Raw genomic sequence first — 288,358 nt, forward strand, 5'->3', positions numbered from 1 at the left:
TAAGCGAGGCATATTCCTTTCCCAACAAAAATATATCCTAGATTTATTATCAGAAGTTGGATTACTGGATTATAAGCCTGCAGATACACCAATAATCCAAAATCACAAGCTTGGAGAATACCCAGACCAAGTGCCAACCAACAAAGCAAGGTACCAAAGATTGGTTGGGAAACTTATTTATCTCTCCCATACACGGCCTGACATCGCCTATGCAATGAGTGTAGTAAGCCAATTCATGCATTGTCCAAGTGAAGATCATATGAATGCGATGATTCGGAGTCTCCGATACCTAAAGTCCTCCCTTGTAAAAGGACTTATGTTCTCAAGAAACAATCACTTAAGGGTTGAAGGTTACACAGATGCTGACTGGGCAAGGGAATATTTCAAATAGAAAATCCACGTCAGGTTATTTCACGTTTGTTGGAGGGAACCTGATTACATGGAGAAGTATGAAGCAAAATGTGGTAGCATTATCAAGTGCCAAAGCCGAGTTTCATGGGATGGCTAAGGGTTTGTGTGAGCTTCTCTGGCTTCAAAGACTATTAACCGAAATTGGCTTTGCCCTAAGCTGCGAGATGGACTTATTCTGTGATAACAAGGCTGCTATTGACATTTCGCATAATCCAGTCCAACATGATCAGACCAAACATGTGGAAGTAGATTGACACTTCGTCAAACAAAATCTTGAGGCCAAGACAATTGAATTTTCGTTGGTTAAGTCCGAAGACCAGTTGGCAGATATACTTACAAAAGTTGTATGTAGCAAGATCTTCTACAACTCACTTGGCAAGTTGGGCATTAGAGATCTATATGCACTAACTTGAGGGGGAGTGTTGGCATGAGTTGTCCTCCGAGAGATTATAGGTGGGAGTTTTTGGATACAAATCCCTCAATTATAGGGTCGTGATTTATGTATAGCCAAATATAGATGAGTTTCTCTGTTAAATACCTATTCATCCTTGTAAAGAATGTAATTTTTGTATATACGAGATTTTCATACCTTCTGTCAGATTAGTGTGGCCCAAGTGGGAGGATGTAAGATTTCTATTAGGTGGGACCACATGTGATCAATGGTTTAGATATTTGACCCTTGAATATTTAGATTGAGTATGCCAATGGACCTCATTACAGTTGTGATCAATTCATACATAATAGGGTGATGTGCTTGGATTGTATTATGTATCCACAATACTTTAGTTGGACATGGACTCTATCTAGAGTGTAAACTCATGAGGGAATAGTGGTTATAATGGGTTGAACTACTCCAGGGCCCTCTTCTATAAATATATCTAGATACCTAAACCCACTCGAGCGAAAATTCAACTTCCATTGGAAAGGTTTTAAGAAAGGGTGTGAAGTGTAGATGGCCATGTACAGAAAGCTAATTAAGTTTGTAGATTCATCAATCCACATCTAAATAATCTGATGCCTTACAGGTACACATTTAAGATTTGATTATTCAGTTTATGATCTCCATAATTGTTACATAGATAATCCATTATTCCTCATTTAATCTTACATGGTTACCATTAAAGTTTTACTTAGAACTTCCAAACACATTTGTCTAGCCATGAGTGCTTTGATAAGCTTATACGGATAGAATATTTTATTGTATTAACTAACGTTTTTCAAACACTATTTGAGGGCATGTTTGGATTGACTTTCCCACAGTAAAGAAAAGTGGAATGGTAATTATTAAATATTACACGTGTTAGAATATATTGAGCAAAAATAAGAAATTGGGGTCCTCTTTTTACTAATTTGTCCTGCCAGCATAAACCAAGACAAGGAGACGAATCCCAGCTCAATCTTGTAGAATACGTTTTAACTTGGTGAGGTCGTCCATCATACGGGATGTTGAGTGTTGTCCATCAGGTGGTCCCACATTTGATATGGATCATCAGCTTGCATGCTTTGATACAGTTCGATGTTGCAAATATCCAACACTCTTATACCATAGTCCAACCATAAAAAAAATCCATGCACTCTTATGCCATAGATAGTCTTGTTTTATTCAAATCGGTTCCTCGTCTAACTATTTACAAAAATCAACCAACCCATACAATGTTTTATCATGGTACAAGGCAATCCAAACACGCACTGAATGAACATATATGGCTCTTGCATGCATTAGGCATATTGATACATGTGAATATGTAACACCATTTAGGTTAATACTAGCATGTGTGATGTTGAGGGTCAAATATTGCATATTAGACCCCAGTTATGGCTTGGATATACGAACATGATACCATTTAATGGCCCACTTTAATCATGTTTGTGATGCAGAGTGTATTTACGAGTGTGGACTGAAAAGGGAGCTTAAAGCATGGATTTAATGCTCTGATGACACTAAAGGCAAGGGATGGACTCCAAGAGACTAAGATCGACGAAATTACACGCCAGGGATCCACGAAAATCGAGAAACTGAAGCTCAAGCGACCTGAAAGTCAGCCAGAATGCAAGATCACGGGGTTTCCATCATCTGTTCGGCTCAAAACTTCATACATGGCTCGAGGACCAAAAACTAACCGTACACGTAAAATTTTAGCCATTGGATCCTCATGGAAGTGGCGAAACTGATAGATCATTCCATAAAACCCTGATTTGGGGCCCACCCGCTGTCCAGATACTCTTCAACTTCGATCCCCACGGTTCAAATGAAATGGGGAACAAGATAAATGCTGTGGATTTCTCATAGGCATCGAGACAAGACCCAGATACATGGTGCATGTGCATAGCACACATGCACTGGACGTGCACCGGTCGGGCAGCCCGGTCAAAACCAGGCTGACCCGACCCTTCTCCTGCATCAAGACAGCGGACGGACGCCGTCTGTCCGTTCTTTGCTAGTGGGCCCTATCCATCGCATATTTCGAAAATCAGAGCCGTCCATATGCTCCGCAGAGTGGTCAAAACCGTCGCCTAGCTGTCCTTTTAGTCCCATGCACGCAAACACACGCAAATTGCATGAAAACGCAGGAATGGACGGTGGGAGCAAAGATCGCATGGGCCACACTGAATCCAACATGAAGCCAGCCAATTCTTAGTGGTTTTTCGACGTGGATCGAATGGTCAGAGTGGATTCTATACTTGGCATCATGTTGAGGGTCAAATATTGCATATCAGACCCAGTTGTTACCTGGATTTACAAACATAGTATTGTTTAAAGACCTGATTTAATCATGTTTATGATGCAGTGTGTATTCACGAGATTGGACTGGAAAAGGGTACTAAAAGCATGGATTTAACGGTCTGAAGTCACCAAGGAAAGCGACGGACCCTAGGAGACCAAGATCGACAGATTTGCACGCCAGGGACCCAAGGAAATCGAGGAATTGCAGCTCAAGTGGCCTGAAAAGTGTTCAGAATGCAAGATCATAGGGTTCCCACCATCCGATCAGTTCGAAACTCCATACGTGGCCTGAGCACCATAAATGAACCGTACACATAAAATTTCATCCATTGGATCGCTGTGGAATTGGCCCAACGGACAGATCAGCCCATAAACCATTGATTTTGGGGCCCGCACGATATCAGGATATGCCTCAATTTTGGTATCAGCAGTTTAAATGAGATGATAAAGGGGAAGGATGGATTGGATTTTGGATAACCATCATTGAGGGGCCACACGAGTGCCGCACGAGCACTGCAGTAAGTGTACTTGCAGTGCACTGCACCGGAGCAAAATTTCAAAAAAACACGCGCCCGTCAGCTTCCTTTCCAGAGACGGAAGCTCTGTTGCCTTCGCGCACGAACCGTCCGCTGCTTCATTAGCAGCCCACTTTCATCATCCAGACGAGTGATCCAATCCATCCATCATGCAGAGGATATCGGAAAAATCAAAACCACGTTGACCGTGGGCAGCCATACATACGTGCGTGTCTGCTACAGGGGTCATAAGGAGATTGTTTTAAAACGTTCAAAGCAGGTGCAACTGATTTAATTCCGTGGGCCGCATCAACAGACAACCAAAACCGTCCATCTCCAATCGGAATTCCGAGGCGAATCCAACTGACGGAGTGGATTTCCTCTCCAGCATCGTTCATGGCCTCCACCAACATCCCAGCGCAGGAACCGCGCAAGCCCTGTTGCGCGCAGCCGGGACTTCCGGGCCGTTCCCTGATCAAGATGGTGATCGGATCAGCAATCCAAACCGTTCAGTCTCATCAACAGGGAGCCTTGACCACCACCCAAAAGTCCGATTCTGATTTTAGACGATCAGTCGTCCAAAATCTCAAGCCAAACGCGGGTTAATCGCGGGTCCTCCGCCTGTTGCTGCGGAAGTTTATTTTATTCCGACTCAAACACGATCTCTTGGGCGGAAGACTTCCACCTAAAGTGGGGAAATTGGGCTCGGACGAGTTCTATAAAGGGAAGGAAGAAAAACGGGAAGGAGGAGGTTTTTTGGTAGTGTGCAGCCGAGAACCAGGGAGCAGGGAACGTGAAGGTGCTGGGCTCGGTTTTGGGCGTTCAAGGAAGAGAAACGGAGAGCAGCAGGTTTTTTTTCTGCTGGACATAGATTGCTGCTGCACGTGGGAAAGCAAAGGCCGTGGTCTTTTTAGGAAGAGGGCTGAGCGGGGAGAGAGAGAGAGAAAGAGGAACGGAGTTGAGCTGGGGAGATTGAAGCTATTAAACGTGGAGGCAGAGGTTTCTTTGTCTTCTTGTTTTTTTTTTCTTCTTATTCATATTTTAATTTATTTATTTTTCCAGCCCATCCATGTCAGGCTGAACCTCTTAGCTAGGGCTAAGAGGTGAAGCTTGTAGCCTGATGGGAGAGATGTTGCTTGTGCCTTTTGATTAGATTGAAGAGATTTTTGATTTAATTTTATGGGAATATTTTTAGTTTTTAATGGCATGTTGTGACTGAAATTACAATGGGCTTGCAATGGCTTTGAGTATTCCTCTTCTCTTATTTTGATTATAATGTCAGGAAGCCCTGATGTTCGCCATCGTCTCCGGGGCATGGTAGGATGACAGTACCCTTCCTGATCCTCATACATTGTTGGTTGGTTGGTAATTAGTTTAATCCTATTGTTTGCTTTGTCTCTTGGGCATGGTTAGATGATGGAATCCATTCTAATTCATATACCTTTCATCTCTTGAAAACCAGATCAAATAAGTTCAGTTTGAATTCCATAATCATTGATGCAGGCATAAGATCTCCCTGATCTCTACAAGTGGATCCTCTGAATCCCTAGTTTCCTTCCTCTGAATTCCTTAAAGTTTTAGATAACTATTCCACAATTATTCCTCAAATTCTCTTTGGTTTAAATCACATCTTAGTCTAGTTCTAGTTCTACTTGGTTTCAGATAACGTACAGGTATCAGTCCGTGTGGATTCGACCTCGGTCTTACCGAGTTTATTACTACATCACAACCCTGCACTTGGGGTGTGAACACATCAAGAGATGGTCCGCCGACCATCACAGCGCTAAAATGTGCAGGCTCTGTTTCGCAACAGAGCCTGCGGTGGATTGTTGTGGGCCACCCTTTGAAGTGATCGGTCCGATCTGGACCGTCCAGTGGACTCCAAAAGGCCCTGTAACCATCACCTAGGTGGAGAAATTTCACAATACAGTTTGAGATAAGTTTGGATTGTTTAAACATCGGATGAACGACGGCGAGATAGATCAGACGGGCCGCACCAAGAGACAGCCAAAACCATCCACTTCCAGTTGTTTTTTCGACATGCATTCAATAGACGGAGTGGATTTATCAAAGTAAAAGCGATGTGGGCCCCACCATCCGAACAACGCAGGTACGTTACGCATTCTGTTTACGCAGTCCGGAGAAATTCAAAAATTTCGGACAGCTGTGGCCCATCATCCTTGATCAGATGAACGATCTGAACCATTCATGTGGAGCCCACGCTAGCCGAGACCCCAGCCATGAGGAAATTTCGAAGCCAAGCCTGTACAGCCATCCCGAAAATAATCAAACGCAAGGTGTTTTGGAGCTTCTAAACTGCGTAAAACAGAAGCCTTCGGCACCGACTCCAGCAGCGGGAGGATTGTGCCTAAATACTTCTATAAAGGAGGAGGTTTGGACGATAGAAAGGGGGGAGACGTGGAGCTTGGCTTGGCTGGAACAGGGTGCTGGAACGAGAGAGAGAGAGAGAGAGAGAGAGAGAGAGAGAGAGAGAGAGAGAGAGAGAAAGACAATAAGTGTTTTCTTCTTTTCTTTTCTTTTTCGTTTTCTTTTTCTTTTTATTTGCTTTGGGTTCAGGCCATTCATGTGTGGCTAAACCTCTTAGCTAGGGCTAAGAGGTGAAGCTCGTAGCGTGATGGGAGTACTCCTATGGTTTTGATTCATATTGAACTGCTTTTGATGCTAGTTGATTTCAGGGAATGCTTTCAGTTTTTAAGGGTTTGTTGTGACTGAAATTACAATAGATCTACAATGGCTTTTGAGTATTTTCTTTTCCTTATTTTGATTATGGCATCAGGAAGCCCTGTTGTTCGCCATCGTCTCCTGGGCATGGTTGGATGGCAGTACCCTCCCTAACCTTCATAATCATCTGATTGGTTGGTAATTAGTTTAATTCTGTTGTTTGCCTTGTCTCCTGGGCATGGTTTGGTGATGGAATCCATTCTAATTCATATACTTTTCATCTCGTAAAAACTAAATCAAATAAGTTCAGTTTAATTTTCGTGATTCTTGATATAGGCATAAGATCTCCCTGATCTCTACAAGTGGATCCTCTGAATCCCTAGTTTTCTTCCTTTGAATTCCTTAAGTTATTAGATAATTACTCCACAATTACTCCTTAAATTCTATTTGGTTTAGATCACATCTTAGTCTAATTCTAGTTCTACTTGGTTTCAGATAACGTACAGGTATCAGTCCCTTGGGATTCGACCTCGGTCTTACCGAGTTTATTACTACATCACAACCCTATACTTGGGGAGTGAACAAGTTTTTGGCACCGTTGCCGGGGACTGACAGTTGCGATTTTCTGAAATTAATTAGGTTTAGAATTAATTTAAGAATAGAATTTGACTAACTTTAGTTGTAGACTTTTATTTGATTTCTAGAACTAACTTGTTTTCCTGTTTTGTAGGATCCTGACATAAGTTTCTAAATTGGTAATTCCTTCCTAATCTCTCTACTTTTTCTACTTTTTAGAATTAGGGTTTAAATTTTGAAAATTTTTAATTGTAGTAATTTTCTATTTTTAGGAAGTAGTTTATTTTTAGAAACTTCCCTCTTTATTTTTAAAAACTAGGTTAGTTATTTCACTTTTTAGAAAAAAAATTTAATTTTAGAAACTAATTCATCTTTCTTCTATTTTAGAAACTTTCTAATTTTAACTCTTTTAGAATCTAACTTTGTTTCCTAATTTACTTTTAGAAATTTTCTACTTGTGAAATTTCTGTTTAGAAACTAACTTTCCTATTGTGTAGGCCTTTAAGATAGAAATTTCTAATTCGGTAAGTTCTTTCTCTCTACTTTCTATTTTTCATATCTCTTTTTAATTTACTTTCTAGTTTAGGACTTTCTTCCTTTTTAAGGATTTTCTAATTCTAGACATTCTCTTTAGAACTGACTTGTTTGTTTTCTTTTGCAGGTCCTTAACTTAGGGGCTTCAATTTGGTAATTTCTTTTCAACTCTCTCTCTCTCCTTCTTTCTAGATTTTCTTTTCCTTTCTTGGAATTAGGCTTCAAATTTGATTAAGGGCTGCGAGTGTTTCATGCCCAAGTGGGCCCGTGACAACACTCGACGTCTCTTGACTGAAGGAGGATTGGTTGAGGGGTTGACTATCCATCGCAGGACTAGACACCACTCGAAATCCCCTGAGTTAATTGAAGTTATGGCTGAAGACCAACCTCCTCTACTTCCACCCAGGGTGGAGGATACCCAAGATGAGAATGAGGTGCATCAGGCACCCCCGCCTCGTACTTTATGAGATTATCTACAACCGATGGGAGTGAGTACGTCCTCACGCATGATTTTTCCTGAAAACACAAGACAAATGGACATCAAACCAGGAGTCATCCAACTCCTTTCCAAATTCCATAGACTTGAATAAGAAAGTCCATATTTACATTTGAAAGAGTTCGATGAGATTATAGCTACATTATGTTTTCCTAATGTATCTGAGGATACAATTAGGCTGAAACTCTTTCCTTTTTCCTTAAAAGAGAAAGCTAAGACGTGGTTACATTCACTACGTCCTAGATTCATTGGCACATGGAACGACATGCAGAGGGAATTCATAAAAAAATTCTTCCCACATCATAAAACGATTACCTTCAGAAAAGCAATCATGAACTTTGCCCAAAAGGAAGATGAAACATTCTTCCAATGTTGGGAAAGGTTCAAAGATTTGGTCAGTTCATGCCCACAACACGGATTTGAAACGTGGCGCATTACAAATTTTTTCTATGATGGACTGACATCTTCCATGCGCCAAATGGTCGAGACAATGTGTAATGGAGAGTTCATTAATAAAGATGTTGACGAGGTATGGGATTACCTCGATAGTCTTGCTGAAAAAACACAATCATGGGACTATTACCCAAAGTCGAACACCACGTCTAGGCTGACTCAATTAAAGGAGAAAGGTGGATTATATCTCTTGAAAGAAGAGGATGATCTCAAGTGTAAAGTGACTACGCTCATAAGGAAAGTTGAGGCCATGGAAGGAAAGAAGGATAAGGTTAATGAAATTGTTTGCGGCATCTGTGATTACAACATTCATACAATAAAAAATTGTCCTACAATACTCGCCTTTTGAGGAGTGTTGAATGAACAAGCCAAGGCCGTAAACAACTATCAAGGACCTTTTACTGGACCTAACTCCAATACGTACAATCCTGGTTGGAAAAATCATCCAAACTTTAGTTGGAGGAATGGACAAATGGCTACTCCTCAAGGTTTCTTCAATCAAAATCCAAATCAAGTGAAACCTCAAGAGGAACCGGTTCAAAATTCCATACAAGAGCTGGCTCAGGCAATGCGGGGAATTACAGATTTTATGCAAAAGATAGATTCTCGTATGACGGTTATAGAAAAGGGGATGCTTCCTGCACAACCTCTCCCCAATCCTAAACCGCAGTACGAGATTAATGATCCCAGCTCTTCAAATCAGATGGGGCATGCTAAATCCATCACCACTCTTAGGAGTGGGAAGATCATTGATAAAACCCTTCCGGTTAGGCCCGAAAAGCCTCAAGAACCAAAAGAGGACAACAATGATAGACCTAGTGATGCCCCACAAAAATTAGAACCGAAAATTCTAGAAAGTCAGTTGCTCCATTTCCCCAACGGTTGGTCGCACCAAAACCTCTCTCTAACTCTCAGGATATCCTAGAGGTGTTGAAACAAGTGAAAGTCAACATTCCTCTACTTGATGTCGTGAAACAGATACCTTCATATGCCAAATTCCTGAAAGACTTATGCACGACCAAACGACGGCAGAGTATTCAAAAGAAGATCTTCTTGACCGAGAAAGTGAGTGCCATCCTAAAGCAAGATGTGCCATAGAAATTCAAGGATCCCAGTAGCCTAACCATATCATGTGTAATCGGGGACCATCGAATTGATCATGCACTTCTTGACTTAGGAGCGAGCATCAATCTGATTCCCTACGCGGTATACAAATAGTTAGGTTTGGGTGAATTAAAACCCAACCTAACCACACTACAACTTGCTGATCGCTCTGTTCGTGTACTAAGAGGGATAATTGAGGATGTGTTAGTCCAGGTCGATAGATTTTACTACCCTGTAGATTTTATCATCCTGGACACCGAACCCATCAATAACATAAGCACTCAGATCCCCGTCATTCTTGGCCGCCCATTCCTTGCCACTTCAAATGCAATTATCAATTGCAGGAATGGTATCATGACTATGTCTTTTGGGAATATGATATTGGAGTCAAACATCTTTTTCAATAACGGCAGAAACTTAGAGGAGGATGACGATTTTCACGACATTAACATGATTGACTTTTTAGTGGAAGATACGACACCTCTAACCTTATCCTCTAACTCTCTAGAGACATGCTTGGCCCACTCCCATGATTTTGATGATGACATGACTAGGAAGACGTGTGCCTTGCTTGATACTGCACCGATACTTGAAATTAACTGGTGGAGGCCACAATTTGAAGAATTGCCACGAACCGATGTAATGCCTCTACCATCTAAACTCAAGCCGCCGAAGCTTGACCTAAAACCTTTGCCCTCTGATTTGAAATATGCCTATTTAGGTCAAGATGAGACATACCCGGTGGTGATCTCTGCCCACCTGGAGAAAGAACAGGAGAGTATGCTCATATCTACTCTCATTGAGCATAAAGGAGCCCTGGGATGGACAATAGCGGACCTCAAGGGAATCGATCCCTTGATTTGTACTCACCGCATATATCTTGAGGATAATGCAAAAATCGCTCGGCAACCAAAACGTAGACTAAATCTAAACATGAAGGAAGTGGTTAAGGCCGAGGTTCTTAAACTATTGGATGTGGGTATCATATACCCTATATCTGATAGTCAATGGGTGAGTCCAACTCAAGTGGTCCCTAAGAAGTCCGGGATTACCATCGTAGCTAATGCTAATAATGAACTCGTGCCAACTAGAGTCACTACTAGTTGGAGAATGTGCACTGACTAAAGAAAGTTGAATACCGTCACGAGGAAAGACCACTTTCCTTTACCATTCATTGATCAAATCCTGGAAAGGTTAGCTGGTCATTCTTATTACAACCAGATAGAGATAGCCCCTGAAGACCAGGAAAAGACCACATTTACATGTCCCTATGGCACCTTTGCCTACGGAAGGATGCCATTCGGACTATGTAATGCCCCTGTCACCTTTCAGCGATGTATGCTTAGTATCTTTTCTGATATGGTGGGGCAATATCTAGAGGTCTTCATGAACGATTTCTCTGTTTACGGTCCATCTTTCAGCAAGTGCTTGGAAAGTCTTAAATGTGTGCTGAAAAGATGTGAAGAAAAGAACTTGGTGCTTAATTGGGAGAAGTGTCATTTCATGGTTTAGAAGGGAATTGTCTTAGGGCATATCATCTCGTCCAAGGGAATCAAGGTAGATAAGGCAAAAATCGATCTTATCTCTAACTTACCTCCACCTAAGAACATTAGAGACGTGCGATCCTTCTTAGGACATGTAGGATTTTACAGGCGTTTCATAAATGACTTTAGTCTCCTCTCTCGTCCTTTATGTAATCTTTTGCAAAAGGATGCACCATACGAGTGGACTGAGCAATGCCAGGAAGCTTTCACCAAACTTAAGGGCATGTTAACTACTGCACCCATCATGCAGCCACTCGATTGGAGCCTTCCTTTTGAGCTTATGTGCGACGCTTCTGATTATGCTCTTGGGACGGTTCTAGGCCAGAGAAAAGATAAGAGGCCCTACATCATTCATTATGCAAGTAGAACTTTAAATTCTGCCCAAGTGAACTACTCGACTACGAAAAAGGAACTCCTAGCCGTAGTGTTCGCTTTGGATAAATTTAGGTCCTACTTAATCGGATCTAAAATCATTATCTACACAGATCATACGGCACTTAAGTATCTTCTTTCTAAGAATGATTCTAAGCCCCACCTAATACGATGGATCCTTCTACTCCAAGAATTTGATTTGGAAATTAAAGATAAAAAGGGAGTAGAGAACGTAATGGCCGATCATCTATCTCGCCTTAATAACTCTGATTCCCTCGAGACGACCCATATCAACGACATGTTCCCTGATGAAAAACTGTTCAGAGTCTCCCATTCACCTTGGTTCGCTGATATTGCTAATTATCTTGCTACAGAGAAGAACCTTGCGGCATGACTGAATAGCTTTTTCCCTGCTTTCATAGGACTAGGGTAGTTTGCTTTATGTTATTCTAGGATCGTTGGCTTTATACTGTTAGGTTAGTTTACTTTCTAAGTTGTTTTTGGATGGTTACTTTCGTTAGTTTCACTCTTGTGCTGACCCGCTCTCACGCTGATAGCTCTTTGGAATGGTCATTCAATCATCTCGTCAAGTAATATCTTTCCATCACTCCTCTTATATTTTCGTTGTCCCATGTGCATTGCATGCTTATTTCTTTTATATTGAGGACAATGTAGATTTTAAGTTGGGGGTGGGAGATTAGGTTTCCTAATCAGCGTTTTCTTGGTCTTGAGCAAAAATTGTAAAAAAATTTGATTTTTTTTTTTTGGACTTTCTTGTGAATTCGAAGGAATTTTGATGGCCATCTAGGGCACTTGGAATTTCAAGATACGTGATGTTGGTAGTTTAAGATGCTTGGAGTCAGTATCTGTTGGATTTCATAGTTAAGTTTGAATTATTAATCCAGAATTAGAAGTTGTAAACATTAATTGAGTTATGATCTTACTGGTCACATCTCGCTTACACATTAAGGTTTCATTTGATATTGAAGGATTAATTTGGTGAACACTAAGCTTGAAAGGAACCAACCTGAGAAATTGAATGGATTGGGCGAATGGTCTACACCATAGGTTTGCTCCCTATAGGTGTAGATTTAATTCCCTATGAATGATATGTGAAAAAATTTGGGTGTACTGTCTTCATCATAGGTTTGCTCCCAAAAGGTGAAGATTTGATTCCCCTTCTTGGCATTACTTTTAATGGAAAAATTAAAAATTAAAAGAATAAAAAGATAATGTGTAAGGCAAGTTTGAGTTATCGTGAATTCTCTTATTGGTTACCAATGATATCCTTAAATAGAGAGGTGAATCTTAATGTTGACAAGTCAAGATTAGACCATACATCCATGGAATTTAATGTTTAGAATTGTTCTAATTGATAGACTAATATTTTGAACTTAATTATAAAGTTGCCGTGAGTCTGATATCAAGAGAAAGTAATGCCAACATTCATGATTTTTTTCTTAAAATTCTAGTATTTGATGTGTTATTCAAAAATCACTCGAGTGCATATAAATTGTCCTGTAATTCTCAACTTATTTTTCGCATACTTTGCTTGGGACTAGCAAAATACTGGTTGGGAGTTGTGTTGAGGGTCAAATATTGCATATTAGACTCCAGTTATTGCTTGGATTTACAAACATGATACCATTTAATGGCCTGCTTTAATCATGTTTGTGATGCAGAGTGTATTTACAAGTGTGGACTGAAAAGGGAGCTTAAAGTATGGATTTAATGCTCTGATGACACTAAAGGCAACGGACGGACTCCAGAGGACTAAGATCGACGAAATTACACGCCAGGGATCCGCAAAAATCGAGAAACTGAAGCTCAAGCGACCTGAAAGTCAGCCAGAATGCAAGATCACGGGGTTTCCATCATCTGTTCGGCTCAAAACTTCATACATGGCTCGAGGACCAAAAACTAACCGTACACGTAAAATTTTAGCCATTGGATCCTCATGGAAGTGGCGAAACTGATAGATCATTCCATAAAACCCTGATTTAGGGCCCACCCGCTGTCCAGATACTCTTCAACTTCGATCCCCACGGTTCAAATGAAATGGGGAACAAGATAGATGCTGTGGATTTCTCATAGGCACGAGATAAGACCCAGATACATGGTGCATGTGCATAGCACACATGCACTGGACGTGCACCGGTCGGGCAGCTCGGTCAAAACCAGGCTGACCCGACCCTTCTCCTGCATCAAGACAGCAGACGGACGCCGTCTGTCCGTTCTTTGCTAGTGGGTCCCATCCATCGCATATTTCGAAAATCAGAGCCATCCATATGCTCCGCAGAGTGGTCAAAACCGTCGCCTAGCTTTCCTTTTAGTCCCATGCACGCAAACACACGCAGATTGCATGAAAACGCAGGAATGGATGGTGGGAGCAAAGATCGCATGGGCCACACTAAATCCAACATGAAGCCAGCCAATTCTTAGTGGTTTTTCGACGTGGATCGAATGGTTGGAGTGGATTCTACACCTGGCATCAAGAGATGGTCCGCCGACCATCACAGCGCTAAAATGCGCAGGCTCTGTTTCGCAACAGAGCCTGCGGTGGATTGTTGTGGGCCACCCTCTGAAGTGATCGGTCCGATCTGGACTGTCCAGTGGACTCCAAAAGGCCCTGTAACCATCACCTAGGTGGAGAAATTTCACAATACAGTTTGAGATAAGTTTGGATTGTTTAAACATCGGACGAACGGCAGCGAGATAGATCAGACGGGCCGCACCAAGAGACAGCCAAAACCATCCACTTCCAGTTGTTTTTTCGACATGCATTCAATAGACGAAGTGGATTTATCAAAGTAAAAGCGATGTGGGCCCCACCATCCGAACAACACAGGTATGTTACACATTCTGTTTACGCAGTCCGGAGAAATCCGAAAATTCTGGACAGCTGTGGCCCATCATCCTTGATCGGATGAACGATCTGAACCATTCATGTGGAGCCCACGCTAACCGAGACCCCAGCCATGAGGAAATTTTGAAGCCAAGCCTATACAGCCATCCCGAAAATAATCAAACGCAAGGTGTTTTGGAGCTTCTAAACTGCGTAAAACAGAAGCCTTCGGCACCGACTCCAACAGCGGGAGGATTGCGCCTAAATACTTCTATAAAGGAGGAGGTTTGGACGATAGAAAGGGGGGAGACGTGGAGCTTGGCTTGGCTGGAACAGGGTGCTGGAACGAGAGAGAGAGAGAGAAAGACTAAGTGTTTTCTTCTTTTCTTTTCTTTTTCGTTTTCTTTTTCTTTTTATTTGCTTTGGGTTCAGGCCATTCATGTGTGGCTAAACCTCTTAGCTAGGGCTAAGAGGTGAAGCTTGTAGCGTGATGGGAATACTCCTATGGTTTTGATTCATATTGAACTGCTTTTGATGCTAGTTGATTTCAGGGAATGCTTTCAGTTTTTAAGGGTTTGTTGTGACTGAAATTACAATAGATCTGCAATGGCTTTGAGTATTTCTTTTTCCTTATTTTGATTATGGCGTCAGGAAGCCCTGTTGCTCGCCATCGTCTCCTGGGCATGGTTGGATGGCAGTACCCTCCCTAACCTTCATAATCATCTGATTGGTTGGTAATTAGTTTAATTATGTTATTTACCTTGTCTGCTAAGCATGGTTTGGTGATGGAATCCATTCTAATTCATATACTTTCATCTCGTAAAAACTATATCAAATAAGTTCAGTTTAATTTCCATGATTCTTGATGCAGGCATAAGATCTCCCTGATCTCTACAAGTGGATCCTCTGAATCCCTAGTTTCCTTCCTTTGAATTCCTTAAGTTATTAAATAATAACTCCACAATTACTCCTTAAATTCTATTTGGTTTAGATCACACCTTGGTCTAGTTCTAGTTCTACTTGGTTTCAGATAACGTACAGGTATCAGTCCCTTAGGATTCGACCTCGGTCTTATCGAGTTTATTACTACATCACAACCCTATACTCGGAGAGTGAACATGTGACATGTGGGTAGGGCTATAAATGGTCGGGTTTGGGGTGGGTTTTGGCAAAACTAGATCTGTCCATTTACTAAATGGGTCGAGTATAGATAGGTTTGGGTCGGGTCTGAGTCAATCCCATCAGACCCATTTATAAATGGTTTCGGGTTTGGTAAAAGGATATCCACTCAAACCCATTTTAAATGGATTGGGTCTAACAGGTTTGGTTAAGGGATATCCAAAACCTGAGTTAATGTCCATTGTTTCCTCTCGCATGGCCCACTTGAGTTTTTGATCTGCCTCATTTTCTATCTTATGTCCTAAACTGTGATGGCAAAATGGATGGATTGGGCAAATTTCTCAAAAACATCATGATGGGCCCCACTTAACATCCTAACTCAGGAACTTCCTGCAAAAGCCTTTCATATGCAATCTGCGTAAATCCTAATTCACTAATTCCACAATCTTGGACACATCAATTCGGATTCCATGGTGCCCCGTATTATAAGCTAGGATGGATTTCTCATTTTCCCACATTACTTGTCAAGGTATGCAAGCATTTTTACCGGGTTTAAAACTGGGTCTGGATGGGACCCTCTTAATATAGACCAGACCCTCCCATTTACTAAATGGATTCAAGTTGGGTCGGGCCTAATATAAAGGAAACGAGATCCAAGCCCGTTTAGTAAATGGGTCTGTTTTTTAAACAAGCCTTGTACCATTTAACAAACGAGTTGGGTTTGGATTGGGTCTAGATGGGTTGGGTCTGTGTACCCCATCAAGTATGTTGACCCATTTACAGCCCTACACATGGGTCAATTGACTATATATAGCAGAACATTCATATGAAAGGCTAATGTGACACCCGTGCTATGCAAAATATAGCTGCTATTCTATTTATTGTATGAAAAATGAGCTAGAACAGATTTTATCCTAAAATTATTTTTGTCCAAAGTAATGTTTATTTGTAAAGGATGGCTCTTGACAAACCACGAATATGTGCTGATGACCGTACAAGTTCGTTTGAACGGGACCCTTTCAGTAACAAACTGCCCATTACACGTCACCTTAGTAATGAAATCCATCCTAATAAAATCCACGTTTTCTTTTGCTGGTGAGTGAAACACATAGCTGAAATAATAATTTTCCTGGTTTCTAAAGAAAATATCATGCAACAAATAATCAAAAGAATCATTGTTGGAATCCATATTTTTCCATCTGCTGTGAATTCTACTGTAGTTTTTCATATATCCATGTGTGGTTATCCATCAAAACAAGTAGGCCACATCTTAGAAAAGGAATTTTGTGAAGGAGGGATTTCGAGAATGCCATTTCCAGTCCCACATGTTCAAGCGCCACAAACAAACGCCCCCAGATGTGCCAATGACGTGGACAACTGTTAGATCCAGATCGTTCATCATCCTCTCCACTTTGTGTATGTGTCTTATGTTGAAAAACAGACCAGCTCATACCATGTGATGGCCCACCTGATAAATTGGTTGGCTGGATTTTTTATGATGTGAATGGTCACTGCAGCTATTAAGATAATTAACGGTTCAGATCTCATACACACATTCCATGTAGGCACTCATTTAAGCAATTTGCCTTCTCGCTTCACATAGGGGCTTGAAATCAGCAATCCCCTTCACTAAAACCACTCTATTCCTTTAATGGCCCACCTATGTTGCATTATTGTAGTAAAACCACTTTATTGCTTTCATGGAGTAAAACCACTTTATTGCTTTTATGGCCCAGCTATGTTGAATTATTGAACATAAAGCAATGACAATGAGAACGACGTTACTGACTAAAGTGCCATTGGAATCCTCATTAAAATGAGAAGAAATAGTGTAGCCATACAAGTGCAATGGGCATTCTTATTTGTAAGAGCTTTGCTAAGTGCAAGTCAGGTGGGCCATAGTTCCAAGATCCAATCCATCCATCAGAAATGATCCAATATGTTGATCCACTGGTCAGGTGAGCCACAGTTTACGAAGGCCGGACCAACCTGATGGGTGGATTGGATCTCACACGTATGTGACATGTTGGCACATATAGCAAGCTTGTCCCACCGTGAAAATGGGACTACGCGTGCATCTGACTACACACCTGTACTGCGAGTATATAACCAAATGGCATGACCCCGGTTGCCTACTCACACTGTTGGTAGCTAGTAGCTACTAGACGGTGATCTGGCCCCTACCATAATGCGTGTATTTTATTCGGGCCATCCATCCATTTTTATAACTCATTTTAGAGTATAAGACCAAAAATAGGCAAATCTAAATCTCATGTGGACTACAGTACAAGGAAAGAACTGCGATTGAACGCCCACTTTTTGAGGAATACAAAAGTTTTGGATGAAGCTGATATTTATCTTTTCCCTACCGTGGGCCCCAGATAACTGTTTTCTAGTGATGTGGTCCCCTTAGATTTGGCTCTGCCTCATTTTTTGGCTCATGGATGGACAAACCACTCGGCTAGCGGTTAATAACTAATGATTGGTACTATGTGGAATCCACCATGATGTATGTGTTTCATCGATGCCATCTATCCATTCTTCCATATCGTTTTATGGCATGAATCCAAAAATGAGGTTGATCCAAATATCAAGTGGATGGCACAATATTGATTGAACACCCACCATTAAAAACTTCTTGAAGCTACAAAGGTTTTGGATCAAGCTGTTATCTTTATTTCCCGTTATGATCTAATCAACAGGTTAGATGACAAATAACCATTACAGTGAGCCATAAGAGGTTTTTAATAGTGGACATTCAATCATTATTGTTTTCCCATGGTGTGGTCCACCTGAGATTTAGATATACCTCATTTTTTGGATCAAGTCTTTCAAAATGGATGGATGGCATGGATAAAACACATACGTCATGGTGGGCTCCACATAGCACCGAGCACTAGCTACCTGGCTGGTGGCAGCGTCACTAGCCAAACCGTGTTTCATGCATGGACTGGGGGTGGTGGTGGGGCCCAAAGAGCACTGTCCAGAAGCCACCTCGCTACTGGCAATATCAGTATGCAGCTCGCATCCCAAACGGCACAAATCCATAAAAACGCCTCCCTAAAGGTTCACGCTGATCCATTTATCATGTGTGTCACAACTCACAACTAAATGTTGATATCGTCCATTTCTCATCATTTCCTAACCCTTCAATTTTTTGGCATGTGATTATGGCCCACATATTATTGGGCACACAAAGAAAGACCACCTTATTTATTTATTTATTTTCTTAGCTTGTTAGTACACCCACTCTCAGATCACACTTCACTGTTAGCCACCCCCTCTAGGGATTTGATACCAAGACCTCAGTGTTGAAATCTACCACTCAATCTACCACTTGATCTATGGACCTGGGTGTGAGGGAAAAAACAGAAGAAGAAGAAGACCACCTTATGAATAGCCTGGATCTAACAAATGGTTACCGAATCACCCGAGCAACAACAGTGTCTTCGTCCATACCATAAAGCATTAGTTCGCATTGCTACACAATCTTTCAATCAATCAAGACCTTCCATCTAGTGGGACCCATTGTGGATGACAATTTAAATTCAATTACGAAGAAAGAGGATGATCCTAGCCATCTAAACAATGGCCATTTAGTAACGGTGGTGGAAAAAAGAAAATAATTAATGGTCAACATCAAATGATGGAAAGTATAGATAAGTGATGTTTTTGGATTTTTGGATAAGTTAACGAAGCCCCACTATTTTGACAGCTCATATTGATGAATACTCTGCCACTGCCACCTGCAAAGTAGAGAGATAGATCTATCATGTTCTGCTACTTACCATCTCCACCCTATCATTTACTACGCAAATAATGAGATTGGCTGTCCATTATCTTTTAGATTTATTAAGGTGATAGTTAGAATTTTGGACACAAGTAATATTTTATAATTACAAGTCATTTGTGATCAGCCTATTTTTGTATAAATGATCTAAACTGTCGATGTTAAGGGCTAAAGATTAGAAAATTAGAATTGTCATATTAGTGAGATATTTGCATAGTAGTTCATAAAATCCGAGCCGGACATAATGTAGAGTCTAGATCAGGTGATTGGATTGTCCAAGTGCCCCAATGCAACTAGGAGCACTATAGTTATAATGCTCTAAGCTGGTACACAACAGGATAGCTTGGAACAGTTTCCAAACTTAATAGACGGTTAAGATCGATGACTAGATTGTCACCGTGAAAGGATACAACTAGGAGCACTATAACTTTTAGTGCTCTAAGAACACTCAAGCATATCTCTACAAATAATTGAATAATTATACATAGAGAAGGTCTCAAGTCCAACAAATTGCCTGAAAATTACAGTCCACCAGCTTCTCAATTTTCATGTCCGCACCACATCCAACCATGTGCTAAAATCAGTCAATCTATTGGCCCATTTAATAAGTGGATGGGGCTGATTTTTGCACAAGATGTTCATTACAGTAGGGCCAGACCTATTAGAAGTGTTGGATGTCTGGACACAATATAATAGGTTGGAAGTTATTCCTTAAGTGGACCGTAAATTTTGATCCAACGGTTGGACTAGAGACCGGGGTGCAGGCAGAGGTAATACTCACAACCAACCTAGCCTAATTATTACATCGGAATCAAACTAACATCTAAGCCTGCATCCACTCCCATTTCAAATCATTATTTTTGGTAAGTTTTGTAATCCCTTCTTTCTATTTAGATTACCAATTCTCTCATTTTCTTTACTCATTCTTAAAGATTGGAGAGTCGGATGTATAACGTGTGTCACTAAGCTACTAATTTATTATACATGTGGCTTGCTGATGATATTCCAAAGCAATTAAATTATCAATTGAATTACTAAAATTACTTCATAAAATGGTATGATCAGTTCAAAAATTAACCATGTATATCAACGGTTAAAAATTATTGGTTAGTTGCTCATTTGTGATCCTATGCTTCTGGCCCATCCGAAGTTTGAAATTTCATCATTTTTGGCCAAAGTATATATTTCAATAGGCTTATTACAATTATTATGTGAAACATCACATATGTACACTAATTAATGATATTTAAGTTGGTTTAATAATTAAATTTAAACTCTTTAAATATACTACATAATTTGGGTGCATAGCTATTTTTAGGTTATAGGGAATTTTGAATTTAGAGTGCCAAAGAAGAATTTTGAATTTAAGGTATTTCCAATCCTAGGATTTTCCAAATCCATGGTGCCAAGGGATGCTCATGTCATGAGGGGTCCAATTTTTGTACAGAATTCCGGTTGTAGGAGAGTGATACATATCTAGGAAGTACATCATCACCCTCGTCATCATCTATTGCAATTAATTGGCATCCGCGTATTATATACATATATAAATAGGTTAAAGTAGATTTCAGTTTATCTATTAATACGAGGAATTATACAATACTCAGGCAGCCTATGACACTCAATACACATGCACTCGGAAATTATACATATGGCATGCATTAACTCAATTCAAACCAACTAAATCGTGGAACCAACTGTGGCTTAGTCCCAGTTCTTAGTTAAACAATCCTAACCTCTGATTCATGGACACTTGTTTGTTGAAATAAGACATTTAAATATTTTTCAGTATTAACTATCCATTGAAAGTTAACCAACTGGATGGTCCAATAAAATCAAATAAGGGTATTTTTTGTTTATGATATGTCTAAGTTAGGCAACATCATAAGTCAAAAACTCGAAAACCCAACTCAATGTCTATCCAGGTTGGGTCAACTCAAAGACTCGACAGGACCGAGTCTTCCATTGACATGACTTGATATTTTATTAATTAAATTTTTATTATTTAATGCATTTAAAAATAGTTGGAAATGGATAAAATAATAAAAATACCTAAGTAGCAAGTGCACATTGCAGAGCAGTAGTAGAGGATTGTTTGAAAACTCAAAAACTCGACTCGACTCCACTCGATAGCTAGTCAGGTCGTGTTGACTCAGAGACTGGATTCAACTCGAAATTTAATAATTAACCCAGGAATTTAACTACATTAATAATAAATACTTAAAACAATGTGATATAAATATATGCAACTTAAGAGCATAGAAGCAGTCCTTGGTCAAGTGACTCAGCCCAATTTCTGATCGAGTCAAGTTGATTCAGCTTAGTTATGAGTCGTCACCAATTTTTAAAACTATGCGGCAGATCGTTATAACTTTTAAAACCTGATTACTTCTAAGAATCATGTGTAATAAATAGAAAGAAGACAATGGAGAAAAACTCAAATCAACAATCATATAAGAACATAAGATATACATGGTTCATCATCTGGGATACATTCAAGAGTAATCTGCCAAAGAAATAATCTACTATGGCACTAGGCTCGAAATCTAGCCGAGTCAAGTTGACTCTGTGGACCCACGTTTTTGAACCATGAGCAACATGATACATGGAATGGATGCACAACCTCACAACCATCAGCTAAGGACCAAGTTTCACCATACATGATGAAATGCTGCACCACATCAGACTAATTAATAAGGAAATATCATGATATATGGTTCAACCAAACGCACCCTAAAACAAAAATACAAGAAGATTAAGTTCAGACCGATGTGGGAAGAGAGAGAATATTGAGATTTGTTTACTATCCTCCTCCCCTGCATCCATAAGTGGCCTTGCAGCCTCTATTAATGTAAGGTTGTCCTGCTTGAGGATTACCACCTGCACCGTATCCGTTCGGATTCAAAGCACCATAACTGATGGAATTTGTTTGTTGGAGGAATCTCCTACTAATCTCAGACTCCATCAGAAACTCCTCTTCATTTAAGCATCCACCAATGGATCCATTGCACTCACACCTTCCTCTCCACATGAGAAACCCAAACAGGATTCCAAGGACTCCAACATAAAAACAAACACCTCTGCTCATCTCTCTCTCTCTCTCTCTCTCTCAAATGATCAACAAAGTTCTTATAGTAGCTATACTAGCTTTATTCCAAAAAAAAAAAACGACCCTTCCCATAGAAACGTTTCTAAGTTAAGCTTATACTACAAATCGATGTGTGGGGGATACCTTAGATGTTTTAATGAAATCCAATCAGTCCATCATTTTTGTACCCTATTATTTCCGTGCGACCAAAAAATCAGGTTGATCTAAGACTCAGGTCCGCCACACCACTGGGAAATGTTGGGATGGGCATGCTCACCATTAAATGCCGTCTTGATTGTATGTGGGGTCCAATGTGTTTTTTTTATTCCATCTATTCCATTCATAAGATGCATACGACTAAGGAATGGGCACACAAAAAAAATCAGTTCATTCCAAAAACTTAGGTGGGCCATGAAACATGATTTTATTGATTTTATGCACGATTTTACATGGTGTGTCCTACCTTTGTATTGGATCGATCTGAGTTTTGTGAAACCAGAAGAATATGAGGGATTTCACATGATGGACGGATTAGATTTTTGCTTTTAAAACACGACGGTGGGGCCCGAAAGATAATTTCTACTTCTGTATATACATTAGTAGAAACGTTTGTATCGGGTCTGAGTTACTTCATTAGCTGGAGGGCACTTCGAAAGTGCACTCATCTCACACGTAGAAAAGAGGAGCACTCGTGTGAGATCAGAGCCACTCATCAGGCTATCAAAGCAATGTAGATGACATGCGTAAGAGAATGGGCCTATATGATAATTGGGTGGGTCCGTTTGTACAAAATAAATGAACAGTTTAGGTAAATTAACACTGGTTCAAATTCTCTATCCGTGTGGCTAATCTGATAACCATATCTGCTTGATTTTAGATGGATGAAATTTAGACGGTCGGAATCACCTGAAGAGCAAGTTCGATCTTTAAGAGTCCACGTGTCAGTCAAGCAAGGGCAATTAGTATTTCTCGCGAGGGACACTCGAGCTATGAAGAGGGATGACTTCTTGGGTCACCTTCAGGTGTGCCCCACTTGACGTTCTAATAAGTGGAAACGGATTGGCTACTCCCCCTGACACCAGCCAATGGCCGATGGTCGGTGCTCCGTGGGCCCCACCATGATGTATGTGTTTCATCCATGCCGTTCATCTATTTAAACAGATCATTTTACTGTATGAGAAAAAAAAATGAATTATTTCACAATCTTAAGTGGACCACATTACAGGAAACAGTGTTGAATGAGCGTCGACCATTAAAATACATTTTGGGACCATAAAAGTTTGGAATCAAGCGGATTTTTGTTTTTTCCCTTCATCTGGGGCTGTATGACCTAATCAACCTATTGGATGTCAAATAAAAAGTACAGTGAGCCTTAGGAGGATTTTAATGATGGATGTCCATTTCTTATTGTTTTCATGTGGTGTGGTGTACCTGAGATTTATATAGCTCTCATTTTTGGGATCAAGCCATAAAATATCTGTAAAAATGGATAAACGGAAAGGATGAAACACATACATCATGGTGGGGCCCACAGAGCACCGATCACCACCCACGGGGCTGATGTCAGGGGGAGTAGCCAGTCCGTTCTCGTAATAAATGAAGTGAAAGGTACCCACCACCAAACACACTGAACTCTTTTTAGTCGTTTTGCAAACATGGATCGCCCCGTAGGCTCACATGCATAGGTGCTCAGATGATCGCAACTGTCCAAGTTTTGGTTGATGTCGTAAAAGTGATACTATAATAAAATTACTTTGATTAGATTATTCTGACCGTAGATATTTGTGGGCAAACGTAGACCATTGAAAGTAAACTTTTTAACGGGTCAAATTTAAATTAATAAATCAATGATCAGGATCATTTTTAGAGTGGTAATTGGGTCGTTCGCCATATTAAAAAGCATATGCAGGATGGACGCTTCCGATTATTCAACGATCATTGACTGTGGGCCCGACACATCCTGGTGAACCTGAATCGCGAGACACGCAAAACGATCCAATGCTCTTTCATGCCGGTCATGTGAGGGGTTTTTCACAAACGTCCAAAATGCCAACCTGTATTGGCGGGCAGATATTCCTTTGGTACATCTTCTCTCTCTGTTTGGTCGTGCGTGGCCCATGCAACAGTTGTATGGGCTGAATTTGCGGACCATACGGCCACATTTCAACCAAGATCAAACGAAACCTGATCATTCTCATGCAATATCAGGATATTATGAAGAAATGTATAGGCTACTTGGGCCATTTGGCACTGTGTGCAAGATCGAGCGTCATCTTATTGACACTCGGTTTGTTTTGGTCACGTGTGATATGTGCTGTTTTGGCCACGTGTGATATGTGCCGATATGTGCCGATGTTTTAGAATCGATAGTATACTTACTTTCAAACTAAACAACTTGACCCCAATCATTAAGATAGACGAATATGATTGTAATTCGATTTGACCGAGTCCTAAGAAGATTTAAGGTACGCAGATAGGTAGATTGTGATTATATATGACAGAGTTATTAGAAGATCAGTTGCTCATTCAGCCACTTATAAGATAGTTATAACATAATCAGGTGATTATCAGAGGGTGAAGTTCTTTCTCTGAGTTGCACATTGCCTTCCATACAAAAAGACTTTTATAAATGAAAACCGTCAAACATGAATGAAATACTTAGGGTCAATTACAAGGAGCAATTACAAGAATATTTATCCGAAAGATGAATTGATTGTATTGACATTGGGAATAGTCCCATGTAAAAGCATATACTTAGATTACAACTATGGATTACTGGTAATGGATTACGACTAAAGATTACCGCAACTGGATTATTGCTACTCCTATGATAGAGATAAGCTATGATAAGGAATGATAATTTAATTAGTTTGATTGGTTTAATATGAGACGGCTTGCTTTATTGAATCTCTTATTATTTATAATCCTCTTTCGTGGCTATCTCTCTAGCGTTTCTTTCTTTAATTAATGGTTATGGCAGCTGATTCGCTGCCATGTTGGTCTTCCATATCCTTCATTCTTTTCTTGATACGTGTCCTTTTAACTATTCTTTTCACTTGACCACTTTTCACATCTTGACTTTTTAGTTGTGCCTTGTCATCAGATGACGCATATCATCATATTAACGCCAGTTGCAATTCTGTGAAAAACATTTTAAATATCTTTAAAGATCTTTCATACACTATAATTTCCCGTGCAATGACAAGTGTCTTTCTTTAATTGGCTATCTCAGGAATAGTCAGAATAGGCAAAAATGTAAAAGCGATGGTGGCTCTTTATTCAATATAATAAATGCAATCGGTCGTCTTTCCACATTTCAGCTCCCCATTGCTTCTGCTTGACAGAGACAAAAACTGAAAGTGGTTTTGTTCCTTTTCTACCGCCATCATTGTGACACGTGGCACATAATTGTGTCGTACGATGAGTCATAATTATCCTCTCATTAATACGCACATCCCTGATCGATATATATGTAAATTTGAATTATTTTTTAACCTTTTTATGACTCTTGCTTTTCACGCTTCTCCTTTCTCTTTTGAAATTTTTGTAATCTGCCATGGCCACTTCTTCTTTTACTTTGACTTATTATCAAGAAGATTTCATGAGAGAATTAGACATTTTTTTTTTCTTTCTGACTTAGTGATCAATGAAATCATTTTAACATTCTTGTTGAACCAAACAAATCATTCCTTACGCTCGACTCATTTTTCCATCATGAAATCATTGCTAAAAAGATCCAATCCATAAACTTGTTCTTTCCTATCTGTCTTGGGGAAAAGTTTTTTATTTTTTTTCAGTCTGATTCCCTGCTGGATCCTGCTAATGCTTTCAAGACCCCAAGATCTTGTCCGGAACCCATGAAAGGATGGTCAGAATGGTTGGACCATGTGGTGATACATGGTAGTAGGTTAGAATCTACGAATGTATCAGTCTATCTTCGTACGAGTATATAACAATATTCTCTTTTTGCTGCAATTTCTGCCTTCTTAAGTCGATTGACTAACACTTTCTATTTTGGATCCGATCCCATGAGCCCAACAATCATGGAATTTGCACTTTTGCCCATCTCCTTCCTTTTGGACATACAGTCTATCCCAACTTTGCCTAAGAAGAGGAGCACTATTTCGTCCTTCTAGACAAGAACGGGCGAGCTTATTCTACCTTCATATCCACTCAGCGCAAATCTCATGACATTGTTGATGACCAGGAGCATACAACATTCCTATTGATGTGGATTTGCCATTACTTGCTCTATGTAATTGTTGTCGAGAAAACCAAAGAATATGTTCATCTAGCCGAGGCGCTAGTTAGAGGACAACAGTTAACTCTTACTCCATTCATGCTCATCCACTTGTATTGCAACATGTTCGACAACCACCAAAGATTTTTACCATAGTGAAGGACCTCTCTAGCTTCTCAAGATGTGATTGTATGAATACTTTAGCTCTACTCTTATAAATCCTATTCCCCCTCCAAATTCTTTTACTTCCTTCGGCCACTGGAACATCTTTTACCCTAGTGTTTATGTTGGAGGGCGAATTTCCTAGGGGATGGGAGATTGAGTCTCTTTTCCACTAGTTGCCTCATTCGAGGGCTTTCATTTATGGGTAAGAGGGTGTTATATTTGACCAGAGTCACAACTAACCAATTATTACGATCCTACAATCGGTTAGACACTATAGAAATGCTTAGGATTGAGAATCCGAAGATCTTTAACCATAAGATGACTTGTGAGTTTATGTTTAAGAGATTTCGAGCAAGAGACCACGGTTACAAAGAGGGAAGGTGTTAAGCACTGAAATGGCCTAGCTATATGTCCTAGAAGAGGGGGGGGGGGGTTGAATAGGACTATGCCAAATAAAAACTTTAACAGCGGAATATAAATAAAGGAATGATAGCACTTTAAACAAATCACAATATGGAAATGTAAAGTAAACTCAAATAAAGAAATTGATACCAATGTTGTTCTAAGGACAACCTTGCACCATAAAAACCAAGGGTTTATGGCAGGACAACCTTATTAGAACAAATTGAATATTAAAAACTCAAACTAAAAGGATATAGCAAGAAATAAATTTTAAACTATTACAACATTCCCACAATGCTTGAAATGTAAATATTACAACATTCACATCCACACATACATCCCACAAATCTGAATGATAAAAGATATAGAAATTAAATGAACATTCAAACCACAAGACACAAAGAATTATAGTGGTTCACCTGTGTGTACACCAACTGTTCAACAACAGCCACACAGCTACTCCACTCCTAATATCCTCACACAGGGGATATCAGCGTTCACTATCAAAATAGGTTTCACAGGTTCACCTAAAACCTTCACAATTGTGTCTTTTTAACTTGGGCTTACACAATCCAAAAACCTACTTTCTGAGTTTTCTGACTCTCATCAGATAACCAACACAATGAGATTTTTCTGGTGAATCTCAAAAGAAAATAAAAAAGAATAGAAGATTTACACAAATGTAAAATACCTAAATTTCTCCTTCTGCAGCAACCCGATAGAACCAATCGGAGTAGAAGTTCGAATATAGAAGTTCAGTGTTCAATACTCACTTTAAAATGGTTCTAGGTTCTAATTAATTTTAAATTAAACCAAATTGGGCATAGCTCTATTTGATTTTGATTCCAAGAAGACGGAATGTAACAATTCCTCTTTTCAAATAAGATTGGAATATAAGAACAAAATCAAATAAGAAAAGCTAACAAAAGAGAATATTAAATATGCACAATGTAGCTTAAAATGAACACAAACCTATCTCAGAGTGAAGCCTTGAATTTTCTTGAATTGAATTGTCAATATCTGAAATTCATGTTCAATTTATAGATGCAAAAATCTCGTCTACGACTGGTCTTGGGAACCTTTCGACTGGTCGTAAAACCAACGACATTTTCAATTTTTGAGCACAATCTTAAAAAACCGTTTTATGACTAGTCTTAGGATTTCTATGACTGGTCTTAGACCACTTACGACTGGTCTTAGACCACCTACGACCGGTCGTATCTGACCCAGGATTGGTCGTAGGAAACCAGGATTGGTTACTGTAGTTCGAGTCGTAGATCTAGGATTTGTCGAAGGACGAGTCGTGACCATTCCTATGACTGGTCGAACAGTATCTAGGACTGGTCGTAGAATAACCAAAAAATTTTAAAAAAATTGCAACAACTTAGGACTGGTCGTGAAATTTCTTGGACTGGTCGAACCAGTGCTAGGACTAGTCGAACAAGGTCGAGGACTAGTCTTAGAACAGACCAAATTCATATAAAAAGATTCAGTTTAAATTATGTATACAAAATGACCTACCCTAAGGTCAATCTAAGGTCATTCATACCTGGGACATGAAGTATGAACATTGAAACTTTATTCTTTCAGATGAAGGTTGACCTTTAAACCTTATGAAGCTTGAGATCCCTACTTGATGTAGCTTGATCTTGAGATCTTCTACAACTTGAAATTAAACTTTATCTTGAGTTGCACTTGAGTCTTGAAATGCACTTGAGTCTTGAACAAATACTCTTCTTATTGATGTAGCTCTGAACATTGATGCTTATAGAAGAGGACAAAATATATGACCTTCCATATCTTGAAGTTGATTACCATACTTGACTTGAAGCATTGTGATGTCGTGTCTTGAATATATATATATATATATATATATATATATATATATATATCAACATACAAACACAAGACATAGATAGAAGTTTTGGCACAGCAAAATTTGACAACCAAAGGAGCATGAGACCATAGCACTTACAGTCTCCCCCTTTATCAAATTTGTGACAAAAAACACTCCAATAATCTAATAAAATAAGAGAAGCACAACATGCATAATAATGAATCATGCACCAGTTAAATAAGAGAACCAGTTACAGCCTGGTTAATGAATCATGCACCAGTTGCCATAAACTTGCACACAACATTCATCTATACTTACTCCCCTTGAGTAGTTACACACATAGATATCAAGAAAAATATAATGCTACTCATATTTATATCACTTTCAGATCCATAAGTAATCAAATCAAAACTTCTCCCCCTATTTATATCACTTCCATATCCATAAGTAATCATACCAAAAGCTTTCAAAAGCCTTCTCTCCCCTTTTTGTCACAAAATGACAAAGGAAGAACAAATGGACAAGAATAATAATCAGGAGAGTAAAGTAGGCAAGATATGAAATAAAGTGCACATACCATAAATCATAAACCAGTCAAATCTAAAGACAAGTAAAATCAGTCTTACAAACTGAGAGAGAGCAAAATAGTATTAAAGTTATTACAGATCAACAGATAGAAACTTTTAGTCAGATCCTGAAGGAGTAGGAATAGATGGATCAATTTTGTGTAAACCCTTAGTAACGCGCCGCATATACTTGCGCATATAAGCAAACTGAGATGCTTGCGTTACATGTATTTCAACCACCTATTCCTCAAGAGAACGCAACCTTGAGCTCTCATCAAAGCCAGAAGGCTGATAGTCCGGATCATTTCCAGAGTCTAATTCGATTTCATCAAAAACATCATCCATATTAACATCGCGAGGAGGAAGATTACCAGCTTCTTCTTCATTCCTTGCTTCAGCACCACCACCACCAACATCCACTTGGCCAGGAGCCAATCTCAATTTCATCTTGTTAATATTTGAATTGTTAAAAATAAGATGATGGATAGGGGCCTCTCCAACAAGCATAGCCACAAGCATGTGAGTGGCTAAAATAGTCATAAGATAAGCAAAAGAAATATCACTATGACCTGGATGGAGACGAAACTGAATGATGGAATGACAAATTAAAAAAGATAGACAGATGTTAACACCAGTGATGATAGAATGCAAAACACGAACTATAAAAGCAGTTAGTTCGATTTTGTTACTAGAACGTGGATACAGATTTGAAATAAAGATTTTGTAAAGAACCCTGTATCTAGGTAACAAATACTTTGAAGGGAGCGCATTCCCTTTATGAGTCCATTACACTTCCATATTACACAAATCTCTAGTGAGCGTATGCTTTTCTGATTCTGAGAGTTTTTCAGCTAAAGTATGAATGAGAATACCCTCATCATTAACAAGTATTTCCATGAGGTCAGCAATCAGATGACGATCAACATCAAATGGACCTTCTCTAGTATCAATTTTAAATGTTAAATTCTCACTTGAAAAATCAGAAATGCATGCAAATATGGATTGAGTAATAGATTGGTATGCGAGCCCACCCCAATGTAAGATGTTATCCCAACCTACAGATTGGAGTAGAGGCAGGATACCAAAATGAGCAATATGGTTAAGATCAACTGGACGTTCAACGATGACATTGTGCATACACAAATCCCGCACAGATGAAGAATCATCTTCGGGTGATCGAAGATGGTGCCGAGTGATAGGAGTTGATCTAGAGGATGATGGACCACGGGAAGTTTTCTTTTTCCCTCTAACATCCATTTGCAATACAAGATTCAAGGAAACAAATAGATTCAAAAGATTTGAAGTGGGGTTTTGATAGATCAGATTTTACAATAGAAAACTCTAAACTTGTAATGAAAAATCAAATAGATTACTCCAAGAATGAAAATGAAGTACTATTAACAAGAATCTACAAGAACAATGCAAAAGAACTACTAACCTTGAAGAACAATGAAGGTGGGTTCGACTGGTCGGGCGTCGGCTCATTGTAGAGTGAAGTGGAAATGAAGAAGATGAAAATTTTCTCCAATTTTAAAAGCACCACTGAGTTCCATAACGGGTCGTGGATGTTCTCGACCAATTGTACCAAGATCGGTCATGTACATACATAATTGGTCGTATATCGACTGAAAAATACAATTTTCATAAAAATTTAAAATTTAAACCATTAAATTATCAAATATAAATATACTATGATACAAGTATGCAAGAATATTCAATTTAAATTGTACATACCTCAAATTTCAATTTACTAAACCTGTTTTTGTCGAACGGTTTAGTGAAGATGTCAACAAGTTGAGTCTCGGTCGGAATGTATTATAAGGATATTAATTTTTCTTCCACTAATTCACAAATGTAATGATACCTAATATCAATGTACTTGGTACGTGAATGCTGGATTGAATTTTTAGAAATATTTATAGCACTGGAATTATCACAATATAAGACCATAAAATCTTGTGCTATTCTGTAATCGTTTAGCATACATTTCATCTAAACAAGCTGAGTACATGCATTTCCAGCTGCAATGTATTCAGCCTCAGCAGTTGAGAGCGATAGGGAACTTTGTTTCTTCCTAAACCAAGAAACTAAACAATTTCCAATATAAAAACAACCACCACTGGTTGATTTCCTATCATCGATATTCCCAGCCCAATCAGCGTCAGTGTACCTAGCCAACTGAACTCTAGTATCATATGGACACTAAAGATCCAAATTTACAGAACTTACGACATATCGAATAATCAGCTTAACCGCAGTTAGATGTGACTCTTTAGGGTTAGACTGATATCTAGCGCAAATACCAACACTTAAAGCAATGTCAGGTTTACTAGTAGTTAAATAAAGTAAACTACCAATCATACTTCTATACAATTTAGGATCCACATCTTTACCTGTAGAGTCCTTTGAGAGTCTTAGAGTTGTACTCATAGGAGTATGAAAATTCTTACCATTCTCAAATCCAAACTTTTTAATCAAGTTCAAGGCTACTTGGTTTGAGAAACAAAAATACCATCAGGTTGTTGTTTTACTTGCAACCCTAGGAAATAATTTAATTCCCCAACCATGCTCATTTCGAACTTAAATTTCATTAAATCTACAAACTCAATAGTCATGTTAGTACATGTTGATCCATAAATAATATCATCAACATAAATCTGAACCATTAAAATATCATCGTTATGTTTCTTAACAAAGAGCGTCTTATCGACACTACCCATTTGAAAATTATGACTTAGTAAAAACTTAGTCAATTTTTCGTACCATGTCCTAGGAGCTTGTTTTAGACCATATAGAGCTTTTTTAAGACGGTATACATGATCAGTATACTTAGGGTCTTCAAACCCTGTAAGTTGTTCAATATATACTTCTTCATGTAAATCACTATTCAAAAAGGCACTCTTTACATCCATTTAATAAATTTTAAACGTTCTAAAGCATGCAATGGATATAAAAAGTCTGATTGATTCAAGGCGAGCAACTGGGGCAAAAGTTTCATCGTAATCAATCCCTTCTATTTAAGTGTACCCTTGTACAACTAGTCTTGCCTTGTTTCGAATAATATTACCAAGTTCATCAGACTTATTTTTAAAAATCTACTTTGTTCCAATAATATGTTTATCTATAGGTCTAGGAACAAGGTACCAGACATTATTTTGAACAAACTGATTGAGAGCTACTATCCAGTTTTCGTCAGAAAGAGCTTCTTTTACGTTTACTGGTTTAATCTGGGAAGTAAAACACACGTAGTTACATATGTTTGCTAATTGTCTACGAGTGCGCACACCAGTGAGAGGGTTTCCAAGAATTTGAGTGGTTGAATGATCTTTGACATTCCTTAATTCAGAATTATTTTGACTTGATGAAGTATCTGGTTTGTCAATCAAAAGAACTTCATCATTATCTGAACTAGGGGCAGGTGTATTTAAGTGATCATCAATGACCACATTAATGGACTCTTGAATCACACCAGTCCCGTTGTTCCGAACACGATATGCATGACTGTTTAAAGAATATCCTAAAAAGATCACATTATCACTTTTTGTGTCAAACTTTCCCAGATTTTCTCGGCCACGCAAAATATAACAGTTGTTGTCAAAAACTCGAAAGTATTTGACAGTAGGCTTCTTATCAAACCAAAGTTCATAAGCAATTTTATTATTAGATTTACATGTATAAACTTGGTTAATAATATAGCACGCAGTATTTATGGCTTCAGCCCAAAGATTTCTAGGGAGTTTCATACTATTCAACATTACATTTTCCATTTCTTGAAGCACTCTATTTTTCCTCTTCACAATTCCATTTTGTTGTGGTGTTTTGGGCGCAGAGAATTCATGCGATATTCCCTGATCGCTACAGACTTTCTGAAAGCTGCTATTCTCAAACTCAGATCCATGATCACTACGGATCTTACAAACTTAAGAACTTTTTTCAGTTTGGATCCGTTTGAGAATCCTTTTTACGTCATCAAGGTTTTCTGATTTATCCCTTAAAAAGGCTATCCAAGTAAATCTGGTAAAATCATCCACGATTACCATTATGTATTTTTTGTCACCTCGACTCTCTATCCTGGTAAGTCCTATAAGGTCCATATGGAGAAGCTCGAGTGGTCTTGATGTGGTATTGGAGTTCACCTTTTTGTGAGAGCTCTTAGTTTGCTTGCCATACTGACATTCACCACATATTTTGTCTACTTTTTGTAATTTAGGTAGACCTCTTATTAGTTCTCTCTTGCTCAATCTGTATAAATTACGGTAGTGTACATGTCTAAGGCGTTTATGCCATAATCTGTTTCATCAGTATGGACAATGTAGCATGATTGATTAGATGAGCTATAATCGCTTACAATATAGTAGTTTTCAGAAGTCCTGCGACCAGTTAATATTACAGAACCTTTTTTGTTTAAAATTTCACAACCTTGATTAGAAAAGTTCACGCTGTGATTCTTATCGTATATTTGAGATATGCTTAACAGGTTGTGTTTTAACCCCTCAACATATAAAACATTCTTAAATAAGGGAAGGTTATAGTGTTGAACCGTACCTTGGCCAATAATCTTATAGTTACTACCATCACCAAATGTGACTGACCCATCAGTCATATCTTTAAGGTCAGTGAATAAAGCTTTGTCGCCTGTCATATGCCTGGAGCACCCACTATCTAGGTACCACTTTGAATGGCTTGTTGCTTTGAATGCAGTGTGGGCAACCAAGTAAGTAACCTTAGGAACCCATTTCATAACTGTTTTGGGTTTAGGGGTATAGTTGGTCTTTTTCTGTCTGTTGTTGTAAGAATGCCCTATTAAGTTAGATTTTAAGAGCTCCTTAAGCAAATCAACTATTTTTTTAGCTAAAGGGTTTTGGTTTTGAGTTTTATAGTTGATATAGTTACTTTTAGGTTTTTGAAAAGTTTTAGCCTTTTTAGAAAAACTTTGATAAGTACTTTTTCCTTTTGAGTTAGAGGTTTCTCCTCTTATAAACTTAGGAGGGGTATTCTTCTATTTAGAAGGTATATTCTTATCATAGCCCAACCCGGATCTGTGGCCACATTTTCTAAATTCTGATAAAAGTTTTTCAAACTTTGGATCTCCTTGGGTATACCTCCATGTATCCTTTAAACTCAAAAGTAAAGAGTTTTCAAGCTTAAGTTTATCATTTTCAGATTTAAGTTTTTCAATCAGGGAGGTTTTGAATTCTAAATCACATTTAGTCTTTTCAAAACAATCTGAAATATAGGATTTTTCTAAAACAAGTTAATCAAAATTTTCTTTGAGTTTTAAAAACTTTTCTTTTTGAAGTTTCAGTTTTATGGCAATTTTACAACTTTCCTTGTATAGGGCATTGTAAGCATCTTGCAGTTCTTCTTCATTTTCATGATCACTATTCAGATTTTCTTCACTAGTTGAGTCATCATGATCTAAAAAGGTGAACTTGGCTAGAGTCATAAGGGCTTTAACTTCATTGCTTGACTCAGATTTAGAATCTTCTGATTCAGAAGAGGCTTTAGTGCCAGAAGATTCATCCCAAGTAGCCAACATTCCTTTCTTTTTAGATTTGTCCTTTTTAGGACATTTGTTTGCTAAATGCCCATATTCTTGGCAGTTGTAAAATTGACTATCTTTCAAAGAATTCCAAGTTTTAGATTTAGGTTTAGATCTTTTCTTATCATTTGATTTTTGAAAATCAACCCTCTTCTTACTTTTGAAAATCTTATAAAACTTTTTCGCTAAAAGAGCCATATCGTCTTCAGAATTTTCTAAATCAGAGTTTTCTTAAGAAATATATTTAGAATATTTAAGAGCGATAGATTTACCTCTAGGAGCTTTAAAATTTAACTCATAGGTTTGTAAAGAACCAACTAGTTCTTCTACCCTCATATTGTCCGTATCACGAAGTTCCTGGATCGCGATTACCTTAGAGTTGAACCGTTTAGGAAGTAAGCGTAGTATCCTTGCATACACTTTACTTTCTGGGATTTTATCACTAAGACCCCACATAGAGTTTACAGTGTCATTCAATCTTGTATAAAAGTCCATAAACATTTCATTTTCATCCATATGAATTTCCTCAAATTTGGTTGTGAGGAGTTGGACTTTAGATTTCTTGACAATTAATGTACCCTCATGTGTCATTTCTAAAATATCCCAAGCTTGCTTTGCAGTATCACAGGATATAATTCTTTTGAACACATTTGGTGATAGTACGCAAGTGATTATATTTAGTGCTTTTGCATTGGCACTACTCTCATTTTTTTGAAGAGTGGTCCACGAGAAATACGGTGTTACTCTCATCGATTTTGAACCATCGATGCCAATCACTTCAGTGGTAGGTGGGATCCATTCATATACTGTGGCTTGCCACACACTCTCATCCATTGATTTGAGAAAAATCCTCATCCTGACTTTCCAATAAGCATAGTTGGAGCCATCAAATGGTGGAGGCTTAGTGACTGAAAGGCTATCAAAATTTGACATCTTATATATAGCTTAGATCGTTAGCTTAGGAAATAAATCCAAGAATAAAGAATGGATCGTTAGCTCAAAACGAGCTATTAAGCTCTGATACCACTTGAAATGGCCTAGCTATATGTCTTTAGGTGGGGGTGAATAGGACTATGCCAAATAAAAATTTTAACAGCGGAATATAAATAAAGGAATGATAGCACTTTAAACAAATCACAATATGGAAATGTAAAACAAACTCAAATAAAGAGATTGATACCAATGTTGTTTTAAGGATAACGTTGCACCATAAAAACCAAGGGTTTATGGCAAGACAACCTTACTAGAACAAATTGAATATCAAAAACTCAAACTGAAAGGAAATAAAGGAAATAGCAAGAAATAAATTCTAAACTATTACAACATTTCCACAATGCTTGAAATGTAAATATTACAACATTCACATCCACACATACATCCCACAAATCTGAATGATAAAAGATATATAAATTCAATGAACATTCAAACCACAAGACACAAAGAATTATAGTGGTTCGCCTGTGTGTACACCAACTATTCAACAACAGCCACACAGCTACTCCACTCCTAATATCCTCACACAGGAGATATCAGCGTTCACTATTAAAATAGGTTTCACAGGTTCACCTAAAACTTTCACAATTGTATCTTTTTAACTTGGGCTTACACAATCCAAAAATCCACTTTCTGAGTTTTCTGGTTCTCCTCAGATAGCCAACACAATGAGATTTTTTTGGCGAATCTCAAAAGAAAACTAAAAAGAATAGAAAATTTACACAAATGTAAAATACCTGGATTTCTCCTTCTGTAGCAGCCCGATAGAACTAATCGGAGTAGAAGTTCAAATATAGAAGTTCAATGTCCAATACTCACTTTAAAATGGTTCTAAGTTCTAATTGATTTTAAATTAAACCAAATTGGGCGTAACTCTATATGATTTTGATTCCAAGAAGATGAAATACAACAATTCCTCTTTTCAAATAAGATTGGAATATAGGAACCAAATCAAATAAAAAAAGCTAACAAAAGAGAATATTAAATATGCACAATGTAGCTTAAAATGAACACAAACTTATCTCAGAGTGGAGCCTTGAATTTTCTTGAATTGAGTTGTCAATCTCTGAAATTTGTGTTCAATTTATAGATGCAAAAATCTCATCTACAACTGGTTTTGGGAACCCTTCGACTGGTCGTAGAACCAACAGCATTTTGAATTTTTGAGCGCGATCTTAAAAAACCATTCTATGACTAGTCTTAGGATTTCTACAACTGGTCTTAGACCACCTACAACTGGTCGTATCTGACCCATGACTGGTCGTAAGAAACCAGGATTGGTTACTGTAGTTCGAGTCATAGATCTAGGACTGGTCGAAGGACGAGGTGTGACCATTCCTACGACTAGTCAAATAGTCTCCAGGACTGGTTGTAGAATAACCAAAAAAGTTTTAAAATTTGCAACAACGTAGAACTGGTCGTGGAATTTCTTAGACTGGTCGTGGAATCAATGTTAGGACTAGTCAAACAAGGTTCAGGACTAGTCTTAGAACAGACCAAATTCATATAAAAAGATTCAGTTTGAATTATGTATACAAAATGACCTACCCTAAGGTTAATCTAAGGTCATTCATACCTGGGACATGAAGTATGAACATTGAAACTTCATTCTTTCAGATGAAGGTTGACCTTTGAACCTTATGAAGCTTGAGATCTCTACTTGATGTAGCTTGATCTTGAGATCTTCTACAGCTTGAAATTAAACTTCATCTTGAGTTGTACTTGAGTCTTGAACAAACACTCTTCTTATCGATGTAGCTCTGAACATTGATGCTTACAGAAGAGGACAAAATACATGACCTTGCATTTCTTGAAGTCGATCGCCATACTTGACTTGAAGCATTGTGATGTCGTGTCTTGAACATACACACACACACATATCAACATACAAACATAAGACATAGATAGAGGTTTTGGCACAACAAAATTTGACAACAAAAGGAGCATGAGACGATAGCACTTACAGGCACCCACTCTGCCCGTATAGGTGTATGGTCTTTAGTTTAGAAGATCTGACTAATTTTTAAGGGGTGGGATTAGTTCTCGTGTGTAAAAGATGTAATGCTATGTAATTGCACTGATGATTGATCGATTCGAATTTCTGATGCACAAGATCCAATTATATTGGCAAGCCATAGAGCATACATTCGAAACGATCGAGCGTAGGTGCAAAGTAGGACGTATGGGATGCTTGATGCTGTATTGGAGCTTATGATAAAAATGACAGCCAACTGACTAAGGTTTCTGGTGGACCTACTCCGATTATATCGGCAAGCCTTAAAGCATATGCCCACCAATCAGATGCGAGAAAACGATGGAATGCAGTGTAATGCTGATATATATGAGGAGCAAGGGGTTGAGAATGAAGTTTGCATGATACAAATGCTCTAGTTTGATGAAACTGATTAAAGCTTGAATGGTAGGATGAACAATAGTGTTGCAAGGCTAGATCGAGTGGCTCATATTTGAACTTAGGTGGCTCATGAACCTTAGAGTCTGGTTAGGCTAGGATAAGCTAGGGCTGTACTCTCTCTCTCTCTCTCTCTCACTCTTACTCTCCTTAGTGGTGAAATGGATCAGGATCTACTGGATGTAATGGGGACTCCCTCTGAACTCATGATGCTTGAAATTAGAAGGGAAGGGGGCTATTTATAGCCTCTAAGCCGATTTTTCTGGTAATTGCTAGTAATCTTAGGGGCAAAAGGTGGTTGAAGGGCTATGATTGGAGATTACCATATGACACCATCTAATGGGTTGGATGAGGTGGTAAAAGTGTAATTTTGGATAAGGAGATGGGCATCAGAGTAAATACAATTTAACCGCACACTTAGGGTCTGAAAAAGGGTAATTCCACATGCTTGAGGGATGTCACCCCAAAGAGGGGGAGTGCCACGTGGCCAGTGGGAAGCTAGTTGCCGGCGGTCCCCACTTAGACTCCCTACTTTGCTAGGCAACCTCCTCCAAGTGTGTGGAAGCTCTGCTGTGAAGGTTGCTACTTTGAGGTTTTTCATATTTCTCCAATTGGGCTTTATTTTGGGCTTTGATTTGGGCTTTGTTTTAGGCTTAACTATGTAAGTTGACTGGGTTATTGGATTAGGTAGGCTGACCGAGTGAGTTAACTCAGTGAGTTGACTAGGTGAGTTAACTCATCGAGCTGACTCAAGTTTCTAGAGTTTTTAACTTCCTAAGATTTTAGGTTTAGGCAGACTAGGTTGAATGGGAAGATTGGGTTGAGTTTAGGGTTTAGGATTATGGTTCTTAGGATTTAGGCTTCTATATTAGGATTTAGGATTGGGGTTTGGTTGACCATCCATCAATTCAAACCCAATCAGCTTATCAGCCTGGGGTGGGGTGTTTACACCTAGAACCATCCATTCTTTCACAAATTAGATGAAATTCTTCATCACCATTAATATCGATAAACCTAATAATTCTTTCTGCCTATTTCACAATAAAGAGTTTGGTCTAGCTTGGTTCATCGAAGAGTTTGAAACAACCAATGTGGAGATGCCTAGGCTTCGAGATAAGGCCAGGGAGAGCTATCTCCTCTGTAAAGATCTCCCTTACGGTGGCACTATGGAAACTAGTATCAATGCTAAGGTAGGGGTCGAGCAATACTACCCCAATCTCCTGGCTTGCCAATTCGGTCTCGCTCAATCCCTTCCCCACCCATTCACTCATAGGACTGGAAATCAACTTCCCTATGACTGTATGCTTGCAGATTCGGTTGGGAATTTCCAAACACTAACAATTTTGATATAATATGCACAGCTTTCTAACCTCTTATTTTTCTGCACTTTTTTGTGAATGGTGGGCAAATTATTATAATCGAGTAGTTACTGAATCCACTAAGCTTATCATTGCCCGTCTCTTTCCTTTTGTGCTAAAGATAGAGAAACATGTGGCCAAGAGGAGAAAGATGGTGATTAAAGGAAATAAAAAAGCAATAGTGTTAAAACTGGCCTTGTCCCCAAGTCAGAGAAAGGCACTGTCACAAAGAACAACATCGGTTAGTTTGATCATCCCCCTCTAACAACAACAAAGGTGGTTAATCTAACTCCTCCCCAACCAAAACACCAAAAGGTTACGATCGTAGGTTTGATCAAAACAAATTTACCAATTCAACCGATCTAGACACCCACAACTTTACTCGTACTTACGAAGATTTTTGACCTTGGACCTCTTTTAGGTCTCTCCCTAGACCTCATATTCCTTCAATTGTTCAAGCCACATCAATAAATCCTTCATCAACAACTAACAGAAGTAGTCGAGCTGTAACACAACTTCAGGTATCGCTTTTGTAGCTGAGATTGTTTCTACCTTTAAAACATATTTCAAAACAAAGTATTAGTAAGGACTCACCCTTAGATTATGCTTGGAAAATAAAAGAAGCTCAGAAAAAATATGAGGAAGCCCATTTCAATCGAGCTTTTAAAAAATGGAAGAAATATATGGAAAGGTTGAACCATCCCGATCTTCCTCTCGATCGCTAACTCAAACCTTATCAACCCAATACACTACCTTTTCCTACTTCTAGTCGGCCTCTGATGATACCTATCAGTGATCCTTCTAAAATTCAACCAATGATTGACTAATATTGTGCCATTACTATTTATTTTGATTTAGGTTAATGTTTTCCCTTTTCTCTTTCTTTTTTGTTTTCTTTCTACTTTCTTTACCCTTTCTAATGTTTCCTCAACCATATATGCAGTGTAAGAGAATTGTCGACCCCTGAGAAACAGGTAGTCCTTACAGTAGTAGCCCCACAATCTCAACCAATGTTGCCAGCCATTATTGCTATTGCACCAAACAAAACTGGAACTCCCATGATGGAACTTCATGAGACTGATTCTGAAGTGACAGTAAGCAATATCCCTTAGCCTGGTGATCAAGCTCATGAAGACACAGAAGTCATTCAATCAATAGACCATGAGGCTTTCTCGGCCACTATCAATCAGGATGATGACTAACCCCTCATGGTGATGTTACAAAGTTCTCGTAGAGCCTTATCTTCCCACTTTACACTAACGTTGGCCAACCAACCTACACATCATTGGAAGCAACCGGGTAGTCGGTTCTGAGCACAACTAACAAGCATCAGGTACTAGTCTTAGATGAAGAAGAACCATCTTGGTTGTTTACAACTTCTTCTTGCCGAATAACAACTACTGAGGCTCTTGTGAATGTTGACATTATAGCTCCCATGCCTCTACTAGCCAACATGTTAATAACACCTCCTTCATCACCCGAGGAAACACTTCTGGTTGAAGAAGTACTCTCCTCCCTTAGTTAAGTGCTTAACAATGATATCATAGTGGCCGAGTCTCCAGCACCTTCTTCCGAACTTCAACAACTCTAAGATGAGCTACGAACTCTTATACGCTCAGGGGCAACTGAAATCATCTCTATCGGGGTTGTTCGAGAGACTTTCACTCATATACTACTATCAAGTGTTTTCTTGCTCAGATGAAGCTCTCTCAACCAAGATGCATATGCTTCATGAGTTCCTAAACTTAGTGCATGAGTATCAGGATATCAACATCACGATCGACAAGATTCAGGCCGATCACTCGATCGAGCCCTTAAATTAAATGAAGTTACTGTTACTGGAGAAAAACTCTCTACTACCTATGTTTATCTAAAGGAATTAGACATGAAAATGACCAATCTTACTACTCAAATCACAGTGTTGGAGGAAATATTAGGGATATTGAAAAATCATCATGAAGAATTGGTAAGGAATAAGAGACAATAAAATAAAATAAAATCAAAAACCAAATTCAGCAACTTGGTCACCTTCATCTGAGATAACACTTCAGTTGTCGGTTAGGCTAGGCGTATAGCCTCGAAAACTCGAATAGCTCTCAACTGACAAGAAGACAGGCAGTCCAAGATATAAGAGAAAATGGTTGTTTTTTCCTCTTTTAATTTTCAATCTTAAATCGGCATGTATTACTATCTTGATTAATGAAACTAGCAAAAGTGCCACTTTTGCTTTTTTATATCTTAACTACTAAGTATTTTTCTTCTTGTGAGCTAAAAGTAATAACTGCCCTAATAACATGGCATAGAAATGAGGATTCATAAGTCATTTCCTTTGCTGAAATAAATGCTAATATGGTTCCTCATCCTAACTCCTTGGAGGTCGATATGACATTTTGGATGCTATTACTGTACATTATGAGGCATTAAATTCAGGCATGATCCATGTCCTAGGATAGTTATATAAACACCACTTGGATTTTTTATTTTCCTCACAGATCCAGATTCTCAGCCTCCAACTTTCCATACTTATGCAAGTCCTTAACAACCATATCTTCTGCTGGAATCCTTTCTCCTCTCACTCAGGCTCAAAGTTTCCTAAAGGAAATTTTTACTAATGATCTTAAGTCCTTTGCGCATTCCAACATCTCGTATGATATTTACCCATTCGTCCATGACCTCAAGGTGGTTGCCAACACTGATGAGACTCTAAAAGATCTTTTACGGGTTCTAACAAGACTTCAAAGTCTTGGGACCTCCTTCATAGTCGAATTCGACATTCAAAAATTCACTACTCTAGCATAGGAGAAGGCCACCGTCTATAGAGAGGCTTTCAGTCTCTCTGATGTCTACGACATTGCTTGAAACTGACCCAGAGGCAAGAGGACGATGTGATTAAGGATAGCACCCTTAAGGAGTTCAAAGAACTGAAACTAACATATGCTAGAACTCATATTCGGTCGGGCCCCCCTTCATTTTTTCCTTATATTATTTTTTATGTAATCGTCCATAGACCCTTCTATCTTCCCCTTTTCCATATAAATAATAGAAGTTCTTTCACAGTCTTTATCCTAATCGTATTTAATCTTCGGTTTATTGTTAACAGTAGGGATTTTATTAGTATTGTTATTTCTTAGTTGACCGAATCTTGCACTACTTCCCATGTAGAATGATAAAAACTTTTTAACTTCTCATTAATTAGAGTTTTGACAACTTTTCCTTCTTTGGTACAAAGTATGTACGATCCTCTTCAGAGAACCTACACCATAGTGAATGGTGCCTCCCAAGTGGGTGACCATTTTTTACCTAAGGCATTCTCTTTTGTCCCTAAAGGTAAACAACTTTCCAGAATTTATCTCATTCTTTGAAAGATTTGCCTTTTACTCTTTTGTTACAGGCTGAGGTGACTTTAGCCTTATTAGCCATTATGGAATCCAGAGCCCTTAATCGTTTCTCATATAATCCTTCCAGATTGACCAGCATAACTTCTGTAAATTTGGCCGTTGTCAAGCCAGTTTGGCATATAACATTTAAGGATGGCATAATAACCTTTAAAGGTAATACTGCATTATGTCCATAAATGCGTGCAAATGGACTCATTCCAGTACTAGTCTGAGGTAAATTCCTGTAAGTCCAAAGAGCTTTGGATAGTTTGGTATGCCATTCTCGAGGATTGTTGTCAATCATCTTCCTTAAGTTATTCCTGATTACTTTGTTATTAGCCTCGACCTGGCTGTTAGCCTACGTGTAGTATAGTGTTGAATGCGATAACTTTCTTTTGTACTGCTCGACCATTACTTTTACCTCATTGGACGAAAATGCCACATCTTGGTCTAAAGTAATTGATTCAGGAATACCAAATTAGTGGATGATATATATCTCGATGAACTCAATTATTTCATCGTGGACAACTCCCTTCATGGGCAATGTCTCTATCCACTTAGTGAAATAATCAGTGGCGACGAAGATGAAACTATCCATTTTATAAAGTTGGATATATTTGATGTATTAAATAAATGACCCATCCTTGAAAAGGCCAAGGTTTGACAATAGGATGCAATTTGGTCGTGGGTATATGTTGTAATGGGCAATTGTAAATGTACCAAACGTTCCACACTTGTTTGTCAATCATGTGACTAGTTGTGTCTTGTAGTCGGATGAGTTCTTGGCAAATGAAGACTGGCGATGCAACTGGATCAGAAGTATCGAAGCTATATTGAAGACAAATGACTGCTTCTATGATCTTAACCTTATAAATAGATGATCCCAACTCAAATAGGAAAACCTACTTAGGTCATCTATTCAAAGCTAATTCCAAGATTATAGTTTTTATCTTTTAGTCTTGGCTTTATCAAGTCCCAAGTTGGTGAATGATTTATTGGACAAAATAGAAAAATTTGTCCACTGTCGGTAGGACGAAGGTGCCACCGAATAGCACCTTCGATACCACCGAAGATACCTTTGGTATTACCGAAGGGGCTCAAAATAGTCCAGCAAGCTTACAACGTTAATTCGGTGTCACTGACTAGATATTTCAGTGACACTAACTGCCACAGACAAACAAAGTTCGGTGCCACCGAAAGGGACTGTTTTTAGTCAGCAACTTAGGGAATTAAAAAATATTTCGGTACCACTAAAGCAAGTTCGGTGATACCGAAGTTGGCTTCGGTAGCACCGTAAACTAGCCATTTTCTATCCGTTGGAACTTTGTATTTATAAAAGTAGCTTGAAGAAACTTGCAAAATTAGTGGAGATAGGCACTATAAAGTTTCTAATGTATCCCAAGCTTATCTTTTCCATTTTAGAGTATATCCATATGAGTTTGATGTTCTCTTCATTGTGATCTTTCACTCCTATGAGCATTCAAAGCTCTTATTAATGAAGAACATGAACTCGTGCCCTCTCTAGAGTATAAAAGTCAAACCAATAGGAAAACCCTTTGTCTTTTGATACTCTAGAGCATCCATAAGTTGAATCCCTTAGAAAATCCACTTATTATCCTAGATAAGATATTCAACCAACTCTTTTTACCTTGATCACCTTTATAGGTACATTTTATCTAAGGTTCTTAATCGTGAAGCCAAAATAAATAGGTAAATCTAAGATACGCGATCAGGGGAGTATCGGGAAGCTGATTTAAGCATGAGAGTACGAAGATCAAGCATCTTAAGATAAGCTACAAAAGAGAACTTTATCCGACAAGTAAGTATTATAATTAAGAGTTCAAAGTTTAGTCTCTTTCCTCATGTAGGATTGAGGCTAAGAGTTTGCTATCAACAAACTCGTTTAGATTTCTTGTGTGGGACCATGGCCAGTGGGCTTAAACGTAAGTGCCTTGTGTGGGACTTTGGCCAGTGGGCCTAAATGTAGGTGTTTTGTAAGGGACCTTGGCCGGTGGACCTAAACATAGGTGCTTTGTGTGGAACCTTGGCCGGTGGGCCTAAATGTGAGTTCTTAGTGTAGGACCTTTGCTCTTGCGGAGAGCATAAATTGGTGTCCTTAGTGTAGGACTGTAAAGGTTATTGGTGAACCTATTTAAAACCATTAATAGTGAAATCCGGTGCACTCTGGGATTGAGTGTGGATGTTGGGAGTGGAGTAGGCATGTAGCCGAACTAGTATAAGTGCTTGCATTTGGAATTGTCATTTGCGCATCTATTTAATCATGCTTATATATACTTGAACATTTTAACTTCTCATACATAATTGAATGAATGCTATAAATTGATAGGAAACACATTCCACACACAAGCTCACAATACTAGACTAGTTTTTATATTCTGCATATCTTTAATAGCCTGTGTGATTGAAACCTCTAACTGGCTTGGAAGCCGTTAGAGTTATATTTCCTTACTTTAAATCGAATGATTATTTAAGTTAGGCAATCATGACTTTAAATAGGTAAAAATAATTGATAAAGTCCTATTCACCCCTCTCTAGGACCTTAACTCAGATTCTTTCTTCAGTATCAGTAGTATAAACTGCAATTTCAATTGGTATCAGAGAGAGGTTCCTCTGAAAAAGGTTTAACAACCTTGCGGAAGATCTTGACTGAAGAAAGCATTATGGACAAAGGAGAGGGACCATCCGTCTCATGACTACCCATCTTTAATGGTACAAACTAAGCATATTGGAAGGCCATAATGCTATTTTTTCTCTGGGCCGTGGATGATGATGTGTGGCAGATTGTTGAAAATAGATAAAGTGCACGTACAAAACAAATTGTTCTTGAGGATGGTACAACAATTACCAAACAAAAACTAAAGGCCAAATGGACCCCGTATGACAAAGAGATGAGTATGTGTGAAGTCAAAGCCATGAATGCAATCTGCTACGGAGTTTCACAAGAAGTATTTCATTAAATAAGTATGTGTGCAAACTCTAAGGCAGCATGGGAGCTATTGGAAACTACCCATGAAGGAACCAATACGGTAAAAATGTCAAGGCTTCAACTCCTTACATCTCAATTTGAACAAATAATGATGGAAGAAGATGATACGTTCATGGAGTTTTTCTCAAAACTAAATGGTATATGCAGGACTTGGGAGAGAATCCCGGTACCCAAAATATGTAGAAAAATTCTAAGATCCCTACCGAAATGTTTTAACTCCAAGGTCACTACAATAGAAGAGTGTAGGAATATAGAAGAAATGAAAGTAGAAGAATTGGTAGGTTCCCTGCAAACCTTTGAATTACATTTCAAACCTTCTACAAAAAAAAAAAATGCACTCAAAATTGCCAAAGACATGAACATAATAGAGGAAGATGAAAATGAAGATGAAGATGTTGATAAGGAGGTAGCTCTGTTGGCTCAACGGTTCAAAAAATTCTTCAACAAGAACCATGGGAGACCATACAATAATAAAGGAGTTCAACTGGACCATAAACGCCAAATAGGTAAAACCTTTAGGAAGTCCAAAGAACTACAATGCTATAATTGTCAAAAGCATAGACATATATCCATTGAGTGTCCATCCAAGAAATCAAAAGAAATAGTTATGGCAGCAGCATGGGATGACTCAGATGTATCTAATTCTGAAAACAGTGAATCCAAAAGTGAAGATTACCAAAAGTCACTAAAAATACTTATGGCATCTACAACTACAGTCATTCCTAACATAAAGAAGAAAATAGAAGAAAAACATTTAAATATGAAGGATGAGAGCTGAATGCGCAATCTATTAGCTCACATCACATCATCCCCTCAAGAATATTGAAAAGCGACCCCAGTGGTCCACGTGAACTAAATTGTATATCTGAGGATCAGCCCCCTATATAAGCATTAGAGTCTAACCAAAGGATTGAGCCTTATGTCTGGTCTAATTGTTAAATTTGAGGATTCTGTGCCTCTAAACATTTTGGGTGATTTCATGCTAATCTTATCATGAACACAATGTCTATATTAGAAAAATCTATTATAGCAATTTCTGAGTTCCAGGGATATTTCAGTACCACCGAACCTACCTTCGGCACTACCGAAATCGAGCCGCGTCAGGTTACTTAAATCCCTCACTACCCATTCATGTTTAGATTGTCACTTTTCTTATTTCTTCCAAAGTTCGATTGAAGGGTTGTACAACAAAAAATCAGTAAAAATTAAGGTATTTCCCAATGCTTTCTCTATACATCTCAAAAATAGGATCAACTATCTTAGGTTTGTCTTCTCTTGATAGGTCTTTGTCATTCTACTTCATTCCTCCAAATGGAGTCATCACCGTCTAGAGAAAACAGATCCAAGAGGAAGCATGACAGTGAGATTCAACCAGAACTAGGCAAAAACTCTGCGTTCCGAAGCGTGGACAATCTTTTAACCAATCATCTAGACCTTCGTCTTCTTCAAACCCTGATTCTACCAGTCCCATTGTAGCTAGAGTTTTGAAGAGAAGGATTGTATATGAAAGAAAAGTAAATGTGAAATGTCTTGAAAATTTTAAAGTTTAGGAAATTCTTTCACAACAAAGATGGCTGCAAGTTCTGTCATTTGGAGGGCCAGTAAACGAAATCTTAATTCGATCATTCTTGTCTTATTACACTCTATCTAAGGGTTTCGAAGTTGACTGCAATTGTCGTATAGTCAAAATCACCCCATATCGCATTTCAACCCTTATAGGAATACCATTGAGCTCTAAACAACCCATTGAACCAAAAAGAGCTGTTTGGACAAAATTTTTGTACAATGGGAAGAATGTCCCTTGGCATCACGAGAACGCACTGTGGGTCACAAATATGTTAAATGATTATCGTATACTTCATTTGATTTGCATTTCCAACATCTATCCTAGATACAGAAATCATATTGAGCTTACACCGTTCATGGTGGAAACCCTATATCATATCAGTAAAGGGGAGCCATTGTGTCTACCTACCTTGATATACAATAAAATATTTTCAAGTTTTGAGTCTAACTTCACAGCAATACCTTTCGATCATTTGCTGTGTAAGCTGCCCATCAATGTGGATTCAAGGTCCCTGAAGGAGAATCCATATTAGCCCTAGAAATCAATGAGAATAGTATCAAGAAAATGAATCTCTTCTGTGAATGAAACTGATGTTCCAATATCGGCAGAAGAAGAGCTTCCGGGGAAGGAAGATTAAATGGTTAAAGAAGGCCTAAATACCCATTCACTAACCTCAGGTCCTACAATTTCTACTCCTTAAAAGAATGCTCTCATGCAACTTTTAGAGGATCAATCAAAACTTGGTGAGATGATGAAGTCAATGGAAGAAAAGCTCTACTCACTCCAACAGTCAATGAAATAGATTGCGGCACATCTGTCATGCCCTGAAGAAGATACTGATAGATCTTCTTAGATTAATTGTGTATCAAGATTATTTTTGTTGTGTGTATCTTTTTATTTTACAACTGGAAACTTATTTTGGTATATTGATGCATTTGCATCAATTATTCATAATTGATTTTCAAAGGAAATTAAAAATCTCTAGCCCTTTGTTTTATTGATTCATAGTTGGCACTTTATTTTGAAGGTAAGATCATCTAAAGTTGCATATGCATAACTAAATTCTTACTGAAATATTTCATCTGCTCTTCTTGGTATACTAAAAAAATATGATACTTCATATGCATACTGTTAAGATTTGTTAACCATTCCATTAATATTTCCAATATATGATTACAACACAACAATGGTTAAAGAAAAAGGCAAGGTTCCTGCAAAAGGAGAACACTCCAATAGATCAACTAACATTTGTCACTCTCCTTATTTCAACCCTACTCAAATGGCTATGTCAAACAAATCAATCTTTGACAGATTGATTAGATCCCTACTCATCGAACCATATGGGATTGATCTCTGCTTAAGATCAATTGGGTAGGACAACCTACTGTACTTTGGAGGAGAGGTTCAGTATGACCTCATTCATCAATTCCTAAATTCTTGTCATCACACTCATGCTGATTCTCCATCCATCATCATCAACTTCATGAACCAAATCAAGGAGGTCACTCCTTTGGTGTTGAGTCAACTATTGCACCTTAGAGTTACACAAACTCCCTCAACTTATCATTCTCTTAATCATCTCGGAGTTTAGGGTGAAATAACTTGAGTACTGTGTAATGGTGCCACAATCCCCCGGAACAAAAGAAACTTCCTCTCATCATTGCATTTGGACTCAACCACCAAAGTATTACATAACATTTTGAGTACAAATGCATACCCATGTGAAGTCTCTGGAGATATGATCTCTCCATTTGTTCTAAATATCCTGTATGACATCTTTCAGGGGATTGAAATATGCCTACTAACCCTTATCTTGAAATAATTGATCCCAATTATTAAGGGTGTTCATTGTACTAGCCTTCCCTTTCCAAATGCTATATGCAAACTCTCAAAATTCCTTGGTCTGCCATCTACGCACGATACGATATATATCCTACCATATGTTTTACAAAGAAAACTCTAATTCAACTAAATGTGTTTGCAACTACATTTGAGGAGAATCAGGAATGTAGGAGCGGTGAAGAAGCTCAAGACACTCCCATGGCTGGGCTGGGACTTTTGTCGTACCCTAGTGCCTGCACCAAGTCCATTATCAGTCAGCACTGGGCGTCTTCTTTCCCAAAACGATCCAACTCATTAACTTCTTGAAGTACAGTCAAATATAGAAGCTCGCCTCCGGCAGTGTGAAAATTGACTCTCCGGAATTGAATTGCGTCTTAACGCTCTTCAACTTACTGGGGAGTACATCACTGAACTACTTCTGATTCTTCATTTTTATATCCCTCCGTATGAGGGTGGATCGTCATATGATCTTTACTGTATTATTGCTAAATCATAGTACATTTCTTTTTTGGATATTTATGCCCTTAAGGGAATTGTTAGTTTTTTGCATGACAGTTTATTCTACCCAATCTTGGGGTAGTAATTTTGATGAGTTTATGATATTATCTTTTCTGCTCATGTTAGATACTCTCTTTATGCCTATATTTTCTATCTAACATATGATTTTGACTACTTATGATGATATATTTTCTTGTTTGAATGATGATCTTAAAGCTTAAATCATTATATGATCTACCATTTTTACCATTTGGATTATTATCTTTATGTTATTGGTTTATTGCTTGGTAAATCCTTTGCCAATAACTGACAAAAAGGGGGAGAAGAAACCTGCCCACCAAAACAATGTTCGTTTTTGTAGAAATTATTTTTTCCCTTGTAACAGGTTATTCTTGGTAGATACTAAGGGGGAGCAGACTAGTGACGCAACTGGATCAGAAGCATCGAAGCTATATTGAAGACAAAGGACTGCTTCTAAGATCTTAACGTTGCAAATAAATGATCCCAACCCAAATAGAAAAATCTACTTAGGTCATCTATTCAAAGTCAATTCCAAGTTTATAGTTTTTATCTTTTACTCTTTGCTTTAACAAGTCTTAAGTTGGTAAATGATTTATTGGACAAAACAGGAAAATCTATCTATTGTCGGTAGGACGAAGGTGCCATCGAATAGCACATTCGGTACTATCGAAGATACTTTCGGTGTTACCGAAGGGGCTCAAAACACTCCAGCAAGCTTACAATGTTAATTCAGTGTCACCGACTGGATATTTCGGTGACACCGACTACCACAGACGAATAAAGTTTGGTGCCACCGAAAGGGACTGTTTTCAGTCAACAACTTGGAAAATTAATTCGGTACTACCAAAAGATATTTCGGTATCACTGAAGCAAGTTCGGTGATACCAAAGTTGGCTTCGATAGCACCATAAACTAGCTATTTTCTATCTGTTGGAACTTTTTATCTATAAAAGCAGCTTGAAGAAACTAACAAAATTAGTGGAGATACACACCATAAAGTCTCTAGTGTATCCCAAGCTTATCCTAGCCATTTTAGAGTTTATCCATATGAGTTTTATGTTCTCTTCATTGTGATCTTTCACTCCTATGAGCATTCAAAGCTTTTATTCGCGAAGAACATGAACTCATGCCTTCTCTAGAGTATAAAAGCCAAACCAATTGGAAAACCCTTTATCTTTTGATACTCTAGAGCTCCCCAAGTTGAATCTTTCAGGAAATCCACTCATGATCCTAGATAAGAGATTTAACCAACTCCCATTACCTTGATCACCTTTATAGGTACATCTTATCTAAGGTTCGTGATTGTGAAGCCAAACCAAATAGGTAAATCCAAGCTATACAATTAGGGGAGCATCGGGAAGCTAATTTAAGCATGAGAGCATGAAGATCAAGCATCCTAAGATGAGCTACAAAAGAAAACTCTATCTGACAAGTAAGTGTCATAATTAAGAGTTCAAAGTTTAGTCTATTTCCTCATGTAGGATTGAGGCTAAGAGTTTGCTATCAACAAACTCGGTTAGGTTCCTTATGTGGGACCTTGGCCGGTGGGCCTAAACGTAGGTGCCTTATATGGGATCTTGGCCGATGAGCCTAAACGTAGGTACCTTGTGTGGGACCTTTGTTGGTGGATCTAAACGGTAGGTGCTAAGTGTGGGACCTTGGCCGGTGGGCCTAAACGTGGGTTCTTAGTACAGGACATTTGCTCTCGCAGAGTGCATAAATTGGTGTCCTTAATGTATGACTGTAAAGGTTATTGGTGAACCTATTTAAAACCATTAATAGTGAAATCCGATGTACTCTGGGATTGAGTGTGGATGTAAGGAGTGGGGTAAGCACGTAGCCGAACCACTATAAATGCTTGTGTTTGGAATTGTCATTTGTGCATTTGTTTAATTATGCTTATATATACTTGAACGTTTTAACTTCTCATATATGATTGAATGAATGATATGAATTGATAGGAAGCACATTCTACACATAAGCTCACAACACTAAGCTAGTTGTTATATTCTGCATATCTTTAATAGCCTGTGTGATTGGAACCTCTAACTAGCTTGGAAGCCGTTAGAGTTATATTGCCTTACTTGTTTTAAATTGAATGATTATTTAAGTTAGGCAATCTGGACTTTAAATAAGCAAAAATAATTGATAAAGTCCTATTCACCCCCCTCTGGGACCTTAACTCAGATTCTTTCTTCAATATCAGTGGTATAAACCACAATTTTAGCAATGACTTTGATATGCTTCACATCCCTTATCATATTAGATACAGTCAGTTATCATCTTCAACCAAAAATATCAATAACACTGAAGTGTAAACCTTATCTTTCTTCTAACTTGGTGCTCTTCACATATTCCTTCATGTATTTCACCCATAGCCAACATGGCCTCTTTTTTTACCTAAGCATCTTAATAGCACACCATCGGCCACTCTTTGGTATAGTTTATCTTTGATCATAAGATAAATTGTGGTCGTTCTTCTAATATGCTGACTGGTTTTGGCCGGAGGACACTGAAGATAGTCCATGATTTGAATCCTCTAATCATCTTCGTCCATCTTGACTTGACAAATTTTCAGATTTGATTTCCTTTTAAAGACCTAAGTTAAAGACCTTCTTTGCATAACAACTATTCTTGTGTTGGTCCCTTGGGCAATTTAGAGTTTAGCTGCCAGTTATACCATTTTGTTGGCATCAATGTTATTTTTTCGAGTCCCATGCCTTAGTTTGACCTCATTGAAATTGTCTATCAATTGTATTGCCAAAGCCTAATATGATAGTAATGAAGTACTAGTGCATTTGAATAAACTCGATACTTGATTTATCACTAATTGCAAATTACCCATTACTGATATATTTCTGGCACCCAATTCGATTAATATTTTCAAACCAATTATTCAAGCTTCATATTCGACTTGGTTATTAGTGCATTCAAACGCTAATTGGAATATAAATTCTTGCTTCTTACTATCTGGAGCAATCAGGATAATTCCTACACATGAGGATTTTTCAGTCCTTAGAACTGTCAAATATCAATCTATAGTGAAATAGATGTACCATATATAGGTCCAATAATTTCAGAGGAAGTTGAATTTTACATGTCAAATGGATAGTCTGTAAGACCCATGTCCTAGTCCGTACTGTTCCGTTGACTTCCGCAGTCCTTCCGGTCAAATTCTGGCAACCTTCGCACCATATCCGACGTTTGCGCGCGATCCTAAGCCAGGTCCCGCACACCGACGTCGGCTTGATCCGAAACCTATATCTTGGCGACCGCATCGTTGCCACGGTTCTAACGCCACGACTCGCGCACCGAACCGATACCCAGGTTAGAAGATGTCGATCTGCGTTTATTCCGAAGAAACGTCGCGCGTTGCGAATCTCGAGGGAATCACTACGATATGTCTCATTAATCAATGTCAAGTGCAAGCCTTACCTTAAGTACAACAACCCATTCCCTCCTTTTCCAAAAGTCCACTCTCTTTCCACCTCACCACTCCTCTTTTTCCAAACTTCAACCACAACCATACCACTTTTACAAATTTTCAACCCAACCCATCACCCATCCATATCATCTCTCTCTCTCTCTCTTCTCTCTCTCTCTCTCATTTCTCAAATCTCCTAAGCAACTCAAGCCTCACACGTCCAACCCCTCTCTCCCAAACCACAAGTGTGGTCCACCTTCCATCTACACCCTCTCATCTCTCATCCACACCATCAATCTCCCATCAACCTCCATCAAAAGGCAACTAGGGAGCATTGGAGTCTAAGGGACCAAGAAGAAGGAAGATAAGGTGGGTGATTTACTGTTACTTTCAATTTTAGGGCCTACTTGTTGGTGGGACCCATTTGGATGTATGTGATTTAATCAAGAGGGGCCCATAGTGGCGGGGTCCCTTTATCTCACCGTATATCTCTCTCTTTATCTCTCTCTCTCTTTCTTTGTGATGGTGTGGATCCCACCAATATGTGTTATATCTACCCGTCCATCTACATCAAACAGTGTGGCCCACCCTATTGCAGGTCATGATTCACACCATCCACTGTTTGGATGGGCCCAATACATCCTTCCTTCTATATGTTATATTTTATATAATATATTATGTATTATATATATATATAATATAAGATATATATTATATGTATATATGTATATATGTTGGTGGGCCACATCCACGTGGGACCCACCACAATGATGTGTTTATGGAAGTCGTCCAGCGTCCCTGGACGCTGGACGTTGGTAAACAGTGAAGTGTTAACTGACATGGGAGTGTACTACCAAGCTAGCCAAAGAGAAGGGAGAGGTGGGCCACTCATGCAGGCCCCACCTTGATGTTTTTAGGCAATCCAAGCCGACCATCCTATTTCCCAGATCGTTTTAGGCGTTGAGCAGAGAAATGATCTCAATCCGAATTTACGGTGGGCCATAGCATAGCAAACAAGTTTCCTACCATTGAAATATACTCTGATGTTGTTGTACATCACAAAACCATTCAATATTGGTCTCGATAGGTTTGTATCGAGCCACAGGGACCACTGGTTGGTGTGGATCTTGCTGAAGTGGGCCCCGCTTGGGAAAAACCGCAGAAAAACAACATTTTCAAAAAAAAAAAAAAACAAACAAAGCAACAGCAGCAACTGCTGCCACTGACAGAAGGCGCAGGCAGCACCTACGGTGGCTGCCTGACGGACGGACCGAGCAGGGCCCTCACGGCCCAGCCGTGGGCCCCACCTTGATGCATTTCGGCCATCAAAATCGTGCATTTGATGGGTCCCCCCGGACCATATGACCACCCCAAATATCAACTGTATACGGAACTCCGGTGGGCCACACCGTTTAAAATCATGTGAAGACATGCTTAAACATATAAAATTAGTTGGTGGGGCCTACCTAAAATTTGGATGCAGTTGAAACTTGGTCTGAACGATCTACCAAGTGGGACACGCATAATGGACGAGCTGGATCTGTGGACCACATCACGGTGGGCCCCAGATTCGGGTGGCCTCATCAACAGTTTGAATGGTAAATAAACATTACCGTGGGCCCTGGTCCACGTGACTCCCACGTGACCTCATCAACAGGTTGGGTGGAAACTAAACATCACGGTGGGCCCCTCTCTGACCGCGTGGCCCTATGAACCGGCTGGTGCAAATAAACATTCCAGTGGGCCCCCTGGTCCACGTGACCCTATCAACAGGTTGTATGGAAAATAAACATTACAGTGGGCTCAAGTTGAGTGGGAAATAAACATTTCAATGGGCCTAGGTTGGGCCCCAGGTCTGAGTGACCTTGTTAATGGGATGGATGGAAAATAAACATTATGATAGGCCCACTTGGGACCCACTTAAGTATGTATTGTAATCCACACCCTCCATTAGGGTGGGCCTCACCATGATGCATATGTTTCATCCAAACCGTTCAATCATTTGGAAAATATTTTTATGCCATGTGATAAGGCCCATCTTGGTATGTTTGTGGGCCATCCATTGAGGCCCACCTTGATACTTACAAGGCCCACCTTGATTTGTATAAGGCCCATATTATGAGGCCCATTGTGATATATGCAAGGCCCATGTGACTAGGCCCATGTTGATGCATTTGTGGCCCGTCATTGAGGCCCACCTTGATATATGTATACGAGACCTATGCATGAGGCCCATACCATGATTTATGTGTTGACCCTTATAGCGGCAGTGCCTTGGGAGCAATGATGGTTTGATGTTCACATTGTAAGGTTAATGTTGGTTAAATGTCCACATTACGACTCTCCCTAAGGCCCATTAATGGGCCCATATCTGTAGTATATAGGCCGTCTAGGCCCATCTTCATGTTGATCAGAGCCCATCACCACATAACATGAATAACATAGATCCATGATTCATGATCATACGCATCATATGTATGCCTGATATGAGAAGTGATTGATCATAGCATATGCCTTCGGGCAGATCGTTATGGGCTCCCTGATAGGCAGAGTCACCCCACATGAGCGCTCGGTATGCGCAGGATTATTGCATGTTTGGTAGGATGATTCATGCACTTGCATTTGTGTGATCATGATTATTATATACCCTAGCAACATCAGGGTCATAGCCTCTACAGACACATCATGGGTGGCTGGGTTGGATACCGAAAATGTTTGGTTCTAGCATACGGGTGCCATAGATGTCCCTGGGTGAAAATCCCTAAACCCGATGGTACCAGAGGATAACTCTAATATCAAGACTGAGTGGATATATGAGTGCACGAGGGCCGAATACCAGGAGGTCGCATCTCCCACTGTGTCATGGTCAGTTGGAAAGGGGTGTGGCCTTACTCGCCCGAGGGTAGGGGCAATATTAGGCTGAGTTTGACCAGCTCGTGAATAGGTCCGCTATCAACGTGCCGGATAGGTATTGGTAGACTATTGGCCAGGTGGATAGTGAGGTTTCTTACGCTCATTTGGACTGTGCGGCTTGGAGAGCGGCAGTGCCTCTTGGAGTGTACTAAACCCCGGTAATGATCCAGAATGAGAACTGTACTGATATATGATGAGGATTGGTATGCTTGAGTTGCATCTCACATCGCATGGCCGTATTATGGCAGATGACATTCATATTTTACACCGCATGGCCTTGGTATGGCTGATTGTGTAAGCCCCGTATCGTAGACTTTACCATTCCGTAGGCTTCCGGGATCTTTCCAGTTGAATCTTGGCAACCTTCGACTTTTATCCGATGTTTGCGCACGATCCTAAGCCGAATCCTGTCAATCCGAGTTGGCTCAACCCGAGACTTGTACCCTAGCAACCGCGCCGTCGCCGCGGTTCCGATGCCGCGTCTCGCGCGCCGAGGCGATACCCAGCCAAGATATGTGGGCCCGCATTCAGTTCGAGAAAAACTCCGCACGTTGCAAATCCTGAGAAAAGTCCCATCAATCACATCAAATGTCACATCAATACATCAATCAAAGTCAAGTACAAACAACCCATACCTTAGCTTACCTTTCTCTTACACAAAGACCATAAAGTCAACAACTACCTTACCTCTCATGTCACTCCATCTCTCTCTCCCATCATTTGTCTCTCTTTCATTCTCTCTCTCATTTTTTTATTCCAAGCAACTAACGTCCAAGCCTCCATATGAGAAGCCATGTGTGGCCCACCTTCCTACTTTCCATCTCCACCATCCAAAGTCCATCTCAACCGTCCGAATCGTTTCCTTGGAGCTTTAGATCGTGTTGGCGGATGAAGTCTAAGAAGATCTTGAGGTGGGTGCTTTTATTTATTGATCTTATGATTTGAGGGCCCACATTTGTGGGACCCATCTTGATGTATGTATTATATAGGGAGGGCCCATAGTGGCGTGGTCCCTCCCCTCCTCACCGCTTCTCTCTCTCTCTCTCATGATGTGTGGCCCACCATGATTTTTTTCGTGTTATCCCATTTGTGGGACCCACCTCGCTAACGTCCAGGGCAGCGGCCCACTGTGATGATTTGATCCAAGCCGCCCGTTTAACAGGCCACACCATGTAGCAGCAGCTGCTGTTGGGAGTCAGCAAGCCCTGTGGGTCTTCATGAGGTATGCGTTATATCCATGCCATCTCCCATTCACAGCTCGTGGGGCCCACCCCACACGTGTGGTGCATGTGGAGTGGGACCCACCATGATGGATGCACCTTGTATTTGGACCGTCCATACAGTGGACAGCCAGCAGCTAAGCTGCCCATGACGTCTGCAAGTCCTATGGGTCCCTTTGACATATGTTATATCCCACTATCCATCCAACATGCAGTCCACCCCACACGTGTGGGTAAGACTCACCTGACATATGTGGTAATCCACACCATCCACCGTGAAATATGTGTTTCACTCATGTCGTCCATTTGCTTTGCCATGGGGTTGGGGCCCACCTTGCCGTATGAGTTCTATATCCACCGTCCATCCGGACGGGTGCTAGTGAGGCCCTACCATGATATATGTGTTTACCTGTACCGTCCGTCCAGCAATAGTATAGCTGCTGGACTGACGCCAATAGGTTCTATGGGTCCCACCTTGGCTGCAGGGATTTGATCCACACCGTCCGTCCATTTGGACGAGGCCCCACATGATACCTGTGTTTTATCAACACCGTCCATTTTGGCGGAGCAGATGTGGTGGGGCCCACCTTGATATATATACACATATTGTATCCAGGCCGTCTGTCAACAACAGTCCAGGCCTGGACGTTTAAACAACAATATTATAAATAATATAATGGCCTCACGTGGGACCAACCTTTATGTATGAGGGATTGGTTGGTGTGTACCCTACAGCGTCCTGAGGACTGGACTGTGTTGTACGTGGGGCCCTCCATGATGTGTATGTGCCATCTGGACGGTGCTGTGCAAGCCCTTCTATGATGTATGTGTGTGCACCGTCCATCGGGACGGTGGATGTGGGCGCTGATCACGAGGTATGTGCTGTCTCTACATCGTCCACCCTCAGCCGTCCACATGTGGGACGTGTGGACCTCAGGCCTGATGCAAGTGTTTTATTAATGCCATCCATCTGTACTTCATATATGGGCCATCCATCTAGGTGGCCAGTGGCAATAACTGCCGCAAAATGTCAGCAAGCTCCGTGGGTCTGATCACATCCCAGCCATTCATCTATGGACCCCACTCAACTGATTAGCTGCTGTTGTACGTCAGCAAGGTCTGTGGAGCCCACGTGATGTATGTGTTTCATCCTATGCCTTCCGTCCTGATTAGTGGGACCCACACATGATATATGTATCTTATCCATGCTGATGGATGGTGCTGATTTACATAGGCAATATTTGGATAGTGACGTGGGCTCCACCGTGATGTATGTTGTATATGTTGTACCCATGCTACCCCCGGCGAGGCCCACCTGTTGTGTAAGCGCAGGGCTCACTTGCTTGTCGTGCAGGGCCCACCTACTCGGTGGCCTAATGGGATGTTACGGGGCTTGATATGTGGCCCACTTGATGTGTATCAGGCCCATGAGATGCGGCCCATTGCGATGTGTATGGTGATGTATTCGAGGCCCAGATACGTGGCCATTTGATACATATGAGACCCACGTGTAGGGCCCACATGTTATGTTTTTGAGGCCCATGATCAGGGCCCACCTATTGTGTATGAGACCCATGATATTGTATATTAGGCCCTTGTGTGAGGCCATGGGCCCACCATACATTTGGCTCTAAGTGGGCCACTCCTTGGGAGCAATGTTGGTTAAATGGCCACATTGTTGGGCAATGATGGTTTAATGTCCACGTTGTCATGACCGAATGCCAATTCCGATCAATGTGACCGATTTACCGATTCTAATTATCGATCGATTTCGATTATCGTCCGATTCTGATTATCGATCGATCCGATTATCGTGACCGATTTGCCGATTCTGATTATTGATCGATCCAATTGTCATGACCGATTTGCTGATTCTGCTTATCGATCGATCCAATTATCGTGACCGATTTGCCAATTCTGATTATCGATCGATCCGATTGTCATGGCCGATTTGCTGATTCTGCTTATCGATCGATCCCGATTGTCGTGACCGATTTGCCGATTCTGATTATCAATCGATCCGATTATAGTGACCGATTTGCCAATTCTGATTATTGATCGATCCGATTGTCATGACCGATTTGCCGATTCTGCTTATCGATCGATCCCGATTGTCGTGACCGATTTGTCGATTTTGATTATCGATTGATCCGATGATCATGACCGATTTGCCGATTCTGATTATTGATCGATCCGATTGTCATGACCGATTTGCTGATTCTGCTTATCGATCGATTCCGATTGTCGTGATCGCTTTGCCGATTTTGATTATCGATCGATCCCGATTATCGTGACCGATTTGCCGATTCTGATTATTGATCGATCCGATTGTCATGACCAATTTACTGATTCTACTTAGCGATCGATCCCGATTGTCGTGACCGATTTGTCGATTTTGATTATCGATCGATCCCGATTATCATGACCGATTTGCCGATTCTGATTATTGATCGATCCGATTGTCATGACCGATTTGCTGATTCTGCTTATTGATCGATCCCGATTGTCGTGACCGATTTGTCGATTTTGATTATCGATCGATCCGATTTGCCGATTCTGATTATTGATCGATCTGATTGTCATGACTGATTTGCTGATTCTGCTTATCGATCGATCCCGATTGTCTTGACTGATTTACTGATTCTGATTATCGATCAATCCCGATTATCGTGGCCGATCTTACCGATTCTGATTATCGATCGATTTCGATTGTCGTGACTGATTGTCGATTGATATGACCGATTTGCCGATTCTGACTATCGATCGACCCCGATTGTTTTGACCAATTGCCGATTGACATGACCGATTTGTCGATTCCGATTATTGATCGATTTCGATTTGTCGAGGCCAATTGTATAGGCCGATTCTGATTGTCGAGGCCGAGTATCGAGGCCGGTTCCGAGTGTCGAACCTGATTGTTAAGGCCGATTTCGATTGCCAAGGCCTATTATTGATGCCTACATGATGCATATGCGACCCGTAGTTGAGGCCCATTGTAATGTATTTGAGGGTCATGGGCAAGGCCCATTGTGATGTATTCGTGGCATATGGGCAAGGCCCATTGTAATGTAATCAAGTTCCGTGGGCGTGGCCCATTGTGATGCATTCGAGGCCCTTGTATGGAGCTCGACGTGATGTATGTGAGGCCCATGAGCAGGGCCCGCCTGTTGTGTATATGTGTCCCTTGAGTAAGGCCCACTGTGTTGTATATCGAGCCTTTGTGTGAGACCATGGACTCATTATATGTTTGACTCTATGTGGGTCATTCCTTGGGGGCAATGTTGGTTAAATGTCCACATTATCGAGGTCGATTGTCGATGCTGGTTGTGGATACCAGTTATGAGTATGTGATAGCATAGCATCATGATACATGCCCATACGCATCATCTGCATGTTTGTTATGAGAGGTGGTTGATCATTGCATATGTCATTGAGCATGTTGTTATGAGACTCCCTGATAGGTGGAGGTTATCTCACATGAGCACGCGGTATGTGCAGGACTGATGCATGACTGGAATGTATGACTCATGCATCTCGCATTATGATTACTGTATGCCTAAGCGACATCAGGGCCATAGCCTCCACAGGCATATCGTGGATGACCAAATAGGACACCGGAAATGTTTAGTTCTAGCATACGGGCGCCATAGATATCCCTGGTTGAAAATCCTTAAACCTCCGTGGCCAAGAGACGCCCCAACGTAAAGACCGAGTGAATACATGAGCGCCCGAGTGCCGAATACCAGGAGGCCGCGTCTCCCACTGTGTCGTGGTCGGTTGGGAGGGGGTGTGGCCTTACTCGCCCGAGGGTAGGGGGCAATACTAGGCTGAGTTTGACCAGCTCATGAATGGATCCGCTATCGACGTGCCGGATAGGTATTGGCAGACTATTGGCAAGGCAGATAGTGAGGTTTCTTATGCTCACTTGGACTGTGCGGCTGGGAGAGCGGCAGTGCCATTTGGAGTGTACTAAACCCCAGTGATGATCCTAGAGATGAACTGTACTGATATGTGGATTTAGTGAGTAGGAGTTGCATACTCATTCATCCATTCATTCATTCACTATCCACTCGGGTTGGTGGTGCACAACTATTTGTTACGTGTGCTTTCGCAATGGCCAGGATTTCGGTTGGGGCGCGCGACTAACCTGAGATCAGGAGTTTACCACATTGAGTCTGACTATCCAAATTAGGTATGGGACTAGTTTGGATAGGAGTCCATTGTGATAGACCCCCATAGCCTGCGATACTACGTACTACTATCCCGACTTCACACTCCAGCATGATCATTTCATTCGCACTGCACGTGCATTACATCTGCGGCATATGGTATGACTGACGCTGTTTATTTTATTTATCAGGAATGTTTATTGCATTGCATCCTTTGCATATGATATTTGGCTCTCTATGACTCTTCATTTGCATAACTAATTTGTATTGCGTATTTTAATATTGTGGGATTTATGACTTTGTCAGTATTTCTGCTTACCCTGATAATTCATGATCTTGTTCGTATATCTTTTTATTCTGATATTGTACGATTTATGGATCATAGTATTTTCGGTATTGTATGATGATGGCATTGTATTGAATACTTAGCACATACCTTGTGCACACACTTACACCACTCTCTAAGCTTTCTATAAGCTTATGCACGATAGATGCATACAGGTGATGTTAGGTTACAGCAATGTTGAGCTTGGAGCGTGCGGCGATCGTCTGGAGCTTGGTTTTTATTTATGTATTTCCTTATAGCATTGTACTCAACTGATTATATTAGTGGATATGTGATGATGATGTTACCTTTGTGAGTTGGATAATCTTGTGGTTATGCTTATTGCGAGTTAAACAAAAAAAAATTCCTCCTTGTAGGATTCCAGGATTGGAATCTGGCGTATGGACGCTAGGAGCCAAGAATGGGGTACTACGGCGGCTGTCGGCACCAGATTCGGCGATCAGGATTCCTGTGAATCCGATTTCCGGGTTTGGGGCGTGATACATTAATTGCACAAATGCGACATATGATCAGTTAACGATGTTGCTTTTAGCCGTACTACCATTCTCATAGCCGCTTAAGAGGGAATCTTAGATCCTTTGCTGGGCTGTTGCACCTCAAAATGATCATTAAAAGGCTCAAGGTTAACTTTCGTCGTGGTTGAACTAAGGTCTAAGATCAACTTTTTATCGCGGTCGAACCAACTTTTGAGGATTGATTGTGGCCATGTCAATATCCATGTTGAGTGGAAATGGATCAATGTCAATTTGTATTGCTTCTTTTTTCCTTCTCAAGGAATTTCAATAATCCCCAATTAATTTTGTCTTGGGTAAAGTTTTTAAAAATGACACATTTGTTAATGGAATGGAAACGAGTTACATGTCATTTGCAATACTCAGTCTTTTTTAACTCTTTGAGTGTAGGTATTTTATAGTTGATAGAATTTTTAATAAATTTCTCGGTGAACATTATATCCTTTGAGTTTTTTGTGTGGCTAGCGTAATTGTTTTTACTTTAACCAATGCTAAACAAACTAATGGCTGCTTGGACACTATTTTGACTGTTTCCACCTCATAGTTAGGATCATGGTAGTATGTTTCAGCTGACAAGTTCTTTTACCTTGTTCCCTCTTGAAGAAGAGCTTCATATCAAGATACTTTTCTAGTTAAATCATATAGATCTATAAACTCTGTTCCGATGAACCTTTTACAGAGTTTGTATTTCAAATCGTCTTGAGTGAGCTATACAAATTCAGCTCAGTTGTGACAACTTTACATCTGCTTTTCACTCTTTTAAACCGAGCAATATTATTTTTACATTAATTCATCTGTCAACTACTGGAAATATGTAAGATTGGCAATAGAAATTTCCCCATTCTTATTAAAGAATTGGGCATCAAATTTTTTTTCCCATTTCTTGGTACCGTTTAGATGGAGTTTAGCGAAAGATTAGAGTACCAATTAAAAGCCATTGTTGTCAAAGAATGGCCAAACAATTACAATTTGTAATAATCATCACTGGCTAGTTATCCACACTGCATGGTAAATCGACCTATGTGCTCTATGGTCGATGAACAGTGTCACCTATGAATAGTGTAAAATCAATTTGATAATTTTTTGGTAATGTATATTGCCGATTGATCCATTCAAGATAAGATTTGTGATAGACAATAGTAATAGTTAGGTCGAGAACATAACTTGCCACTTCTTGGACCAATTGCAAAACTTGGTTGCCGTACAAATGCTGATGTTCGATCATCGGAGATGGCTAAGGACCTATTGGGTGTTGTTTCCTATTGTGAGGTACATGACTAGGAAATGGTTGCCCCCCAGGTATTATTTGATTCCTAGCCTCATGAATGAAATTCTCATTCTCCCATTCAAGTTGTTTGAACTCAACAGGTGGATGAACATTCCGCACTTCGTGTACTAGAGCAGGATGTGTATTTCATTGTAAAAGAGGTACTAGCACCAAATTTTCGACAGAATTAGTCTCAATAGTTTGCTGAGGCATGACATGTGTTCTTTTATCAAAAATAGCTATCATCCCATTCAAACTCTCGGTCTGACTAACCATCCATCTATTGAAATTTTCAGCATGGATTTGTGAGTGCTCGGCCTGCTCATGACTGCTTTGCAATATGCTAAATCTTCATTTGCATATCACGTAGCCCAACCGACATTATCTCAAGAGGATCAGTCTGAGATGAAGATGCCTTATATTGATTTGGAGGATTGGGCACTAGGTTTGGTTGTGGATTTAACATCTCAGGTACTGGCTGCACCTGAATTTCCTCCTATGGTGCAGGAGGTTCATTAGTCATGGAAACAATACGAGTATTTCTTTGGCTTATATTTAACTATTGCATCAGTATGTTTATCAAAAATTCGAGGTCCAATTGAGTGTGCCAAAAATTGTTCACACTCGGTTTGTTTTGGTTACATGTCGTGTGTGCAGGCATGCCAAAACCGATTATATGGATCGATTCAAACTGAACAACTTGACCCCAGGCGCTAAGATAGGCAGATATGTCAAGTGGGATCATATATGACCAGGATATGAGAATATCGGTCGCCTATTCAACCACTTGCAAGATAGTTATAAGATAATTAGACGAATATCGGAGTGTAGGGTTCTTCCTCTGAAGATGGGTTGCACTTGCCTTCCGCACGAAATAACTTTTATAAGTGGAAACCATCAAATAAAAAAGAAATACTTACAGTCGGTCGGTCATAAGGAGCAACTACAAGATGCCTTTTTGAAAGACAAATTGATTGTATTTATACCGGAAATAGCCCAATATAAAAGCATAAACTTGGATACTCGTATGATAAAGCTAAATTATTATAGGAAAAATTAATTTAATTAGTTTGATTGATTTAGTGTGAGATGACGTGCTTGTTTGAATCCATTACTATTTATAAACCAATATGATAGTTATCTCTGATGTATTTTATTTTTTACTTAACAATTATAATAGCTGATTTGCTGCACGTCGGTCTTTTAAATCCTTTCCTCTTTGACCCACGTCCCTTTAACTGATCTTTTTGATTTACTGCTTTTTGCTTAGCCATGTCCTGTCACGAGACGACGTGTATCATCGGATCAATGCCCGTTGTAATTACGACGCACAAATAGCTTCAAGTATTTGAAAAAAACTTTTGCACACTGTATTTGACACATGTAGCTTCTAATTGACTATCTCTGAACTGTCACAAATAGGGTAAAACACCCGGATGAATAGCGTAGATGTCGCATGCACGGGAGAGTGGTCCTGGATGAGGCCTACGGTAACAGTTATTGTTTCAGGCTGAGAGTCTACGGTTCAAGACCAATTTGATAAAGTCTAGTTTTAAGTTCGGGGCCATTCATTAAGTGGGCCCCAATAACGTTGCTGAAAATCAGACCCTTACTGATGGACAGCATGGATGTCACCTGCACGTGAAGAGTGGCATAGATAGAGCCTAAGATATGGGAAACGGATTGGCTACCCCTCTGTGGGCCCACCATGATTTATATGTTGCATTCATGTTGTCCATCTGTTTTTACATATCATTCTACCGTATGAAAGAAAAAATGAGGTATATCTCAATCTTAAGTGGACCGCATTATATGAAACAGTGTTGAATGAACGTTGACCATTAAAAATGTTTTGGGGGCCATAAAAGTTTTGGATCAAGCTGATATTTATTTTTTCCCTTCATCTAGGTCGTTATGACCTAATCAATAGATTGGATGTCAAATAAATAGTACAGTGGGTCTTAGGAGGATTTTAATGGTGGATATCCAATCATTATTGTTTTCCTGTGGTGTGGTCCACCTAAAATTTATATCCTTTATATCCCTCTCAGTTTTTGTATCAATCCCTAAAATGATCTCTAAATATGGATGAACGAAATGGACGAAACACATACATCATACTGGGGGCCCACGTAGCACTGACCACCAGCCATGGGGCTGATGTCAGGGGGAGTAGCCAATCCGTCTCCCTATGATACCGGTTCCTGTAACAGGTTACGTACGCGGATTGCCTGCGGCACCCTGTCGCAGGAAGTTCCTGCGGTCAGAAGCTATGTGGGGCCTACCCTGATGTTTGTGAGAAATCCATCCCGTCCATCTTTTTTTCCCAGATCATGTTAGGACATGGGCCTGATCAACAGGTAACCTTTGCCTGAGATAAGTCAGAAGTCTACTGCCCAAGAGCAAGTTGACATGATCTAGTTGTAAGATTGGGGCCATTCATCACCTGGGCCCCAGTTATATATGTTCCCCGTCCTGAAAATCAAACCCCTCTTGGTGGACGGCCCGGATGGATACACACGTGGAGAGTGGCCCTGGATGGGACCTATGGTAATAGTTATTGTTCCTGAGCGGATTAGGTGCGGCCGGGCCTCACCCAAGACGGCGAGGCCCTTACCATGTGGCCCAACTTGATGCTTGTATTCTGTATCCACGCCGCCCATCCATTTTTCCAGATCATTTTAGAGCATTATTCCCAAAAAGAAGAAGATCTAATTATCAAGTGGCCAAACCATAGGAAACACTGATGATTGACCATTAATGGGCCACAAAAGTTTTCAATCAAGCTAATATTCGTTTTTGCCCCTTCATCTAGGTTTATGTGACCTTATCAACAGGTTGGATGGAAAATAAACATTACAGGAAACATTATGATGGTTAGTAGGAAGTTTTTAATGGTGGGGCATTCAATCACACCACTGTTTTTTATAGCATGGTCCACTTGAAGCTTGGATCTTTATCATTTTGAAGCTTGGATCTTTATCATTTTGAAGCTTGGATCTTTATCATTTTTGGGCTCATACCCTAAAATGATATAAAAAATAAAAAATAAAAAATGGATAGCATAGATATAGAATAAATACATTAAGGTAGGCCCCAAAGTAAGGGCCGCACTTACTCCGGTCCCTATTGTTACAGGAAATGATGACCTAGACAAGTCACGGGTCTACTGTTCAAGGAGCAGGTTGGTAAGGTGTAGTTGTCCACCACTACAATAATCCACGTGTCATGAAATTTCAACGAGGACAACAACAACAAAAATTTTAAATAATAAAATAAAATAAGACGGAAAGAAAAACCATTTTTATTTCATGCACTAACGGCCGTCGACATCCTAGGTCGAATCTCATTATCTTATTACTTCATTGCATCAGACCTTATAGTTTGGTGAAGGGATTAACCGTACCGACATTTCACTGACCCATATCAGTAAATGTGCACGTTGATCCGAGCCGTTCATTACAACTGTCCCATCTTAGATAAGTCAATATCCAAAACCCAATTTCATAACCATGCAAAAAGTAGCCAACAGTGTCCATCGAGTAATATTCATAGTCCAGTTAGTAGTAATGCGGGCTGTTTCCATCCGATCAATCCATGTTTTGGGAGGCGGCCATTCTAATGAGCTGGCCTGGTACGCATGTAGGCAAGGCTTTAACACAGGTGAAACTTTACAAACCTCTTAAACTACTGTTTTACTTTAAACACTGTATTTGATAGCCATCAATTCAATGGTTCGGATTGCTTGGTCGGTGTAATTTTATAAATAAGCTCCATCCGTAGTGTCCCCACAATTTGGACGGTTTGGATTGTGGTATATGAGTGCCGCACAAGAGGGTAAGTGAAAATCGTGGTGAACTATGGTTGGAGTCTTAGGTGGGACATGGTGTTCTTGGCTCCTTTGTAAAACAGACATTGAGATAGCGGGGCCCTAGAATGGCTGGACCTGACCTGAAACTCAACGTGAAAACTCTAATGTTTCGCTGGCAGTCCTAAATCCAACAAAGAAAGGACAAAGATTGGATGGATTGGATCACCCACCCAGAGATTTTTGGAGCATTATCGATGCAGAAAGCAGCGCATTAAATCAACGGTCCGCATCAGGCAACCATGGACCCCCTAATACAAACTGAACAGATCAACATGCTTGCAGACTGGTTGCTTCTCTTGTATCCTAATAAGGTAAAAATGTGCTTCAAAAATGTTGATTCCTTTGGATATTTTTCTCCCACTGCGAGCATTGGAAGTGAACGGACGGTCGGATTCAGTCACGGACATACAACTATCACACGTTCAGAAAGCAATGGACCACGTCCGTCCATGAAATCCAACTCCGTAGTATACTGACATGGCAAGGAATTGCCAAAGCTCATATGCATAACCAACTTAAAATACTTCCCCAACAATACAAGTTGAAATCGTTGCCGAATTCGCATGATTCGCTAAACATTCAAAATAACTGATACATAGAATTCAAAATCCCGATAAACGCAAATTACATTCCTCAGGAGGGAGAACCGTCATCCGAGCGACCGACCCTATTTTTGAAGGATCCAAGTATCATAATGCATAGCCACTTATCTTTCATTTCTGGCTTCTTCTTCTTTTGTTTTTTTTTGTTATATTACAACAGGCTTGGTTTGGGGCTGCAACTGGATGCACTGTTGAATTGTGTTGAAGTAACAATAATTAGTTGAAATTCATTAGAGAGGGAATGACCAGATACTAATTTTGAGGAGATGGCACTGAAATTGCAATTACTTGGATCCTACTAGAAAGAAACGTAATTGAATTTTGGAGCAGAATCGCTCAATACAATTTGGTCATTTCTACTTTCTGTCCAAACAATTACTGGCTACTGCAGTCCGCGTCGCCTAACACTTCTAATTTCCGAGTTTTTGCTGTGTTGCACACAACACAACACTTATCAAAATCAGAACAGACGAATCGTCCCAACAACGTGATCAAAAGGTGCCACATGCTGGATACTCAAGAGAGGTGTCCAAACATGTTCTCCACAAATCTTTCCTTTCTTCTTTCTCGATTTATTTTTCTTATTTATTATTTTATTTTGTGAGGCAGATAATCTCTCATATCCAGCACAAACTTGCCTCCATTCTCTTCTTCTTTTGTCAAAAACCTCTCACACTCTGCATTTTAGTTCATAACAAAATGCATAAGCTTTGTTCTTTTTGCGTTTTGTCCTTTTGTTAAGGTTCTCTAATAGTTTAAGAGAGACTTTATGATGGGGACATCACGCGCACGCACGCCGCCCTCTACGCACGTTCGGAAGGAGAGGGAGGGCCCCACCGTCGATCTGGCTCGATGACGATGTTCAGATAGGGCCTCCTATTTAGAAGATGGAGTTTTAGTTCATTAGAGTGGGCCCGGTAATCAAGCAAAGCCCATCATGGGATCTCATGATCAGGTCCCACTAGTCGGATTGATTTCATATTTTAGGTTTTGCTTATTGTTATTATTCAGAATATCATGAACGTTTTAAATTTCTTTATTTGGTTTTTATTTTAGTTTACTTCATCGCCAAATAATAAGTTGCGCACATGGCGTGAGTTTAGGGGTATAGGGTTTTCCCTATAAATAGGCATCCCTTGTAGTTCTTTTTATTAATTGAAGTAAAATAAAAATTCCTGCGTGGTTTTTCTGCTTTCTAAGTTTCTGAGTTGTGCAAAAAATTAAAGTGGGTGCAAAGCCCTCCCTTTTCGAAGAGCTGAGATTAAAGTGGGTGCGAAGCCCTCCCTTTTCGAAGGGTTAACTACCGTGGTGCGAAGCCACATTTATCTCAATCCGCCCCTCCATCTTATTTCATCCATCCTTCGATCATCTTCGCCTCAAATCCACTTGTTTTGCAGTCATTTTTTTCTATAGTCAGTTTCCAGAATCTGGCCCTACAGGGGGGCTGAAACTTCGACAGAGCACCGTGCATAAACCGTGCATCAGATCGAGTTGAAATTTGGAGGTTTTGGAGTCCATTCCTGGTCGACTAGGGCCAAAGTGGCCTTTTTTTTAATAGTGGGCCCCACACATGTGCGGTCGGGATCACACGCACATGCGTCTGGGCTATTACTGTTGTCCACATGTGTGATACTTCTCTGGTTCATCTTTCTCTATTCTCTTTTACTCCTCTTTCACCCCAAGTCTCTAAACCTAACATTAAATTACTCCAATCCCTAAGTTTATGCCCTTTCTTCAACCTTAGTATTTCCCGAATTGAAATCTGTGAACCCCTTGGATTGAGGAATTATTTCTGTGCATATGTGGATGAATTTACCCTCCTTTGATTATTGTTTGGTTTATAATTCTGATTGATCCAGCCTTAGTATGTGTAGGCCTGGATCCGCATAAGATTCCCCTTGATTGAGTGTTTGAACTTTTGTCTGGGATGTGAAATTTTGTGTAATTGTTTTTGAACTAGTGCGATCTAACGCCTGAAAGTCTTGCACATTATGCTTGAAATTCATATCCTGCATCAAATTTGGTATAAAGAGCTTAAGGTTCTTATAGGGAAATACATTACATGTTCAAGATTAGTTTGTTTAAGTCCTTCATGCATCCAATTTCATCACATATAGCTGTTTAGAAGCCCATAGTCCCTGATATTAGTCGCTAAAATTTTTGTTAGCAATTCACATTGCTGTAACTTTCTGTTATTCCTGTATTTCGTCAACTATGATGCTAGATTTCAGTAATACTGCGTAGTTTCCCTTATATAGAGTCTCATAGCATCATTTTGTCCTATCTAGTTGCGTATAGTCGTCATAGAAAGTCCTTAGGTGGAGTTAGCAAGTGTATGCCCACATGTACAAGTCATGGTTTTGGTTTGCACCCTACTCTAAACGTGGAGCAACTGCTAGAGTCACTAAACAAACTATCCCAGCTGATCGAGTCTATGGGTAGGCGCTTGGAACAACATATAGACCAATGCTTTAATCAATTTGATGTGCACATTATCTAACTAAAGGCCTCCACCGGGACAAACCCCCCATTAGGGTAGATGTTCAATTTCAGGCAAGTGGCCAGGAGGATAGACCAATGAATGGAGTTGGCCAAGGAAGTAGTTATGGGCGTTCACCCATGCACCCACCCCATGAGGGACATTAAGACCATTATTTTGAGGGGCACAACATGTACGGCCTTGTGGTTAGAGAAAGTGCACTAGAGACTAGTGTAAAGTTACCCACTGAGGTCATTCCTGTAGTGGATGAGTTTTGTGATGTCTGTCCTAATGATCTACTAAATGAGTCTCCCCCTAGGAGGGATATAAACCACATCAGAACATGGGACATCGTAATACCTACAGCCGAGTTTGCGTTTAATAGTTCTGTCGATAGGTCCACAGGTCTAAGTCCTTATGAAGTCCTCACTGGTTATAAACTTGAGAAACCTATTGATATCGTCCTTATGTCACTGTCCCATAAGCTGTTAGAGCTTGCAGAGTCTTTTGTGCATCACATTCATTCATGGCATCAAGAAATCAGACAGAAGATCACTACTAGTAATGAACATTACAAATTTTCTGCAAATCAGTATGAATGTTTCAAAAAATTCAATATTAGGGACTTTATGATGGTCCACATCAGGCCTGAGTGGTATCTTCTGGAGGCCATTCGTAACTTACACGCGCGTAGCGCTAGACCCTTCAAAATTATAAAACGAAACGGTCCTAATGCGTATGAGGTAGATCTTCCACCTTTCATGAGAATTAGTTTCGCATTCAATGTGAAGGATCTAATTACTTTTTAGGGGACCACTGATACTTTGTCCGGCCATTCGTCTACCCATCCCGATTCCTCAGATTTATTCCTTGATCCGTGACCCCCTCTCGACTCATCTTCCCAGCCTATACCTCCCATACCTACCCTTCCCAACCCATTTTCCCATCCTCTACCCACACCTACCCGTCCCGAATCCTTTTTCCAGCCTCTACCTCTGATACCTACTCTTCTGAATCTTTCTTCTCAGCCTTTACCTCCCATACCTACCCTTCCCGACCCTTTTTTTCAGCCTCTACATCCTATACGTACCCATCCCGACCCCTTTTCCCAGCATCAACATCCTATACTTACTCTTCCTGATCTTTCTTCTTATCCTCTACCTCCCATACCTAACCTTCACACACTCAGATAGAAAATAGAGGATATTCTGGATTATCAGATAGTTTCAACGTCGGACAGCAGGTTTCAGAAGTACTTGGTTAAACGGAAGTCACGCCCAGCTTTAAACAGTACGTAACTCACTAAGGAGGAGCTTTAGAGACTTATTCCTGACATCCTGGAGTGGTTCAGGAGTTTTATTTCGCCAGTGGCGAAATCTTCGCAGCCGGGGAGAATTGATGGGGACATCACGTGCACACGCGCACGCACGCCGCCCCCTACGCATGTACATAAAGAGAGGGAGAGCCCCACCGTCGATCTGGCTTAATGACGACATCCAGGGAAGGTCTCCTAATTAGAAGATGGAGTTTTGGTTCATTAAAGTGGGCCCAATAATCAAGTAAAGCCCATCATAGGATCTTATGATCGGGGCCCACTTGTCGGATTGATTTTATATTTTAGGTTTTGCTTATTGTTATTATTTAGAATATCATGAATGCTTTAGATTTCTTTTTTTGGTCACACTCGGTTTGTTTTGGTCACATGTGGTGTGTGCGGGCATGCCAAAACCAATTATATGGCTCGATTCAAACTGAACAACTTGACCCGAGGCACTAAGATAGGCAGATATGTCAAGTGGGATCATATATGACCAGGATATGAGATTATCGATCGCCTATTCAACCACTTGCAAGATAGTTATAAGATAATTAGATGATTATCGAAGGGTAGGGTTCTTCCTCTGAAGATGGGTTGCACTTGCCTTCCATACGAAATAACTTTTATAAGTGGAAACCGTCAAACAAAAAGAAAATACTTACAGTCGGTTATAAGGAGCAACTGCAAGATGCCTTTTTGAAAGACGAATTGATTGTATTAATACCGGAAATAGCCCAATATAAAAGCATAAACTTGGATACTCGTATGATAAAGCTAAATTATTATAGGGAAAAATAATTTAATTAGTTTGATTGATTTAGTGTGAGATGACATACTTGTTTGAATCCATTACTATTTATAAACCAATATGATAGTTATCTCAATGTATTTTATTTTTTAATTAACAATTATAATAGCTGATTTGCTGCACGTTGGTCTTTTAAATCCTTTCCTCTTTGATACACATCCCTTTAACTGATCTTTTTGATTTACTGCTTTTTGCTTAGCCATGTCCTATCACGAGACGACGTGTATCATCGGATCAATGCCCGTTGTATTTACGACGCACAAATAGCTTCAAGTATTTGAAAAAAACTTTTGCACACTGTATTTGACACATGTAGTTTCTAATTGACTATCTCTGAACTGTCAGAAATAGGGTAAAACACCCGGATGAATAGCGTAGATGTCGCATGCACGGGAGAGTGGTCCTGGATGGGGCTTACGGTAACAGTTATTGTTTCAGGCTGATAGTTTACGGTTCAAGACCAATTTGATAAAGTCTAGTTTTAAGATCGGGGCCATTCATTTAGTGGGCCCCAATAACGTTGCTAAAAATCAGACCCTTCCTCATGGACCGCATGGATGTCACCTGCACGTGAAGAGTGGCATAGATAGAGCCTAAGATATGGGAAATGGATTGGCCACTCCCTCTGTGGGCCCACCATGATTTATATGTTGCATTCATGTTGCCATCTATTTTTATAGATCATTCTAAGATATGAAAGAAAAAATGAGGTATATCTCAATCTTAAGTGGACCGCATTATATGAAACAATGTTGAATGAACGTTGACCATTAAAAACATTTTGGGGGCCATAAAAGTTTTGGATCAAGCTGATAATTAGTTTTTCCCTTCATCTGGGTCTTTATGACCTAATCAATAGATTGGATGTCAAATAAATAGTACAGTGGGCCTTAGGAGGATTTTAATGGTGGATATCCAATCATTATTGTTTTCCTGTGGTGTGGTCCACCTAAAATTTATATCATTTATATCCCTCTCAGTTTTTGTATCAATCCCTAAAATGATATGTAAAAATGGATGAAACACATACATCATGCCAGGCCCACATAGCACCGCCTGTGGCTGGTGGGAGTAGCCAATCCGTCTCCCTATGATATCGGTTCCTGTCACAGGTTACGTACGCGGATTGCCTGCGACACCCTGTGGCAGGAAGTCCCTGCAGTCAGCAGCTATGTGGGGCCCACCGTGATGTTTGTGAGAAATCCATCCTGTCCATCTTTTTTTTTTCAGATCATGTTAGGACATGGGCCTGATCAACAGGTAACCTTTGACTGAGATAAGTCAGAAGTCTACTATTCAAGAGTAAGTTGACATGATCTAGTTGTAAGATCGGGGCCATTCATCACCTGGGCCCTAGTTATATATGTTTCCCATCCCGAAAATCAAACCCCTCTTGGTGGATGGCCCGGATGGGTACACACGTGGAGAGTGGCCCTGGATGGGACCTATGGTAACAGTTACTGTTACTGAGCGGATTACGTGCGGCGGGCCTCACCCAAGACGGAACGACCCTTACCATGTGGCCCAACTTGATGCATGTATTATGTATCCATGCCACCCATCCATTTTTCCAGATCATTTTAGAGCATTATTCCAAAAAAGAAGATCTAACTATCAAGTGGCCCATATCATAGGAAACACTGGTGATTGACCATTAATGGGCCACAAAAGTTTTTGATCAAGCTAATATTTGTTTTTTTCCCAGCATCTAGGTTTATGTGACCTTATCAACAGGTTGGATGGAAAATAAACATTACAGGAAACATTATGATGGTTCGTAGGAAGTTTTTAATGGTGGGGCATTCAATCACACCATTGTTTTTTATAGTATGGTCCACCTGAAGCTTGGATCTTTCTTATTTTTGGGCTCATACCCTAAAATGATATAAAAAATAAAAAATAAAAAGTGAATGGCATAGATATAGAATAAATACATTAAGGTAGGCTCCACAATAAGGGCCGCACTTACTCCGGTCCCTATTGTTACAGGAAATGATGACCTAGACAAGTCACGGGTCTACTGTTCAAGGAGCAGGTTGGTAAGGTGTAGTTGTCCACCACTACAATAATCCATGTGTTTTGAAATTTCAACTACGACGACAACAAAAAAAAATTATAAATAATAAAATAAAATAAGATGGAAAGAAAAAGCCATTTTTATTTCATGCATTAACGTCCGTCTACATTCTAGGTCGAATCTCATTATCTCATTACTTCATTGCATCAGACCTTATAGTTTGGTGAAGGGATCAACCGTACGGACATTTCACTGACCCATATCAGTAAATGTGCTCGTTGATCCGAGCCGTTCATTACAACTGTTCCCTCTTAGATAAACCAATATCCAAAACCCAATATCATAACCATGCAAAAATTAGCCAACAGTGTCCATCGAGTAATATTCATAGTCCAATTAGTAGTAATGTGGGCTGTTTCCATCCGATCAATCCATGTTTTGGGAGGTGGCCATTCTAATGAGCTGGCCTGGTACGCCTGCAGGCAAAGCTTTAACACAGGTGAAACTTTACAAACCTCTTAAACTACTGTTTTACTTTAAACACTGTATTTGATAGCCATCAATTCAATGGTTCGGATTGCTTGGTCGGTGTAATTTTATAAATAAGCTCCATCCGTAGTGTCCCCACAATTTGGACGGTTTGGATTGTGGTATATGAGTGCCGCGCAAGAGGGTAAGTGAAAATGGTGGTGAACTATTGTTGGAGTCTTAGGTGGGATACGGTGTTCTTGGCCCCTTTGTAAAACGGACATTGAGATAGCGGGGCCCTAGAATGGCTGGACCAGACCTGAAACTCAACGTGAAAACTCTAATGTTTCGCTGGCAGTCCTAAATCCAACAAAGAAAGGACGAAGATTGGATGGATTGGATCACCCACCCAGAGATTTTTGGAGCATGATCGATGCAGATTAAATCAACGGTCTGCATCAGGCAACCATGGGACTCCCTCATACAAACTGAACAGATCAACATGCTTGCAGACTGGTTGCTTCTCTTGTATACTAATAAGGTAAAAATGTGCTTCAAAAATGTTGATTCCTTTGGATATTTTTCTCCCACTGCGAGCATTGGAAACGAACGGACGGTCGGATTCAGTCACGGACATACAAAGTCCAGGAAGCAATGGACCACGTCCGTCCATGAAATCCAACTTCGTAGTATACTGATATGGCAAGGAATTGCCAAAGCTCATATGCATAACCAACTTAAAATACTTCCCCAACAATACAAGTTGAAATCGTTGCCAAATTCGCATGATTCGCTAAACATTCAAAATAACTGATACATAGAATTCAAAATCCGGATAAACGTAAATTACATTCCTCAGGAGGGAGAACCGTCATCCGAGCGACCGACCCTATTTTTGAAGGATCCAAGTATCATAATGCATAGCCGCTTATCTTTCATTTCTGGCTTCTGTTTTTTTTTTTTTTTTTTTGGTTATATTACAACAGGCTTGGTTTGGGGCGGCAACTGGATGCACTGTTGAATTGTGTTGAAGTAACAATAACTAGTTGAAATTCATTAGAGAGGGAATGACCAGATACTAATTTTGAGGAGATGGCACTGAAATTGCAATTACTTGGATCCTACTAGAAAGAAACGTAATTGAATTTTGGAGCAGAATCGCTCAATACAATTTGGTCATATCTACTTTCTGTTCAAATAATTATTGGCTACTGCAGTCCGCGTCGCGGGACACTTCTACTTTCCAGGTTTTTGGTTTGTTGCGCACAACACAACACTTATCAAAATCAGAACAGACGAAACGTCCCAACAACGTGATCAAAAAGTGCCACATGCTGGATACTCAAGAGAGGTGTCTAAACATGTTCTCCACAAATCTTTCCTTTCTTCTTTCTCGATTTATTTTTCTTATTTATTATTTTATTTTGTGAGGCAGATAATCTCTCATATCCAGCACAAACTTGCCTCCATTCTCTTCTTCTTTTGTCAAAAACCTCTCACACTCTGCATTTTAGTTCATAACAAAATGCATAAGCTTTGTTCTTTTTGCGTTTTGTCCTTTTGTTAAGGTTCTCTAATAGTTTAAGAGAGACTTTATGATGGGGACATCACGCGCACATGCGTACGCACGTTGCCCTCTACGCACGTACGGAAGGAGAGGGAGGGCCCCACTGTCGATCTGGCTCGATGACGATGTTTAGATAAGGTCTCCTATTTAGAAGACGGAGTTTTAGTTCATTAGAGTGGGCCCGGTAATCAAGTAAAGCCCATCATGAGATCTCATGATCGGGTCTCACTAGTCGGATTGATTTCATATTTTAGGTTTTTTTTATTGTTATTATTCAGAATATTATGAACGTTTTAGATTTCTTTATTTGGTTTTTATTTTAGTTTACTTCATCGCCAAATAATAGGTTGCGCACATTGCGCGAGTTTAGGGGTATAAGGTTTTCCCTATAAATAGGCATCCCTTGTAGTTCTTTTTATTAATTGAAGTAAAACAAAAATTCCTGCGTGGTTTTTCTGCTTTCTAAGTTTCTGAGTTGTGCAAAAAATTAAAGTGGGTGCAAAGCCCTCCCTTTTCGAAGAGCTGAGATTAAAGTGGGTGCGAAGCCCTCCCTTTTCGAAGGGTTAACTACCGTGGTGCGAAGCCACGTTTATCCCAATCCGCCCCTCCATCTTATTTCATCCATCCTTCGATCATCTTCGCCTCAAATCCACTTGTTTTGCAGTCATTTTTTTTCTATAGTCAGTTTCCAGAATCTGGCCCTACAAGGGGGCTGAAACTTCGACGGAGCACCGTCCATAAACCATGCATCAGATCGAGTTGAAATTTGGAGGTTTTGGAGTCCATTCTTGGTCGACTAGGGCCAAAGTGGCCTTTTTCTGAATAGTGGGCCCCACACACGTGCGTCCGGGATCACACGCACATGCGTCTGGGCTATTACTATTGTCCACATGTGTGATACTTCTCTGGTTCGTCTCTCTCTATTCTCTTTTACTCCTCTTTCACCCCAAACCCCTAAACCTAACATTAAATTACTTCAATCCCTAAGTTTATGCCATTTCTTCAACCTTAGTGTTTCCCGAATTGAAATCTGTGAACCCCTTGGATTGAGAAATTATTTCTATGCATATGTGGATGAATTTACCCTCCTTTGATTATTATTTGGTCTATAATTTTGATTGATCCGGCCCTAGTATGTGTAGGCCTGGATCCGCATAAGATTCCCTTTGATTGAGTGTTTGAACTTTTGTGTGGGATCTGAAATTTTGTGTAATTGTTTTTGAACTAGTGCGATCTAACGCCTGAAAATCTTGCACATTATGCTTGAAATTCATATCCTGCATCAAATTTGGTATAAGAGCTTAAGGTTCTTATAGGGAAATACATTATATGTTCAAGATTAGTTTGTTTAAGTTCTTCATGCATCCAGTTTCATCACATATAGCTGTTTAGAAGCCCGTAGTCCCTGATATTAGTCGCTGAAATTTTTGTTAGCAATTCACATTGCTGTAACTTTCTGTTATTCCCGTATTTCACCAACTATGATGCTGGATTTTAGTAACACTGCGTAGTTTCCCTTATATAGAGTCTCATAACATCATTTAGTCATATCTAGTTGCGTATAGTCGTCATAGAAAGTCCTTAGGTGGAGTTAGCAAGTGTACACATATATGTACGAGTCATGGTTTTGGTTTGTACCCTACTCTAAATGTGGAGCAGCTGCTAGAGTCATTAAACAAACTATCCCAGCAGATCGAGTCTATGAGTAGGCGCTTGGAACAACATATAGACCAATGCTTTAATCAATTTGATGTGCAAATTATCTAACTAAAGGCCTCCACCGGGACAAACCCCCCATTAGGGTAGATGTTCAATCTTAGGCAAGTGGCCAGGAGGATAGACCAATGAATGGAGTTGGCCAAGGAAGTAGTTATGGGCGTTCACTCGTGCACCCACCCCATGAGGGACATCAAGACCATTATTTTGTGGGGTACAACATGTACGGCCTTGTGGTTAGAGAGAGTGCACTAGAGACTAGTGTAAAGTTACTTACTGAGGTCATTCCTGTAGTGGATAAGTTTTGTGATATCTATCCTGATGATCTACCAGATGAGTCTCCCCCTACGAGAGATATAGACCACACTAGAACATGGGACACCGTAATACCTACAACCGAGTTTGCGTTTAATAGTTCTGTCGATAGGTCCACAGGTCTAAGTCCTTATGAAGTCCTCACTGGTTATAAACCTGAGAAACCTATTGATATCATCCCTATGTCACTGTCCCATAGGCTGTTAGAGCCTGCAAAGTCTTTTGCGCATCACATTCATTCATGACATCAAGAAATCAGACAAAAGATCACTACTAGTAATGAACATTATAAATTTTCTGCAAATCAGCATGAATGTTTCAAAAAATTCAATATTAGGGACTTTATGATGGTCCGCGTCAGGCCCGAGTGGTATCTTCTGGAGGTCATTCGTAAGTTATACGCGCGTAGCGCTAGACCCTTCAAAATTATAAAACGAAACGGTCTCAATGCGTATGGGGTAGATCTTCCACCTTCCATGGGAATTAGTTTCGCATTCAATGTGAAGGATCTAATTACTTTTTAGGGGACCATTGATACTTTGTCTGACCATTCGTCCACCCATCTTGATTCTTCAGATTTATTCCTTGATCCATGGCCCCTCTCGACCCATCTTCCCAGCCTATACCTCCCATACCTACCCTTCCCAACCCATTTTTCCATCCTCTACCCACACCTACCCGTCCCGAACCCTTTTTCCAGCCTCTACCTCTGATACCTACTCTTCTTAATCTTTCTTCTCAGTTTCTACCTCCCATACATATCCTTACGGATCATTTTTTTCAGCCTCTACATCCTATACCTACTCATCCCGACCCCTTTTCCCAGCATCAACATCCCATACTTACTCTTCCTAATCTTTCTTCTTAGCCTCTGCCTCCCATACCTAACTTTCACACACTCAAATAGAAAATAGAGGATATCCTGGATTATCAGATAGTTTCAACGTCGGACAGAAGGTTTCAAAAGTACCTTACGGAAGTCACGCCCAGCTTTAGACAGTACGTGACTCATTAAGGAGGAGCTTTAGAGACTTAATCTTGACATCCTGGAGTGGTTCATGAGTTTTATTTCGCCAGTGGCGAAATCTTCACAGCCGGGGAGAATTGATGGGGACATCACGTGCACACGCGCACGCACGCCGCCCCCTACGCATGTACATAAAGAGAGGGAGAATCCCACCGTCGATCTGGCTCGATGACGACATCTAGGGAGGGTCTCCTAGTTAGAAGATGGAGTTTTGGTTCATTAAAGTGGGCCCAATAATCAAGTAAAGCCCATCATAGGATCTCATGATCAGGGCCCACTTGTCAGATTGATTTCATATTTTAGGTTTTGCTTATTGTTATTATTTAGAACATCATGAACGCTTTAGATTTCTTTTTTTGGTCACACTCGGTTTATTTTGGTCACATGTGGTGTATGCGGGCATGCCAAAATCAATTATATGGCTCGATTCAAACTGAACAACTTGACCCCAGGTGCTAAGATAGGCAGATATGTCAAGTGGGATCATATATGACCAGGATATGAGATTATCGATCGCCTATTCAACCACTTGCAAGATAATTATAAGATAATTAGATGATTATCGAAGGGTAGGGTTCTTCCTCTGAAGATGGGTTGCACCAGATAGTTATAAGATAATTAGACGAATATCGGAGGGTAGAGTTCTTCCTCTGAAGATGGGTTACACTTGCCTTCCATACGAAATAACTTTTATAAGTGGAAACCGTCAAACAAAAAGAAAATACTTACAGTCGGTTATAAGGAGCAACTGCAAGATGCCTTTTTGAGAGATGAATTGATTGTATTAATACCGGAAATAGCCCAATATAAAAGTGTAAACTTGGATACTCGTATGATAAAGCTAAATTATTATAGGGAAAAATAATTTAATTAGTTTAATTGATTTGCTGTGGGATGACATGCTTCTTTGAATTCATTACTATTTATAAACCAATATGATCGTTATCTCTAATGTATTTTATTTTTTAATTAACAAGTATAATAGCTGATTTGCTGCATGTTGGTCTTTTAAATCTTTTCCTCTTTGACACACGTCCCTTTAACTAATCTTTTCGATTTACTGCTTTTTGCTTAGCCATGTCCTGTCATGAGATGACGTGTATCATTGGATCAATGCCCGTTGTAATTACGACGCATAAATAGCTTTAAGTTAAAAAAAAAAAAAAAAAAAAAAATCTCTTGCGCACTGTATTTTCCATACAATTACACATGTTTCTATTTGGCTCTCTCTGGACTGTCAGAAGTAGGGTAAAACACGTGGATGAATAGCGTGGATGTCGCATGCATAGGAGAGTCGTCCTGGATGGGACCTACGGTAACAGTTATTGTTTCAGGCTGAGAGTCTACGGTTCAATAGCAATTTGATAATGTCTAGTTTTAAGATCGGGGCCATTCATTAAGTGGGCCCCAATAACGTTGCTGAAAATCAGACCCTTCCTGATGGACAGCCTGGTTGTCACCTGCACGTGAAGAGTGGCATAGATAGAGCCTATGATATGGAAACCGATTGGCTACTCCCCCTGCCACCAGCCATTGGCTGATGGTCAGTGCTCTGTGGGCCCCACCATGATTTATATATTGCATTCATGCTGTCCATCTATATTTATAGATCATTTTATGGTATGAAAGAAAAAAATGATGTATATCTCAATCTCAAGTGGACCACATTATATGAAACAGTGTTGAATGAATGTTGACCATTAAAAACGTTTTGGGAGCCATAAAAGTTTTGGATCAAGCTGATATTTATTTTTAAGTGTTGAATGAATGTTGACCATTAAAAACGTTTTGGGAGCCATAAAAGTTTTGGATCAAGCTGATATTTATTTTTTCCTTTCATCTGGGTCTTTAGGACCGAATCAACAGATTGGATGTCAAATAAATAGTACAGTGGGCCTTAGGAGGATTTTAATGGTGGATATCCAATCATTATTGTTTTCCTGTGGTGTGGTCCACCTAAAATTTATATCCCTATCAGTTTCTGTATCAATCCCTAAAATGATCTTTAAAAATGGATGAACGGAGTGGATGAAATACATACATCATGTGGGGGCCCACGTAGCACCGACTACCAGCCAGGGGGCTGATGTCAGGGGCAGTGGCCAATCCGTCTCCCCGTGATGTCGGTTCCTGTCACAGGTTACGTACCTGCGACACCCTGTCGCAGGAAGTTCCTGCTGTCAGAAGCTATGTGGGGCCCACCGTGATGTTTTTGAGAAATCCATCCCGTCCATCTTTTTTATCTAGATCATGTTAGGACATGGGCTTGATCAACAGGTAACCTTTGACTGAGATAAGTCAGAAGTCTACTGTTCAAGAGCAAGTTGACATGATCTAGTTGTAAGATCGGGGCCATTCATCACCTGGGCCCCAGTTATATATGTTCCCTGTCCCGAAAATCAGACCCCTCTTGGTGGACGGCCCGGATGGATACACACGTGGAGGGTGACCCTGGATGGGACCTATTGTAACAGTTACTGTTACTGAGCGGATTAGGTGCGGCCGGGCCTCACCCAAGACGGTGAGGCCCTTACCATGTGGCCCAACTTGATGCATGTATTCTGTATCCACTCCGCCCATCCATTTTTTCAGATCATTTTAGAGCATTATTCCAAAAAAGAAGAAGATCTAATTATCAAGTGGCCATACCATAGGAAACACTGGTGATTGACCATTAATGGGCCACAAAAGTTTTCGATCAAGCTAATATTTGTTTTTTTTCCCTTCATCTAGGTTTATGTGACCTTATCAACAGGTTGGATGGAAAATAAACATTACAGGAAACATTATGATGGTTCGTAGGAAGTTTTTAATGGTGGGGCATTCAATCACACCACTGTTTTTTATAGTATGGTCCACTTGAAGCTTCGATCTTTATCATTTTGAAGCTTGGATCTTTATCATTTTGAAGCTTGGTTCTTTATTATTTTTGGGCTCATACCCTAAAATGATATAAAAAATAAAAAATAAAAAATGAATGGCATAGATATAGAATAAATACATTAAGTTAGGCCCCAGAGTAAGGGCCGCACTTACTCCGGTCCCTATTGTTACAGGAAATGATGACTTAGACAAGTCACGGGTCTACTGTTCAAGGAGTAGGTTGGTAAGGTGTAGTTGTCCACCACTACAATAATCCATGTGTCACGAAATTTCAACGACGACAACAACAACAACAAAAATTTTAAATAATAAAATAAAATAAGATGGAAAGAAAAAACCATTTTTATTTCATGTACTAACGTCCGTCGACATCCTAAGTCGAATCTCATTACTTCATTGCATCAGACCTTATATTTTGGTGAAGGGATTAACCGTACCAACATTTCACTGACCCATATCAGTAAATGTGCTCGTTGATCCGAGCCGTTCATTACAACTGTTCCCTCTTAGATAAACCAATATCCAAAACCCAATATCATAACCATGCAAAAAGTAGCCAACAGTGTCCATCGAGTAATATTCATCGTCCAACTAGTAGTAATGTGGGCTGTTTCCATCCGATCAATCCATGTTTTGGGAGGTGGCCATTCTAATGAGCTGGCCTGGTATGCCTGCAGGCAAGGCTTTAACACAGGTGAAACTTTACAAACCTCTTAAACCACTGTTTTACTTTAAACACTGAATTTGATAGCCATCAATTCAATGGTTCGGATTGCTTGGTCGGTGTAATTTTATAAATAAGCTCCATCCGTAGTGTCCCCACAATTTGGACGGTCTGGATTGTGGTACATGAGTGCCGCACAAAAGGGTAAGTGAAAATGGTGGTGAACTATGGTTGGAGTCTTAGGTGGGATATGGTGTTCTTGGCTCCTTCGTAAAAAAGACATTGAGATAGCGGGGCCCTAAAATGGCTGGACCTGACCTGAAACTCAACGTGAAAACTCTAATGTTTCGCTGGCAGTCCTAAATCCAACTAAAGAAAGGACGAAGATTGGATGGATTGGATCACCCACCCAGAGATTTTTGGAGCATTATCGATGCAGAAAGCAGCGCATTAAATCAACGGTCCGCATCAGGCAACCATGGACCCCCTAATACAAACTGAACAGATCAACATGCTTGCAGACTGGTTGCTTCTCTTGTATCCTAATAAGGTAAAAATGTGCTCCAAAAATGTTGATTCCTTTGGATATTTTTCTCCCACTGCGAGCATTGGAAGCGAACGGGAGGTCGGATTCAGTCACCGACATACAACTATCACACGTCCGGAAAGCAATGGACCACGTCTGTCCATGAAATCCAACTTCTTAGTATACTGATATGGCAAGGAATTGCCAAAGCTCATATGCATAACCAACTTAAAATACTTCCCCAACAATACAAGTTGAAATCGTTGCCGAATTCGCATGATTCGCTATACATTCAAAATAACCGATACATAGAATTCAAAATCCGGATAAACGTAAATTACATTCCTCAGGAGGGAGAACCGTCATCCGAGCGACCGACTCTGTTTTTGAAGGATCCAAGTATCATAATGCATAGCCGCTTATCTTTAATTTCTGAGTTTTTTTTTTTTTTTTTTTTTGTATGTATATTACAACAGGCTTGGTTTGGGGCGGCAACTGGATGCACTGTTGAATTGTGTTGAAGTAACAATAATTAGTTGAAATTCAATAGAGACAAAATGACCAGATACTGATTTTGGCGAGATGGCACTGAAATTGCAATTACTTGGAACCTACTAAAAAGAAATGTAATTGAATTTTGTAGCAGAATCGCTCAATACAATTTGGTCATTTCTACCTTCCGTCAAATAATTACTGGCTACTGCAGTCCGCGTCGCGGGACACTTCTACTTTCCGGGTTTTTGCTGTGTTGCGCACAACACAACACTTGTCAAAATCAAAACAGACGAAACGTCCCAACAACGTGATCAAAAAGTGCCACATGCTGGATACTCAAGAGAGGTGTCCAAACATGTTCTCCACAAATCTTTCCTTTCTTCTTTCTCGATTTATTTTTATTATTTATTATTTTATTTTGTGAGGCAGATAATCTCTCATATCTAGTCCTAACTTTCCTTCATTCTCTTCTTCTTTTGTCAAAGACCTCTCACACTCTGCATTTTAGTTCATAACAAAATGCACAAGCTTTGTTCTTTTTGCCTTTTGTCCTTTTGTTAAGGTTCTCTAATAGTTCAAGAGAGACACTTTAGGGCGTGTTTGGATTGTCAGGACCTAATGTACTGCGTTATTTTATTATTAATAAATACAATATACGCCGTTTGAATTGGATTTGAAATCCGCGTCTGTACGTGGCACGCGAATACAACGCTGAACCAGAACTGCATGGACACGCGGTTCGGACGTACATTACGAAGACATCGGGCAGTGCAGTGAAGTCATTTCACTGCACCACCTCTTTCACCAGAAGGCTGCGTGCTTCGCTAGTCCATCTCCTCTTCCTGTGCCCTCGTTCTTCTTCTCCGTCGTTTTCAAACCTCTTGCAAGAGGAATGAATGGGTTTATGGCGACATCTTAGACATAGACGCAGTTGTTTGCTTCGTCTTCTTCGCCTACGTTGAAGATGAGATGTCCTCTTCTTAGGGCTATCATTCCATAAACATGATTTTTCTTACGCCCAAAATATCTTACCCTAAGGGCAGAAGTGAAAGAAGGTATGTGTTTCTCTTCCCACTATACAATCTAGGACAATAGCTGATCATTGTTATAAAAGGACCATATCCATCCTTTCATTCATGGATACCGTTTCTCTCCGTGTACCCTCTTTTACAGGAGGAGATGAGTACTTTCGTATACACCTCTCTCCTTTACCCTACACAGAGGGTCTATCTGGCGAAACTTTTCAATCCGATTTTTTGCCATGTCTGGATTTGCATGAGGTAAAATCGTATCTGAACTGAATCCTGTTAATGGATTCACCTCATGACATGTGGGACATAACCAATGCATGTCATACACTGTTAGAATATTTATGATATCCATCTGCCGATGCTTACTCTTTTTCAAGTTTCTCCCTATATCAGATGCTTCCCTCGCCCATTTCCTTCCACCCAAAAACCACTGTTCTGTTGTCTTTTTCAAGGGTTTGTTTCTCACAATGCTGCGTTGACTGTATAAGGTAATACTCCAACCTCAATATATTATAATGTCTTAATACAGCATCCGAGTAAATGCAAGTCGAAACCTGCTGTTTCTAGATATTGTTGTCTATAATGCTATGAATATTCATCGCATATGATACATCTGTCCGAAAGACTACAAGATCAAATTTCTAGTGTTTTGTAAGCAATTTTTTTAATTTTGGAAAGAATATCGTTTCCATTCTACTTTCAAATTTCATGTTGAAATCAGATTATTTTACAGAATTTTCTGACCATTGATGAAGAAACCACTATTTGCATACGTGCAAATCGTCATACTAATCAGTTCATTAACAACGAACAGAGGTGCGTATCTATACTCTGTCTAATCATGCCTAAATTCAATACATGTGTATGAGACCAACATCTATTTCCTGATATATGTAATTTCCTGTTGGGCGACTGTTAAAATTTCCCTAATCAATGACTCATTTTTTTCCATTGTATCATGTGATATTGCAAAGACTGCTTGCATTTTTTAATCCCCATATTTACATATATCTCATATGTGCCTTTCCTGTTAAGAAATCGTATGTTGTGTTCCTTTTTTTCTTTTTTTAGTACACTTGTATTCATCGCTGTACATTTACTTAAGTTATGTCGTATGCATTAATAATTACAAAATAACTGAGAAGAATAACAGGCGAAGCCCCCATTTGACAAAATGGTGTCTCATATTGGGGAAAACAGCAGAGATCAGTCTTCATGTAGTGAATGGAATGAAAATGAAATAATTACTGCATTAACCGTGATCGCAGCATCTACGTGTGTCATGGGAGCTGTTGAATAGTATCGGCGATATTGTATGAAGGCATCGCCTAAAGGTGGTGATATTGAGAGAAATAGATTCATAAATGGAATCATTAAAAAGAGTGTTATTGACTGTTTAGCACAGTTAAGAATGAGTCAGGATAAGTTCTTCGAATTATGCTCTCTACTAAGAGATCGAAATTTACTTTCAAATTCAAGGATGTGCAGTTTGGAGGAACAAGTGGTATTATTCCTGCATACAATAGGCCACAATGTAAGAAACCGGGTCATTGGTCGCCGCTTTTCCAAGTCTGGTGAGACCGTTAGTCGTCATTTCCGAAGAGTTCTTGATGTTGTGATTGAACTTTATCTTGAATATGTGAAGTTTCCAGATTTACATACACCGAAAGAGATATCTGATAATCATATGTGGTCATCATATTTTCAGGTAAAATAATCAGTGATTTACATATTTGAATGAAATTAATTATATGCTAATTTGTAAATAACAACCTAAAAGTCATAACAACGTTTTTGTAGGATTGTATTGGGGCACTCGATGAGACTCATATACCTGCACATTTGCCTAAGGAAGCAAGTGCCACATTTCGAAATCGGAAAGGTTATCTGTCTCAGAATATAATGTCAGCTTGTACTTTTACTATGAAATTTGTATACGTGCTTGCAGGTTGGGATGGTTCGGCATCTGATGCTCGTGTTTTGTACGATGTGTTAACTCATCAACCAGATTGTTTCCTTGTACCTCATGGTAACTAAACACTAATGTGATTTTGTAACAAAAAAATAGTAGAACGTCAAATGTATAGATTTGTAATACCCATACGTTGGTTTATGTAGGGAAGTACTATGTCGTTGATGCGAGTTATGCGCATTCCCCTGGATTTATAGCACCTTATCAAGGTGTCAGATATCATTTAAATGAGTTTCGTACTAGACGAAAGCCTGCAAATAAGAAAGAACTATTCAATTATTGTCATTACAACTACAAAATGTCATTGAATGTTGTTTTGGATTCTTGAAACGCCATTTCCCTATACTCCGTGTAGTACTACAGTTCAATTTTAAAACTTAAGTAAAGATTGTTATAGCATGTTGTGTAATACACAACTTCATCCGTGTATGTGGTAAAGACGGATTTACAGAAATAGTTGAGGATATTACAGACAGTACTGATGAAATATTACCATCTCCTGTAGACGTAAGTACGACCAAAGAAGATTGTGTTTTATCTCGTGTGGCAAATAAAGCAAGAGAAGAGTGAACGAAAAAAAGGGATGACATCGCAGATAGGATGTGGGATGACAGTCTGCCTCGGACCCGACAGCATCATTGACTACGCCTTGCTTCTGTTTATGTATTATGCTGTTTGTGTAACAGCAAATTGTTTTATTTTAAAAATTTGTGTTTACTTGGTGGGATTTTGAACTGGATTTTTTTTGGATCTGATAGTTACTTGATCATGCATGGATATTTTCCATGACACTAAATTTAATATTGATTGCATGCCGGGTTAACAGTAGCTGTCCTATTATATTTCAAGATGCCTTAATCTTTATTTTATGTGGTTTCGTTTAAATTGTAATTAAGTTATTATTTTAACTATTTCTATTCCCATTAAATGTTACTAATGCGTAGGTAATATGAATTTCTTAAGAAGTATATACAAGAGAAAAAAGTGTTTGATTGAAACGGGTTCCCCGGGACGTGAGACATGCTCCCCAAAAAAAAAAACACAGCATCACCAAGTAAGCTTATTGGTAGCCCTAGTAGGAAAAATCTGACAAGTGGCAACAAAAGCAAACGTTCAGTTGGTAGAAAAACTGGGCGGATTCAATGGACAGACCATATGAAGAATGCATTAGTTGATGCACTAGAAGAACAAGTAAACCTCGGGAGGAAAAGTAATATGAGATTCAAACCAAAGGCTTATAAGGCTACCATAACAAAAATTTCTGATAGATGTGGTATTGATCTTGAGAACAAACATATTTCTAATCGATTGCGAACGTTAAAAAGATTCTTTTGGGCCGTGCAAGACATGCTAAATGCCTCCGGATTTGGATAGGACAGTGAAAACAAAATAGTGATGACGACAGACGAAGTCTGGGATGGGTACATAGTTGTAAGTAAATTTTCAAAAATTATTTGTTATTTTCTTTATTTAGTTTTATTCGTTACAATGGGTTTGTAACAATGTAATTCAAATTTTTGTAGTCTCACCCATTCGCCGAAAGGGTGCATGGCAAACATATTGACAGATACAACGATCTGTCATTCTACCGCAACCCGCTTGTCCCGTCCAAAAAGGGACAAACTGAGTGATGTAATCGGGGACCGAATGGGTGAGGTGGCTGATGCCGTGAAGTCCCTCATTATTACAATGTCCCATGGCAAGAAAATGACCCGAGTCCAAAAAATCCTAAGCATACTTGAAGAGGTAGAGGGACTCAACCCTGAGGATCAACTACGTGTTGAACGGATGATGCAGGGGAACCTTGTCAGTGCCGGATTTTTCATGAAGATGTGCCACGAGAGGTGTAAGGAGTGGGTGCAAAAACTCCTTGAATGCAGTGGTTCATTTTAAAAAAAACTTTCCTTTTGATACTTTGGTTATGGGTTCTTGATGAAACTGTTTTTTTGTTTTTTTGTTTTTTTTGTTTTTTTTTTAAACTTTTCTTTCTTAAATTTCCTGTATAAATGTTATGGTTGGATGGGTTTGGATGCTATAGGATTTAGTCTTGCTTGCGTTGTGCTTCTGACAGTTAATTTTGAATTTTGATAGTGTTGATGGTCAGACCATCCCTACTTCTGCCGTATTGAATAACAATGCAATACAGCTCTATACACGAATCCAAATAGACCCTTACGTACACCCACTGTCAGTTCACACTTCACGGTTGGCTACCCCCACTAAGGGAATCGACGCCAAGACCGCAGTGTTAATAGTTTAAGAGAGACTGCTGTTCATTCAAACTATTATTTCTTGAGAGGATTATGTATGAAAAATGAAAATTGATGTTTTTTAATCAACATTTTTTATTTTATTTTTTAAAGTTCAGCTTACTTGTAATTGATCTTATTGGAACTGTGAATATTCTTTTCTAATTTCCTTTCTTTAATGCTTTCGTCATATATATATATATATATATATATATATATATATATATATATATTTTTTATTTTTTCATTTTTTTAATCTATTCGATTAAATGTTGTAGTCGTGAATGGAAGTGTCTCACTCGACTTCTAGAGTTTGCTGTGCCTGACAGTTTAGGAAACTTTGACGCTTCACACTTGTGCCACATGTCAGGGTCATTGGCCATAGTTAAATTTAAGTAGCGCTCCCAGTGTATATATATATATATATATATGTGTGTGTGTGTGTGTGTGTATTCATGTGAATTCGTACGTGTAAAGAAGCAACCGAAACAACATATAACCTGAATTGGATGTTCATCACTAAATTAAACTAAAATAAAATATATTTTTTTTGAAAGGTAACATTACCAGGGATTGAACCCTGGATCACACAAACACACTACACAGACTCTACCAGCTCATCTAACAAGCGGGAGACAAATAATTAAAGAATACGTAGACAACAAATACACAAATAGCCTACATGTAGGTGCGGCTACAACCGCAAAATAGTCCGTAGGGTATCACACAGGTTCTGAATTGTCTGCTGCTCCTGTGCTGCTTGCAGCTCTTGGAGTGGCATCTCCTCATAGCACCTGCAACAAATGAAACATGAAAGGAATCACAAATGCATTGATGATGATATATTCAGGAAAAGGCAACCCATAGTTTGAAAATTCGACTCAACTCGATGCCAGCCAGGTCAGGCAGACTCGAAGACTCAGTTGAGTCTTTACTTGACTTGATATCTAACTAATTGTTTTAATGATTTTTATTAAAAAAAATGATGTCCTCTATAAGATAAAATATAAACAGCTTGAAGAAATGACAAATAGGCAGCATTGGCATACTGGCATGCTGGATAGAGACGTCAGCTGTTCTTAGAGAGGGTCCCCGGTTAAAACTCTCCCTCTTACTTTTTATAAAGTCACTCTTGGTTTGAGTCGTGGTGAGTTGATCGAGTCATCGAGCTGACTCAACAAGTCACACCATGTCGAGACTGAGTCACTCTCAAAATCGAGTTTCATGAGGACTTGGCTCAAATTCTCATTGACGCCCAGAGTTTTAAAACTATGGTGTGAACATGTTCATTCTTCAAGAACTTTTGAAGGTGATGCAAGATAAGCTCTCCACCTGCTCCAAATGGTTAGAAGTTAGAACCCATCATAGTGACAACTCATTCTAAGCAATGTCTTGGCATGGGAATTTCTTGGGAGATTTTCAGATTTTGACGTTTTTCTCACGATAACATCAACAAAAACTCTCTGAAAATAAAATATTTAAAATTATTTATTATAAATTAATGAATGGCCTTGAAATTTTAAAATTGGCATAATGATGATTTGATTTAAGCTTTTAGATATTTATCCAGTAATATATCACGATGATTTCACAATAAAATCACGAGAAGTTAAAAGCAACCAAGATTTTGAAAATCTCATGATATTATCATGGTAATATTGTTAATAAATTTGCTGCAAAAATGTCACGATTTATGATATCTCGGCAATATTCGTCACACTGGGACCCATGCCATGTGACCAGAGCATGCATACAGATACTCCACTCCAAGGACAGAGGGATGTCACTTATTTTGAAGGGTCTAGGTCTCTGAGGCTTCCAATTCTGTCCATGCGAGGGACATGGTTTGGTTATTGAGACTATTGGTATGATGAGCTTGACAACATGTGGGGGATGCCCTTAAAAGTCCTTCAGATTTGAAGATCCCAATACATTGACCTTTGGCCTTTTTAGAGCAGAATGTGGAGCTTAGCTGCTTTTCTTCTTAACGTCTGTTTCTATGGCCACTCTCATCAAAGGATAGGATGTTTCAATCTGGGAGAGTTTTGGAGCATCAAGTATCAACCTTCCATGTGGGGCTCATCATATCAACACTAGTGACTTGAACATGAGTACCAGATCTACAGGCAGGACTCTTCAATCCCTCTTTAGGAAACATGCTGGTCAGAAGATAAGCCTAGAATGAGCTTTATCAACAGCCCTTTCATTTGTTCGCAAGCTAATTATTAGGTTTTTGTGGATACATATGGATTCTAACTTGCACATGATAGACATGGATGTAAGACATGAAGTGAACAGAAAATTTCATACGTTTTATGATAAGCTAAAGCCTGAGCCAGATTCAATAGCGTCGAACTGGTAGTCAGCCTCTGATATACACTGGGGGGAAGGGGCATCTGCAGCAAATCATGCGGAAAAGAAGATTCAAGAAATTAAAACCCACGGCATGGCTATGAGATAAACAGATTTAAGGTGGCTGAAGAACCTCGTTTTGTCCCCTTCGGCCTTTTTTAGCCTGCCCGTCACCGCTGAAAAGCTCCTGAACCGCTTCAAGGGCAACAGTGCCACTGTTATTTGGCTCTCTACCTCCAAGTATATTGTCCGACACCAAAGCCAGAGGAGATATGTCTGTAGCTTTCAAGAATGGTATCGGTACCGTATTTCCTGCTGCATAAATGGACCACAGCTACAATGGCAACAGAATAATTCATAAGCCTTTAAATCATGCATGCCGCATCTTCTCTTGAATATTGAGCTTGCGACACTAGGGCTGTCAATGACTACCCAGATCCGCGTGTACCCAATGCACCCGACCTGATTTTAACAGGTCTGGGTCCAATTATTTGGACCCTGTCAAATCATTGAGTTGGGTTCAGATCTCAGCTTTTGGGACCTGGTTAAACTCGGGTCCAGTCAGGTTTGGGTCAGTCTAGTTAGTTTTAATGGAGTTGTATATATATATATATATATATATATATATATATATATATAGTTTATTCTAGGAATGGAATAAGGTATCCCGGCAAGTAAGTGAACCCGTTTACACACCACACATGTGTCAAAGTGGTACATGCGTGTGTGATCTAAAGCCATCCAATTGAGCGGGCCCATGTAAATTTTCATATTTGAGTCAAACCAACTATAAACCTAGATCAAAAGACCCAATTGGTATCTGATGGGTACCCAAACCCGATCTGAACCAGGTTCCTTTGCTCATTCTTTATATTTTCAATGCTCTGTTTTATCTTAGTTTTATCTTTAGAACATTTTTATAGTGAACTCAACTGACAATAAGGTTAAAAAGAACGCACTGGTTCTTTCACCCAGTCCAATTGATCAGTATGAGCCCTTCACAGAATAGATAGTTAAGGCGAACTTGACAAAAAATCTCTCACTTTTGAAAACAAACAGACAGCTTTAAACCATCCAAGGCTTTTCCCTGGTTTCCTCTCCAAGCCAATCAATCGATTACTCTAGGTCTTCAAGAACGAGACCTGGACCCAACAAGACCTGGACCCAGTTAGCCTGGCACAGGTACTATAGGACCTGACCTGTTGACAGCCATAGCTAAGGCTGTTTAAGAGATTAGGGTCTTTGATACTACCCTTTTTTTTTTTGATACTACCCTCACCACCTGCTTGTGCGAGATCCAGATTGTTCTTCATGTGGACCTTTTGCAAATAAACATGTGAGCCCCAAGACAACACATGGGAAGAGAAATTGCAACCCTCGGTTCATGTCCTCCAACATGAATCCATTGTGAGCAGAAAATCAGGCTGATCTGATCATAAATTGGGTCATCCACATTATTAGGTGTGGCCCAAGGTCATTGTTGATCTGCTTAAGAGATTAGGTTCTCTGATACTACACTCACCACCTGCTTATGTGAGATCCAGGTTGTTCTTCCAGTGGCCCTTATGCAAATAGACAACACATGGGAGGAGAAATTGCAACCCTTGGTTCATGTCATGGCCCAACGTGAATGTATTGTGAGCAGAAAATCAGGCTGATCTGATCCACGTTATTAGACATGGACTGAGGTCATTGCTTCACCATCATTTTCTTGTAAATATGTGACCCACCTGGGAGGACTGGTCTGGTTCCAAGACCAAGGCCCATATTTTTAACAGCCAGGATCTTGCATATATATGCAATGTGGCACGTGGTGTGAGAATAGGATTCAAAATCTTACCCTAGCAAAATTCTTTCAAAATTTCATTTTCTTTTCCATAGGATAACTGTCATTTTTATTTTTTTTTGAAAGATAAATATACTAGTCATTTCTGGGAGAGTTGGGTGTTATTTGATTTCAAACTCAGCATCACTTGGGAGTTCTTTTGACAGAAAATGGCTTAAATGGGAATATAAACCACCTTATCTTGCAGTGCAAAGGCATTCCGACTACTGGTTGCACTCTTCAAAGTGCTGCTTCGACCCTGTAACTGCGAAAGGCTGTCCATCTTCAGATTCTGTGCAGGAGATTGATGTGCAGAAGGCAATGTCCCTTGAATGCCTTGTGCATTTGGATTCAGTTCTGCATCTGGGAAACTGTTGTGAATGTTACTAGTCATTTGTTCCATTCTGACATAATTGAAGTGCATTGTAGAAATTAAATAGATCAACACTTTCAAAAAACAAAAAGGTAGATGCATGAGTACCATATTTGTGTGTGAGTTCAGGGAAAATTTTCTATGAGAACACTTTCACAGAAATTACAGTGAAATCATTTCTGGGCCCCACCATGACATGTTCATGAATCCACTCTGAACATCAGATGTGTTGCCCTTCATTTGGTATACGCCTAAAAATCACAGCGGTCTGTGACTCAAAAGGGCCACACAACATGGAAACAGATGAGTAGTGACATCCACCCTTGATTCTATGGAGGGTCCACTGGGTTTTGTATATGCCATCCAACCCATTCATTTGAAGCATTTGCCCTAGATGAAGGGATCCTATGCCCATCAGGCCATTTCGACACTCCAGTGGGTCCCATTGGGGATAAATGGTGGGCATTCCTCGCAAATTGTTTCCTACCATGTGGCTCACCATACTTTTGGATTGATTTTTGGGCCCTGGGCAAAGCAAGCCAGGTGCATATGATGGACTGATTGGAAGTCATCAACACATCACAGTGGGCCCCACAACATTTTTACTGTAATTTTGGTAAAAATGTTACCACGGAATCATATAGATATAATTGTACACAAACAAGCACATACACACACATACATATATATCAATGTCATCTATGCCTGAAGGTGGTGTTCGAAAAGGTTAAAGAGGCTAAGTTGCAAGTTTCAATGGTAGGGCACAGAAGAGGAGAACAAATTCCACCTATTGTCTTGGGAGGAGGGGTGCAAATGTTATGATAGGGGAGGTGCAGGTATAAAAGGTTTATGGTGAATTAACCTGGCTCTCTTGGGGAAGTGGTAGTGGAGGTTTGGGACAGAGGGTGTGCTATGGAGGGAATCTATTGCTAGTAATTCGGCTGTAACGAGGGAGGATAGTGCAGTAAGGACTCATCCATGTACAAAGCTTCGACGATGTAGAAGGGGGTCACAGCTGTGAAGGCAAAGTTCCTTAAGCGGATTGGCTTGTCACTTGGGAATGGGGAAGAAATCCAGTTTTGGAAGAATGTTTGGATTGGCGATGCCCTCTTGCAAGATTTGTTCTGATGATTGCCTGTTTGTCTACGATCCGCAATATTCCGGTTGCACATTGCTATTCTTATTGCGCAAAGTCTGTTGTGTGGTCCCTCTCATGCTGTAGATCTCTTAGCGATGAATAAGTGGACGAGTTTGTGTTGCTACTAGGTCGCATTCATCTGTGCCACCAGGTTAGTGAGGATCTGGATAAGATGATCTAGTGGATGGACAAATTTGAATGCTCTTCCATATGTTCTTTTTATGAAATGCAAGAGCAAAGTAGGGAAGGGGGCATTGTGCAAACACAGTGTTTGTGGTCATATGGAGCTCCCTCAAAGATTGCAGCTTTCGGTTGGCTTGTCGGAAGGGATAGGGTTCTGACCTTGGATAATGTTAAAAGAATGATGAATAACTATCTTATGTGTATGGCAAATGTCGAAACGATCAACCAACTCTTCATTCATTGTCTGTTTGCACATCAAGTGTGGTTTGGTTTCCTTAGGAGCTTCCACATTTCATGGACTATGCCAAGTTTTGTTGGAGGCCTTCTTATGGCTTGGCATGGTGTGGGTCTTCAGAAGCAGTATAGGGCCCCGTGGATGCAAAGTGTGCTGGCTGTCCTTTGGGCTTTTATGAGAATAAAGGAATCAAGATGCTTTTGTAATGTTAGCAATAGTGTTGAGAGGGTTTCGAGGAGGGCGATGGGTTTTTGGTTGTGGAATGGGCTGAGAGTAATTTTCCTTTTTAGTTTGCAGTTTTACTCCATCTTAGTGTTCTTTTTAATAAAATAATTTTATTTTATTTTTTTTTCAAAAAGATGATAATTTCATTAAAAGGCCGCAGCCAAAATGTACAAAAGAATAGAATGAACAAAAGAAAACAACACTGCTACCAACCCGACGAGAATTGGAACAAACTATCTGACCTCGACATCCATTCTATAACAAAAGTTTTAGCCCTCCTAAAAACATATTTCGCTTTCCCCTTCTTGTCTTGAAACATCGACCATTCCATTCTAGCCATAATGCCCATAACCCTACTAAACAACTTAGCATCCATATCCTTTTCTCTGATTTTCCTAAACCACCTTCTTGCCATTATAGAAGAAAGTTATCTATTGAGCCCAAGAGCGCACCCAAAGAACCCCGAAAAGTTGGAAAAAAAAGATCCCACACACCCCTTGAGAAAGGACAATGAAGGAACATGTGATTCACTAATTCCGCATTCTGGAAACAGAGAAGGCATACATTTCGAAGAACCATATTCCTCGTGCAGAGATTCTCGATAGTTAGCAGTTTGTTCCTCCCAACAAGCCAATTGAAAGCCGCCACCTTCAACGGAGCACCATATTGCCATACATATGTCATCAAATATATCTCTTCATTTTCCCCATCTTCGCTTAGGATTCGATACAATGATTTAATTGAAAATTTTCCCGATTTATTTTTTAACCATCGTAATGAATTCGTACTTGAAGTGACCGGGGAGACCTTTTCCAACACTTGAAGAAGCCTTGTAAATTCATGAAATTCTTCTTCATCGAGGTTCCTTCTGCACGGGGGAGCCCAAATTACTTCATTGCCCCTCCATGAGAAGCAACTACTAATCTTTATGTTTGCTTCCGTTGCTAACCCTGCTATCCTTCGAAAGCTAGTGCTCAAATTACTGTTCCTTATCCACCTATCCTCCCAAAAATGAATATTTTTTCGCTCCCCAACTCGAATCCTATCCCTTCCCAAATCCTTTGTTTTAAGGATGCCACCGACTTCCATATAAATAAGAAGCTTGATACAAAGAAGAAGATTTGGTCCACCACCCATTATCATCTATCCCATATTTCCTTCCTATAGTCACCCTCCATCTAGCTCCCCCGTTTACCCCAAACCTCCACACCCATTTCCCTAGCAACGCTAAGTTCATCTCCTCTAACTTTTTCAAATCCGCTCCTCCTTGGTCTGGATGGTATACACAACTCTTCTAACTTCATAAGATGAAACTTGTGTTTCTCTTCTAAACCTTTCCACAAAAAAATAAATAAATAAATAAATAAATAAATAAAATCCTTCTTTCGCTTTTCCAAAACATTTAATACCGACTCTGGGCACTTGAATAAGGACAAAAAATAAACTGGAAGATTCAACACTAACGCTTGAATGAAAATCATTCTCCCACCCATAGATAGATATCTCGATTTCCACTTGGACATCCTCCTTTCACATCGCTCAATGACTGTGTCCCACATGTTTTTCCGTTTTACCAATGCAAAGCAGAAGCCCTAAGTGGTTGGAAAGGACCCCTCCCTACAACCAATGGTGGACGTAAAATGTTGAATTTCTTCTTTAGAGAGACTAAGGGCCTATTTGTTAACTCTGAAAAATATTACTTAATGAAGAATTGAGAAAATGATTCGTATTAGGTGTTGTTTGTTAACGCTGAATTCAGAAAGCGCTACAGGATTTTTCATTGAATTTTTTCAGCGACAGGGGTCTGACTTAATGGTGAATATGAAATGCGCTCCATGAATTCTTGTATATTAAAAAAAAAATTACTTCCAAAATTACCCATCCTCAAGTTACTAAGGAGATTTTTTCTCTTCTGAATAGTTTGCGGACTTTCCCACTAGGTTAGTGTGCTGGAATGTAAGGTGGGGTCCACTGTGATGTTTAAGAGAAATCCAACCCATCCATCCATTTTTCGAGCTTATTTTAGGACATGTGACCAAAAATGAAGAGGATCCAAAACTCAAGTGGGCCATACGAGATGAAACAGTGGGAAAGGAATGCCTCCCGTTGAAACCTTCTTATGCTCCACCTTGATGTTTATACGCCATCCAAACCGTTTATAAGGTCATTTTTACTGAGATGAAGTGAAAACACCAAAAACATAGACAGATACAAAACTTTTGTGGCCATATAAATATTTCAATGGTGGTCCCTAATTCCCCACAGTTTCCTCTCGTGTGGCCCACTCGAGTTTTGGATCCACCTTATTTTTGGTCACATATCCTAAAATGAGCTTGAAAAATGAATGGACCGGTTGGATTTCTCATAAATATCGTAGTGGGCCCACCCAGAATCCTTGCGTAAAAACTTGATTTGAAAGGCTTTTGCATGAAATATGCATCCATGCATATTGCCCACTGACGCTGCCAATGGTGAGGCGGGATTCGGCAATGCTTTTTGTGCCCCACCATAATGTGTTTTATCTGCACCATTCATCTATTTTTTTCTGATCATTTTAATGTATTGGCTTTAAAATGAGATAGATCCAAATCTAATGTGGACCACACCACAAGAAAACAATGGTGATTGAATGCACACCATTAAAAACTTCCTAGGCCCACTGTAATGTTTATTTACCATCTAACTTATTGTTTAGGTCACACAAACATGGATGAAGGGAAAACACAAATATTAGGTTCATCTAGAATTGATTTTGTCCCCACAAAGCTTTTAATAGTGGGCATTCAATCTCCACTATTTCCTATGGTCCAGTCCATATGAAATTGGGATCTTCCTCATTTTGTAGATCATTCCTTAAAATGATCTGAAAAAATGGATGGACGACATGGATAAAATAAAACATGTACATTATGATGGGCCACATAACACTGTTTAATAGCCACCTCAATGTGGCAACGTCAGTAAACAATTCCCCATCTAGATACACTACATTGCTAGGGCGAGATTTCCCACGAAAGCCTTTTTTAGAAGTTCCTACGCTGGAAACGTAGGTGGGGCCCACCTTGATTTTTGTGAGAAATCCACCCCGCCCATCCGTTTTGTGAGTTTATTTTAGGACATGGGACTGAAAGTGAGCTAGATCCAATACTCAAGTGGGCCGAAAACGTGAGGATTGAACATCCACATTTGAAATATTCGTGGGGCCACAGAAGTTTTGAATCATGGTAATATTTGTGTTATGATTCATCCCAGTAGGGATGACGTTATGAATGGTATGGATGGCATTTAAACATCACTGTCAACCCCATAAAGGTTTCAACTGTAGGAATTTCCCTACCCACCTTTTCCTTTAGTGCGGTCCACTTGAGTCTTGGATCTTGCTCACTTTTGGTCTCAGGTCCTAACATGATCTCACAAAACCAATTGACAGGGTAGATTTTTCACAAACATCACATCGGCCCCACCTATGTTTCCAGTGTAGGAACTTCTTGCAAAATGTATTATTTGCTATGTTAAAATTTACCAAGTAGATGATTGTCACTTCATCATTTGATCAAAATGTTCAAGAAATCAGAACACACCGACATCTTCAGCAAATATTTAAGGTAAAACTCCATATAAAAAAATACAAATATATTTACTTCTAATTGAAGCATTATACTCAATGGTTACTGTTGATGTTGTCTTCTGGTCGTCCTAGCTACACCTTCGAAGTCCTACACCAATGAAACACCAACGGAGACCCTGGCGAAGACAGGGGACCCTCTGATGCCAAAGTCAAATAGGGAATCTGGGTCTATGTGTGTTAGAGTTTTTTTGTGTGTACCTTTCTCTGTAGACTAGACCTCTATTTATAGCCATGGGATGCCCTCCTTGGATGGAAAGCTCTCCTGCTTGGCAAGTAGCTATCTTCCGAGATCCCCGGCAGAGATCTTAGAATAACCTTAGCGATAAGATCAACTGGTCGGAACTTGGGGAGGTTGCACTAGATGGTCGAGGTCAACCAGATGATGCCGACCTTGAGGTTGAAGGTCCGAGGCCATCCTGAATTGGATGTCGGGTCACAATTAAGGTCGACCTCGATGCGTATTGACCAATGTAGTAGTTCCTTAGTTGGTAAGAGCTCGTTAGGAGCTTGGATTTCTTCAACGATAAATGGAGTGTCAGGTCGTTCACAGGGCTTGGGTCTGGCTGTCAGAGCTGGATTGTCCCTCTAGGGACGCTGTAGTTTCTCTCACATAGATCATACTCAGTCAGTCCCTTTTTATCCATAACAGTTAACATTTACCTTTAATGTTTAGGGTGTTGTTGGTGCGTTAGATGGAACCCTCATTCCTGCATGTATCCTGGCAGATAAACAAATACCTTAAAAAGGAAGAGGAAGGGGTGAATGTGCTCAGAACGTTATGGCCATCTGTGACTTTAATATAATTTTTACATATGTCATAGCTGGATGGGAAGGAGTGGCACATGATTCAAGGGTTCTTATAAATGTTGTGTTTAATCCAACCAAAAAATTTCCATTGCTCCCTCTTGGTAATATTTAATATGTTTTTTCATATAACTTAGTAAAATTATAACTTGAAAATTTGCTAAAAATGTCATTTGTTTTTATGTAGATAAATATTATATGGTTGATGTTGCTTACACTCACACAAAAGGATTTATGGCACCATACCATAATGTTCGGTATTGGTTGGGTGACTTTAGTAGTGGTGAGTGGCCTACTAGTAAAGAGGAGGATCTTCATCATATGCATGCGAAGTTACGGAATGTAATCGAAAGGGCTTTTGGCGTGTTGAAGATGCATTTTGCAATTTTGAAGCGGATGGCACCATATTCCTTTCCGATGCAAAGAGACATGGTTATTGCATGCATGACATTACACAACTACATTAGAAAAGAATCCATCTCCGATCCACTCTTCCAACAATACAATGATGAAAATGTTCTTTTACAGATGAATATCGAATCAAAGAATGATATGCCTGAAGTGGAAGGAATATTTAGAGACTTTGAACAAACTATTATGTCCAATATGAGAGAAGAAATTGCCACCATACTTATGCAAATCAATGATTTTTTATCTTTTTTTTTTTTTTTAATAATGATATTTTAATTTTCTATTAAGCACTTTAGTTTATTTGAATTAAATAGAATGATTTTAATTTTATTTAATAAAAAATAATTTCTTCATAGTGTAAAACATTTCCAAACAGGAGATATGGCAAATGTGTCAAATTAACAGATTTCAGACATTTCAAACGTTTGTTAACAAATAGGTTGTTTAAAATTAAGTACTTAATCTTCAGACTTCAGCAATAGTTACCAAACAAGTTTTTTGACTTTAGATTCAGACTTCATATTCGGATTTTAGATTCAGGCTTTAGACTTCAGATTTAACAAACGGGGCCTAACTCCAAGAATCTCACTTTTGCTAATGTTCACCTTCAAACTGGAGACTGCCTTGAAGCTAACAATGATCAATCAAAGATTTTGCACATTGAACATGTCCGCGTTATAGAACAAAAGCATATCATCCGCATATTGAAGATGCGAAATCTAAAAAATTGATCTGTCCACCCCGAATCTTTCCACCCATCCTATCTCATTTTTTTCTCTATCATTTTGCAAAGAGCCTCCATCACCATTATAAACAAATGAGTAGATAACATATCATCTTAGCGCAACCCTCTAGAAGTTGAGAATTATCCATTCGGCAAGCCATTAACCAGAATCGAGAATTTAGCTGACCTACACACGCTTGGATCCAGCCTCGCCATTCGACTCTCACGTCCCAACCTCCGGAGCATGTAATCAAGAAAAAACCCAATCCACGTGATCATATGCCTTTTCGATATCAAGTTTGCAAACTACACCTTGATCCCCTCTTCTCTTACAAGAGTTAATATATTTATTAGCTAGTAAGGACCCGTCAACAATTTGTATACCATTCACAAAAGGCCCTTGAGAAGCCGAAATTATATCCTCCAACACCTTCCGAAATCTAGAAGCCAAAACGTTCACCAATATCTTATATGGGCCTCCTAACATGCTAATAGGAGGAAAGTCTTTTAGGCTTTTAGCTCCTTTTTAGGAATCAAAACTATGAACGTGGCCCCTAATTCCGTCGATATGAACCCTTCCTGAAAAAATTCATTCATGAACCGAAGTACATCTCCCCTCACCATCTCCCAAAATTTCTACAAGAACGCTAATGGAAAACCATCTGGACCTAGAACTTTATGACCACCCAGCTTTGCCACTGCTTTCTTGACTTCTTCCTCTAAGAAAGGTTGCTCCAAAGAATCCGCCGCTTCAACTGGAATATTGTCAAAATGTAAGTTGTCAAGAGGAGGACGATGCCAAAGTATGTTTGGATAAAAGATTTTTGTAAAACTCCACTATAGCACCACTGATTTTAGCCTTCCCCCTAGCCTTACAGATATTGTTTGTGCATACTCTAGCACTAGCAAATAACATGAAAGAACTTAGTGTTTTTGTCTCCTTTTAGCCACAATGCCCTCGATCTTTGTCTCCATTTAATCTCTTCCTCCCGTAATCTAGCATTATATTTCGCGCAATAGACCTCCCGCCATGCTCTCCCCTCCTCCGACAATTGCCTTGCCTTTTCTTTAGTATCCAGCCTCCACATTTCCTAAAGAAGTATGGACATTTCCTCCTCCCAACCTTGCAAAGCCTCTTTCTTTCCACTCATATATCTTCTTCTTCAGCAATTTAAGTTTTTGAATAATCGAGAAGCCCGTACCCCCATAAATTGAAAAAGATGTCCACCACTCCACTACCTTATCTGCAAACCCTTCTACCTCTAACCAAGCTAGATCAATTCTGAAAGGACGCGAACCCCAATTCTCCTCCTTTACCTCAAGCAATATCGAGCAGTGATCGGAAAAGGGTGTAGGCACACTGCTTTGATGAATAATTGGAAACTTCTCCACCCATTCCTTGATATAAGGAATCTGTCTAACCAGGACTTGGTCAGCTCGGCTCGCCCATTCGACCATGTAAATTTGACACCTCCCATCAGAAGGTCCACTACCTCATTTTTTAAGATCCAATCAGAAAAGTTTCTCATACTTGTGGACGTTTGCCCCCCATTGGGCTTCTTGTGAATGAACCTGACCTCAGTGAAGTTCCCTCCCAAACACCAAAGTAAGCCCCATCCTTTTTCGACACTTATACAGCTCATTACATAATTCACCAAGTAATTTTGGTTTACACAGCCCATATACTGTTGTAAATATCTATGGAAATCCCGATGCGATATCTTTCAACACAACTAACACCGAATAGTCACCTAACCAATTGTCCTCTTTATTCCACACCGTTGAGTTACAAATCACCAAAGTACCTCCCGCCAAACTTGTCGCAACCACAACTACCCAATCCTTTTGCTTTCCCCAGCATACCAAATTTATCAACTCCTGGTATATATCTTTCATCTTAGTTTCCCAAAATGTTGCCAGTTGGATTTTGAATCTCTTATAAATCTTTAATTTGGCTCCGCTTTTGTGTGGAACCCATGCCCCTGACATTCCATGTCATTATCTTCATATAAAACTATCTGAACTCAGTTTACGCCTACCCATCATGTTCTCTATTTCAGCTCCATTTAGATTATTATCATCTGAACATATCATATTCCTCAGACTGAACAGGACCTACTTAGGAATTAACTGCCTCCCCATTTCCTCCAAAAATTCAAAATAAGCCATATAATCCTCGAGCCTGTCCCCAAATCTTACCCCCATTAATCGAGCCACCTCCATTGTTACCATGTTAATTCTTTTCATACCTTGCACCATAGAAACCCTTTTATTCTGCAATTGAGTTATCTTTGGAATTACAGGGGGGCTTGCCTGAAACACCAGCCTATTTCCCGTTGTAACTGCATTTTTAGATTGTTGATTGATCGCCAAAGGTGGCATTAAGGTTAGGACTCCGAAAATCTTCTGCCTGTGATAGCACCACCACACCAGTTCATTGGTTAATCCCTCGTAACTCATCCATTGGGATCCGTACTTGATTTGGCCCCTAGTCTTCATATCTAACTATTCGACGACGAAGAGGAGAAAACTCAAGACTTGCTTCTTTAGCCTCAAAGACCTCATCTGCAAACTCTATGACTGCTTCTTTATCTGCCGTAGAAATCATTTGTCGATTAACTGCAAGTGGAACCACTACCTGAGCTACTAACAATTCAGATACCTCTCTCCCCAGGGCTTCATTTCTTGTGCCAAGGGTTTGTGGCGAGGCATTTGATGATTTTGATTTTGCCCTGCTATGTTTGATAGCTTGAGGGATTTGATCTTGCATCTCAAAAGACTGCTTCGATCCTTGTGTAGAAGCCTCCTGTGGCAAAGATTGGCTAATCATCTCATCCGTAGCCAAGATATACAACTGTTGTTGTCGAACCGCAATCTCTTCTAGGTCTTCACACCATGGTGTGCTGTAAAGGCCGTTACGCGTTACGGGATCGTAATGGCCGTAACAACCATTATGGAAAAAAAGACCCATAATTGTCGTTAACGGCACGTTACGTCCCCTATAAAGGCCATAACAGCCCCGTAATGGTCTATTACGGGGCAGATACAAGTTTTTTCATACTTTTTAATCAACATTACAGGACAGATACATGTTTTTCGAGGTTTTTTTCAAAAAAATAAAAAACCGCAACGGCTGTTACATGGCCATAGCAGCCGTTATGCCCGTATCATAAAGGTAACGTGGTGGCCGTTACGACCACCATTACCGTTACGGAACACCTTGCTTCACACCAGGACTCACCACTCTCTTCTTCCTAAGGAACCAACTGAGAAAATTCAGAGTCCTCTCAGCAAACTGCTTTGATGCCAAGCGAAATCAGCATGTTTCCTGCCTCAACTGTTCTTCCTCCACAAACCCCTTCTACGAGAATGTCAAAATGGGAATGATTATCAAGATTTTGTTGCGGAAAGAGCTCACGTGTTGCCTAATAAGATATTAGGGGCACATGCGACAAAGAGAGGTATAGTCTCACATGAGATCTCTTTCGCATGTGCCAGCGAGTGTGCGACCTGATTTCTCTTACGCCCTCTACTTGTGCCGCATTTAATGATCTTAGATTTTTCTCAAGATGCGTTGACTCTAGATCGACTCCCGTTCCCTCCTTCCTTGCTATTTCATTTAATCCTATTGACAACGCCGATGACTTTTACTGCAACCCACCAGATGTCGTGCCCTCCATCAATCTTGCTGATGAGTTTTTCTTGTGGCCAATGGAATTTAGACACGGCCTTTCATGACCGTCCAATAGTCTGGCAGAGCATTCTGTTCATGCATCTTCACCGTGTTTCCTTTTCGCCGCCATTGACGATCTCTCTTCCTTCTTCCGTGTCGTTTGCTTCTTGCTCCAGCAGCTCCTCTACCACTTTCACTTTGAAAACTACAGCCCCAACTTTAATCTTGATTGTTTCTGGTATTGGATTAATCTTTTGTATCTTGATCCTAATTCTCACAAACCGCAACTCCTCACTGTCTTATATTCTTGGGTCGATTTCTACTGCAACACCCACACATGCTCCTAGCTCTCGAAAGATTTCAGAAGCCCAAAATTCCATTGGGATATTCCACAATTGGAACCGTTTCTCTTCCCACCCTAGTAGGATGGACCATTCCTCCCGACGTTGGATGTTGACGATGATACCTTTTCCATGCACTGGATTGACTGCAAGAACGGATTCGATGAGCTCACTACTTGTGAGAGAAAGCAGGAGCAAACTTCCCATGAATCTTTTTAAAACTATATCTTCTTCCATTCCAATGCAGTGTGTTGCAAGCCATTCCATAATGTCTTCATCTAAAGTACCTGAACAAGTTGCAGCAACTAAACTATATTTAAATGATTTTAGGGACTCCGCCAGAAGCTTTTCGTGGATATGAACTTCCGGCCCCTCTTCCGAGTGCACTCTCCATACCTATTTTTCTTCCCCTGATTTTTGAGACTCCTCTACATCTGACTTAAGCTTTAACTCATGTTTTGACGAATTCTCCACCACTTCTTTGTAAGATTTTCCTCCGCCTTTAGCCATATGCAGCTTATCCGACTCTTGAGATATAAAGGAAACTCCCTTTTGATTGTCTTCCTTCCTTCCTGAAGCCTTCATCTTCTTAGTTATCATATGCTTTTCTCCTTCTGTGTTTTTTAACTTTAGCCCATATCTTGCTTTCTGGAATCGCAATTTAATCCCTCCAAACCTTTCTCCATTCAACATTTGCACTTCCTTCTCTAACTCCTCTTTCGGCAACATTCAAACAAAGGCAAATCCGCATGGAGAGGCTGAATACCTATCTCGTGGTATTACTACCTCCATGACTATACCTGCTTGCCCAAAAACCCTCTCGAAGTTTACCGGCATCCATCCTTCTGGGAAATTGTCCACAAATAGCGTTAGATATCCTGATAGCTTTCGCTTGTCCGATCCGCCAAATCCCTGTTTTCCAGCCCTCCTATATGACTCCGAGCGCAGAGATGTTGTTTGCTTCCCAAAGCCTTCCTGTCGAGATTGAGAGGCTCTTCTCGACAGGTCGCCACCATTATCGTTATTATCTCCGCTACACTCATCCTGTTTCTCACACCACTTTCCTACCATGGTTTATTAGTCTCAAGGCTTTCACCCGGGACTCCTTGATAAAATCATTGTTACCTTTCATTAAAAAAGGAAAAAAAAAAAAAAAACATAGCCGTCAAAAATTATAGTTTCAAAAATAGTGACCAGGAGAAATTTCAGTGACTCCAAAGTAATAATAAATATGAATGTGACTCTAGAAAGCAGGAGTGAGAGTGAATTCCAAAGAAGTTGCTAGAGTGGCACCTTGAACAGAAGGTTCTGGCAGCTAAGATTAAGATACCTCGTCGATGTTATTGTCTTGAAGGATTGGACAGACTGGAATTTTAGCAATCTGGTAATAGAAAGATTTGGGAGCTATGCAACACAACGGAAGGAATTGAAGTAAATTCCCTGCTGCTATGTAGTTGGTAACAATTGGACTTGTTTTTGCTGGAATCCAAGCGGTACTGTTATACCCATTATATCATAAAATCTGATAAACTTGTACAATTCACCGACATCATTGTATTGAAACATATTTGTTGCATGGTCTCGATTAAACTTTTCGCATAACTAGTGATCATTTTTAAAGTAGGAATTTCCGGGATAACAGTCCCAAATTGACCCACATATTCTGGATCAACATATGTATTAGAGAATGAGGTCCTTCAATGCTTGTGCTCAGCCAAAGGTGACTACTGTAGAGAAAGTTTGACTTTGGTTTGGCCATGAAATTGATGGATATCAAGTCTACGAACGTCCTAATCAGTAAGGAAAAAATATGTAAGTGCAATATCGAAGTTATCTACCACAAAGGATGGTTCAAAACAAGAACCCATATTTCAATACAACAATTGCAGAAGTAATAAAGATCCTATGCAACAACTAACGTTCAATGTTGTGCCAAATGGAAAATTGTGGAATTTGTGGCCAACAAGGTGAGATTAGCATTTTGGCCGATGCAGAATATGGGACCTGCATTAAGTGTGGTTCAATTTCCTGCTTTCTCCATCATCATTACGCACAGCAACAACCTGCATATCTCACTGGCATGTTGGCATTTTTGGATTATGTTGACTTTGGGAAAAAGGAACTTCCAGAAGCACTTGGATACTTGATCAACAGATTCCCATGTATCGAGGCAAGACATGACGCTAGTTCCTTGAAACACCCCACCGTTCATATTTAGATGAGAGGAAAAAAAAAAAAAAACGAGTATCAAAATCCCAAGGTACATGTGGGGAATATAAGCTTATGCATGTCTGTTGAAACATGTGAGGGAGCGTATCAGATAAAAACATGTGAGGGCACGTATCAGACAAAACATGTGAGGGCACGTATTCTCGAAGGACTTGGTAGATGAAAAAACATGTGAGGGCACGTATCAGATAAAACATCTTACTGAATTATAAGCTTTTAAAGTACGTTATCTTGGATATAGGTGCCTAAATGTACTGGCAGTAAGTATTGAGCAATAAACCTGACAGTAGCTGCTTTGTCTCCTGGGGCACCAGAATTTTCGACATCCATATCTGCGGGCAGGATCTGTTTTGCATCAGAAGCTGATTCTTCAATGGTTGCCTTGTTTGTCTCAACTTCTGCATGAACTATAACAGTCCCAAAGTCGCCTGTATGTAGTAGATTGTGTATCTCAGAAAGATTGCTCCAACTAGTTATTAGAATCTTATGTTTTCTACATTAGTAGGGAAAAAAAAAAAAAAGCAAGTCACAGTCACATATTGTTTGGCCTGGCTCACACAAATTGGACATGTGGCATGATAGTCCATGTCTGGGTCATAAATTGAGTGGTCTCACCATGGATGAAGCAGATGGAGCAGCAATGGATGATACAACCCATCCAATTGTTAGACCCTCTTGCATTAAATACTTCCCACTGACTACCTCTTAACATGGAATTATAGGTGATCAACCAGACAGTTGAATCTTGAGATTGTCCAATCAGTGAGATTCTTCCTACCGTGGCTGCTGCTGGTGCAAGGTGGGACACCAATATGATGAACAGTTCAGTTAATGGACTGTTGTGCTGCCCAGTGTTCGAAATATCGGTATTGCATTATGTATCGTATCCTTGGTATAGAGATACGTATCAGTTATCGCATGGGATATATCGTTTGTATCGGGTAATTTATCGCACTTTTTACGAAACATGGGCAAACATTGGGAAAATGATTGAAATTTTCAATGGAACTTTATGGATTGTTATAAAAGACCTTAACACACTTTTAAATCATAACATCTCAAAAAAGCACTCGTAATAGGTTTCATTTGTATAGGGTCCTTAGTTATGCATTGCCTGACCGAACTAATGCAACTATATTCAAATTGAATGCACAACATTTAGAGTGTATGTGATGATTATTTCATCAAACACTTCTAAATACTTCGAAATTAGACTCAATTGACAGCTGGTTGAAGGGAAATTTCGAAAAAAAAAATATTTTAATATATATATATATATATTTAATTAAAAATGATTTTTATTTTTCAAAAATTGACAAGGACTAAACAAATCAGTAGATCAGCCCTCATACATGCTTGATTTCATGTTTGGAGTGCAACATTGCAAGCAATTTGGGAGAAATTGGGGAAATTTTGAATTTTCCCCAAATCGGACCACCAACACTGACATTTCGAAATTAGAGTGTATGTAATGATCATTTCATCAAATACTCCTAAATACTTCAAAACCAATCTTAATTGACAGCTGGTTGAAGGAAAATTTTGAAAAAAAAAAAAAAAAAAAACATGGAGAACATTTAAGAACCAATGGATATCGAAATCAAAACTCTAATTCCATGATTTTTCAAGCCAAACATGAAGGGGATTGGATATTGAAAATGCTCATCAGATCGAACATGTGGGATACAAGATATGACGTGGGATATATCGGCTAATATCGTCGATATTTAAAACGATGGAGCCGCCTACCCAGTTTGATAGCAGTACTCTCAATTTAGGTTCCCTCTCTGTGTGTGTGTGTGTGTGTGTGTCTATATATATATATATATATATATATATATATATATATGAAACAAATCTCGCAAACACAAACAGATTTTCCCCAACACATATATTGTGATACCACTGAATTAGATTACCATATAAGGATCATGGCAACATGAATGGTATATCTGGTCAGCAAGAATATGCAACAAGCCTGTGCATGTCTGTTGTAAAGATAGAATGAGAGGATGTTGAAGATTCTGTTTCTAAAGTTATAGCCTTGTATGTAAAATGTACAATCAAGAAGCTAAGATTGAACAGCGAAAACATAAGAAAATAGAATTTGAGATATCCTCAAAGCTCAGATTGAGCACTATCTGACAAGAAAAATTAATAATCTGACATAGAAACTATATCAGAGTATGTGTGGAAAAATAAAGCAGTTTGAGAAGGATAAAATCAAGAATAGGGTAATTCAAAGTAGCCTTAGAGTAGCCCCAATCAGTGTTCGAAATATCGGTATCGCACAATATATCGCACCCTTGGGATACAGATACGTATCGGTTATCGCACGGGATATATCGTTTGTATCGTGTAATTTATCGCACTTTTCGGGAAACATAGGGAACATTGGGAATATGTTTGAATTTTTCAATGAAACTTCAGGGATTATTAAAAATGACCTTAATACACACTTTTAAATCATAAAATCTCAAAAAAAAAAGTACACATAATAGGTTTCCTTTGTATAGGTTCCTAAGTTATGTGCTGTCTGATTGAACTAAAACAACTATATTCAAATATGTTGCATAACATTTATAAATGCATCAAGACATGTATATCCACACCGTCCATCTGTTTTGACATCTTAATTTACGGCACCATACCAAAAATGAAGCATATCCAAGACAACATTCTTACCAAAGAATGGTCTAAGATACAACATTGAATACATGGTCAAAACACATACACACACGCGTGCGCGCGCGCGCACACACACACACAAAAAGAAGAAGAAGAAGAAGAAGAAGAAGATAGATTCTTGGATATCTCATTTTTTTTCCCTTAAATTTCTAATATTTTTCCATTTTTTTTTTCTTTAAAAGAAAACCTTACCGATATGGCCCCAATACCGATATGTGATACCATATCATATCTTTTTTTGTCGGGCCAATACACCCGCTGATACCGACATTCAGAACCATGAAACAGACTTAACAATGATACTATGCCAATCCTAGGGTTGAGGATTCTATATTCTTCTCTACTAGTAGAATTGTTGTTTAGAAAGAGAACTACTACTTTCATCTTCTATTCGCTCATCCAAAGTCAAATCATGGCGACTTTCAAGTAACACACCTACTGCTATGTGCTAACAGAATGTAACACTGATATAAAATGCTGATGAAAATAGTCCACCTACCTTCTCCAGACAACTCTATAGCGTTATGTTTTCCTGAACAGCTATTTACATGGAGTTCATTTGGAGATTTGTGAGATGGGATTTCTCGAGGTCTTGAAGGAACAGTCTCTCCATAATCTTCGTTCATACTTGGACCCTTAACTTCCTCCAGCTGTGCTATAAAGAAATGGAACAAGGAAAAAAAAAAAAAAAAAACACATGAAGAAATGGAATATAAAATAAAAAAGAAATCAATGGGCACATATAATATCAAGAAGAACAATGAACGCTTCAGTCATACACCATCTGAAAGAGTGCTCTCTGGAACATGATTATGTGCTTGAGCAGCCATTGTAGCTCTTATCTGCCTTGCTTTTTCAATCTTTGGCAATATTGATGAAGCTCCCCATTTGCATTTTTCAATGAACTTGTGCTGCAATTCAAATTCAATACACAACTTTACATAGAATGGGGAACATATGAATTAATGAGAGGTTTCTCAAAAATTTTAAACACTTAATGTACCATATGATAAAGCCCCTATGGGAAGCGTGAGCAAGCTTCATTACATTAGTAACACAGCTAAGGGAACTTGGCAGATCTGATCATTGCCAAAATCTTTTGATTACCGGATGATACAGCATAACACATGGGATAAGTTCAGTGCCACAATGAAGATGATGTGGCTGAAAAATTAGGAAATTCAACTCAGCATGATCTTTTTCTTCTTCTTTTATTTTCCATGTTGGAGTTCAAGTTCAGTTGGGACATGTATTCTATTTTACTTTATTTTACTTTAGATGTTAAATAGAGGGTTTTCAGGGAATAGGCAACTGAATGGTAGCTTAGGATATTCTATTTTCCTAATTAAACTAAAAGGATTATAATCATCATATCAATTGTTTAGATGGGGAGGCAGACAACTGATTTTATTTCAGTAGTCTTTTGCATGATTTTCTGCATAACCATGTAGCTCAAACACTGAACAGCAGATTTTGCTCCAATCTTCCTTTGTTGTTTGTGGTTTGCTGCACTCACATCTTACGTACCGCGATTTCTTGGAAGAATTTCTCTTTATTTGCATCAGTGATCCACTGCCTATTCTGCTCCTCTTTCTTGCCTGAATTCAAGACTGGCTAATTTGGACATCATTTTTGGGGGAGCTGCCACAATTGGTCGGTTTCTTCTCAACAACCTTCAACATTTTTAAGACAGCCAACACTTCATAGTGCAAACAAGAAGTTCAGGGCCAAGGCCTCAATATGAGAGGAACAAGTATCCAAAGTGGGCCCAAACAGTGTGGGGGAAGGAGCCCAACAGTCACTCTGACAGCAGCTTAACCTCAACATTTTATATCTGAAGAAAGGGAGAGTTTATGCGGAAGGCTTGGGGGGTGAAAAAGGATTCAAAGCAGCATGACATTAACCAAAATCTTTCATGTGTGACAATTGTTTGAAGGCTTTTAAGCCTCTTATTGTTCCACAGGATAGCTCCCTCATCAGCATGACATTAATTAAAATTTCTTAAGCCTCGTACTACGAGTTTTACTGTAAAAGTATGCCAGCTTTCAGATAGTTCAACAGATAACTCTATCCACAATTAACCTAACATCTGACATGCAAGCTATAAACTGGATAATACATAAAAGGTGAATTAAATGTATGAATGCCTGTGAATGAATTTAATAGTAAAAAAATATGTTAAAATTATACTTCTTCAACTTTATATTTGGCATTAGATGACAATTTTCCAGTCCATGAAAATCTCTCCTTTGACACTCCCATGTGAATGTATCCCCATTTTAAGATGTACCATCATCATCTAAGCCATATACCAACTAATTGAGGTCACCTACATGAATCCCATTCCGCAACTCCACTCTATCAAGGGCCATAACTTCCATTAGATGAGGTCAACAAGTCTTTTGTTGCTACCTCCACTCAAATCCTTTTGGGCCTTTACCCCTTGCCCTTTTAGAGCCTTCAACTTGCACCAACTCACTCTTAACTGATGCGTTCTTGGTCTCCGTTGCACATGACCAAACCATCTAAGTCTACTTTCCCTCATCTTATTACCAATTGGTGCTACTCCCAAGTTCCCTCAAATCTTCCTCGTCTTGCCACTCATCCATCGCAACAATCACATTTCAACCACACTCACCCTATGAATACACTGTTCCTTGGCTACCTAACATTATGTCCCATAAAACATGGCTGGTCCTATAACTATCTAATGCAGGGGCATTTTCACACCGAGCTTGAGTGGGATGGCTTGTGGGATGTGGGGGCACACTCGGGGTGGGTGGCCCGCAAAACCCATGTAATTTGGGAACCGTGAGGAAATTGGATGCTCCTAGTGCAGGTCCATATAAAATTTTGACAGGAGTGGGCTCTAATGCGTATGTGGTGGATCTTCCATTTGACATGGGCATTAGTGCAACATTCAATATGGAGGACCTTGTGGATTATGACAGACCCACACATCTATCTTCTAGCCCTCCTGCAAACTTTTCTCCTATCCCAGATGATAGTGTCCCTGACCCCGTCCCCAGCCCATGGCCTTTACCAGACTTTACTTCCCACCCATTGCCTTCTCTTCCTTCACTACCTGGTTGGAAAGAAGAGATCGGAGATGTTCTAGACCACCAAGCGGTCTCTACCCACCATGGAGGATATCAGAAATACCTTGTGAAGTGGAAGAACAGGTTGGAATCAGACAACACTTGGATTACAAAGGTAGAGTTCCAGGGCATTGATCTCGACCTCTTCGAACATTATCACAGCTTTATTTCACCAATGGCGAATTCTTCTCAGCCGGGGAGAATTGGTGGGGACATCAGAGGACCTACTCGAGTGTACCAGAGATGAAGACGACCACCCCCATTAGCACAACTTTCTTTGTGGATGGGAGACGAGTTCCAAATGGAGCCCGCCGGGCCATTTTGAAGACCACACATGCATTAGACGTGCATTAGGAAGACCCCACTTTAGGATGATGCATGTAGGTTGTTTAGGAGACCATTTTAGTCATGATTTTAATTTCGTGTCAATCCAACCGTTGGATCTTGTTGATTAGGTCATCAGGCCACCAGATCTTCTAGATCTGGACCCCTTAGACTATGATCATACTTTCTTTATGTTTTTTGTTATTTTTATGATTTATTTGATGGTTGAGATTGATGATAAATATTTTGCTTATTTTGGATGATGGGCCATTTCACTTTAGTGATTGGCATAGTTATAATTATTCTGAATTTTCAATTATAAAAGCAATGAGGGTGGAGGTCCAACCCTAGTGGTGTTATTGAGAAAGAAAAAAGAGAGAAACTCTCTTATGTAAAGGAATTTTCCTCCTTGCATTTTACGGTTTGTGAGAAACCCTCCCTTCCAATTGAATTGTGGAAGGGTAGCTTGTTTGGTGGTGGATTCCCCAAGGTACATCATTCCTCTTTCTCTTCTTCAAAAGGTATTCTTCTTTTTCTTCTTTTGTCTTCATCTTTCCTCTTCCATTACAACCTTTTAAACCCATTAACCCCACTTAATCCTCCCTCTCTTTTTTCTCCTTTACCTAGACACGTGTGGGCCCTCGTTTGGGGTTTTCCCTCTTTTGATTTTTCCTCCAAACTCCCTTATTCCTAGATCTTTTGAATCCCTAAAAAACCCCATTCTTAAATCTCTACCTATGAATACAAAACCCTAATGAAAATCTAAAATTTTGTGAAACTTTCCCCAAACCAGAATTTTGCTTGCATCTTTGTCTATCCACGTGTTTGTTGCACTACCCACGCTAGATTGGAAGTCCCTACTTCTAAGTGGGCCACTCTTAAATTATTTTATATTTTCGTGCACCGCATATGTGATAACCCAGGATATTCGTGTCATAAATCTGAATTTCCGAAACTATTATGTGGACATGCTTGATTTTACATGTTGATTTCTGGAATTAATGTGTAATTGATCTCTCATTTTGTATTCTAGGATAGTTTCCATCATCCTACATCAAATTTGGTATCAGAGCGGGAGGTCTCATGTTCGAGACTCTTCACTAGGGGTGATTAATGCAGGGGCATTTTCACACCGGGCTCGAGTGTGGTGGCTCTAGGATGCAAGGGCACACTCGGGGTGGGCGGCCCACAGAACCCGTGTGATTTGGGGCTCGTGTGAGGCGGGTGGCTCGTGTGAGGCAGAACCGATGGATTTGGGGCCCACGAGAAAGGTTTGGCCGAGGACCTAACCCATGGATGTGGGGCCTCAGCTATGAGATAAGGGATCAATTCGCCATGCTCTATCAATTCGAGCTTTTAAAGCAAGTGGTTAATTGTCCTGCATCACTATCACATACAATTTTTCCTTCAGTTTGAGTAGTACACATCATTATCATAATCATCATCATCTAAGCCTTATCCCAATTAATTGGGGTCGGCTACATAAATCTTGTTCTTCTATTTGACTCTATCAAGAGCCATACCTTCAATTAGACCATAAGTCATCAAGTCTTTTCTTACTACCTCCATCCACGTCCTTTTGGGCCTTCCCCTTGCCCTTTTAGAGCCTTCAACTTGTGCCAACTTACTCCTCTAACCAGAAGAGTTCTTGGTACTAAAGTAATAAATTGTGTCGAAGCCAACCCATCTATTCCATTTGAGATTGAGATCATGCTTCATGAGTGAAATGCACATAAGATTTCTACACATACCTTCAGCATCTCAACAGCAGTAGGACGTAAACGTGGCTCTTTAGTAAGGCACTTTGCAATAAAATCATGGAATACAAGGGACCTGAACAAAAAAACAGCTGAAACAAAATTAGTAGCATACACTAAACAGTAATAGTACTGAACATAAACAATAGAAAAAAATATGGAATTGCGTGCGTTTGATGCAAAAGATCAGTAATTAAAAAAGAAAAAAGAATGCAATACACAAATTGTGAAAGCAAGATTGCAAGAGCAGCAACTTTGAAAATAATGATGCAGAACTACTATACATGTAATTGATCTATAAATTGACACTAAATCGAATAAAACAATCTTATTAATGAGAAAAACAGGACAATTTATCGACATATGTACAAAATTAGTCTAATCACATATATGCTCCAGCATTACTTAATCCATTAAGAAGACCTAAATCTCAAATGGGCCACACGGTGGTAATTAAATTACTACTGTTGAAAAATTCTTAGGGACCACAGAAGTTTTAGATCAAGATCATATTTTTTTTTTCACTTCATCCAGGTGTATATGACCATATCAAGGGGTTCGATGTAAAATAAACGTCACAGTGGGCCCTAGGAAGGTTTCAACGGTGGGTGTCCTTAGCACCGTTGCTTCCTATGGTGTAGTCCATTTGAGCCTTTGATATGCTTTATTTTTGGTCCAGTATTCTAGAATGATATGAAAAGATGGATGGACGGTGTGGATAAGATTCATACATCACGGTGGTCCCTCAATGGCCCTTGGATCCTCCGCCTGTCCCAACCTCCGAACAGGCGGGGTAGTACCTAATCCGTGCCCATCCGCTACACTCCAAAAGAAGCGGATTGCGTAGTGAGAAAACTCTGTGAGGTCCACCTTGATTTATGTATCTGATCCGCTCCTTCCATCAATTTTACTAGATAATTTTAGGGCCTGACCCTAAAAATGAAACATATAGAATGTTCAAATGGACCACACCGCAGGAAACAATTGAATTGAACGTCCACCGTTGAAAACTTCTTGGGGGCCACAGAAGTTTTGGATCAAGCTTATATTTATATTTTCCCCTCATCCATGTCTGTATGATCTTATGAACAGGTTGGATGACATATAAACATCACTGTGGGGCCCAGAAAGGTTTCAACGGTTGAAATCATTAACCCCACCGTTTCCTATGGTATGATCCACTTGATCTTTGGATATGCTTCAATTTTGGTCTCAATCGCTCAAATTAGATGGAAAAACAGATGGATGGCGTAGATAGACCACATACATTCAAGGTGGGCCCAACTAAGTTTAGTTAGTACGATAAGAGCGTACTGAGTAACTCGGTGCGAAATCCGATTTCCCACAAAAACCCAAGAAAAGGCCAGTGTGAGAGGGATTCTCGCTCGAGGGAAAAAATAAAAAAATTAACCCTTCTATTGAAACAGAAAGAGGGAGACAGTGAGATAAGAGGGGTTTTGTGGGAGATTTCAAATCCCTAAATCATTCCCAAATCGAGAGTAAATCTCAATCAAATCTCTGATTTTTTTCCGAAATTGCGACAGAGCTTTCAATTGAAACCGAAGAGGGAGATGGTGAGATTTTTCTTACCTTCGGCGTACGCATACCGGCTTTGTCGATCGAGAAGTTCCTGTTCCGACTTCCGATTAACCAGGTACGAAAATCACTCTCAATTTTTTTCCCCCAATTTTTACGTATTCACGCAATTTCAACCCCAATATTCCAATTTTTCTTCTGATTTTTATCTATTTATCCGAGAAAAGAGGTAGTTAGCTACAGTTTTCTCGTGATAGGCTGTGGTTGGTGGCTACAGTCGATATTCCGATAATATCACCCGTATTTCGATAATATCTCCCGATATTTCATCAATAATCCTGAAAGAAATGAAATATTCCAATAATATTGCCCGTATAAAAAAAAATCGCCGATAATTCGCCGACAACTGGCAGAGAAAAAAAAAGAGGAGTTTTCGGTATCACAACGTTGGCAACACCGATATTATCGTCGATATTATTGACTTTTCACCGATAACTTAAACACCATGTACAATATATAATAAGTAATCTCTCTCTCTCTCTCTCTCTCTCTCTCTCTCTCTCTCACACACACACACACACACACACACACACACACACACACTAGAAAACTTCGATTTTGAAAGTTGATTAGAGTTTTTTCTCTCCTCCATCCAATAGATACAATCTTAAAGCCAGAGAAGCCTCTGACGCCACCAAATCTCGTCGAAAACCAGCCCATAACCTTCGAAACTTGTCAGAAACACCTCCTGACCCTAATTCTGGTGCCAAAACTAAACAAGAAGCATCCTAGAACCACCAGATCTTGCCGGAAACCAGCCCATAGCCGCCAGCATGGCAGAAACACCTCCAGACCTTGATTCAGGCACTGGAACTTCACTAGAAACAGTCCAACATTGCCAGAAATCATTGGAATCCTTTTCCCCTTCATCAGATCTAGTCCTATGCCATTGGGTTTTCTGGTCAGGGCTCTTTCTAGGACCAGATTCAAGTCCAGGGGCCTCTATTGGTGCTGAAAGTGCCCTATGGACCACATATCAGGGTTCGATAAGCACGAACCACCTTCACTTCTAGATCACCCATTGCTTCCATGCTTGTCAAGCAAGGCTCTTTTCACACATCGAATTTGCTCTTAGGACCTTCGTTAGACACTGAGAGGCTACATCGAACTAGTGTTATCCCTCTTCTTTTTCTTTTTCTTTTTCTTTTTTTTTTTTTGCTTTTGTTAAATGGGATAGAAAAACAAACCCAGATTCCATCTAAACACATGAATAGCCCTAGTCTTACAATAACTACAATAAAAATAGTTGAAATAAATTATTTGGAGTGGTCCCAAGCAATCTAAATGTATAATAGAGCATGGAAAAGACTGGGAATACATTACATGAACCAAGAAACAGCGCAATGATGACGATCCCACTTATGATGAATGCGAAAGTGAAAACTGGCTTATGTTGTCCTAGGTACTGAATTCAACGAAGCCCAATATTAGTTTTGGTCTTTATCGCTTGAAAACTATAAAGGATGTATCGGATAAAGTGGTCAAAATGCACTTTGACTAGGAAGACTTGGTCCACCCTTATCAACTCCACCCAAAGATTAACAATCTCAAACAGGATGATGAAACTATGGAGCAGCATTTTGCTAACTTGAACAAAAAATGGGAGGAATTGGATAATTGTCAAACAACTATACTAGAATTAGAAGATCTAAAAGCCATATACAACAACTCAAAATCTTTAAATTTCATGTTGGTCTTCGTTTAGACTATGAACCTCAATTAATATAGATTTTTGGGAGAGAATCTCTTTTTACCCTTGAATCTGTATATAACCAGTGTTCGAAATATCGGTATCTCGTTACGTATCGTACCCTTGGGATACGGATATGTATCGGTTATCGCATGAGATGTATCGGTTGTATCGCGTAATGTATCGCTATTGTTAGAAACATGGGGAAACGTTGGAAATTGGTTGATTTTTTCAATGAAATTTCAGTGATTGTTAAAAAAGACATCAATACACACTTACAAATCAAAACATTACAAAAAACAAGTGCACATAATAGGTTTTCTTTGTATGGGGTCCTAATCTATGCGTTGTCTAACTGATCTGATGCGAGTATATTCAGTGTCTATTCATATAATTTATAAATGTAAGAAGACGTGCAAATGCAAGCAATACATTCAAAAGCAAAAGAAGAATCACTAGATTAGTTTACATGTTTGATTTTGATTTTTTTCCAATTTTCCACAACTCGGTCCTTCTCCTCGAAATCTCGAAATCAAAGCTCCCAATCCATGATTTTTCTTGTTAATCATGGATTTGTAACAATTTGACACCGATTTAACATGATTTACAAAAAGAAAAAAAAAATGCTCACTGGATCGAACATGTGGGATGTATCCCACTACATGTGCATTTCGTATCGTAAAGGTGAGATACAAGATATATCATGGGATATATCGGCCAATATCGTCGATATTTAAAACACTGTATATAACTACATACGAACATAGGCTAGATAACAGAATGGCCATGCAATCCTTCTAAAATGCCCAACCTTCTCTATAGAGTCCAAAGGTTTCAAGGGGCAAGGAACTAGACAGAAATATGGACAAAGATAAGCTTAAATGTAAGCACTCTGGAAAAAGACATCCAAAGAAATATTGTTGGGTTCTTCATCCTCATCTTCAGTCAAAGGATGTCAAAATGAAGTCTTCTACTAATTTGAGCACAACTTAAGAAACATTTGTTCATAGTGACCAAGACCTAAGTAGCAAAACCATCAGTGAGTTACAACAAGTGGCAACTCTCTAAGCCTCCATCTCTATCGCTAACTAGAGAGGGCAGTCAAGTACCTCTACAACTACAAACCACATCTCTCAGACATCCTAGATCAATGATTCAGGGGATGATATAACGGGTATGACCGATGGATACACTTCCTCCCATCTCCAGTAGTATTGGATTGGTTGATGATTCCCTTTCTAAAGCTCTATGAAAGGAAACTTTCCGTCATTCTGATTCCCTTTTTGTCTCTTTTGTAGTCCATGTTTCCTTGTTTCCATCTAATCTTCTTTTCCTTAGCTTTCCTAACCAAACAACTAAATTGTTGTGTCACTTTTTTATTTGTCCCATTGTGTTATTCAAGATTAGAAAAAATAAAAATAAAAATAAAATTGGTGGTGGTTTTGAAGATTGGGAGCTTTACCTTCTCAACCGTAAACAATTTGGTTGTGCTCATGTTTCAGCTTCCACCATTGAGAATAATGATTAGGTGACCCTCTCGCACACTTGTATAGGTCATTTATCTTTGCAATCATTATATCTTCTTCTTCTTTCTGGAAAGTTCAATTAAAGTGATACCTTACAATGTGAAACTTGTCCGTTATCCAAGCATTGTCGAATTACTTTTTTCCTTGAGTAATGCAAAGACATTGCATCCATTTCAACTTATCCATTCAAGGGTATGAGGACATGCTCCACTAGTCTTTGTATTTTGTTTCACATATTTCCTATCATTTATTGATGGTTTCTCATTATATACATGAATTTATCTCCTAAAGAGTCATGGCGAAGTCCCATTGATTATAAAAAAAAGTTTCATCAAATGGTTTTAACCCAATATAACACGAAAATTAAAACATTTCGATCTGACAATGCCCAAGAATATTAACACCATGATTTACAGAAATATCTTATAGACCATTGTATAGAATTTCAATCCTTGTGCCCTTATATACCACAACAAAGCAAAGTGGTTGAACATAAAAATTGGCACTTACTAGAGGTCATCCGATCATTACTGATAGGCATGTCAATACCAAAAGCATTAAGATGAAGTCATTCTTCTTGCAACATATATAATCAATCGAACTCTAACCAGTGTCCTTAAAGATAACTTCCCATTACAAGTCATATAACTTCATGCATCTCTATTTATCCTGCCACAAAAGAGTGTTTGCATCCTCCTGCTATGTCCACATTCTTGGACCATCTTGTACCAAGATAAGACCACAATCAATAAAATGTGTACTCTTATGGTCCTCAAACTCTTAGAACGGATACAAATGTCTTTGTCCTATAAATCGAAAAAGAGAAGTTCTAAGAATGTTACATTCCTTGAAAATGTACCTTATTTCAATTCATGATATAGCACATAACGTTCATGCACCTCTTTCATTTCCCGTAGACAAGTCTCACATTAACGAAGTACCAAGTTCTACTCCAACCAACGAACTCAAGTCTACTCACGAAAGAAGAAAAATCCAACTCTTCCTGAGCACCACCACTCTTCAAATTTGGAACTAGAATGCATGGATTTGTCAATTGCCCTTTGCAAAGGAACTCGATCTTGTACGCACCATCCCATTGGTAATTGTCTCATACCAATATCTTTCTCCTACTTATTAGTTTTACCCTTCATCTATACCATCTATCTCTATACCTACTAAGATTGTAGATTCCCTAAGTAACCCTAAATGGAAAGAAACCATGGTAGAAGAGATGTTTGCCCTTGAAAAACATAATACTCAGGAATTAGTCACTCTTCCACTAGGCAAACATATCATTGGGTGCAAACGGGTGTTTACCATCGAATACAAGGGTAATAAATTGCTAGACAGATACCAAACACGGTTAGTTACCAAAGTATGGAGAAGATTACGATGAAATTTTTGCTCCAATAGAAAAATTAAGCTTTGTTCACATCCTATTGTCTATCACTGTGAATCATAATTGACCCATGCATTAGTTGGATATCAAAAACACATTTCTACATAGTGATCTTCATGAAGAAATATATAGCACTTCTCCCAATTTCTGGCCTAAGAGGGAAACTGGCAAAGTCTGACATCTTCAGAAAGCATTGTACGGCCTCAAATTGTCACCTAAGGCCTGGTTTGAAAAGCTAGGCAATACAATTTCCAAAATTGGATTTAAAAGGAGTACCTTTGATCATTCTCTGTTTGTAAAACAGATGGATAGCAATATGACAATTCTTATCGTATATGTTGATGATATTATTCTAACTCGCATATGTTGAGATGGACATGTCAAGAAATTCTTGACCCTGTCATTCAAAATGAAGGAATTAGGGCTGCTAAAGTACGCACTTTGAGTTGAAGTTGCACACTCAGAATGTGGAATCTTCTTATCCAAACGCAAGTATGTGGCTATGTGCTAGAGCTTCTTTTCGAGGCTGGTTTACTTGGTGCTCGTCCTGTTGGCATACCCATTGAAGTAAATCACAAGTTGCACGAGAGACAATCATACGAAATTAATATACCCATTGAAGTAAACCATAAGTTACACGAGAGATAGTAAGACGAAATTAGTAATTCGGGCATGTATCATTGACCCACTATTCACCTAATTTATCCCAACTTTACTTGTCCAAACATCTCTTATGCTATTGGAATTGTAAACCAGTTTATGCAACGACATTGTCATCATCATCTTAAAGTAGTCTATCAGATCCTTCGTTACTTAAAAAGTTGCACTTGGCCGTGGTCATCTCTACTCAAATCATAACCATTTAAATATCAAGGAATTTTGCGATGTTGACTGGGCTATCTCCTCCTCTAATCGACAATCTATTATAAGGTATTGCACATTTGTAGGAGGAAATCTAGTTACTTGGAAAAATAAGAAGCAATCCATTGTCGTTCGCTCCTCAACCAAAGCTGAATGTCGTGCAATGACTCATGCAGCTTGTGAATGACTATGGTGAAAGCCATCCTCTAGGATATGGGATTCATGACATCATCCCAATTCCACTACAACGCGATAATCAAACAACCATTCATATTGCATCCAATCAGTCTTCCATGAATGCACAAAGCACGTTGAAGCCAACCTGCACTTCATTCAAAAAAAATTAGCCGCCAAGCTCTTACATACACCCTTTGTTCAATTCAAAAGATCATTTAGCAGATGCCTTCACCAAAGCCACACTAACAGTGCACCTCGAGACCATCAGTATCAAGCTCGGCATGAATGATATACATGCACCAACTTGAGGGGGAGTATTAGTGTGCAAATATTCTTGTGCACCTGCGTTGTACACTGATTCTTGTGCACCCGTGATGTACATTGATTCTCATGCACCTGTGGTGTGCCATATATAAGTAGGCTTAGATTTCCTAACTGCACTTATCTCCCTATCTCTTTTAGTCTCCCACTGTGATTAGTCTTCTCCTCGCAAAGCTTCTCTTCTATAAATAAAGGACTATGGAGAGGGAGGATGTGCAAACCACCCACCCCTCTCTCTCTCTCTCTCTCTCTCTCTCTCTCTCTCTCTCTCTCTGGGTTATCAAATACAAAGTTACCTAAAATATGAAACCCCCTATGTTTTCCAATTCCGGATTGAGCATCCAGATTAGAGGTCGTTTGTAATCCAAATCAGCAAGAGAAGCAAATAATGTTCCTGTGTTGACTAATTTCAACGGTCCATACAGTAAGTCCACATTTTTTCTACCTAGTGGCTCTTTAAAAATTACAGTTATAACTAAAAGGGAAGACCTAATATTGATCATCTGAGAGTGATTGACGGAGTAGATGGGGCCTATTTGGGTTCTCCAAGTCCTACACATCTTCCATGCTTAGTCATAATATAACACTAAGCATGCAAGGTCTATAACAATAACATTCATCATTTCATATATAAATTGCACTCATAGATAAAACTATATTGCATAGACAGTACGTGTATTGGAGTGACACACAAGATCCTACCCCTAGAGTACCACCTATTGGAGGAAGTAGCACACCAAGTACCCGTTGACTCATGATCTAGGTAAGCTCGGTATGATAATAAGTCGATAAAGTGTATATTTCTTGGATAGTCCAGTAACCAGTGTGGGTATAAATGTTGTGATCCTGCTACTGTTAAAAGAGTCAAATGTTTCTGAGAATGTGATTTTCTTTGAATAGTTCCATTTTTTCTGATAAGGGAAAGAATAGTCAACCCTTGTCACTTCGTTGTATCTACTGTTTGCCATCTGCTCGGTATGAAAGATCACACCCAAACCATTTAGGAGAATAATACGAGCAAGCTTACAAGGAGCTAATCACTCATAAATGAAACAGAAGCAGCTTTTGTCAGTGTCTCTAGACTCATCAGACCAAGCACCTTTACCAAATTCAGGGAATGAAGATATCGTCTTCTCATTCTTCAGCTTCTCAATTAGATCTTCCAATTACTATCAGAAAGGCTACTCTTTCTCAATTCTTATACTCAGTACTCACCAATTAATGATTGTCTCATATCAGAGCTTATGTCCTTTGCATCTCTTTTTTTCAGTTCTTGATTCTACTCACATTCTTTTAAATCTTGGGGAAGTGGTGTCTTTACCTGAGGTGGAGAAGACTCATGGTTGAGGAAATGACAACCCTGGAAAATAGCAACACGTGGGAAATTGTACAGCTTGAAGAGGAGAGAGCGATAAGCTCTAATCAAGTCTAGACTTTTTTATTATACAGCAAATGGGGTGATTGATAGATATGACGCATGTTAACTCGTAGGCTTACCCAATCCCATGATATTGATTATCTAGAGACATTTGCACCTATGGCTAAGATGATATCCATTAGGATGATTCTCTACATGGTATCTAATAAATCATGAGCCTTTCACCAATTTAATGTTTATCAGATGAAGATAAGCTCCTTTCCAAGAACCGTGGCAGGTTCACATAAGCCATCTTAAGGAGGATGAAATCAAACATAAAGAAAGACCATGGACGAATTGGCAAAAGAAGGAAACAGAAATACAAAAGAAGAAAAAAGAAAAAAGAAAAAAAGGATAGGGTTTGTAATATGGCAGTCCAATTCTATAAAGAATTATTGAATGACGAAGGTTGGGAAAGGCCAGTGTTAGATAATCTTCAATTTAAAAGTTTTTCAAGGGTGAAAGTAGATTCACTCTTCTTCTTCTTCTTTTCTTCTAAAGATGAGGTCAACAAAGTTGTGGATTCCTGAGGAGGGATAAAGCCACTGGGGGGTGGATGGTTGTTAGCATTTTTTCAAATCTTTTAGGCAAGTGTCAAAGGGGATGTGATGAGTATCATGGAGTGTCATAGTAGGGGGAGGTTGTCCAAGGAATTGGGGGCTTCCTTCATTGCTTTAATTCTTAAAGTTACGGGAGCAGAAAATTTAAAATACTACAGACCCCCATAAGTCTAATTGGGAGCATTTATAAAATCCTCGCAAAGGTGTTATCTACTAGATTTAGAGTCATGCTAGCGGGTGTAATTTCCAAGTTCCAGGGTGCTTATGTGGAGGGGCATCAAATCCTTGACAGTGCTCTAATAGCTCATAAGTGTTTCGATTCTAGACATAAGGAGGGGTTGAGAGTAGTCTGTAACTAGATATTGAGAACGATTATGATGTAACACCCCGAACATTTCAATACCATTGAAAGTTCTCGAGTGTTACCATGAAGTTAACTTAATATGTACATGTGTACGATACCAATCTAGCTATCCTAACCTTATATCTAATCTCCAACGTGAATCAGACCGTTGGGAATAATCTCCATCCATATCTTAAGTCATCAAATCCATCATTTATCAAGCCATGCACCCAATTTTGAAATCCACTACATAACGAGATAATCCAACCATCTGATTATGGAAACAACCGTTAGATTTCAACTAGGATCGATTAAGAACCCTTATAAACCATGAAGGTCAGACCCGAAGTTGACATGACCGTTAATTTTAAGACAAGATCATCCATCATGTGATTTGACATAGGTACCTTCCCTTGAAGGAATCGGCGAATAACTCCCTATCCGTAATAATCTAGATGTAAGTCCATTTGTAAGAATTGTTTAGAAAGGCGCATACAACCACATAGAAGTGTTAGATTTCACAAAACTCTTATATCAACAAAAATTACGAAAATGGCATTAACCTGGGCCTCAAATTCTAGATCACAAGGTTCTCACGATCCGTTTGATGAGAAACCTTACACCATTCCAATATATCATAAATTAACTGTACATGCAAAATTTCAACCCTTGGATCGGCAAGATCAATGGTTAAAATGAATATTCACCGGAGGGTGGCCCACTTGAGCTTTAGATCTGCTTGATCTCTGACTAGGGGCCCCATTTGGACCCTAATATGGGCTAACAAAATGAATGGACGGAGTAGATTTCTCAAAAACGCCATTGTGGACCCCACATTAACCCCGAGTGTGCACAGCGCACGTGCACCAGCGATGCACTAAACAGGAAGTCGGGAAATCTCCAAAATAACCCGAGAATCTCCCACGTTTTGGAAATTTAAACGGACAGCGTCCGTTTAAGGGACTAGTGGCCCACTTCCATGATCATCCAAGATGATCAGTACCGTTCATCACGACCAGGGGGCAAATCCGACCAAACCCTGGTCCCTTCCACCCCAACTCAATAACGAAACCAAACACGATCCTCATCCGAGATTCCCGTGAGCCCTGTTTTCGCGGGTTTCGCAATTTGAACGGATACCGTCCGTTGATGATCATTGTGACCCTCCATCATGATTATGATGGAAGATCTGAGCCGTCCATTGGGTCCGAGAGATGGATTCGTCCAAAACCTTGGTCCTTTCGCAACCCATGCAATCAGATGGACGTCCGTTGCAAAGTCTACACAAAAGCACCGAGAAGGAGATACTGTTCTAGTCTTTCCACATAGGAAATCCACACCAAACATCTTGGCCCTGATCTAGGCCGTCTAAGAGAAGGAGAAGGGGATTTCAAATCTCCCCACGTCGGCAACGGAAGGATGAAAGAGGTGCGTGAAGACCGACGCCTTCGGATCTCTACACAGATAACTGCGTTAGGCTTCTCTATAGGGCCACTTCCTGATCGGCCTAGCAATCAAAGGTTCGAACGCAAGCCTCCATCTGTGGGCACATCCAAGGACAACGCAATGCCATCCAGATCTGACTTGATATGCGAAAGAAGAGAAGGTAATCCGAAAGGAAAAAAAAAAAAAAAAGACCGCTAGAACAGCGATTGCACTGTTTCGCAAAAATAGAGACTACGTCCGTTTTCTTTGCTACGAAAACATGATTGCGTAAAAAGTTTCGCAGAAGAGTCTGGAGACTCTTCCACCTATAAAACAATCCGTCCGATGATGGGAGGAGGCGCCACAACAAGAAAAGAAAGAGAAAGAAAAGAATAGAATAGAAAAGAGAGGAAGAGAAACGTAAGAGAGAGAGAGAGAGAGAGAGAGAGAGAGAGAGAGAACTCCAGCCAACCAGCAGCAGCAAGGAGACATCTCAGCAAAAGAGAGAGAGAAGGAGAAAGAAAGAAAGAAAGAAGAAGCACCGTTCCGTCGAGTTTCGTCGGACGCCAGCCGCAATTCAGGTCAGGCCGAACTCGTCAATAGGTGAAAAGCTTTCCTCCTCTTTTCCCTAGATAACTCTCCTTCAAACTTCTTTTACTTGTAGTAGTGGAGAACTCCACCATGGTAGGACCAAGTTGACGTGGTGGAAGAACATCCGAGTCCCAAATAACTTGGGTTATGCAAAGTTAAATTCTAAACTCATTTCGTCGAATTCAAAACAGGTGAATCAATATTCTAAAAGTTGCCCGAACGTTAAACCTTAAAAGAACATCCAAGCGACCAAGGTGAGGGTTTTATCCTTTAAGATTTCATTAATTTAAGTTGGTATGATTTAATTGTCTTTTTTTTTTTTTTTTACATGTTTTTATATTACTATGATTCTCTCCCTGCAATCGTATAATTTTACCACCATCAATTGTCGATCCTTTAGAAATTACGATATGACCCTAATTATACGTGATCTTTATGAATTTACGTGAGGGTTTTTCCTTTAAGCTTACCTTGAGTTAATATGAATTTTCTTACATTTTATTTGTTCTCATGATTTTCTCTCTGCAATCGTTTAATTTACTGTCAACCATTATTTACCCTCTGAAATTATGATATGGCGTTAATTACAAGTGATCTTTATGAATTTATGTGGGGCGATGGATACAAGCCTTGCCCTTGCCTTTACCAATTTTGTTGAGTTAGCCCTTGCTACTCATCTCTTTGTTGAGTTGGCCTTTGCCACTCTTCTCTTTATTGAGTTGGTCATTACCACTCTCCTCTTTATTGAGTTGGCCATTGCCACTCTCACTTTGTTGAGTTAGCCATTGCTACTCTCCTCTTTGTTGAGTTGGCAATTGCCACTCTCCTCTTGTTGAGTTAGTCATCGTTACTCTCCTCTTTGTATTATTAGCCTTGTACTATCTATCTTTAAGGCTTGGGCATGTGTCTTGGAATTTCAAAACTCCCATGATTTAGTTTATATTCTCTATCAATTCAAGTGATGTGTTAAATGTATCACAACTAGTAATTCAAATATTTATCGTGGACGTAATGCGTTACGGGTAGTGGCCCTCTTGGTTAGCACGTAATTTTGTGGGTTGGTTGACGTGGTGCACAATCGATGTAAGTAAATCGCCATACGTGTTACATCACTTCTCGAGATTGGATGTCGCAAATAGTCGCTCCATGAACACATCGTGTTACATAAATCCCTCAATTGCGTTGTTGTGTCGCCTTAAGATGTTCGCATAAATCCACATTAACGTCGGACACGCCGGTGAATATCCATAGTTATGGGATGCGGGTCGAGTCGGGTTTTCTATGAATTATATTCCACATTATGATGATTACTATGTATGATGAGCCGCGACACACTTTGCTAAGCATGCATCTCATGTAGGTTGTTTGCGCATGCTGATACCCCTTGTAGTAGTGGAGTACAAGCGTATCAGAACCCCTTACATTGCTTTTATGAATCTCTTGAATTATTGTTAATCTTAAAGGATAACCATCACTATGAGTAGGGCGTTGACCCACTCCAATCGTACAGATGATGCAGGTGATGTACATATTGAAGACCTAGAGGACCATCTCCCTATGGAAGACTATACTGAAAGAATACGAAGATAGTTTTATGATTTAGTTTTATACTTCCGCTACAAACTTGATAAATGTAATAAGCTTCCATTGAGAAGGCATTTGATTATTTACTGAATTCTGTTACTCTGATGAAGTAATCAACACAGTCGATTTTATTCTCGTGAATGTTACCTTCATGAGTGTATCTGGATGTGATCTAAATGAAAAAAATAAAAAATAAAATAAGGTGCGATTTTTAAAGTATCCAATTCATACATTATTAACACCCGGTTTTCTTGGGCACGAGTATAAACTCTGGCCGTGAAATTTCGGGATGTTACATATGATCATGGGGATTGGGCCTTCTTGTATCATATGCTCGGGAACATCGGATGTGGGATGACGTGGAGAGCTTGGGTAAAGGAATGCATCAGTTTTGCTAGATTCTTGGTGTTGGTTAATGGATCGCCCAAAGTTTTTTTCCAAAGATTGAGAGGAATTCGGCAAGGGGACTCACTTTATCCTCTCCCGTTTGTGGTGATAGCTGAAGCATTAGGTAAAATGCTTAAACATAGTCAAGAGGTGAGTCTCTTATGAGGTTTTTATGGGTTGAGCCCCCCAGTTTCTTATCTTCAATTCATTGAAGATACTCTCGTGTTCTGCGATGTAGATGAGGTCAAAGTGGAAAATCTAAGAATGATTATTTAATGTTTTGAAGTTGTTTCTGAATTGAAGGTCAACATCAATAAAAGTGTGATGTTGAGTGTTCGTATGCCGACAAAGGTCTTAATGGGGTTCGCTAAAGTGTTTAGCTATGAAGAGGAATCATTTCCTTCGTTTTATCTTGGCTTGCCACTTTGCATAGAGAAGCTAGCAAAACATTTGTGGGACGTGGTAGTGGAAAGGATTGAAAGGAAACTTGGGTGGTGGAAATGCCAATACTTTTCCCTTGAGGGTCGGATAACTCTCATCAAGGCAACGTTGTCAAATATGCCTATCGATTTTATGTCAATGTTTTTGTGCCCAAAGTCAGTTCTAGAGAGGCTGGATAGGCTTAAACATGATTTTTTTTTTTTTTTTTTTTTGACAGGGTTAAGAAGGAACATCTAAGTTCCATTTATTGAGTTGGGGAGAACTATCTAGGCCTAATAATGGAGGAGCAAGAATTAGGAATTTGGAGATGATGAATAAGGCATTGTTGGGGAAATGGTTGTGGAGATTTGGGATAGAGGAACGTGCATTTTGGAGGGATACAAATGCTAGCAAATACAAATGCGGTGGGGGAGGGCGGGCGGTGCATTAAGGACTCATCTGCATACAAATCCCCAATGATTTGAAAAGGGACTAATTTAGTAAAGTCAAATTTTGGTGAAGGGGTTGGTTTTGCTCTTGGGGATGGGTAGAGGATTCTATTTAGGGAGGATGTGTGAATTGAGGATGTGGCGCTGCAAGCTTTGTTCCCAAAATTTGCTCGCTTGACCTTGAACAATATTGCGGTAGCACAATGTTTTTCAACGTGTGGTAATTCTGGAGTGAGGTCCCCCTCCTTGTTGTTGGTACCTTGCAAGCAACGAGGTGGACAAGTTGACCGCACTTTTAAACCATTCATTTGTGTTTCTATAAGGTGGTGTTAAGGAATGGATGATTTGGTGAAAAGGGAGATCAAGAAGCTTCTCAGTCAAGTCCCTTTACAATATTCTACACAAGTTAGATTTGGATGAAGCTTTTTCAGATACTAGGTATGTATGGTTTTTTTGTGCTCCTTTGAAGATTGCAACTTTTGATTGGCTAGTTGGAAGGGAAAGGGAATTGACTGCGGATAATCTCCAAAAAAGGGGGATGGTCATACCTAATGTTTGCTTATTATGTGTTGCAAACTTTGAATCAGTTAACCATCTATTCATCCATTGCCCGTTTGCCTCCAAGATATGGAATAGCTTCTTATTTAAGTTTAAGGTCTCTCGGGTCATGCTGTACTCAGCAAGTAAATTTCTTCTGGTTTGGCACGATGTGAAGCTTGGAAAGGAGGTGAAGATTTTGGTGGCATTTGTGTTTATTGGTGGGCCTTTGGAAAATCTGGGAAGAAATTAATGGAAGATGCTTCCCTAATGTTAAACACAATTCTAGGTGGGTGGTTGCAAGGGTAATCGGTTTTGTTGTCGAATGGGGCTTGGTAATTTGTGGGGAGTGTTGTTTGGAACTCGTTTTATGTGTTTGTGTAATTTGTGGGGAGTGTTTTTTGTGTTTTGATCTCTCTTTATACTTTTGGCGCTTTCTTTGCACTTTCCTAATAAAGTTGTTACCTTTCAAAAAATAAAAATACAATGTGTTTCTGCCTGGTGATCTGGAAAAAGTTTAGTTTGCATATCTTTTCCTCCAGATTTTTGTTGTTAGGGGAAGGGAAGTGTTGGTAGTGAGACGAATGTTTCCCATCAAAGATTTGGGTGAACTAAATATTTCAAGAGTATTGAAGTGGCAAGGTCAAAAAGAGGGATCTATATGTCTCAGAGCAAATATACCTTTGACTTGTTACGAAGGACTAGTTTCTTAGTTGATAAACTGGTTCATTCACCAATGGAATTTATTTATTTTTTTGAATGATGAGAATTCACCAATGGAAGTTAATCATGAGTTAACTTCAAACGAGTGAGATCATGTCCAGGATGTGGTTGCTTATCAAACACTGATTGGTAAGCTAGTTTACCTGACAATTATCTATCCTAATATATCTTATGCTGTGGAGGTTTTTCATGGGATTCTCGAGTTTATGAATGATTTCATGCCTCCCATATGGAAGTTTACCGTTCTTTGATTTTAATTTTTAAAAGCTTCTTATGGATCATGCTATTTTGCATGCTTCTCATGGCTATCTTTCCAATTTCACATTCTGTGATGATGATTGGGCTGCTTTAGTTAATGAATGGAAATCAAGATTCAGTTATTTCACCTTTTGTTGGCCATAACTTGGTTGCTGGGATAAGAAACAATATGTTATAAGCAAATTGATTGCTGCGGAAAAATATCATGCTATGGCGCATGCTTATTTGGCTTCAGTCATAGACAACAAAGCTTGGTTTCGGTTCTTCTTTCCCCATGACTTTTGTTAGTGATAATCAAGCTGCTATCCACATTGCTTCTAATATAGTAGTTCTTGAAAAAACTAAGCACGTTGAAGTCATTGCCTTTTTGTACAGGAGAAATTCATCAGTAATCAAAATTGCACAAGTCAAGTTCGACAATCAAGTTGCAAATATTTTCTCCTTTCTTTTCATTTCTTTTCTTTCTTTCTTTCTTATTTATTTATTTTGTTCAATTAAGTTGCTGATTTGTTTGCTGAAGCTCTTTACAGGTTTTGGCTCCTTTGGTTATTGGACAAGCCGGCAAGTTGTGATGTCTGTGCACCAGCTTGAGGGAGAGTATTAGAGCAGTTGTTTGTGTGTCTGTGCATGTGTATATAGTTTGACTATACATGTGTGTATGGTGGTGTTTTAGTTGATTGCTGGTGCTTAACAACATTTCTGTCCTTTTACTTGTTTCTGTTGGTGAAGTTGTGACCCTAGTCACCCTTCTCAGCTCTTTTCCCTCTCACACATTTTTCCTAATTCTATCCTCTATTTTTTTTTTTTCCATTCTCATTCATTTCTTCACCATCATATTTACTTCCATTGGAATCAGTAAATAGATAAATGTGTTTGATAATAAACATGCAATCAACCTTCCTCAGAAAGCACATATATGAAAACAGGCAAGAATTCAGGATATCAAAAATGCATGTTATATATATTTGATGTCTTGAAATACAAGGGACAGACAAACCATTTTTCCTTATCCTCAAGCATTGGAGCAGGCTCAATGGATATCATGAATAGTACCTATCAACAAATAGGCATACATCAGCCTACCACTACCACATGCCAACCACAGCATAAAATGAAGTAGATGATTCATGAGAAAGAGTAAACCAAAAAAAAAAAAAAAAAAGGTAGAAAACAAATGGTATGGTTATCCCCTACAACATGATTGGATTTCTGGTACACCAAGTATGTCATTAAGTGATTAAGTGTCAGTACCAGGTCAAGTTTACCAATTCACATAGTATGACTCCTAAACTATTTAATGAAGTGTGTATTCCATATCAAAAATACCCAGATGAATGTGAAGTATTAAAATATTGTTCACCAACATCAAAAGCAATACAATGTTTTGCATGTGTGAGGAGGTAATGTGCTGTGTGTTTCCTAGACAGCATAAAGAGCTACATAAGCTAATGAAAAGTCTTTCCCAATCAAGGTCAGTCCCAATAATGGAACATTAGAAACTATGTTACTCAGGTATAAGTGTTGGATTCAGGTCAGGTACCAGTCTACCTGTCGGCAGATGTTGATCACCAAACCTCAAGGGCACACAAATTAATTATGCGAATATAAAAATAATATTAAAAAAATCACGAAAAAAAATTAATTAATAATCGACTCTCGAATGCAGATAGTAACCTCTTCATACTACTGTTTTTCCATAGAATATTGTCTTGTTTTTCTCAAGCCCATGTTCCACAAAACAGCCTAAATGGAAGGTTCCGATAAACTTCCCTTAATGAGCACAACATCAACTCCACCACCTCTAGGATAACCCAATCAATGCACCCCATATAACCCAGGTGGAAAGGCACATTATGAAAGATGGTTAACCATCATTTCCACTTTTAAACACACTGAGCATCCGAAGTCCTTTGACTGAAATGAGGATGTTGAGATGGATGAGTGGTAAGATGAGGAAGGATAGAATTAGAAATGGGGGAACTGAGGAGCAGCAACAATAGTTAACAAGATGATGGAAAGTACTCAAAGCAGACTTTGATGGTTTTGTCATGCACAACGGAGACCAAGAGCACGAGTTGAAGCCTCTAAAAGAGCAAGAGGAAGACCCAAAAGGATATGGGTGAAGGTAGTAAGAAAATACTTGATGACCTATGGTCTAACTAAAGTTCTGGCCCTTGATAGAGTGGAATGGCGGAAAAGGATTCAAGTAGCCGACCCCTTACGATAAGGCTTAGATGATGACAATGATGAGTTGTGTGAATCTTGTCAAAGATCACCACACATCAGAAAGCGTTAACTTGGGGTGGGAAAATAGTATTCCAAACCCTTAATTATGGAGAAGCATCCCAGCCTCTTCTCCTAAAAGATTTCATATATAGGTCTGACAGAAACAGGTGTGCGAGTGTTTGAAACAAAAAATCTTTTGATCCATCCCATTGGAGGGAAAGTATCCTGCATCATAGAAGAGAGATGTGAAGTCAATTTTCTTAAGGCCAGCTAAAGTTGGTGTTTACACCCAGTAGATCATGGCCGAATCAAAGAATCCAAAAGACGCCATGTGTTAGCCATCCCACACATGGTGTAGATGAACTTCCAAGGGAGGTGTTAGAGACGGATACATGTAGGAGCATTAAATGCTAGAGTTTTGTCAAAAGCAACTCTCTCCAAAACAAGAAATTCCCTCTGCAAGCATTAAATGCTAGAGTTCTGTCAAAAGCAACTCTCTATAAAGTAAGAATCCCATCAAAGCAAGTCTCCAGCAAAAGACTCTGCAAGCATTAAATGTTAAGAGTCCCCATAAAGCAACTCTCGTTGTTCCCCAGCAAAGCTTTTTATGCAAGAGTTTAAGCATGTCAAAACTCTAGCAAGGCTTCCAATGCGCACTGCGAGACTGGAATGACAAGAGGTGTATGCAATCTCTTCTACACGTGGCCATACGCAATAGGCTATGCTTATGTGGAGAATAAAGGAGATTTACATAGCCAACTATTCAAATCTCTCATGTTGTTGAATCATACGTAAAGCCACTGCCTCCCAGAAGCCTATAAGAGAAGCATACGAACAAGAGCTCTGGGACGCACCAACACAATCAAACCCAATTGTATGCTGCCTCATCTATCTATCCACCATGGACACTTATCTCTTTATTTTATTTTAGTTTAGCCCCCCATCGTTGCTCAAAGCATGGCGCCCTAGTTTTTAATTCTTAGTTTATCTCTCCACCCACCATCCATAGCATCTCGTAGGATCGCAGGGAAGATCGCTCAGTCTCGAAAAGAAGGCTATGGGGCTTTCCTGCTATGTGCTAGGTGATTCCCCCGATCATCTCGCCACAAAGTTTGGTCCACACCAGGCGACGAATAGATGAATCACAACCATCTTGCCACGTGCTTGGTTCCCACTAAGTCCATGAACAAACTGCCACCCCACCGGCCGTTTCGCCACAAAGCCTGATTTTCAACTGAGCGACGAACTGATTGTTGAAGATCCACCCTCCATCAGCCTTCTCACCACGAAGCCCAGTTTTTTATCGAGCAACAAATAGATGACCATCCCACATGTCAAGACCATCCTGCTACAAAGCTCAGCCCACGCTGGGCAATGAACGGATCATCATCCCTCAAGCCAATCATGGGTGTCAATATTATAAAATTTATTAATGAAATACTTTCGACTTTTATCCTCTTTCTCTATTATTCAACTGTTGAACTACAATTGCAATCACATGAATATTAAAGTCATTTCAACCGAAAGGCAAGAAAAAGAATATATTTGAAGGACGAACCCTTCCCTTCGCAAATCACTTGATCACACTACGACCGGTGGCTGGATAGACAGTCGATCTTCACAGATCCAGTCTTAATCAGTCTATCTCAGTGCCTGGGGCCACAATGAGTTCAGTTTAAATCGAGCCACATCCAACTCTGGCACAACCAACACACGCACGACCAAATTTGAGCCAAACTGTTGGCAGCTCAAGTAGAAATTTGGGCCATTAAAATGGGGTTTTTATCTTTCCAAAGAATCATTATTCAGGTAGGTGCCTATCGAAGGTGACTCTAGGAATGCCATCTCAAGGACATCTAGGGATATAAAGCACAAACTCATTATACTGATGCATGTGAATTCTTATCCCATCATCACACAAGCATCAAAATTTCACAACAGTACCATGATACACATCATGAGGCTTCTTGCAAGTACTTAAGGTCTCCAAAGAGGCATTTCTAAGGTACATGGATAATTTTCTAGCGAATACATTCATGAAGTGCTTTATAACACCATTTTGCTACTATTTTAATCAATCGTTCCACCATTAACAACAAGAAAATACTAAATTTTTTGAAAATGATGTTCCAATACAATCATAAAATTTTGAAACAAATAGAATCCCTCTTTACATAGATACCCATTGAAGTAGAAGTGGAGTTTAAGGATAAGTATGAAGAAGAATGCAGATTATGCAAGCTAGATAAGATTTTAGGGATTTATTTTTTCCCATAATGAAGGTATGTTGACAATTTTCAAATTTCTTTTTTGTAGCTCCATAAGCATATAGGAAGTGTTTATCAGTCCAATCCTAAGAAGAAAATTATAGTATGCTGGAATTAAGACAATAAACAACCATAGAAAAGATGGCATGTAGCCATTCATGAAAAAGAAAACAGAGCATGTAGTTAAAACGTAAAAAAAAAATTGAGTGGATGTGTATCTGGGACATAAGCAATAAATCAAATTGCTTCTGAGGTAAGGAAAAAAAAAGCAGTAGTAAAATACTTAATTAAGAAGCAAGTCCAAGAGCATGTACTAACTCTCATTGGATGCACAGTGGATCTTGGTGGGAGTACCTGCAATCGATAAAAGCAAGAAAAGCATAAGAAATAAAGAATTACTGCTTTTAATCTTAATGAAGAGTCACTACTGATCATGGGAATCAAGTGCATACAAAGGAATGAAAAGAAAACAGAGGCAAGTGCACTTTACAGGGACTAAAGACTCACACATGCCAATGTGGAACATGTGCACCAGATCCAAGCCATTCATCAGCAGGGCCACACCATGTATATGCATTGACCAAGAGATTACACTAGCCATGCATCAGGTGAGTAAAATGTGTACGTTGAATATAGAGTGCAAGTAGTTCTTTCATAATCTTCCATTTTTTAGTACTTCCTTGGCTTATCTGATGGACGAGCCTAATTTCGAGAGCAGTGTGACTACATGGCTGATGAGTGCTTGGATCCCATACAAGCGTGCCATGTTGGCAACTGTGTGCTGTGAGTCCCTCAGAAAGTGCACTTTCTGGAGTCCACTTAGCCAGGCTCATATAAATTATCAGTGGATTTTTTTTTAGCCAGAGCTCGAAGGATGGTAACATTGTGAATGTGGAAAAAAGAATATGCATATCATCATCATAGCCTTGTCCCAGCTATTTGGAGTCAGCTTCTCACGATTGCTTGCAGAAATTCAACGACCGGCTGCCAACCTGACATCAACCATCCTCCTTTACCCAGGATGGGGATAAGCTAGCACATAGCTATAAGGCAGAGTTGACAAGACAAGACGCTCTAGATGACTTTAGAAATTTGCGAACTAACCAAAAAAATTCAATAGATGAAACTGTTCCAATGACATTCCTTTTAATTCATGGATTTAGCATAAATTGAGGGGATTGTAGTTCAAATTTCCTTTAGTTTGAAACCATTAAAATATATTCCATGGGATAAAAAGGTCCTAAAGTGGGAGTGGAAAGTAAAGTCTGCAGACAAATAAAGAATGATGCGGCAACAATTGTGCTTTTTAACCATGGAGTACCGGTTGTTTGCATGATAACAATGCTACTGAACAACAAGCCTTGCAGTAACATTGTCATTTAGCCGCCATTATTCAGGGCTAAATATTTCAATTTTCCTAAATCCTAAATTTGTTAATGTTCTTACTACTATGGTTGGGCATTAGGAGTGTAATTATGTATTGGGAGATCCTCTTGCCCTACTGAAATTTCCCCTATTTTGTAACAATTTCAGTAATCCATCAAACAAAAATATAAGGATGATAATGTTGGTGGTCGTCTTGTGGTGACTATCACATCGCCATTATTCCGGGCTAAACATTTTCCTTAATGCAAATTATGCTAACATTGTTACTATAACCCTTGCTAAGGAATGAATTAGGCCACTACAATTATGTATTGAGGATTCTGTTCTCCTGGTATCATTTCCCTTTTCAGTAAACTCAGTTATTCATCAAAAGGAAACAATGATAACAATGTTACAAGTCAAATCTTGTGGTGACTTTGTCATGTAGCCATTATTCAAGTCCCAACATTTCATTTGTCTCATCCCATATCCTGATAACATTGTTTCTATTACCATTCCAAGGAGAGCATTAGGCGACTGAAATTATGCATAGAGGATCCTATCCCACTAGTGCAATCTCCCTTCTTTTGTAATAATTTCAGTTATATATATCAAGAAAGGAAACAATGCTACTGGGAAAGGAATATCCAAATATGGATATAAACACCTAAAACTACTCTAAAGGGAACAGTCAACTGTTTTGTATATTGGAGTAAGAAAACATACCTCTGCCATTTCAATTGCTGACACACCAAGGGCCCATACGTCTACCTGGAAAATTTACAATATTTTACAGAAGCTAATGTCATATGCTAGTTATGATAATAAGAATTACACTAGCAAATGTGATTCCCAACATAAAGCATAAACATAAAAAAGTAACTTTCCATCATATCAAGTGCAAGGACTAAAGCACTCAAAAAACAACTACCTACTCTAGGGCCAACTAACGAAACTGTACCTTTCCATCATATCGACTTTCTTGAATAACTTCCGGAGCCATCCAATGTGGAGTGCCAATAAACTGAAAAGACGAACAAGAAATTCCTATTAGCCATTACAAGGAAATGGAAATGTTGAACAAGAGATCAAAGCTAATCTAGAAACTAAATAGCCCAGAATTTGTAAAACATAAAACATGAGTAGAAAAATAAATATTCTTTTCCTAGAATAGGCGTGATGCAATCATGGCACATCCCACACGTGCACACTCCACGCATATGCAGAGGAAAAGGACCAATTCCCTTTTTTAACTTGTTTCTAATTTCCTTTCTTTCATATTTCTATGTTAGGAAAAATGTCTCTATGCTATGAAATAAGTATTATTAGATTTTTCATGTTTAAGGGTTTTCTTATTTTAGAGATCCTAGCTAGAAAGGAATTCTATCGTTAGATTCCTTAGATTACGCTAGAGATTTTCTGAAGGAGGACACCTTGTAAACACTCATCAGAAATAAGGCATAAACTCTATGGAGTAAGACGCGGTTGAATGATATTTTCTTGAGCAAGTTCTCTTGTTTCTCTCTCGGGTGAGGATGATCTCTAGTATAAAACTAGAGGGACCAAAGCATTAAAAAACGGTTACATTACGAGCGTAACGGCCGTTACGTAACGGTAACGGCACAAGCGTTATGCGTTATGGAGTAAAAACGGGCCATGCTGAAAACGGGACTCATAACAGCCATTAGGGTGTAACTGTAAAAAAACGGCACTCTTTTTTTTTTTTTTCTAAGGGGACAACATTTGTCAATTTTTTCCACTTCTCTCTGATTTTCTTTGTTCTTAAGTTGATTCTATATTGATTTTGGGTCCTTCCACCATACTTTTGAAGATTAAAACTTCAAACCAAATATGTTTCGTCGAATCAAAGATCGAGTGAGCGGTGGGCGATTTTGGGGATTTTCGAAATAGAGGTTAGTATATGTTTGTTCTTCTGATTTCTTGCTAAAATTGATGAAAACAAGTGATGAAACACCTAATCGACATGGTGTTGCTGAAAGTTATGTATTTTTCATTTATTTTTATTTTTATTTTTGGTATTTTTCACCATTTATTGGTGAATTATGAAAAATATGAAGGAAAAAAAAAAAAGAAATTTTTTTTTTTTTTTTTTTTTTTGCTGATTTGAAAGGGTTATGGTTAGAAATGCATGGAATGTTAGAATGCAATAATAGATCTGATGTTTCTATGCTTTTCTAAATTTATTTATTTATTTATTTATTTTTGTATTTTCGCACATTTATTGGTGATTTATGAAAATGAGAAAAAATTGGTTTGTTTTTTTTGTTGATTTTAAAGGGTTAAGGTTAGGAATGCGTGGAATGTTAGAATGCAATAATAGATATGATATTTGTAAGCTATTTCTATATATATATATTTGCACATTTATTGGTGATTTATGAAATATGCGAAAAAACTGATTTTAAAGGGTTAACGTTAGGAATGCATGGAATGTTGGAATGCAATGATAGATATGATGTTTGTAAGCTTTTTTCAAATTTTTTTTTTTTTTTTGTATTTTCGCACATTTATTGGTGATTTATTAAAAATGCGAAAAAAATTAGAAAAATTAGTTTGTTTTTGGCTGATTTTAAATGTTTAAGGTTAGGAATGCAGGGAATGTTAGAATGCAATAATACATATGATGTTTGTATGCTTTTCTAAAAATTTTTTTGTATTTTCACACATTTATTGGTGATTTATGAAAAATGCAAAAAAAATAAAAATAAAAATGGTTTTTTTTTTTTTTTTTTGTTGATGTTAAAGGATTAAGGTTAGGAATGCGTGGAATGTTGATGTTTGTAAGCTTTTTTCTATCTATCTATCTATATATATATATATATATACACACACACACATATATATATTGTATTTTTTGCATTTTTTTTTTTTGCTGATTTTAAAGGGTTAACATTATGAATGCATGGAATGTTGGAATCCAATAATAGATATGATGTTTGTAAGCTTTTTTCAATGTTTTTTTTTTTTTTTTTGTAGCACATTTATTGGCGATTTATGAAAAATGTGAAAAAAAAATAGAAAAAATTGTTTTTTTTTCCTGATTTTAAATGGTTAAGGAGGTTAGGAATGCATGGAATGTTAGAATGCAATAATAGATCTGATGTTGATAAGCTGTTTGCATTTTTATTTTTTTTTTTGTATTTTCGCACATTTATCGGTGATTTATGAAAAATGCAAAACAATTAGAAAAAATGGTTTTTTTTTTTTTTTTTTGGCTGATTTTAAAGGGTTATGGTTAGAAATGCATGGAATATTAGATCTGATGTTTCTATGCTTTTTGCATATATTTTTTTTTTTGTATTTTCGTACCATTTGTTGGTGATTTATGAAAAATACAAACTTTTTTTTTTTAATGGGTTTTAGTTAGAATTGCATGGAAAAGTAGAAATTTAGAAGGCAATATTAGATTTGAATATTAGATTTTAATGATGTTTGATTTTAAAGGGTTATGGTTAGAAATGCATGGAATATTAGATCTGATGTTTCTATGCTTTTTGCATTTTATTTTATTTTTTTTGTATTTTCGTACCATCTGTTGGTGATTTATGAAAAAAAAAAAAAAGAAAAAAAAAAGAAAAAAGTTATTCTTTTTTTCTTTTGAATGGGTTTTAGTTAGAATTGCATGGAAAAGTAGAAATTTAGAAGGCAATATTAGATTTTGAATATTAGATTTTAATGATGTTTGTAACTTTGTATGCTTCTTTCAAGTCTTGTAATTTTTAATTTTTAATTTTTTAGAAGATGGCAAGAGGGGCTAGTGATGCAGGACAATTAGCCACTTGCTCTAAAAGCTCAGACTGTTAGAGCATGGCGAATCAATTCCTTTGTCTCATAGCCTAGGCCCCACATCACACAGGTTAGGACCTTAGCCGAACCCCCCTCGTGGGCCCAAAATCACATAGGTACCGCCTCACACAGGCCACCCACCCCGAGTGTGCCCCTGCATCCCACAGGCCACCCCACTCAAGCCCGGTGTGAAAATGCCCCTGCATTAGCTAGCCAACGTAAAAGTGATGATATTGGATGACGGCATTGTGAGAGAGTAGGTGGGTTAGGCACGCCATGAAGTGCAACTACGTGGCCTGTGGTCGAGTAATAATTGGAGGAATAACACGAGTGAAGCAACATTTAGCACATGGACAAGTCATGGGGTTCCTTAGCATACCAAAAGAAATAATGTTATTGATGTAGCATAATTTACAAGTGAAATAGAAAACAAGTGCGCGGTCTAGGAGAAAAGACAGGATGCTCTTGATGCGGCCCAACAAGAGGTGTTCGGACCTGTACTTGACTACATGGGTGATGATCCAGATGATATTGTTCAATCTGATGATGATTTTGATCGGGAGGTCACATTAGCAAGGAGGGAGAGTATACACTCCATTCGTGAAGATGAGCAGCATCATATGTTTGGTGGTAAGGGTAGGGAGTGGGAGTGGGAGTGGGAGTGGGATGGGTGGTGGAAGTGGAGGTATGTTTAACGGTTTATGGTGAGCCTTTAGCTGAAAGGAATTACGACATGTTTCTGTGGAAGATGTGGATAATGTTGTAGAGCCTAGGAGGCCGTCATGTGATCCAATTCTCTTTAGGAGGGAAACCACAATACAGGAAAAAATCAACAAATGTGGACAAGAACTACAATTGAGAAGCTTGGGAGGGCAGCGGCCAAGCTATTTATGCATGGCAACATAGCTCCAAATGTTGCCTACTCGCCATACTGGCAAGTGGTGATTGATGTAGTAGCTGAGGCAAGCGAAGGAGTGAAGGCTCCCGCAACTCGTGAAATTAGGGAGAAGTGGACGAATGCAGAATATGAAGATGTGAAAGCATATGTCAACACCTTTAGAGCCATATGGCAGACAAGAGGATGCACTATTATGTGCGATGGTTGGACTGGCTCAACAATACGTAGCATGGTCAATTTCATGGTATATTGTCATTTGGGTACAATATTCCATAAATCGATTGATGCATGGGTTGAAATCAAGGATGCAAATTATATATTCAGCCTTATGGATAAGATGGGGGATGAGATTGAAGAGGCAAATGCAATGCAAATTGTGACCGACAATGAAGCAACATATAGACCAGTGGGAAGCAAGTTGATGATGAAGAGATCAAAATTGTTTTGGTCATCATGTGTCGCGCACTGCATTGACCTCATATTAGAAGATATTGGAAAGTAGGGGAATGTTTGAAAGGGGAAAGGAAGTAACAACATTCATATAATACAAACACAAACAACTCGTTGCCATAATGAGGAAGTACACAAGGGGGAGAGAGCTTCTTAGGCCTGCGCCAACAAGACTTGCAACAAACTTTATAGCCCTTTAAAGTTTATATGAGCATTGAGGAGAGTTGTCTGAGATGTTTGCTTATGAGATTGGCTAAATACAAAATACAGGAAGAAGACATCCGAGATGTTGCAATTATCTTTTGGTAATTGTTATTTGTCGAAATGCCAAGATTATCTTTACTCATATCTAAGTCCGCTATTTTTATGGTCACTACTCTGATTTATTTTGCATATGGGATGAATGTTAATTTGACCAAGTACACAGGTAGGAGATTTCCCCATGTGCGGCATTCCTAGGCGACACTCAAGTTGGCGCAGTTAGGGCATCGTTCTCAAGCGGCAAAACATGAGCATTGTCAGTGTCGATGCCAATGCACTCGACCGGTTTAGTGTTAACCCTCAAGACTCGGGATCAGAGCTTTTGAACTCGGGTGCCAAGTTTTGGGGCGTTACATGATCTCTATAGATGAAGAGACATAGAAGGGAGAGGAAGCTGAGGTTGCCAGAATTTTCATCAGGAAGAAAAGGGTTGAGGCTGCTCCCACCGCCATTAAGATTGCGACGGGAAATGATGTCCTAGTGTTGAGGGTGGAAAGGGAGGAAGGGAGGAATCATATATCAAGTTGGGGCGAGATTTGGGATAGCAGGGAGAGGTTGGCTACATCGGGAAGCCGCAAGAGACGAAGATCATGAGGACCACCATTTTCTTGCTCCAGCAAACCATTGGGTGAAGAGCAAATGATGTGCCCCCATCCCATTGGCAAAGCGCTGGTAGGTGAAGTATTGGCGAATGAAGGAGCGCCATTTAATGCAAAATGCTCCGCAGGAATTGCTCTCAACGTTAACGTGACACCAAGCCTCCAGGTATATGGTTTGGAGACCGAACCTATCCCCGATTGTAGTTGTGTGGTGACGCTTGGCAGTTCTGAGATAGGTTCGAGCATGGTTCGAACCACATGTCAGGGAGAGGAGTAAGCTGTTGCTTCGGCCCCACAGGAAGACATGTTGCAGCCTTCTTTCATGGAGATCTTGACACGTGGCTTATCACACATGCAAATCTCAAAAGCTTTCATCTTATCTCCACCACGTGCAGATAGCTCGGCTCTGCAAGCTCGTGTCTTTAGTTGTGGGGTGGGATGGTTCGCCCCTTAAAGCTCAAGCAATTGAACAGCCCTTTCGATTTCAGTTAACAGAGTTTCAAAACACTCCAGCAAAGCAAGCTCCGCTCGATCTCTCATAATTCCAACGCTTCCACCCTACAAAACTTGGCGCTGGGATCAGCGTCAAGCAACTCGGTTTTAGAAAAAATAGACAAAATCGCATCAGAGCAATGTCAGAGCAAAGATGATCAGAGCAATGGTCCTCCAGACAGATGAGCAGATGCTAATGCAGCTGAAGACATGGAGGAGTCGGAGGTGAAAGATTTGTTGGATGAGGCAGTTATCATCACACCACTTCGCCATCCAATGTCAATGATGTCTTGGAGACCGAAGATCGCATGCAACTAACAGTGATCGACAACAATTGTCGACACATTCCAAATGAAAATTCCATCATGGAAGAACAATTTCAATGGTCCAAGGATGTTCTCGATAGGGTTGGGGGCATGGTAGGTATGTCCTTTGGGGCTTGCAATGAGTATGTTCTCGATTTTCACTAGTCTGTCAGAAATAAAGCAATTGAAAGACAGCAAGAGCTACAGATTTTGAAGGGCAAAAGGTCTCCTAAAGGCTTTAGGGAGCTCCTCAGCCTCGAATGTTCCATCAATTACGAGTCGGCAAGCAGACCAGGCTCGAGTCTAATGCACTTATTTAGAAACAAGATGGAGTTCCACCACCCTAATCAAAATTAGATACCACATGGAATCAAATAACAGAAGGGACCACCACCCCAATCAGAAATCAAGTCAGTCTCATGCAGTCATGCCTTAATCAGAAACTAAGTACCAAATGAACTCACACCCTAGTCACGAGTCAAAGGAGCTAGTGCATTACCAGATACTATAAGAGATCCTCCCCTAAACAAATATCATATGGATCCAATGATCCAATTGCACACACAGGTAGGAGGAAGTTGTTTCAAGTTGAAAGCTCTAAAAGGGCAAGAGGAAGGCCCGCAAGTGGTTGGAAGTAGTAAGAAAAGATTTAATGACCTGTGGTTTAACTGAGGGATTGATCCACGATAGAACGGAATGACTGAATACGGTTCATATAGCCGACCCCAATTAATTAGGATATGGCTCAAATGACAACAATGACGATAACAAGGCTAGAACTGTAGTCTTTTTTCCCCCTTTTCACCCTTCAAGAAAAAACTATATTGTTTTTAAACCAACAACCAACCAAAACAATGCAACTCCAAAATAAGGACTGCATGCAAATTAGAGAGTGCTAAACATTGAAAGCAAAGTGCAAAGTACGAAGTCCCAAACACTGAATCCATATTGCAAAGTGCTAGATTGCAAAGGCAGAGTGTGGAGAACTAAATACCGCATGCATAGTACAAAGGAAAACCAGAGGTAGAACACTAAAGAAACAAATGCAGATGTAGAACATTAGGTGCAGGACACTTGGCACCAAATGCAATTCAAATCTAAAGGCACCCTCCCCTTTTAGAAACTTTTGAGGAAAAAAGGTATTATTACATAAGGAGAAAAAAGGAATGAAAGAAAATGAAGGTACAGGAAAAAGCCGAGATCTTGAAGTCGTTAACGTTTAAACTTGTAAGCTCTCATACATGTAAACCAAGAGAAAGAAGAGCAGTATAGCTCTGTCAATGCTAAACATTGAAAGCATAGTGCAAAGTACGAAGTCCTAAACACTGAATCCATATTGCAAAGTGCTAGATTGTGAAGGCAGAGTGTGGAGAACTAAATACCGCATGCATAGTACAAAGGAAAACCAGAGGTAGAACACTAAAGAAACAAATGCAGATGTAGAACATTAGGTGCAGGACACTTGGCACCAAATGCAATTCAAATCTAAAGGCACCCTCCCCTTTTAGAAACTTTTGAGGAAAAAAGGTATTATTACATAAGGAGAAAAAAGGAATGAAAGAAAATGAAGGTACAGGAAAAAGCAGAGATCTTGAAGTCGTTAACGTTTAAACTTGTAAGCTCTCATACATGTAAACTAAGAAAAAGAAGAGCAGTATAGCTCTGTCAAAAAAAAAAAAAAATTCCAAGAGCTGTGTATTCCTATCAGAACAAGCATGCAAATAAAAATAACCAAAACACAGCAACACTGAAAACGGGCCACCTACCTAATCGAACCAAACACTAACCACTTTCATCAACCTATCATCAACCGAACTAAGAGGAATCACTTCCCTAAACCAAACATCCTACTATAACAGGACTAAGAGGATGCCCACCAAAGGGATTGAGGGTGAAACTCTAGATCGTGAGTGGCACGTTAGGTAGAAGATGTCTAATACTATGATAAAAAAAAACACAGAATATAATGGTTTGTGCGGGACTTGTATGAGATATCTAATTCAGGTCTTTGTTTTCTTTCCCAACAATCATTGATAAGTTTACCATTTACTAGGACAAGGGATGGGTGCTTCCTGTCCAAAAACTTACTTTACCATTCAACTATAGTTGTACAAAGCATGAAGCAAAGTGTCAATAGATTCACGAATGGAGAGGGGAACCGTTTGTTTCAAAATGTTAGCAATTATAAACAGCTAGGAAGCAGAGGGAGAATGCATCGAAAGTGCTATTGGTAGCAGGAGTGACACCTGGTTAGAAGTTAGGAATAAAAGTATACTAAAGTATCATCCCATAAAATAAGTAGAAGACTTTTCGAACTAGATGAAAAGTTGATATTGAAAATGCCAATAAAATATTTGGTTCGAGAACTACAATATCAATCAAATTTTCTTGTTACATCAACAAATAAATACCGTTAACAAAATCAAAAGATGCCAAGAAAATATATATCAATGATTTTTACTCTAAGCTCCTCAAGAAGTTAAAAGCTATCCTAAACTTCCTACTCAAACTAAAACAAAAGCCCCTCTCTTGTTGAAAGTGATAATTACCCTAAGCTCCCTGCAGCTTGTTTTGGTGTTTTACATTCCAAAAACCCCCCTCTCCCTCTAATTACCTCCCTCTTCAAACACAACCAATCTCTCTAGAGATGAACACAGAAGGTTGTGGTTGTTTTCTTTTCAAATGACTTCTATATGTTTTTAGCAGTTAGCCAGTTACAAAAAGATAATTTTTTTTTCCCAATGTTTTTAGAACTGAGCTTGTTCATTAAACCCTTACTGTGAATTTTGCATAAATCCAACCTAGTTTTTTTTTTTTCCCTAAAATGTGGAAGTTTTAGGATTGAAACTAAATAAACTCAAAGTGGGGATTTTTTTTATTACTCAATTGCTTTCTTAGCTTAAGAGAGGGAGCACTTTCATCTCCTCAACTTCTCTTCATCAATTGTGAAAATTGCACCTTTGGATGTTCCTACCCACAATTTGTGGCTTGTGCGATGGTTATACCAAAAGAGATCTTTTCCCTTTTTTATCATCCACTTGTTGGCTCCTTTTGGATGGTTAGGATCCTTTTGGGGAGATAGTATGGCGCTCATTCAGGTAAAGGTGAGTTGCATCAGATGAACAATCATGATCATCAAATCACTGTGTCATGCAATGGTGATGAAGGATGGATCACAATTCTAGGTTGTAGTAATGAGACAAATTTCTTTTCTCTTTGCCTTTCTCAAGGGAGAGGACAATGGGAAATTTAGAAAAATGAAATGTTTAATGATGGACAGTAGGGTTATAAATGGGCCAGGCTGGGACCAGGCAAAATCAAAATTTTGAATAGGCCCGGCCAAGCAATTCAAAATCCGAGTTGAAGCCAACCCCAGGCCCAGTAATGAGGACATCACTTCACGTACACCTTTGCATACGTATCAGAGGAGGAGGGGGGCCGCACCGATTTCCCTATGGCTAGGCGAGTACCCGTGACCGTGTTAAAGACCCCATGTGCATGTATGAGCATCTGAAAGACCCCACAGTAGGAAGATGCACATTGGTTACTTTATGGAGTGATCAAGATCGTTGGATTGGAGGAATGTGACGATCGGGTCGTGGGATCGCATGGATCATACGATCGGGCCATTGATTGTAGATCATCCACATTAGTTTTTTAGATTTATCATCTTTTAGGATTTAGTTTTGATTATTTTATGTTTGGACACCTTTATGTAGGGCCATTTTTATTAAAATTCATAAGGCAATGTGTTATTTGTAATTTTGAAACTTCTAGGAACTATAAAAGAAGTTGGGGTCGTGAGTGACCCTCCCCATTGGATTTTTGTGAAAATAAAATAAAAAAAGCTTTGCTCATTTTCTTCCTCTCCTTCCATCTTCATGAGATTTGAAGATACTTCCATGTGATTTGTAACGGATATTGGTGTGAGGCTAATCTTCATCAACGAAGGCGCGAGGTCTCCATCTATCCCCACATTATCATCGTCATCATCCCTTCATTCTCCATCAAGGTATTTTCTTCAAAGTTCTTCGATTCTCTCATCACAAATCTTCACCATCTTCTAAACCTAACTTTCCCTTACCGATCAACAATCCAAACCCTAAAGGGCTTAAACCCATCCAACCTAGCCACACGTGTGACCATAAGACCACATGTGTGAATCCCTCGGGTTGGCTGTACGGCCACACCTTGTCCCTTTTGGTTTCCTATCACCCTTGAAGCAAAACCCTCTTCTTCCTTTCCCTAAACCCTAACCTAAATCTAGAAATCCACAACTTTCCTATTTTCCCAAACTACCAAACCCTAACCCTCTCATTCTTCAATTCACCCAAAATCCTTACACCCCTTCTACCCAAAACCCTAATTCCATCTCCTAACATCTAAACTCTTTAACCAATTCATCATATTTGATCCCATAAACCCTATATCCTAGATTTTCCCAATCTCCCTAACCCTAATTTTACCCTAGGTAGTATTAGGTCTTTTACTTTGAAATAGGCTTTACCCTATGCTAATTAGATGTCCCTAAATCTATTAGATCCTAGTTTCCTTTATTTAAAGATCTTGCATGACGATGTTTGGTAACCTAGGCTAGGATTATGCGTGATATTCTTATGGTTTTCTTGGTATCAGTGATGATAATGGCAAGTTTTATGTATTTTGGTTAATTCCTTTAATTTTCCTACTTGATCTCACAAAATATTTGGTTCATGCATTGGTCCTACATCACCCAGCCTGTTGACAGCCCCAATGGCCAGGGAAGTAGCGGTCTGAAATAGGGAATTCTAATTTTGATAATGGGTTGGTAGGGAGGTCTGGGTAGTTATGGTATTTAATAGTGTATAAATATATATATATATATATATATATATATATAAAACCACTCCAAGGATCCACAATCATTTTTTTGGTTCTCAAATTGCATCCCTTGTTGAAAAGCATGTAGAGAAATATGCTGAAATGCACAGAACTTCCCATAACAGTTGGAGTCTATTCTTCAAAAGTAAGAAGGTAAATAAATGATGACCGTTATGTAAGTTACCTTGGCTAAATAGTTTGAAAAAGGTGTTTCACTTTCAATACTTTCAAAAAGGTATTATTACATGGCTCCACCATTACTTTCTAGAATGTGGAACAGAATTTTCAAACAGTGGGGAAACCAATGAACACGTCATATTGATTTTTGCACACACTAATATCCATTATCCACAGATAAAATTTAACTGCATTAATAGCAAAGGAAACCTACTGTGTTGCGCTTTGACATTGTCCTAGTAAGCTGGGCAGCAACACCAAAATCACCTGTGAAAATTATTGTGGCAATAAAACCATATTTCATGTGTCAGTAAATTATTTCACTTATACACAATTACAGATGTTTTTTTTTTTTTTTTTGGAAAGAGAATAATAGACATAATATAGCATCAACAATGTTAAAACCAAAAAGGGTTACATGAAATTTTGCTTCTTTCAGAATATGGTACAATAACATAATACAGATAAGCAGATCCATGCCATGTTATCAGCTGTGCTTAGTCATAATCAAAAGTCTAAAAGATACATTACTCTCTTTACCATTAGTAGGATGATTTACCTTATACATTCTTGGCTTATCACCGTAAGTAATGTAATACTGTAATTTGGAATGAATAAATAACAAGCTACCCAATGGGATTTGTATGATTTGAATCCCCATTTTCTTGTTTTCCTCTCTTACATAGCATTCGATGTCAGTATCGCTGCAAGTTTTGTTGGCCGGGGATACATAAACAATATTGATATCGCCAACAAAAAGAAATGCGTGGAAACATTGGGCAAATATGGGAAAATGGTGGAATTTTTCAGTGAAACTTCAGGAGATGCTAAAATACACATATTTGCATATTTGGTAATCAAAAATTACAAAAGAATGCAAACATAATAAGTTACCATTTAATGGGGGCCCAAAAATATGTGCTATTGTAAAAAATCAGTCCAACCATCCCACCAATCCCATCTATCCATCTAACTATCCATCCAAGCATCCAACCTTCCATCCAAACATCCATCGATATTTCAGAATATTGACAACACATGATATTTTACCAAGAAATTGTCAACAACTAAAAAGGAAACAAAAGACTGTGATCTAGATATCGCCCATGTTGAGATAACGACAGTATTGCGATATTATCGATATTATAGTCGACAATTTGAACACTACATACAACCATTAGCCCATGAAAAAATATTCAAAAGGAAATTTTTTTTAATAAACAGATTTTTTGTGATATCATACATTGGCAATACAAGCGACACTTGGAATTTTTACAGTCGAAAATATTGGCAATATCCATACATTGGCGATACTTAGATACATCACCAATACCAGGAATTTCTGATATTACTAATGTTATCAGTATCACTACTACTGTTATCAGTATCTTCGAGCTGGAGATACATATAATATCCGGGATATTTCAATAATCAGGGATGCTCCAAATAATGCTCTCACATGACATCTTAGCATTAAAGCAACAAAGCCCAAGATCTAGTTTTCCAAGGATTCTCCTAAGGATGGGAGATCACAAGTAAAATATCATGGAAGCTTCAATAAAAGGCGATCTATAGTGGCATGTAGTCTTATGTATGGACCACAAAGTTGTATATTTGGTGGCAACAGTTGCATGGCCTACATTTACAATTCTGGCCAAACCATAAACTAAGTCTACATGTATCGAGATTAGTGGTTTATTTTGACAATTTTTTTTAACATAAGTTTCATCCTTTATTTTCAGGATATTCAATGAGCTCTATTTCTATTCCGGTGAACTATGTGTACAAGAATTTCCAGACCTAAGATCGATAGGTTCAATCATATCCAATTCTCTATTCTTGGGTTTCTTGGTCGGTTGGACCATTTTTCTCACGTACACAGAGAATTAATATGATCCACAGCCCCTTTCGTTGGTAATACCAATTTTCTCATAATCACTTTACTCAAGTTTACATGGAAGATTTGCAGTTGGACCACCAAATGATGTTGTAATGGCAACTTAAATAAATAATAAGCAAAGTATGCAAAAATTGTCACGTAACAGCCATTAATAAATAGTTACATAATGAAAACGGCATGATAACAGCCATTAATAAATAGTTACATAACGAAAACGGCATGATCGTTATGCAATATGGGTTCAAGGTTTAGGGTTTAGGGTTTGTAATAAATAGTTACGTAACGAAAACAGCATGATCGTTATGCAATATGGGTTCATAAAGGTCTGTGCTAAGAATTTTGGACTGTAACAGTCCCAAAACGGTCCATTATGGCGTCGCGTAAATATAAGTCCCCTTTTGAGGGTTGCTTTTCTTTTTTTCCCCCATTTCTCCTCCATTTTTGACATGTTTACTTCTTGGGACTCTTTTTAACCCATTTTCAACTAGATTTGTATAATCTTTGAATATTAAGACACAATATTTAAGACATTTTCAAAGAATCAAAGATCCAAGGCCAAATTTGGGGAAAATAAATATATATATACGAAAAAATTATTTTTTCCTTGCTACAAACTTTTTTTTTTTTTTTAAAGGTGATGATTTTATTAATAATGGTTGAACCAAAAGAATAACAATTAGACCGAGAATGAGGAAAAGAAGAACCGCCACCAACTATTTTTTATGTTAAATCCCATCCCATAACATGAGATTTAGCCCTATTAAAAATCACCGCAGCCCTCCCACTAATGTTGCTATAACAATGATTGTTTCTCTCCCCTAAAATGAACCAAATTCCAGCCAACAACAGAAGCCTCCAAATCTCCCAACCTTTCCCACTCCACCCCATGCCAAACTAGAAACAAATTCCCATTTGAGCCCAGCATCACCCAAAACACACCAAATAAGTCAAATAAGCTTTCCCACTTTCTTTGGCAAATGAGAAATGGATGAAGAGATGATCAAGCGACTCCTCCATCTTTTCTTTTTCTTTTTAAACATTACGAAACTTCATTAAAAAGGTGAAAACTGACTCCTCATTCTTGAAACAAATCACACAAACATTCAGAGACACCATCATCCTCTTTCGAAGGTAATCAATGGTGAGCACCTTGTTCCAACCCACAAGCCAAGTGACAGCAACAACCTTGGGAGGAGCCCATTAATGTCACATGTGAGCGGTGAACCGCTCCTTCCCTTCAGAGGAAGGATCAACAATTAACCTATATATAGAGCTAGTCGAAAATCGACCAACTTCTCTTTCACCCACTCCATCGCATCCTTTCTTCTGTCAAAGGAAAGACTCTGTGCAGCTGCTCTAAAAGCCTCACAAACTCTTCTGACTCATAGCCTGACAGGCTCCTACCATAAGGAGCCCAAATCACCTCCCTACCTAACAGGTAGAAGCACCACGCAACCAGAATATCCACCTCCACGGCTACTCTAGCTTATCTTGGAAATTCTTCTCTCAATGCTTTTTTGCCCAACCAAACATCTTCCCAAAACCGTATATTCTTACCATCTCCCAAGGAAAACCCACCCCCTCCGAAAACTTTAATCTCAGATTGACTAGAGTTTTTGCGCAAGAGTTTTTGTCTCAAGCTTTCCGGGTCCAAATAACTTCATTCTTCCACATATAAATCTTGCCTTTAAGAAGTCTTGAAGTTTTTGAAATAGCAAGACATCCACAAACCCTTCCACCTCAAAGGAAGACCACCACTCCTTTACCCACTTCAGGAATCCCTAAATCTCAAGCCAAGAGAGGTCGAACCTAAATGGTCGCAGAGCCCAACCTCTCTAATCCACCTCCAGAGCAACCGAGCAATGATCGAAGGTCGGTCTAGGAAGACCCCTTCGATGCACTAGTAGAAACTTCTCTGCCCAATCCATGGAAAATTAAAAACCATTCCAAATTTGACTTCATTACTCTTGCTTGCCCATTAGACCAAGTGTATCTCACCTTCGACCATTTCGTTTCTAAGGATCTAATTTGAGAATTCTTTCAAGCTTCTAATGATACAGCAACAGCTAGACTTCTCAGAGGTGACTCCTCATCACTATCCCCAGAGGTGACCCCCAACATTCTCCCACATTCCCCAAGGCCATCTTCACCCATTTCATATCTTCACTCATTTCATACCCTGAGCCACAGAAACGTGCCACTCATTCCCCCCTTCAAGACAATAAGCATTGCAGCTAATTGACCTTACAACCATTCGAGTCTCCTCACCAAGCTCCACTGCCGCTTATAGCGAGGGTCACCTCCAAGGTCTCTAGAAGCCCTTCACCGATCAATTGCCCTTCGAAAGGAGACAGATCCATCACAACTGACTTTGAAATCCAGTATCGACCTTGCTGGCAATTGCTCCTTCCTACCAACTTTATAAACCACCAAGGCCTTAGCAACTGGCTCTAGTAGGCCCCTCGAATTGAGTCTCAACCCCTCCCTAGAAGATTCGGATATGCGAAGAAGAAAAACAGGTAGCAGAATCACACTCCAGAGTAGGCATTTGCGACTCCACTGGCCCACAAGCTCTCCCATCTACAACGAGAGCCTCCCCATAGTTGGAGGAGTCTTCCAATGCAAGGAGTCAAAAAACTCCAGCCACAGGTATCACCTTGTAAGTTGTTGCACACACAAACCGCAAAGGAAAACAACTCTACACGTGAAGCCTCCACCACACAGGTGAATGTGGATTCGGAATCACCTGTCGAATCATGAGTGGGACCCCCAGCTGCTTCACAGACCCTCCCCACCAGCTCATGTGTCAGTCACCTCGAGACAATCGTCATTGCCATGCAAACATCCTCCACCACATGCAACCAGCGTAGAGTCGCCGCCACCTACCCCCTACAACAGCAATGGGCGCGCACCCCCCACCCCAAAAAAAAAAAAAAAATCTCGTGCTCCCACAACCCCTCCTCTTCATCTAGTGTTCTGCAAGAGCACCGATCTTGAGCTTCATCTTCCTTCAAAGTTGTTATCGGCGAATGCTCGTGGCCTACATGCAATGCATGGCACCCCAACCTATGTTATTTGACCTCCAAGTCGATCCTTGGTTTCATAACCACTCAAATCGACAGCTAATCATTCTTGACACAAATGGAGATTTTCTCTGGTAGCGACTCGAGCTTTTTCTTCCTGAAGTAGATTCTAGTGAATCAAAGCATCTTGCATCCTTCCATCCTCAAATCGATCGTACTACTTGACCAAAACTCAAGTTCACCACCATGAAAAAATCCATGATCCAAAACTCCCACGAGAGCTCCCATATCTAATACCATGATTCTTCCCATCCGAAGTCCGACAATTCCTCCCACCTGTAAATCTCCCAAACTATGTTATCCTTGAACAGATTGCAAGCAAAAATGTTGTCAATGTTCACCTAAGGGGAAAGAGACATCCAAATGGAAGAGTGCTCAAGTGCCTAATGACTCGTCTTCTTCATCCACGCTGTAGTTCTACGACAACCAATTTCCCACTTCCTCATCTGAAGCTCCTGGTCTGACGAATGCCACCAAACACCATTAAATGGATCTCCATGCCTAGTCGAGCACCGTCAAGTTGATGCTCACCTCTAGACTTCCAGCCACGACACTTCTCTACACCCATCTATCCAACAGGGGAGAGGAGATGTCGCCATTCTCCTTGACATTAATGGCCACATCTTCGCTACTCGAGCATCCAACCAGTGTGTCATGGAACGATTTACACCACCCCCCCCCCCCCCCTTTCCTTTCGCTTATGCCCCTTCATGGTAGGTGAATCTTCCCCTCCTTTTTCTAGATTTTCTTTCTTCTCTTCCCCTCCTTTTTCCTTCCTAGTCCCCTTCTACTAGTTCATCTAGTTTACTACCTCTAGCTGTATTTCACTTGATTTACCTTAAGTTTTCTTCCCCTAAATCGAGCTCCATTCATGACTTTAATTGCTCCCTTCATATCTATTCCCACCCCACCCCCCGAAAACCTCAAATCACTGCCAATACCCAAATACTAGGAATGATAACCTCTTTCACTTCCCTAAACTTCCCAAAACCCATCTAAAATGCAGTTCAGACCATTCCTCTCAAAAATTAATAACAAACATTGACAGTAGCTCCTACAGTCCTTGGTTTCTATGCCCATGGATTGCTCAACCTTTGACTTCCCATTACAACCTGTTGAGATCCATTCACCGTCCCCCAACTCATCAATTCCTTTAGCTTCCACAGATTGCCCAACATCGTTGTCGTTCTCTCCTGCACTGAGGGTTCCCATTTCATGCTTAGTTTCCATCACTTTCCCTTTTCCTCCAACATTGACCAACTCCTTACCATTATTGTAATGAAAGAGAAAAAGGAGCGGAAATTCCTCTAATACAGTCATTCCTTGTTTGCAAAGGGCTACATTATCACACCAACCAATACCATAAAATCAAGAATTATATTACCAAATCGACAAAATCTTTGCTAGATTTGTGTACAAAAATATATGGCATAAAAGCTTCGACTAAAGTTAACTCTGCTCTATTAGGGAAGTGGCTAAGGCGCCTTGGTACCGAGGCAGGAAACTGGTGGAGGGAAATCATAATTGAAAAATATGGGCTAGAGGGAGGGTGGCTCACCACGCCCTCCTCCAACTATCGTGCCTCCTCGCTTCGGAAAGTTATCTCCAAGCTTAAGAACCTCTTCCCAGAAGGTGTCTCTATTAGTCTTGGAGATGGTACGAGGATAAGGTTCTGGCTTGAGCAATGGATTTTAGACAGACCCCTCTTCTTTATTTCTGAGGTTAGCCAGAATCTCCCCCAATCCCTCTATCTTTGTTTCTGATTGTTATTCTCTCGTTGGCTTAGGGGCATGGTGCCCTCCTTGTAGAAGAGACCTCAGGGAGGAACAATTTGAGGATTTTCTAGAGGTTCTTCAGCTTCTCCATGGCATCCAACCTTCCTTCGGCAATTTCTCTATTAAATTGTTCTTCAACACCATTAGAGGATCTTCTTCCATTCAAAGTTTTGAATTCCCTTCCTTCATTTGGTCATACAAAGTTCCCCTGGAGATTTTTGCCTTTCTCTAGCTTCTTGCAAGAGGAAGGGTTTTAACAGTGGACAAACTTCAACGTCAAGGCCTTGTTCTCCCTAACATATGCCTTTTGTGTCTGGGCAATGCGGAGTCCATCCCTCATCTTTTCCTTCATTGTCCTTATGCTACTAGAGTTTGGTCAGCTGTCTTCAACATATTTCAAATCCCTTAGGTTATGCCTGGTTCAATTCTTTTTGAAATGTTCGCTTAGAACAGATTGGCCCTTAAAAAAGACCAAAAAACGGTGTGGAAGTTCGCAGTCGTGGCTACCTTTTGGGCTATTTGGAAAGAAAGGAATAATCGTTGCTTTCAAGATATTGCACCCTCCTCTTCTTCGATTAAGAATCAGATAATCTGGGACCTCAAGGATTGGTTGTTTAGTCTAAATCTCTTAGACAGAACAGTCATCACCTACATTCTGGATTAGAACTGTTTTGCTTCTAATTTCTGGTCTTCATGTTGGTCTTCAAGTTTTAAAGTAATTTTTCTAGGTTTTTCTTCTTTTTTCTTGTTTTGTTTTGTTTTGGAGTTTTCTGGCGCTTTTGCCTTTTTAATATATTTCTTTGTATTCTTCAAAAAAAAAAAATTTGTTTGTATAATTTTCAATTTTTTTCTACTTTTACTACTTTAAAAATAATTTCTAGCAATTTTCAAAGAAATTTACTTTTTGTAAAATATTTGGAGGGTAGATATTTAAATACATGTGGAGTTTCAATCTAGACATGCACGCACTAAATCAATTTTTTTTCATCTCTTTCTTTTTTTTTCTCTTTGTATTTTTTGTAATCTCGGGCCATTTTTATGATGAATAATGATAGATCAAATTTCATAAGGGTAATAAAAACTTCGGCCCATTTTGGGGGCATTCAAGTGGTCCAAAATCAGCCCGATAGTAATTTTGATTTTTTCCTCAAAATTCTCGAGGAAAATGGTATCAAATCAAGGTATTCAGTAACAATAATGATAATGGTTGATTTGATTAACCATGTACCGAATCTTTCAAAAAAAAAAAATTTGATTAACCATGTAACTTTTATAATACAAGCCACAACTGTCATTACACACCCGGAACAGCCATTACGGCCTCGTAACAATAATATATATATATATATATATATATATAAAAGGAAAAAAAGATAAAAAGATATTGGAATTTTAAAAAATAAAAATAAAAAATGAAAGGATCTGAAATACATATTCCTTTCTTAGTTTTAAACTTGTATTTGATGGTGTGATGGGCCATTCTTTGGCAAGAATGATATCTTTGGTTGCCTGATACTAATAACCTGAGACTGACTTTAAAACAGTAAACTCCCATATTTAAGCTTCCAAGCATCTAATATCAATATATAATAAAGACTATAAGTCTATGTATGATTAATGATTAGTTGATGACACAATTATAGGTGGTGGATTAGGGCCCATTTATATAAGTACAACAAAACAAATACGGAAATTGAAGGATCTAGTATCTCCTAATATGGTCCACTCTCCTTTAGTTCATCGAATCCCAAATAATTTTGTATTTTGATCCTTCATCTAGTTTAAACTTAGTTTTCAAACTTCATGATTGACATAAATAAAAAAGTGGGAAAAGAGTGAAAATTTGAAAATAAAAATTTTCAAAATGGGCCCTTTATGGTCGTATCCGTCTGTAACATCATATCTTCCCTGTAACAATGCCGATACAGCCCATTTCTTCATAACAGACTAATTCACCCCCATATCGCATAATAGGGTGACCTTTTCCTTTACGTAACAGCCCCTATGGTCGTAATGTAACCATTTTTTAATATCATGTATCAAATGGTTGGAGATATGCATTAGCAAGATGAGTTCCACAAATTGCAGGAATTTTAGGTTGTTTTGGAAGCATTCGAGTGGTCCCAAATATGTCCAAGACATTATTCATCCAAATTTTAATTTTAATTTTTTTCTCAAATTTCTCAAGGGAAATAGTGCCAAATAGTTAGGGACATGCATTAGTAAGATAAACCTATGAATTGCAAGAATTTCAGCCCGTTTTGGGGATATTCGAGTGGCCCTAAATTGGCCTAAAACTATTCATCCCAATTTAATTTTTAATTTTTTCCTCGAATTTCTTGAGGGAAATGATGTCAAATGGTTAAGGATATGCATTAGTGAGATGTGGGCAGTAATGTTTTTCTATTTATCTTTGTCATTTGACATCACTCTATTACTTATGAGTTCACTTCATAGTTCATGCATTAACATTTTATGGACTTATATAGGCATATTATGGTTGCTTGCGGTAAAATAGTGATATAAATATCAATATAATTGTTTCATCATTAGATTCATACTCATATAATCTTATTTATATTGAATCACGTATATTAGATATTTAGAAAATTAAATATAGGAGTTTTGAAGTCAATTTAAGCCTCTCAAATTAATAATATTGTCAAGTAGCCTGAGATAATATCCTTACCAAAGAATGTGCCATTAAACCATCATAAACATGTTTAAAACCATAAAAGAACGCATATTTGGATTCCTCCCTTTTCTTTTCTTTTCATTTTTTTCTTTTTTTTTTTCTTTTTTTTCTTTTTTTTTTAAAAAAAATTTCTAATATTTTTTCACATTTCTTTCTTCAAAGAAAAAAAAAAAGAGGACATTTGCGAGGGTTGTAACGATTGTTACAGCCTATAACGTAACATTTCAATGGCTGATCATTACGCTGGCCGTTACCATTACTGAATAATTCGTAAATATGGCAAGATACACTCGCAACTTTTGTTAGCAAAAGGCCCATTTACATCCATGCATTGGTCAATGCCAGTGTTTTAAATAGTGAATAGCATGTAGTGTAGAGTTCACGCCTCTGAAGCATGAGACATAAGCTGCATAGCATGTAGTACTTCTAGATTTTTCATCAAGGTTGCGCATGGTTGCACCAATTTCATGATATTCACCAAATTAGACTGATTAATAATGAAATTTAACAAAAAATCATGATATTTAGTGCAACCAAACACAACCTATATAATAGGAAAGGGTAATCGTACAAAGTAAAGAAAGAACGACAAAGAGGGTCCGTAACGGAACATAACAGCCATTACATAATGGTAACGGCCATAACCGTTACACGTTATTGGGCCAAAACGGCCATAACAGAAAAATTGCCCACAACAACCCCATAATGGTCCCGTTTACGGCCCATAACAGCCTCGAAACAGGTTTTTCCAAAAATAAAAAATAAAAGAAGGTCGTAACGGCCCGTCTCGTAACTGTTGGAGTAAACCAACTCCTTATCACACCACAACGATGTAAACCCGAGCCACAACAAACCCAGATCAAACCCTAGGTATTAGAAATTTGAATTTAACACCACTGATAATCCATGCACTTTGCAAAATCACAATAAACGAAGATAGAACAATATAATAAAGCAGATGACCAAACCAAAAGTAATCAAACACAGAACAAATGATATTTTACATGGAAAACCCTTGTGGGAAAAAACCACGGCAGAAAGCAACAGAGATCTCAACTATAATCAAAACCTTAAAGTACACCACTCACCTTCTTTGTTTACAGGATCACCCAATCTCCCTTTGCGATGCACAACCCTTGGAAAACCCTTTCCAAGCCCTTACAAATATTGGAAACCCTCTCACCTCGCAAACCCTTGCCCTCCGAGAGTAATATGAACATATTATAAAAGCCCTAATCCAAACCAAACTTAAATACCCTGATTTGCATAAAACTGTGCAATCCAACGGTCGCACCTTCAGTCGATCGAGCTTTCAATAGATAGTCACGGTCGACTGTCAATAGCCCACGATCGACCGAACTGCTCCTGCAGCAGCTTGGGAGGCAGATCTAAGGCATCCTGTTCAATAGTAACGGTAACAGTGGTGGTTGTTATGACCATTGTTACCATTATAGAACACCTTTTATTAAAGACACATCAACATCTAACATTTGGTGACCAAAATAAAATCTCCGGAAAAAAAAAATAAAATAAAATTAACTCAACAAATCATAGAAAATGGTATATCCAAATACTAATAGAGGCCACTAAAAACACACCAACAACAACACTTGATTTGATCACGGCTTCAACTATGGGAAACTAAGGCAATCCAGTAAATATGAAAGAGATAAGACAGCTATGTGAGACACCAAACTTACTTGGGAATGGCTGGTAAACACTTCGGAAATAGTAAAAAATTAATGTAAATAAATAAATAAAAAGGAATCATGTTGTGTAAGAGAACCCTAAAAGAACTCTTGAGAAACACAAGCAAACAATTTTTCCAAGATCATGCAGAGTTTTGAGTCGATAATTTATGCATTGTCGTTATCCATAAAAAATAATAAATAATAATAAATAAATAAAATTGTTTTAGGCATTCCCAAAAATTTTAGGAATCAATCAGGAATCCTCTTACAAAAAAAGATCTTGAAGCAGGTTTACAAATGGGTTTATTCAGTTATATTTGTTGTTAAGCAGTCATTAGATTGCACTCGTCTAAAGTCAATAGATGTTTTCTCTTTTCGTTGCCCCAGTACAGAAATACTGCAATGGAAAGTTGGAAAGAGATAAACTTCAAATAAAGTCGTCCAAAGAATCTACAATCAGATTCAAGTTACAGCACATTCAATGAAGTAAATTCAATTATGCATACAAGTATCACATGACATCAATGTAGCATAAAGAGTTGAGAGAGAGATACTCGCGAGAAATGTAAATCTCATAACATTTTTTTTTCCTTGAGTAAAATAAAAAAATAAAAAATCAATTGAAACAAATGTACATTGAAGAAGAGGGAAAACCTTATGTAATCTGAAATGCCATTTTCAATATTTCAGAATTTATTACATCTTCTAGATTCTAAAATGGTAAATGACTTTTGACTTGCCAGCTCTAGTCTAAACTATATTGCAAAGAAAATGATGAGGCACTCAACATAGACTTTCTTTTGCCAATAACTATGTCAAGTGCGTTCATATTGAGATTTACTTACCAAGTTTTACCTCTCCTTGGTCGGTGAGCAAGATATTTCCACCCTTTATGTCTCTATGGACCTTGTAAATTGAGTGCAAATACGATAGACCCTACATCAAAGTAAATAGAAGTTCCAAGTCACAAAAACAAGCACTCATGGATAAAATTTCATGTAAATACTTGATATCAATTCAATCTTGGAAAATTAATTTAACCCAAACCCTCATTGACTCTTTTTTCGGCCACGCATTGTAAAAGCATTAATTACTTCAGCTATATAGACTAAAAAGAGAAGAAGAAGAAGAAGCTGAAGAAGAAGAAGAAGAAGCTAAAAGGCCAAAGTTTTTGCTCAACTCATTGACTTGACCAAATGAAAAACCTTCAGCTAGTCATCCTTTTCCGTAGAAGTCATTATAATAACAACCAATAACCCAAATAAAACTTAAAGACATTTTCTTTTATCCCACTTGAAATCATCTTTCAGTAGATCCAACAGCCAAGATGGACTGAAGATTTCACCGTCTCTGGTGGAAGGAGAGGCACCATAGTACCTTGCCAATTGCCATCTAGACACTCAAAGAACTGATTGACTACAACCCCTTTATTGACAACCAGCGAATACAAAATATCAAGCCTCTTGCACAGAAGCACATCCACACACCAAAGGTCTAGCCAAAAACACACTGTAAACCATCCCCTACTCTAAATCTGAAATTGTTAGAGAAGAAAAATTGAGCATACAAAATAGAACTTAATGCAGGGGCATTTTCACACTGGGCTCGAGTGGGGTCGGCTGTTGGATGCAGGGGCATACTCGGGGTGGGTGACCCATGCGATTTGGGGCCCACAAGGGAGGTCTCGTGTTCGAGACTCCTTACCAGGGGTGATTAATGCGCATTTCACACCGGGCTCGAGTGGGGTAGCTCGTGGGATGCGGGGACACACTCGGGGTGGGCGGCCCATGTGATTTGGGGCCCACGAAGGGGGTTCGGCCGATGTCCTAACCCATGAGATGTGTGGCCTGGGCTATGAGATAAATGGATTAATTCGTCATACTCTAACAGTTCGAGCTTTTAGAGCAAGTGGTTAATTGTCCTGCATCAATTTGGTATCAGAGACTAGGGTTCTTGTAGGGGAATTTACCACATAATTAAGGTTTAGTTTATTTGAGTCCTTCATGCATCCAATCCATCATATATAGGTGCTAGAAAACCATAGTCCCTGATATATGTAGCTGAATTTTAGTAACAGTGTGTAGTCTCCTTCATATAGTCCCGTAGGGTTATTTAGTTTTTTTAGATGCATATAGTTGCCATAGCAGGTCCTTAGGATTGAGTTAGCCTGTGTATGCCCACACGTACAGGTCGCGGTTTTGGTTTGCACCCTACTCTAAACATGAAGCAACTACAAGAATCAATGGCCAACTTAGCCTAGCAGGTTGAGTCTATGTCTAAGCGCTTGGAACAACGCATAGACCAACGCCTTAACCAATTTGATGATCGCGTTACTCAAATAGAGGCCTCCCTCAGGGCAAACCCCACCATTGGGAAATATGCCCATTCTCAGGTAGGTGATCAGGAGATTAGACCAAGGAATGGAGGCGGCCAAAGAGTTGGTCATGGGCGCGCACCTGTGCACCCACCCCATGAGGGACATCATGACCAATATGACCCAGATGCGCAACTCCTCAAGGGAGTTAGAGTAGATGCCCCTACTTTTGATGGCCACTTAGACCCTAAAGCTTTTTTAGATTGGTTGGCGGATATAGACCACTATTTTGAGTGGTATGATATGTCGGATGCTCGACGAGTCCGATTCACCAAGATGAAGCTTGTGGGTCAAGCAAAGAGGTTTTGGGTGACAGGTGAGCGAAAAAAAGAAAGAGCGAGAGAACTCCCAATAGTCCATTGGGGAGAAATGAAAGAAACGTTGAAAGAGAAGTACCTCCCTTTCTCTTATCGCCTGCAGTTGATTGAGGAGTGGTAGTCTCTTCGACAGGGTTCCATGAGTGTTGCTGACTATATTGAGAAATTCGAAGAGTATTTGACCCGCTGTGAGGTTGATGAGGACCCCGTACTCACCCTTGCTCGCTTTAAAACAGGCCTCCGTCCTAACATTAGGAGAGAATTGCTTGCCAAAGACATAAACACTATCGAACAGTTGTACCAAGTAGTGTTAGATGTCGAGCAATACCTTAGAGCATCTGTGGGAAGGCAGTTTGACTTTCGCGAATCCGATGCCAAGGCCAACCCCTCTGGGGCTAGACCTAACACGGGATTCCAAAACAAACCTTCCCCTAATGTTCAGCCCAGACCTAAGGATGATAAGGGTTAAGAGATTGTCAGGTCTAGTTCACGTGGAAGTGGGGACACTAGGTGTTTTAGGTGTCAAGGGTTTGGTCATTTTGCTCACCAGTGCGGCATGAGAGAGGGCACCAAAGTACTCCTTATTGATGGGTAAGTAAAAGTAGTGCCCCCAGAGAGTGATAGTGAGAAGGAGGAATATGAGCCAGTCGGAACCCCTAGTGATGAGGAAGAGGAAGCACAAGAGTCTGTGACCCTCACAATTGTGCATTGCGCCCTGGCTCAAGCCAAGAGCACTTATGACTGGCGCCACAATACGATCTTCTACACTTATGCAAAATGTGGAAAAAAGAGCTGTAAGATGATCGTGGATAGTGGTAGTTGTGCCAACGTGGCATCGACTAGCACTGTGAGTCGTTTGGGCTTGAAGCTGGAAGCCCATCCTCAGCTCTATAGAGTCTCCTGGGTTGATGAAACATCCATTCCAGTCTCGCACCGCTGTCTTGTCCCTATTCAGTTCGGATCATATAAAGACACAATTTGGTGTGATGTTGTTCCTATGGATGTGGGCCATATCATTTTGGATAGGCCGTAGCTCTATGACAGGGATGTTACCATATTTGGTTGTTCAAATGTGTGTACATTCTGGTTTGAGGGCAAGAAGGTCAAGCTAAATCCTCTGCCACCCAAGAATACAACTGGAAAAGAGTTCACCACGCAGAGTGGTGTGAGTGGCCCGAAAGAAATGAAGGAGTCGAAGTCCAAATCCAAACCGCTCCATATTTTGAATGCCAAAGACTTTGAGCGAGAGACGGAGGCAGACTCGATGATATACGCCCTTATGGCTAGGGAGTGTACCAGAGACTAGCGTAGAGTTACCCACTAAGGCCATTCAAGTAGTACATGAGTTTCGTGATGTTTTCCTGATGATTTACCGAATGAGCTTCCCCCTATGAGGGATATACAGCATGCTATTGATTTAATCCCTGGGGCGACTCTACCAAACCTCCCGCATTACAGAAAGAATCCGAAGGAACACGCTGAATTGAAGAGGCAGATTGATGAACTCCTAGAGAAGGGTTTCATTCGAGAGAGCATGAGTCCGTGTGCCGTGCCCGCCCTTCTTACACCTAAGAAGGATGGCTCATGGAGGACGTGTGTTGATAGTAGGGCCATCAACAAAATCACAATCAAGTATCGGTTTCCCATACCGCATCTTGATAACATGCTAGATATGATGGTCAATGCTACTATCTTCTCAAAAATCGACCTCAAAAGTGGGTATCACCAAATCTATATACGCCCTGGTGATGAGTGGAAGACAGCCTTCAAGACAAAGGATGGGCTATATGAGTGGCTAGTTATGCCTTTTGGGTTAACTAATGCCCCAAGCACTTTCATGCGTGTGATGACCCAAGTGTTGAGACCCTTCATGGGGAAGTTCTTGGTCGTATACTTTGATGATATCTTGATTTATAGCATGACTAAGGAGCAACACCTCAACCATTTGAGGCAAGTTTGTGGGATCCTTAAGGCCGAGAAGTTGTACGCCAACCTAAAGAAGTGCGCGTTCTTGTCTAGTAGTGTGATCTTCTTAGGTTTTATTGTGTTAGCTAAGGGAATATCGGCGGATCCCGAGAAGGTCAAGGCCATCGTTAATTGGCCTGAATCTCGCAATATTCATGAGATGCGCAACTTTCATGACTTAGCAACTTTTTATAGGCGGTTTATTTGAGGCTTCAGTTCCATTGTGGCTCCCATCACGGACTACATAAAAAAGGGAGAGTTTCAATGGACAAAGGCCGCCTCGAAGGCCTTCAAAGAGATAAAGGTCAAGATGACCGAAGCTCCAGTCACGCGACTTCCAGATTTTTCAAAAGCTTTTGAAGTCGCATGTGACGTGTCAGGTGTCGGCACAGGAGTACTTAGCCAAGAAGGGCACCCTATCACCTTTTTTAGTGAGAAACTGAATGAGGCGAAGCAAAGATATTCCACCTATGACAAGGAATTCTACGCGGTAGTGCAATCACTACGCCATTAGCGACATTACCTATTACCACAAGAATTCGTCTTGTTCTCAGATCACGAGGCCTTAAGATACTTTAACTCTCAGACGAAATTAAGCCCCAGGCATGCTAAGTGGGTTCAATTCCTTCAAGAGTACACTTTTATGCTTAAACACAAGGCCGGTGTAGAGAATAAGCCTGTCAACGCGTTGAGTCGTCGAGTCGCATTACTCAATTCCATGAGCATTGAAGTTACGGGCCTTGAGCGCATCCAAGAAGAGTATTCTGAATGTCCAGATTTTGGGGTTGTGTATACGTCTTTATTAGAGAGTCCATCAGGAGCTGACAGTGAGTATTTGATTTTGGACGGATATTTGTTTAGGAGTGACCGCTTGTGCATACCACGCACCTCCCTTCGCGATTTTCTTGTCTGGGAGTTACATTCAGGAGGGGTTGCAGGTCATTTCGGTCGTGACAAGACCATTGCCCTGGTGGAAGATAGATTTCATTGGCCAAGCCTCAAGCGGGACATGGCCAAAATTATAGGGCAATGAAGTACTTGTCAACTGGCAAAGCAGAGGAAACAGAATACAGGATTATATACACCTTTGTCAGTCCCATTCATCCCTTGGCAGGACATCAGTATGGACTTCGTGCTTGGACTTCCCAAGACTATTCGAAAGCATGACTCCATATTTGTTGTCGTGGACCGTTTCTCTAAAATGACCCACTTCATTCCTTGTTCTAAGACCTCCGACGCCTCTCATGTTGTCAAGCTATTCTTTAGTGAGGTCGTCAAACTGCATGGGTTACCAAAAACCATAGTGTCTGACCGTGATGTGAGATTCATGGTAACTTTTGCAAGACACTATGGCACATGATGAATACAAGGCTCCAATTTTCTTCTGCCTACCACCCTCAAACCGATGGCCAGACTGAGGTGGTTAATAAGAGCCTAGGGAGTTTACTTCGATGTTTAATAGGGGAGCATACCAGGACATGGGACGCCGTACTACCCATAGTCGAGTTTGCATACAATAGTTCTGTCAATAGGTCCACAGGTCTAAGTCCTTTTGAAGTCGTTACTGTTTATAAACCTGGGAAACCTATTAATCTTGTCCCTATATCACTGTCCCATAGAGTGTCAGAGCCTACGGAGTCTTTTGCGCATCACATTCATTCATGGAATCAAGAAATCAGGCAGAAGATCACTACTAGTAATGAACATTACAAATTTTCTACAAACCAACATAAACGTTTCAAAGAATTCAATATTGGGGACTCTGTGATAGTCCGCATCTGGCCCGAACGGTACCCTCCAGGGGCCGTTCGTAAGTTACACACACGTAGCGCTGGACCCTTCAAATTTATAAAAAGAAACGGTCTCAATGCGTATGAGATAGATCTTCCACCTTCTATGGGAATTAGTTCCACATTCAACGTGAAGGATCTAGTTACTTTTCAGGGGACCACTAATACTTTGTCCGGCCCTTCGCCTACCCGTCCTCATTCCCCATATTTATCCCATGAAGCATGGCCCCTTCCCTACCCATTTTCCCAGCCTTTACCTCCCATACCTACTCTTCCTGACCTTTCTTCCCAGCCTCTACCTCTCATACCTACCATTCCCGACCCATTTTCCCAACCTCTACGTCTCATACATACCCGTCCTGACACATTTTCTCAGCCTCTACCTCCCATACCTACCCGTCCCGACCCATTTTCGCAGCCTCTATGTCACATACATATCCTTCCCAACCCATTTTCAGCCTTTACCTCCCATACCTACCCGTCCCGACCCATCTTCCCAGCCTCTACCTCTCATACCTATCCTTCCCGACCCATTTTCCCAGCCTCTACCTCCCGTACCTAACCTTCACACACCCAAAAAGGAAATAGAGGATATCCTGGACCATCAGATAGTTTCAATGTCGGACGACAGGATTCAGAAGTACCTGATTAAATGGAAGTCACGCCCGGCTTCAGACAGCACGTGGCTCACTGAGGAGCTTCAGAGACTTGATCCTGACATCCTAAAGTGGTTCAGGAGTTTTATTTCGGTAGTGGCGAAATCTTCACAGCCGGGAAGAATTGATGGGGACATCACGTGCACACACGCACTCACACCACCACCCCTACGCACGTACATACGCAGAAGGACCCCACCATCGATCTGGCTCGATGACGACATCCAGGGAGGGCCTCCTAGCTAGAAAACAAGTTTTGGTTCAAAAAAAAAAAGTGGGCCTGATAGTCAAGAAAAGTCCATCATGGGATCTCATGATCGTAGCCCACACGTCGGATTGATTTCATATTTTAGGTTTTGCTTATTGTTATTATTTAGAACATCGTGAACGCTTTAGATTTCTCTGTTTGGTTTTTATTTTAGTTTATTTCATCGCCAAGTAATAGGTTGCGCAAATGGTACGAGTTTTTGGGGTATAGGGTTTTCTTATAAATAGGCATCCCTTGTAACTTTTTTCATTAATTGAATATTAATAAAAATTCTGCGTTTTCCTACTCTCTGAGTTGTGAAGCCTAATTGGGTACGAAGCCCTCCCTTCATCGAAGGGCTAACTACCGTGGTGCGAAGCCACGTCTATCCTGATCCGCCCTTATCTTCTATCATCCATACTTCCCACCTTCTTCCATCCATATTTCTATTCTCCTACAATCATCTACGCTTCAAATCCATCTTATATTGCAGCCATTTTTCTCTTTACAACAGATCTCCAGAATCTGGCCTGCAGGAGGGTTGAAACTTCGGCGGAGCACCACGCACAAACCGTACATCGGATCAAGCTGAGATTTGGGAGTTTTGGAGTCCCTCCCTGGCCGACCAGGGCCAAGGTGGCCTTTTTCTAAATAGTGGGTCCCACACACGTGCGGCCGAGATCACACGCACATGCGTCTAGGCCATTGTTGTTGTCCACGCGTGCGGTACTTCTCTGGTTCATCTCTCTCCTCTCTTTCACTCTGCTTTCACCCAAAATCCTTAAACCTAAACCTAAATTACTCAAATCTCTAATTTCATGCCCCTTTTTTTGCCCTAGGGTTCCTCGATTTGAAATTGGTGAATCCCTTGGATGAGGGACTGATTATTATGCACGTGTGGATGATTATTTCTTATTTTTTAGTATCGTTTGGTTCATAATTTTTATTGATCCAGCCCTATCATGTGTAGGCCTGGACCCGCATAGATTTCCCTTAATTAAATGTTTGGACTTTCATGTGGGATATGGAATTTGTGTAATTGTTTCTAAACTAATGTGATCTTAAGCCAGAAATCTCGCATATCATATTTAATTTTCATGTCCTGCATCAAATTGGTATCAGAGCAGGAGGTCTCATGTTCGAGACTCCTCACCGGGGATGATTAATGCAGGAGCATTTTCACACTGGGCTTGAGTGGGGTCGCCTGTTGGATGCAAGGGCACACTCGGGGTGGGTGACCCATGCGATTTGGGGCCCACGAGGGAGGTCTCGTGTTCGAGACTCCTTACCAGGGCTGATTAATGCGCATTTCACACCAGGCTCGAGTGGGGTAGCCCGTGGGATGCGAGGACACACTCGGGGTGGGCGGCCCATGTGATTTAGGGCCCATGAAGGGGGTTCGGCCGAGGTCCTAACCCATGAGATGTGGGGCCTGGGCTATGAGATAAATGGATTAATTTGTCATACTCTAACAGTTCGAGCTTTTAGAGCAAGTGGTTAATTGTCCTACATCAGAACTCTAAATAAAAAAACCAGCACTGCAAGATCAACAGACATTCCACCCATTTTCGCTTGCACCATACTATGCCCCTAAAAAAGCTCCTAAAGACTCCCCCGTTTCCCACTCTCCACCCCAACTTACCCAATCAAGCTAAATTGGTTGTCTTTACATTTTTTAGGCCTGGGCAACCATACCTGATTGGGTTACAAATATCTTCCCACACCACCAAATGATATTTGTGTCTTGGTTGTATTTCATAGGGATTGCTTTTGAATATAGTCAACTTTTGCCAGTGACCTTAACCGAACATTTAAGGATAGAATTCAGCCAGAAAGCTCACAAGGACTGATTCAATTAGAGATATTCTCCCACCCAGTGTTCAAATTGTCGGCGATATTATCGAAATATCGCCGATAATTTCGGTGTCGCTGCACTGGCGACACCGAAACCCCAATATTTCGTTTCGTTTCCAGATTTCGCCGAAATCTCGCCGATATTATCGATATTTTCAAGATCAGGACGACATATCACTGTTCCCACCAACCACGGGTGGGAACTGTAGCCACCAACCCACTTTTATCAATAAAAGAGGGGGTTGTCAGCGAAAAAATCACAAAAAACATAAGAAATACCTGTTTTTTCGCCCGGATTTGGAGGAAGACGCGAGTTCAGCTGCTCTTGAGTGCAGATCGACATTTCCGGTAAGATTCAACCCTAAAAATATCTTCTTTTTTCGTCGAAAAATCCTCTGCAAGTTGCGGAAACAGCTTGCGGGCCGAGATCTTGTACAAAAATAGAGGTTTTGTTTGATTTGGGATGAGGGAGAGAGACTTTCGGGTAGAAAATCTCGGAGAAATCGGTGGGAAGGAATGAAATTTCAAAAATTTCGAAAGGGGAGAGGGAATTTGGGGTTTTTATCACGAATTGGGGATCGGGAGGGCCGCGGGCAGATGCGTACTCGGTTACGCGGTACGCTCTTATCGTACTGAGTAACGCCGTGGGGCCCACCGAGAATGCATCTAGTCTATCCATGCGGTCCATTCGTTTTTCCATATTGTTTTAACGGTTGAGACCAAAATTTAATGGCACCAACAGATCAAGTGGACCACACCATTGGAAACAGTTTGAATAATGACTTCCACCGTTAAAACTTTTCTAGGGCCCACAGTGATGTTTATTTCTCATCCAACCGTTCATAAGATCACACAGACATGGATGAAGGGAAAAAAAAAATAGAAGTTTGATCCAAAACTTCTGTGGCCCCCAAGATATTTTCAACGGTAAATGTTCAATTTATACTGTTTCCTATGGTGTGGTCCACTTGAGGTTTGGATATACTTATTTTTTAGGTTCAAGACCTAAAATTATCTGTTGGACGGAGTGGATAAAATACATAAATCATGGTGGACCCCACAGGTGGGCTTGGACGGTGCAACCTCACTGGGTTGCACACCACCCCACCACGAGCTTGGGCGGCTTGGGCTCTGGGTGCATGCTGGTGCTATGTGGGCCCCACCACGATGCATCTGTTGTATCCATTCTGTCCATTAATTTTTAAATATTATTTTAGAGCTTTAACCAAAAAATGAGGTAGATCCAAAACTTAGGTGGGCCACACCACGGGAAAATAGTAGTGAATGGATATCCACCATTTAAATCCTCCTAAGGCCCACTGTACTGTTTATTTGACATCCAATCCGTTAATTAGCTCATAAAAACTCAGATGAAGGGAAAAAACAAAGATCAGATTGTTCCAAAATCTTTATGGCCCCCAAAAAGTTTTTAATGGTCATGGTTCATTCAACACTATTTCTTGTAATGTGGTCCAACTGAGATTGGGATATACCTTTTTTTTTTCTAAATATCATAAAATTATCTATATAAATAGATGGACGGCATGGATGAAACACATACCTCATGGTGGGGCCCACAGAACACGGCAGGGGAGTAGCCTAATCCCTTTCCGCAACGTGCGGACCAGGGACGCGGATTTCCTGCCGAAGACCGTCCACTAGCTCAGGTGGGGCAGGTGGGGCCCACTGTGATGTTTGTAAGAAATCCTCTCCGTCCATCGATTTTGTGATTTCATTTTAGGACTCCTTTAAAAAATGAAAGATATCCAAAGCTCAAGTGAGCCGTACTAAAGGAAAATGTGGTTTGGAAAATTCCTACCGTTGAAACCTTTCAACAGTGATGTTTAGATGCAAACCATACCGTAAACTTTGTTGGACCCACCATAAATGCATGTGGTTCATCCACGCCGTTCATACGTTTTTAAAGATCATTGTAGGCGTTGAGACCAAAATTGAAGTATATCCACACCTCAACTGGACCATACCACGTGAAACAGTGGAAATATTTATTTTCACTGTTGAAACCTTTCTAAGGCACGTGGTAATGTTTATTTTTCATCCAACCTGTTCATAGGATCTAACAGATATGGATGAAGGGAAACAAACAAATATCATCTTGATCTAAAACTTCTGTAGCCCTCAAGAACTTTTCAACGGTAGAAGTTCAACTCACACTGTTTACTTTGGTGTGGTCCACAAGATATTTTTATAGGCTTCTTTTTTTGGCTAAAGCCCTAAAATTATCGGGTAAAATGGACGAACGGGTTGGATAAAATGCATGAATGAAGGTGCGCCCCACAGAGTTTACTCAATACGCTTAGGGTACCCGGGGGTACACCATCCGAATCCGCCAGGGGCGCTGGGAACGGATTGGCTACTCCCCCTGACACCTGCACCGTGGCTGGTGGGCGGTGCTTTGTGGGCCCCAACATGATGTATGTTTTTCATCCATTCCGTTCATCCATTCTTACAGATCATTTTAGGGCTTGATACAAAAAATGATTGGAATATAAATCTTAGGTGGGCCACACCACAGGACAAAAATAATGAATGGATATTCACAATTAAAATCCTCCTAAGGCCCACTGTACTGTTTATTTGACATCCAATCTGTTGGTTTGGTCATAAAGACCCAGCTGAAGGGAAACAATAAATATCAGCTTCGTCCAAAACTTTTATGGCCCCCAAAATGTTTTTAATGGTCAAAATTCATTCAACACTGTTTCCTGTAATGTGGTCCCCTTGAGATAGATATACTTCATTTTTTTTTATCATGTATAAAATGATATATAAAAATATATGGACAGCATGGATGACACACATACATCATGGTGGGCCCCATAGAGCACCGACCACCAGCCAATGGCTGGTTTCAGGGGGAGTAGCCAATCTGTTCCAGGGCGTCACTGAAGTGACGTCACCAAGCTTTGTGGACCCTGCCATGATGCATGTGTTGAATTCATACCGTCCATCCATTCAGAGAGAGAGTTTTATGGCATGAGAAAAATAATGAGATAGATTTAAAGTTCAAGTGGACCCCACCATATAAAACAATGGGGACTGATCCACCGTTCAAAACTTCCCCAGGCCAAAGAAGTTTCCCATCAGGCTGATATTTTTGTTTTCACTTCATCTATTTCTATGTTAACTTATGAATAAGTTGGATCTAAAAAATACATAATGGTGGGCCTTATAAATGTTTCAACGGTGGGACCCGATTAGGGAAAAAGTGTTAAGCATCTATTGGTAGTATGGTGCACTTTAGCTGTATAGTACCTGATTAAATGCTTTTATCTTTGCCATCAAGCAGCTCTCATCTCTTTACACGTGTGCACGTTTAGAAAATCTGGACCGTTCATGTGTTGGGACCTGTTATTGAGGGTCCATAGCCCATTTTCGATACTTGTCGGATATTCTCAGTATTTGATCAGAGAACTTGTTATTGCCATTGAATTTGTGGACGCTCCCTCTAATTGGCCTGGATCATCCATCCATTCAGTTACCAATGTTCTAGATCTAATGCTTCATCAATAGCTTTGAAGGATGAAGCAATATGCTCGATTTAGGAACCTGACTTGTTCAGGTTACAGTTGGTACTTGTACAAGTAAGGCCCATGATTCAGTGATCTAAGCCATTGATATGGTGGGCCAAATGTGAATGCTCCATGCATCAAACTTGCGATGGAAGAATAAATACATCAAGGTGGGCCCCATAATCAGGACCGCACTGTCGTGGATGAGGCTGGGGCTGCACATGCACATGCATTCATAAAGTAAAATTCAATCCATCCGCACTTTTTTTTGTCGATTATTGCAAATTTGTATACTACTAGGGAGCACAATGTCGTCTGGATCGGGAAAAGGAGGAGCAAGGTACATAGGGTGGAAACATGGACGGCCAGTGGAGGGGAATAAATATGGAGCCATATGCAACTATTGCGGCCAAGTGATACGGAGTGGGGGAGTGTCTAGGCTAAAAGAACATTTAGCAAGGGGATACAAGAACGTGAAAGACTGTCCAAGTGTAACAAGGCCAGTGAGAGAGGAGATGAGAAGAGTGTTGACTGAAGCGAAGTCACGCAAGCTGCAACAAAATGATTGGGAGAGGGATATGAGGGAAGAGCTACGAGGCACTAGACGGGGCGTAGGTGCTATCGACGAGCATGATGACGACGACAATGAGGTGATCGCATACCCCGATGATTGTGTTACGGCTCGAGAAAGGAGTAATTTTAGACAAGTGATTCATGAGTCTCGGGCTTCAGAGTGGGAGAGGGAGCAAAGAAGACGGATTAATGAGAGTAGGCCGTCGTTTGGGACGTCCCGACATGAGACTGGTGGGACTAGCAGACGTTTTGAGGGAGGCAGCGGGCATGTCATACAACGGACGCAAAGCGCTCGTGTCCCAGATGCATCCATCGCAGGTGTTAATCAAAAAAGATTAAAAAATATGTGGAGCAAGGGGCTTAGGGAGAAAGTAGGTGGTGCTATATCTAGGTGGTTCATCTCGAGCCATATACCAGCAAATGCAGCAGCCAGTCCTCACTTTAAAAATATAATTGAGGAGGTGCAGCGTGCCGGGTCCGGCGTGAAGCCTCCCACGCCACAGGAGATTCTTGGCGTCTACCTCGATCGGGAGCACGAGGAGATGCAAGCTTGGGTACGTGGACTCAAGCCAAACTGGAAGCAGTACGGGGTAACAATCATGTGTGACGGGTGGACGGGACCCACGAAATTGTCCATTATCAATTTCATGGTGTACTGTAGAGGACAACCAGTTTTCCTCAAATTCATTGATGCATCGGCCAAAATAAAAGAGCACGAATACATATATGCTCTCATAAAAAGAGTGATTAGAGAGGTTGGGTCCCATAATGTTGTCCAAGTTGTGACGGACAATGGCAGTGCGTTCGTTAAGGCGGGGAAGAAATTGATGAAGAAGTTCAATCTCTATTGGACCCCGTGTGCGGCACACTGCATTGATTTAATGCTCGAGGAGATAGGCCAGAGGGATTCTGTCAAGAAGACTATCCAGGATGCGAGGAGAGTGACAAACTTTATATACAATCACTCATGGTTGTTGGCTGCAATGCGTGAGTGTTGTGGAGGGGACATTGTTCGACCAGGCACGACACGGTTCGCCACGAACTTCATTGCACTCGACAGCTTATATAGGCACCGCGTGGGTCTGAGAAATTTGTTCAGATCCGAGAAATACATGGAGTGGAATCAGAGGAAGACCGATGGTGCAAAGACCTGTTCGAAGATAGTGCTTTCCGATTCCTTCTGGGAAAAAGTTCACAACGTTGTTTCCTTTCTGCATCCGATGTACAAGGTCCTACGAGCCGTAGATAATGAGATGTGGCCTTCGATGGGGTCAATGTATGAGCTTATGAGAATTATGAGAGAAGGAATAATGACTGCAATCCCCAGTTCGTATCAATGGGTGATCAGTATCATCTATCATCGATGGACCAGGACCCTCGAGCATCCACTCCACCAAGCTGGTAAGTTTCTTAATACAACTGAGTACCTTAAGCATCACTTCTGTTTGCATGTTAATACAACTGAGCAACTAATATTTGGGTTTCAGCATACTATCTGAATCCCAAATTTCATTACAAACGTCGGCTCCATGAGAATCAAAATTTGACGATGGCTGTCCACGAGGTGTTCGAACGATTGTTCCCAGAATCAACAGCGCATGTAGATTTCGGTAACCAGGTAATGCAATAAATTTTCTTCCTTATAACCTCTAGAAATATAGGTGATTAAAAATAATGACCTGTGAATCTGTGTTTACAGTTATTGCGGTTTAGGGATGCGAGGGGTACGTTCTCATCTGCATTAGCAAAAGCATCGACTGAAACGATGATGCCATGTAAGTATGGTAACATAATTAGGTAATTGCATTTTTCGTTTAAACTTCATACTAAACTAAGCTCCTTATGGATATATAGGTGAGTGGTGGGCGATGTACGGAATCGACACGCCCGCACTGCAGTTATTAGCAGTCCGTGTTCTCGCACAGACTGTATCCTCCTCACCGTGTGAGAGGAATTGGAGCACATGGTCACTCATACACACCAGCAAGAGGAACAGGTTGGCATATGAGAAGCTACAAAAGCTCGTTTACTGCCACTACAATATGAAGTTAAGAGAGAGGCAGTTGAGGGTAGATCGAGACATGGAGGAAAATCAGGACCCACTGGACCTGTTGTCTATAGGTAACATGGCACAGATAGGTGATGATGATGAAGACCCACTTTATGAGTGGGTCAAATCAGCTGATTTAGATGATGCGGAGGGAGGCCCTTCTCCACAGGTAGCCGAGGGAGCAGCAGCTCTAGGTATCGACGTTGATCAGGTAGTATCTGAACAAAAGGCGGATACAGACTCCTTTGATCCCTTGGTGAGGAGTTCGGCACGTTCCAATGAGGGTGAGGAAGCATCTTCACGGCCCCCACCCCATCATCAAGTCGTAGTGAGTGATGATGATGATGAGACTCAACCCCCACTCAACACTGGTCCTGGGGATGACGACGACAGCGATGATGATGACCACGACGATGACGATGGTGATGAGAGAGGGGACGGAGGCACCGACACTAGTATAGGTGGTACTTGTGGGGGTAGGGGTGGCAGTGGTGGGGGATATACGACGGCTCAGAGCCAACGATCCGTTGGCCAGTTCACTGAGGAGCAAAGCTTTGACCATGCCACTCAGGACATGGAAAATTAAATATGATATGCGAGATTGCAGGCTTAGATCACACCAATTTAGAAACAATTACACAAATTCCACATCCCACATGAAAATCCAAACATTCAATTAAAGGGGAATCTATGTGGGTCCAAGCCGACACAGGCTAGGACTGGACCAATAAAATTATAAACTAAACAATGTCAAAGGGAAATAAAATCAACTACTCATGCATAAAAATCAGTCCCTAATCCAAGGGATTCCCTAATTTCAATTCAAGGAACCCTAAGGTGATAAAAAGGGGCAAATCAATTAGGGATCATATAATATAGGGTTAGGATTCATGAAAAAATGACTATGAGAGGATAAAAGAGGATAAAAACTTGAGCCAAAAGATGATCCCGCTTGTGGACAACAACAATAGCCCAAACGGACGTGCATGTGATCCCGGCCGCACGTGTGTGGGGCTCACTATTCAGAAAAAGGCCACCTTGGCCCTGGTCAGCCAGGGATGGACTCCAAAATTTCTAAATTTCAGCTCGATCCAATGTACGGTTTGTGCGTGGTGCTCCGCCGAAGTTTCAGCTCGCCTGTGGGCCGAAATCTGGAAACCTACTTCAATGAAGAAATCTAATGTAACAAAAGGACTAATTCAAAGTACGGATGGTGGGGGAAGATGGAAAAAAAGATGATGGAAGATGGGGGTGAATTGGGATCGATGTGGCTTCGTACCACGGTAGTTAGCCCTTCGAAAAGGGAGGGCTCGCACCCACTTTTGAATTCTTCCACAACTCACGAGGAGAGCAGAAAAATAAAGCAGGAATTTTTTATTAACTTCAATGAATGAAAAGAACTACAAGGAGTGCCTATTTATAGGAGAAAACCTATACCCAAAACTCGCACCATGTGCGACACCTATTACTGCGATTAAGTAAACTAAAATAAAAATCAAACGAGGAAATCTAAAGCGTTCACGATGTTCTAAATAATAATAATAAGCAAAACCTAAAATATAAAACCAATCCGATGAGTGGGCCACGATCATGAGATCCCATGGTGGGCTTTTCTTGACTATCGGGCCACTTTTCTGAACCAAAACTTGTCTTCTAGCTAGGAGGCCCTCTCGGGGTAGGGGTGGCAGTGGTGGGGGATATACGACGGCTCAGAGCCAACGATCCGTTGGCCAGTTCACTGAGGAGCAAAGCTTTGACCATGCCACTCAGGACATGGACCATGGATCTCGTCCACCATCCAGGGCGAGAGCATCGGAGCCCACATATATGTTCGAACGTCGTTCGAAGAAGAAAGCCGGATGCGCCGCGGCTGATGCCCTCACACGCAGCTTGTCATCTATGGACATAAGTTCAGATCGGGGGAGCTCCACCTCTATCCCACCTTATGCTCATGGGGGATATCATGGGTATGGCCGTGACAGCTCTGACATTCAATCACGCTCATCTACCCATGAGTACAGGCAGCCAGAAGATAGTTCTTCAAGTCATGACCCTTTGACAAGTGGATATTCGGGATACCCGTACGACTGGCAGCAATACTATCAAAGAGTAGGGGTTAGACTTGATCTGTTCCCTCAGTACCCTGCTCAGGAAATGCCATCGATGTATGTCACGCAATTCCCACGTCTAGGCGTACTCGTACAGTTTGGGGAGGATGACTATCAGAGGTACAGAAGAGAGTTCCTCAATTGGTACGAGCAGAGGATGACTTGGGAACAGTACTGCCAATATGTTGGGCAACAGTACTACTCTCAACTGCCACGAGATCCAGACAATGATTACGAGCCACCTCGTCACTCTATGTGGGGATGAAAAATGGCCAGAAATGTGTATTTTTTTAATTTATTTACTTTTGCATGTCTTAATTGTTGTAAGCTTGCATTTGTATTATATTAAACTCATTTTGATTACTATTTGAGTGATTTCTTACAACAACGCATGCTTTTTGGCCCCCATTAAATGAAAACTTTTAATTTAATATATTCTTTTTGCAAATTTTTTATTCCTGAATATGTAAATATATGTATTTAGGCATGTCCTGAAGTTTCACTGAAAAATTCCACCATTTTCTCCATGTTTCCCCCTTTTTCCCTGCATTTCCGGTTATCGGCGATATTATCGGCGATAACGATATTATATCGTTATCTCCGGCCAGCGAAACTTGTAGCGACACCGATAACTCGAACACTGCTCCCACCCAAAGATAACACTACAATATAGAAGATGAGCGGGGTCGCCCTTCGGATACCATTCTCATACTTGGGAGTCATTTGGATTGGGGGCATGTGCATCCTTGGATATTTCAATTACTAGGTATGGTTATGCCTGGTTATTGCAATTGCTGGCAATTATAATTTCTTTGTTTTGGTAGTCTCCTAAATAGCCTAATTGGGCATTGTAATTTCCGGAAACTATAATGTCAGTGATTAGTTGGCTTACAAGTTAGGAATCACATGTATCATAATGTTTATTTATTTGAGAAGCATCCAAAGTAAATGAACGGGTGTGCCGCACTGTATCACCTAATCAACTTCAACTCTCAAATATAAACTGTATATCATGCGATCAAACGGACACATGGGTTAGATGTTGACCATGTGCTAAAAATTTGCACATGTTACAACGGCTAGGGAAATGAACAGCCCATATTGATCATAATACCTCTGATCATTAATCTACACCGTCCATCATGTGGTTCTCACCCTTAATCACCCATCTGGTAAAAGATCGCTTTTATTGGAAGATCCCAAACAGTCCATTCAATGGTTAGTGAAATGGGCGCCCATATTCATCATACTACAAACAGTCAAATGATTGGCCTAGACCATCCATCATATGGTTTCACCCTGGACAGTCCACTAAAAAAAAATCACTTCTGACGAATGATCTTTAGCCGTCCATTCAATGGTTGGGGAATTGGACAGTCCTTATTGATCATATAGCAAATGGTCTGATCATTGACCTAAGCTATCCACAATGTGCGTCCACCCTTGATTATTCATCCCTCTAAAAAATCACTTCCATTGGACAATACTAACCATCCATTCAATGCATAGGAAAATTGATGGTCCATATTGATCACATGGCAAATGATCTGATCATATTGATCTAGACCATCCACTAAATTAACCCCATCAACTAAACTTTCCCTTTGTGTCGTCTTCTGCCTTTCTTCTCCTCTGCCTATTTTGTATTCCTCCTATGCTACACCAATTGAGAGCGTCGTTTCCTGCTATGCAGGATAGTAGAACTTCTCTTTGATCTCCACAGCTCTCCACCTTAGACGCCCCAGTTGGCCGCTTCCAACTTTTCCTCTTCCACCAACTTGTTAATGGTAACGATTCCTGCCAGTGATCCCTTCTTCTCAGCGAGATGACGGCTGCTTCTCAGAACGAACATCTCCTTGATGATCTCCTCCTCGCCTTCAATAGTGTCCAGCAAAGGAGACCGTTGATGGGAAGATTCTTTGGTTTTTCCTAAAGCCTCACCCCTGTAACTGATTCTACTAAAGTTGCATTCCAAAAACTTCATCTTCTTTCAGCTAATTTTTACGCCTTTAGACTCTACAGCCTTCCTTCAGACCTCCAGTTTAGCATTTGCCCCTCTACTAATCGTCAACCAACACTACCATGTCCGCAAACAAAATAAACTAAGGGACCTCATCTTGGACATTTTGGTTTAGTTCATAAGTAGTAGATGCAAAATGACTTACAATCCAAATGCACCCTAAATGACTGGATATTTAATCGAAGGCCCTCAAATGGGATTGATCTTTGATTAAACAAAAATGGAACCATCTTGTGGTCTCCCATTGGATGATTAGACCCTCTTGCATCAGTTCTTATCGCTTAGAAAGAGCTCAACCTTGTGTTTAGAGCCAGCATTGAAACATTGCATGTTCTGCCTTATCTTGTGCCTTTGTAGGCTTTGGTAGAAGTTGATGAAACCAACATGTCAATGATAGACTTTTTCACTCTTAAACATGGTAAGTATGCCATCCTTGAGTTTAGAGACTCCTCCGTCAATTCCCATCGGCTTGGAAAGAGCTCATTCATGAGTTTAGAGCCAGCATCGAAACATTGCCATGTTCTACCTTATCTTGCGCCTTTATAGGCTTTGGTAGGAGTTGATGAAGCCAACATGTCAATGATAGACTTTTTTTTACTGTAAGTATGCCACTTTTGCCTCTTTGTTGTTCTCCATGTCCTAGGCGTCGGTCAGATTACATTTCTTCTTTGGCATGGAATTGCATGCCTTGGATGTTGGATCATCCATGGAAGCTTCTTCCTTCACTCTGACTTCTCCACATCATCTTTCTCATCTCAATTCTCTGATCCGCATACTCCAATTGCTGTTTGGATGGGTTAGTGCATCCATCTCTTCTTTCTCTTTGACTACTCCATGTCCTGGGCATCAAGTTCGACATTTTCTTTGGCCTGGAGTTGCTTGCCTTAGACGTTGGATAGTCAATCGTAGCTTCTTCCTTCACCTGCAATCAGCTTCATGACTTCACAAGTTTCTGATCTGCATATTCTGGTTGCTGTTTGTGTGGGTTAATGCATCCAGCTAAATATCAACATTCTCCTTAGAATTTGCCAATATAATCATGGAGTCATCAATTATCTTTTCTTCCACCTCAATTTTTAATTCACCATCGTTTCATCGTCAAACTTTTCTGTAGTTCCGCCAATGAATGAAACAGGAATGTCCTCAATTGATCCACCTGTGGATCTATCAAACAATTTCATTGCATTCATTTTGGATTGTAACACCATTAGACACGAAGGCATTTGGATTTCAAACTGGGATTTTTTTATTGAATGAGAAGAAAAGATGCAAAATAGAAAAAGGGCAAACAAGCACATAAGCACCAAGACACTCACGAAAAAGCCCACCCCACAACACAATCACAAAGTATAACCAGTTACCAATGCAAAGAGAGTCCCTGATAACTCCTTGCTAATCCAGCAAATCTGCCTTGGAGTTCACCTCTCAATGAACGTGTGAGAAAGAGAGTGATGTCCGTACACAAATCTTTGAAGAGCCTGAACTCATCAATCAGATTTGCAACTACAGAAAAAAAAAAAAAAAAATGTCCACAGGCAATGGGCAGATTTGGCCCATTTGATAGCGTTTGCACATTTACCTTCCACCAAAAGCGGGCTAAGCTAACAGTTTGTGACCATCTTAATGCCTGGAAACAAAGTTGTAGCCTCATCAAAACTAGAACTCCAATGATCGATTGGGCCCAAGATCATAATCGTATGTGCATGTATCCCGATGATCTCTGATAATTCCACACAAACCAACAGCCCCAGGTTTCCCAAAGTACCGTCAAACAATTTGATCAGAGCATTAGTGTGGACATCCATTGGAATGTGATGTTTGAAATGGATAACCTAGAAGGGCACTTCCTTTTTTTATGCCCTCAATCAGTTTTTGGCAACATGCTAGGCAACATCATCTTCCATGCATCAATCTAGCATAGCTGAGAATGAGATTCTTCCCTAACTTAGCACTTGGCACTTAGCACAATGGCAGGGTGGCACATTGCAGATGTAGCATATTTGGCAATGTGGCACATCTGGGACACTTCAAGATGTACAGGGACACGTGTTGCATGTGCGGTGTGCTTGAAGCTAGGCGGTGGCACAAGGCACATGCAAATGCTAACATCTAATGAGCTCGGGCATTTACCAAGATGGAAATGGTAAATGAAAGTACTAGGTCTTAAAATGGAATGTAAACGATGCTTTTTTTGTAGAAATGAAAATGAGAAAATCAGTTTTCACCAAAATCGGACATTTTTAGGATTCACATATGCAAGGAATACAGTGCTTCCCTGGAAATGCATCTCCACAGTTTCATTTGAACAAATCGAAATGGGCCCTCATAAAAAAGAAAGAACGAAAACAATTTTCCAAATGTAGAAACTTAATGCACCCAGGCAACCTACAACACATGTATACCGGATGTCCAAATTGGACCCCAACTAGCAAACATGAGTCAGGGAGCCAGTTTTGGAGTGTCCAATTGGGCTGTGGGGCCCACAGGTCCAACCATATGCCTTTTCTACAATATATGTTGACGCAGGACAGCCCTAATTATGATGCATGCTCATGGACATAATGAAACAGCGGAAATAAAAGGAATAAATTATCTAAAATTAAAACAGTAATCATCATAACTGAGAAAATCATAAAGGAAACATGCAATGGAGCAGGCCATCACTACAACTATGGATTATGGAATTCAATTACTACTTAGGTTGGATCCGGCGAGGGATGAGACCTCCCGATCTTGCATGGTCACACCCAATAAATCAATGAAGATCACTAGTCCGAAGAACCAAGAAGCTTCTCGGATTAGGGATTTGAGAATTTGGGGGTTTAGGGTTTAGATCGGTTCTCAAGATTTTGATCGAAGAAGGATTAGCCAAAACTGGAAAATAGAAGGAAGAAAATTATTACCTTGAAGAAGTTGGAGGGGCACAAGAAGAAATTAGAAGAAGAAGATCAAGGGAAGAGAAGAAGCACCATTAGAGAGAAGAGAAGAAGGAGGCAACCAAAGGGTTTGCTTTTCATTAATCAATAGTTGAAATTCGAGTTTAGGACTTTAGCCTACTTAAATAAGCAAATAAAGACATAAAATTACTAAAATACACCTAGAATAAGCAAATAAAGACATAAAATTACTAAAAGACCCCTAACTAAGTCAAAAACGCGCAAATAACATAAGTACAAGAAAGTTTGGGCGCTCGGTCTTCTTTCTCCAATCTTCCTTCACATGTGTCTTCCCTGAGTGGGGTCTTCTATATGTCCAATCACATGTGAAAGGTCTTCAGCTCCTCAATAGTCGCCTATCTATAAGGATGGCACTTGTGGTTGGCGCTTTCTTCGTTGGTACACCTTGAATGCGCTTGTGTCCGCATCAATTCCCCTCGGGTGAGAAAAACTCGACTCCGACGAGTTGAAACTTTTGTAGCGCTCGAGTAGATCTGGATCAATACCCTGCAATGCGTCGCCCGACAGCCACGTAGATTCAGACGATGGTTTGTTCTTCCAATTGACAAGATACCTTTAGAAACCCCCATCTCTCGTGGATACTATCTCGTCATCCAAGATTTCCTCAATTGCGTCTTTATGGGTAATGGATGGAGGAGGGGGTGGAAGGGGTTGAGTAGCAAACTCAGAAAAAGGCCATGAAATGGACGATGTATCAACAATGGGAGTATGGGCACGGACTAGATCTTCCCCATTAAAAGTTGGATTAATGCTCATTTCAGGTGGAAGGTCAACCCGATACGCATTGGACCCAACCTTTTGTAATATCTTGAATGGTCCAGCACTACGCGCTTGTAATTTCTTTGCAGATCCTTGAGAGAATCGCTCTGGCCTTATTCGCACCATTACATAGTCTCCTTCTTGAAATTCTTACACTCTACGATGAGAATCAGCTGAAACTTTATAATCATCATTGCTTTTATTTAACCGCTGTCTAATATGGGTATGCAAATCATGAATATGGCATGCGAATGCATCGGCTGACTCAGAAGACCTTTGGGTAACAGACATAGGTAAGAGATCTATGGGCATTCTAGGTTTATAACCACTTACAATTTCAAAAGGACTCAACCCTATAGACCTATTAACTGACCCATTATAAGTTCAGCAGTTGGTAAAATTAGGTCTCAAGTCTTAACATGTTCACCCACTAGACAACGTAGAAGATTTCCAAGGCTATGATTTACCACTTCAATTTGACCATCTGTCTGTGGGTGGTAAGCAGTAGAAAATTGCAAACGAGTTCCCATAATGTGCCACAATGTCTTCCAAAAATAGCTAGTAAATTGAACATCACGATCAGACACTATGGTTTTAGGCAACCTATGGAGACGCACCACACCATCAAAAAAGAGACGAGCAACATGAGACGCATCTGAAGCCTTCGAACATGGGAGGAAATGCGCCATTTTAGAAAAACGGTCCACAACGATAAAAACGGAATCGTGCTTTTTTATAGTCTTGGGAAGCCCGAGCACGAAGTCCATACTAATGTCCTGCCACGGAGCATGTGGCACTGGCAATGGCGTGTACAGCCCGGTATTTTGCTTTCTTTGCTTTGCCAGCTGATATGTTCGACACTGCCCTAAAACTTTGGCTACGTCTCGCTTGAGGCTTGGCCAATAGAAACGATCTTCCACGAGGGCAATGGTCTTATCACGACCAAAATGGCCAGCTATCCCTCCTGAATGAAGCTCCCAGATGAGGAATTCACGAAGGGACATACGGGGAATACAAAGTCTATCTCCCTTGAAAAGAAAGTCATCTTTAAGAACATATTCACCCATAATATGCTGGTCACTAGAGAGCGACGCGTAAGTACCCCCAAAATCAAGACATATGGGGTATTCATCTTTCAGTTGCTCAAATCCGACTACCTCTACACTCAAGGAGTTGAGCAACGCCACTCTCCTACTAAGGGCATCCGCTGGTTTATTTTCAACCCCGGCCTTGTGTTTCAAAACAAACGAATATTCCTGAAGAAACGCTACCCCACTTAGCATGCCTTGGGTTGAGTTTCTTCTGAGAATGCAAATATCTCAAAGCCTCATGGTCAGAAAACAAAACGAATTCTTGCGGTAGGAGGTAGTGTCGCCAATGTCTCAGGGATTGCACTACCGCATAAAATTCTTTGTCGTAAGTGGAGTATTTTTGTTTTGCCTCATTCAGTTTCTCACTGAAATAGGCCACTGGGTGTCCTTCTTGACTCAACACTCCACCTATACCGACACCAGACGCATCGCACGCTACTACAAAGACTTTAGAAAAGTTAGGTAGACGCATGACAGGAGCTTCCACCATCTAGCCCTTAATTTCTTTAAAAGCCTTGACGGCGGCTTTAGACCACACGAACTCTCCCTTTTTCATGCACTCGGTAATGGGAGCCATGATCGTGCTAAAACCCCTAATGAACCGACGATAAAAAGTTGTTAGGCTGTGAAAACTTCACACCTCAGGAATGTTCCTTAGTTCTGGCCACTCAACTATGGCCCTGACTTTTTCAGGGTCTGCGCGCATCCCTTCAGATGACACTATAAATCCTAAGAACACAACTTGGCTAGACATGAATGCACATTTCTTAAGATTAGCGTACAACTTTTCCTTCCTAAGGACATTACAGACCTTCTTTAAATGTTCAAGGTGTGATTCCTTAGTAGTAGTATAAATAAGAATATCGTCAAAGTACACCACTAGGAATTTTTCCATGAACGGCCTCAAAGCTTGTGTCATCACCCGCATGAAAGTACTGGGTGCGTTAGTCAAGCCGAAGGGCATGACCAACCACTCATACAACCCATCTTTCGTCTTAAACGCCGTCTTCCACTCATCTCCTGGGCGTATACGGATTTGGTGATATCCACTCTTGAGGTCTATCTTAGAGAATATAGTGGACCTAGCCAACATGTCAAGCATATCATCAAGTCTAGGTATAGGGAACCTATACTTGACAGTAATTTTGTTTATGGCACGGCTGTCCACACACATGCGCCACGTGCCGTCTCTCTTTGGCGTCAACAATGCAGGCACGGCACACGAGCTCATACTCTCTTGAATGAAACCCTTTTGCAGAAGCTCATCAACTTGCTTCTTCAACTCTGCATGCGCTGCAGGGTTCATCCTGTAGTGAGGAAGGTTCGGTAGAGTAGACCCTGGGACAAGATCAATGGCATGCTGTATGTCCCTCATAGGTGGCAACTCATTCGGTAAGTCTTCAGGAAATACATCACTGTATTCCTTCAGGGCCGAGGTCACCTCACGGGGCAACTCTGATGGAACCTCAGGTGTAATTTCTCTAGCCACAAGGGCATACACCATAGAATCCTCCTTAGCCTCTTTTTCAAACTCTCTTGCGCTGATTATATGTAAAGACTTAGGTTTGGATTTCCCCATTTCTCTAGGCTCACTTGCATTCTCATCCTTCTTCTTCCCTAGTGTATTCTCAGGTGGTATGGGATTAAGTTTGATCTTTTTACCATTATATATAAAAGTACACACATTCGAACGGCCAAAGATCGTGACATCATTATCGAATAGCCATAGTCTACCTAGGATAACATGTCCCACATCCATAGGTAAAACATCACACCACAGGGACTCTTTGTATGACCCAAACTCGATGGGGACTAGACATTGCTGGGTGACAGGTAGGGATGTCTTGTCAACCCAAGAAACTTTATACGGGTTTGGATGAGGTGTGGATTTCAGTTTTAAGTGATCTAAGGTGCTAGTGGAAATCACATTCTGAACTTCCACTGTCCACTATCACCTTACAATTCTTTTCACCACACTTGGCAATAGTGTAGAAGATAGTGCTTCGACACCAGTCAGCACTACTTCTAGACTGAGCTAACACACGCCTGACTACTGCAAGCGTTGCTTCTCCATCCACTACTTCTTCATCAGTAAGTCCTCCTTCAGGGTAATACTCTTCAACTTCATAATCACACTGGTCATTTCCACCCTTATGGGATTCGCCTATAACTAAGGCTCTCCCACGGCTCTTCGTAAGACACTGATTAGACATGTGGCCAAGGTTGCCACACTCATAGCACCTCACTTGGCTCATGTTACTAGGACCGGCACCAAGAACCCCTTTGCCCTTGTCCTCCCTAGGCCTAGGCGGAATGGTCGCCTGTGCCCTAGGTTGATTACCAATATTAGGTCTAGTTCCTTGGGAACTAGATCTAGCACTGGAGTCTCGAGACTCAAAACGATGAAAGACAGGGGAGCCTTCAGATATTGCTCTAACTCCTGCACGACTTGATATGCTTCATCTAAGTCCGTTAAGGGCCGAGTAATAAGCTCGCGCTGAAGATCCGCACAAAGGCCCGTCTTAAAACGCGAGAGCGTTACTAGAGGGTCTTCTCAGATATCACATCGCATCATACTCTTCAAATTTAGCGATGTAGTCAGCGGCAGGCATCGACCCTTGGCGTAAGGATTGTCATTGGTCAAGGAGCTTCTGACGGTATGAGAGAGGAAGGTACTTCTCCTTCAACTTCTCTTTCATCTCATACCAATGTGTGATGAGGGCTCTACCAACTCTCTTTATCCTATGCTCGATGTTGGTCCAGAAGAGCTTGGCTTGACCCACAAGCTTCATCTTAGCAAACCGCATTTGACGATTTTCTGACATGTCATACCACTCAAAGTAGTGGTCCATGTCAGCAACCTAGTCAAGGAATGCCTTGGGATCCAAGCGCCCATCAAAACTCGGGGCCTCAACTCTCACACTCTTCATCGCACGCTCATCTGGATCATAGCGATCTTGATGACCACATGTGGCTCGTGCCTCTCGCACCACACCACGACCGTTACCACGATCTCTATCCTCACTACCACCACGTGTGGCAGTGCGTTCTTCCATGATTCCTTCCACTTGGGAGTGCGCATCTTCCCCTACAACGGGGTTTTCCTTTTGGGACGCCTCTAGTTGTTCCACCTTAGTCATGGTAGTGGTAATTTGGTTCTCAAGGCGGGCAAACTCACGCCTTTGACCCGCTTCTAGGGCGGTTATCTTTTGTATCAATTGAGCAAGTTGCTCAGATAACTGCTCGTTATTCATGGTAGGTTGAAGTCCGAAACCTCTACCTCTTCTCGTGGGCATACAATGAAGACTTGAACCAAACTCTACCTAACTAGACTACTAGGTGTTATGACTTTCAAGATGAATGCGATGAATGCAAAACTACTATGAACTGACACAATTAAGTTGAAACAGGAAACAACTCAAATCTGAAAATTTTCCAGATTAGGAACTTTCTAAAATTGGAAAGTTTCTAAAATTGAAAACTTTCTAAACCTGGAACTTTCCTAAGTTAAACCTAAAAATCAAAACCCTAATTTGATAACTCGATCTAAACATAAACCATGCAAGCCTAGGCTTTGATACCAAATTTGACGTAGGACAACCCTAATTATGATGCATGCTCATGGACATAATTAAACAGCGGAAATAAAAAGAATAAATGATCTAAAATTAAAACAGTAATCATCATAACTGAGAAAATCATAAAGGAAACATGCAATGGAGCGGGCCATCACTACAACCATGGATTATGGAATTCAATTACTACTTAGGTTGGATCCAGCGAGGGATGAGACCGCCCGATCTTGCATGGTCACACCCAATCGATCAATGAAGATCACTAGTTAGAAGAACCAAGAAGTTTCTCGGATTAGGGATTTGAGAATTTGGGGGTCTAGGGTTTAGATCAATTCTCAAGATTTTGATCGAAGAAGGATTAGCCAAAACTGGAAAATAGAAGGAAGAAAATTATTACCTTGAAGAAGTTGGAGGGGCACAAGAAGAAATTAGAAGAAGAAGATCAAGGGAAGAGAAGAAGCACCATTAGAGAGAAGAGAGGAAGGAGGCAACCAAAGGGTTTGCTTTTCATTAATCAATAGTTGAAATTCGAGTTTAGGGCTTTAGCCCACTTAAATAAGCAAATAAAGACATAAAATTACTAAAATACCCCTAGAATAAGCAAATAAAGACATAAAATTACTAAAAGACCCCTAACTAAGTCAAAAACGCGCAAATAACATAAGTACGGGAAAGTTTGGGCGCTCGGTCTTCTTTCCCCAATCTTCCTTCACATGTGTCTTCCCTGAGTGGGGTCTTCTATATGTCTAATCACATGTGAAAGGTCTTCAGCTCCTCAATAGTCGCCTATCCATAAGGACGGCACTTGTGGTTGGCGCTTTCTTCGTTGGTACACCTTGAATGCGCTTGTGTCCGCATCATGTCCTATTTTTAGCAAGTCTACGTTCTATTTACATGTATTAGAATCATCTCCAGTACCCACAGCCTATCTATGGAAAGACAATCCTTCCGCATACTATTTTTAGTAGCAAGAGCAGTTACTTTGGTTGTTTTTGAAAAATATACAGAGTTTTGAGATTTCCCATCAGTAGCCGATTGATATTTTTGGAAGATTTACACAATCCCTATGGCCCTATATGGTTAGCATTGTGGAAAGAATCTAAGCAGATTTTAGCATGTCACCAGATCTTTAGTATTATTTCTTTTTAGAGGATTTTCTGCAGAGATTAGTGTGTTTTTGTAATAGAAGCTCATTTAGATCTACATTTAGGTACAAGGACTTTGTGTGGCCCATAAAAAGACCAAAGTCCCTGTATGTGACACTACTTTATTTATTCATGAAAATCTTTCTTGAGCTCTTCTTTTGTGTGTGACACTTACGTTCTGCAGGTACTAGATTTGATCTTGTAGGCTACTGAGTATCAACCCAAAGTCCCTCATTTACATTGACAGCTTAATCATGAAGCTTAATTGGAGGGAAATAGAACTACACACTTGGTATATATGCATCCCAACCTTTTAAGATAGGTTAATTGTAAAGCTTAATTGGAGGGGAATACATCTGCGGATTTGGTATATATGCATCCAAACTTGTCAAGATCAGTTTCTATGTCAGTTTTATTGCATCAGTTTGATAACTAGGGTTATATTAGGGCGTCTTTTTCTTTTCAAAAAGAAGCATATATGATGCAGGACAATTAACCACTTGCTCTAAAAGCTCGAACTGTTAGAGTATGGCGAATTAATCACATGGCGAATTTAGGTACAAGGACTCTGTGTGGCCCATAAAAAGACCAAAGTCCCTTTATCTCATAGCCCAGGCCCAACATCTCGTGGGTTAGGACCTCGGCTGAACCCGCCTCGTGGGCTTGTGGGCCCAAAATCACATAGGTCGCCCACCCCGAGTGTGTCCCCGCATCTCACGGGCTACCCCACTCGAGCCTGGTGTGCGCCACTCGAGCCCAGTGTTAAATGCCCCTACATTAATCACCCCCAGTGAGGAGTCTCGAACACGAGACCTCCCTCATGGGCCCCAAATCACATGGGTCACCCCCCCCCCGAGTGTGTCCCCGCATCCCACGAGCTACCCCACTCGAGCCCGGTGTGTAAAATACCCCTGCATTAATCACCCCCGGCGAGGAGTCTCGAACATGAGACCTCCCGCTCTGATACTAGTTTGATGCAGGACAATTAACCACTTGCTCTAAAAGCTCGAACTGTTACAGTATGGCAAATTAATCCCTTTATCTCATAGCCCAGGACCCACATCTCATGGGTTAGGACCTCGGCCGAACCCCCCTCGTGGGCTCGTGGGCCCCAAATCACATGGGCCGCTCACCCCAAGTGTGTCCACGCATCCTACAGGCTACCCTACTCAAGCCCAGTGTGAAATGCCCCTGCATGAATCACCTCCGATGAGGAGTTTCGAACACGAGACCTCCCCCGTGGGCCCTAAATCACATGGGTCACCTACCCTGAGTGTGTCCCCGCATCCCACGGGCTACCCCACTCGAGCCCGGTGTGTAAAATGCCCCTACATTAATATAAACATGTAAAAAATCATTGACAATGATACTTTTGATGACTGGTTTGAATACAAGTGCTTATTTTTAGTATGAGTTGCTTCTAGCATTAGTTGTTATAGTTTTCTAACATGTGTTCTATACATCCTAAGCACGTCTAGCTATGATAGTTGCTTTGACCTATCTTTTTAGTGGAATAAACTAGAAAGCTGCTGGAAATTCTCTTCCACAGTGCATTGTAGGCATACTTTGACAAGATTGATCATTTGAAGTGGTAAGTATCTTAATGTCATGCAATAGAACTCAATTCCATCAAGTTTGTTGCATCATCATGAGTAGTGTTTAAGTTATCGGCGAGAAATCGATAATATTGCCGATAATTTCAGTGTCGCCAGTGTGGCGACACCGAAACCTACTAATTTAGTTTCTCTTCCAAACGTCACTGAAATTTTGGCGATTTTTGCGATAAAATGGGTTGTTGGAGATAAATTCGTTGTAGATACCTTACCATGAGAATTTCGGCGACTGTGTAAATTTGAAAAAAAAATAAATAAATAAATAAAAATTCTTTCGTTTTTAATTTCTTTCAAGATTAGAGAGAGTATGTGTGATTTCCAGTACCTGTAGAAGAGGATAGGTTGATCGCAAACAGTATTTGGTAGGTCAATCGCGAATCCATCGAAAGTTGTAGGCCCAAATTCCGTAGATACGAAAAGGACCTCCAATTTCCCCTCTTTTTTTTCCCTTCGATTGGATAATATATTTCAAACGCAATAGGGATTTCGACGAATCTTCAGCGATTTTTTTTTATAGATTTTTGGTCAAGATTTGGGCAGGAGAATAGGGTTTTGAAACGGTGCATTTGGAACCCTTTTTTCCCCCAAATTGCTTCCACTTTCGTTTTTAACGAGACAACGCTGGACGCGGATTAGATACTGACAGGTTGGGTAGCAAGACTCACTACTGAAGTGACGTCGCCAAGTTCTGTGGACCCCACTATGATGTATGTGTTGTATCCACAAAATCCATTCATTTGGATATTATTTTAAGGCATGACCCCGAGAACGAGGCAAATCCAAAGCTTTAGTGGACCCCACCAAAGAAAACAGCGGGAAGATTAATGCCCACCGTTGAAACCTTCCTGAGGCCCACCATGATGTTTTTTCGGAATCCAACTTGTTCAAAAGTTAACAAAGACATTAAAGAAGGGAAAACACAAATATCAGCTTGATATAAAACTTTTGTGGACTTTAGAAGTTTTTAATGGTGGTGTCACTCTCCCCACGGTTTTCTCTAGTGGGGTCCACTGGAGCTTTGGATGTGACTCATTCTTTGGTTATTACCCTAAAATGATCTCTCTAGATGGACGGACGGCGTGGATACAAAACATACATCATGGAGGGGCCCACAGAACTTGGTGGCGTCACTTCAATCGCAGTCTCGCTACTCAACTTGTCAATAGCGAATCTGCGCCCGACGACGCTGGTGCGATTTGCGATATGGAATGGCCCACCTTTAACGCCCTATGGGCCACACTATAATATTATGTGCTTTATCCATGCCGTCCATCTATTTTGTAAGGCCATTAAGGGCATGAGCCTAAAAATGAGTCATATCCACATTTCAGCTGGACCATACCAAAAGAAACAGTGGTGATTGAACGCTTACCATTAAAAACTTATTTGGGCCCACTGTAATGTTTATTTTCCATCCAACTTATTCATTAGGTCACGTAGACTTGGATGAAGGGAAAACATAAATATCAGCTTGATTGAAAATTTTGTGGCCCCCAGGAAGCTTTTAATGGTGTCCATTTAATGACCATTGTTTCCTGTGGTGTGGTCCACCTGAGATTTGGATCTGCATCATTTTTTGCCTAATGCCCTAAAATGATCTGAGAAAATGAATGTATGGCATGGATATACAATGAAATGCATCTAGGTGGCCGCGAACCTCCCTGGTGCACAACTCGTCTCTAGCAATCAATGGATTGTCTGGAAGCTTTCTCGGGAACTTCCTGGCAGAGGAGCGCGGCTTAAGCTACGACCCGAAACCATCCAAGTGGATGGAACCCTGACTATAGGGCCCACCTCGATGTATGAATTGTATATCCATGTCGTCCATCATTTTGGCCAGGTTATTGTAGGGCATGGTCCGAAAAATGAAGCAAATACAAATTTTAGGCAGACCACGCCACAGGAAACAATGGCCATTGGACACTCACCATTTATAACTTCCTAAGGTCTACTCTAGTGTTTATTGACCATCAAACCTACTGATAAGGTAACAATAACATAGACCTGGATGAAAGGCAAAAACAAATATCACCTTGAGCGAAAAATTTTGTGGTCCAGAATAGGTTTTTAATGGTGGCCTTTCATGTGGTGCAGTCCACCTGAAATTTGTATCTGCTTCAATTTTTGCACCACACCCTAAAATAGGCTAGCAAAAAGATGGACGTCATGGATATACAATACATATACTGAGGTGGGCCCTACCATTAGGTTCCGACGATGGTCGCAGACTCGCAGCCAAACTCGCAGCCACAATGCTGGTCGACCAGATTTTTTCGTATGCCGATTTGAGGATTTCTATCCCATATGCAGACATATTTTAACAATCTGAGTCGTTCTTCATCTTGAAAATTGAATGAACTAGTCACAACTTACAACTTTAAATCCAAAATTCTTAATGAATGGATGATTCTATATATTTTTTTAAATAGCTGAGTACTCGCCCTCACACATAAAATCCTTTTGTGAGATTTGAGCCACTCACCAGATTGGACCCAATATGTAGATGCATTTTGTCAAATGATAAGCCATTCTCATCATGTAAGACAATTATATGAATTCCCACAAGTTTGATGTCTCAAGTGGACCACCCCACATGAAATAGTGGTCACCGAATGCCCACCATTAAAAACTTATTTCGGCCCACAAATGTTTGGAATGGATGCATAGATTGGATGGTTGGATGGATGGATACATGGGATGGATGGATTAGATGGTTGGACGTGATGGTTTGGATGGATGGTTGGATGGATAGTAGAATTTTGGTTATTATTGAAGTGATTTCTTACGGTAGCGCATGCTTTTAGGTTTTCATTAAATGAAAACTTATTATGTATGCATTCTTTTTATAATTTTTTTATTCCTAAATATGCAAATGTGTATTTAGGCATCTCTTGAAGTTTCACTAAAAGATTCCAGCATTTTCCTCATGTTTCTCCTTGTTTCCCCTGCATTTCCAGTTATCGGCGATAACGATATTATATCTTTATCTCCAGCCAGCGAAACTTGTAACGATACCGACAACTCGAACACTGATCATGAGTATAACAACTTCACTGGTTCACCCCTCCTAAGGAAATCCTTAGTAATGCCTTAAGGACCCAATTCCTGCAGAGCCTAAAATGACCAATAAAACTTCCAAGATTTAACTTATGGCAAGAAGTCCACGTATTAAAATCTTAAAAGCCCTGCAGAGATAGTGGTTAAGCACTATTTTGCATGAGACATGGATTATTGGGTCTCGTCTCCCAGTTCCATTGCAATCCTCATTACAGTTGCAGGAAGCGTGATGGGAAGTGGCAGCAGATTCAAGTGCATGATCTGGGAAGCATCTGTTTCAAAACATTACAAAGTATGAACAGCTAGGGAGGGGGAGCAGGAGCAGGAGATTCAGTTTGGAGGAATAGCGGCGCCTAGGTTGAAGGTTACTTCAATTCCTTCTTAAATGCAGCAAGTATGATCTCCCTTCCATCTGCTTCCCTAAAGTGAAGTGTGCATGATTCATACAAACATGTGTTCAAACAATCAACTTACCGTAACTTTGTACTACAATACAAAAAAGAAACTAAGGATTACTACAATGATAAGCATCCATATACTCTAATGGGTCCTTTTGTCAAGGATCTAGCATTCTCGTTATCTATATTTCTAGCTTGTCCTTAATAATTTTCCATGTTCAATTGTAATAAATGAAAGAAAATGGTACCTTTAATGCCTCTCTGCAAATGAAAGCTATTTGATGCTCCTCCAAAGGCTCCTCTGTTACGTTCATCAAGTCAGCAACACTACCACCCCCACAATACTCCATTACTATCTGCCAGCACAAACTTTCACATTAATGAGAAACTAGGAAAAACCTACATTCCAACTTGTCACAATGTACAATCTACTCTTAAAAGGGAAAACAAGATTTATAAATACAAATGATCATGTTATGGAGACTGGCAATCATGGGAAGTGTCTTAAATAAGTATTCAAATGAACTTGGTAAAATCCAGTTTCCAAAACAAGATCAATTATAAGCACAAGGAAGAACCACTAGCAATTCAATGAAATCAAATTACCAATTTTGGTTCTTACAAAGAGAAGAAGGATTTAAACTACGCATGAACATGTAACTATTCCATCCTTTGATTTCAAAAGATTTTATTCAAAACAGGAATCATAAAGCCAACCCCAAACAGCTGGGACAAGGCTACGTGGCTTAAAACACCGACTTGCCTGATTCAGTCCTCTCTGAGTTGCAATTAGTCAGTCCAAAACTCTAATAACATGATACTCATCTGAATCACCCAATATGGACAAGTTGCACTGTACATGTCGCCAATCTGGAGAAGTCGTATTGGAGATACAGATGCATTGCATAGCACTATGCATATCACTGATGAGTCAAACTGAGTATAGTGTTTGTACAGAAGAGTCAGAGTGCAACTTGACTGAGTCCAAAAGAGCCCCCCAAGAAGTAATATTCAGAAAGAGTAAGATTCTTAGAAAAATGAGTCCTCAGGGTCAGACTGCGACTCAACTGAGTTAAAACAAGTCCCTATGAACAGTGACGAGTAGACTGTACAAAGGTCAGGTCATTCGTCACAGGTAGGACCTAAGAATCAATTTTGGAAAGAGAGGGGTTCATATGGACTGCCTGGCTGATAGAAGTCCTACCCTATAACATCTCCAACCTAGGGAACACAGACTCCCAATCTGTTTAGTGTGTAAAAAAGAGGAGAAATTTTCATCACGGATTCATTCACTGTTATGAAGCAAGGAAAAGTATAGGATTACTTTCTCCATTGCTTTGAGGTTTCTGGGTGTTTCTAGGGATCTCTTGGGGAAGTGCTAAAAGGTTGTTGAGGAGGCCCTTTCGTGGAGGATGCTTCCTCTTCTTTTATGTTGGGAGATTTGGAAGCAGAGAAATGATCACATTTCCAACAATGTATTGTCACCAATCCACAAACTTACAAAAAGAATTAAAGCAGCATCATGAAATGGTCTATTCTTTCCCTGGATTTTGGGGGATGTTGGGTCAGATATTTTGCTACCATTTGGGTAAGGTGATAAACAGCAGAGAAGCTAATTCCCTCTAAAATCAAAGTGGAAATCTCCTCCTACAGGTTTTTTGGGAGCTCAATTTTGATGGGTCCTCCCTTGTAAACCCAGGACCGTGCGATATCAGAGGTGGGATTAAAGATGAGAATTAAGTAAAACATCACATCTTATATTGCAACTACTAAAGAGAAACACAGGAAAAAAAAATGTGAGTTTGAAGTAGGAAGACGTGAATTTTCAGTCAATGCAATTGCTCACACCCAAAGGTATTCGTCTGCTTGGTAGCTTCCAAGGTAGCGAACCACATTTGGATGACTGCACTGTTGCAACATCTCGATCTCCCCACAAATGTCTTCATATCCCTCCTCCTGATTGTGATACATTCATCAATACAGCAATCAAGAGCGTTTCAAGTTTCAACAAAGCATATAGCACTACTTATTTGCAGAAATCCTTACACCAAATAAAATTCAAACCATAAAGACAAGCACGCACAACAAACCTACCCCTTCGCTCAATGATATCACTTTGATAGCAACCAGCTCAGACGTCTTTATATCTCTGGCCTTATAAACAGCACCATATGAACCCTTCCCTGCCATTCACTCTCCAACAATCAAACTGAATGAGAAGTCACAGATTAAACAAAGAGATAACTAATGTTATATTCCTCAAACTAAAAATTAAACGGAATTATAAAAAATAATTTAAAATATTTTTAAAAAAAAAATAGGCCAACCAATTTTTTTAAGAAAAACATATCCAACAATGTTATCACGCTCAAAATTGCATTTCAAACAAAACCATACAAATCAAACTAATGCTCCACCGCCCAAATTACAAAATTGAACAAAAAATAGGGGTGACAATTGTCAGGCCTGGGCTGTTGCCAGGCCTGAATAAAATCCAACCAATTTGACTAGTCTACTATGGCCGCTAAAACAAGACCCGACTAAATTGAAGGGGAAATTTTATAGGAAGCTATAACCAATGTTTTAAATATCGTTATCGCGTAATGTATCGCACCCTTGGGATACAGATACATATCGGTTATCACATGGGATATGTCGGTTGTATCGCGTAATGTATTGCTATTGTTGGGAAACATGGGAACATTGGGAAATTGGTTGAATTTTTCAAGGAAACTTCAAGGATTGTTGAAAAAGACATCAATATACACATAAAAATCAAAACATTACAAAACAAGTGCACATAATAGGGGTTTCCTTTGTATGGGGTCCTGATACATGCACTGTCCAACTAACTGATGCAAGTATATTTAAAGTCTATTCATATAATTTATAAATGTAAAAAGACATGTATGGAAACACAAGCAATACATTCAAAAGCAAAAGAAGAATCACTAGATCAGATTACATGTTTGATTTTATGTTTGGATACAAAGATTGCAACTGATTTGCAAGAAATTGAGAAATTTCAATTTTTTCCAATTTTCCGCAACTTGCCCCATCTCCCCCAAATCTCAAAATTGAAGCTCCAAATCCATGATTTTTCATGGAAAACATGAAGATTCATAGATTTGTAACCATTTGACATTGATTTAATGTGATTTACCAAAAAAAATAAAAAAGAATCAAAAATCAAAAATGTTCACTGGATCGAATAGGTGGGATATATTGGCACCACTTGTGCATTTCGAATCGCACATGTGGGATACAAGATATATCGTGGGATATCTCAGCCGATATCATTAATATTTAAAACACTGGCTATAACTATACGAAAAGCCATGCTTTATGGGATCGAATGCCACCTTTTAAGTAATGTTATCACTCAAATCACAAAACCAAACAAAACCTGACTAATTGAATATGCAATCAAACTCAAGTGAAAGACCAAACCAATACCAAGTAATGCAACTAATGCTATCATCACACATACAAATAGCACACCTGCAGACAAACCAACTAATTCAAGTAACACTTTCATACTCGGAAAATTAAAAAACCAAACTGTGTTTTTTAAGGAAAAAAAATGGTGAAACCAGACCAAAATTATTGCACAAATCACAAACTGAACAAAACCAAACAAATTCAAGTAGAGGTATTCGAAAATGATCGACCAAGAATATCCACAGTATACTCAAGTTTTCAGTTTGTACAAGTAGGACCATGGTTTTGTGATCTAAACCGTTGATATTATGAATCCCACCATGGATGCCCAACATGCTAAAACTCTCCCAGATCAGAAGATCATAGTTATTGAATCTTATGCATTTTCAGTTGAATATTGATCTTTTCTGTGTTTTATTTCTTAATAATCTATCTGCATTTTTCTGCCAACAAATTGAACAGTGATGTTCTTATCAAGATTTTCTTCTTTTTTTCCTTTTTTCTTGAGAAAAAGAGGCAAAGGTCGTCCTCGTGTAGAGATACACGGTTTTGGGATTAATTTGGATCCTAATTCCCATTCTCAACCAAACAATACATAGGGATTAGTGTTGGATATAACCACTGGCTAATAAACTTCCTAACTTCTAGCTAACAACCTCTAGTCATAGAAGGACAAAGAAAACTTTAAATAAATAAACGAATTGGTTATATGCACGACACATGAGCGGTCTACATAACATTCTTGAGGTATTATACAAAAGCTTGACGCAAGAATGTTGAGAGTATGGTAAGGGTTTCAGTTTTTCACAAGTGGAGAATTTCATCACAAAACAGTTGGAGGATATGGAGGCTCGTTTCACATCCAAAATACATACTCTGGAAGGATGGGCTATTGTTCTTGAAGCAAGAAAAGGAAACAATCCAAACCGGCAAACATCTACGGATGGCTATGAGAGAGACTTAGAATTTGAGAATGTTGACTCAAGGCATCTTGGCCGACATGGTGATCTCCACAAGGAAGAGTGTAAGCCTAGCTATAGGATCCAACAACATTGCTACGCGCAACCAAAACAAGAGGAATGAACAACCTCTGATGGGACTATAAAAATTATCTCGAAAGAGGGCGGAATGTTTGCACTGCGGATCCCACTAAGCATGTCAAGATTGAGATTCCGAATAATGATGGTAATCTGGATCCTAAGGTGTTCGATGACTGGCTAAAGTCAATGGAGTGATATAATCGCTAGTGTGAAATAGAAGCAAACAAGCTATGTTTTACGGCCTCAAAACTTAAGGGCGCAGCTCAAGACTGGACACTATTGAAGAAGGCTTACAATGATGTGACTTTCCTCCCATAAGCAATTAGGAGGAAATAAAGGCAAGATTGAAGCAAAGGTTTTTGCCATTGGATTATGAGACAACTTTCCAGGATCTCCTCACACTATAGTAAGACAATCTGAGTGTGGAGAAATACACACAACATTATTATGACTTAATAATTCGTTGTTGCCTGACGAAGACCAAAAAGCAACAAGTGTCACGTTATTGCAATGAACTACAATTCAATATTCAAAGAGAACCGGTGACCATTCGGCTCAAAAGTGTAAACGAAGCATATTAGATGACACGAAAAGTGTAAGAGCAAAAGTTGGTGATAAGAAGTAGTAGCACTCAAGTCAGAGGCTATACATCCACCCATCCTACTATTAGCGACTCCAAAGCGCGCTTGCGACCAGTCGCACCCTGCGGTAACTTGGGATTACAAATTGGCCAAAACTCTGCCTCTCATCTTTTCCCGAAGTAGTGACACAAAGGGAAAGTTTGTTGCGGCAACTCATGGGAGGTCAATCAACACTTGCTTCAAGTGTGGTAATTGTAGAAATTACGCAACAGGGTATCCCTCACACAATATCCAATTTTACGAGGGTCAAGAGGGTGAATGGTAAAAAGAAAACTTCATTGTAGATCAAGTGGAAGGTGAATTTGAAAGCAATCTAGAATATCTAGAACCTGAGGAAGGCATAGATGGCCTTAAAGAAAATAAATTGTCATAATGGTTAGGAAGATTCTGATGGCACCAAAAGAGGAGGCCCAAGAAGTCTAGTTGAGAACTACCATCTTCCATACACAAGTATCATGTGGTGGAAAAGTTTTGTCAAAATCATTATTGATGAAGGCAGCAGTATGATCATGGCCTCGAAAAGCATTATGGACAAGTTGAAGCTAAAATCTCACAAGCATCCCCAGCCATACAAGATTACATGGGTGAATGACACATTCGTCCTCGTGACCAAGTGGTACATAGTGAACTTCCCTCTATCTCGTTACAAAGAATCACTATGGTGTGACATCATTCCAATGAAAGTCACACATATATTACTAGGGCCCTCGTGAATATATGACAGGGATGTAACTCTATGTACAAAAGAAAGCACATTACTCTCAATCCAATGAAGGATGACAAACTCGAAGAGGCAAATTGGGGCTCCACAATCTTGAGTATGGCCCAATTCGTGGAGGAAAGATGGGAACGAGGAATCATGTATGCTCCGGTAGGATGCAAAATCAATCTAACTAGTGATGTTGTTGTCCAATAACCTGAGATTCAAGACATTCTGTCCCAATTTCAGGAGTTGATCCTTGATGAACGCGCACCCCAACCCCCCCCCCCCCCCCCCATGTGCATCATTCAACGTGTGACTGCTTTGGTACCCAAAGTGTCATTAGAGCTTTGCCAACAAATGAGGGAATTGCTAGCCAAGGGTTTCATTCGTGATTTCCATAGCTTGTGTGTCGCAACACCATTATTGACACCAAAGAAGGATGGTAGTTGGCTTGACAGTTGCACCGTCAATAAGATAATGGTTAAGTACAAATGACTCGTAACCGCCGTTAACGGCCCGTTACGTTCCCTATAAAGGGCATAACATCCCTGTAATGGTCTGTTACAAGGCAGATACAAGTTTTTTGGACTTCTTTTTTCAACATTACAGGCATATACATGTTTTTCAGATTTTTTTTTTTCAATTAAAGAGAGAGAGAGAGAGAGAGAGAGAGAGAGAGAGAGAACGTAATGGCCGTTACGGGGGCCGTAACAATTGTTACGACCCGTATCGTAAAGGTAACGGTGATGACCGTTATGGCCACCATTACCGTTATGGAATACCTTGATCATGACTTTTATTTTCTTTCAAATCTCTACATTAGGAAATTTCCGTTTTCTTTCATATCTTTAAATTACACAAGAAGTAGTTTCAGATTTTTCTTATTTGAGTACTTTCTTATTTAGGCGCTTTCTTAATTACAGTGTTTTCTTATTTATTAGGTAGTTTCCTATTTTCTTAGATCTTGGCTAGCTATGAATTCTATTTTTAGATTCCACAGCTTCTATTACAAATTGTAAGGACTGATTAGAAATAAGGCCTATGGCCTAGGGAATAAGACAAGTTGAATGATATTTGTGTGTGTGTGTGTGTGTGTGTGTGTGGGGGTGTTTGCATTCGTGGTCTCTAGCATTCAGCTAGAGGATCGTTGGGTCCTTTCCCACAATCTCTTTCATCTTTTCTTTTATCTATTTGCTTCCCCTTTTGAGGTTTGCATTAAAATGGTATCAGAGCAAGTTCTGCTCTTGGGAAACTTAGAGAATGTAATTTTCTCTTCTCAATATTACCCTTTGGTCGACCCTTCCTCAATCATTCATCTTCCATTTTCTTTTCTTTCCCTTTTCCCATCCCAAAATCACCATACCCTACCCTACACCCAACCTTTTGAAAACCTTTCCCCCAAAAAACAAAAAAGGGAAAAGAGAGAGAGAGAGAGAGAGAGAGAGAGAGAGAGAGAGAGAGAAAACCTTCTCACATGCTTTGCGAAAGCCTTTTGTCTTATGGGCACTAGAAAAGGGACGATTTACAATCATGTGATGGCTACGCAACCTCAAGATGGGATTGTCTCAACCTTGCAACAAGTGGTCGATTTGATCACGAAGCATTTGGATGATCTAGAGACCTATTCCACCACCATAATGACTGCTTTGGAAGGACATTATTGTTCTCGAAAACGCAAACAAGGGAATCAATCCAAGCTGCCAAATCTCTATGGATGTCCTTGAATGAGATTTGGAGTTTGGGAATGTTGACTCAAGGCATCCTAGCCGGAATGGTGATCTCAAAGAAGAAGAATATGAGCCTAGCTATAGGGCCCAAAAACATCATTATGCGCAGCCAAGAGACAGAGGAATGAACAACCTCGGACAGGATTATCCAATTAATCCCGAAGGAGGAAGGAATATTCGTACTTCGGATCCCGCTAAACATGTCAAGATTGACATTCCATATTACGATGGTAATTTGAATCCCAAGGTGTTCAATGACTAGCTCAAGTCAATGGAGCGATATTTTTATTGGTATGAAATGAAAGAAGTTATCAAGTTATGTTTTGCTCCCTTGAAACTTAAGGATGCAGCTCAAGACTGGTGGTACGCCATCAAAGAAGATTTGCAACGGTGTGGCCTTCCTCCCATAAGCAATTGGGAGGAAGTGAAGGCAAGATTGAAGTGAAGGCTTCTACCGCTGGATTATGAGACGACTTCTTTCCAAAAGCTTCTTATGCTTCGATAGGACAATCTAACCATGGAGGAGTCACACAATGTTATTATGACTTGGTTATTCATTGCCACCAAACGGAAACTGAAAGACAACAAGTGACGCATTATTGCAATAGGCTACGATTTGAGATTTAAAGAGAACTGGTGACCGTTCGGCTCAATAGCGTAAACGAAGTGTATCAAATGGCCCAAAAAGTGCAGGAACAGAAGTTGGTGATAAGGAGCGGTAGTCCTAAAGGCAGGGGCAATGCATCCACCCGCCCCACTACTACTAGCTCCACTTCACGTCCACGACCATTCATGCCCCGCACAAACGTGCCTCAGGATTACAAAATTTGTCAAAACTCTGCCTCCTATCCTCTTTCCCAAAACGATGATACAAAGGAAAAGTTTGTTGCAGCAACACGGGAGAGGTCGACCAACACTTGCTTTAAGTGTGGTGGTCATGGACATTACGCGACAAAGTGTCCCTCCTGCAATCTCCAATTTTGCAAGGCTGGAAACTTCATTACGGACCAAGTGGAAGATGAACATGAAAATGATTTAGAAGATGAAAGCAGCAATTTGAGGAAAGCCTAGATGGCCTTAATGAAAACAAGTTATCATTGGTAGTCAGAAGAATTCTAACGGCACCAAGAGGCCCAAGAAGACTGGTTGAGAACCAATATTTTCCATACACGAGTATCGTATGGTGGAAAGGCTGTCAAGGTAATTATTGGCGGAGGCAGCAGTATGGACACGACCTCGTAAAGCATGGTGGACAAATTGAAATCGAAACCTCAAACACATCCCAAACCATACAAGATTGCGTGGGTGAATGATCGTTCATCCCTGTGACTAAGAGGTGCTTAGTAAGCTTCTCTTTGGGTCATTATAAAGAATCGCTTTGGTGTGACATCATTCCAATGAAGGTCACACATACATTATTGGCGCGCTCGTGGATATACAACATGAATGTAATTCATAAGGGTCACAAGAACACATACAGTTTTGTGTACAAAGGAAAGCCCATTACTCTTTACCCTATGAAGGATGACGAATTTGAAGAGGAAAAGCCGGCTTCCACAGTGTTGCGTATGGCCCAATTCATGAAGGAGAGTCATGAATGGGGAATCATATATGCTCTGATAGGATAAAAAACTGATCCAGTTGGTAATGTTGTTGTTCAACCACCTGAGATTAAGGACATTCTGTCCCAATTTCAGGATTTGGTCCCTGATGAACTACCAAGTGAGCTTCAACTTATTTGTGACATTCAGCATGCGATGAATTTGGTAAATCTTCCAGCACACCGAATGAACCCAACAAAGCATGCAGAGCTTCGTCGACAGGTGGAGGAATTGCTAACAAAGGGTTTCATTCGTGATAGCCTCAGCCTATATGTCATGCCGGCATTGTTGACACCATAGTTTCATCATGGCGCCCATTACTGACTGTATGAAGTTTGATCCATTTTAGTGGACTAAATCAGCAACAAAGGCATTTCAAGAAATCAAGCAGAAAATGACAGAAGCACAAATTCTTAGATTCCTAATTTTGAAAAGGTGTTCGAAGTTGCCTACGATGGATCCCACATGGGCATAGGATTAGCTAGGAAGGACATCTAGTGGCCTTTCTTAGTGACAAACTCAATGAGGCATGAAAGAAATATTCTACATACGATGTGTAGTTTTATGTTATTGTATAGGTGCGCATTGGCGTCAATACCTCATTCATTGGGAGTTTGTGCTCTATTCGAATCATGAGGCATTACGTTATTTGAATTCTCAAGAGAAGTTTAGCGCAAGGCATGCCAAGGGGAGTGCTTTGTCATTGCACTGATTTGTGCATCTTGTTTGTCAATCAAGTGAATCTGTGTCATGTAGTCGGTTGAGCCCATAGAAACTGAAGACCGAAGACACAAGAGGCCATAAGCATCAAGGAGCAAAGAATAGATAAATGTGGTGCCTTGGTGATCCTAAGCCTTGACCTAAAACAACCCCTCCAACCTTTAGAAGATCTTTAGCCTTATAGGTAAACCTAATTGATCATCCCTTAACCTTAGAAGCTTAATTGGAACATGATAAGTAAGGTTATAAGAGGTGCAAAGCTGTTGTGAAATCTTATGCCCGAAACAGCAGACTTCGAGTGGTGCTCGATCTCATTGAGTAGTCTTCGAGGTCTTTGATGGCATCGAAGACCACTCGATGCAATTGAGTATGTAACTTAAATTTGTCCAGCATAGTGATCTTTTATCTAAGCTACGCGATGGCATTGAAGACCCATTGAAGGGTCCCCTCGATGCCATCGAAGTCCACTCGATGGCATCGAATAGTAATGTAAAAACTGCCCAGCAATAATTTAGCTAGAAATTTGATTTTCTCGATGCCATCGAAAGCACACTCGATGCCATCGATAGAGCCGTTATTTGCCTTTTTTATCGTTGGAGCTCGAACTCCTTATAAAGGGCATTCGGTTCTTAGGGATTTGGATGGATTTTCGGAGTAATAGAAGCTTAGGTGATTCCATGATCATATCCCTCATCCCAAGCCTCTTAGTCCATGAGATCTAAGTTATCTTCCTTTTGATTTATCACTTGAAAGAGGATTCCATCCTCAAAGATGAAGATGAACTTGTTTTTCACCTTGTACTAGATATTAGACTTGAACCAATAGTTAAATTATTATCCAAACCCTCTACAATACCCATCTAGGTAAATCTTCTAGGCATTACAACTTCTCATTAGTTGTAAGAGATTCTACTCAACCTCTCATCACCTTGATCACCACACCGGAGCATCTCATGCAAGGTATTTGATCTTAGAGTTGAAGCATTGGCAATGCATCAACATCATAATCGAGGGAGAAATTGAGGATCGGATTCAAGAACAGGAGAGCTTTGAAGAAGCGACTCAATAACGGCGCATAACTCAATTCGACAAGTGTCATTGAGTGATTCCATACTCTCTTTCCTTGTGTAGGATTAAGGGTAAGAGTTTGAATTACCAAACTCGATAAATTCTTGTGTAGAACCTAGTCTATTGTGTAGAGCCGAATTCACTAACCATGGGTGCATATGTATTAGTCTCCGTGGGAGCCTCCGGCGAGAGTAAACATAGGTCTTTAAAATGGGACTGAGGTTGTTGGTTAGCTGATAGAAAACCAACTCAATTCTCTTACAGGAGCCTCCGGGGAGAGTGTGCGTCAATAGTTCTTGTGTTGGACCGAGGTTTGTGGCGAGCCTATAGAAAACCACGTAGAGTCTCTTGCGGGAGCCGATCCTTCTGTAAAATTGTAAAGGTTAGAAGTGAACCTGATTTAAAACCTCCGATAGTGAAATCTGGTACACTCATGGGTTGAATGTGCCCATCGAGAGTGGAGTAGGGAATCTGAACCACTATACATGCTTGTGTTTGGGAATGTCTTTGAGCACTTGTTTAATTATGTTTATGTGATTGAATGTTTTATTATATGTATGCATGATTTGATGAATACTAGGAGTTGATGAGTAACACATCCCACACACACATCTACACTATCATTTATTGACTAGTTGTTTCATTAGCATATCATTTGTAGGCTATGTGATTAGACTTACTAATGGCTTGGAAGCCTTAGTGTTAAATTGTTTTACTTAGTTTAATTTGCACATTAGTTTAAGTTAAGCAATTGTATCTTAAAAGGCATAATTCCCCCCCCCCCCAAAAAAAAAGGACATAGGCATCTTTCCTTAACTCAGCCAAGCTTCTGCGCACAACCTGTGGGCCCGTCACGTGTAATTTCATACTTATCTTCAAGAGTTTACATTCAAACTAAAACATCGTGCCAACATCGAAAATAACGTAGCAATCGCCCTCAGTCAAAAATCACACCAATTGTCTGCCTTATCAGTTTTCGTTGTTGGGTTTGAAGAACTTAAAAGGGACTATGCCATAGATGATGATTTTGGGAAGGTATTTTCAACACTCATTTCCGGCGCAAGCACCGAGTATCCAAGATTTAGCTTGCACAATGGGTAATTAATTCTATGATACGAGGTTGTGTCTTCTTAAGAGTTCCTTACAAGAGCTTGTTATACATGAGCTTCATTTAGGTGACCTAAGTGGTCACTTTGGTATCGATAAAACAACAGCTCTGGTCGAAGATTTTTTACACTGGCCAGGTTTGAAGAAAGATGTGGGATCGCTGGTCGTCAATGTTGAGCATGCTAGCTAGGTAAAGGTAACAAGCATAATAATGGTCTTTATATGCCGTTACCTATTCCAAATGCTCTATGGGAAGACATCAATATGGATTTCATCTTGGGATTGCCTAAGATTCAAGGTGGCTATGACTCTATTTATGTTGTGGTTGACAGGTTTTCGAAGATGGCTCATTTTATCCTTTGTAAGAAGACATCAGACACCAGACACATCGCCAATGTTTTCTTCAAAGAGGTGGTTCGTCTACATGGTGTTCCCAAAACGATTGTATCTTATCGTGATGTTAAGTTTATGAGCTACTTTTGGCGCACCGTGTGGTCGAAGATGGGAATTAAGTTGAAGTTCTCAAGTACTTATCATCCGCAAACAAATGAGCAAACTAAAGTCGTTAACCGTAGTCTTGAGAATCTACTTCGATGTCTGGTTAGTGATCATATCAACTCATGGGACATCGTGTTTACCAGAACACGACTTTGCTTATAACAATTATGTGAACCACACTACGAGACTCTCCCCTTCCGAAATTGCAACGAGTATGCGACCATGACAACCTATTGATTTAGTCCCACTTCCTAGTACAACTCGATCGAGCTAGGACGTTGAAGCGTTTGCACAACATGTTAAGGAGGTGAGTGGATTAGGTGAGACCCCGATCTCACCCAGGACGGTGCAGTCCTTACCGTGGGGTTACTGTGGGGCCCACCTTGATGTATGTATTATGTATCCACGCGGTCCATCCGTTTTTCCATATCATTTTACAACATTATCCCAAAAATGAAACAGAACCAATTATCAGGTGGACCATACTATAGGCAACAGTGTTGATTAACCATTAATAGTCCACAAAAGTTTTGGATCAAGCTGATATTTGTTTTTTCCCTTCATCCAGGCTTATGTGACCTTATCAAGTGATTGAATGGTAAATAAACACTACATAAACATTAAGGTGATACCTAAGAAGTTTTTAATGATAGGATAGTCAATCACCACTGTTTCTTATGGTATGGTCCACCTGATAATTGGATTTGCATCATTTGTTTGGATAATGCCCTAAAATTATCTGGAAAAAACGGATGGTTGGCATGGATACATAATACATACATCAAGGTGGACCCCATAGTAAGGGTCGCACCGTCCAGGATGAGGTCGGGGTCTCACCTAATCCGCTCTCGTTAAAGAGATATAAGAAGTTAGGCGAAAGATCACCCTTGGAATTGAAAATTACAAGGGACATGCAAATGTTCGATGATGTTCTGCACAATTCCAAGAAGGATATAGAGTCATGGTGCGACTTAAGCCTGAGAAGTTTCCAGTTGACTCTTATACAAAGCTCCACTTCAGAAAGATAGGTCCTTACCATATTTTAAAGAAGCTAGGTGATAATGCATACCTAATCGAGATTCTACCCAAAATGAAGATTAGCCCCATTTTTAATGTGGAAGACCTTATAGCTTATCTTGGACATCACGCAAACGAGGGCATGGAAGAACAAGCTATCCAGATACTTGAGGTACCATGCCAGCTCGAAGAAATCATTGAAGACGTGGTGGATGATTAGATAGTTTCCACACTCCAAGGAGGGTATCAGAAGTTTCTTGTCAAATGGAATGGCCGACCAAGATCTGACAGCACTTGGATTTCAACGGATGATTTCAAGCGCATCAACCCAAAACTTTATGAAGAGTACATTGTCATTAACTCGACGGAGCAAAGTTTTTCCAAGTCGGGGGGGGGGGGATTGATGCAATCGGCCCACATCCACACGTGCATACTCCGCACGTGTGTAAAAGAAAAGGACCACTTTCCCTTTTTAGCCCATCACTACTTTCCTTTTCTTTCAAACCTTTACATTAGGAATTTTCTTTTTTCTTTCATATCTTTATATTAGGCAATAAGTGATTCTAGATTTTTCTTATTTAAGCACTTTTTTATTTAGGTAGTTTTCAATTTTCTCACATCTTGGCTAGCTAGGAATTCTATTTTTAGATTCCATAGCTATTATTACAGATTGTAAGACCGATTATAAATAAGGCTTATGGCCTATGGAACAAGACAGGTTGAATAATATTTTCTTCGAGTAATTCCCTATTTCTATACAGTAGTCATTCGTAGCAGTCTCTAGCATTCGGCTAGAGGATTGTTGGGTCCTTTCCCACAATCCTTTCGTCTTTTCTTTGATTTACTTGCTTCCCATGAGGTTTGCATTACTTTTCCAACTAGCCATCCGAAGGCCACAATTTTCGAGGGAGCCCCTTAATGCCATACCTTGGCCATGACCACTCTCAAGCTATCCTTCTCCGAGTGCCGTAAGAGACCATAGAAGGACCGAACCAAAAAGTGACCAGAGTTTTACTTCATCCAAAGCACTTTGTCCCCTTCTTCCCCCACTAGCATACAAAGGTGAAGACAATTGAGGAGGCTCACAAACTCCTCCACTTCACCATCTGTCACATTCCTATGGCATGGTGGAGACCAAACCATAGCATTGCCTAAGTCAAAGTGGCAATTGGATACCATAATGTTCCTACCCGAGGAAAGATGAGTTGTTCTACGGAATACATTTTGTAGAGAGAACTCTCCGATCCACACATCTTCCCAAAAGTGAACTCTCTCCTTGTTGCCAATAGCAAAGCCAATCCTTATACTAAACATATGCTTGATCCTAGATCCCTTTCCAGATCCATGAGGCTCTATAGTGGGAAGAATCCTTAACCCCACACCCCCCTTCTTGGCACCCGTACTTTTTAGCTATAACCCTATGCCAAAGGGAGTCTTCCTCAATCCGGAATTGCCAAAGCCATTTTCCCAGAAGAGTTAAGTTCATCTTTTCCAAATCCCTTATACCAGCCCCTCGCTCCTCATAGGGTCTACACACTTCTTTCCACGTCATAAGTGAAACATTTCCTTATCGTCCATTGCGCGCCATAAAAAATTGCGTCTCAACTTTTCCAACATAGCCAAAATAGATTTCAAGCAATTGAATAGGCACACGAAATATAATGGAAGAATTGACAAAGATACTTTAATAAGGATGATTCAACCACCCAATGAAAGTTACCAAGATTTCTAGTTAGAGAGCTTCCTTTCAAATCTCTCCACCACCACAACCCACTGGTGCTTTGCTGACTTCCTAATACAAAGGGGAAGCCCAAGATAGGTAGAAGGGAAAGCTTCCGCTCGACATCCAAAAATCCTTGTCAACTACTCGACTTCCTACTTGACCATATGCATCCCCAACATCTCACTTTTTGCAATATTTATCTTCAAACTCAAGACCACTTCAAAGCATAAAATAATCATTCTTAGTTGTTCACCATAACTTCACTTGCTTTACAAAAAAGCATACCATTGTTAGCAAACCAGCGATGGGAGCAATGTTTGAAGTATCCCTAATATTATCTTTATCTCCAGCTCAACGATATCAGTAACACTGGTAGTGATACCCATAGCGTCGGTATTTTCAAAAATTCCAGGTATCAGGGAAGTATCGCCAATGTATCAATATTGCTAATGTATCGCCAATATTTTCGACTGTGTAAATTCCAAGTGTCATTTATATCACCAATGTATCGATATCAGCAATATTTTCGACTATTTAAATTCCGAGTGTCATTTGTATCACCAATGTATAGATATCAACAATATTTTCGACTATTTAAATTCCAAGTGTTGTTTGTATCGCCAATGCATCAGCGATATTTCATTAATATCACCGATGTATCGGTATCGCCAAAAATCTTTTTTCACGAAAAAATTTCCATTTCAATTTTTTATTATGGCCACATGGTTGTATGCAATGTTCAAATTGTCAACGATAATATTGATCATATCACAATATTATCGTTACGGCAACATGGGCGATATCGAGACCACAATCTTTAATTTCCTTTCCAATTGTCGACAATTTCTCCGCGAAATATCGTGTGTTGTCGATATTTTAAAATATCCATGCATGTTTGGATGGAACGTTGGATGGTTGGATGGATAGATGGGGATGGATGGGATGGTTGGATTAGTTTCTTATGAAGCACATGCTTTTAGGCCTCCATTAAATGAAAACTTATTATGTATGCATTCCTTTTGCAATTTTTTTATTCTAAAAAAATGTAAATATTTGTATATTAGCATCTATAGAAGTTTCGCCGAAAAATTCCACCATTTTCCCCATGTTTCCCTGCATTTCCAATTGTTGGCAATAGTATCAACAATATCAATATTGTTTCCATATCCCCGACCAGCTAAACTTGTGGCAATACCGATACTTCAAACGCTAGATGGGAGCTTGGGGCACTTGCCCTGTTCGGCCTAAAACCGCAAATGATGCCTGCATCCTAACCTTTGGCTACATTCTACTTAGAAATTCTGCTGCCACAACCAAAAAAAAGGGGCGGGGGGGGGGCAGAGAGGATCCCCCTGCCAAATACTCCAAAAATTTAGCCAATCGGATACGCTTCCTCATTCAATCCCTCCACTTCAACCCACATCTCATTCGACCCAACAAGTAGTCCAAGAATTTCCAATTGACATGATCATACGCCTTCTCTGTGTCCAATTTGCACACTAATCTTTCCACACCTTCCTTGTATCAGAACTATCAATACACTATCCAAAAGTTAAATGTCTATAATGAATGCACCATGGTTCCAAAATATGACAGAATCTAACATCACCCTAAATTTCAACGCCAACATTTTTGCAAGAATCTTATGTGGCCCCCCAATCAAGTTGATCGGCTTGAAGTTCTTCAAATTGTCCGCTCCAAACACCTTCAAGATAATAGCGACAAAGGAAGCTCCCAGCTCCGTCGCTAGACGACTCCTCTTGTGAAACTCTGCCATAAAGTCCATGACATCGCTCTTCACCACCTCCCAAAAATCTTAGAAGGCCAGTGTAAAGCCATCCAAACCTGGCGCCTTGTCACACCCCATTGAGTCCATTGTCGCCTTGATTTCATCTTCTGAAAACAGTTTCTCCAAAGAGGCGAGTTCGAGGTCAGAAAGGCCCTCAAACTCTTAGTCATCAAGAGTGGGTCTCTCCCTCCCATCCATCTGTTAAAAGGAATTTGTAGTAGTTAACCACCTTGCGCACACCTACTCATTCTCTTCAACGCTTCTACCATCCAACATTGCACATCCAATCTTGTTGCTTCTTGCCCATGCACTAGCAATGCTATGGAAAATTTTCGTATGTCCCCCTCCTTAAGCCAAGTTGCCTTCGATCTTTGCCTCCATTTAATCCCTTCCACCTTTAGTTGATTTGAATAGTCTTGCAATAAGTTCATAATAAGGATTTTTTTTTCATCCTCCAAAAGCTCTAGATCTTCCGCCTTTAAGTCCGGGGACTGAATCTTCGTCAAAATGTCCCCTAACTCGTTTTCTCGACTTCCAACACCTCCCTTTTCCATATCAAGATCTTGCCTTTCAAAAGCTTTAACTTCTAACTCAATCTAAAACTAGCGTAGCCCTCCACTTCAAAGGACCTTCACCACTCCTTGATTTGATTTGAAAAGGCCTCCACTTCTAGCCACGCAACCAAATACCTAAAAGATTTCAGCCCCAACTCTCCACCACACCGTCCAACATAATAGGGTAGTGATCAGAGGTTGTTCTTGGTCTCAAAAAAGCCAATGGAAATTTCTCCTCCCAGTCAGCCGATACCAAAAAATGATATAATCTAGACATGATTCGACAATATTACCATTCATCCACATAAATTTCTTATCGATCATCGGCAAATCAATCAACTACTGCAAGCTAACCCAATCGAAGAAATCCCTCATGCTTCAAGTGATTCCTCCTCCACTAGATTTCTTAAAGACCTAGTAACATTAAAGTCTCCAAATATGCACAAAGGGAGGTCGAACCTACTACAAACTGAAGTAAGCTCATACCAGAAATCTTGTCTTCTTGCTGCCATATTTGGACCATAGATGGTCGTAAAGCATCAATGGAACCCTTCATGGCATCTTGCAGGACCAACAAGACCAAAAACAAGGGACACTATCATCTCGAGGACGGAGTTCTCAAATTCAAGGGTAGGATCATGGTTCCTCAAGAAACAAGTTGGGTTGACAAGCTCTAATTTGAGTTTCATTCAGCTCCAAAGGTAGGCCATTCCGGGGTTACATGGACTTATAAAAGGCTAGTTCGTGCTTTTTATTGGCCTCATATGAAGTATTGAGTAGGTAAATATGTAAAACAATGCAATGTTTGTCAACATAGAAAGGTGGAAACCCTTTCACCACCGAGTCCGTTACAACCTCTTCCCATTCCCAAATTGATATGTCCGATATTTCCATGGACTTCATCAAAGGACAATCAAACTCTCAAGGTAAAACAGCAAGTGGATAGGCTGTCCAAGTATGTGCATTTTATTGCACTTTTGCATCCATATACGGCTGCTTCTATTGCTCACATTCATATTCAAGAAATTCCTACATTGATCGTCAGTGATTAGGATAAGATCTTTCTTAGTCAAATTTGGCAGGAACTCTTCCGCTTATAGGGCACTAAACTTTGTATGAGCAGTGCGTATCACCTTCAATACGATGGTTGGGCTAAGGTAGTTAACCGATGCCCTGAGACTTATCTCTTGGTGGGGACACAACCCAAATATTGGATTAAATGGTTTTCATGGGCCAAGTGGCAGTACAACACCACCTTCCACAAGTCTATTTGTATGACCCCCTTTCAAGCTATGTATGAACGCCCTCCGCCAGTTACTGCCAGCTATTCAGAGAGGGGAACTATGGTCAAACAATTGGAAGTTGAGTTATTCGATCATTACATGATCCTCCGCCACCTCAAGGAACACCTTGCTATCACCAAAGCCCATATGAAGTAGCAAACAAAGAAACGTTGTACTACTATACACAAGGTGAGTTCAAGGTTGGTGATTGGGTCTACCTATTTTTACAGCATTATAGATAAACAACTGTAGCTGTTTGTGCTAATATGAAACTCGCACCCAAGTTCTTCGGACCTTTCAAGGTAGTGCGGCACATCAGCCTAGTTTCATGTAAGTTGGAATTACCACCTTCCAAAATCCACTCTATTTTCCATGTTTCTTGATTCAAGAAGAAGTTGGGTGCTCTAATTCAATCTCAAGTGGAATTACCTCCACTAACTAAAGAAGGAAATCTTCAACTAGAACCAGCCATTATTTTAGACCATCGGATCATCAAACGCCGTAATCGTGTGGCTACTGAATTGCTTATCCAATGGCAAGGGATGCTGAAAGAAGAAGCCACATGGGAGCCTTGGTTCGATCTGCACAACAGATTCACTTCCTTCCAACCATGAGGGCATGAGTCACATGACTATTTAGGAGGGGGTATTGTTACGTACACGACTCATGTGATATGCACATAACCAACTCATTTAGAGGTCGTTTAGATGGAGGTAAATGAGGCAGGTTGTAAATAATTTACTAGTAAATCATTTACAACCTGTATTTAGATGCCCTAAAATGCTTGTAAATCATTTTCTATTTGTAAATGATTTATCACCTTTTCCCCCCTTTTTCATTTGCTAGCAAAAAGCTGGGATTTCATTTGCTAGCAAATGATTTACCAGCAAGAAGCCCTCCGATAAGAACCTCCCTCTCTCCATTGCATCTAAAAACTCCAACGGCTCTCTCTCTCTCTCTCTCTCTCTCTCTCTATCTCTCCCCAACGACAGCAGATCTTGCTACCGGCCTTATAAAAGAGCATTTGAATTCCTGGGCCCACTTCTATGGCTCACCTACTGCTTGGTTTTATGTGAGGATCAACCCTAAGCTTTAGTGAGATGGGCTTAACCCAATGATACGCTTTAAAATCCACTCTTATATGTTATTTGAATGTCTTTTAATGAATTACTTACCTAAACTATCTCAGGTGTGAATACACAATTATAGCATATAAACCATTAACAGGCTATCCAAACACTGTAAATGATTTACTAGTAAATCATTTACAACTTAAAGCCAAACAGACAAGTTGTAAATCATTTACAACTTAAACCATTTACCACCAGACAAACGACCCCTTAGTCATTTAAAGTTTTCTTTATCCTTCCGTAATTAGAGGTTATTAGCTGTAAGTTAAGAGAATTATTAGCTAGTGGTTATCTCCAACTCTAATCCCTATACATCGTTTGATTGAGAATGAGAACTAGGATCAGAATTATTCTCAAAACTGTGCATCTCTACACAAGAAGACATCCTTTCCCTCTTTCACATGGGCACTGGTGGCGTAAGAACCCTAATCAAAGAAATGCAGCAACCACACTCCAGAAAATGGGAACAAAAGAAAAATCTTTTCACAAGATTCAGTCCGAATTCCACTCACCTAGCTCATTAAGCAGCTCATACTTCGTCGACGGGTCTTCCCTCGTGACACTCTCTGGAATCGAACCTACCGAAATCTTCCTCGACGGCTGCTGCTGATGTGTTGGCCAACTCTCCTCCTTCCTCCCTTCCCCTCGGAAGGAAGGGTAGAACCCACCACCAGTCCGCCGAATCATAGTACTCCCCAACCCCGACTCCCTCAAGCTGCCACGTCCATCGCTCAATCCTCTCGACCGAACCGTTGATTTCACAACAAAAGTCGAGTACGGGTCTTCATCAACAGGGATGCAAGGGATCGAACGGTTACGATCCAAGAAGGGGGGATTGGACGAGCGGCGGGGGATGGACGAGCGGTTGCGACGGACGATGAAGGTGCCGGATGAGAATCCTGGGTCGTCATCGTCATCGTCATCGTCAGGAGTCGTACCGAAGTCTTTGGGGAGGCGTTGGAGGAGAGGAGGGAGAGAGGAAGAGTCTTCTTCTTCAAAGTCTTCTTTGGAGGGTTTGAAGATTGTGGTGGCGTAGATGTCTGGTTCGTCGGCGTTGGATGGGTTTTGGTCCGTCTCTGAGGAGGAGGAAGATGAGTGGTGGATGACCACGGTCGAGTACACGTCGGGTTTGAACTTGGGTTTACGGGAAGAAGACGGAGGTGGGAAATCCATGGATTCAGAGAGAGAGGGATGGGATTTGGAAAATGAAATCTCTGAAAATGGTCTGTCGCCCTCGAGGTTATTTGCACTGCATGCTGATGATGGCAAGGCTTGGCATCTGTAAATCTATGCCTGATGTCCGGGTCGGGCTTGGACAAGGCCAGTGATGAATGGCCCAAACCGGCCCATTGGTCAAGATAAATGGACGTGGTTTGGCTGGTGTCAAAGCTCCGTGGTCCCACGTGTATGTGTTTTCCATCAATTTTTACAACTCATTTTACTGCATGAGCACAAAAACGAGGCACATCCAAAGCTAAGGTCGACCACACCACACAAAACAGTGGGGAGAATGATGCCAACGGTTGAAATCTTCTAAGAGCCCACGGTGATGTTTATTTGTCATCTAACTTGTTTATAAGATTGCACAAGTCCTAGATAAAGAAAAACACAAATATAAACTTGATCCAAAAATTTTGAAGCCACTAAGAAGTTTTCCTAGTAAGTTGTTCAATCCCTGGCATATCTTTTGTGGTTTGGTACACTTGATGAGCTTTGAATATGCTTCATTTTTGGTCTCATGTGCTCAAATTTGCTAGAAAAATGCATGGACAACTTGATTTTAAAAATAATTAAAAAAAAAAAACCAACATACGTAATGGTGGGCCCATGGAACTTTGACACCAGCTGGCTGGCTGGTGTTGGAGTCACTGGCCAAATTATTTTGAAACTTTGATCATGTCACTCGTTTCTTTTAGGGGGTTGGTTATAAGGACTAGGGCAAAGCTAATGCCTTCTCAACCAAATTAGCACCAACTCTGACTTTGGGACTGGGCTAGGGTTAACCCAACCCATTGTCCACCCCCAAAATTGGAGCTTATAAGGGGAATGAAATTGTAACCCAGCTCTATGGAGTTCACCATGTTATGTTATGTGTGTAACATTCACTCCGGTCATCAAGTAAGAACCATTATTTGGATCATACTTGTTGAGTCAATTGGACATAGATACAATGGATACACAGTTTTTATGTTTTTTCAATGAGTCTAACGTTAGGAAGAACCCGAATACAATAATATCATATTTCTCAACATGATTAACTACGAGGATGATTTAAAATCGTTCATGCATAGACGACTCTTCACTGAAGATCTATTGTTGATATCGTTCTGATTGAATGAGACACTCCCTAATCTATTACAACTGTAGGAGGTGAAGAAACGCGATGTTGTATCTCTTTCAAGAACCGAGATCAACACACACACTGTCTACTAAAATAGACCCACACGTGTGAAAAGGAGGAGGAGAATAATGGGTGAAGAACTCTCTCTCTCTCTCTCTCTCTCTCTCTCTCTATTACTATTGTTGAAGCATCTAGGGCTTCTCTACCTACAAAGCTCCTCTGTGCAGTAGGATCTTATATGAGGATGAGTTAGAATTTCAGAGGCATATACCAGTATGGCACTCCGCCTTCATATGAACTTTTATATATCCCATTATGAAGAAAGTATGTTAAACCACCTCATTCACACATGCATTTGTGTACCAATCCCTCCACTATTATAGCCATTCATCATTAATCAAGAGCTCATGTTGATCAAGTAGTGGACCATTAGATTTAAGCAATCATGTCATCATCAAATCCAATAAAAAAAATATTCATAATAGTTAAAACAAAAATTTTACAATTAAAATCGTCCATAAAGTCTATTAAAACCTTTAGGTGCAATGTCTTATGGCAACAAAAAACTTAACGGTGCCATGATTTAATAAATCTAGCCACAAAGTGAGTCTCACGGTAAACCTAGTGGATAGTATGTTTGCCAATGTAATAATCAATAGAACTTGATGGACATATCTAACATCACCCACCTTTAGTGACCATGCAATGACCTCGTAAAGTGAGCCAAAGCCGTCAGTCAAGATCACCACCCTCATACATCATCAAGTCTAAGGATCAATTCACCTTTCATGCACTATCAAGTCCATGATCAAATAATTATAGTCCTAACAAATGGCCCATGGACTATTGACTTGAACTTCAATTCTTATAATGTAAGTGTCTAAGAGGTACACATTAGGATCGTGTATTCATGGCGAATTCACACCCCCACATAGAGTAAGGTTAAAGGCATGATCGATGCGAAGTCGGCTCTTAATGGTAAAGACGTTCCATCCTGACTTGAGTCTATCCCTTTAAATAAGATGATTGTACATCTCAAAAAATAGTGTCGACGATTGTATTTTAAGCGTTTATGTTAGTTATCAAACATCAATGTATTGAGATCTATGGAACACAATTCTCTCTGATCAATCTTAAGTCTCAAAGGACCATGGGATTTAATTATCACTTAACTCAAGTGATCATTAGTTTAAGATAAAACCATATATGGTTGAAGGTAAATGACATCTGTCTAAAAGACACATGATTATAAAGGGCAATGACTAAGACCAATCATCTCAGATCCACACAGCTAGTTAATTAAGCCGCACATTGCTTTTCCAGTGCACAATTCCAACAATCTCCCACTTACCCTAAAACTAATATTTGCTCAAATCCACCAAGCACACATGTTGAAAAGGTGACTTATGTTGGGGAACTGCGGAAGCACACAAAGACGAAGCAAGCAAGGTACTACCAATCACATAACCAAGTCCAAACATAAACAATCCAAATTTTACATGAAAAATCCCTTTCAGGAAAAAAACCACGACACAAAGCGACGAGTGATGCACTATAAAATAAAAAATTATAAGAGATAGTATTACCGATTCAAATCAGCCTCGAATCCACTTCACTAGCCTAAGCTACGCTCTTGAAACCCTTAGGAACGAATTAGAAAGCCCTAGAACTCTTCTACTACTTCTCAAATCGCGATTACACCCGATACATAGTATCATATAGTATCACAATCACAATAGGAAACAAATCCTGGACTTATGCAATTTTGCGCATGTGCTCAATGGGACGTTCGATGGGATCGACGATCTGTCTATTGCATCAAACACTTTTGATGACATCGAGTAACATTATCAAAATGTTCGAGTAAGTAACATGTATTTTTTCAGATTTTTCCAATGGCATCGAGTGGTCTATCAATAGCATTGACAAACCATGTTGTCTACAGATTTAAAATATCAATAACAATTTCCACCATGCCTTCAATCTTTATTCTTCATATCTCATTTTTCTCATCTCTAATTTCGCCTTGCATCATAGCTCCACTATCGCTTCTTGTGCACACTCCATCTTCCATTTACACATTCGCTAAGCTCCGTCTTCCATTTACCCAAACATTAGCATCTCCAAAGGAATGCCATCGATGAGATCCTTCGATGCCGTTGAGAAATTTCAGATTTTAAATTTGAATTTGCTGGACATTTTGAGCCAATTTCTCAATGTCATCGAACGGCCTTCAATTTCGATGCCATCGAAAAAATCCATATTTATAACTAAAGGTTGCTGGACATTTTTGTCTGCCTATTCAATTCAATCGAACTATCTTCGATGTCATTGAAGACACTTCAATGGGTGGTCAATGGGATTGAAAGTAGATTGTTTTTGTGATTTTCTTTTTAAACAGTCTTCTTCCCATGACTCCTTACTAGCACATATTGAATAGATTTTTCTATGGAGTTCGACTAGATGGAATGTCAAGTTTTATAGTGTGGGTATAGGTTTTTGAAGAGGTCTTGGTACTTTACCATTTCAGTGCTTTGGTCGCCTTCGATCTTCGAGTCTTCAGTCTTGAATCTTCCTTGGGGCTCTCCGGACTCTATGACTCACAACACATGCTAATTGACAAACTATGGCACTTTCAATCTCCCCCTTTGTCAATTACATAATAAAACCTATACAACCCAACAACTTGTAATTTTACATGACTTTTCATAAAATTTACAAATTTACAAACTCAAGACCTTTACAACATGTACTTCGTATGCACTCTTCATTGCTCCCCCCAAATCTCTATACCACAAGGGTTACAAAAAAGATACAACATAACACATGGTGGAAGTATGTTTCTCTCCCTTTTTGTCAGTGATTGGTAAATGATTCATATATTAACATGTGAGATCAGTTTAAGCTTGAAAATACGTGAAACCATAAAGTAGAAAAAGGAGAGAGACAATTATCAATTAAATACTCAAGGGTAGCAAGCATATAAGTGATGTATAGAATAATCAAAATAATCATACATACAATAATATCGAAAAAATGTACATGTAATATAAAAACGGTTCATCTTCGATTAACCAAAAAGAGGTACATGACCAAGATACCAATCAAACGACTCTGTTAAACCCCTATAACACTACTCCCCCTAACTAGAGGGTCCGTGTCCTGAACCAAAGACATCATCACCGTGACAAGTCAACACACCCGAGATCTCATGGGTAGTCCACTGTAAGGTGTGCACCATCTGCTCCATGTGAGTCAAACACTCCCTATGTCAAGCCTGCTCCGCCCTAATCTTCGCTTGTCTCGTAAGTAGCTCCTCAATGTGATCCTACTGCTGAGTAGAGTGCCTGGATGGGGCAGCATTGAGAGTGGCCTGCGATGAGGGCTCCTAAGTTAGTGTAGCTCCAGTGCTCATTTGCTCATGTCCTCTTGTTGTGGGTACACCAGTGTCCGCTTCGGTATTTACCGTTATTAGAGCCAAGAGGTGCATTTTCTTAATATTGTCACTTGTGATCTTGGATGGAGAAACCGCTATATTCAAAAGTTGGTGAGAATCTAGCCTCCTAAGCCAGAAGATAAATGCAGTGTCCAAAGAAAAGATGTGTCAACTGACTCGCTCTTAATAGGTACACCAGCTGATGCAGTATGGTGGTCCGGAGACACAAACGTACTCCCATCCCTACATTGTAGATAATGTCTACCATGAATGGGGTAAGATCCACTCAATTATTTCCCCTTGGATAGACATTCGTAGAGAAAATGGAATGAAGGATGTGAAACTGACTAGATATAGTGGATGATTTGATGGAATTTCCTTTGATCCATTGCTAATCCATCCAATTGCATAAAAAATTAGTCATAATGACCTGTATTTATGGAGAGGCGATGTTGTAATCAAGTTATGGCTCCCTAGATAAGAGACCACCAATCCGAGTGGAAATGCGTGCCGGTGTGATCTTGATGAGACGGCCACTAACATCAACTTTAAAGGATGGAGGTCGGAGAGTTGGGTAGAAACCTATAGGTTTACTTCTTTTAGGTCATGCCTCCAAATTTCAAGACATTCTCTGTAAGACCCATATCCTACCTCGTACCATTCCATAAACTTCCGCGGTCCTCTCAGTAGAATTCCGACGACCCACGACCCATAGATAGCATTGGCGCACGCTCTTGAGTCACATCTTGTAAACCCGAGTTAACTCAAAACGAGACCTATGTCATTGCGACCGCGCCGTCACCACGGTTCCGACGACGCGTCTTGTGCATCAATGCGATGCTCAAATTATGAGATCCGGCCCATGCATTATCTAGGCCGTTGATCGCTTGATCGTGGGACCCACCTATCCCTGTTGTTTTACTTCCCTAGAAAAAAATAATTACTATGATGTCACCCTACCCTACCCCTAGCCTTAACTCGTTACAAACAACCACCCCTTCCCTTTTCCCCATAAGTCAAACTCATTAATTCCCATCACCTCACCACCTCTCTCTCCCATCACTCCCTTACATCACCCCTCTCTCTCTCACTTCACTCTATTCTAAGCAACCCATGAGAGCCAACGTTCACCTCCATGAGAGAAAACTTGGTGTGGCCCACTTTCCTATCTCTCATCCCCACCCTCCAAAAACAATCTCAACCGCTGAAGTTCGTCCTTTAGAGCTTTAGATCGCGTTGGCGGAAGAAAGAAGTCCAAGATCTAAAGTTGGTGTCTCTACTCTTCTCTCTCTCTCTTTCCATCTCTCTCTTTCACTTTTATTGTGTGTGACGATGTGGCGGTGTGGCCAACCCGGATGTACCCCACTTGATGTATATCTTATCAAACCATTCAAACCATTTGGGCCCTACCTTAGGGAGATGGGAAAACACAAATATCAAGTTGGTCCAAATCAAGTGGGCCATGTCCACGTGTGACTCACTAGCCATCTCCATGGTTCCTACATGTGGGACCCACCATGATGTCCATGTTCATCCATGCCGTCCAGCGTCTCTGACGTGATAGGGAAGGCTAACATGGAGTGTGTGCACTGACTGACTGGTGTATGTACTAACAAGCTAACAAAAAGGAAATAATAAAATAATATTTAATGGGGTAGGCTATTCATGCAGGCCCCACCTGGATGCATTAATTTAATCCAAGCCGTGCATTCTATTCCCCAGATTATTTTAAGCGTTAAACCAAAAAAATGAGGTTAATCTGACTCTCAGACGAGCCCTAACATAGCAAACAGTTGTCTACCACCGAAATACACCCTGTTGTTTTGATGCACCAAAAATATAGTGAATATTAGACTTGTTTGGTCCGTCTCGGGCCATGGAATACAATGGGTGGTGTGGATCTATTTGATGCGGGCCCCATATGTGAAAAACTATGGAAAAACCATGATTTTTTTTAAAAAAAATAAAGATAGGTAGGCAGCACCTGCTGCCGCTGACAGCGCAGCAGGCGCTGGGACGGTCCCTGGCCGACCTTGGGACCCCAGAAGTGAGCCCTATCGTGATGTGTTTTGAGAATCCACACCGTCCATTCTATAGGCCCTTATGGTAGTGGGTCTGCCTCCAAATATCGGCCCCATCTAAGGCACAGATGGCCCACATCATAGGAAACAATGGTTTTGTATGGCTGCCATTGAACCTATTTTTTTTGAGTTCACAGAAGTTTTGAGTGTGTTTTTCCCTTCATTCCAGGTCCGTACGACCTTATCAACAGGTTGGATGGCAAATAAGCATTATGGTGGGCCCCACATGGGACCCACAGTGATGTGCGTGTTTTATTCCTACCGTCTGGTGGAACTCATGTAGATGTAAGTATTCTACTAATGCCATCCAGCAGCAGCTGGACGACTAGTGGACCCATCAATCATGTATGTGTTTATCCACGCACCATCCACACCTGGACGGTGGGACCACCCGACGTGTGGGGCTGATGTGAGTATGTGTGTGTGTGTGTATATATATATATTGTATATATTACATATATCATATATATAGATTTTATATTATATTATATAATATATACATGATGGTGGGCCTTCATGGGACCCACCATAGTGCATGCGTCGCATCTAAGCTGTCCATCCATTTTGAAAGCTCATTTCATGGCGTGAGCTAAATAATGAGTCAGATCCATAGCTCATGTGGACCCCGCCCTTGATGCATGTGTTGCATCCAAACCGTCCAACCATTTGGCAAGCTTGTCTTAACAGGCTTGAGACTAAAAATAAGTCAGATCTAAAGTTCAAGTGGACCCCACCATTTAAGGTAGTGGACAACGACGTCCACCATTCATAATTTCTAAGGGCCATGAGAGTTTCCTATTAAGCTGATATTTGTTCCACTTCATCTATCATTATGTCAATTTATGAACATGTTGGATGGGAAACATATGTTATGGTGGGCCTTGGGAACTTAAATGGTGGAAATCATTATCACCACTTTTATTTGGGTGTGGCCCATTTGATATACATGGGGGCCATTGGTGTGGCCCATTTGATGTACGTATAACCATGTGAGAAAGCCCACTTTGATGTATTTTGTGGCCCATTTGTCGGGCCCACTTTGATGTATTTTGTGGTCCATTCGAGGTGCCCACCTTGATGCATGCACCTTATATTCACATCGTCCAGCAGCTACTGGACGGTGGGACCCTCCTTATTATATGTTATTATATGTGTTGATTAAGCATTCCGTCCATATGCAGTGTGGGCCAGTATGATGTATTTATCTATCCTCACCGCCTAATCTCTGGCCGTGGGATGTGGAACCCATGTGACATATGAATTTCATTGCATGCAGTTCATCTGTGTGACGCCCACCCTAATACATCTGTTGTACACATGGATTCCACATAATATATATATGTTTTTATATCCATGTTGTCCAACTATTTAGATGGGATGCACCATGATGTATTTTTATCCACGCCATCCAGGGCAGGTGCCCCATTATGATATATATCAGGGCTCATGGGTTGAGGCCCATTGAGATGTATTTAAGCCCATTTGGTAAGGCTCATTGTAATGTATTTGGAACCTGTGAGCAGAGCCCACCTCATATGTTCCGCCCTAACCGTCCAGGTCATATAGGACCAGCCTCGATGTATGTTTTATTTACACCGTCCGTGGGATGTGTGACCCACTAGATGTATGCATTCTATATCCACGCTAACCATTTGGTGGGGCCCATCTACTGCATGTGCAGGGCCTACCTATTGTGCATTTGTGTGGCCCATTGATGTAACCCACTTGATGTGCATGAGCCCCATTAGTGTGGCTCATTGATGCAAGACCCGTTATGATATGTTAGAGGCCCATGGTTGAGGCCCATTAGGATGTGTTTATGGTCCATTTGGTAAGGCCCACAGAGATGTATTTTCAGCCCATGGATCGAGGCCCATTGCAACATATTTCCTACCCATATGTCGTGTCCCATTATGGCATGTTTCTAGCCCAGTTATCGAGGCCCGACTTGATGTGTATAAGGCCCATTAGTGCGGCTTATTGATGTGGCCCACTTGTTGGATTGACACCCATTGATGCGGCCCAATGGTACGACTCACCGTGATGTGCATATTAGGCTAATGGTGCGGCCCAATGTATCGACCCACCATGATGCGTAAGCCCACACGCTACATGTGTAAGGCCCACCTGTGATGACTATTTGAGGCCACCTGTTGGATATTTAGGCCCACCTTATGTTTGACTCTACATGGGCCACTACTTGGGAGTAATGTCGGTTAAATGTCCACTTTGATGGGCGATGATGGTTGAATGTCCATATTGTGACCTTCCCATAGGCCATGTTCGACCAATAAATGAGGCTGATTATTGATCGATTCTGATTGACGTGACTGATTTTCCGATTCTGGTTATCGACTACCAATTCCGATTGTCATGGCCGATTGACCGATTATCGATCGAGGATGATTATTGTGGCCGATTGTGGATTTCGATTGTGATGTATATTCTGCCCGTGGGTTAAGGCCCATAGCGATATATTTGGGACCCTTGGGTTAGGCCCATTATGATGTATATGTAGCCATGTGATGCGTATTAGCCCCATGTGACGTGGCCCATTATGATTGTACGAAGCCCATTGTGGTGTGTTTGAGGGCTAAGCTATGGAGCCATTGTGATGTATGTTAGGCCCATGTGAAAGGCCCATCGTGATATGTATTAAGCTCTTGAGTGAGGCCCATGGTGTTGTATATTTGTCCCTTGTGTGAGGTCATGGGTCCACTATACGTTAGACTCTATGTGGGCCATTCCTTGGGGGCAATGTTGGTTAAATGTCCACATTGTCGAGGTTGATTGTCGATGTCAATCATTAATATTGATTATGAGTATGTGACAGCATAGCATCATGATACATGCCCATATGCATCATCTGCATGTTTGTTATGAGATGTGATTGACCATTGCATATGTCATTGGGCAAGTTGTTATGACTCCTTGATAGGCAGAGATTGTCTCACCTGAGCGCACGGTATGCGCAGGATTGATGCATGATTGGACTGTGTGACTCATACATCTCGCATTTATACGACATGACCACCGTATGCCCTAGCGGCATCAGGGTTGTAGCCTCCACAGATATTTCATGGATGGCCAGATGGGACATCGAAAATCTGTTCTACATGGGGTGCTATAGATATCCCTGGGTGAAAGTCCCTAAACCCTTTTGGTTCCAGAGGTTGCTCCAACGTCTAGACCGAGTGGATGCATGAGCGCATGAGGGCCATATACCGTTAAGCCGCGTCTCCCACTGTGTCGTGGTCGGTTGGAAGGGGGTGCGGCCTTACCTGCCCTAGAGGAGGGGGCAATGCTAGGCTGAGTTTGACCAGCTCGAGGAATGGGTACGCTATCGACGAGCTGGGCCCGATATTGGCAGGAGGATAGTGAGGTCTTTTCCACTCACCTTATTGTGCGCGATGGAGCGGCAATCTGGTTTGGAGTGTAATAGCCCCGGTGATGATCTCAAAGATGAACTGTATTGATATGTGGATTTAGTGAGCAGGAGTTGTATACTCATTCATGCATTCATTCATTCACTATTCACTCGGGTTGATGGTGTGCAACTATTTGTTACGTGTGCCTTCGCAATGGCGAGTATTTCGATTGGGGCGCGTGACTAACCTGAGATCAGGAGTTTACCACATTAAGTCTGACTATCCAAATTTAGGTATGGGACTGGTTTGGATAGAAGTCCCTTGTGGTGGACCTCGTAGCCTGCGATACTACGTACTATCATCCTGACTTCACACTTCAGTATGGTCATTCCATTTGCACCGCATATTGCATTACATCCGCAGCTTTTGGTATTTTGGATTATTGTGTTTCTGCATTTATATGGTCTAGGTACGGCTGACGCTATACGTGAACTCATCAGGATTGTAGATTGCGTTGTATCATCGGCATCTGATATTTGACTCCTCATTTATATAACTGACCTGTATTGTGTACATTGATATTGTTTGACTCGTGGACTATTCAGTATTTCCGCTTACTTTGTTATTGTATGATTTATGATCTTGTTAGTATTTCTGTTTACTCTGATAATTCCTGCTCTTGTCAGTATTTCTCCATATTCTGATATTATATGATTTACGGATTACCAGTATTTTCGGTTTGTATGATGATGGCATTGTAATAAATACTTGGCACTTACCTTGTGCACACACTTACACCACCCTCTAAGCTTTCTATAAGCTTATGCATGATAGATGCGTGCAGGTGATGTTAAGTTGCTGCAGTGTTGAGCTTGGAGCGTGCAGTGATCTTCTGGAGCTTGATTTTCGATTTATGTATTTCCTTTTAGCATTGTACTCAATGATTATATTAGTGGATATGTGATGATGATGTTGCCTTTGTGAATTGGGCAATCTTGTGATTATGCTTATTACGAGTTAATTGTTCGTTTTTAAGAAAAAACCCTCCTTGTAGGATCCTAGGATCGGAATTTGGCGTCTGGACGCTAGGAGTTGGGAATGGGGTACTACGGAGGCTGTCGGCACTGGATTTGGCGATTGGGATCCCTGTGAATCCGATTTCCAGGTTTGGGGCATGACATTCTCCCATCTTATGACCCTTAACATACCATCTATGCCATAAGGTTGAATACATTGAATATCAACAGTTCTTTCAAATATGATTTTTCGACCCATGTATTTGGCCAATGGGGAGTCAGTCAAGGGGGTTTTTGGCACCAAAGTTGGAGTGACCAAAGAGGGTTATGGAGAAGGTGATTAGCATGTAGCACGATTTGCCCTCTAGGGTGCCAACTTCTTGACTTGAGTGGGCCAAAGGGATTTGGCAATTGTCGGGGCCTTTCTCTTGTTATCTTTGGGCATAATGTTGATTTTCGAGATTTACAAGGACAATCAAGAACCAACCAACCTACAAATGACAAACCATAGATACAACACAGAAGTAAATGAGGCAAATGTGATGCGATGAATCTAGGTGTGATAGTAAGGAGGATTTATAAATGATTCAACCTCTGGTTTGATGAGAATGAGTGTACAAAGAGGTGAAATCAAGACTACCTGGGAAGGAAGGGAAGACAATCAACTTACTAACCAATGTGGGACACACTTGGAGTTGGGGAGAGCAAGGAGTTAATGCAAAAGGAGAATCGAAACAAGAGGAACCCAAGAATCCTTGTTTTGATAATGGCTATGAAGAACCATAGCACAAAAATCCCCAAATGTGGATTTGAAAATGAACAGCCATGCATATTTTAAAACCTGGTCTCGACACTTTGATGGCATCAAAGTTCTCTTTAATGGCATTGAAGTTTGACTTTTAATGGTTGTTATGACAACCCCAAGTGCAGGGTTGCGATATAGTAATAACTCGATGAGACTAATGTCATACCCTCATAGACTTGCTTTTGTGTAATTTCTATAATATTTTAGAATTATAACTAGAATCTAAATTAACTACAAAAATATGGATTAAAGAGTGGTTGTGAAAGAAGCTATCAGAGATAAAACAATAGAGTACCAAGGATCCACTTATAGCTCTCTTAATATTAAATTACTTGATTCAATCAGATCACACAACTGAAATCGAAGTCCTATCCTATCCAATTACATAATGAATCAGTTAAATCATCATTCATATACTTCAAAACATATTTGAACTTTCATTAAATTGGCTCCCTCATAAAGCATCAATGTATTGATCGCAGGGAATTCAGAGTATCTATCATGCCCGAAGTCACTGATAGATAAATGGATTTTACAGACCAAACAATTACAAAACATGTAAGAGTATTTATAGTCTTTATAAGCATCTAAAGTGTCAAAGTAAACTAAATATACTTCTTTATTCAAATCAATATCTATTAATTGTTCAACATGAAAACCAAATAACTTGAATCAAAGTAAACTAAACATTAAGAAAAACTGCAAGTAGCCAACCATACATATGATTGAATTAAAACTAAAAAATATATATAAAAACTAACTAGAACTGAAGGATTGGAGAAGGACTCCTCGAAGCACTACAACTCCTTGCTTTGCTTCTTTTACCTTAATTTGTGTTTAGAAACTCTTAAAACATCCCTTTATGTAGGCTTGATTTGCACCTACTTTAAAACCGGCTTGATTTTACATAGCCATCACAGTTTTGATGGCATCAAGCTCCCATCGAAGTATCCAGGTGAAATCAGGAAACTGTCCAGCAATGAACTTTCAAAATTGCATATTTTTTTGATGTCATCAAACCTCCATCGATGGGATCGAACTCGGCTTCAATGACATCAAACATGTCTTTGATGGCATCGAAGAATGGACAAATATATCTAGCAACAAAATCAAAATTTTCATGATTTTTGTGATGGGATCGAAGTGGCTTCGAAGACATCGACACTCACTTCAATGGGATCGAAAGTGTCTCGATGTCATCGAATGGTCGATTTATACATTTCCGATTTTTTACATTTTGACTCCTTAATTTTCTTCCTTCCTCACTTGGTTTCTTTGGATTATGGACTCTTGAATTCTTCAATCTTAACCTCTATAGATCCAATCCTTCATTATCTTTTTTTGAGTTCTAAATCCATCCTTTTAAGCACTTATTCATCATATGCTTCCAAATTACATCGCATGATGAAAACATATATAATTAAATCAAATTAACATTTAAATGTTAGAAAAACTAATGTAATTAAAGTGTTAAATATGCAATATTTAAGTCTCAAAACACCACCTAACCAACATTTTGCTAGTCCAGAGTAAAACATGAGAAAGATATTCCAAAAATAAATGAATAATTTCCATAAGCTCAAGCCGTTCTAAAAACAATCCAAATTATAGAAATCTAATATACATTAATGTTGAGTACTGTTTTCTCCTAAACTCTAGCACTTTGTAAATATCCTAATCAAATTCAAAACAATCATTTATAATTAGTCAATTTCTAAACATTGAGTTTCATGTGCATTGTGAAATCTAAACTTAACACAACTAAAGGTTTCAGCTTTCTACTTTGACGAAAATGTTGATAATATAAAGATATTCAAGATAACCAAAACTTGCCTTATAGTTCAATACTTCATTCTTTTAGCTTTTAATTTTTTCATCGATGACTTTCACACTATTTTCACTTTTTCTTCTTTTATGTTCATTCTCTTTATCTCTTTCATAGATATATCAATAGGTAACCCTTTTCGACAACAACTATATTTTAGCTAGGTATTACCTTCTTCTTTTCTTTTTCTTTTTTTTTTCTTTTAATTCTTTTCGTTGAACATGATGGAAAAATTTCCCAAGTTTAGTTCCTATCATTCTCAATAATCATCAAGTTAACAATTTAATATCAAACTTAAACTTTAACGTGTAACCTAGATGTTACATGTGAATTCTATAAATAAATCAATATTTAAAACTCCAATTCAAAGATTAAAAACTTCAAACTTAATTTTTAAAATCTATTAAATAACTATAATATAAGAGTAAAAAATCATTAAAATTAAGTATTTTATAATTTTAATCATTGAATTATTTTCAAAACTACTTAAATTAATGGAAAATTTTAAAAATTTTGAAAAATTTTATAGCTCAAAATTTTAATAAATTCAACGCAAATTCAAAGAATTTTTGAAGGAAACCCTGCCCCCAACCTAAATTCTACATTATCCTCAATGTATAAACATATGCAATAAAAGAAAAATTGACAGCAACGAAAATAAAAAGTAGATGAAAAGTACCTAAATGGTAACAAATAGATAAGCAAGTGCGAACTTTCTATCAAAAGATGTATTAATAATTAAACTAAACTAATATAAATGAAAATAATCCCAAGAAAGTAATAAATTCCTAATCCTAAACAAGGAAAGCAAGGGAAAACTACTCATTCTTGATAAATATTTTCCTCCTCTAGTCAGTATCTCGATAAATTTCTTAGCAAGTTTCTCAATGAGATCATCCAGAAGTTATTTTTGCAATAGGCTTGGATGTCATGGAGCATGATCATCTAGAGAAATTTATGAACCTCAATGAAAAAATCTTTGATTAATATTTTGAGGTTTCCAAAGTAGATAATATTCACTTGTGGCAGAATTTTTTTTAATGTTAGTACACCATAGTGAATCAGGGACTACAATTAGGTGAAATTCAGAAAAATTATCATTAGGCAATGTAGTCTCTACAAATTTTGAAGCTTCAGACTTTGGTTCAAATTCCTGCTCCTCTACCTTTAATGGTAAACATTATTAATTGGTGGAAGGAGGCACTTCAGCACAGAATTTTCTCTAGTCAGTATCAACTACCGAAGTATCGTCTTGCAAGGCAACCACTATTTTTTCTAATCATATTATTATTAGAATCCTTTGAGTGTGCCAAGCAAACTTCTATGGAGTTGGGAAACTCAATTGAGAGGGATTCATTCTGCACATTAAAATCAAGCGTGTCATGTAGGTGGAGCGAATCAACATTACTATATTTGAAAATTCACTGTGCCTCTCGATCATTAATTGGGGCCTTAATTGGGATAGACTCTTGGAAAAACTAGACTGTAAACTCTTGAGCATACTCTAACTCATTCTTAAATTTAGTATACTCAACAAGCGATGTGAGATTACTCTTCTTGAATTATGTTTCTAGATTGGGTGGAGGCTGGGCTAAGCAAGCCTCTTCCTCATCAATGGGGTGTGATTGAATTTCTTAAATGGAGGATTCAAGTAACTCTAATGATGTTATAATATTTGTGAACATTTACATGATGTGTTGGTTGAGTTATTCTTGAGCATTTATGAATTTCTAAAGTGACTCCTCTTGGGTTGTTTATGATGAAATCTCATAAGTAGGAGATCCAAGGGAATAGTTATTAAAGTCCATAGTTGGTTCACCTCTCCAATTTAAACTCTGATGTTTTCACCAATTGAAATAATACAGGTCATATGTGTGAGTATTTGATGGTTGTTGGTAAGCGTTATTACCCATTTATTAATTATGCATTGTCTTTTTAACCGATGGATGAGAATTGTTCTCCTTCATATAATCGCGTAATGATTTCTTAATCGGTGGACCATCATATTCCGGTCAGTTCTCGATCAAAGATTCAATTAATTTAAAAGACATAGGGCGTTTCCTTACATAATGATCTGACAACCCTTTAACTAATCTCTCATCTCTTAGAAGTTGAGTAGAGTATTCATGTGTCTATTATTGCATGAACATGATGAAAACCTAATAAAAAATTCTACAGAAAAATCCTACAGTAATAAGGAAAACAAGTAGATATCGTAAGGATGTTACCAAATCAATGATTTTATATTAGGTTTTATAAAACAAAAAAACAAGGTTAGTATCTAATGATTTAGAAAAACCTAATTTAGAAACACAAAAAAAGTTATACCTAATCCTAACCCAATTTTAATACTAATATATTTTAAAAAATCACAACCGAAATCCCTAACAACAGTGCCAAAAACTTGTTATGACAACCCAAGTGTAGGGTTGTAATGTAGTAATAACTCAGTGAGACCGAAGTCATACCCACAACGACTTGCTTTTGTGCAATTTCTAAAATACTTTAGAATTAGAACTAGAATTTAAACTAACGGTAAAAATATATATTAACGAATAATTGTGAAAGAAACTATCAAAGATGAAACACTAGAGTGCCAAGGATTCACTTATAGCTTCCTTAATGTTAATTTATTTGATTCAATCAGATCACACAACTAGAATCGAAGTCTTATCCTATCCATTTGGATAATGGAACAGTTAAATCATCATTCGTAGATTTCAAAATAGATTTGAACTTTCATTGAATTGGTTTCCTCATAAAGCATCAATGTATTGATCGTAGGGAATTCAAATCATCTATCATGCCCGTAGTCATTGATAGATCAATAGATTTTACAAACTAAGCAATTACAAAACATGTAAGAGTATTCATAATCTTCACAGGCATCCAAAGTGTTCGGAGTCAACAGTGGATCAAAGTAAACTGAAAAAACTTCTTCATTCAAACCAATATCAATGAATTGTTCAATATGAAAACCAAACAACTTGAATTAAAGTAAATTAAACATTAAAAAGAACTACAAGATTCATCTCTTAGCTCTAGCTAAGAGATTAGCCAACTATAGGTATGATTGAACTAAAAATCAAAAAGAAAAACAAAAAAATTAACTAGAATTGAAGGATTGGAGAAGGACTCCTTCGAGCACCACAACTCCTAACTTTACTCCTACCATAATTTGTGTTTAGAAACTCCTAAAACATCCCTTTATAATGGCTTGCTTAGCACCGACTTCAAAACCAACTTGATTTTACGCAACTATTATAGCTTTGATAGCACCTTCGATGGCATCGAGCTCACATCGAAGTGTCCGAGTGAAATCAGGAAACTTTCTAGCAATGAACTTTCAATATTGCCTATTTTATTGATGTCATCGAGCCTCCTTTGATGGGATCAAACTTGGCTTCGATGGTACTGAACATGTCTTTGATGGCATCAAAGAATGCACATATATGTCCAGCAATAAAAATCTATTTTTTCATGATTTTTACGATGGGATGGAAGTGGCTTCAATGACATCGAAGGTGTTATCGAAGGGTCGATTTTTACACTTCCGATTTTTTGTATTTTGACTCGTCGATTGTCTTCCTTCCTTACTTGGTTTCCTTAGATTATAGACTCTTGAATTCTTCAATCTTGACCTCCATAGATCCAATTCTTCATTATCTTCTTTTGAGCTCTAAATCCATCATTTTTAGTACATATTCATCCTAAGCTTCCAAATCACCTCGCATGATAAAAATTGATATAATTAAATCAAATTAATACTTAAATATTAGAAAAAACTAATATAATTGAAGGGTTAAATATGTAATACTTGTGTCTCAACAATGGCATCGAAGTGCCGTCAAAGTACCCATCGAGCATCAGAAATGTAAATGTTAATTTTCAACTTTGCATATAATGGACTTTTGATGGTGAGGTGTAAGTGCAATTGGAGCTCATGATTCACAATTACACACTTAAGCATGGCAAAAATAAAACACAAATAAAAAAATAAATTACAAAATGAGACTTTAAATCCTCAGATATGTTAATGAGTTATAAAAAATTGATAATTACCTAAGTAGCACATACCCTAATGGACTTTTGGAGATCTCCAAATCAATTTTTGTCTAAGGGTTTAGTCAATATATTAACTAATTAACTTTCAGTAGGCACATAATCCAATGAGATGATATGCTCCTCAACAAGCTTTCGAATAAAATGAAGCTGGATATCTATTTGTTTCGACAAAGAATGTTGAACTAGATTTTTGGATATATTGATGACACAAGTATTATCACAAAATAATGTCATTGTAGTTTATTCAATCCCATAATCCGGCAATATTTGTTTCATCTACATAAGCTGAGCGCAACAACTACATGCTACAATACATTTGACTTCGACGATAAATAAGGAGATGGAATTATGCTTTTTACTATGCCACAATACTAAGCAGTTTCTAACATAAAAACACCTGCCAATACTCAATTTTCTATCGTCCATATTTCCAGCCCAGTCAATATCGAAGTACTTGACAATTGTGGTTGATGTGTCAAACAGGTACAAGAGGCTAAAATCTATGGTCCCAGCCACATATCTAATGATTCTCTTCACAATGCTTATATGTGATTATTGATTATTTGGGGTCGGCCTGAAACTGGGCACACACTCCTACACTAAAAGCAATTTCAGGCTGACTTGTTGTGAGATAGAGTAGGCTCCCTATCATGCTTCGATACAAGTGTTGATCCACTTTTTTCCAGATATGTCCCTGGAGTGGTGCTCATAGGCATGTGATGTGCACGACCAGACTCAAGTCCAAAATGTTTTACTAATTCCTTTGCATACTTGTCTGGCTCACAAAAATGCCATTCTCAAGCCGTTTGATTTGTAAGCCTAAAAAGAAATTCAGTTCCCCCACCATGCTCATTTCAAATTCAGATTGCATCAAGTGGGCAAACTGATGTGTCATTTCCTCATATGTGGAACCAAATACAATGTCATCCACATAAATCTAAGCAATAAGTATGGAATACCCAGTCTTTTAAACAAAGTGGGTTTTATCCACACTTCTCCTAAAAAACTTATGGTCAATAAAGAATTGAGTCAACCTTTCATATCATGCACGAGGGGCTTGTTTTAGACTGTAAAGTGCTTTCTTTAATCTATATACTTGATGATGATATTTAGGATCAACAAATTCCTTTAGTTGCTCTACACATACTTATTCCTAATTACTCCATTTAAGAAGGCACTTTTTACTTCCATCTGAAATAATTTAAATTATAAGGCACATGCTACGGACATAAGGATTCGAATAGACTTAAGTTGCGCTACATGGACAAATGTTTTATTAAAATCAATTCTCTTAATATGAGAGTAGCTTTGCGAAACTAGCCTAGCTTTGTTTCTAACAATATTGCCATATTCATTTGATTTATTCTTGTATATCCACTTGGTTTCAATGATATTGGTGTGTTGTGGCTTGGGAATTAGTTGCCACACTTCATTTCTTTTAATTGCTGATGCTCTTCTCGCATAGCTTGTATCCAATACTCATCTTGTAGAGCTTCAACAACATTCTTAGGTTTAATCTTAGAGGTGAAGTACGGATGACTATTTATGCTCTCAAGTTGCCTTATAGTTTTCACATCAGTACTGAGATCTTCAATGATTTGATTGAAAGGATGATCCTTGATAACTGGAAGGTCAAACAAGGGTTGAGACACTCCTGGAGAAGTGGGGGTTTTTTTTTTAAATTTTAAAATTAGATTTACCTATTTCGCTTGGACCCATATCTTGCTTCAAATCCATCTCAAGACCAGATTTGTCAAGGGGTTAGTCATCAACAACCACATTGACTGATTCTTGTATTACCAGGGTCCTGAGATTGTACACCCTATAAGCTCGACTATTTAAGGAATATCTTAAAAAGATCCTATCATCTCTCTTGGGGTTAAACTTGCCTAAGTTTTCATAGTCTCTTAGAATGCAGCATTAACTAACGAAGACTTTGAAATACTTATCACTAGGTGGCTTTCCATGCCACAAGTCATATGTCATCTTTTTCAGCCCTTATCTTAAATAAACTCTGTTGATAGTATAGTAGGTTGTATTAACAACTTCGGCCCAAAACATTTTCGATAAGTCTTAACTATTTAACATTACTGAGGCCATTTTTGAAGCACCCTATTTTTCCTTTTAATAACTCCATTTTGATAAGGGGTTTAGGGTGCATAGAATTCATGTTGAATTCCAAATTCATCACAAAATGTCTAGAATCAGTCATTCTCAAATTCTCCCCCATGATCACTCCTGATCCTATCTATCATATATCCTTTTTCATTCTAAAGTCGCCTCACAAGTTTCTTAAATTCTTCAAAAGTATATGATTTTTCCCTTAAGAAGCTAACCTAGGTGAACCTGGAGTAATCATCCACTAAAACCAAGAAGTGTTTTTAACACCCTGACTCTGTACTCTAGTAGGACCAATAAGGTCCATGTGTAAGAGCTCGAGGGGCTTAGTAGTAGCCACAAAAGTTGTCTTTTTTTGAGCAACTTTGATTTGTTTTCTTTTTTAACAGTCACCATAGACAATCCTAGCCTTTTTTCCAATCTTAGGAAGCCCTCTTACTAGATTCTTAGAGCTTTAGTGAGATAAATTTCTATAGTGGACATGGCCGAGTCTTTGGTGCCAATGTTCAGTCTCATTGTCTCGAGACGTGGCATCTAATTGGAAATACAGATCCTCCATTACTTTCAATGACATAACAATTATCACTGGAGTGAAGACCTATCATAATTGATTTACCTATTGAAGAAAAGATCTCACACATTTCTTTTAAAAACCTCTCTAAATTTTCTTTGTTACAGATTTGAGATATGCTTAAGAGGTTGTATTTTAATCCCTCCATGCAGAGAACTTTCTCAATTTTAGGTAATCCTATCCCAACAATCGTTCCTTGGCCAATTATCCTAGTGGTGCACCCATCTCCAAAAGTGACTGACCCACCATCAAAATCGGTATAATGACAGAAGTGGGTCTGGTCACTTGTCATGTGTCTCGAGCATCCACTATCTAGATACCATCTAATAGCACTACTAGCTTTAAGAGAGGTATGCATTACAAAACAGTTTGCTTTGTCTTTGATGACCCATTTGGAGACAACTTTGTTTGGGCCGGTATTGGGTTTTAGAGAGAAAGTATCTTTCTTGGACTCATCTCTTAAGGGCAAGTTTTTTCGAGGAGAATGGACTTTCATAGCTGAATGTTCATTGACTTGAATTACTTGAATTATCATTTCCTTTTTTTTTTTTATTTAGCCAGGCAACTTGTATGAACAATTCTTTCATTTTCATATCCATTTTAAGAGGAGTGGGATACTTCCTCCTCTCATTTTCCTTTTGTGGTGGCTTTCTAGGTGGACTTCTCACAATCTGCAACATTTTCCCAGTTGGGATATATTTACCTATTATGCTCATACCGGGGTGGTTTGGGAGTGTCTAAATGCTAGACATTCAAATTTCAGATGTCCCACGTCACCACATGCATGACAGTCTGGAGATGATTGTGGTTTACTATCTGAAGCCCCTAATTCTTTTCTAATCACAAGAGGAACACAAGTAGTACTTGTTCTATTGCTTTCATATCCTAATCCTCTCATATCCCTTGAACTCTTACTCATTCTTAGAAGTCTTTCCAGTTTTTTCTGACTCTGGGTAAACCTGTGACTTATGTTGGTATAAGATTTAGATTTTTCTACCTCTAATTTCAAACCTTAATTGATAGTTTTCATCTTGTTAAGTTCTATTGCTAGGTCTTCATTCTTCTTTGTTAAGTCAGCTAAGTCGCTCTCGTATGAGGCATTTTCCATGGCATAGTTGGCACAATCTCTGATGTGTTTTTGAATCTCATAAGACAACTATTCATTTTCGGCCTTGGCTTCTTCAAATTTCAATTCATGCTCATATGCTTATTTTAGGCCTTATCCTGACAAAGCTTTTTAAGAACTTTTAAGCTTTGGGTGTAAAGTTGGTCATAGGCTTCTTGTAGACCGACATTGTCAACTTCCTCCTCTTCTTCTTCAAAGGAAGATCTTTCTTCCATATATTAATCCTTATTTTCCATTTCCCGTAATTCAGGGATGTTTGTGGTGGTTGAGGCCATGAGTATTCTCAATGAGCCTTTATCTTCATCACTTTGGGATTCATCTGAGTCTGAGTTTGAATCCTTAAAGTCATCCCATGTAGAGTTGGGCATCAAGTCAAGTAGGACCGAGTTAGGGTTGACTCGACTGGATCAGGTTTTGAAATAGGCTTGACCCGAACTCGATCCAACTCGATACTGAGTCCAACATGCCTGACTCGATCCGAGTTCATTCTTACTTGGACTGATTTGGATCAAGTCTGATCCAGTCAAAAGTACCAAGTTGGGTCTAGTTGGCATCGAGTCAGATGGAGAGATGAGGGAGGGAGGGAGTGGAGAGGAGAGAGAGGAGGAGGAGGAGGAGGAGGAGGAGGAGGGTGATGGTGGTGGGTGGTTGCTTGGCTTGGAAGAGAAAGAGGAGGAGGATAAGGGAGGGAGGGAGGGAGGGGAGAGGAGAGAGATGAGGAGGAGGAGGAGGGTGATGGTGGTGGGTGGTTGTCGGGCTTGGAAGAAGAGGAGGATGAGGGAGGGAGGGAGGGAGAGAGAGGTTGGGATCGGGTTGGGGTAGGGTTAGAGAGTCGGGTTGAGATGGGTTTTGGATAAAGTCGAGTCTAACTGGATTAAGTTTCGGGTCGAGTCAGGTCGAGTTACTGGGTAACTCGAACTCGAATCGGTTTGAGTTCGGATTGGGATAAGCTTACTCGGTTCAGACTAACTCAACCATTTGGTTTGGGTTGAGTCGGATTGAAACGAGTCGAGTTAGCCGGATCGAGTCGTCCCGTGCCCACTGTTTCGACAAGAAACAAAAGGTATTTGATTTTAGAATTATCTTACTAAATAATAACCAAAAAAGAATGATGAGAATAATCATCACATTTTATTCATTCTGAATTCATTTACATTCTCTTATCCTTTGATTCCAAGATAAAGTACTTATGATAAAAAAAATACAAGCATTGAATGAGCTTATTGTTGATTTCGGCAGCATTTTGGCTCAAATTATTCAAGTCTCCATAAGAGGAGTTGTGTGGATCTTCTTTCATGCATATTCCTTCAAATGGTAAAAAAGAATACTGAAATACCTTAGAAAACTGCCATGTTGTGAAAACAATAAGGTCATGTACGCTGCTCCTTAGGCTATCCGCGCAACTCATCCCAATTGAGCGGTCCTACCTTCATCTTCTTTGCTCTCTTTCTCTCTAATACCTATCGAGGTATCAGATTCTCCTTCTCAACAAATCCAATCCGTCAAATGAAGGGGTAGGGCGTTTTTATAGGCTTTCACATGTGTAAATCCTTGAATCTTGTGCCATGGGACCCACTTCGCATCTACTGCGTGCAACTACGTAAATATCACAATTATGAGTTCTGCATACCCGCGCAACTCTAAACTTCCACACAACTCTGCTATTACCACACAACTTGTACACCCATGCAACTTGTTGCCTTCTTCAAATTTTCTTCGATTTCTTTCTTCTTTAATAAATTTTTATGCTCCAACAGATGCCCCCTTGATCCGATGTTTGATTGATCATTAAATCAAATGAAGGATCAAATTCTATTTTCCTGAGAGTCGAGTTGCGCGGACCCGCGCAACTCCCGCGAGTCAGGTCCTGCACAACTCTAATCAGGTCCCGAAGTCTATAAATACCAGCCTTCACTTTTTTCTTCATTTGGAATTTTCCTCAGACTAAACCTTTCTTCGTCACTCAACTCGTTAACCAGCGTAACTCACTGTCACCGCATAACTCCTTGTCACCGTGCAACTCCTATTGTGGTGTAACTCCTTACTTGCACTACTCGTTGCCTGTGCAACTTGTTACCCTTGCAACTCATTCGTACTTAGTACAATTTTCCCAATTCTGAAACTCTACCAAATTTTCTTCAACTTTCCAAACTTAGTCAAATTTCTCCAACTTTCTAGACTTAGCCAAATTTCTCCGAGCTTCCCAAGATGGCTCGAACAAAGAGAACCTATTATGTCGTGGACCCACAAACTAATCAACCTTTCCATGCTGAACTTCCATTCTTCTCCAACCCCTTCTTAAGTCCCTGAACCTTCTTCTCCTCATGTCCATGAAGATCATACAAAAAGAGGATTAAAGTGACTAAGCTACGCCCGATTATATCAAGGAGCTAGTTTTACTTGTTTTTGATTTCTTTGATAGAATCAATGCATTATCTTGGCTGATATGAAAAGCTATCATCGCGAGAGATGTAGAAGGACCTCCAAAGCAAGGTTGAGAGATCGATTGGGAGACATGGCTAAAATTAACAGCCAATCTTCGCACTGACCTCACATGCTCACCTCTTAGAGATGACACACCACTCCCTCCTTCTCCAAAAAGAAGCGCACCAAGTCCGAGAACCAAGAACTTCAGGAGAAGATCAAAGAACATAAGAAGAAGAAGCTTCAGAATACCTAGGAAGCTATGAAAGTCTAGGAGGGCATTATAAAATTCAATAGCCCTTTCAGGGATACACTGATAATCATTTTGCTGAATATACGTCGCCATCAGTCCATTCTTCAGAGTGAACCTACAGATAAAATGACTCAAAGCAGGCTGATGTATATGACCAACTGGTCTATGAGAGAGCTGAGAATTTTGGAAGGCATTCTAATAGAGAGGGGATTGAAGCAACATATTGGTGATATTCATCCCATGAGATTCCTCATCCCTTGCTATAATCCTCACGAACTATTTCTCGCAACTTTTTATGAAACAGTTCGACAGCGCTTCAGTGATAGGGATTCTTTGTGGGGAAACGAGGAGTTCCGTACATGTGGTTTCTTGTCTTCACGCAACTATTACACTTAATAGGTGAAGGCAATTCTCAGTAAACATTCTGCTACGCTGATAAAAGTCAGCCTTTATGGTGCTATCAAGGTCACTTTTGAGTATTTCCATAGAGACCCTATGGTTTTCAAGTATTTTCTTGGCTATTGGTGTCCAATCACCAACTCTTTCCACTTATCATTAGGTGAAGTCAGCATCACTCTATGGGACCTATATAGGATGGCAGGACTTCCGATAATGGGCTATTTCTATGACGAATACATCCCCACTAATGTAGATTTTTTGCACTTCTCACCTTCTAAGAGGCAAGCATTGGTATCAGATGCCTCAGTTGAACTATTCAGGGAAATGTCCAAGTTCCCTGACATCCGGAAGATTCCTCACTGTCTTTAGCTGGCTCATTTCTCCCAAGGATTGCTGTATAATTTCCAACTTACTGTATTGTGTATGTATAAACTTTATCAGTAGTTGCCTTCGTTACTCTCTTCATTCTTTTTGTCACAACTTCAAAAATAGCCACTCTAGTGACTTAGAGAAAGCATGACATAGAATAAGGGATGCTCCAGAGTACACCCCCAAGGGTGAACTTGTTGCCTTTCTTGCATATTGGCTCAGTATAGTGGTGCTTCCAAGCTCTAAATGGGCTGATGCAATCAGGGCAACTGTATTTGTTGTTGTAGGAGGGTTAGCAGAGGGTTAGAAGTATTCGTTAACTCCTCTAGTTCTCTATTCATTATATAGGGCTTTTGGCAACGTAATGACTCATTGCCAAAGTCCATCCGTTGGATCTAGCTCTGCTTTCACACCATGGCATTACTTTTCAAGATGGCTTGATGTTTATTTTCCTTGGACATACGATGACCCTGAGAAAGCCTATGTCAATCTTTCACAACTTTCGTTATGGCACTATCAAAAGCGATCGATGAAGAGGAGAACATATGAATGGATAACTAATAAAATCGAATCAACAGGTGCCATCGATTTTTATCAATTCTCATTTTCCAATACACCGACGATTATGAAGTGACAAATAATGACAATCTTCCTCCAACTGAACGGGCCTTCTTCATCTCAATCAGATCCAATAGTTTGCTGCTAAGGGAAGGTAGTGAGTTTTGGATAGAACCATATTACCCGAGTAGATTCGTACTTCAATTTGGCTATGACTAGACAGTACCCAAACATCTTAAAGCAGTGACCTGCTTGGCACTTATCTTGAGCATTGTATAACTCCCTGAAATTCGGGGGTCGAGCATATCTCAGCTCCCGAGTTCCAAAACATCACTTATGCAACATATTTAATGATGGATGAATGTTGTTTGAATTAGCGCATAAAACATGGAATAGATTAAGCCAAAGTGCAGATATAATTCAAGGATAAGTGAAGAAAGCAAGCGGAAGACTTATAGAAATAAAAGTGTACATGCGCGAATTCCCTGAAATACATACACATACCAGGTCGTAATTCAAGTGTTGCTATCAAAATTACAAGTATCAAATTACATCATTTAATTCCCAAAAGAAATCCCAACATCCCGTGCATCAAAACAAGGCTCACTAGAACCCGTCTGAAAACCGCATATAAGAGAAAGCAGCCTCATCATCATCCATCTCCCGCTCTGCCTCAGAAGTCGCCTCAACATCTGTAACATCAGAACCTAAGACAGAGTCTGGTGGGTGTTTAACACCGCCTCAGAACGTGGGAGTGAGTGATCAACTCAGTGGAACAATAAGGCACAGGTTAACATGTTATCAATTCAATCAAGCAGTAATGATAAAGCAGAACAATTAAACATGTCCTAAGTACTCTTGTTAATGCAAGGATGTATGCAGAATGATGCGTACCCTCACGCGTACACCCTCAGCGTCTTCATCTTACGTTAGCATGACACCACCTCAAAGTGCCCCACATCTACAAAGCACATGCAAATGCGGTGCATGAACATGATTACCAAGTTGTTATTAGTCCTTTTCATACAGTAGGATTGGGAAACTAAGATACCTTCCTCATATCACCATCCAAACAGTGATCCATTCTAGGGTTAGGTTAACTTACCCAAAGATGAACTCAGAATCGCCGAAATAACGATTCAAAGTGAAGGTTAAGGGATGAAGAAGAATAGGAAAGAATCTAAGATGATTCACCAACTTCTCTCTCACTTTCCCTCTCTTTTCCTTTCTCTTTCTTAGGTAGGGTTAGGAAATTTGTCACGCCCAAACTCGAAACCGGGCTCACAAAATTCCCGATCGCGAATCCGCGACTGCCTCCGTAGAACCCCATTCTCGGCTCCTAGCGCCCATTCGCCGAGTTCCGATCCTCTGGGATGCTACAAGGAGAATTTTCAACATCGTTTGATTCGTAATAAGTATAACCAAAGGCCAATCCCACAAACAACAATCAAAAACTCCATCACATTTCCACTATAATAAAAACTTTACAAGTACAATGAGCATAAGGGAAATACAATGATGATCGACCAAAAGCTCCAAAAAGATCAGCTACGCGCCCAAGCCTCAGGCACTGCTACGATCCAACGTCACCCGCACGCAACGGTCGTGCATAAGCTTATGTAAAGCTTAGAGGGTGGTGAAAGTGTATGCTCAAGATGGTAATGTAGTTATGCAGTACAGAGTAATGCGGAACATACTGATGAAAGCCAAGAATGTCATTAGCCGTACAAGGCCATGCGGTGCCAGAGAATGATGTCGACCATACCAAGGCCATGCAATGCGAAATGCAACTCAAGCATGCAAATCCTCATCTAAGTCCACAGATCAATATAGCTCAACTTCTGGAATATCACCGGGTCTAGTACACTCCAAGCGATTGCCGCCCCATCGCGCGCAATAAGGTGAGTGGGAAAGACCTCACTATCCGCCGCCAATATCGGGCTCGGCTCGTCAATAGCGGACCCATTCCTCGAGTGGGTCACATCCTAGCATTGCCCCCTACTCTTGGGCGGGTAAGGCCGCACCCCCTTCCAACCGACCACGACACGGTGGAAAGCGCAACCGTCGGTAATCGGCACTCGGCGCTCATGCATCCACTCGGTCTAGACGTTGGAGCAACCTCCTGGTACCATAAGGGTTTAGGGACTTTCACCCGGGGATATCTATCGCACCCCATGTAGAGCAGTATTTCCGGTATCCAATCCTGCCAACCACGATACGTCTGTGGAGGCTACGGCCCTGATGTCGCTAGGGCGTACGGTAACCATATCACACAATGCGAATGCATGAATCACACTATGCAGTCACGAACTGGCCGCTCGATGTAAGAAGCGTCCTCATGAACCTCTAACGGCTATCATAACAGGAACGATGTCCGACCCACACTTCCTCAACATGGAGACATGAAAAATGTTGTGGACGCCGAATAACCGAGATGGCAAGGCAAGCCGATAGGCCACGGCGCCAACGCGCCGTGATCTCAAAGGTCCTATGAATCTCGGGGCAAGCTTGCCCTTCGCTCCAAATCGAACTACACCCTTCATGGGCGAGACCTTGAGATACACATGGTCCCCTACATCAAACTCCAAGGGACGACGCCGACGATCAGAAAACTCTTCTGTGCTCCGAGCTATGCGCATCCTCTACCGATGATATCAATAACCTCGACGTCTCTGCACAAGCTCGGGACCTAGGAGACGACGCTCTAACCTCGGTCCAACAACTCGGTGATCTGCATGGTCGCCATATAGTGCCTCAAAAGGAGTCATACCGATGGTCACCTGATAGCTATTGTTGTAAACTCCGCCAATCGCAGATGCTCATCCCAGTACCCCGAAATCAATCGCGCAGGCCGAAGCATATCCTCAAGGATCTGGTTGACCCTCTCGGTCGGGCCATCGGTCTGCGGATGGTGCGGTCTGAGCCGCAAATCGAACCCATCGCTCTCTGGAAGCTCCCCAAATCGAGACGTGAACCTCGGGTCTCGGTTAGAAACGATCGAGATCGAAACGCCATGCGGTCTCACAATATCCTCGATGAATAATCTTGCAAGCCGGTCCAAAGGCCAAGTCGCACGTATCGCAATAAAATGTGCCGACTTCGTCGATCGATCAACGATACCCGGATGGCGTCATGACCGCGCGAGTCCTCGGCAAGCCCATAATGAAATCAGCCGACACGTGCTCCCACTTCCACATCGGGACACTCAACGGCCGCAATAGACCAGTCGGTCTCGATGATCGGCCTTAACACGCTGGCATGTGTCACATTCGGCCACAAATCGCGATCTGGCGCTTCATCCCCGCCAAAAAATACTCCTCATATCGCCGTACATCTTCGTCGAGCCGGGATGGATATAAAACCGCGATCGATGTGCCTCGGCCATAAGATCTCTACGTAACTCGGGAATATCCGGACACATAATCGGCCTCGGCGAAGTCCACCATCTGTACCAATCGCAATCTGCTCGACTCTCGAGATCTGCATCGCTCGGTAATCCTGTAACGACTCGTCAGCTCGAGCCTCGATCACCCTTGCGACAAGAAAGGGTTGAATCGGCAGGCTCGATAATCGCACAATAGAAGACGCAAGCCAAACTCAAAAGTCGTACTCGCTATATCTTCGAGCATCCGCCACTCCTGAATCATCATATGCGCCACCAGGCCTCGTGGTTGACCGAGGGCATCCGCCACCACGTTCGCCTTACCCGGTGGTACCGGAGATCAAAATCATAGTCCTTCGGGAGCTCTATCCAACGCCTCTGCCTCATATTCAACTCGGATTGTGAGAAGAGGTACTTCAAGCTCTTATGGTCGAAAAGAGCTCGAACCTAACCCCATAAAGATAGTGTCTCCACACTTTCAGTGCGAAGACAACTGCCGCCAACTCTAAATCATGCGTGGGGTAGTTCGGCTCATGACCTTGAGGTGGCGAGACGCGAAGGCCACTGGTCGCCGTGCTGCATCAGGACAGACCCAAACCAATATGCGAGGCATCGGTGAATACAATAAATCCGTCACTCCCGGAAGGAAGAGTGAGGACGGGAGCGGACGTCGACGGTCCTTCAGCTCGGCATATGCCTGTTCATAAGCGTCGTTCCAAATGAAATCGGCGCCCTTCCAGGTCAACCTGGTCAACTGGGTTGCAATATGGGAGAATCCCTCAATGAAACGTCAATAGTAGCCCACCAAAACAGGGAAACTGCGGATCTCAGACGTGTTCATCGGCTAGCCCCACTAACGCACTGCCTCAACCTTCGAGGGGTCCACAGCGACACCCTGCCTCGTCACCACATGACCGAGGAACTTCACCTCCTCTTGCCAGAACTCGCACTTCTCCAGCTTCGCGTAAAGCTGGTGTGCATGGAGAGTCTGCAAGGTAGTCTCCAGATGTCGTTCCTCCTCCTCATGGGTCCTCAAATATATCAGAATGTCGTCATTGAACATCACAACAAACTGATCGAGATACGGACGGAAGACCTCGTTCATCAACTGCAAAAACACTGCGGGCGCATTGGGCAGTTCGAAGGACATGACCTGGAACTCAAAATGACCATAGCGCATCTTGAAGGCTGTCTTCGTAATATCCTCATCTCAGACTTAATGATAACCAGACCGCAAGTCTATCTTCAAAACGAACTGCACCCTGCAGCTGATCAAACAAATCATCAATCCTCAGGAGTGGATACTTGTTCTTGATCGTGACTTTGTTGAGCTCGCGGTAGTCTACGCAGAGCCTCAATGAGCCATCCTTCTTCTTCACCAAGAGTACCGGTGCTCCCCACAGCGAACTGCTCGAACGGATAAAGCCCAACTCCCGCAACTCGTCCAACTACTTCTGCAGTTCCCGCAACTCCAACGGTGCTATACGATACGGGGCCTTCGAAATAAGCGCGGTACCAAGCACGAGATCAATCTGAAACTCGGTGAGTCGGCGAAGCGGTAATCCCGAAATCTCCTAAAACACTTTGGGAAAATCGCAAACCACAGGCAACTGGTCGATGCTCACCGCTATGGGCTCCTCTATGGCACATGACATCAAACAAGACAACGACTCTCCTCTGGGCTCAGCAATGAACTGAAATTACGATAAGTCGGGTATACAAAACGTGATTGTCCTCGCGGAGCAATCCAATATGGCATGGTACTCGGCAAGCCAATCCATGCTCAGGATGACGTCGAATCTCACATCGGTAGCATGTACAAGTCGTCGGGGAAGAAAATCTCTCATACTAACACGGGGCAAAATGAACAGAAGCGGCCTAATACTATACTCTTCCCCAAGGGCGTCGATACGATTAACCCCTCTCGAGCAGACTCTGTCGGCAATCCAGTCGAACGACAGAATCCCTTGGACATAAACGAGTGCGAAGCACCAGAATCAAACAAAACTCGAGCAATGTATGCAGAGACTGGAAGTATACCCTCAACGACTCCTCCAGATGACTGAGGATCCTGATGGGCCATATAGACTCTAGCTTGAGCTGGCTGGGGAGGTGCCTGTGCCTTCTGAGCATGCTGCTGCTGCTGTCGCTGAGGTGGTTAAAACTGCTACCTTTGCTGCTGCGGTCTCGGAGGCTAGTGCTGCTGCTGCTACTGAGGTGGCCTCGGTGGTGGGGGCCGCTGTCACTGCTGCTGTGGGGGTCTCTGCTGCTGCTGCAGTGGTGGAGGCTCCTGTGGACCTCTCTGCTGCTACTGGGGGCGAGGATACTCCCACATACGATGCCCCGTCGCACCGCACCTAAAACAAGAGCCGGTGAACTGCCTCGGAGGTGGTGCTGGAGGTGCTGCTGGCGCTCGGAAGGCTGGGCGACCTATGCGCCTCTGCTGGAAGAAGCCTGCCTCTTCCGGTCTCTCCTCTGACCGCGATTAGACTGAGAACTGTCCCACTCAGCCTCAAAAATCTGGGCCTTCCGCACCACTTCCTCGAAGGTCAGGAGCTCATGCCCAATAACACGGCCTCAAAGACCGTAACGTAAGCCACCCTCAAATCGGCGGGCTCTCCGCTCCTCATCATCCACTAAGTATGGTGCAAATTGGGACAGTGCCACAAAACGAGCGACATACTGAGCTACTGTCATATCACCCTGCACCCCTCAAACTCCAACCCTCGCCTGATGTGATCAGGAAAATACTGTCGGTCAAACCGATCCACAAAATCCTCCCAAGTCCATACAAAATCAGCGCCCGCTGCTCGAGAGACTGACGTCCACCAATGCTCAGCCTCACCATGGAGAAGAAATATGGCTAATCGGACTCGCCGCTCGGTCGCGCATCCCATCGTCTCAAATATCTTCTCTACGTCGGCGCGCCATCTCTCAGCCACGGTCGGGTCTGGCTCACTGGAAATGCCGGGGATCGAGGCGTCGGAACTCTCGAAGGAGGGCACTCGAGCGCTCTGCTCTACCTGCGCCGGTGAAACGACGGGGTCCGCTGCCAAGTGCGGCCCACCTGCGAGATCTGCTGTAATCGGGAAGCATTCACAGGTACAGTCGGATCCGCACTAGTCTCGTGGAGGAGCTGCACTCTAGCCTGGGCAACAGAATCCCTGGTAGAGGAGCGGCATCCTCGGGCTGGCAGCAGGACTCTCGGGTGGTGGAGCAGAATCGTAGGTGGTAGCACGGGAGCCGCAGGTGGGAGCCGAGTCTCAGGTGGTGGTGCGGAGTCGATCGGGTCACTCTCGCGCCATGTCCTACAGAAAGAGCGAAGGTGCCTATCAACTTTGAAAACTCTCGAGGCACGCTCGTTAAGGGTCGGTAATAAGAAATCGCTAGGCTATCCGAACTTAGGACTTAAATCATTCATAGCAGACATGTAATGTTGTTTTGGTTATTCCCGAGTTATGCTCTGATAATAACTCGTCATGCCCCAAACTCGAAACCGGGCTCACAAAATTCCCGATCGCGAATCCGTGCCGATAGCCTCCGTAGAACCCCATTCTCGGCTCCTAGCGCCCATTCTCCAGGTTCCGATCTTGGGATGCTACAAGGAGGATTTTCAACATCGTTTGATTCGTAATAAGTATAACCAAAGGCCAATCCCACAAACAACAACCAAAAACTCCATCACATTTCCACTATAATTAAAAACTTTACAAGTACAATGAGCATAAAGGAAATACACTGATGATAGACCATAAGCTCCAAAAAGATCCGCTACGTGCTAGCCTCAGCGCTGCTACGATCCTACGTCACCGCACGCAACGGTCGTGCATAAGCTTATAAAGCTTAGAGGGTGGTGAAAGTGTATGCTCAAGATGGTAATGTAGTTATGCAGTATCATAGTAATGTGAAAAATACTGATGAATGCCAAGAATCCCATTAGCCGTACCAAGGCCATGCGGTGCAAAGAATGATGTCGACCATACCAAGGCCATGCAATGCGAAATGCAACTCAAGCATGCAAATCCTCATCTAAGTCCACATCAATATAGCTCAAAATCTGGAATACCACGGTCTAGTACACTCCAAGCCGATTGCCGCCCATCGCGCAATAAGGTGAGTGGGAAAGACCTCACTATCCGCCGCCAATATCGGGCTCGGCTCGTCAATAGCGGACCCATTCCTCGAGCCGGTCGAACGCCTAGCATTGCCCCCTACTCTCGGGCGGGTAAGGCCGCACCCCCTTCTAACCGACCACGACACAGTGGAAAGCGCAACCGTCTGGTAATCGGCACTCAGGCTCATGCATCCACTCGGTCTAGACGTTGGAGCAACCTCCTGGTACCATAAGGGTTTAGGGACTTTCACCCAGGGATATCTATCGCACCCCATGTAGAACAGTATTTTCGGTATCCAATCCTGCCAACCACGATATGTCTATGGAGGCTACGGCCCTGATGTCGCTAGGGCGTACAGTAACCATAACACACAATGCGAATGCATGAATCACACTATCCAGTCATGCAACAATCTTGCGCGTATCGTGCGGTCATGTAGGGGAACACCCCCTATACGGGAGCCCCTAAACAATCTACCTAAAGGCATATGCTATGATCAGTCACTTCTCATATCAAGCATACGTATGATGCATATGATCATGAATCATGGAATTAAACATGCTATATAGGATGGATGACATGCATAACGAAGGTGGGCCTAGACGACCTATACATAACATGCATGGGCCCAACGATGGGCCCTAGGGAAAGGCATAATGCAGACATTTAACCAACATTATACTTGCAATGTGGACGTCAAACCAACATTGCTCCCTAGGCACGACTGTCATAAATCATGTTGGGATTGCACATTGCAATGGACCTTTGGTATATCCCATTGGGCCTTCAATACATCAAATGGGTCGTATCATATGGGCCTATATTCATTAAGTGGGCCACATCAATGGGCCGAACCAATGGGCCTTATGTACATTGCAATGGGCTATAACCCGTGGGTCTTAGAATGCATCAAATGGGCCTAATCTCATGGGCCTTATGAGTAGCAAATGGGCCACCCCAATGGGACCCCAAATGTACATCAAAAGGGCCTCAACCCATGGGCCCCAAAAGATTTTTAATGGGCCTCGACCCATGGGCCCCAAAACATTTTTAATGGGCCTCAACCCATGGGCCCCAAAAGATTTTTAATGGGCCTCGACCCATGGGCCTTGCATATACATCAAAGTGGGCCTCAATCATGGCCCACAAGTGAACTGAAATGGGCCTCCCAACAGTAATATATATATAATGTATGTATACACAATACATATAATATTATATAGTATAATATTATATATATATATATGTATATAATAATATACATACACATGTGCACATCCACACACGCACGCACGCCACACGCACGCACTCACGGGCCCACCGTCCCTGGACGGTGGGGATAAAACACTTACATCACTGCTGGCCCCACCGTCCGCCTGGACGGTGGCCATAAAACACATACATCACTATGGGCTCCATGTGGGGCCCACCATAATATTTATATGTCATCCAACCGTTGATAAGGCCAAGTGGGCCCAGGGAAGGGTGAAAATAAATTTCACCCCGATCCAAAACTTCGTGGGCCCAAAAAGGGTTTCAAAGGTGGCCGTTCAATCCCACTGTTTCCTTTGATGAGTCTTGGATCACGCTGATTTTTGGGGTGGGCCCATGTCAGGGGGTGGCCCACCCTGTGAACGGCTTAGATGGTATATAAACATCAAGGTGGGGCCTACAGCCACGGCCGTGGGTGGCTGGACGCACGTCCGTCCGCCCGGACGCTGGCGCAGGCAGCGCTGCTGCACTTCTGACGCAGCAGCAGCAGCTGCTGTGCAGCTTGATTTATTTTTATTTTTTTTTATTTCTGATCTTTCCAAGGATTTTGCAGGTGGGGTCCATATTTGGACAATCCTCTCCGTCCAATGTTCCTCCATGGCTCACCACGAGCAAAACAAGTCCAATATTGGACATATTTTGGGGTGTAATAGTTTCAGGGAAGGTTTCAATGGTGAAAACCATCATTTGGTATGGTATGGCCCGCCCGAAGGTCTGATTACTCCCATCTTTTGGCTCAACGCCTAAAACAAGCTTAGGAAAGGAATGGACGGAATGGATTTAATACATACATCAAGGTGGGACCCATATGAGTGGACCATTCCAAGCTTGGGAAAAAGCTTATTTTTGTGTTTCTTCCAGCAGACGTCCAGCGTCCCTGAACGCTGGACTTGGCATATACATTGGAGGTGGGCCCTGCTTAGGTGGGCCACCAAGTCATGGATGGCCTAGGGACTACACATATAAGATGGGCCCCACTTATAAATGGTTTGGATAAAGTACCTTCCTCTGTGTTGTGTCCTTTCAAGTGGGGCAAATATCCTTATTATCATCAATAAAATTAATTTTAATAAAATAAAATAAAAGAGAGAGGGATAGAGAGAGATAGAGGGTGAGGTCCGCGTGATAGAGGGACCCCGGCACTATGGGCCCTCCCTTGCACTAAATCATACATCAAGTGGGTCCCATTACATGTGGATCCAAGAAATCGAAATCCAACGGTGGAGATCCCATCTCCACCAAATTAAACGGTCTAGATGACCCTAAATATGCAAGAAACAAACATCATGATGGGGTCCATGGAGAATGGCCCCATCATGGAATGATCATGGTGATCCAAGTGGGCCATCGACCACATCTTAGGGTCCAAAGTGAGATCCAACCATTGATTGGTTGGCCTCACTTGGCCCATCAAAAAAATATCAAAATCTACCCTATCAAGGCACCCACCGCTTGATCTTCTTGCTCCCTTGGCTTCCTTAGCTCCTTGTGCTCCTCTTTGATGGAGGAAGATGAGAAATGGATGGTTGAGATGAGAGATGAAGGGGTGGGAAAGGTGGGCCTCACAAATGAAATTTTCTCACCATGGGAGGACCATACGTATGAATTTTTTTGCTATGGGAGAGTTTGAATGAGAGAGAGACTTGTAAGGGAGAGAGAGAGAGAATGATGGGTGATATAGTGATGGATGGGAGAGAGAGAGATGGGGGTGTAAGAATTTTTTGACTTTTTTGGCAAAAGTTGTAAGAAGGGGTATGAGTTTGTGTAAGAACTTTTGACTTTAGGGCTTACTTGGGAAAGGGTGAAAGTTGATGTGTACTTAACATGATGGGATTGATGGGATTGATTGATTGATGTGACACCTTGTAGAGATTCTCTCGGGATTCGCACGCGCGGCGTTTCCTCGCACCAAACGCTGGCCCACAACTCCTGACTAGAGCATCGCATCAGCGCGCGAGTCGCGGCATCGGAATCTCGGCGATGACGCGGTCGCTAAGGTACGAGTCCTGGGTTGAGTCGACTCGGGTTGGCGACGTATGACGAAGGGTCGTGCGCAAATACCGTTTAAGGGTCGAAGGTTGCCGGAATTCGACTAGGAAGACCGCAGCCTATGGAATGGTACGGTTCAGGATACGGGGCTTACAAAATTCGTATGGAAAAGAGAGCTAGGGTTTTAAGGTCTATAAATAGGCTTAATATTGATGAAAATAATCCCAGGGCCAAGGTATACTTAGGGTATAACCAAAACCAGCCTCTCACGATCCAACGAAGCACTTCCGGTGGGCCTATAACCATGAAAGGTCGGACTTAAGCTCTTTGACCATGGATCTAGGTCAAGCTGAGTTTTCGTACCGACCGGATCTTCAGATCAGCCGTGGCGGACCACACTCAATTCAACGGTCACAGAATCTCGATCAGGTCCACAAGCACAAGGACATGCCTGGGCCACCTTCCCTGATCAGAGGGTGAAATTGGGTCAGAATCTAACGATTAGATTGCTTAAAATCACTGCACAAGCGACACGACTCAGATTTCATAAAATCTTATTAAATTTCCAACCGTTCTCACACTCTTCACTCCAAACTCAAACAAATCGACTCAGAACATCGTCTGGACTTGATTTTTGAGGTGATGGTCAAGTCCAACATAGTGACCGCAACAGCCTAAGATCATCGCTATCGGACTTTCGACGCGCGGTCAGTCCGATCCAAAACTTCCAAAATTCCCGAACAACCGGATTTAGCGATGGATCCTAGATTTCAGAGTAACATAGCGCTAACTAATCTACAAGTTTAGAGCCATGCAGATCGAATTTAAAGTGATTGATACGAATTTCACAAGCAATCGAGCATAGCGCTAATTACCCCAAAAGCAACTACTTAAGGAAAGATTAGCACAAAATTCCCGGTCATTACAATCTACCCCCTTAAAGAAAATTTCGTCATCGAAATTCATACCTTCTCATATTCCTCAAGGATCGGAGGGTAGCTCTTTCTGAGCTGCTGATTCCCAAGTAGCCTCTTCCTCACTATGATGCGTCCATAAGACCTTCACAAGAGGGATAACCTTGCTACGCAATACCGGCTCCTTCCTGTTGAGAATACGCGTCGGTCGCAGACATAAGTGGCATCCTCACTCAACCGCACTTGCTCCCAACTGATAATATGCGAAGGATCGGAACGTACTTCTTCACAGATAGAAACATGAAATACGTTATGCACGCCGCAAGAGGTGTGGCCAAAGCAAGGCGTATCCTACCGCTCCCACTCGATCCGTAACTTGAAATGGACCAATAAATCTCGGCGTCGGCTTCCTTCTTACCGAACCGCAGAACTCCCTTCATAGGAGAGACCTTCGTAAACACATGGTCTCCAACCTCAAACTCAAGCGGTCCGACGCCTCGTATCGGATAACTCTTCGCCGCTCTGCTGCTCAAAACTCGACGTCGAATGATGTTAACTTTCTCTGAAGTCACCGCACCAACTCCGGCCAAGCAAACTACGCTCGCCAACCTCCAAAGAATGTGGTGCTCGCACGGCAACCATACAGCGCTTCATAGGGAGCCATGCCAATACTCGCCTGGAAACTGTTATTATATCCGAACTCTGCATACTGAAGACAATCATCCCAACTGTCCTTGAAATCCAAAACATAAGCTCGCAACATGTCTTCTAGGACCTGATTCACGCGCTCCGTCTACCCATCTGTTTGCGGATGAAATGCGGTGCTGAACTTCAGTTTCACACCCATCGCTTCTTGAATACGAGTCCAAAAGATAGATGTGAAACGCATGTCTCTATCAGACACAATCTCCAGGGGAACTCCATGCAGACGTACTATCTCCTTGATATACAACCTAGCCAACTCGTCTGCAGAGTTTGTGACTCTGATCGGTAAGAAATACGCCGACTTTGTTAATCGGTCGACGATCACCCAAATAGAGTCATATCCCTTCCTCGTTCTTGGCAACCCATAAATAAAATCCATAGAGATGAAGTCCCACTTCCATTTTGCTATGGGCATGGGCTGCAGCAATCCAGGAGGTCGGCGATGCTCGCCCTTGACTGCTGGCACGTGAGACAACGAGAAACAAACTCAGAATTGACCTTCATATTGTCCCACCAATAAGATCTCCTCATATCCTGATACATCTTCGTGCTACCTGGACGCATCACAAGTTTAGAACTATGAGCTAACTCGAGAACCTCCCGTCTCAAGTCAGGGATGTCAGGAACACATAACCGGCCACGAAATCGTAAGCCCCCATCAGAACTAACACTCCAGTCGGAGTTCTCATCTATACCAACCCACTTCCTCATCTTCACCAAAAGCTCATCATCTGCCTGAGCTGCAACGATCCTCTTGTCGATAAAGGGCTGTACATGAATGTGTGCGATAACCTCATACGGCTCAACCACCGTAAGCTTCTGCTCAAAATCGCGCATGAACTCTAACATATCCCACTCTGTTATCATCAGCGGAGCCGCAAACTCAATAGCCTTCTTGCGACTCAACGCATCTGCCACAAGGTTCGCCTTGCCCGGATGGTAAGAAACATCGAACTTAAAGTCCTTCAATGTTTCCATCCATCGGCGCTGCCTCATATTCAAATCACGCTGCGTGAAAATATACTTAAGGCTCTTGTGGTCGCAAAAGAGCTCGAACTCCTCACCATAGAGGTAATGTCTCCAAAGCTTTAATGCGAAAATGACAGCTGCTAACTCCAGGTCATGCGTAGGGTAATTCTCTTCGTGTTTCCTCAACTGACGCGAAGCATAAGCAATCACCCTGTCCTTCTGCATAAGGACACAACCCAGGCCAACGCGAGAGGCGTCAGTATATATAATATACTTAACCCCTTGCTCTGGCAATACTAGCACAGGGGCGGACGTCAACTTGTCCTTCAGCTCCTGAAAAGCTAACTCCGCCTGCTCATTCCAAGCAAACTTCAAATCCTTCCGTGTCAGCTGCGACAACGGTCTGGCAATCTTCGAGAAGTCTTGAATGAAGCGTCGATAATAGCCTGCAAGACCCAGAAAACTCCTTACCTCAGTAACTGAACCAGGCTGCTTCTAGTCCTGCACTGCAGCTACCTTGGCAAGATCGACAGCTATCCCTTCCTTGGACACCACATGTCCCAGGAACTTGACTTCCTCTTTCCAGAAATCACACTTCTTGAACTGCGCAAAGAGCTGATTCTTCCTAAGAGTATCCAAAACCGCTCTTAAGTGCTCCTCGTGCTCTTCCCGACTCGCAGAATATATCAAGATGTCATCGATAAAGACAATGACGAATCGGAACAGGAATGGCCGAAACACCCTGTTCATCAGATCCATGAACACGGCCGGTGCGTTCGTAAGACCGAACGACATCACAAGGAACTCATAGTGACCGAAGCTAGTCCTGAAAGCGGTCTTCTGCACGTCCCCATCCTTGACGCGCAACTGATGATACCCTGACTGCAGATCAACCTTCGAAAAGTACCGTGCCCCCTTCAATTGATCAAACAGATCATCAATCCTAGGCAAATGGTACTTATTCTTCACAGTTACCAAATTCAGCCTACGATAATCAATACATAATCGCAAGGAACCATCTTTCTTCTTCACAAACAAGACAAGTGCTCCCCAAGGAGACACACTAGGCCAAATAAAATCCAAATTCAGCAAACCATCTATCTGCTTCCTCAACTCCTCCATTTCACTCGGAGGCATACGATAGGTGGGCAAAGAAATGGGCGCCACACCAGGCATGAGATCAATAGAAAAATCAATCTCACGCTGAGGAGGTAATACAGGAATCGACTCAAACACATCTTCAAACTCCCGAACTACCGGCGTGCTAACTAACACCGATTCAGCCATACTCTCCAATAGAGAAGAATAATAATCAAGACAAAAAGGGTAGCCAACCTGAACTGGGAAAGTAACTGCCTCGCCCTCAGGTCTATGGATGGTCACCGACCTTGCTTCACAATCAATCTCAGCTCACATCCTTGTGAGCCAATCCATACCCATAATAACATCGTAATGATAAAGCGGTGCGACTAAGAAATCAACACGGATCGATCCACTCCCTAGATCGACCAAACAATCCATACAACTCTTGCCCAAAGCAGAGGAAATCCCCGTAGCGGTAGTAAGCGTCACTCCTTGCATAGGAATAGTTCTCAAACCCAAACACCTAACTGCCGTATAAGATATAAGAGAAGTAGTGGACCCTGTATCCACTAACATAGAAACGGGAATACCTTCAATGTGCGCTGTCACCTCGAAGGACCTCGGCACCAAGTCAGACATAGGATCTCGAGAGCGCATGAACTCGAGCCTACTGCCGATGATTCGGGGAGGAACCATGGGCCGCCGAGGTGGCTTGAAGCTAGGAACTGTAGGTCTGAAGATGGATGAGCTGGCGCCGAACGAAGAGGTGGAGGAGAGATAACCCGAGGCATCGGACGACTAATCCTCTGCGGTGGAGTAAAACCACCGCCCGCATACTCGAAAAGCAAAAACGGTCCAAATGCCCCGTCTTCCCACAATATGAACATCGAAGATCAGCTCTCAAGCCGAGCGGGCGGCGCTGAATGCCTAGGAGGAGAATCTACTTACGGCCTCTTACCGAGAAAAGGTGCACCCTGAAAGTCAGGTTGCGGCCTACGAACCATCGGTGCTCGCATGCGGGACGACCTATCCCCGTCCTGCTCTGCTCACAAGGACATACTCACCAACTCCGCATAAGAAGAAATGCTAGCACAACAAATCTTCGATCGGATCTCGGGTCTCAATCCCTCAGAAAAATACCGCATCCTCATCGGTGATCGCCAGATCAAAGGAACATACCGACCCATCAGTGAATTGGTTCTCATACTCCGTCACCAACAACCCTCCTTGGCGAAGGCGAAGGAACTCACTCTCCTTCTCATGCTGATACCGAGAAATACTTCTCGTGGAAGCGTGCCTCAAACGCCCGCCACGACCACTTAAAACCTTCCTCGACAGTGCGAAGAACACCTCCCACCACAGACCGGCCTCCTTCTCAAACATGAAGGAGGCAAGCTCAACTTGCTCGACTTCAGAGCAGCGGCTTTAGGATCTTAGAGATGCGGTCAATCCAATACTCGGCCTCCTCGGGTCTGAGAACCCACAAATGTAGGAGGTCGCAAGCGCTAGAATCGCTCAAAAGTGCCGCTCGCACTGGCACTCCTAGATGGAGGCATAGGTGAAACAGTTGGAGTCTCCCCTACTGACCGAGCAAAGATGCCCCATGGAAGAGAGGAACTCCTGCCGTGCTGCTGTGCTGCTGCCGAGCTGTTGCTGCATCAACAAGATCATCTGCTCAAACCTATCGACGGTGAAGCAGATGAAGATGCACGGCTCGACTTAGGAACCGAGGGCGTGATCGGAGGAACCATAGGTGTCGCCAACACCGATGAGATGTGCCCGCCTGTGGATCCGCTCGGCTATCGCTCAAGGGAGGAACCCCAGAAGCGACTCAACCAAAGAGACACGGGCCGAAGTCTTTGAACCCTTAGGAGGCATCCCTATATTCAACAGAGGATGCAACTGTCAGATTCTACGTCCACATAATCCATCCACACAAAAACACACAGGACAACTCCAAAGATAAACAATATGCATTCCATTTAACAAAATTGTCGCAATACAAGTAGTGCAGCATTACATGAATCACGACTAGGAAAGCATGTGAACTACAACATCTAACACTTCAAACAACCACAAACAACTATAAACAACTCCAATTACAAAGCCAACAACGGCTACCCACAAAAAGAAACAACAAACAAAGCAAATGACGACTACAACGACAACTACATGTCGGAATCAGGAGATGGAGGCGGGGCACCCTTATCCTGCAAGTAACATAGGATAGACTTCAGAGTTCGAGTCACCTTCTTGAACTTATGCTTCACAAGGCCTCGAAGATCAATGGTATCCTGGCGTCGAACAACCTGCCCTTCCTCAAGCCGTGAGAGATGGGCATCCCTGGCAGCCTGATCTGCGCTCTGCTCCGGTGCCACAGGAGGAGAGCTATCACTCGTATCCTGTGCCTCAACCTCTTCCTCGTCCTGCTCTGTTTCTTCTTCAATCTTAGCGCCACCTTCAACATAATTCTCTTCATCTTCGCTCTCAGACTCAGCCTCACTCTCTGAGGCATGTCGACTAGAACCGATCTCCATCTGTTTAAGGGTCGTCAGGTTAATGTGACGATCAGGAACCGACTTCTCTGCTCCAAGCCTATAGCTAAACTCATGTGCAAGCTTACAGATAAGTCAGCCAAATGGAAGCGAGTCGGTCCTCCTAGTCGAACGAGCGATGAGGATAATCTAACGCAGGATGTACGTCGGCACACACAACTTCGCTTTTTGCCCCACCTGATACAGGAAATCTATCATCAGGCGCGGACACTCGCTGCGGTTGCTCCACCTTGGGTATACATTGAACGTACACATGTGATGAAGCAAACGGAAGTCGTCTGTCATGTAGGTAGCCAGAAGACTCCTATTAGGCTGCCATTCGACCAGACGACCACACAAGGATCAGGTGCGACGATCCCTCTCGTGCATATTGTTCACATTCTTCTCGCTGGCATGCACCTCACCAAGTGGCACATTCAGGAGTCGAAATATCAAAGCGACATTGACTATAGCTTCCCGACCACTACCACAAGGAATCTTGAATTGCAAAGGCTCCAGCGAAGGATCACGAATATTGGCATAAAAGGCTCGAACAGTGCTAGCATTCGCGCGATACTCGCCTTCAAACAAGGGACACCAACCAGCCCCTTCTAGGCGCTCTAACAACAGAAACTCACCATACAGCCGCGGATCAACATGAGCCTCAAAAAGGACTCTACGACCTTCATAGACTCCATGCGATAGCTCCGCCAACAGGGTCCTACCAATAGGAGCTCGAGGATCGAGGTCCTGCTTGGTCTGGAATTCACGAGTGGTGGACGTGCTAGCAACGGCACCTCTCGGCCTCCGTGCACGGGTTGGACGGCTAGGCCTGGCTTCATCCACGGGCGCTCTCTTCTTCCCCATCAAAGAAAGAAGGGAGGAAATAGAAAATATGGCCGTGATGAACTTAAAGAGGGCCATGAGAAATGAGAGAAAGAGAGAAATAGGAAGATGGTGAAGCTTCCACACACTTGAGAGCCCAAAGCTCAAATGAGAAGGAAAAGGAGTGAAATCAGCAATGGGGGTGAGGGTTTTGAGATGGGGTGATGGGTTTGCATGAAAATGAAAGAAGAAGAAGATTTGGAGAAGATTGTAGAGAAACTTGAAAGAAAAGAGAGCTTGGGAGGGAGAGTTATGAAGGAAGTAGGGTATAGGAAGGGTTTAAAATAGAAAACCATGGAGGGGTGGGCCACCTTAGGCCAAAAATGGATTGGCCCGCTCCGGCCCGGCCAGCTGATCGGCGAGCCCTCGTCGAACCGGCGATGGCATTGCCGATCTCTCCAGAGACCGGTGATGCCTCGCCGTTTGGGCGAGGTCCTCTTGGTCCCCCAAGGTCTAAAAGGTGTGGTTCCCCCCTGGGCCCCATTGGAAATGCCCCGATCGGCCCCTTGCATGATTTGACGCCTATCGGGCCATTCGGGCAGAAATCTAATTCAAATAAAGATTTCTTGACAATTGAATGGTTGAAAAGGGAAGATAGACCATCTAAACTAATTAATAGATGGTCTAGGAAAGGTTTCAGGTCGCTGTGTGTGATCAGGAGAGAGTACAGACTCGATCTCGGCAAACGTTTTCAGGAAACTTTCGCCGATAGAAGCTACGGAGCACAAACACAAAATCTACGACAAACGCGCACTCAAATACACTAAAGTGGCAACAACGTGCGGTGTGTGACCATAACTCAGGTCCGGTTTAATACAGATCATGCTCTGATACCAACTTGTAACGCCCTGAAATTCGGGGGTCGAGCATAACTCAGCTCCCGAGTTCCAAAACATCACTTATGCAACATATTTAATGATGAATGTATGTTGTCTATATTAGTGCATAAAACATGGAATAGATTAAGCCAAAACACAGATATAACTCAGGGATAAGTGAAGAAAGCAAGCGAAAGACTTATAGAAATATATGTGTCCAAGTGCAAATCAAGTACATAAACATACAAGGTCATACTTAAGTGTTTTTATCAAAATTACAAGTATCAAGTTGCATCATTTAATTCCCAAAATAAATCTCGGCATCCCGCGCATCATAACAAGGCTCGCTAGAACCCGTCAGCGCATATAAGAGAAAGCAGCCTCATCATCATCCATCTCCGGCTCTCCTCAGAAGTCGCCTCAACATCTGCAACATCGCAAAAGAAGCAGAGTCGGTGGGTGTTTAACACCGCCGGAATGTGGGAGTGAGTGATCAACTCGTGCACGAGTTAACATGTTATCAGTTCAATCAAGCAGTAATGATAAAGCAGAACAATTAAATAAGTCCTAAGAACTCTTATTAATGTAAAGATGTATGCAAAATGATGCGTGCCCTCATGCGTACACCCTCAGCATCTTCATCTTACGTTACGCATGACACCACCTCAAAGTGCACCACATCTACAAAGCACATGCAAATGCGGTGCATGAACATGATTACCAAGTTGTTATTAGTCATTTTCATACAGCAGGAATGTGAAGCTAAGATACCTTCCTCATATCACCATTCAAACAGTGATCCATTCTAGGGTCGTCAATCCTAGACATCTCATACGATCATATAGTTTCAGGTTGTAGCAAAGGGCTCGTCACCAATCAATGCACGCCTATCATACCTTCATTACTACAATAAGGCTCGCCACCTCAATGCGGTATCCAGGCATGCTTGAGGTCACTACAAAGGGATCGTCACCAATCAATGTAGGTCGACAAAGACGAATATAGTGTCCCATACCACCATAATCGGCTCACGAGTTTAGTTGCTCACGGTCACTACGGGAGGCTCGTCACCCAGCGTAGGCGACAACTCGACCACGGTGTCCCATACCACCATGTTCGGCTCATGAGTCTTAGCGGATCAAGGTACCATGGTTAATAAGATTTTATTGGTAAGTTCGGTACCCTAGATTCAAGCAGTAGCATCCATACATGGTGAACATACATCGAACAATCGGGTTACTTGACGAACTCGACTAGCACGAGCGCACGTTGAGTTAAACGACATAGAGTGCGCAAGCACTCCGCGTGGCCAAACCACCGCCGACAACTCTAATACGACTCGGGTTCGTCTAATCACGTCCTTTGTGGCGAAAGCGATCTCAGCCACAACCTTAAGGCAGATTACTGAATTTCTGGACTAATGCATAGTCCCACACACATTACACTACAATAGATATTCGTATTGAATATAGAACAGTAATGGAGCAACAACTCAAATCATATGGTACGTAAGCATTTGAAGAATATCAACTTAACATAAATGTAAGCATAAGTAAGACTTAAAATTAAATAACAAGGAATGTAACTTGCATAAAGGAAAACATATACACTAGTGGGAGTGTTGAGAATCACTTCTCAACGCCCGCAAATAGTGTAATAAGTTACACTTTAGATTATTCAGACATTTCTACAAACACTTAGAATACATAAAGCAACATACATGACATATGTTGAAATACACGCATTTGGACAATTCCTTTTATCAAGGAGTTGTCACACATACATCTAGCATACATACATGACAAATAATCATGGCAAACACAAGTGCATATTTTATACGTATACGGTACTTTATACATACACAGAATACACAAATCTCAATATAACACATGCATATCAGGAACGCAACATAAACACAACATTTAGCATGTGAAATCTCATCCATAATAAGAATAAATCATTCATTGGCATTGAAAGCCTTGAAAACCATAACCTATACACTTAAAGTCCGCACCTTAAGCCAGAAAAGAACACCGAACTGATTTCAGACGATATGTCTTCGTCAACGGCGACAGAATAACCTAAGACAAGAATAGAAATGAGATACAGCAACACCAAGACTATTCTAAGCTCCAACACAGATTAGGGTTAGGTTAACTTACCCAAAGATGAACTCAGAATCGTCAGAATAACGATTCAAAGTGAAGGTTCAAGGATGAAGAAGAACAGGAAAGAATCTAAGATGATTCACCAACTTCTCTCTCACTTTCTCTCTCTTTTCCTTTCTCTTTCTTAGCTAGGGTTAGAAAATTCGTATGGAAAAGAGAGCTAGGGTTTCAAGGTCTATAAATAGGCCTAAAATTGATGAAAATAACCCCAGGGCCAAGGTATACTTAGGGTATAACCAAAACCAGCCTCTCACGATCCAACGAAGCACTTCCGGTGGGCCTATTACCACGAAAGGTCGGACTTAAGCTCACTGACCATGGATCTAGGTCAGGCTGAGTTTTCGTACCGACTGGCCTTCGGATCGGCGGTGGTGGACCACACTCAATTCAACGGCCACCGAATCTCGATCGTCCACAAGCACAAGGACATGCCCCGGCCACCTTCCCTGATCAGAGGAAAAAATTGGGTTCCAATGGTGATTGCTTAAAATCATCACGCAAGTGACACGACTCGATTTCATAAAATCTTAATTAATTTCCAACCGCTCACACTCTTCACTCCGAACTCAAACAAATCGACCAACATCACATGGACTTGATTTTTGAGGTGATGGTCAAGTCCAACATGGTGACCACAAATCTAAGATCACCGCTATCGGACTTTCGACGCGCGGTCCAGTCCGATCCAAAACTTCTAAAATTTCTCCAGAACAACTGGATTTAGCGATGGATCCCAGATTTCAGAGTAACATAACGCTATTTAATCTACAAGTTTAAAGCCATGCAGATCAAATTTAAAGTGATTGAGGCAAATTTCACAAGCAATCGAAATAAGCACTAATTACCCTAAAAATAACTACTAGGGAAAGAAAAGCACAAAAATTTTCAGGGTCATTACACCTTCCCTTAGGCCCTTTGTTAGGCCGATTATCGATACCAAGTTCATCATTCCTGGTTTTAGGCATTTTGTTCGCACTACATACCCCTGGATGCGATGGTGGGCACATCAATCTCTCCTGGTCAATTGTTGTATGCCAGTGGATTGTCCAATATGGGTGCCTCTACCCAGGTTGAGAAAGCGAGACCTTGTGCAGGGAGTAGGACACACCGTTGAACAAGATCGTGCTCCTGTCCCTGATGAAGCTTGTATGAAGATTTCTTTTGAGGAACCAATTTGTTAAACTAAACCTATGAATACCCTTGAGGGTTGGATAGCCCATGGATTCCCTCTAGAGCATCTAAGAATTCGAAGGAAGCATATTGGCCAAGAAGATGTTGCTGACATTGCAGAAGCTCTTCGAACCCATGTTTCTACTGTTCCGCTCCCGACTTCAGAAGCTGTAGGGCCTTTTGAGCCTCAAGAGATATCTCTAACTATTCCTCCTCAACCCTCATCTGCTCATAGAGGTTCATCATCTCTAGTCACAAGATCACAGACTCGAGCTAGATCCTCTATTTCTCCTGTAACTGTTACTGCAGAAGAACTTGTTCCCGTTGATGAGATAAAATCTTTGAAGAACAGGAAATAGGTGGTCATTGAAGAACTAGTTTTGAATTCACCATCATCGTCATCATCATTATCAGAGGATGAAGATAGAGAGTCCTCTTTTGGTAGTACTTCTTCTACTGAAAATGATTCGTCCTCCAATGATTCGAAAGAAGAAGGAGAACTGAATACAAATGAGGAAGAAGAAGGCGAAGTCGATATTGGTGAGAGGAGCATGTCATTGTGATTATTGTGGTGGATGAAGAAGTGCCTCAGGATGTTACAGTCCCTCAGATAGTGACTACAGAAGTCGGCGAAGAGGAAGAGCCTTTGGACTATGGAGAGTACAAGGATGTACCTGAAGTTGATTTGACTATGTCATTTAGCAATAACTATTCTCCTCTTCCGCATAGAATATTCTCTGGTCCAATAGCTGGTACTTCAACAGCTTTAGAGATACTCCCTGCTAGTATAGACATAGTTCAGAATGAGGCAGCTACTCCTGCTTCTGATTCGCATTTTACTAGGGTGACTAGAGTATCTTTTACGCCTCTAGTTAGAACCAGTATAGTAGCGCATGAGATAATCTTTCCAACGGAGCCAATCGACATTATAACTCCAACTATAGTCACTTCGAGTACTAAGATAAGGGCACCTTCTTTTACAAACATGGTTCCAGATATGCCTGGTCCTTCATCCCTTCTTGAGAGAGTACAATCTACTGAAGTGCCAGTTTCGGTTCCAATTGCTTCAGTTGCAGGTATATTTACTTAATATTTTATTTTACAAGGATATTTCATAAGTTTCATTCTAATTCATATTCTTCTCATCTTTTACTGTAGTTCATCCATCTTCAAGTGGTTCCACAAGCTCAAATTCTATCGCCACTGTTTCAAACATAATATCTCTAGAAAAGATTCCCCCTATGCATTAGTCTTGTTGAAAGGTTCTCTATTGGAGGCTATATGCATTTTCAAGGATCCGACACAGTGGTCAGATTTAGATATAGCATTGACGTATCTGGATAATGCTGCAAAAATGGCCAAAATTAATATTTCTCCTTTGCGCGAATCTCTCTCTCATTTTTGTGCCACACTCCATAAACTAGAAGCTGTTCGGGACATGACTATTGCTCCTGAAATACTTTCCCGTCAGAAAGAGTTATTACAACTTGAAGATAAATTCTCAAAGGCAATGACGACAATTTCTGGGTATAATAAGGAATTCAACTCTCTTCAAGAACAGTTGAAAGCTTCTAAGCATTCTTCGGTGGTCATAAGTGAGAAGATATCGAGTCTCAGGCAGTAAATTTCTGATCTCGAGGTTCAGCAACATGAAGTGGATCTAAGCACCCGCAAACTTGAAGTGCATATTGAAGACAATGTCCGAATAACCAATCTTGAGCAATCAAAGATTTCAAAGGATGAAGCAGCGATAACTTCTTTGAAATAATAACTAACGGATGCTCCTGATTAGGTTAGACTTATTGTTGATGCAGAGTTAGATAATGCAGCTGTTGAAGTTCAATTAAAGCAAGATTTTCAACAATAATTGTTTCGACAAGAAACGAAAGGTATTTGATTTGAGGATTATCTTGCAAAATTATAAAAAAGAAAGAATGAAGAGAACAATCATTACATTTTATTTATTCTAAATTCATTTACATCCTCTTATCCTTTGATTCTAAGATAAAGTACTTATGATAAAAAATACAAGTATTAAATGAGCTTATGTTGATTTCGGCAACATTTTGGCTCATATTATTCAAGTCTCCATAAGAGAAGAGTTGTGCAGATCTTCTTTCATGCATATTCCTTCAAATGGTTTAAAAGAATGCTGAAATCCCTTGGAAAACTGTCTTATTGTGAAAATAATAAGGTCATGTATGCTGCTCCTTAGGCTATCCGCGCAACTCCTTGTTGAGTTAAGTGGTCCCGCATAACTCATCCCAATTGTGTCATCCTACCTTCATCGTCTTTGCTCTCTTTCTCTCCAATACCTATCAGAGGTATTAGTTTCCTTCTCAGCAAATCCAATCCCTCAAATGAAGGGGTAGGGGGTATTTATAGGCTTTCACACATGTAAACCCTCGAATCTTGTGCCATGGGACCCACTTCACATCTATTGTGCGTAACTATGCAACTATGCAGATATCACAATTATGAGTTGCGCATACCCGCGCAACTGTGATGAGTTGCACGGTCCTGCATAACTCTGCTGTTACCGCGCAACTTGTTGCCTTCTTCAACTTTTCTTCGATTTCTTTCTTCTTCACTTCTATTCTTTCTTCTTTAATTAATTTTTATGCTCCAACACCTACCTCTAATCTCATGTGGCAGCCATTGCCTTCCCTTTTTATTTATGTTTGGTGGGATAATCAGAAGCAAGGTGACCATACCTTCTAATATTGTAACATTAGGGAATCTTTTGACCATTCAGGAGATTTACCTATTTAGCATTTTGGGTCATACTTCTTCCCCTTTTTGTAGGTCTTTCCTTGATTCTTATTGAAAATCTTTTTAAACCTTTTGGCCAATAAGGCCATTTCTTCATTGTTGTCATTGTCATCACTGTCAATCTCAAAATCTTATCTTTTTTGTGATGCTTTTAAGATAGTGTTTTTTTATTTTAAAGGTTTTTGAAATGTAGTTCATACGTTTGTAGGGAACCTAATAGTTCTTCTACTTTCATGTCATCTATGTTCCTACATTCCTCTATTGTAGTGACCTTGGAAGAGAATTATTCTGGTAGAGATCTTAAGATTTTTCTACAAATCCGTGGAACTAGAACTCTTTCTCCTAACCCCCACATGGAATTACATATCTCACTCGGCTTGGTGTAAAACTCCTTAAATGCTTCATGCTCTTCCATTTTTTATGTTTTCGAATTGTGTTGTTAGGAGTTGGAGTTTGGAATGCTTTACTATGCTTGTCCCTTCATGGGTTGTTTCCAGTAAATCCCATGCTTGTTTAGCTGTTTCGTACATGCATATTTTTTAAATTCTTCTTGAGAAACAAAGCCGTAAATAGCGTTCAATGCTTTTGCATCACAGCTAGACCTAGTTTTATCGTAGTCGATCTAAAGCACTTGAGGTTTGGCTCTTGAAGTGGTAGCATTATCATCCAAAATGATTTGATCCATTGTTGCTTGCCACCCATTTTCTACTATATCTCAAATCACATGGTTTAAGAATCTAAGAAAAATATTCATCCTAAGATTCCAATAAGCATAGTTAGAACGGCTAAACAATGGTGGTCTAGAGACCGACACCCTTCACTTTTAAACATATTTTCAGCTTCAACTAGAATCTCCCTCTAGGTTGTTAAGCCCTTCAAGTAGAACCTACTCTGATACTAATTGAAATTGCAGTTTTACCGCTACAAGCAAAGCTTGAATATATGACTAATGTCCTAGAGGGGGGTGAATAGGACTTTTTAAATTTTAACTAGATAAGTTGAATGCAATTACTTTTAAACACTTATATAGAGTAGTATGAACAAAAAGAAGTGCAACTATTAAGTCTACTCAAGTGAAAACATCATTCAGACATTCTGTCAAACATGTTTGTCACAGTAAAGTAAATCATGTATATTGTTTAGTGAAATATAACATATAAGAGATAGAACATTCAACCCATTACACATGATATATAGTAATTCGACTATATGCCTACTCCACTCTCGGCTGACACACTCTCTCTTAGAGTGTGCCAGATTTCACTGTTCATATGTTTTTAAATCAGGTCCACCATAAACCTTCACAACCTTTACAATGTTTACACGATTTTCATACGTCGATGACCTAGGTCTTAGGGAGTTTGGATCTTAAACTCCAACACGAAGTCCTACACAAGGATGATGAACATACTCTCCCATCGGAGGCCTACATAAGGACTTGTCGAGTTCAGTATTCAAACTCTAAAACCCAATTCTACACAAGGAATGGTTTTCAAACATAATGGACTCAAATAAACTTTCTTACCTAGAGTGGATGAGCCCCATTGAAGCACCTCAATGAAGATCTTTCAGAATTATGAAGCATCTTCAGCTCCCTTAAACCGTAATTGTAATGATAATATGCCTTTGGAGATACCGAGGTTTGGGTCAAGGGTTGTTGAATCCTGACTTAAGAATAATGGATTTTGATCGTTAGGGTTAGGATTCCCAAAGTCAAGCATTCAATGCTATCTAGCATAAAGGATTTGCCAATAAATATGGTTGTTAGAGCATTAATGAATGCTAGAGTGTATTCTTCAATCCGTACCTTGAATGCTTAAGGAATGCTATTAACACAAGGATTAAATGATGAACTCCATGAGGAAAGAGAGCTTGAAAATGGGTTTGAGCTAGGTTTACACACATACACACACAAGCCTCTCTCTATTTCTCATCCATTTACAAAGAAACCCCTCTTTCGTATAAGTAGAGGAGATTTGCAATGGTAAAAAAAGGGTAAAAATTCACCAGCTTTGATGTCATCGAAGCACCCTTTGATGCCATTGAGAAAATTTACATTTAACTCAAATGGTTGCTAGTCTATTTAACCTCTTTAATCAATGCCATTGATTGGACTTTGATGTCATCAAAGTGTCCCTTCAACGCCATCAAGGGACCTTTAATGTCATTGTGAAAATTAGGGATTTTCATATTGAAGTTGATGGAGTGCTTTTGTATGTCCAATTGATGCCATCGAGGAGATCCTTCGATGCTATCGAGAAATTTTAAATTTCAAAATTGAAGTTAGTGGACATTTTGAGCTAATTTCTCAATATCATCGAATGGCCTTTGATGCCATAAAAAAAATCCATATTTATGACTTGAGGTTGTTGGACAAATGGGATCGAAAGTGAATTATTTTTACGATTTTTTAAAAATAGATTTCTTCTCATGACCACTTACTTGCACATATTGAATATGTTTTTCCTATAGGGTTTAGCCAGATGGATGGTCACATCTTATAGAGCGGGTATAGGTTTTTGAAGAGTTCCTAGTACTTTACCATTTCAATGCTTTAAACGCCTTCGATCTTCGAGTCTTTAGTCTTAAATCTTCCTTGGGGCTCTCCGAACTCTATGACTCACAACGCATGCAAATTGACAAATTGGGCACTTACAAATTTGAGGTAGTAAACCATGTGCTCGCAGTCCACCCTCTTGAGTCAGACATGCATTCACTCCTGTGTAGCGTTAAATCTTGAATTATCAACTCGAACACTAAAACACTGCTAAAGTAATTGAGGTACACCAAAAGATAAGAAGGGCATGACTAGGATATGAGTCTCTCCTAAAAATTATAATAGGGATGTCATAGCAATAGGGAAAAGGGAAGAGCCTAGAAATAGGTCACCGTGTCCCATTCACACAAATTAAGTTCACCAATGCCGGAATCATCCATCTAAATGAGAAATCAAACTCTACCCGTAACAAGTTGCAACCATAGTCTTACCCTTTTAGAATTGCCCCATGAACTCGGGGGCAAGAGGCAGGAGATGCCTCGCCTCGATTGGACCTCTCTCAACGCCCCACCACTAGCACAACGGACAAAGAAATGCCATGACATTGAAAATGAAGGAAATTTTGCTCCATCTTATACCAATTTAGACCCCATTCCTTGTTTCATTGTGATGATTGGGCATGATGGAGCCTATCCACCAATTGCTTTCTCAGGCCCTATCTCTCGAGGGGAGGGAGTATAGGGCCCAAATTGGTTCATAGTTCCCCCAATAGTTGCATCGGCTAACCAAATGTCTAATAATGTCGGCCTTAAAAATGTCAATGTAAATAGATAGCGGCCTCCTGTGCCGAATCAGAGTAGTCTCTAGGTCGAAATACCATCCTACTTGGGAACCAAAAGTATCAAAAAAAAAAAACCCACAAATTTCAAAAATAGCAGAAAGCCTAAAAAATTTAAAAACATTGATTCACCATTCCAAAAATAATAATAATAATAAAAAATTCAAAAAGTGCATGCATCATAGAGCCAGACTTGTTCTTTGAGCCAGAACTTTGAAGTTGACATCTACGACTTCACCGTAGAACTTAACTTAGAACTTATGGGTTTGTAAATGGTCAAGGACAAGGGAAATGGTGATCTAACCCAAAAATCAAGCCCATCAACCAAAAGCTAAGAAGAATGCAACTAGAGTGGATCCAAAAAATATGTGAGGAAGTGATCAAGCAATACAACACAGGATTTTGATAGTGTCCAACTATTCAGAATGGCTCGCCAATATCATCTTTGTACCTAAGAAGGACGATTGGGTCCAGATGTGCATCGACTTTCTGATCTCAACAAATCCATCCTAAAAGATGATTTACCGCTACCTCACATCGATACTCTAGTCGACAACACTGCAGGATACAAAATCTTCTCCTTTATGGATGGATTCTCCATCCATAATTAGATTAAAATGGCCGTATAAGATCGTGAAAAGACGTCATTCATCACACCATGGGGGACTTTCCATGACATGATGAATAAAGAGCTTTAAGTCTATGTGGACGACATAATCATCAAATCTTAAAGCATTGAAGGACACTTCCAAGATCTTGAATGGCTTTTCAACTGCCTGAAAAAATTCAAGCTCAGTATTAACCCCCAGAAGTGTCTTTGGGGCGACCAGGGGTAAGCTGCTTGATTTTATTGACAGAAAGGATGGAATTCAAGTTAATGAATAAAAAACCATAGCAATACTCGAGATACCGCCTCTAAAGACTGAGAAAGAAATTTGGGGTTCCTTGGGCATAATTCAGTATATCATTCATTTATTGCTTAACTCACACCCAATGTGAGCCCATATTTAAGTTACTTCGCAAAAATGTGTCGAAAAAAGGAATGAAGACTGTCAGGAAGCCTTTGACAGGATAAAAAATACTTGTTGAATCCCACAGTTTTAGTCCCTCTAGTGCCAAAATGACCACTACTACTCTACATATTAGTAGCTTCAGATGCCATGAGGTGTGTTCTTGGCTAGCACGATAATACAGGAAGAAAAGAGAAAGTAATCTACTATCTCAACTACTAATTCACTAACTACGGGCCCTGATACTCTCCCATAAAAAAAACATTCCTCACTCTTGTTTGGGCCACTCAACGCCTGCATCAATACATGATTGCTTATCTTATCTTTCTACTCGCATGAATGAATCCACTGAAGTATCTGTTCGAGAAGCTGACATTGATAAGTAAAATGGCAATTGAAGCTTTTTAAGTTCGACATCACCTATGTCACTTAAAAGCAGATCAAGGGGCAAATATTGACAAATCATCTCACAATACACTCCATGCTAGACTACCGACCATTAAAGACCTTCCTCGATGAGGACATCTTGTTCCTTAAGGGAAAAGAAGGGTCGGAGAAAGATGACTGGTCCTTGTACTTCGACGGGGCCACCAATGGCAGAGGAAATAGAATAAAAGCAATCTTATATTCCTCAAACGATGTTTCCGTCCCCATCTCAAAAACATTAGCCTTCAAGTGCACGAGCAACATTGTTGAATGTGAAGCTTGTATCGCTAGCTTGAAAGAAGCAGTTTTCCTTGGCATAAAGAAGTTAAGAGTCTTTGGAAATTCTCAATTTATCATTAATTAGACAAATAGTGAATGGAGGACCAAAGATGATGAGCTAATTCTGTATCATGTTTATCTCAAAAATCTTATCGAGGAGTTCCACCGAGTCACTTTCACACATCTGCCATGTGTCAAGAACTAATTTGTCGTGCTTTTGTAGCGCTAGCATCCATGCTAGAGATTCTACAAGGGGCACCCAATGGGAGCTCATGGCTGAGTTATAAGAAGACCTAACATTTTTTAGCTACGGGTTGAAGAAGCCGAGACACCACCATAAAAGCTCCCCTGTTATATCGACATCAAGTAATACCTGAAAAGTCGAGTATACCCAAAATGTGCCACGCCCATGGACCTCCAAACAATCCAACACCTGTCCGCTCAGTTCATTATCAATGACAACATCCTCTACAAGCATTCCTTTAATCAAATCTTATTGCAATATATAGATGAGGTAGAAGTTGCAAGAATCATGATGGAAATTTACAATGAAATATGTGGGCCACATATGAACGAACACATGATGACTAAGAAAATCATATGATTGAGATACTACTAGTTGACTATGGAAACAGATTGCTGCTAACATGCTTCAAATGTTAGGGGCACACGAATTGGATCCACACCATCCACGCCCCTACTTCATAATTATACAATTTGACGACACCTAGCCCTTCTTAATAAGGGAAATTGATGGCATCGACAAAGTTAGCCCCAAAGCATTCAATGACCACAAATACATTCTGGTAGCAATCGATTACTTTACTAAATGGGTGAAAGCAACATCATATACCAACTAGTATCATCGCATGTGTTGTAATTCCTTAAAAATATAGCATTAGGCAATACGGAATCCCTTAAGCCATTCTTACAGATAACAGAACGCCCTTTATAAATCAAAAGGTGGAGAAGTTCCTCAAACAAATCAAAGTCAAACAACACTGATCAAGCCCCAATCGACCACAGATGAATGGAGGGCTTGATTGTAAGTACACCTATTTGTCGATAACGTGAATCAGTGAGTTGGTTGAGCTCTTAGAAGCTGAAGACTGAAGACACATGAAGACATGAGCATAACATACAAAAAATAGGTAAATTGAGTGCCTTGGTGACCCTAACCTTAGACCCCTTTAGGTCTAAAACAACCTTAGTCTCTAGATGATCCATTCTCCTATAGGTAAACCTTTGTTTAGTCATCCCATATCCATAAGACCTTAATTTGATCATGCCAAGATAGGCTTTAGAAGTTCAGAACCATTGTAAATCAATTGCCCAAAATAATAGAACTCTTGACTTGTTTTCGAGTGAATCTCGATCCTATAGAGATGCCGTTGATAGAACTTAATAGTATCTAAGGTCCTCTTTAATTCAATCGAAGAAAGCCAAAACAGTCTAACGTAACCTAAACTCGAATAGGTTTTTGTGTAGTACCGCCACTGAACATAGGTGCATATGTGTCAGTATTTGTGAGAGCCTCCAGTGGGATTGTACGTAGGTCCTTGTATTATGATCGTAGGAGTTTTTGGTGAACCAATAGAAAACCAATTAAGTCTCTGTGGGAGTCACTGACACAGGTGTGTATGTGTAAGTGCTTGTGTAGGACCGAAGGTTTGTTGTGAACCTATTAAAAACCATTATAAAGGTTAGTGGTAAACCTATTGAAAACCATTGAGATAGTGAAATTTGGTATACTGGATGAGAGTGCGTCCACCGGGAGTGGAGTATGTATTTAACTGAATCACTATACACCATTGTGTTTTTAATTGATATGAGAATGTGTTTCTATTATGCTTTGATTGAATTGTTCATTATGGATGCATGAATAGATTGTATACTACAAACTTAATTTGCAACACACACAATTGATATTTCATATCTCACATCATAGACTAGTAGCTCAATTAGTTGTATTCTTGTAGTATATGAGAATTAGATCTTAATTGATTAAAATTGGTAAATATTTTAAATTGGTCCTATTCATCCCCCTCTAGGGCTTAGATAACCAATGCAATTTCAGAGGCTGTCAATAAAAATGCATACATGCATCCTCTAGAAAATGGTCTAAACCTATCATGATTGGTCAAAAATGCTTTCATATGCACTCTAGGCTTATTAAACATCAACACACACTACAATAGGCGCCACTCCATACGAACTCGCATACAGAATGGAGGCGGTTTTACCAATTGAAGTAGAGATCCCCTCACTATGTGTACTAATGAAAAGTGAAGTTGAAGAGGGTGATTGGTTGCAAGCTCGCTATGATCAACTATATCTTATGGACAAAAAGTGCATGCGAGCGTTGTGCCATTCCCAAACTTATCAAAGAAGGATTCCATGAGCGTACAATAAAAGGGTTCGTACCAAAACATTCAAGGTAAGAGATGTGGTTATGAGAAGAATTTTACCTCCTCACCTCCCTGATCCAAGGGGCAAGTTTAAACCTACATGGAAACACCCTTTGGTGGTTTGAGAAGTTCTCCCTAGAGGCACACTCTGCCTCACCAAAATGCAAGGCAAAGATCTTCTTGAGCCTATCAATGTCAATCATGTCAAGCTTCATCATGGGTAATAGGTTAGTACAAGAGAAAAGTCGCTCGAGGTTGAATCCCACTCCAACCTATCCAATTTCCCTCAACTAGAGATAATCCCTAGACCTAAAAAAATAATGTATAAAAAAAAAAAAAAACGAGTGAAGCCACCTAAAATTTGGAAAAAAATAAGGGTAGGAAAAAAATACATTTGGTAAAAAGAGGGAGAAAAGAAAGAGAGATGACCAAAAAATCGAGGGCAAAATCCAAACCTCCATCCCACTAAACTCGGATCATCCATCTCAAAGGCTCTCTATTACTCCATGAAACCACCATCAAAAGGCAATGGCAGAAACCCAATGGCAAACAAGAAAGAAAAAAAGTGAAAGGGCAACCAAAGTAAAAGGGCGAGGTCAAAATCCACAAGGACGTCTCGAGTAAAAATAGGGGATGCACCGCAGACCTGTTGAAAAGCCAAAAGAGCGCTAGGGGCAAAAAGGCAGAGTTGCTAAGAGGTAGGCAAGATCAAATACTTGGGACGTAATGAAAACCCAAAAGGGCACTACGAGAAAAAGTGACGGGCACATCTAGGCATAGTAAAAACCTTAAAGGGCTGTATAAGTAAAAACGACAATACAAGGAAAAGAAAAAAGAAAAAAGAAGAAGAAGAAGAAAAAAGAGAAGGGAATATGACTAGGGAAAAATAAGATAATCGTGGATCCTAGACTATGTTCATATCTTGAAGGCAAAGTGTGGGACCCATGATGTCTAAGAACATTCATTCAATCTAAAAGACATTTCCAAATGCTTACTTCTAAGGGCTATTCAAAGCCCTTAGGAATTAACTCAAAGCTTGTCAAGGATAAGTGTTGGAACATTCTTATGTCTGATCCCTCTGTTTAAAACATGAAGAGCATAAACCACTCACGAAAGGAAAAGACTGACATCAAACACACATAGAAAATGAAAAAAAAAGCATTTTTCTTAGCTTATTATTACTTTGTTCTTCATGTACATAAAACTTGCATTAAAAGGGTACAACAACTTTGAACTAATACCCTAACCAAAATGTATATACAACATATTTTGAGTACAAGTTAATCACTTGATTTGTGAATGCTTTCCCAAAGGGTCCAATGGATCAAACTCCCCAGGCTAAGGAGAGCCAACCTATTGGGAGAAGTCCCAAGCGAGGGTGACAATATGCTCTTTGTGCATCTAAAGAATCTCTCTCTCTCTCTCTCTCTCTCTCTCTCTCTCTCTCTGTGCATATGAAGATGATGTCGCTCCCTCTCAAAGGCATCTCACTTAGATCATAGCGAGCTCACCTCTACTTCCTATTTATCTGACGTCTCTGTCAGGTGGGCCACCTAAGTAACAAATGGACTATGCATCAACCTCATATAATCCGATGTCACCGCATAGGACCCAGTTATTGCATGGATTTACAAACATGATACCGTTTAATGGCCCGAATTAATCGTGTTTGTGATGTAGAGTGTATTTACGAGCATGGACTAAAAAAAGGGTGTTAGAAGTGTGGATTTGACACTCCGAAGTTACCAGAGCAAGGGATGCACTCTAGAGAACCAAGACTGAAGAATTTACATGCCAGGGATCCGAGGAAATCAAGCCATTCACATTAAAGGGGCCCAAAATTAATGAAGAATGCAAGATCACATAGTTCCCGCCATCTGATTGGCCCAAGACTTCATAGATGGCCTGAGGGCCATAAATTAACCGTACATATCAAATTTCAGGCATCGGATCACTATGGAAGTACCCCAACTGACAGATCAGCCCATAAACCGTTGATTCTGGGCCCACCTGATATCTGGAACTGTCTCAACTTTGGTCTCGACGGTTTAAATAAGATGAGAAAATGAATGGATGGATCAGATTTTTGAAACACATTACAGTGGGGCTCGTATGTGAGGTGTGTACATTGCACATGTACACGAACCGCCGCGCACCGAACCGACTAAAGCCGGTCAGCCAAAGCTGACCCACGTCATCTTCCCAAAACGGCAATTGCCGTTTTGGCGCTGCGGACGGACGATGTCCGTTTTGAGGACGCTAGTGGGCCCCGCCCATGGCCTGTCCGACCAATTTGAACCGTCCATCTTGTAGAGGGCCATGAATTCTTCAAACCTATGTTGAACTTTTGGACCCATGCAAGCACACGTGCATGATGCAGAGGCCATAAGTGGACTGCCCTGCAACGTTTAAATTGATGTTTGGATAATTTCTTCTCTGATTCTGAGTCAATGGACATGAAAAACCATCCATTTCTTACCGAAATTTCAAGGGCAATCTAATGGGCGGGGTGGATTTTCTTGAAAACACCTCTGTGGAGCCCACCAATCACGTTAGCGCCGGACATGCGAAAGGCTACACACGTCCGCGAAATCTGATCTTCTAGGCAGTTGTGGCCTACCATCTTTGATCATATGGCAGATCTGAACCGTCCATCGTGTAGGCCAGCCAAAATACTTCCAAGAGACGTTGATTTTACAAAAATAATGCAAGGAACGCGAGAGTTATGAAGCCCCGAACTTGGCTGCGAAAAGGCTTTCGCTGCGCGTGCGATAGCTTCCCAAATCCGATTTCCACCACTCCAAAAGCTATAAAAAGAGTTCCAAACGTGGAGAAGAGGGAGTGCTTGAACAGGGGACGTCAGATAGAGAAAGAGAGGCGGAGAGAGAAGTGTTTGAAATTTTTATATATTTTTTCTTTATTTTTCTTCTTTTTCCTATGAATTATGTTGAGATCTAGTCTGATTATGTTAGGCTAAACCTCTTAGCTAGGGCTAAGAGGTGAAGCTTGTGGCGTGATGGGAGCTTCTACAGGTTTGATTTAAACTGAACTGATTGACTCTAGTTTGATTTAAGAAATTCTTTTAGTCATTAATGGTTTGTTGTGATTTAAATTACAGTAGATCTGTGATGGCTTGAATAATTCCTTTCCTTTTATTTTGATGTTCGGAAACCCTGTTGTTCGCCATCGTCTCATAGACATGGTTGGATGATGGAATCCTTCCTAACACTCATACATCTTTTAGTTGGTTATGGATTGGTCTAAGTTCTGTTGTTTACCTTGTCTCTTAGGCATGGATTTGTGATGGAATCATACCTAATTCTTATACCTTTCATCTCTTGAAAACTATATCAAGTAAGTTCAGTATAATATCCATGAAGCAGGCATAAGATCTCCCTGATCTCTACAAGTGGATCCTCTGAATCCCTAGTTCCCTTTCTCTGAATTCTTTAAGTTTAGATTAATATTTCACCATTATTCCTCAAATCACAATTGGTTTAGATTTCATCTTAGCCTAGTTCTAGATCTGGTTATTTTCAGATAACGTACAGGTTTCAGTCCCTGTGGATTCGACCTCGGTCTTACCGAGTTTATTACTACATCACAACCCTGCACTTGGGGTGTGAACAAGTTTTTGGCGCCGTTGCCGGGGATTGACGGCTACGTTTCCTGAAATTAACTGGTTTTAGGATTAGTTTAAGATTAGGACTTTTCTGATTTTTAGGATTTATTTTAGAATTTTCTAATTCCAGGTTTTTCTTTAATTTTTAGAAATTTTCTATTTAAATAACTTTCTATTTTTAGATAGTTTTCCTTTTTTTTTAGAAACTAACCCAACTTTCTTATTTTGTAGGATTCTGAGATAGGTTTCTAAATTGGTAATTTCTCTCTTCCTTACTATTTCTAGATTAGGATTCCTTTTTAGTAAGTTTCTAATTCTAACTCTTTTAGAATCTAATTTTGTTTCCTATTTTATTTTTAGAAATTTTCTATTTTAAGACTTTCTGTTTAGAAACTTTTCTGTTTTGTAGGCTTATTAGAAATTTCTAATTCGGTACGCTCTTTCTAAATTTCTACTTTCTAATTTAGGAATTCTTCCTTGTTTCTTTTTATTTCTATATTTCTCTTCTTAGGAATTTTATAGGCTTGCTATTCTTAGAAACTAACTTGTTTTGTTCTATTTTGCAGGTTTCAATTTAGGGACTCCAATTTGGTAACTTCCTTCCAACCCTCTTTCTCTTTTTAGATTTTTATTTCCCTTCTTAGGATTAGGTTTAGAATTTGATTGAGGGCTGCGAGTGTTTCATGCCCAAGTGGGCTCGTGACAACACTCGACGTCTCTTGACTGAAGGAGGATTAGTTGAGGGGTTAACTGTCCATCGTAGGACTAGACACCGCTCGAAATTCCCTGAGTTAATTGAGGATATGGCTGGAAATCAACCTCTTCTACCCCAACCTAGGGTAGAAGATCTCCAGGATGAGAATGAGGTGCATCAAGCACCCCCGCCTCGTACCTTACGAGATTACTTACAACCGGCGGGGGTGAGTACGCCCTCATGCATGGTTTTTCCTGAGAATGCAGGACGCATGGATATCAAGCCAGGGGTGATCCAACTCCTCCCTAAATTTCATGGGCTTGAGTCAGAGAATCCTTACTTACATTTAAAAGAATTTGACGAGATCATAGCTACCTTATACTTTCCTAACGTGTCTGATGACACGGTCAGGTTGAAACTCTTTCCCTTTTCTTTGAAAGAGAAAGCCAAGACGTGGTTACATTCACTACGTCCTCGATCAATTAGCAGATGGAATGACATGACAAGGGAGTTCATTAAGAAGTTTTTCCCATACCATAAGACGAACACCCTAAGAAAGTCGATCATGAACTTCACCCAAAAGGAAGAAGAAACATTCTTCCAATGTTGGGAGCGGTTCAAGGATCTTGTCGATTCATGCCCACAACATGGTTTTGAAACATGGCGCATTACACACTTCTTCTATGATGGACTGACATCTCCCATGCGCCAATTAGTCGAGACGATGTGTAATGGGGAGTTTATGAATAAAGGAGTCGATGAAGTGTGGGATTACTTTGATAAACTTGCTGAGAACACACAATCATGGGACATCTCCCCTAGACCTAGTACTACGTCTAGGCCGACTCATTCCAAGGAAAGGGGTGGAATGTATCTCCTGAGAGAAGACGATAATATTAATGCTAAGGTAGCTAATCTCACTAGGAAACTCGAGGCCATGGAATTTAAGAAGGATAAGGCTAAGGAAATTGTTTGTAGCATCTGTGGTTGCAACATTCATACTACTGAAAACTGTCCAACTATCTCTGCCTTTTAAGAGATATTAAATGAGCAATCCAATGCTGTAAGCAATTACCAAAGACCTTTCAGTGGGCCCACCTCTAACACATACAATCCTGGCTGGAGAAATCATCCAAACTTCAGTTGGAGGAATGGACAAACCGCTACACCTCAAGGTTACCTAAATCAAAATCCAACTCAAGAGAAACCTCAAGAGGATTCGGTTCTGAAACATTTTCAAAAGCAAGAGCTTTTCAATCAGGGTATGCTACAGGCCTTCCAAGACCTAACAAAAGCAATACAAGGACTTAAGGCTGAAAATACGATTGGGAACAAGGGGAGCTTCCCAGCTCAACCTCTTCCCAATCCTAAACCGCAATATGAAGTTAGCGACCCAAGCTCTTCAAATCAGATGGAGCAAGCTAAATCCATCACCACTCTTAGGAGTGGAAAGATCATTGACAAAACCATTCCGGTTAGGGCTGAAAAGCCTAAGGACCCGGAAGTGGATAAAGAAGATGGATCTAGCCATGCCCCACCAGAGTTAGAACCGGAACCTCAAGGAAAGCCGGTTGCTCCATTTCCCCAACGGTTGGTTACACCAAAATCGCTTTCTAACTCTCAGGATATTCTAGAGGTGTTGAAACAAGTGAAGGTCAACATTCCACTACTTGATGCCGTGAAACAAATACCTTCATATGCTAACCTGAAAGACTTATGTACGACCAAAAGACGGCAAAATATTCAAAACAAAATCTTCCTGACTGAGAAAGTGAGTGTCATCCTAAAGCAAGATGTGCCGCAAAAATTCAAAGACCCCGGTAGCCCAACCATATCATGTGTAATTGGGGACTATCAAACTGATCACGCACTTCTTGACTTAGGAGCGAGCGTTAATCTTATCCCCTACTCGGTATATAAACAGTTGGGCTTAGGTGAATTAAAACCCACCTTAACCACACTACAACTTGCTGATCGCTCTGTTTGTATACCAAGAGGGATAATTGAGGATGTGTTGGTCCAGGTTGATCGATTTTACTACCCAGTTGATTTCATCATCCTGGATACCGAACCCATCGGTAACACAAGCACTCAGATTCCCGTCATTCTTGGTCGCCCATTCCTTGCCACTTCAAACGCAATTATCAATTGCAGGAATGGTGTCATGAGTATGTCTTTCGGGAATATGACATTAGAAATGAATATCTTTTTCAACACGGCCAGACGGATAGAGGAAGATGACGATATCTACGATATTAACATGATCGATACTTTCGTGGATGACAGGACACCCCTTACCTTATCCTCTGATCCTCTAGAGACGTGCCTGGCCCACTCCCATGAGTTTGATGATGACATAATTAGGGAGACGTGTGTCATGCTTGATGCGGTACCGGTACTTGAAGTTAACCGGTGGAGGCCACAATTTGAAGAGTTACCCCAAACTGATGAAGTGCCTCTACCGTCTAACCTCAAGCCACCGAAGCTTGACCTAAAACCTTTACCCTCTGATTTAAAATATGCATACTTAGGTCAAGATGAGACATACCCGGTGGTGATTTCTGCCCACCTTGAGAAAGAACAAGAGAGTATGCTCATATCTACTCTCCTGGAGCATAAGGGAGCCCTTGGATGGACAATCGCGGACCTCAAGGGAATCGACCCCTCGATTTGTACTCACCGCATATATCTTGAGGATAATGCGAAGACCACTCGGCAACCACAACGTAGACTAAATCCAAACATGAAGGAAGTGGTTAAGACCGAGGTTCTTAAACTATTGAATGTGGGTATCATATACGCTATATCTGATAGTCAATGGGTGAGTCCAACTCAGGTGGTTCCTAAGAAGTCCGGGATCACCATCGTAGCCAATGCCAATAATGAACTCGTGCCGACTAGAGTCACTACTGGTTGGAGGATGTGCATTGACTACAGAAAATTAAATACCGTCACGAGGAAAGACCACTTTCCTTTGCCCTTCATTAATTAGATCTTGGAAAGGTTAGCTGGTCATTCCTACTACTGTTTTTTTGACTAGTATTTGGGCTACAATCAGATAGAGATAACCTCTAAAGATCAGGAAAAAACCACATTTACATGTCCCTGTGACACCTTTTCTTATCGAAGGATTCCATTCGGACTATGTAATGCCCCTGCCACCTTTCAGCGATGTATAATGAGTATCTTTTCTGACATGGTGGGGCAATATCTAAAGGTCTTCATGGATGATTTCTCTATCTTCGGTCCATCTTTCAGCGAGTGCTTGGAAAGTCTTAAATGTGTGCTGAAAAGATGTGAAGAAAAGAACTTGGTACTTAATTGGGAGAAGTGTCATTTCATGGTTCAGAAGGGAATTGTCCTTGGGCACATTATTTCATCCAAAGGAATCGAGGTGGATAAGGCAAAGATCGATCTTATCTCTAACCTACCTCCACCCAAGAACATAAGGGACGTGCGATCCTTCCTAGGACACGCCGGGTTTTACAGAAGATTCATAAAGGACTTTAGTCTCATCTCTCATCCTCTATGTAATCTACTTCAAAAGGATGCACCATACGAGTGGACTGAACCATGTCAGGAAGCTTTCACTAAGCTTAAGGGCATATTGACTAGTGCACCCATCATACAACCACCTGACTGGAGCATTCCTTTTGAACTTATGTGCGACGCGTCTGATTATGCTCTTGGGGCAGTTCTAGGCCAGAGAAAAGATAAGAAACCCTACGTTATTCATTACGCAAGTAAGACTCTAAATCCTGCCCAAGTGAACTACTCGACTACGGAAAAGGAACTCTTAGCCGTAGTGTTCGCCTTGGACAAATTTAGGTCCTACTTGATTGGATCCAAGATCATTATTTACACTGATCACGCAGCGCTTAAGTATCTTCTGTCTAAGAATGATGCTAAGCCCCGCCTGATACGATGGATCCTCCTACTCCAGGAATTTGACCTAGAGATAAAAGATAAAAAGGGAGTAGAGAACGTAGTGGATGACCATCTTTCTCGCCTTAATCCCTCTGATTCCCTTGAAACAACACATATCAATGACATGTTCTCCTATGAACAATTGTTCAGAGTCTCCCATTCACCTTGGTTCGCTGACATTGCTAATTATCTTGCCACAGGTTCCATACCGACACATTGGATCGCAAGATAAGAAGAAATTTTTACCAAGGTACGTAACTTTTCCGGGATGATCCGTATTTATTTAAATATTACCCGGACCAAATCCTAAGGAGATGTGTGCAGATGATGAGCATCAAAGTATCATCTCTTTTTGTCACTCACAGGCCTGTGGTGGTCACTTTCTGCTAAAAAGACCACGGCCAAGATTTTGCAGTGTGGCTTTTATTGGCCCACTATGTTCAGGGATACTCATGAGTTTTACAAGGCTTGTGAGCGTTGTCAGAAATTGGGAGCATTGTCCTGTCAAAATATGATGCCTTTGAATCCCATCCTTATCATAGAAGCATTTGATTGCTGGGGCATTGATTTCATGGGACCATTCCCCCAATCTTTTGGAAATTTATATATTTTTCTCGCTGTAGACTATGTTACTAAATAGGTTGAAGCGATTCCGTGTCGGAATAATGACCATCGCACGGTCATTAAATTCCTAAAAGAGAACATCCTTTCTCGATTCGGAACGCCTCGAGCTATCATTAGTAATGGGGCTCACACATTTGTAATAGGCCATTCGAGAGTTTAATGAAGAAATATGATATCTCTCATAAGGTGAGCACCCCATATCACCCACAAACAAGTGAGCAAGTTGAGATTTCCAATAGGGAGATCAAACACATTTTGGAAAAAATGGTTAACCCTGATCATAAGGATTGGTCAACCCGATTGACTGATGCCTTATGGGCTTACCGTACTGCGTTTAAAACCCCTATTGGAATGTCTCCCTTTAGACTTGTCTATGGGAAGGCTTGCCACTTGCCTGTGGAGTTGGAACATAGAGCCTACTGGGCAATAAAAAATTGAATTTCAATCTGGACAACGCTGGCTCGCTATGCAAACTTCAGTTGAATGAACTCGAAGAAATCTGGAACGATGCATACGAGAACTCGAGAATTTATAAGGACAGAATGAAGGCGTTTCATGACCAACATATTCTACGAAAATCATTCACACCTGGTCAGAAAGTCCTTTTATATAATTCTCGATTACATCTCTTTCCAGGTAAGCTTCGATCTCGTTGGACTGGCCCTTACATTGTGGTCACTGCGTATCCTCATGGGGCCGTTGAGATAAGAGATCCGGACAATGGCAAGGAGTTTAAAGTAAATGGACATCGCTTAAAGCCATTTGTCGAGAAATTTGATTCAGAGGACATGTCCATACCTCTGACTGATCCTGTTTACCAGGATTGACCTCCTAGTCTGATAGAGATATAGGTAGGTTTCCTGTTTTCTTAGGACTAGGATAGTTTCCTGTATACTATTTTAGGATAGACGGTAAACTTAGCGCTCCTGGGAGCCAACCCAGCTTTTCATTCTGTTTCATTTTCCTAGTTAGTTAGTTCAATGTTTGTGGGTAACATTGCTGTAAACCCTCACGAGACTACAACTCGTCCACTAGGGGCAACCTAGGGGTTTAAAGGCTTGTTGCATATGCTAAATGCAATCGAGAGCACTTGCGAAAGTGGTATAGGTAGGATTTTATTTTTGTTATTTTTATTTTTACTTCTGTTGGTTTTTCTCTTATGCTGACCTGATCTTACGTAATATCTTTGGATAGCCTCTTGATTCTTTCGTCCGTACTTTGATTCTTTCATCCAAGTACTATCTTTCCCTCACTCCTCTTATATTTTCGTTGTCCCATGTGCACTGCATGCTTATTTCTTTTACATTGAGGACAGTGTAAATTTTAGGTTGGGGGTGGAAGATTAGGTTTCCTAATCAGTGTTTTCTTATTCTTGAGCAAAACATTGTGAAAATTTTTAATTTTTCTAGACTTTCTTGTGAATTCGAAGGGATTTTGACGGCCATCTAGGGCACTTGGAATTTCAAGATACGTGATGTTGGTAATTTAAGACGCTTAGATTCAGTATCTGGTGGATTTTATAGTTAAGTTTGAATTGTTAATCCAAAATTAGAAGTTGTAAACATTGATTGAGTTATGATCTCACATGTCACATCTCGCTTTCACATTAAGGTTGAAAGGAACCAACCTGAGAAATTGAAAGGATTGGGCGAATGGTCTACACCATAGGTTTGCTCCCTATAGGTGTAGATTTAATTCCCTATGAATGATATGTGAAAAATTTGGGTGTACAGTCTTCATCATAGGTTTGCCCCCTGTAGGTGAGGATATGATTCCCCTTCTTGGCGTCACTTTTAATGGAAAAATCAAAAGCTGAAGGAATGAAAAGATGAGCTGTGAGGCAAGTTTTAGTTATCATGAATCTTCTTATTGGTTACTAATGATATCCTGAAATAGAGAAATGAATTTTAATGATGATAAGCTGAGATTACACTGTACGCTCATAGATCTCAATGATTAGAATTTTTCTAATTAATGGAATAATACTTTGAACTTGATTATGAAGTTTACCGTGCGCTTGAGTCTAGGAGAAAGTAATATCCAACATTCATGAATCTGGAAATTCTCATATATGGATTATTCTACAAAAATCACTCGAGTTTATAGAAATTGTTCTGTAATTCTTAACTTACTTTTCGCATATTTTGCTCGGGACTAGCAAAATGCTGGTTGGGGGTTGTGTTGAGGGTTAAATATTGCATATTAGACCTAGTTATTGCATTGATTTACAAGCATGATACCATTTAATGGCCCGAATTAATCGTGTATGTGATGCAGAGTGTATTTACGAGCATGGACTAAAAAAAGGGTGCTAGAAGTGTGGATTTGACACTCAAGAATCACCAAGGGACGCACTCCAGAGAACCAAGATCGAAGAATTTACATGCCAGGGATCCGAGGAAATCAAGCCATTCACGCTAAAGAGGCCCGAAATTGATGAAGAATACAAGATCACATAGTTCCCGCCATCTGATTGGCCCAAGACTTCATAGATGGCCTGAGGGACATAAATTAACCTTACATATCAAATTTCAGCCCTCGGATCACTATGGAAGTACCCCAATTACCGATCAGCCCATAAACCGTTGATTTTGGGCCCACGATATCTGGAACTGTCTCAACTTTAGTCTCGGCGGTTTAAATAAGATGAGAAAATGAATGGATGGACCAGATTTTGAAACACATCACGTGGGGCTCGTATGTGAGGTGTGTACATTGCACATGTACACGAGCCGCACCGAACCGACTAAAGCCGGTCAGCCAAAGCTGACCCGCGTCATCTTCCCAAAATGGTAGTTGCCGTTTTCGGCCCTGTGGACGGACGGACGACGCCCGATTTGCGAACGCTAGTGGGCCCCATACCACCCAAATGAATGATCTAAACCGTCCATCTTGTAGAGGGCTATGAATTCTTCAAACCTATGCTGAACTTTTGGACCCATGCAAGCACACGTGCGCAATACAGAGGCCATAAGTGGACTGCCCTGCAACGTTCAAATTGATGTTTGAATGATTTCTTCTCTGATTCTGAGTCAATGGACATGAAAAACCATCCGTTTCTTACCGAAATTTTGAGAAAAATCTAATGGACGGGGTGGATTTCCTTGAAAATACCTCTGTGGGGCCCACCGATCATGTCAGCGCCGGACGTGCGAAAGGCTACGCACGTCCGCGAAATTTGATTTTTCAGGCAGTTGTGGCCCACCATCTTTGATCATATGGCAGATCTGAACCGTCCATCGTGTAGGCCAGCCAAAATACTTTCAAGAGACGTTGATTTTACAGAAATAATGCAAGGAACGCAAGAGTTATGAAGCCCCGAACTTGGCTGCGAAAAGGCTTTCGCTGCGGGTGCGATAGCTTCTCAAATCCGATTTCCACCACTCCAGCAGCTATAAAGAGAGTTCCAAACGTGGAGAAGAGGGTGTGCTTGAACAGGGGACGTCAGATAGAGAAAGAAAGGCGAAGAGAGAAGTGTTTGAAATTTTTATGTATTTTTTCTTTATTTTTTTTCTTTTTCCTATGATTATGTTAGGCTAAATCTCTTAGCTAGGGCTAAGAGGTGAAGCTTGTGGCGTAATGGGAGCTTCTACAGGTTTGATTTAAACTAAACTGATTGACTCTAGTTTGATTTAAGAAATTCTTTTAGTCATTAATGGTTTGTTGTGATTTAAATTACAGTAGATCTGTGATGGCTTGAATAATTCCTTTCCTTTTATTTTGATGTTCGGAAACCCTGTTGTTCGCCATCGTCTCATAGACATGGTTGGATGATGGAATCCTTCCTAACACTCATACATCTTTTAGTTGGTTATGGATTGGTCTAAGTTCTGTTGTTTACCTTGTCTCTTAGGCATGGATTTGTGATGGAATCATACCTAATTCTTATACCTTTCATCTCTTGAAAACTATATCAAGTTCAGTATAATATCCATGAAGCAGGCATAAGATCTCCCTGATCTCTACAAGTGGATCCTCTGAATCCCTAGTTCCCTTTCTCTGAATTCTTTAAGTTTAGATTAATATTTCACCATTATTCCTCAAATCACAATTGGTTTAGATTTCATCTTAGCCTAGTTCTAGATCTGGTTATTTTCAGATAACGTACAGGTTTCAGTCCCTGTGGATTCAACCTCGGTCTTACCCACCTAAGTAACAAATGGACTATGCATCAACCTCATATAATCCGATGTCACCGCATAGTAAGAATTGCTTAATGTTGCAGCCATCCCAAAAAGTCTAGGGACCTGAAGGAGGAGGAAGATCGGGAACTCCCCAGTTCTTCTTCAGGTAAAAAAAGACCTACCCCAGAAAATGTCGTATTGAATTCTACTACATTATCTAGGCATAATACTCAGCTGATGCCAAGGGTGAAGTGATAACATCTAAATATTACATATTTATCCTCTCGAGTACATTTGTTTTCATGCATTTAAAGTGCTTAATTGATTAACTAACATCTATTTTATAAATGCGAGGTAATCCGGGAAATAAAAATGAAATCATGCTTAAGGAGGATTAAAGCTTAAAAGATTAATCAAGAAATGACTTGGAGATTTGGAAGACATTAATGAAGAATTCACATGCCAAAGATTCAAGAAAACTAAGCACAAAAGAAGAAGGAATGACTGAAAAATCACACAATTCAATAATAGAAATAATAGATTGTTCGGTCCCACCCGAGGTTAGTTTGGTTTGACCGAGTGTGGACAAAACAGTCCAGCAACAAACTAACACAGGTATAAATGCCAAATATAGGTTACACATGAAAGATGGTGCCGCACTACTATCCTACATTCACAATTCTAGAAGTGTGACCCATAAACTAACTATAGATACAGGATCCACATAGTGTGTATATTAGCTTCATATTTTTGAAGTGTAACATTATGGTGGGCCCAATGGATGTCTGATACCAGGTGGACAAGAAAGATGGTGGGCCTACCATTTCATGGTACAAGAAGATGGTGGGCCCACCATTTCACAATTCTAAAGGATAACCCATGGTCTACTGATATAGGATGTTGATTAAGCACATTTCCAACACATGAACTGGAAGAAGCCTAAAGTGAAATCAACAAAATTCATCATAGTTTGACCGATCGACTAATTGAGTCGATTGGTTGAAATTTCGATAGAAAATTTCAGATTGTTTGTTGGCTGCTTTCTACTAGTTTAGACAGGTCGACAGTGTTGGGCATAAAAAGAACAAGGACGAAGATAGAAAAGATCAAGAAAGTAGAAGATAGAAGAAAAATGAGAAAGAATATCATTTTATGAGATTGTACGAGTCATGCAAAAGACATATTAGTTACGCA

The 288,358-nt window shown here is 40.5% G+C and overlaps 1 protein-coding gene and 2 non-coding genes across 5 annotated transcripts; all 3 read right to left on the reverse strand.

Annotated features, from left to right (window-relative positions):
* Positions 1 to 8,252: 8,252 nt before the first annotated feature.
* LOC131230018 (small nucleolar RNA R71) lies at positions 8,253 to 8,359 on the reverse strand. Its single transcript, XR_009163747.1, has one exon. It is a non-coding gene; the product is annotated as a small nucleolar RNA R71 (small nucleolar RNA).
* Positions 8,360 to 90,448: 82,089 nt separating this feature from the next.
* Positions 90,449 to 216,468, reverse strand: LOC131229794 (serine/threonine-protein kinase 1). Of its 3 annotated transcripts, none has more exons than XM_058225812.1 (18): positions 215,697 to 216,467; positions 197,238 to 197,326; positions 196,992 to 197,099; positions 195,392 to 195,499; positions 161,907 to 161,997; positions 150,132 to 150,184; positions 139,030 to 139,092; positions 138,795 to 138,839; positions 137,022 to 137,057; positions 133,208 to 133,263; positions 115,941 to 116,022; positions 111,547 to 111,678; positions 111,267 to 111,417; positions 108,360 to 108,507; positions 94,312 to 94,519; positions 92,424 to 92,624; positions 92,249 to 92,334; positions 90,449 to 90,732 (listed from the first exon to the last, which is right to left on the reverse strand). In XM_058225812.1, exons 1-18 carry the CDS (start codon positions 216,355 to 216,357, stop codon positions 90,633 to 90,635), a joined length of 2,418 nt encoding a protein of 805 aa, XP_058081795.1. In that variant the 5' UTR covers positions 216,358 to 216,467; the 3' UTR covers positions 90,449 to 90,632. The 3 variants fall into 3 exon arrangements, with proteins under 3 accessions (XP_058081795.1, XP_058081797.1, XP_058081796.1); XM_058225814.1 differs by having other exon boundaries at positions 94,312 to 94,486; positions 215,697 to 216,464; XM_058225813.1 differs by lacking the exon at positions 133,208 to 133,263 and having other exon boundaries at positions 136,987 to 137,057; positions 215,697 to 216,468.
* Positions 216,469 to 279,036: 62,568 nt separating this feature from the next.
* Positions 279,037 to 279,143, reverse strand: LOC131230029 (small nucleolar RNA R71). Its single transcript, XR_009163757.1, has one exon. It is a non-coding gene; the product is annotated as a small nucleolar RNA R71 (small nucleolar RNA).
* Between the last annotated feature and the right edge of the window lie 9,215 nt (positions 279,144 to 288,358).

This window comes from Magnolia sinica, chromosome 16 (assembly GCF_029962835.1).
Source record: "Magnolia sinica isolate HGM2019 chromosome 16, MsV1, whole genome shotgun sequence".
Taxonomy (NCBI): domain Eukaryota; kingdom Viridiplantae; phylum Streptophyta; class Magnoliopsida; order Magnoliales; family Magnoliaceae; genus Magnolia; species Magnolia sinica.

Bases quoted from the DNA above. Each gene is read 5' to 3' on its own strand.
- LOC131229794 (XM_058225812.1), bottom strand. From the start codon at position 216,357: ATGGATTTCCCACCTCCGTCTTCTTCCCGTAAACCCAAGTTCAAACCC. The intron at 161,998-195,391 runs GTACCATTTTCT...ACTTTGATGTAG, and splicing joins TTTGCAGAGAGGCATTAAAG to GGTCTATCGTATTTGCACTC. The intron at 108,508-111,266 runs GTAGGTGGACTA...TACTACATACAG, and splicing joins TATAGAGTTGTCTGGAGAAG to GCGACTTTGGGACTGTTATA.